Source organism: Eleutherodactylus coqui, chromosome 5, assembly GCF_035609145.1.
Source record: "Eleutherodactylus coqui strain aEleCoq1 chromosome 5, aEleCoq1.hap1, whole genome shotgun sequence".
Lineage (NCBI taxonomy): Eukaryota > Metazoa > Chordata > Amphibia > Anura > Eleutherodactylidae > Eleutherodactylus > Eleutherodactylus coqui.
The window spans coordinates 61111853-61376722 of record NC_089841.1 but is presented as its reverse complement, the minus strand read 5'-3'; the positions used below and the strand labels follow the sequence as shown (position 1 = coordinate 61376722).

Here is a 264870-nt window from a genome sequence, read left to right as displayed (position 1 = left end):
CAGTAAATTTATGGCGGCTGGTCCTGGGCTTAGAGCACTGCCGATAGTAAAATTACGGCGGTGCTCTAAGTCTCCTGCCTCTGCAATCAGTCAGAGGCAGGAACGGGTTATCAGCTGTTAGTGACAGTTGATAACCCGGAGCAGAAGGCAGGAGGGGTTTTTAACTCTTCCTGCCTTCTGCTTCCCCAATATACAGTGCTCAATGAGCACTGTATGGGCAAAGTGAAAGTAAGATGTACTTTCACTACGGGAGCCTCGGGGGTCATGTGACCTCCTGGGATTCTCTGCTACTGCAGAGCTGGAGGGTCAGACTAGACCCTGGCAGCTCTGCAAGTGACTAATGTCACCACAGGGGTTGCTTTCCCCTGTAACTAGGGCTCCTATTGACGCCCCAGCTACAGTGGGAAAGTGTCAAATAAAGAAAAAAAAAAATATGTGAATGTCCCCCAGAGGTCTTATATGATGTCATTGGGGACATGGATAGTAAAAAGCACAAATACATACATAAGTAAAACAAAACAACAGAATAAAACAACAATATATACATAAGAAAGAGAATAACACAAAGCAGACGCCAACAAAAACTGTCGCCGTATGCGCCCTGTAAACCAAAACCATACATACTATATATCAAAACGTCCAAAACAAATTGAGGAACCCATTTTCATACTTTATTTTAGTGTAAATATAAAAATAATTTTTAAAAAAATTATAAATGTTAAAAAAAATGATTTTTTTAGCTTTTTACCCCCAATAAAACTAAAAAATGGGGAATAAAAGTCAGTGAAAAAGATATTAAAAAAATAGTCCTATATATCATGGAAAAAAAACGCAGCAAAAATAATTTTGGTAGCTAAAGGAAAAAAATAGAGCAGTAAAATCGCCACATGGGTAAAATCCCTAAAAAGTGTCTGGTCCTTAAGGTACAAAACAGCTTGGTCCTTAAGGGGTTAAACACTCCCTGCTCAGTGTTCCACATAGGAATTTGAAACACTGAACCAAAAGGGAATGAGAAATGAACAATCCTCAATAATGATCTGCCTATCTAAAGAGACGGAATGAGTTCCCTCTACCAAGTAAGAATTGGCTCATCTAAAGGAGCCATTAGCTATATTTCTAACATGAAATTAAAACATCACAGTCAACAAAGCCCAGCCTGTCCAGGTATGTGATGTGTTTGATCTCAAGCACACCTGATAGAACTAATGAAGCCCTTGATTAATTGAATCAGGTGTGTTTAAGAAAATACCTAATTTGTAAATGTATGCTCTTATGAGGGAATCTATTCAGGGAGTTTTAATAATTCTGAGACTGCAGTAAGTCACTAAAAGTGGCAGGTTGTGATGAATCTGGATGGAGCACTTGTTAGATTAGTTTTTTTGAGCTATTTAAATTGTTTGTTTTTTGTTTTTGCAAACAGCTGAAGCAGCTTTGTAAATCTAGCAAAAAACTACAATAGGGGTTGAATAATTTTGATTGCAACTGTAGATAGATAGATAAATAGATAGATAGTTTGAAGAAAGAAAACTGATCAAGACAGCATATATAATCACACCCTAAAAGCTAAATAATGAAAAAAACAAGGATATGTTAGTAAATATGCTCACGAAATGGGCCCCCGGTACTATTCGTAAGGCCATGCATTATCTAAATACCTATTATTAAAAATATACATATACATCATGACTAGAGATGAGCGAGCATACTCGCTAAGGGCAATTACTCGATCGAGCATTGCCCTTAGCGAGTACCTGCCCGCTCGGAAGAAAAGATTCGGCTGCTGGCGGCGGGCCGGGAATGGCGGGGGAGAGCGGGGAGGAACGGAGGGGAGATCTCTCTCTCCCTTTCTCCCCCCCTCTCCACCCTGCTTACTGCCACAATTCACCTCTCACCCGCGCCGGGAGGTACTCGTTAAGGACAATGCTCGATCGAGTAATTGTCCTTAGCGAGCATGCTCGCTCATCTCTAATCATGACTCCTAAAGTGGCTGTATATGTCTTATACACAGGCCGAGGCAGAGAGACAGCAGCTTCACCTCCCTCCTCCAATATTTCCCTCCTTTCCTCTTTGTCTTTCATTACTGAATATCAACTCTTTAGTAAACTAAAGAAGCATCTGAATATTAACAGACTTGTCTCATCAGAGACAACCCCTTTGAGAATGCAGCCCCTGGGGCAAACAGCTGATCATCTTAAGTCCGGACATCACTAGAAAACTGCTGATTTTTGCCAAGGGAATCTGTAGCAAGCCAGGTATTGCCCCTGGCCATTCTTGTAATACAAGAACTGTGCAAAATTCCTCTCAAACGGTTCCATTTGGGACCCCACTATACAATGTTCACATGTCTTAAATAGGACTTTAAATAGAATTTGTCTTTTGGGGACCATCCCTTCAGAATATTGTATATTCAACCAAATGGCAATATAGAATAAACTTACATGGTGCACAGAGTAACATGATGTAGTGATGTGCTGTACCATCATAGACTATAGTGGAGAAAAGTCTGCTGTATATAAGATGTTCCTCTCCAATTAAGGATTTTAGTCTTACAGAATTACTGTAAATGGGAAGATGGAACAATGCCTCTACAGCGCCACCTATTAGTCAATGTCAGATCTTTTAACGGGCCTTGTAACAATGATTGGAAGTATTAGGCAAAGCCAGAGCCTTCCCCAGAAGGAAAAGATAGCCATAAACAAACAGACTGTTTCAGGGTTTTTGCTTCACATGAGTATGCAGTAGGTTGCAGGCTTGGCTACGTGAGAGGCCTGTAAAGTGGGCTGGGAAGGATAAGTTTCTCCTTAGGGAGAGCAACAATTGAAAAGAATTATAAAGCCATGCATACTCCTATGTTAAATGGGAAGATGAAGCAATGTCTCCACAGTACCACCCTTCTTGACCCACATCATAGGCCTCTCTCCTAGAAAAGCTAGCAACCTACTGCAGACTGAGGGAGAAAAACCTTGAAACAGTCCAACTGTGCATGGTTTATCTACTACTTCTAAAGAAGAGTCTGACTTTGGCTTATATTGCCAGTTATTGTTAAAAGGTCTGACATTGACTTATAGGAATGCTGCCTTCCAATAGGTGGTGCTGTAGAGGCATTGTCCCATTTTCTTATTTGCATAAATTTCCCAGAGGAGCATTCATGGCTTTGGAAGTCTTCTCACTAGAAGTTCTCCCTAAGGATAAACCATCCCTTTCCTGACCAGCACCACTGTAGTAATATGTTAGCAGACCGTATAGTCATCCAGCTGATAAAACCCAAGAAAGGAGATGAAACAACATTTTCTTGCCAATAGGAACAAGACTTTGTCCGTAGCCTATAAGAAGTTTCAGAAATGCCTAAACTATTCCATTAGTCATTAGGATGGATTTGCTAAAGTTGCCAAGTTAGATAAAAGTCCCTTTTGTCAAATTAAATAGAATATTAGGCACATTGATTTAGTAATTGTATTCTATTGATTATGGCCTATGGTCTAAACAATTTAGCCATTGGTAACTCCTCATTATATCTATGGCCAGCCTATCTAGTTCAACCTATTAGAGTGCTGATCCAGAGAAAGGCAGAAAACTATTAAGATAATTACTATATATTATGTTTGGGGGTGTATGGATTTGCCCAGGAACATGTATGAGGGTCTTCTGTCCTTCTAACATGGGAGCATTAAAATTCCAGCTTGCCCTATGTTTTGTCCCAATGGGAGATAAGTTGCCATAAGTGCTCTTGTAAAGGCTTGTCACTCTTTCATTGAGGGAAAAAAACATTAACTCTCAGCAGAGCCTGCACATTTATGGGAGAGTCAGAAGGGATGGCTATCACTAGTTTAGTAGACAGCTGTCTGAAAATCATGGCCACCTTATGGTGGGGATATCTAGGTGGTTATGATTACTTTTACTACTTCTTGTTTATTATCATCAGGAATTCTCCTGTTTTATCATCTCCTGTATACTAGTTTGTGGTTGGACAGTTGCTATGCAACTTTCTCACAACTGATCCATAAGAGTGGGTCAATTGAGCACACTGCTGGAGCTCAGGCTCCTTTGGGGAGGAGTTCCTGATTTGTTAGCCTCTCTTTAAATATTCCTGTCTTGTGAAGTGAGTTGCTAGCTGTAGCATAAGCTATTAGCATTTTAATCTAGTATTCCTTGCATGCTTCTAGTATCTTATTCCCATTCACCCTTGTCGTTTGTTATTACCCTGTGTATATCTGTCTTGTCATGCTTTCTAGTTCAGATCTGGTCAGTTTAGTTTACTTATCTCAAGGTCTTAGTGTCCTCTAGAGATGAGCGAGCACGCTCAGATAAGTCAGTTACTCGAGCGAGCCTCGCTCTTCTCAAGTAACTGCATTCTTGTCCGAGCGTGCTCGGGGGAGTGGCGGGGGATAGCAGGGGGTAGCGGGGGAGAGAGTGAGAGGGATCACACAAGTGCTGCAAATTTGACTCTTCACAGTGTTGTGTGGATGGTCTCCCATAGACCAGGGAATGGCTGAGTATAGAAAATACCTCACTCCGCTCCCTGTCACATCCCTTAAACGCACCATAACTTAGTTTATGGTGCTGTGGGGACGTGACAGGTTCCCTTAATATATGTCCAGATTAAGAAATACCTTCAATCTGGTCATTTCTGCTTCACGTGGAACAGGATTGGGTAAGACATACACTTATTTGTTTGAGTCACCATCCAAAGTATTTTCAAGTCTAGTTCCAAGCCGTTGATACCTTTCCAATGCTATTTTATTTTCCAGCATTCACACCCAAAAAGATGTGAAAAAGCTTTAAAACAAAAACAGAAATAACACTGTCTAGGCATTTCTGATGATTATTTTTATATGCACATCATTACATGTGAAGATCTCTTCAAGGTCTTTCAGCTCTGTTTTACTTGGTAGATTTTGGATGCCACACGTCAACATTGGGCTCAGTCAGTGACCTGAGTGGAGTAGAAAAGACTACATTATTTATATAGCAGAATGCAGGCTATTATATGTACCGTCTGATGCCCGATTTGGGCTTGAAATATGTTACATTACTACCTAATAAAACATTAATTCATTGGGTGTTGTAACATTACATTTGTGTGGCTGGCAATAGCTAATATGGCTGGGGGTTTCAACACTGGATCAGTGTTAGGGGTGTGCAACCACCCCTGCACATCGCTGGCCTGCATGACCTTAGCACTTGGAGCTTACACCCCCATCCCATACCTCTTTTTTGAAGTGATGGATAGGCAGTTGCATAGGATGCATCTACATTCCTTAATATATTGATTGAATGTTGTGAATCTTATTTAGACAATATTTGACTGCAATATTTGAGTACTTCAAGGTTACTCAAGGGGAGAAACATCAATAGAAGGTTGTACTCCAAAAGAGAAAATCTTATTAAGAGTTCATTTACACAACAATGCCATGTGCAAAAACCCAGTTCATCAGAACACGTAGGGTTACATATGGCTCTGTAGTCCTGATTGCACCTCCATAGTTAGTTAGTTAGTTATCTCACTTGGAATACGAGGGTCCGTAGCGCCGATCTAGAATGACTACGACCGAGCGCATTGTTCCATTCAGTGTTGATGTCGGAGGAGGTACCGTTGCCTATCTGTTGCACCCACAAGCGCCACGGACGACAAGGAGGCCTCCACCATCCGGCAGGGGGTCGTCTCTCGATTTTCCTAGCAGTTGTTGCGGGCACCGTGGGCCAGGACAGCTTCTGAGAAGTGTGCAACATGACCAAAAAGGGAAAGTCGTCTCCTTGTTATTATTTGGTGATTGACTCAAGCCCCATGCAAGCCTCTATCTTGCTGTTTCTGATGAAGTCAAACCAATGGACACAGAAAATCTGGCGTTGGCATCGCATGTGAAAGGACTCCAGACGCTCAGTGGTTTGTGACAGCAAGCTCCAGGTCTCTGAGCCGTACAATAATATTGGCATAACGCAGGTCTGATAAAATGGAATCTTAGTCCTGAGTGTTATGTTCTGCCTCCGCCAGAGTTTATCCAGGGACCTCATCGCTGAGTCTGCCAGCGCTATTCTCTGCAGGATGTCTGAAAGCGCCCTCCCATCTGTGTGCTTCGAGGTACACAAACTCACTGACAGCGTTGACTCTCTGGCCGTTTACGCCTAGGTCCAGAGGGATTGCGCCGGCTCCTAGATTCTCCAGCTTGGTTTTTGCCAGAAGATGTGAAGCCCAAAACAGGATGCCTCAAAATCGAACTGTTCCAATGTGTGTCTCAGATAATTAGATGCGTCATCCAAGAGTGCAACGTCGTCGACGTAGTCCAGGTCGGTGAAGTGGTACTCCGGAAGAGTGACCCCATTACATTGGACCATACGCTGAAGAATCCAGTTCATAGCCCTGCAGTAGAGTGCGGGAGCCAAGACGCAACCATGTCGAACACCTGACAAGGTCTCAAAACTAGCAGAGGTTGAACTGTTGATACAGACTTTGGCGGATGTGCCCTGATGCATAGTAGGTTTAAAAGGGATGTGGGGACGCCAATGCCACGCAAGGCCTTCCAGAGGGCTTCAATATCGACCGAGTCGAATGCCGCCTTGAGATCGACATACGCGACGAGGAGCGGTTTATTAAATTCTCTATGTATCTCCTAGAGGCGCCTAAGAGTGAGTATGGCATTTATGGTGGAGTGGCCTGCCGTGAAGCCTGACTGCTGGGGTCTCCGCTTGGAGGTCAGGAGTGGTTGTATCCTTAAGAGTACAACGTGTGTGAAGACCTTGCCGACAACCGAAAGGAGAATTATCAGCCTATAGCTAGTGCATGCTGTTTTTGGGCCCTTCCCTTTGTACAGGTCAAGGATGATGCCCTCCTTCTATTCGACGGGGACTTTCCCACAAGACCAGACATGCAGAAATAGCTAATGTAAAGCAGTGCTTATCAGCTCAATTGCACATTTCAGCAGTTCAGGTGGAATGCCATCTGAGACGGCGGTGCATCCATATCTAATTTTCTGAATAGCAGAACGGATCTCTTCCTGTGACAGAGCATCTGGATGGCACTGTGGAGGATTTATTCCATCTCCCTTAAGAGCATCTGGAGGCACAGAATGGTCATCCACAGCAATGGACGCAATGTCATCGAGGTCATGGCACTGATTAGGTGGTGAATGGTTTAGGGTGGATAAGAAATGTTCACGCCAGCGTTGAAGAGTCTTGTCATGGTTGGTACAAGGGCTGCTATCAGATTTGTGGATTGGCATATGCCGGCTCGTCCCTGAGGATCCTCGGATTCTGGCGACTGCTTTGTATGCTGCTCTTAGATTGTTTGACTTCAGACCTTCCTCAGCTTAATCAGTCAGAGCATTATAGTACCGCTTCCTGTCTTTCTTGGCCTTTGCCCGCAACACGCCATTCAGCCTCTTACATTCTGCTTGGTCGTTTTTAAGGAGGGCCTTCGTCTTCGCTTCAAGGACCTGCATAGTGTTGTCCGTTAGCCAGGGTTGCCTACGTGGATGCCGGTATCCAAGAACGGTCTTTGCGGTTTCACGGATAGCGTCTCTTGTGACATTCCAAGCTGTCTCTGGTTCATCTGTGAAATCGCCCAGAGCATGGAACCGGTTTTTGATTGCGATGTTGTATTGACATTCGAGTGCTGGATTTTCCCCTAGGACGTCAACGTTTAATGAAGGTTGTGATCTGGTCTTATGGGGCAGACGGAGTGTAACTGCTATTTTAGCAACAAGCAAATGGTGGTTTGTGTTTGCTGGAGCTTCAGCCCCCACGGTATGCTCGACACGATTTGACAGAATTGCGATGACGAATGAGTATATGGTCCAGTTCCTTTTTTGTACATCCATCATGGAATATCCAGGTAAACCTATGAATGCTATGTCTCTGGAACCAGGACCCTGCCACTGTGAGGCCCATTGAGGTACAGAATGACAGCATCCGGTGTGAATTGTCGTTGGTTGGGCATTCGCCAAAGGGTTTAAACGACGTCTTCATAGCGAGGAGTCCAGGGACCTGGGTTTGAATTCAGGTCGTTGAGCACTATGAGTACATCATGCGGAGGGATGGACTGCACAGTGGCGGCACGCTGGTCATAAAAGGCATCTTTGTCTGCAGCTGTGTGTTCTTCAGTTGGTGCATATGCCATGAGGCACCATATTCTTATCTACATGCAATGCCTCTTATCTCTGTGACTCAACATGCAATGAAACATAGAACACACAGAGCCTGTACGGAAAAAAAAACTATGTGTGCATTTATGTAAAATCAGAGGCACTAAGCAGATCCATAATTCGATCATCGGGTTAAGCCTCAAGTCCTCATCTTGTATAAAGCCATTAAAGGGAGTGTCATGTCTGTGCAGAGCCCAAGCACACGCTCAGCACAAACGCGGGGTAATAATAACCACAATAGTACAGACCGTGTGACCCCAGAGTACACCACACCGCATGGCGACAGGGAACGTACAAATGGTAGAAAAACCGTAAACACCATAATGCGGGACGGTGGCACCAACTCCAGGGGCGGATGGAAGCCTGGCCCTAACTTAGCTGGGAGGGTGACAGGTCCCTACCTAAAGCAGGGACATCGTCTCAATAAAGACGGCCCAGCGGTCTTCTTTCTAGGGCCTGAATGTCCCTATAAGAACCCCTGGAGAGACGCACCGACACGCAAAGTTAACAAAATAGACAAACAACAAAACAACTGGAAAAGACCCAGCAGCTACTTATCTGCAGTTGCAGAACACCCGGAACAGTAAAGCTCCAACTCCATGTACTCCACTGTGTACAAAAATAAGCAGCACTGATCACCAGGAGGGCAGAGAATAAATAGCTACTTTGCACCTGAGACAGTGGCAGAGTGAATAGAGAACCACACCTCCACCCTACTCTCAGGCATGGCAAACCCAACCTGCAGTCATGTAGCAAGGCAGACAGCAATAGCCCATACTGCAGATGATGCATTAACCCTTGACTTGCTTAACCAGACAACCGGTCTTAGCCTGTGTGAAAGCCACCATGCCACGACATTGTCGCGACCGACAGGGAGCCTGGCAGATGAAATATGCCCACCAAATGCCTCACAGTGGTTGTTGTGGCATTTACAGGCAAGTACTGTAGCTTTCTTTCTGTTCATAGCACTTGGACTGTAAAAAATATATATTGATATGCAAATTACTTTGCAAGTGCCCTGAGGGTGGTCCTAGACTCTGGGTATTGTTAGCAAATACCACTCATCACTTTCCCTTAAGACGGGACGAATATCGGGCAAACGATGCCCGACACTTGTCCCCACAAGTACCTGCTTACGTGCTTTTGCACAGGAGCAGGTATCATTGCTTCACAGTGGGGCGGCTGCAGGAGATTTATCTCCTCGCGCTCCCCCGTCCCTCTCCATTCACTTTACATAGCAGCTGTTTAGTACTGAATGACTATTTACACTGAACAATCATTGCCTATCATTGCAGATTAGCCTTAGGCCAGGGGCGTAACTATAGAGGGTGCAGGGGATACGGTTGCACCCAGGCCCAGGAGCCTTAGGGGGGCTATAAGGCCCCTCTTCTCCATATAGGGAGCCCAGTGCTATTAATAAAGCGTTATAGTTGGGGGCCCCGTTACAGGTTTTGCATTGGGGCCCAGAAGCTTCAAGTTACGCCTCTGCCTTAGGCAATGCTATTGTAAGCTTCATTGAGTTTAACAGTAAGGTGAGTACCATGCATGCGCTGATCCATGAAATAAGCGTATGCGCAATATTTTAATGGGGTTTAGTGTTGTCGTCAATCAAGGCTAAGGTGGAGGCATGGGATAGCTTCTACCAGCAAGACCTGAAGCACCTTCCAGGTCAGACTTCTCTTGAATGCTTGCCAAGTAATTTGCACACTGGATTGTTATGGCAGTTGGTTGAGCCGATGGCATCCCCTACCTCCTCGTTGCAGCCAGCACCATATTATTCTGTCCTCTGTGTCAGACACAGAAACATCTGTCAATTTCCTAGTTTCAATGCACTGTGCATGTGGCTCGCCTGCCTTTTAAAAGGCTATTGTGCACACCTCGGTTGTTCTTCCTCAGCCAATCTGGACAAGCTTATAGCTATTTAAGGCACCCTCCCCCACTAGAGGGTTAGTCTATCTGTTTTGCAAACTTACTTTTTGACTCTAACTGACTCTTGGTTTGACTCATGCCTGTTCTACTGAACTTTTCTGTCTTCTCCATTCCTGACCTCAGTGAGCTTCTGGACTACTCTGTATCTGTTTGCTACCTGTCCCTACTCTTGGCTTGTCATAATATTATGTAAGTAATAACAATATTCTTTATTTATGTAACACCAACATATATTGCTTCACTTTACAAATTTATCCTTCCTGACCTTGGTTCAGTATTACGACCACGTCTCGGCCTACTCCTCCGGTACTACAATACAGTTACCCTGACTAGTTTACATCTGCTGCTACAACACTGACACTACTGGGGATCTCTGCAGCAAAGAACAGATCCCAACTGGTGGGGTTAAAACCAAGGGGACCCTAGGTGCTGCCCTCAAGAGTAGCCTCAAACCAAATTGGCTTGTGGCAGAGTGGGTCCAGGCCTGCTGTTCTAACATGGATTAATCTTCTTTTTCTTTGCAATCAAAGCACTATGAATGGAAAGAAAGGTATGTGCCCACATGTCTGTAAATATCCTGCCAAGCATTATGAGATGCTTTGTCTACTATTACTCAGACAGACCCCCTTTAAATATTACACTCCTTTGAGCAGTTTCCTTGTTATGGGTGTGTTCACATGCTGCTGATTTACTGAGGATTTTGTTGTGGATTTTGGTGCAGATCTGCAGCAGATTTCACCTTTTCAATTGAATCAAAAATGAAATCTGCTGCAGATCTGCAACAAAATCTGACTAAAAGAACAATTACTAAATAGTTTTTCCCTCTTTTTAATACTTCAATGGCATTTCCACTTGAAGCATCCTAATAGTGCCTAATAAAGCATGAAGTTCTTGGGTCCAATGTATTATCCGTAAAAAGGTCCAATGCCTACTATAGTCAGTTTATAATCCTGTGTGTCATTGACTGATTTGACTCTAGGCTAATCCTAACAGCAGTTCCAAGAGGTACCTGGTTTTCACTCTTTAATCCCTTTTTAGAGGAATCTGATCCTTACTGGAGGGAACCTCCTAGATATTACCTTGTAAGTAATCTCAGTATAGTGTGAGCTGACCAGGGTGGGTCAAAAGGCACCAGAGCGTAGTACCAAAAGGATAGACAAGGACTGTGTCAGATAACAGGTTAATGTCAGGATAAGTGGCATTTGTGCTATATGGAAAACAGGCAAGAGGGCAGAGCAGGCAGCATTCACACAAGATGCAGTCAGTCAATGAGCCAAGGTCAGGACAGGCAGAGTATGAGAAAGCTGGATTTTAAGGCAGAGGGTCAGAACCAGGATACAATAAAAACAAAGTAGGGTACTCCAAAGTGCAGATGATTTTCCACCAATAAAATCTAGTGTAATTGCCATGATGCAACATGGTCTAGAGCTTATTGCAGCTGCTGCCTTCCCTGTATGAACCAGTGACTAGACCTCAATAGAAATAGTGAGGAAGGAGAAACTAAGGGTTCACAGCACTGCTACAAGAAGAGACTTAACTAGTTGAAGAATCGTTTTAACAGGGGAGACTGTTTTAAATTCGAATTGACACCTTCATCAGGCCACAGGATAATGTGTCCCAATGAAGCTGTCAATTCGACACTGAAATGTGCTGTCCAAAAAAAAAATCAACTAGATCTCTTTTTTGAGTGGCGCCGTGAACTGTCATTTTTTCGTTCCAAAACCAAAGTGCAGGCAGGATACAGAAACACCTTTACTGGAACACTAGGAACCAATTGTTCAGGTACCTTCCTCTGGAGGAATGTGCCTTAAATAACCTGGGAAGGGCTAGGACAGGTTAGAGATGGGAAAGCTGGGTGTGTGTTCTACAGGATGAGACAGCAGACAGTGCAAAGGGGTGACTTCTGCTGCACAGAAAACAAAGTACAGGCCGCAGTTGGGGGGAGAGGTGAATGAGAGGAGGCACCATCAACCATGGCTGGTGGGCATAACATTCTGGTGTCTTCTGAAGTGACAAGGCAAGCTTTAGACCTCTGCTAGGCCTCAGGTTCTAAGTGCAGCTACTGTCCTTGCACACCCTATAGTTACACCTCTCCATCCTAAGCTCCCATACTACCACATAACTAGGTAGATTTACTCACAGGACTTCTGGAAAGCTTAGGAAAACTTAGATGAAAACCCTCCTGGGATGTAGAGTTTGCCAACTCAACTCAGTTGCGCAGGTGATTTTATTAATTGAAGGGGAAATACTTTGTAGACTGACTAAACAGGTCAGTGAGGATAAAGTATGTGAAATATTGCCCTCATTAGCACTTTCTACAATAATATACAGTATACATGTAGCCTCCCATACTGAAGACTTCACTCACGCAGTGTTTGAGGACTCTTCCCTGTATGTAAACACAAGTTATTTTCACTCATCTCCCTTCTTCGATGAATGCAGCTTTAATAGTCGCGATCAATGAATCTTTGTTCTCTCCACTAAATACACTGTCAGAAGAAGAAATCATTCAAGAGCAGGACAAAATTCCTTGTATTTAGGATCCACTCTACACTAGAAAAATGTTAGTGAGTAATGAAGCGTGTTTACCATCATGATCATTCATCTGCAGGATTAACCCTTTCACTACTATCACAGTAACTGTCATGCCAATGAATATAAGAAGACCCCTCAAGTCTCTTGATGTCATAGTTGCCAATCTGCAAGTCTCTGAAAATATAGGAAATCACCGGGTATATACTAGGAGAGAAGGCAAGACTAGCACAAATTCTACTGCAGCAGCCACTAGGGGGAGCATACTGAATGTGTATTTACACAGCTGTAATTGACTTCACTGTATAAATATGTATGCAGTGAGCTCCCCCTAGGGGTTGCAGTGAGCCATGATTTTTATAAATTAATCCCTTAGTGACCACCCATATGTGTTTGTACATCCTGGGTGTCTGGGCTTTACTCTACAGGGCCGTGAAAACATGTTGGCCCTGTATAATAAAGTTGTGAGGCTGGGGAGTGTGACAGCTCTCTGCTATCAGCTACTTGAGGTAGCTGTCATTGTAACATAGTATGTTAGGCTAAGGAGACAATGTCCATCTAGTTCAGCCAGTTTCTCCACTCCTTTGTTGATCCTGAGGAAGGCAAAAAAAAACAATGAGGCAGAAGCTTGGAGCTGCCACTGGGGGCCAGGGCAGTCCCTGGTCATGTATTTAATGGATAACAGCGATCACGTAAGGGCAGATGAAACTTTTTCCCTGAGGCCTATGTATTTGTTCCCCCATGACATCTTCCTCCACGGACCTTTTACAGCTTCTGCACTGAACCCGGGGAGGACCTAAGAAATTTAAAATCTCCTTGCTCTTGGCTACCAGGTAGATGAAAACCTGGAGCAGTGGCCAGAGGCCGCAGTGAGTGGTCCCCGGTCTTGTGATCCGGTGCCGCATAAAGCTTTAAAAAAAGTTTAAAAAGTTAACGTTTCATCTCCCCTCTGTGATCTGATTGGTGAAGGGAGATGAAACTTCTTACCTGAGGCCTACGCTGATGTCCCCCGACGTGATCTTCAGTCCCGGGCCCCTCCACTGATCTGCGCAGACAACATTAGCATAAAGAGGAAAATTGTTTAGGAGCTCATTGGACCGTTTTTACACAAAGGTATCATCTATGTATGGACAATTACTACACCAGTGTCCCACTATACAAATCTCTCCATGCCACAAATACAGGGGACTGCGGGACAATAAGGAGAAATAGAGCGGGATTCCCACAATCCCTGGTGTCATACGGTCTTGTAAGTGACCCACTGTTCGCAGTCAAGTGGCATGACAAAAAGAACATCATGCTCTCCACTGTGCGCAAAGACACCTCAGTAGTAGTACAGGAGAGAGCGTCTGCCATGGACAAAAGAAAATCTGTCTGCGTCATAGACTATAATAAATTTATGGCGGGTGTAGACCTGTCCGACAGGTGCTTTAGCCATACCTGGTGAAACGAAAGGCCAGAATCTGGTATAAAAAGGTAGTGGTCTACTGTAATGCCTACATAATTTACAAAAAGTCCCAGGGAACGCTCACATTCTGTAGTTCCAGTAGCAGCTTGTTGAGGGCCTTCTGTTTGAGACCGCTGCACCTCAGCAGGCTTAAGAGTCTGAGGAGGTGCGAAAGCTCACAAAGTGCCACTGTAAATACCCATAAAAAATGCCAGGTCTGCAGTAAGCATGGGAGGAGGAGGGATACCTGGTTTTATTGCCCCATTTGCACATGAATTATTTTCAGGGAGTCCATTTTTTTATTTTTCTGCACAAGTCTGCAAGCAGGCCTGGGATTTATTCAGTTGTGCTCTGAAATCCAACGAGCGTTCCCTCCATTATAGCCCTAGCCATGTGTCCTGTAAGCAGATTGGGTCTACAAGAGGGGCATTGCTGAACACAGAAGAACTAGTGCTATAAAATTTGTGGTGCGTCTCACCAATTTTTGCTGCTTAAAACAAAGAAAACTGTCATGAAAGTGACATATTTGTAAAAAGAATGAGATTTTGTTTATTTTTTACCTGCTTTGTACTAATTTTTTCAAAAAAATTGTGGGGTCAGAATGTTCAGTACACACCTAGATAAACGGGCTAAGGGGTCCAGATTTCAAATGCGGTCATTGGTAGTGGTGAAGGGGGGGGTTGTTCTAAGTGAGCAATAGGGCCTAGAATTTATTCAGTTGTGCCCTGAAAGCCAAAGGGTGTTTCCTTCATTGCAGGCCTTGCCATGTGTCCAGTAAGCAGATTGAGGCTACAATGGGTATGTTTCTGAACACAGGACAAACAGGGGGATCCTTTTGGGAGTAAAAGTCTTCATTCATATGTATGCTGTACAAAAAAAAAAGTTTTTAAAAAATGAAACAATTGCCAAAAAACGAAAATCGTAATTTTTTTTATCCTTCTGCTTTGCTTAGATTCATTCAAAAACTATGGAGTCAAAATACACATTACACCCCTAGATGAACTATTTAAGTGGTCTAGTTTTCAAAATGGGGTCATTTGTGGGGGTTCCCTGCTGTTTTGGTCGCTCAAGGGTTCTATAAGTGGGCAATGGGGCCTAAAACGCCTTCAAGCAAAATATCTGTTCTGAAAGCCACCGGCGGCTCCTTTCGGTTTGGGCCCCGTTGTGCATACAGAAATAAGAGTAGGGCCACAATGGGTATGTTTCTGAACACAGGACAAACAGGTGTATCCATTTTGGGGTGCAAATCCTCATTTTCATGTGCACTATAGAAGAAAAACTGTTTTTAAAATTACATATTTGCAAATATATAAAATTAATTTTTTCCCTCTCTGAATTGCGTTAACTGCTGTAGGAAAAACTGTGGGGTCAAAATACTCATGACCCCCCTCAGTGAATACATTAAGGGGTTTATGTTTTAAAATGGGGTAATTTGTAGGGATACCTATCATTCTGGCACCTATAAGCCTTTGCAATCTTGGCTTGGTGTAGGAAAATAAAATGTTTCTCAAACTTTTAATAATGAATGTTAAATTTGAATGTCTCCTAAATTGCTAAAAAAAGAAGGCTCACTTTTTCAAATGTGCTTCCAGAATAAAGTAAACAGATGGAAATATGTACCTGATCAAAATTTTGAATAGTATTTTTGCACATATTTGACAAATTGCAGTAAAAAATGTGAAGAAAAGACATCATTTTTTCAAAATATTCCTAATTTTGGCACATTTAAATCAACGTGAGTCGTGCCTGCAGTTTCAAGCGCTGGCCACTTCACAGAGATCGGAGCAGAGACTTCCGCTGCTGCCACTCCGACCCCTGTGTATTTGCGGTGCTGGAAGCATCCACCTGCTCAGCTGATCAGTCGGGGTCCCAAGCGACGGACCCCAGCCAATCCTGTCCCAAAGATAGGTCATCAATAGTATTCTCCCTGAAAAAAAACCTGTTTAACTGTACAGTACCTGCTCATCAGAATGATTCTTAACACCTACCTCTGACCGGTTTTGTCAAGAAGTCGTCTACGTCCACTGGATTCCCTTTCACTGAACACGTTTTCCTCAGTATGCTCTCCACACTGTTACACAAGAAAACCCCCACAATGTTGTCTATGTTAGCTTTGATGACCAGGCCTCGCTGAAAGTTGTGCAGGCCACTGGGTTTTCCCATTATAATTCTGGGGTATTTCTTCTTAGAATTCTGCATTGTGCCATTCCCCTGTTATTCTTCCTGGAAATTTATGAATAAATTGACAGCTGGCTGTTACCACTCTGCATTTTTAAAAGGGTGTGTCCCTAGATAGCCTGGCACTGTCAGCACTATCTGGACAATGTCAGAATGTGCTGGGAATCATCCAAAACTGGTGACACCCAGTTGTCAATTCAGTCATACATTTCTAGGAGGAATAACAGAGGGGAAGGGCACAATTCAAAATCTAAGAAAAAATGCCCCAGAATTGTAATTTTGTGCGGAATACCAAAATATACTAAAACAGAGATATCGGTTGACAGGTCCACATTAACCCTTAAGTGACGTGGCCTATTTTGGACTTAAGGAAACAATGATTTTGCCGGTATTTTTATCTCGATTTTTCAAAAGCTAGAACTTTTTTTGTCAACATAGCTAGATCTAGAATTGTTTCTGTCCACGTGGCCGTATGAGGGCTTGCTTTTCACATAGCAAGCTGTAGTTTTTATTGGTACCATTTTTTGGGTACATATGATGTATTGTATAACTTTTATTAATTTTTTTTGAGGGACGGTCGAAAAAACACCTCAACTCTGTCATTTTTTTTCTTTTTACAGTGTTGATCATGCGGGATAAGTTGCATTATACATTTTTTTCTTATTTGCACAATAAAACCCCTTTTTTCTGGATTGCTTAGTTCAATGTCTCATAGCTTTTGTAATTTTCCATCGACAGCTCTCTGAGAGTTTGTTTTTTGCATGATGAGCTGTAATTTTAATTGGTCCCATTTTGGGGTACATATGGCTTTTTTTATCACTTTTATGGTGTCTTTTTGGGAGGCTAAATGAACAAAAAAGGCATCTTGGCTCAGTTTTTAAATTTTTTTTTTTTACAGAGTTTGCCATGCAGACAGCTGAGCTAACTCAATACCCAATGGCCATCAGCTGACAGCCGGTGGTAACTCTACAATCAGAGTTAGCTCTGATCATGACAGTTATTTCTTTAGCTGCCATGGTCAAAGATAACCGCGTGTCTAGACAGTCAGCGGGAGGGGGGATCCTTTCCCGCACCCTATTGGCACCCCTTGCAGCACGATCGAAGAGTGCAAATGGGCTAGCATGGCAGCCCAGAGCCTACTGAAGGCTCCCAGAGCTGATACATGTAAATGCCTATCAAGTCCTGCCTACAACAAGGCTTGAAAGAAAATATCAAAAATCTCTATATACTGCAATACTGAAGCATTGCAGTATATTATACTACATTCTTTGGCAAAAAAAATCAAGCATCTAAAAGAAGTTGTTCTGCAAAACTCAGCATGCAATTACATCTCAGGCAGAAATGCAAATGATTTGAGTTGTGGCATGAGTAGATGAATGGTCTTGCCACCTGAGGCCCTAGAAGTGGTTCTACCCTTGGCCTAAAAAAGGCTCTCAGGGGCCACTTATATGTAGTGGACATCTTTTTCCACTTGTGTAGAGCTTGTTGAACACTAGACATGTCTGTGTGATGCAGAGGGGCATATTATTGGAATGCAAGAAGCTGGATGGTTGTATTGATGAATTGTCTGGCACCTGGGCTGTTCTGAAAAGACTTTTAGGCAGTGTTGGGAGCACAGTATGCATGAGGGCATGCACACAAAGCAACCGGGTTCAGTATGCCATCAACAGACCAGTAGTAGAGAAGATCTTCTGATCGTCTGACAAGCCCAAGCAGCTCCAACTGTTTTATTGTCCGCCATCCAGAGACAGGTGGCACCATCATTACAGGCTCCTCTGTCTGTCAGAACCATTACCAGACGCTTGACTGAAGGACATTTGGACTATTAGCGCCCATTGCATGTATTGCCTTTGCCACTCACCGTTGTCTCCGTTTGCAGTGGTGTCATGAACAACGAAACTAGACTGCTACAGAATGGAACTAGGTTGTCTTCAGCAAATAATCCAGGTTTTGTTTGGGCAATAAAAATAAAAAGACGGAATGCCCAAGTTGGCTCCTAAAAAATTTGGGGAAAAAAAGTGCTCAAAAGACATATGCAAAAACTACAGCTCACCTTAGAATGTGACAACGAAAAGCAGTTTTTATTTAACAAAACATTTTATTTACTTTTTAATAATAAAAAAAACATTAAAAAACTATATACATTTCATATCATCGTAATCTTACTGACCCATAGAACAAAATTCATATTAATATTTTCCTGCACGGTGAATGCTGTAAAAAGTAAACCCACTTAAAATGGCACAATTGCATTTCTTTTTTAATTATCACCACTTAAAAATTTCTAAAAGTTTTTCTGTACATTATACGGTACATTTAATGGTCCCATTAAAAAAATGCAACTTGTCCCGCAAAAAACAATGTCAATGGAAAAATTAAAAAGTTGTAGCTCTTGGATAGCAGGGAAGAAAAAATGTAAATAAAAAAATTAAAAAATCTCTAGTCCTAAAGTGTACTGCATCTATAAGGAACATAGATTGGTTTCATATCTGCGTTGGAAACCTCCAGCCAGAGGTTCTGGCACAGATCTGGCTCAAGATACCGGAAGAAAAACGCTATTCGCTTCCGTCCAGAGAATGAGCCGCCTAACCACATGGATTCCCCTTTTCTGCTCCATGAATGAAGAAGGAAAGCAGAACCCCGATCGCACATGTGAAACACCTTCAAGCAAAATATCTGTTCTGAAAGCCACCAGCCGCTCCTTTTGGTTTGGGCCCCGTTATGCATACAGACATAAGAGTAGGGCCACAATGGGTATATTTCTGAACACAGGACAAACAGGTGTATCCATTTTGGGGTGCAAATCCTTATTTTCATGTGCACTATAGAAGAAAACTGTCTTTAAAATTACATATTTGCAAATATCTGAAATTAATTTTTTCCCTCTCTAAATTGCGTTAACTGCTGTAGGAAAATACTCATGTGAATACATTAAGGGGTTTATGTTGTAAAATGGGGTAATTTGTGGGCATATCTATCATTCTGGCACCTATGAGCCTTTGCAATCTTGGCTTGGTGTAGGAAAATCAAAATGTTTCTCAAAATGTTAATAATAAATGTTAAATTAGAATGTCTCCTAATTTGCTAAAAAAAGAAAGCTCACATTTTCAAATGTGCTTCCAGAATAAAGTAAACAGATGGAAATATGTATCTCATCAGAAATTTGAATAGTATTTTTGCACATATTTGACATATTGCAGTTAAAAATGCGAAAAAATATATAATTTTTTCAAAATATTCCTAATTTTGGCACATTTAAATCAACGTGAGCTGTGCCTGCAGTTTTTAAGAGCTGGCCACTTCACAGAGGTCGGAGCAGAGACTTCCGCTGCTGCCACTCTCACCCCTGTGTATTTGCGGTGCTGGAAGCATCCACCTGCTCAGCTGATCGATCGGGGTCAGGAAAGCAGAACCCTGATCGCAGATGTGAAACCCTCCATACCCCTTTACCAAAATGCTAGGAACAAACTAGCATATGAGGGTACACAAGCTGCCCCCATAGCTGTGCTCTAGGAACTGCAGGTAAAAGGTCTCCTTAAGGACGGCTTCAGACAGATGTATTTGTGCGCGCAATATGCAGAGAATAAAACCCAATGGCATCAATGGGTTTACTCGCATATACGCATTTTGGCATTTCACTTGCGCAAAAAAAGATAAAACTTGTTTTTTCTTTCTGTGTATTTGAGAAACAAAGGTGCCCATAGAAGTTAGTGGTGAGTGTGCAAATGTGTGCGCAATAAGCCAGGAAACGCATGAAACACTGCGTAATGCCGCTGGAAAAAGAACACATCTGGAATTCATTGGACGATTTAGCCATTTCAATTGGTGTGTGTTTGTGTCCTGTGCACAAAAACATGCCATGTGGACATAAAAAGCACAGTGAAATACGATGATTTGCACATAAAAAAAAGCCTTGTTCATAGCGCAAAAAGGTTGTGCACTGTGCTCACACTTATGTAGCGCTGGGAATTAACCAGAACCCCTAACAGTAGTGAATAATACTCTGAGAGTGTTATATACCAGTGTTCAAAACTGAGCTAACAATGAGAAAAATGAAAGTGCCTTCAAAACAAAATCACATAAAGTGACATCTAGGTCAATGATAAAAAGAAAAAGCTGCAGCCAGTAGGACATGATGGATGAAGGCGTACGGAGATTCAACGTCACAGGTAACAATAGGCATATCAATATCTAATTATATCCCAGCCATCTTTCTCAAGACATCCTTGTATGCTTTATATGCAGTCTGATGGCAAAACTTCCACTATGTGCCATAAATAATAATCCACCAACTTTCTTCGCAGGTTACTGATAAAATTAAATTCAGACACAATAGATCTACCAGACGGGTCCAATGGATTCTGATGAATGTTCTGAAGAAGATAGATGGCCAAGATAGAAGGATCGGAGATTATTAACTAACCTAGATGCTTCCTTATAAGGATACCAGAAATGTCAAGCAAACTTTGAAAAGTTAGGATGGTTCGACGAGTCAACAAGAAGTTTTCTTCAGTCCAAACTTGTTCAAACCTATCCTAAGCTACACCCGTTCCCCTAAAAATTGGTGTATAACCTCAGTGGTGGAGGTAGTATTGTGGCTCAGGGATTAGCGCTGTCACCTTGCAACCCTGGTGTCCAAGGTTCAAATCTGACTGTTGCAGATCAAACTTTGCTAAAAGTTTTGTTCAGCATGAACCCAAACTGAGCTTTTAGCAAAGTTCTACATAAAATAGGATTCTACTGGTTCAGTTTGTTCAAAACTAGTACTGAACACTGATGTATAACACTCAAGAGTATTATTTACTAGTGTTAGGGGTGTGTGTGTCTGCGTGTAGCAGTGCTGAGTGTGTGTACCTGTGTGTAGTAGTGCTGAGTGTGTGTACCTGCGTTTAGTAGTGCTGAGTGTGTGTTTGTGTGTACCTGCGTGTTGCTGTGCTGAGTGTGTGTGTACCTGTGTGTAGTAGTGCTGAGTGTACGTGTGCCTGAGTGTAGCAGAACTGAGTGCGTGTGCACTTGAGTGTAGCAGAACTTAGTGTGTGTACCTGCATGTAGCAATGATGAGTGTGTGTGCCTGCATGTAGTAATGCTGAGTGTTTGTGTTCCTGTGTGTAGCAATGCTAAGTGTGTGTACCTGTGTGCATCAGTGCAGAGTGTGTGTGTGTGTACCTGCGTGTAGCAGTGCTGTGTGTGTACCTGTGTGTGGAAGTGCTAAGTGTGTGTACCTGCGTGTAGCAGTGCTGAGTGTGTGTATACCTGCGTGTATCAGTGCTTAGTATGTGTGTGTGTGTGTGTGTGTGTGTACTTGCATGTAGCAATGCTGAGTGTACATGTCTGCATGTAGCAATGCTGAGTGTGTGTACCTATATGGCAATGCTAAGTGTGTGTACCTGTGTGCATCAGTGCAGAGTGTGTGTATACCTGTGTGTAGCAGTGTTAAGTGTGTGTGTACCTGCGTGTAGCAGTGCTGTGTGTGTACCTGTGTGTGGAAGTGCTAAGTGTGTGTACCTGCGTGTAGCAATGCTGAGTGTGTGTACCTGCGTGTAGCAGTGCTGAGTGTGTGTATACCTGCGTGTATCAGTGCTTAGTATGTGTGTGTGTGTGTGTGTGTACTTGCATGTAGCAATGCTGAGTGTACATGTCTGCATGTAGCAATGCTGAGTGTGTGTACCTATATGGCAATGCTGAGTGTGTGTACCTGTGTTTAGTAGTGTAGAGTGTGTTTTTGTCTACCTGTGTGTAGCAGTGCTGAGTGTGTGTGTGCCTGCTTGTAGCAAAACTAAGTGTGTGTACCAGCATGCAGTAATGCTGAGTGTTTGTGTACCTGTTTGTAGCAATGCTGAGTGTGTGTACCTACATGTAGTAGTGCTGAGTGTGTGTTCCTGCAAGTAGTAGTGCTGTGTGTGTACCTGTGTGAAGTAGTGCTGAGTGTGTGTACCTGTCTGTAGCCATGCTGAGTGTGTGTGTGTACCTGTGTGTAGTAGTGCTCAGTGTGTTTGTGTTCCTGCGTGTAGCAGTGCTAAGTGTGTACTTGCGTGTAGGAGTGCTGAGTGTGTGTGTACCTGTATGTAGCAATGCTGAGTGTGTGTACCTGTGTGTAACAGTGCTGTGTGCCTACCTGAGTTTAGTAGTGCTGAGTGTGTGTGTACCTGAGTGTAGCAATGCTGAGTGTTTGTGTACCTGTGTTTAGCAATGCTGAGTGTGTGTGAACCTGTGTGTAGCAGTGCTGTGAGTGTACCTGTGTGTGGCAATGCTGAGTGCATATGTGTACCTGCTTGTAGCAATGCTGAGTGTGTGTACCTGCGTGTAGCAGAAGTGAGTGTGTGTACCTGTGTGTAGTAATGCTGAGTGTGCGTGTAACTGCGTGTAGCAGTGCTGGGTGTTTGTGTATCTGTGTGTAGCAATGCTGAGTGTGTGTTTACCTGTGTGTATCAGTAGTGAGTGTGTGTACCTGTGTGTAGCAGTGCTGTTTGTGTACCTGTGTGTAGCAGTGCTGAGTGTGTACCTACGTGTAGTGGTGCTGAGCGTGTGTACACCTGTGTGTATCAGTGCTTAGTATGTGTGTGTGTATTTGCATGTAGCAGTGCTGAGTGTGTGTGTACCTGTGTGTGGCAATGCTGAGTGTGTGTGTATCTGTATGGCAATGCTGAGTGTGTGTACCTGCGTTTAGTAGTGCTGAGTGTGTGTTTGTGTACCTGTGTGTTGCAGTGCTGATTGTGTGTGTACCTGCTTGTAGCAGAACTAAGTGTGTGTACCTGCATGTAGTAATGCTGAGTGTGTACCTGTGTGTATCAGTGCAGCGTGTGTGTATGGACCTGCGCGTAGCAGTGCTGTGTACCTGTGTGTAGCAATGCTGAATGTGTGTACCTGCATGTAGTACTGCTGAGTGTGTGTTCCTGCTTGTAGCAGAACTAAGTGTGTGTACCTGTGTGTAGCAATGCTGAGTGTGTGTACCTGTGTGTATCAGTGCAGCGTGTGTGTATGGACCTGCGTGTAGCAGTGCTGTGTGTGTACCTGTGTGTAGCAATGCTGAGTGTGTGTTCCTGCATGTAGTAGTGCTGAGTGTGTGTACCTACAAGTAGTAGTGCTGTGTGTCTGTACCTGCGTGAAGTAGTGCTGATTGTGTGTGTGTTTTTGTGTGTAGCAATGCTGAGTGTGTGTGTACCTGTGTGTAGTAGTGCTGAGTGTGTGTGTACCTGCGTGTAGCAGTGCTAAGTGTGTGTGTATCTGTGTGTAGCAGTGCTCAGTGTGTGTGTGTACCTGTGTGTAGCAGTGCTCAGTGTGTGTGTACCTGTGTGTAGCAGTGCTGAGTGTGTGTGTACCTGCGTGTAGCAGTGCTAAGTGTGTGTGTACCTGTGTGTAGCAGTGCTCAGTGTGTGTGTGTACCTGTGTGTAGCAGTGCTAAGTGTGTTTACCTGCATGTAGCAGTGCTTAGTGTGTGTATGCGTCTGTACCTCCATGTAGCAGTACTGAGTACCTGCGTTTAGAAGTGCTGAATGTGTGTTTTACCTGCATGTAGCAGTGCTAAGTGTGTAGATGTGTACCTCCATGTAGCAGTACTGAGTATGTGTACCTGCATGTAGCAGTACAAAGTGTCTGTGTATGCCTTTGTGTAGCAGTGCTGAGTGTCTGTGCATTAGGGTTATGACTTTTTAACTTTTTTCAAAATATTAATTTTCCCTATGTTGGATTTCATTAACTTTTGCCTATATGTACACTGTGTGTACCTGCATGTAGTAGTGCTGAGTGTGTGTACCTGCGTGAAGTAGTGCTGAGTGTGTGTGTTTGCATGTAGTAGTGGTGCGTGTGTGTGTACCTGCGTGTACAAGTGCTAAGTGCTTGTGTACCTGTGTGTAGCAGTGCTCAGTGCGTGTGTGTACCTTAGGCCACCTGCACACGGGCGGAAATCCTGCGGCGGGATTTCCCGCGGGATTTCCGCCACTGAAAGTTTGCATAGGAGTGCATTACAATACGCACTCCTAAGCAGACGGCCGCGGTTTGGCCGCGCGAAATCTCGCGCGGCAAACAAACCGCGACATGTCCTATTTTTGTGCGGGGCTCGCACTCACCCGGCCGCCGGCTCCGGTCTGCGCATGCACCGGCTGCGCCGCAGCCGGCACATGAAAGAGCCGGGGCCGCCAGGCGCGGGTGAGTACGCGCTCGTCCCTGCAGGCTCTCGGGTCGGGTCCCGCGGCGAGAATTCTCGCTGCCGGATCCGACCCGCTCGTCTGCAGGCGGCCTTAATACTGTAGCAGTGCCAAGTGTGTACTTTCGTGTAGGAGCGCTGAGTGTGTGTGTACCTGCGTGTAGCAGTGCTAAGTGTGTTTACCTGCATGTAGCAGTGCTGAGTGTGCGTTCATTAGAAAATACATCTAGCCACAAGGAAAGGGCTTGAATACAAGAATTTCTGTCAGCAAGGTTACTAGGTCATGTGCAAAGTTTAAATAATGAGTCACAGAGGATGGATAAGTGCGGGATAGTGATGCTCTGTATTTGGCTTATTATTTAAAATTAGGTTAAAAATTGTTAGCATCGTCAATTCACAATTCTCATATTTAATGGTATGTATTTTATTCTCAGATTTCATGCTTCAGGCTTAAACAACATTCCATTAGGTGCAGAGGTGTTTTTTTACAATTTACCAAAATGAAAATCGCTTTTGAGAGTTATATGCTAAAAGTCATCGTTTGCCACCACAGGCTTTCAAATTTGAAAAAAGTCATAACCCTAGTGTGCATACCTGCATGTAGCAATGCTGATTGTGTGAGTGTGTACCTGTGTGCAGTGGTACTGAGTGTGTGTGTACCTGTGTATAGCAGTGCTGAGTGTGTGTGCATACCTGCGTGTATTAGTGCTGAGTGTGTGCATACCTACGTGTAGCAGTGCTGAGTGTGTGCATACCTACGTGTAGCAGTGCTGAGTGTGTGCATACCTACGTGTAGCAGTGCTGAGTGTGTGCATACCTACGTGTAGCGGTGCTGAGTGTGCGTGAGCGTATACCTACGTGTAGCAGTGCTGAGCGTGTGTAAGTGTGTACCTACGTGTAGCAGTGCGGAGCGTGTGTGTGCGTAACTATGTGTAGCAGTGCTGAGTGTGTGTGCATACCTGCGTGTATTAGTGCTGAGTGTGTGCATACCTACGTGTAGCAGTGCTGAGTGTGTGTGCATACCTGCATGTATTAGTGCTGAGTGTGTGCATACCTACGTGTAGCAGTGCTGAGTGTGTGCATACCTACGTGTAGCAGTGCTGAGTGTGTGCATACCTGCGTGTAGCAGTGCTGAGTGTGTGCATACCTACGTGTAGCGGTGCTGAGTGTGCGTGAGCGTATACCTACGTGTAGCAGTGCTGAGCGTGTGTGTGTACCTACGTGTAGCAGTGCTGAGCGTGTGTGTGCGTAACTATGTGTAGCAGTGCTGAGTCCCTCCCACCCTCTTCTCCTGAAAAGGACACTTGAGAAGTTCAATTTTATTGACAACAGAAGACTGATGGCTCAGAAATAAAGCCATTTGGGACCCTTCATTTCCTGTATTTTGACTTTGACTGGATGCCATCTTGGAAGCGCTGACAGCTTTCCCCATACAGATCCCCTGCTCTCACCGGATGGGGGTCTGCCAGACTGACAGCGCTGTGTGCCACCTGTGGAGGAGTGGATGAGTCTAGCTGTGCTCAGAGAACCGTCAGCAGAGGGAGAAGCACCGGAATCCCGTGCAGGGAAGGACTTTGTTAGCGCTTGGGGAGAACTTTCGGTGTTTCTCTTCTGGTCATGCCGACCTCTCCGGTGGATCAGCTGTGCTCCGGGCATTGAGTGATCCGCGGGTCCGTGTGAATTACTTTGTGAGTAGAACAGCAGCAAGTGGAGCTAATGGCTGTTCGGCTTCATATCAACGTCGCTTAGCAATGCTTCACTCTCCCTAACCGCGCGCCTCTGCACTTAGCCACGCACCCATAGACTTAACATTTGGGAAGTTTAAACTGCTCTAACAAGTGACTCACTGTATCAAACTCTAATTTTAGGATTTTACGGTGGTGGTGAGGTTGTTACAAATCAACTGACACCAAGGTCAGCCACCAGAGGTCTCGCAGAGGGGTCAAAGAGTGATGCAAGGAAAAGCTTGTAGGCTTTTTTTATATTAGACTAGCTTACCGGTCGCGTGTTGCTGCGAAGACAGACACACATGCATACATTCGTTTTTATATATCTAGATAACAACCAATCACAGCGCAGCTTTCATGTTACCTCAGTGGTATAATATATAACAACCAATCGCAGCGCAGCTTGCATGTTACCTCAGCTTTATAATATATAACACCCAATCACAGCGCAGTTTTTATGTTACCTCAGCAGCATAATATATAACAACCAATCACAGCGCAGCTTTCGTGTTACCTCAGCAGTAAGAGAAATAACAACCAATCACAGCGCAACTTTTATTCTGCCTCAGCAATATAAAAAAATAGCAACCAATCACAGCGCAGCTTTCATGTTACCTCTGCGGTATAATATATAGCAACCAATCACAGCACAGCCTTCATGTAACCTCAGTAATATAAGAATTAGCAACCAATCACAGCACAGCTTTCATGTTGCCTCAGCAGTATAAGAAATAGCAACCAATCACAGCACAGCTTTCATTTTACCTCAACATTCTCAATATGCAGCAATTGTCTTGCAAAACGTTTGGCGGATGCATCATTTTGTAGTTGAACACGCTTGCTCGTAATGCCTTTTGCTTTTGTGCTTGAGATGGAAATCAAATGATCTTTGTCTGGGGGGGGCATAACTGTCGACGATGCTCGCACGCGCGGCACCTATCGTAGGATAGTTGTACTATGCCAGTAATCTTCCCAGGAGTGTCAACAACTTTCCAAAGTTTCATGGCGATTAGATGAATGGTGTAGTAATGCATAAAGGACAGACAGACAGACATTGATTTTTATATATAAAGATGACATCAGGAAGTGAGAGAATTAGATTCCGTACGTAAAATTTGGACGCTAATTCTTTTGCGCTTAGAATTGAATAATCGAGTTGGGACCCATTAGCTTTTCCTATTTATGACATAATCAATGCTCGTGCCAAATTTCAACTTCTATGACATTGGAAAGTGAGAGAATTAGATTCTGTGCGTAAAATTTGGACGCTAATTCTTTTGTGCTTAGAATTGAATAATCGAGTTGGGACCAATTAACTTTTCCTATGTATGACATAATCAATGCTCGTGCCAAATTTAACGTTTTTATAACATTGGGAAGTGAGAGAATTAGATTCCGTACGTAAAATTTGGACACTAATTCTTTTGTGCTTAGAATTAAATAATCGAGTTGGGACCCATTAGCTTTTCCTATTTATGACATAATCAATGCTCATGCCAAATTTCAAGTTCTATGACATTGGAAAGTGAGAGAATTAGATTCTGTGCGTAAAATTTGGACGCTAATTCTTTTGCGCTTAGAATTGAATAATCGAGTTGGGGCCAATTAACTTTTCCTATGTATGACATAATCAATGCTCGTGCCAAATTTCAGGTTTCCATGACATTGGGAAGTGAGAGAATTAGATTCTGTACGTAAAATTTGGATGCTAATTCTTTTGCGCTTAGAATTGAATAATCAAGTTGGGACCCATTAACTTTTCCTATTCATGACATAATCAATGCTCGTGCCAAATTTCAAGTTTCTATGATATTGGGAAGTGAGAGAATTAGATTCCGTACGTAAAAGTTGGACGCTAATTCTTTTGTGCTTAAAATTGAATAATCGAGTTGGGACCCATTAACTTTTCCTATTTATGACATAATCAATGGACATGCCAAATTTCATGTTTCTATGATATTGGGAAGTGAGAGAATTAGATTCGGTACGTAAAATTTGGACGCTAATTCTTTTGCGCTTAGAATTGACTAATTAAGTTGGGACCCATTAGCTTTTCCTATTTATGACATAATCAATGCGCGTGCCAAATTTCATGTTTCTATGACATTGGGAAGCGAGAAAATTAGATTCCGTGTGTAAAATTTGGACGCTAATTCTTTGGCACTTAGAATTAAATAATCGAGTTGGGACCCATTAGCTTTTCCTATTTATGACATAATCAATGCTCATGCCAAATTTCAAGTTCTACTACATTGGAAAGTGAGAGAATTAGATTCTGTGCGTAAAATTTGGACGCTAATTCTTTTGCGCTTAGAATTGAATAATCGAGTTGGGACCAATTAACTTTTCCTATGTATGACATAATCAATGCTCGTGCCAAATTTCAGGTTTCCATGACATTGGGAAGTGAGAGAATTAGATTCTGTACGTAAAATTTGGATGCTAATTCTTTTGCGCTTAGAATTGATTAATTGAGTTCGGACCTATTAACTTTTCCTATGTATGACATAATCAATGCTCGTGCCAAATTTCAAGTTTTTATGACATTGGGAAGTGAGAGAATTAGATTCTGTACGTAAAATTTGGACGCTAATTCTTTGGCACTTAGAATTGAATAATCAAGTTGGGACCCTTTAACTTTTCCTATTTATGACATAATCAATGCTCATGCCAAATAACATCGGGAAGTGAGAGACTTAGATTCCGTATGTAAAATTTGGACCCTAATTCTTTTGCACTTAGAATTGAATAATCGAGTTGGCACCCATTAATTTTTCCTATTCATGACATAATCAATGCTCGTGCCAAATTTCAAGTTTCTATGATATTGGGAAGTGAGAGAATTAGATTCCGTACGTAAAAGTTGGACGCTAATTCTTTTGTGCTTAAAATTGAATAATCGAGTTGGGACCCATTAACTTTTCCTATTTATGACATAATCAATGCTCGTGCCAAATTTCATGTTTCTATGATATTGGGAAGTGAGAGAATTAGATTCCGTATGTAAAATTTGGACGCTAATTCTTTTGCGCTTAGAATTGACTAATTAAGTTGGGACCCATTAGCTTTTCCTATTTATGACATAATCAATGCTCGTGCCAAATTTCATGTTTCTATGACATTGGGAAGTGAGAAAATTAGATTCCGTGTGTAAAATTTGGACGCTAATTCTTTGGCACTTAAAATTAAATAATCGAGTTGGGACCCATTAGCTTTTCCTATTTATAACATAATCAATGCTCGTGCCAAATTTCAAGTTTCTATGACATTGGGAAGCGAGAAAATTAGATTCCGTACGTAAAATTTGGACGCTGATTCTTTGGCACTTAGAATTGAATAATTGAGTTGGGACCCATTAAGTTTTCCTATTTATGACATAATCAATGCTCGTGCCAAATTTCATGTTTCTACGACATCGGGAAGTGAGAGAATTAGTGGCAATGATGGAAATCGAAGATCTACGTGGGGGGGGGGCGTAAATGTCGACGACGCTCGCACGCGCGCCATTTATCATAGCATAAATGTACTTTGCCTATAATCTTCCCAGGAGTGTACTCAACAACTTCCCAAAGTTTCATGGCGATCGGATGAATGGTGTAGTAGCGCATAAAGGACAAACAGACACGCACACAGACACACAGACATACAGACACACAGACACGCATACATTCAATTTTATATATATAGAAGATATGTGTGTTCTGTCTCTTAATACTGTAAAAGGGATCTGCTTTATTTTTTGGAACTTTATTTGTGGTTGGTACTCCATATAGAGCTCAAGTTGAGCACTTACATAAGACTAGTACTTATTCGGAAATTATATAGTACCAGTGTTTCTGGTGGTGCAATGCGCCACACAGCTCTGCTACATGCACGTCACACACACACAGCACTGCTACATGTACATCACATACAGCTCTGCTACATGCATTGTTCATACAACAGGGATGAAAAGCAGCACAGCAGAGTCCTGCACACACTAGTCACCCCATGGTCATGTGACCCCAGACTCCTCTCACACAGGTGACTGATCACATGATGGTGACATCATCACAGGTCCTGTAAGCACACGACTGCTGTAGGTGTTTGTTAGTATTCCATTCCCTACAAACCCCCTGGAGCCTCAGTTGCTACGGAATACTAACAAACACCTAGCCGGACAGCAGCCGTGTGCTTCCAGAACCTGTGATGACGTCACCATCATGTGATCAAGGGTGAAGCATGTAACTCACTCAGGATGAAGCACCTTTGATGATGTCACTGTCATGTGATATGGGGCGGAGCATGTAACTCACTCACTTGAGATGAGTGTCACCGTCAATGTGATCAGGGAACATATTAGCCTCTTACTCCCCACTTGTACACGAGCCAACCTAAACAACCAATCACCGTGAACCAGGCAAACAAATAACCAATCACCGTGAATCAGGCAACCCAAATAACCAATCACTGGGAATGAGTAAATCCAAACAACCAATCAGGTTGTGAATAGTGTGCATATGGGGAGTAACAGATATATGCGATCAGGGAGGGAGCATGATGGTTACGTCATCACAGGTCCTCCATTGGGGGCAGTGAGTTACATGCTCTGCTCCTGATCACAGGACAGTGACATCATCACAGGTCCTTCCTCCAGAGTAAGTGTGTTATGCATCCCCTACAGACCCCCTCAGTTGCCATGGAATGGGCCATGTGATGACATCACCATCATGTGATCATGGGCGGAACATGTAACACACTCACTCTTGGACGGACAGGTGGTTGTTAGTATTTTGACTAGAAAGCTTTTAAGTTCCCCCCAGTTGTGACTAAAGGCAGCCAGAATTTTATCATTTAAAGTGAACCTGTCGGGTCCAATGAGCACCATAAGGTTAAAGGCTCATAACATAGTGGTCACTAAGCCAGGGTGTGTGCTTCTTATACTCACCTGCCTCCCATTTCTTTGATGTTTACCCAGGAAGTTGTCACTCAGTGCAAGCATCGGACTCATCACTTCATCCAGTTGTGTCCTCTGTGTGTGAGTGCACAGAATTAAGAGATGAATCCCATATATGCACCAACTTCCTGGGTGGACAACAAGGGAGCAGAGAGGCAGATGAGTATAAAAAGCATAGCCCCGAACTCTGCAACCCCAGACCTATGAGCCCATAAACTTACTTCAAGGTGCTTATAGGACGTGACAGATTCCTTTTAACACTGGCTGTAAGGAAAACTTACAGCTATTGGTTGTTTCTGATTATTTGAGCTGCCAACAAATGACTTTTCAAATGTACTTGTCACTTAAACATCATTGACTCCTCCAATCACAGACTCTGGTGTGTTTTTAAAGGAGTTGTACCAGGACAAACTTTTATCACCTATCCATAGGTTAGGTGATAAACGTCTGGTCAGTGAGGGTTTGACAGCTGGAACCTCCACTGATGGCCAGAATGGCGATCCCGTGTACCGTCTTCTCGTTGCTGTAGTCTCACTACATTCACCCTCAGTAACGTTAGATTGGATGGAGTGCTGGTCGCACACGTGCGGCACCACTCTGTTCTTTTCAATGGTACTGATGGAAATATCTGAGTACAAGTGCTCATCTATCTCTGGCAGTCCAGAGTAGCACTGTCCATGCGCGACCGTGGCTCCATTCCATTTCCTCCTCACTTTGGGCAAGGGAGGGGGTTGCGAGCCCACAATGAGTAGAGAGGGACAAAACATCAGCTGGCATACCGCCTCAAAAGGATTCTGCATACATTCACCTAGCAAGAGAAACCTGTATGAGAAATGCCCCACCCACTAGATGAAGATTCCTGTTTCTTTTGAGTACCCCTTCATATATGACACCACTTATACTGGGGAAGCAAAATATTGGAGTGGTCAAAATCCAACACTATATGATGTTACAAAATATTTTTAAAAATTAAATTATTTTTACCCCACAATCAGCTTGATGTTTGCCAATGTTCTGGTCTACACCAGTGATAATAAGACCATTAACCCTTCGCAATCCAATTTTGGATTCAGGGTTACCTAGGGGGCTTTCTCTTTCTGTCATTATACAATGGCACCATCTGCTGGCTAGAGCCAGTACTGCAGTATGTGACATGCTGGAGAGGTCCCCGATAACAGAGCGGCCAGAAATCTACAGTAAGAATACCCTGCCAGACGTCTTCTGACATCGGAGCTGTACAGCCTTAAATCAGAATGTCTTTAGACGTCAGACAGTGGATTGGAAAGGGTTAATACTAACATGTGACCTACACTATCCTACCAAAAGTAATTGGACACCTGAGCAAGAATCAAAAGTATTTCCATATGTTAATACTTAGTGGGGATTCCTTTGGCCCTAATGACATTGGATACTCTCCATGGCATACTTTCTACTAACGTGTGAAACATGTCAGCTTCTATTTCCCTTCATTCATCCTGCAAACATCTGGTGAATTCTCTCAAAGAAGATGGTCGCTGTTAATATATCCTGACCCGATGTTCTAGTTCATCCGGAAGATATTCAGTAGGGTTCAGGTTAGGACAGCCAGTCCAATCGTGGAACATCCATTTCCTCAAACCAACATAAAACAGTCTTGGATGTGTGTCAAGGTGCGTTGTCTTGTTGGAACACCCAGGTCTGCCTTCTAATCCGAAGATGGAGTAGTGTGATTTGTCACTCCACAGAATGTTCTTCCATTGCCCAACTGTACACTGATGATGCTCCCTCTACCTTTAGGCTAGGGTCACACAGGGCGGATTTTTGTCGGAAATCTCGCGGTTTGGCCGCAGCAAAAACCGCGAGACTTCCGCCGGGAGAACCGCCGCGGTTTAAGCCGCGGCGGCTTTGAAGCAGCCCGGCCGCGCTGCGGCCGGCGCTCCCATAGAGGAGAGCGCGGCCGCAGCGAAGAATGGACATGCTGCTTCTTTTGAAACCGCGGCTGCGGCGGCCGCAGCCGCGGTTTCAACCGGATTTACCGCAGCGGATTAGCCATCCCGTGTGGACAAGATTTCTGAGAAATCTCATCCACATGGCTGGCTAATCCCGGGATTAGCGGCCGCGGGCGGTTTTGCCGCGGGCGGATCTGCTGCGGCAAAACCGCGGCAAATCCGCCCTGTGTGACCCTAGCCTAAAGCTCCCGCTTACAATCTAAAGGTTGCAAGGTCAATCCCTGCCTGATTCAGGTAGCCTGCTCAAGGTTGACTCAGCGTCCCATCCTTCTAAGGTCAGTTAAATGAGTACCTAGGTTGGTGAGGGGTAGTAGATAAATTACCTGAAAGCGCTGTTGAATAAGTTGGCCTATATAAATAACATTTCATTTTTTTTATTTACCAAGGAGATTATCTAATGTCATTAGGACCAAAGGATCCCCCCCCCCCCCCCCCCCACTAACATATGGAAATAAGTACTATGTTTGATTCTCGGGTGTCCAACCACTTCTGCTAGAATAGTGCATCACACGTAAAATTTGATAGCTCGCCTTCATCGTCCAATTTTTTTTTTTACATTTAACCTATTCAAGTGTTTTTGCCCTAAAGGACCAGACACTTTTTAGTGATTTTACCCATTTATTTTTGCTGCACTTTATTTTTTTGTGACATAGAGGCCTATTTTAATTCCATTTTTCACTAGATTTTTTTCCGTTTTTTTGTTTGTTTTATCAGGGATAATGTGTAAAGAAAGTAAGGGAATATAATATTTTTAAAAATGTATAGTTCTTTATTTTTAAAAGTATTATAGTTATGCTAAAGTAAACTACAATGAGTTTGCCATCTTGTTCCGGGTGTTTTGATGTGTAAAGGCCCATTTAGATGGATAGAATGTCGGGCAAACGATGCCCAACACTCGTCCCGGCACATGCTCGCTCTCATGCTGCTGCACGGGAGCTAGTATCGCTAGCTCACAGTGGGGTGGCTGGAAGAGATTTCACTCCTCGCTCTCACCTGCCACTCTCCAATGACTTAACATAGCAGCCGTTCAGTATTGAACAATCATCATTCAGTTCATCGTCCATAGCTTATGCTACATAAGCTATGGACGATGGGTTTAATGCTGATCGTTCAATGTAAATAGCAGCCGTTCAGTATTGAACAGCCGCTATGTTAAGTCAATGGAAGAGGGGGAACGAGGAGTAAAATCTCCTGCAGCCTCCCTGCCCCCTGCTGGCCGCTGTGTGAGCAAGCCAGCGATACTAGCTCCTGTGCAACAGCATGAGAGCAAGTATGTGTGGGGACAAGTGTCAGGCATCGTCCGACATTCGTCCCATCTAAATGGGCTTTTAGGGCTCCTATCCACTTGCGTTTTTTTTAACGCTGCGTTAACGCTGTGTTTTTTTAAACGTCAATGGGACTTTCTAATGTTAAAAATGCATTGCAAGTCTGTGCTTTGCAATTTTTGTGCGATGCGTCTTTTGCATTAGAAAGTCCCATTGACATTCACGTTAAAAAAACGCAAGTTGGTAGGAGCCCTAATTTGTATCCTCTTGGAATACAGGATGGATATGGCAATGGTTTAGGTTGCCATGGGTGATGGATTGTTTTCATTTTTTAACAAGTCTGTGTGTTATTCTGTAATTATTTTCACTTATTTTTGCTACTTTTTTTGACATCTCTGTCCCCCATAATATCATATAAGACCTCGGGGGTCATTCACAATGTCATTTTTTTTTTTTAATTAATTCGCAGTTTTCCACTGTAACAGCGGAGCCACATCCATAGGAGCCCCAGTTATACAGGAAAAAACACCCCCCATGTGTGACATTGGCAGACCAGGGCTGAGGTTTGCTAATACCCTGCAGCTCTGACATGCTGGGGGTCTCCAGCGATTACATGATACTTGGGTCCCACAGAGGAAACACCACTGTCACTTCCACTATTCTCAGCAAGCACTATGTAGCCTGCACAAGAGAAGGGTTATAAGCAGCTGAGCACCCAACCTGCTCCTGCTAGATTGCAGTTTAATCCTGCACTGTATTTTTACTATGGCGTGGGATTAAAGCACACGAACCGTATATTTACAGCGCTTGGTCCTTAATGGGTTAAGGACATGCAGAGGTTAAATAGACAGATGACTAAGGTCAGAATAGTTTTCCTACTTGCAAAAATAGGTTTATGCCTTACAGATTAATTCCTGATCCGACCGATACCCCACGTTCAGTGGATTCGGATTTGGGCATTACACCAGGCAGTGGGGGGCACTTTACTGGAGACCTCCACTCCATATATTATCATGTGAGAAGTCCTCCAGGCCTCCAATCTGCTCTTGCCTAACAGCTCTGTAGCCCTCAGCTATAAAATCTGGCAGCCTCTATCCTGGAACTGCCTCCCCCCCGGCTTGTTCCCTCTCCCTGAATGTGAGAGGAGGCAGTGGGCCCCCTCCCTCCCTGGCCATGTTGTGTCAGGTAGTGGCAGTGTTGAGTGCATTAACCCAGCCCTGCCGCTTCATTAGCATCTGCTGCTCGCTACTGCAGGACTACAGGGTGGTGGGGGGGAGAGAGACAGACACACGGACTAGGCGAGGAGAGAGACACCCGGAGGAGGGGGAGAGACCGACAGACAGACACACACAGGCGGGGGAGAGACAGACAGAGCAGGCGGGAGACACACACACATCCACGGCACAGGGACATACACAGGCGGGAGAGCCTCGCACACAAGGGAGGGGGATGGCCAGATCTCATTAGACAGGCGGAGCGGACATTTTGTGATACATTACAGTATCTGGATGAGCGGAGAGAGAGGCTGGGGAGCCGCGCTGCACCGAGTCCGGCCGGGATCCGAGTCCGCCGCGCGCGATAGAACGTTGGGGAAACATTGTATCAACATCAGGACGCCGCGCGCAACATTGTATCAAGAATAGAACGCGGGGGAAACATTGTATCCGCGGCGCCGGCAGCGCTCTCAACTGCGATCCTCCCCGGGAATCCACCCAGGCAGCAGGAGCCGCTTCTCCTCTCCCTTCCCCCAGCTCCTGGAGCCCCTGGAGGGGCCCCTACTCCCGCCTGGTGGTGTGTTTTTTCCCTCTCCCTGGAGTGGATTTTTTTCCCTTCTGTGCACAGGACTCGTGGAGAGCCGCCATTTTTCCCCCTATGTGACACATGAACATGGCATTGCCGCAGAGCCCGGGATATGAGCCCTCTCCCAGCCAGGAGGACGGGTAAGAGGGGTGCAAAAGGGGGCTTTCTGAGGTTGGCTGTATTTTAGTGTGTGTGGCTGGTTGGGGAGTATGTTTTGCACTGGCTGTAAATGGCAGTGGTGGGTTCTAGAAGCTGTCAATCATGGAGTGACAGCCAGGTCAGCTCTTTTTGGAGGTTCTGTAGCAGCTGAAGGGTATTCCTGCACTGACCTCTGCTGGAAGAGGGAATTAGCCCGATACTAGTCTGCATTGATTCTGATATGATTGTGCATGGGATTGTCCAAGGTCATCTAGGGTTGACATTAGGTTGTCCCCATTTGCCGGGTCTTTAGCTCCCCCCCTGCAGCCATAATACCGACCTTTTTGTCTGGCTGCTGCAAGTTGCAGCTCTGAGGTCTCAGATCAGGAGCAGTCTTGTCAAAAGCTGCTAGAAAAATGGTTACAAGGAAGGCGACAAGCATTCATTTCCCGAAAGCAAAGTGTGTGTGGTGTTCATGGCTTATATGCAAACTGATGAAAGGGCATTAAGTAGCCTCAAAAGCTTGCATATACAATTTATTCTAGTTGGCCAATAAAGATATCCCCTCTTTAATACTTTTTGTCTTTTTTTAATAGATGAGTATTACCATTACTATGCAAGACATTGGAAGCAACTATAGCTTGTAACCTTTTCCTCCCCCCAACTGTAGACATAGCAAACAATGTCTTCTTATATTCACTGACATATAACTGTGCACTGTATCATTATGAACATGCCTGCAGCAGCTATCACTTTCCTATCACCGCTTGGCTATTAGCTCTGCATTATACTGAGTGTCTACTAAGGACAGGCTGCAGAGGGAGAGGACTGAAAACATCTGACTTAACTTTTGGGACTTATTACTTTAAATTGTAATGGCTCCATATCTTTTAGTCCCTTACATGTTGTATTTACTAGTTCATAAACTTTATTTAGTGTATCAGTACTTATACAGTCTGTGTAGATACATGTGTATACAGGGTGTAGTCAAAAAGACTAATCCAGCACTATATCTAAATACTGGTGTCATGTATTTAAATAACAATCTATGTGAATAGGAAGGTATGGCTGTGCTACATAGTGGTATGGTGCATGGGCCCTGGAACATGGTTTTCAATCTTGTGCTGTGGCCCCTGTAAGAGAGTGTAAACGCAATAGCAAAGTTGAAGAGTAGCATGTGAGAAGCAGAAATCCGCATTCCGAGTTTCTCTAAGTCCCATGCTATGACTGAAGTAAGGAAAGCATACTTGAAGTGGCCACCTACTGCAACGATGGAGGCAGATCATGCAGGAGATTCAGGTATCGTTCCGCATCCTGGATTAAACACCGGTCCGATGATTGCTCCATGCATGTATCGCAGCAGAAGGAGGCCACTTCCAGTACAATTTCCTTACTTCAGTCATAGCAGTAGTTCCACGGAACTTGGCGAGATGCGGAAAGCTGACTTCTGCTTCTCGCATGCTAGTCTTAATATTTCTTATTGGGTTTTACACTTAAACTCAATGAAATCCCATGTTCTGGGGCTATGCACCATACCTTCCTATTCAAGTATGCTATTATTTCAATATAAGACACCAGTATTGAGCTATAGTGCTGGATCAGTCTTTCTGACTACACCCTGTATAATAATGCATTTGCAAGAGTCTTTACAGCATCTTTATGACTCTTTGACTCCAGCAATACAAAGTAACCACTTGCCTTGTCTTGAATTTTGATGCCATAATGAGAACCCCCTAGAGGCCTGATTGCACCCCTGTCTACCCTTGTCTTGGATTGGAGTCCTGTCATGAGTTTACTCCTGTGGCACTTGTGGTTTTGTTTAACAAGGGTCGCCTTTAAGTCCATGTATATCTATATGAATTACAGACAGCAGCTGTGACAAGGATTTCCTATTGGTTTCCGCTTGCAGTAAAGTATACTGATAATCTCACTGTTGATGTGAGCTTCTCCCAAGGCAGATAGAGCTTATTATTTGTATCCTGTGGAGAAGCAATGGCTAGCTCAAGCATTGACAGGAAAGAGAGAGCGCTCCAAATCGACCCCCTCCCTTTTCGCCTTTTGCCCTTGTGGTGGTAGTACATTCTTCTGAGGCAAAATACAAGATGCACGTGCATAGGGATCATGCACTCGTGTTTAATCCAGTCTAGGAAAAACAATTTACAGGATACCACTTGCGTCTTGGCTCTCTGGCATTGTACCCCCTGCAGTGTCTGTTTTTGACTGCTATGTGAACTGCCTGCCTTTTGGAGACCCCTAAAATACAAAGTGACGTTTACTCCAAACTGTAACTCCTCCTTGTAACCCCCAGCATCAGCCATATCCTAACCAATCTCATGTTTATGTACTTTTTTTTTGTCTTGCAGCTCGATATATATTATTTCTGGGGTTGTTTGTGATTTCTAAATAGGGAAGTGATCTTAGTTTGGTCTTTGACCTGCTCGCTGACACTTCCCTGCATGAAAGCCCAGACACAAGCCTTATCGTAACTGTTCCAGGGTGCCTCAGGGACCTTGGTTGCTTCTGTGTCCCCAAAGTCGCAGTCACAGGGTTGAACCCCCATAGTGGTGGGCCTATTTTGTGCCCAAAGGACCAAGCAATTTTCAGTGTCACATTGCAGAAGCCATAACTTGACATAGCTGTATGAGGGGTTTTTTTTCCGGAGGAGGGGGGGGGGGGGGGGGGGAGGGAGTTGTGTGGTATCTTTAAAATATACATGGGTTGTATAAGTTTTTAAGGGGATACACCCCCACCTCATAAATGCTGTTATCACTTTTATTTTATTTTTTTACGCCATTTACCATCTCGATCAGCACGATTACTGCAAAACCATGTTTTTAGAGATGTTTTAATTTTTTACTGCTTTTGCGCAATACACACATTTTTAAAGAAAAACAATTGACTCTGCATTGCCGCATTCTAAGATCCATAATATCTTTAGTTTAAAGGGAACAGAGCCATGTGAGGTTTTTTCTTTTTCTTTTTTTCACTTGTAGTTTTTATTGGTACCATTTTGTTGTACATATGACTTTTGGCTGGCATTTTCTTGTCTTTGCTAGAATACAAGCGGGGGAGGGGGAGCAATTCTGGCATTACTTTTTAAAATAAAATTTTGGTGTTCACCATGCAAGATAAATAACAAAATACTTTCATTGTTTAGGTCATTACGAATGCAGTAACGCCTACTGTATTATGTGCTGCTTTTTAAAACATTAGGTAACTTATCTTTTATTAAAAAGAAAAAAAAGAGGGGTCTTTTTGAGGGGAAATACAAGTTTTTTGTTTTTTTTTTGTTTGTTTCCTTTTTAAATAAACTTTTTTGTTTAGTCTCTCAAGAAAACATGAGGATGAGAACATTCGATCACTGGGATTGTACACGACTTTTACTTATTTTACCAGGCTGTAATATGCCTATAAAGGCAGCATAGGAATTCTTGTATTATGTCTCCACCGGAAGTTAGGGGTAGCGACATAATACAGGAGTTTCACATTCAGTAACGCCCCCAGGTTGTGATTGGCTGGGGGCGTGTGTGGGCTGAGGAGAGCCAGCATTGGCGGTATCAGAAGAGGCTGGGGCCGCAGCAGAGGGAGCATCGGTGGCCCGAGAAGAGCCTGCGGCCTAGGCAAAAAGACATGCAGCGCCGGCACCAGACAGGGAGCTGCGCCGGCACCAGGTCACAGAGCACAGCCAGTAGGACCACAGCCACTGGCAGCAGCCGCTGGAGGGAGCACCATCGGCACTACGACAGCTGGCAGTGGCAGGACAGGGAGACAACGGCAGCGCCACTAGGACAGGCAGCCGCGGCAGGACAGGGAGGGAGCTGCAGCGCCAGCACGAGAGCCGCAGTTGGAGAGGTATTAGCAGCAGCTTCTGCATGTAATGTTGCATTTTATTTTGCCAGGCCTGAAGGGTTAGATTGAGGGATTATTTTCCTATTCGGCTTACATAAAATGTAAGCCTAACAGGACAAGTAACCTTCCCGCTAACCCGCCAGGCAGACATTCATGCCGACTCTGCTGCTAGCACCTTTAAGAATTCCGCCAATCGTGAGCTAGGGGTGTGAGAGGGGCGTTCCTCCTATCAAACCCCTAGCTTCCGGTGGCGTCAAGATGCAATAATACCAGCAGCATATTAGGCCCAACATAATAGGCTGATTTACATAGCAGTCATGGAGGCCTTTGTGAGAACCCATTGGCACCTTGTGATTGCTTTAAGGGGTTACAGATGGGTGAGAAAACGAACCCCCCCCCCCCCCCCCCCCCCCCCCCCCCCCCCCCCCCCCCCCCCGTTATCTGCTTACATGCTGCACTTGAAATTGACTGTGGAATGTAAGGGATTAAACTGCTAGAATCTGAGGTTTCTACACTACTGGCTGTTAAAGCAGGAGCCTGGTTGTCAGAAGTCAGCCAAGCCACCGTCTAAACCAGATTTATGTGCCAGTTTGGTGCCCATTAGTGAGGTTAATAAAAAGGTGGATTGGTTGTTGCTAAGGGGGTTATTGTAGCTTGGATAATGATCATCAATAGATCTCTATAGCGTTTGTGTGTACATGTATGTACATACAAGACTCATATAGTGGCTTCTCATATTCTGTCTCATGTGTATCAGTTTAGAGGCGATGCTGTTTGTTTTGATGGAAACACTGTAGTTCGTAAAATGAATCATTGGGAGGAGCGCTCGTAGCCGTGCCAGACTTGTGAAATTATTATAGATTTTGTGTCCAAAATGAATGTGTTTCATTAAGTTTGACAGCTGTAAAAATAACGGATCAGATCGCCAAATGTATTTGTTCTCCATGACCCAAACTGCTGCCTATTCTCTAAGTGTACGATTTTTTTTTTTTGCCTGTGTATGTGTTCTGTTCCTTGTGAGGCTGAAGACAAATCCCAAGTGTCTGTCTTCTCTCAAGGGAAGAAGAGAGATGTTTCATCTCTAAGTACTGGCATGGCTGAGAAGATATATATAACGGTGGTTAAAGAGGAGCTGTATTTCAGTGGCAACACTATAGGTGGTGTCAAGGTTGCAATTGCTCTGAGACACTGATAAAAGGGTCCAATGATCCCTATGCCACACAAGAAAACTGTACTATGCATGACATCAAAGAGTTGAGGCCCTGGTACATTTATTACATTGAAGTCAATGGAAGCTGTCCGGCTCGCATCCATTGCGCAATGAAATTGCGGATACCCGCGTCATCACCTAGCAATGGCACAGGAAAAAGAAACATTTGGAAAAAAAAAATCTGTGCTGCATATGTCTGACGGCGGTTCGCTGCGACCATCTGCAGTACGGAAAAAGATAAGACAGGTATGCAGGGGTAACAGCCGCGGTCAGAGCCGAAATCCGCTGCGGGAACCGACTCTGCCGTGTGTCGGCGGCCATACTGTACATTATCCTACCACAAGTAATTGGCTACCTGAACAACAATCAAAAGAAGTATTTATTTCCATATTTTAATACTTAGTGGGGCTTCCTCTGGCCCTAATGTAGGGGCCTCATGTGATGCAGAATGTTAAGGCAGCAGTATGCAGTCCTAAGCTCTCGCTCACGACCTGAAGGTTGCGAGTTTAATGCCCACATGGTTCAGGTAGCTGGCTCAAGGTTGACTCAGCCTTCTATCTTTACAAGGTTGGTAAAATGAGTATCCTGCTGCTTACCTGAAAGCGCTGCAGAATAAGTTGGTGCTATACAAGTAAATCCCTAATGACATCAGATATTCTCGGCAGAATACGTTCAACTAAGTTCTGATACACTTCAGCTGGTGTTTCCCTCCATTTGTCCTGCAAACATCTGGCAAGTTCTCTCAAAGAAGTAGGATGCTGTTCTTATCCCCTGACTTGAAGTTTCAGTTTGTTCTAAAGATGTTCCATAGGGTTCAGATTGCAACTCTTTGCAGCCAGTCCAATCGTGGACCAACCATTTCTGCAAACCTGTAAAACACTGTTGGATGTGTGACAAGGCGCATTGTCTTGGAAGTATTGCTGACTATTCGCAGAGTATTACCACCTTGTCAACAGCACATTATTGTCTAGAATGTCAAGGTATACCTCCTTGTTCGTGGCTCTTGTCGCTACAACCAACAGACCGAGACCATGGCATGTAAAACATGCCCAGGCCATAACAGAACCTGGGTGGTCAATCACTTATGTAGTCGGTCATCTGGAACAGTCCTAGATAATCAATCGGAGAACATGACACTTGGCTAATTGTAGTCCAGTCCTACACATTTTCCCCTATTAATAAACATGGCTCATCAGAGATCCCAAAGTCAGTGTCACGACATAACAGAACCTCTGCCGTATTTAATTGTTGGTACAACACACTCAAAGTGTCCCCCAGGCCTCCTCCACAGCCAGATACATCCATCTGATGTGAAGATGTAGTTGATTTGTTACTCCATCTAGAAAGTTATCATTCCTCCTTAAGGAGAGCACCTAGAAGGGGAGCGAAGAGACTTATAAGGCTATCCATGCAAATAAGGAAAATGCAAATAAGGAAAATGCAAATAAGGGAGATGGAATAAATCCTCCACAGTGCCACCTATTAAAAGGCAGCATTTCTTCAAGTCAAAGTCAGACTTTTTATACAAGCCTTGTTACAATGACTGGGAATTAAAAGCAAAGCCAGACTTCATGTACAGACAGCTGTTTCAGGGTTATTGCCCTTCATCAGTGTACAGTAGGAGTCTGGCTTAGTGTATTAGACTTTTGAGTCTTAGCAAAGCCAGACTCCTACTGTACACTGATGAAGGGCAATAACCCTGAAACAGCTGTCTGTACATGGAGACTGGCTTTGCTTTTAATTCCCGGTCATTGTAACAAGGCTTGTATAAAAAGTCTGACTTTGACTTGAAGGATTGCTGCCTTTCAATAGGTGGCACTATGGAGGATTTAGTCCATCTCCCTTATTTGCATATTACCCAGAGGAGCGTGCTTGGCCATTTGAGTCTCCTCACTTAGTTTATAGTATACAGTTGCTCTCCCTAAGGAGAAAAGAGCGTTTCTGACCCCCAATAAGGAAGATGGAACAATACCTTTGCTGTGCCACACTATGGAAGGCAGCATTCCTACTAATAACGATGACTGGGATTTTAAAACCAAGACAAAATCCATACACAGCTTCTTTTTTTTTTTTAGGGGGGGGGGGGGGGGGGTGGCCTCATCAGTGTGCAGTAGGTTTCTGGCTTGGCTAGTGAGATGCCTATGACATGGGTTGGAAAGGGTATCATTTCCCCTTGAGGAGAGCACCCAGAAGGTTCATTTGGAGACATCTCAACTGTCCAATGACAACATTCCTTGCAGCACTGTAAACGATTCATCTTCTTTAAGAGAAACTGCCAGTTGCTTGCAGGATGAATTTAGGGAAATACCAGCTGAAGTGTATTAGACTTTAGCAGAAAATATGTCAGTGTATTCAATGTCATTGGGGACAAAGAAGACTCCGCTAAGTATCAAAATATTAAAATAAATACTATTTTTGATTCTTCCTCAGGTAAGCAATTCCCTCCATTACTTATGATAGTGTAAATCCTCTTCAGGACCATAGAGTGTTTGGCAAAATATATTGGCAGATATTATACATTTAGTATATTGCTCCAATGCAGTGGACAGTATTATCTTCATTGGACAGAATTGGTGTCATAAGATTCGCCCTTCTATTTGCTATAGATATGGCATGAGAGCCATTTCCCATTAAGGTCATTGTTTGTTTATTGACTGGCCAAGTTTCAGTTGCTTGAGTATTGATTAAGATCCCACAAGTGGCTTCCTCTGATTTTTATTTATTTTTTTTCTTGTGAACTATTATAACTGGCTAATCCAAATTGTCCTTTTAGGTAGGTACTGTATGACTGACTTCTTAATTCCTCTGTTTTTGTAAGCTACGGATGGAATTACTCCTTTCTCATTGGCCTGCAAATAAGGCCAATCTGTTTCTCAGAGCTTCAGTTATTGAATTGGCAATGAGCAAATTTTTTGTTTTTGTCTTACATGAACTGTGTTAAAAGGGGAAAAAATCCCCTTGTAGCATGTTCTGGTCCAATATCTAATCAATCACCCATTCAAGTCAATAAAATCTACGTGCGATCAGTTTTTCATGGATAACCACTTAGCAGTGCTAGAAAACAATTAGGCCTCCTACGGATGAGGATTTGGAGGACTTTTATGACAATTACAGTTTCCTACAACAGTTTTGGGGATATTGGTGAAGTTTCGGTTTGGTGTGAACCAAACTTTTTGCCGAAATTTGGCGAAGCGGCTGAACTACACTATTCAAAAGTTTGCTCAACACTGCTTGACTGCACCAATTGAAATCTTGTAGAACTGGCCACTGGTTGCATGGCCTATTGGTATCTGATAGCAACTGTGGACAAGAGTAGTATTTTGTCCCTGCTCATGGATATTTTGAAGCATTTCTCTAGATGCAGTTTAACAATTTGTCTATTTTAAATAGCTTTCGTCTGGTACTTGCATCTTTGATACCAATAAAAGAAAGCCTTCCTGTGTCACTTCAATGTTCTTCTGTCTGGTAGATTCCATTGATGGTTTCCTGATTAAGTCTTTGGCTTTGTCCACCCTTGGTCTATCTAATTCATGTATGTTCTTGCCTGGTACCTATATCCCTTAACAAATTGTGGTATGACTTTCCACAAACCTATGAATTATACTGTGGGAAATACAGTGGTAGCGACTACACCCAAGCTCCTTTGGCGCTCAGCCGGTTGGTTTTGCCACATTTTTTTTCTCTTGCTCTCAATAGATGTAATTGAAACCAGAAGTCTTTTGAGTGCATGGGCAGCCAAGAAACTCCATTTTCTTTCCAGCCAAGAAAGGGGGGAAATAAATAATTTTATTCTGCTGATGTTTTTTCAAGTTGCTCGAGTCTGGCTCCTGCCAAGAAGTACACTTATTGTTATTAACACGTTATCAATTTAAGCATGAATTGTTTGAGATAACTGTTTCGATGCCAGCAAACAAAATTGTCGGATGGTTTTTGTCTTGACAGCAGGGGGACTAAAGGGCTTAGATTTATTTTACTCCAAGGAGATGTAGAGAAACATTCAATCTTATGTCCCAAGAATGGGGAGAAAAATGTGTTTGTCTATCAGCTGTTTATGATAACATGGTTGTAGGCTTAATGGCTTTAAAAAGTATTTAGTTGCTCGTGTGTGATTCATTATGTTAGTGATAACTCTTGAGGAGTGAAGAAAGATTACGCAATTCAAATTTGTGTTTTTGTGGATACAAGGTCAGATTTGGTTAATAATGAAAGTAAACTCCTTGTGAACTCTGTCAAAGAGCCTTTGGTCAACAGGTGAACCTATTCACTTGGGTCTGGTTTTGTGTCTAGTTAACTCTTAAAAGGGTTTACCAATGTAGACTTCTTACCCATTCATAGCATAGGTATAATAAGTCTGGTGGGGTCTCCTCACTGAGACCCACACAGATCCTAAGAACTGAGTCACATGTCTCTCTAGCCGCCTCATTATGCACACACTGCACCACCTGTAGTGAGGAGGACATCAAATGGAGTGGTGGTTGCGCATGCACAGTGTCACTCTATTTGCCTTCAATGGGACTAACAGAGATGGTCAAGTGTTTGTACTTGACTATTTTTGTCATCCCAAACGAAAAGAATGGAGTGGCATTGAGCATGGGTGACTGCCACTCCATTTCATTCGATCTTTACGTCATTGCAAGTGGGTGCAGCAAGCATGCAGTGATAAGAAGTTCAAGACAGGGAGCCCCTTCTTGAGATTGATGGTAGTCTGTGGTGAGATTCATGACCTATCCATCGGAGGTTGCCCAGATCCCAAGAGTCAAATAGCCAATCTTTCTACAAAAATAGAACTCTTTGAGCTGCATAAATTGGTGTATTTTAAAAAGTTGGCCCTGAAAATAGCCAAATTTTGCTTTTTATGGTTCTCTACAGGATTTTGACTGTATCAAATGTTTGTCCTCCAGTTTGGTAGTTCTCTAATTATACTAAGTTTTGGATCAAAGTTACTTTCAATCTGAAGCTCCAAAAAGGATCAGATATGGGGAATTAGTTTAAAGTGGCTTTTTATGACATGCCAATAAGTTCAATTTTCTGCCAAATTGCATTCTGGGAATGGCTACATACCGTTCAGTTTGAGCAGTCCCTACCGTTCAGTTTACAACATCCTAAAAATAAAGGAAAAAAATCTTGGACTTGGACTACATGTCCCATCAACCTTAGTCTTTGTAAGGCCGGGCACATATTTGTCATGTGCCCAAGTTGTGGTTTGTGTTTGAGAGGTGCAACTGTAATTGCACACCACATGGACGTCTATGCTGGTCAATGTACAGACTGCCTGCACACTGGCCTGCATTTATATATCCTTATTCTTATCCATGATACAAACAAGAATGGGACATGCAATGAGTTTTTTTTCACGCTGACCATCGGTAGTGTGCATAGGTTATGGTGGGTCTGTTTGCTGTCCTTGAATTAACATGGACTGCACACCGATCCAAATATACTAGTGTGCTGGAGGCCCAAGTCTGGTTCCTAGCAGATTAATCTCCACAACAATCACCAGCCTTTGGAATCCAGTTAAAATCTATAGATGGACAAACGTATGTAGATTATTTTAAAAACTAGTTTGACTCTGATTGAGCAAAAACCTTCTTAAAGATGTTAAAAAAAAAAAACATCCCACTAAGATTTTTCTTTAGTTTTTTTTTTCCTGGGCAGTAGTGAAGAACACTAAAATACCTTGAAGATGCAAATAGAATAGCAGAAATCAAGAATGTACTTTCAATGTAGGATATGCTTGCCCCTTTCCGACAAACGTTCCAAGTATTGGCCACATCCTTGTCTATGGCATTTATCTAGTCATTGAAACAGTAATTGCACTTGCATAAATACTTGGTGTTCTAATTCAAGCACAATTGTTGGTCTCTGATACTAAATACTGCTGGCAATCAATAGATGATTCCCAAGACATGCCCATGTAGCAATTTGGACATGTCAGATATTGCTAGTGTAAGGTAAAAACAATTGAAATCTAGCTAATAAGTCTTTTGCCATCCATCCCTCTACTAACCTCAGTACTTTGATGATTGCCTGTGCCCAGCATCACTTGCAGTATAGCATACTTGCCCATGCCTGTTTTAAATGGTCTAATATCTACAATATTGTAACTTACACTATCCTACCCAAAGTAATTAAACACTTTATCAAGAATCAAAGATAGTTTTATTTTCATATGTTATTAGTAGGGCTCCTTCGGGCCTAATGACATTAAACTCTCCGTGTCATACTTTCTACTAACATCAGGTACAGTTCAGCTGGTATTTCCCTCCATTCATCCTGCAAACATCTGGCAAGTTCTCTCAATAAAGATGTACACTGTTTATATTTTCTGGCCGAATGTTCACTTTGTCCCAAAAATGCTCAGTAGGGCTCAAGTTGGGATACTGTGCAGACCGGTCCAATTATGGAACATCTAAGTACTCAAACTAATATGAAGCGGTGTTAGATTTGTGACAAGGTGCTTTGTCTTGTTGGACGTATGGCTGACCATTCCCAGAGTATTGCCACATTGTTGGCAGCAAATTGTTTAAGATGTCAAAGTACACCTTCATGTTAATGGTTCTTGCCAGTATGATCAATGATCCGAGACCATGTCGCATAAAACATCCCCGGACAATAACAGAACCTGTGCTCTACTTAACTGTCAGTAGAACACAGGCAAAAGGTGTTCCCCAGGCCGCCTCTATACCCTGGGTACCTCATCTGATATGAAGATGGAGTAGTGTGATTTGTTACTCCATGGAATGTTCTTCCATTGCTCAACTGTCCAATGACCACACCCTTTGCACCATTGTAGATGGGCCAATGTATTGCACTTTGTGATGGATGGGTTGTATGCAGCAGGATAATCAGTAATGGAACCTCTGCCATACTTAACTGCTGGCACAACGCACATGGGAAAAAAACTGTTCCCCAGAGATCGTCCACACCGAGGTATGTCCATCTGATTTTAACATAGATTCGACATTCCATAGAACATTCTTTCATTGGTCAACGATGACACTCCTTGCATTGGACTTCCTGATGGACGGTTTGTGTGTACCATCATAACCTGTATATCCAATAGGGTGCCGTTCCCATCACAAAGCATGGTCTACATCTTATGTAGCCTGGTTTAGGACATACTAATAAGACAATTCTTTCTACTGATGGAAATATCCAACTGTTTGGTAGGTCAGTGTATAAAAGGATGCAGGTCCTATGAATGCAAAGACATGGGCACAGTGATAGGCACATGAACGTAGCAACCCCAGCCCCACCTCCAATCTTTCAAGCCAAGCTGGCCACAGCTGCCTTGTATATGTGAAATTTTTGGAGATTTCTACTAATACAGTACATGAATGGTTCTATTATGTAATGCTTTCTAATTACACAGCTGTATTTACTATGTGATGTACATGATGTCTCTAATCTCCAGGCTGTGACCTTCAGATTTTATGTTCCATAGTTGTGTAAAAAAAGAAAATACTTGATATTCCGCTTGATGCTCTTGCCCTTTGAGAAGTGACAGCTGATCGCGCCGTTGTGCTGCTTTATCATGAAATACTCGGTTTTCGTAGAATCACATTGAAGATGTGCGACCTTGGCTGAGAGATGGCACGTGGCTGGGGTACTGAGTATGTTGCAGTTTGAAAGCACACTTGAATTAAACACACCAGTTAGTGATGATGATTGTGGAAATGGTTATTTGACCTCCATTTTCTTCCCCTAATTCTAATAACCATATACATGTAGCCATTGGTTAACAGAAGACTGAACACTTTAGGAACTTATTGGTCTTATATTCACACAAGCAAGTGTGATTTCAGAAGGTGATAAACTTTTCACTGCGACTGTGCTTTAGGGTGGTTCCACATCTTCGCTGGAATCTCTATTCGGAGGTTCCGTCGCAGATCCAGCACAAAATCCAGAAGAAGGCATTTTTTTCTTCTGGTAAAATGTAAGGCAGCTGAGTGGCCAGGGGATTCTCCTTTCCTGCTCCCCCATGGCAGATATGGGGGGGGGGGGGGAAGCTGTAAACTTTGTTCAGATCACCTGTCGGAAACAGTTGAGCGCTTGGTGCAGCAATGTTTCCGTACCACTTATCAAAGTGAAGGGGGGTAATGGAAATGGCATAGCTCAAGTGCGTTGTCCTGCCTTATTTCTGTAGCTCCCATTCACGTCTGTGAATGCTACATCAACAGCGGTGCGCTAAGACCTCAGCTCTTTCCGTAGGCTCCAGCAGAGTGGCCAGTAGCCATGATGGCAGTTTACCGTTTCTGCTACTAAAAGCTGAGATGGCAATACCCCTTTTAAGCTGGGCATACACACAAGATACTTATCTGTTGGCCATTGGCTGATAAATGTCTCGACAGATCGTTTGTATGAATGACCCCACCAGCTACAGCAGATTAAAGTGGTTTTCTGGATGGTGTAATATAAAGAAATACCACTCTCCTCTTACATATCCCCCCACAATTTGTGCATATCCCCCCACAATCTGTGCAGGGGCCCGGTCACTGCCACTTCCAACCTGTTAGTAGCTACATGCCATTCGTAAAGGGACAAAAAAATCGCCCATTGTTTAGCTAGTGTTGCTGGGGGAATGTTAAAGGCGTTGTCCAGTTGTAAGCTATTGATGGCCTCTCATCAGGAGAGGCCATCAAAAGTAGATTGGTAGGAGTCTGCCACCCCAGATCCCCAACAATGAGCTATTTTCTGGACTGGTGTGATCGTGTGAACACTAAGTTGATATCCGCAGGAAGCAGACAGCTCTGTTCTTACTGCAGTGGCCAAGCTTGGTATTACTGGGAAAGTTCCAATTGAAGTGAATGATCTGTAATACCAAGCCTGACCACTGCAGTGGGAATGAAGTAGTCTGCTTTTTGCAGAAATCGTTTCCATGCAGGAGCATATGGAACAAGAGAACAGAACAGCTGATCGGTGTGGATCCTGTACAGCAGATTCTTGCTGACCTTCTATTAATGGTTTACACTAAGAAAAGGTCATCAATAGTGTACAAATGGACAATCCCTAGTTGTGTCAACGGGCCACCATGTGATACATGCCAGCTCAAATTCTCTAGAATGGGAACTGTCTTTGAGTGTGTTCTTTAAAGTGGAGTTGGGTCCTGAGTGTATGACCTATCCTGATGTCCATATGGGTAATAGAGCTTATGGACAGAGGTTCTCTCTTCAAGTCCCATCTGGCAACATAGAATGAATACATAATGTGCTGCAATATGGATACTACTAATATTATGCAATGAGTCCATAAAATAAGTCGCTTACTTCCTCTCTCCTAATAACCTTTGTAACAGTGAGAACACTTTGTAGGTAATGATTTGCAGAATGCTACAAGTTAGCATATAGCATTAGGCACTCGCACATAACTGACCACCCCCCAACAGGACTATCGCAGGTGACACCACTAGTCATGGACACAATGAGCTGACATTTGGCTTTCCTCCTTGTGATGTATCTAAACATTGAGGTGAGGACTGGTGACTCATGCAGCGCTTTCCTCCAGAACCAGATCAATCTGGCTGTGTATAGTGCTGCTGCTGCAGAGCCGGTAACTGCTGTTGTTTGTCCTTGTTTTCTTTTGACCTTTCTTAAATTGCTTTTCTGTTTAATGCAGTGTAGGGTTTATGCATAAAATTTAACTCCTGAATGACTCTCCTGTTCTTTAAAGAGCAATTCTTCTCACTAGCGAGATTAAATGTACATTAAACATTCCTAAGAAACATGGGGGAAGACCTTTTAGAAGATGGTATTATTTCCCACCATGCCCCAGGACACGGCATAGATGTTTTATTCACTTGAACCTAGCCAGACCTTTCTCCTGTACTCCAATATTGCTCGCTATGTATGAGCTGCCAAGTATAATGCGGGAAGGGAACTGATGGCTACTCTCGGTTCATTTCTAGCTCACAAATTGGTTGTCATTTCTCAAGCCCATTCAGCCATTGCCCTGAAAAACTGCAAAGCTTCTATACTGCACTAGCCCTAACTAATTGTCCAGCATCCCTGTCATCAGGAATACTACTACCATGGACCAGAGTATAACTACTATAATACCGCTCCCTCTAGACAAGAATATAACTACTAGAATTCTTTTCCCTATATTAAAGAATATAGCTACTGTAATACTACTCCTATGTACAAGAATATAACTACTATAATACTGCCCCCTATGTACAAGAATATAACTACTATAATACTGCCTCCTATGTACAAGAATATAACTACTGTAATACTACTATGTACAAGAATATAACTACTATAATACTGCTGCCACCTATGTACAAGTATACATCTGCAATAATAATACTGCCCCCTATGTACAACTATACCACTGCAATACTGCTGCCCCCTATGTACAAGCCTACAATTGCTGTAATGCTGCTGCCCCCTATGTACAAGCCTACAATTGCTGTAATGCTGCTGCCCCCTATGTACAAGCCTACAATTGCTGTAATGCTGCCACCCCAATATGTGCGAGCCTACAACTGCTATAATGCTGCTGCCGCCCCACTATGTACAAGCCTACAGCTGCTATAATGCTGCTGCCGCCCCACTATGTGCAAGCCTACAACTGCTATAATGCTGCTGCCGCCCCACTATGTGCAAGCCTACAACTGCTATAATGCTGCTGCCGCCCCACTATGTGCGAGCCTACAACTGCTATAATGCTGCTGCCGCCCCACTATGTGCGAGCCTACAACTGCTATAATGCTGCTGCCGCCCCACTATGTGCGAGCCTACAACTGCTATAATGCTGCTGCCGCCCCACTATGTACGAGCCTACAACTGCTATAATGCTGCTGCCGCCCCACTATGTACGAGCCTACAACTGCTATAATGCTGCTGCCGCCCCACTATGTACGAGCCTACAACTGCTATAATGCTGCTGCTGCCCCACTATGTACGAGCCTACAACTGCTATAATGCTGCTGCCGCCCCACTATGTACGAGCCTACCACTGCTATAATGATGCTGCCGCCCCACTATGTACAAGCCTACCACTGCTATAATGCTGCTGCCGCCCCACTATGTACAAGCCTACAACTGCTGTAATGCTGCTGCCCCCTATGTACAAGCCTACAACTGCTATAATGCTGCTGCCGCCCCACTATGTACGAGCCTACAACTGCTATAATCCTGCTGCTGCCCCACTATATACGAGCCTACAACTGCTATAATGCTGCTGCCGCCCCACTATGTACGAGCCTACAACTGCTATAATGCTGCTGCCGCCCCACTATGTACGAGCCTACAACTGCTATAATGCTGCTGCCGCCCCACTATGTACAAGCCTACAACTGCTGTAATGCTGCTGCCCCCTATGTACAAGCCTACAACTGCTATAATGCTGCTGCCGCCCCACTATGTACGAGCCTACAACTGCTGCTATTCTCTCCTCTGGAGAACTCTGGAAAATCCATTGTAAATAAAAATTTGTTTTTAGCATCACCCTAAAAATTCTGCAAATATTTAAAGTGGTATACACATTAATTATATTGATGGACTTAATTTCTTCAAAGTAAATTAGAGAATCCTCTACAGGATGCAAATACCAAACTTTCCCTGTAATCTGTCATCACACCACCATTCCCTAATGTTTACATTAATTGTCATAACTCATTGCGCCCATGTGCTCAGAATGTACACAAATCTTTCTTAAAAGCATATCCGTACCCTCCGGCGCTGCCTGCTCTGCTGCTTTGTTGACTTGTGGTAAGTGCTCTTCAGGCTTCAGTTTTCTACAGACATTGACCATGATTCTCTTGTTTTATGGCAATGTATACAGGAGTTTCCAGGCAAGGTATTGTCATTAGGAAGTTACTAGAGAGTCACAGGAGAGGGGCTGTGTGATCAAGTTTCCCTGTTCTTAAATACAAACTGTGGGAAGATGAAGTCGATGAGCGTTTTTCTTGTAAGTTATTCTGATGTTGAATTTCCTGTTGGAGTTTCAGTATGACTTGCGTTATGTGGCGATCTCACAATTAATGATGACTGTGAGAGCAGAGCTCTGTGAATTAAAGAAGACCCCTTTCTATGAAATGAGACTGGAGCCATTGTGCCTTTAAAAGAAAAAAAAAAAAAACCATGAGCTGGCATCTAACCTTTTGTGTAGTTTTATCTTGTTGTCTTACCGAGTTCTACGTTTCTCAAGAAATTCCTTCTTTATAAGGGATATCTGGGATTAGAGGAAAAAGGCCTGTTTTCTTTTCCACCCCCCCCCCCCCCCTCTAGAAACCGCCCCACTTTTGTCTGTTGGCTGTCTGGTATTACAGATTATCCCCCTTGAAGTTAAATGAGTTATCTGGAACTTTTGCTGTTGATGACCAATCCTTAGGATCGATCATCAATAGTTGACCACAGAGGTCTGCCACTCGGATCCCTGATGGTTACTTGCAGGAAATGCCAGGCTTGTTGTCCCTTTTGACTGTACTGGAAGCAGATAGCACTATTTTGATTGCATGAACTTGGTTTAGTACTGCAGATACAACTCCTATTGAATTCAATAGGTGCTGTGCCTATATTACCAAATCGGGCCACTGCTATGTTGACTGCACTGTATGCCAAAAATACTCTCCCAACTGACAGCAGGACTGACAATCAGCAGGGATCCTGAGCAGCAGATCCCCCACCGATCAACTATTGATAATCATATCCTGAGAACTGGTCATCAATAGTAAAAGTGGGCAAGACTTAAAGTACTAGTTGCAACCACTAGACAAGAGTAGTGCTGTTTCTTTAAGTCTGCATTATGAAACTATTGACCATACAATGGACCGCAGCTCCCATTAAACTGGTCGTATAGAGTAGATTCTGATAATCCATAGAATGTAATGCTTAAGTAATTTGATGGTTTCGATGGCAGTGGCATATCTTTCAAGCAATCATAAGATTGGTTTGGATGTTGAAATCTACCATGGCTGACCTTTCTCCTGTCTGCTTCCACACTATGACATACATTGAAGGTTTGGGATATTTAAGGCTGCTCTTATACATATGATCATCTAGAGAAATAGAGAAGGCACTATAGACATTAGACTTTCTTCAGTCTACGTTTAAATGTGTTCTAAGGGACGAAAAAAAGAAATGGCTGCTTTATTAAAAAAAATTATGTTCCTCTGCCCATTGGCTATGTATGGTATTACAGCCATTGACCAAGGTCAGCTAAAGAAGTTTCCTTATTATGGCTGTGTTATGCAGCAGACATGGTCCCAGTAGTGTGTTACTGACCTGATTTGATTTTGCACTATTCCTAAGGGCAGCTTCAAGAGGTCCCTGGTCTTCACCCTTTCACCCCTTTCTTATGGGAATCTGGTCTTTGCTGCTGGAAACTTTTGGACTTTTCTTTGGAAATAGTCTCAGCACAATGACAGCTGACACTGGTGAGTCAAAAAGGTACGGGAATATGGTATCTAGAAATCAGGCTAGGACTGAGTCAGACAACATATGGAGTCGAGTTTGGGACAAGCAGAGTTTGTGCAATACGGTAAGCAGACAGGAGGTCAGGGCAAGCAGCATTCAAGCTAGACATAATCAGTCAACGCACCAAGTTGGGACAGGCAGAATCTGAAAAACCTGGATATTTGTGGAGAGGATCACCAGGAAACCAGCAACATGCAGAAACATGTTCACTAGGAACCTATTGCTCAGGCACCTTCCAGTGGGAGAAGGTATCTTAACACTAGAACCGCAATGGCAGTCATTTATGACCACTTCAGCAGTTCAAAGGCAATGCAGGAAAATGATCATGGCAGTTCTAGTGTTAAACTGAAAAGGACTGGCATAGGCTAGGGACAGGAAAACTGGTTGCCCACACTGGTCCTTTAAGAGGTAGGCTGATCATGAGCGTTCCTTACATGGCCCCTAGTGGCAGGAGGAAAAAATCAGTGCCAACCAACAGCAGACTGAAAGGTGGAGGACATTGGCAGCAGTGACAAATCAACAAAGAGGTGACGTTGGTCATGGCTGGCGGCCATCGCAGGCTATGTAGTATTGAAGTTCAGTTACAATTGACTGAAGCTTGCATGCCAGCCTGTATTACAGTAGTCACATGGCATTAGATGTTCTCTGACCTGAGGTACCATGTAACAAGAAACATGTAATAAACAACTTGAATAGGAATGAAGGGACGTTTTTTTTTTTTTCATATTTCTTTAAAAATGTCACATATGTTCATTAGTAACAAACTGGAAACGAGAACCTTGTCAGAACCCGTCTATTCCAGCAGCTCCTCGGGGCTTGAGTTTCCTTGGTGAAGTTGCACTTATGTGTAAAATGCTTTCACTCATGGCTGCGGTCAGATTGAGTGTCGGTCTGTGGAGTAATTCCAAATGACAGCATTTATACTACACCAAGGGAAATCTATCGTCTGCTGTTTTATTACCCCCTGAAGCTTATTAACCACGTTTGCTATAAATCCTGTGATATATGTGTAGATATGTACATTTATCTGCATTAATAAACCCTTTACTGTAATATTGCCAGGCTGGCAGCAGTTTGTCCTTGCCTTTCTGGAGGAATGCCTCATCTCCACTCACGAGCGGTGTAATAAATAAAGATGACAAATTATAAATGGAAAAAATATTAGTCCTTGCTGCATTGTGTGTGTATGAAGGAAGCTATCCTGGAAGGTTCTGTAGATGAATATGAACAAAAGAGGTTCCCTGAAGGAATTCGCCCAGACTCTTGAGGGTCACCCAAGGAAAAAAAACCATTGAGGGTTTTTGGCGAAACTCCAGTAAACAGTTTCTGGGCATCTGGTGGGATTTAAGTGCCTCTTCTTCTTAAGACCCTAAAAATGATCCTGGAAGAGGTTCCCTTTAAATGAATTTGCCTAGGCATGACCCCCCCCAAGGACAGAAACTGCTTGGGCATCTGATGGGATTTAACAATCTTCTTCTCTTTTTAAGAAGGTCTTAAAAACATGAGAAGGCTTTAAAGAAAACCGATTCCTTAAAGGAATTTGCTGGGCTTGATGAATATGAGCTATACTGGTATGTTTTATTTGCATTAGGCTCACCATCCATGCATACAGAACATGTTTATTTAAAGTTCACTGTAGACTGAAAACTCACGAACAATATGGCCAGTTTTACGGAAAATTAACCCCCAAAAATGATAACTTTGTTTCATATTGACTTCTCTAAAGTTGTCCATGGAAGTGATGACAGTGTGGACCTTTTTGTTGAAGGGTCTTGTAATTCTGTCTGAACCTCATTCCATTATAACGGTTTACGCAGAACTCTGAGCACTCAAGAGATCCCATTGTTAAATGGAGCTAGATACTCTGTAGTGTCAGTGCTAGAGAATATTTCTTCTAGAATATGACAAGGATAGTCTGAAAGGTGGGTTAGACAGTGTTCACCTCTGCGTTCAGAAGTTCCATATTCCTGCTCTATGAGAGCAGGAAAGGGGAATCTTCGAGTTGAATCGATCAGTCTTATGACACAACCAAAAGGCACCAAATGAACCTCATCTACTATAATGGGTTATGTTTGGTAAAATGACCAACAGCTGAATGGAAACCATTCATGCAGGACTTTTTTCTTCCAGCATTTTATGCCGAATCTGCGACGAAACCTCTTGATGGAGCTTCCTAACACAGATGTGGTGATGGCCTTATGAGGAAATCGCCAAATGGTGACCAGAAGCCTGTTCATGGTGAGATTCTGGGGACCTCCTGAAGATAACAAGAGAATATAGATATCAAAATGATAGTTTTGAATTTCAATACGGTAGAAGAATATTTGACCCCCAAATGGCCAACCATACTTCTCTAGCAATATTAAAGTGCTGTTTATTAAAGACTTACTAAAGGTTAGATGAGTGTTTCTTTAATTGATGGGGGAGTAAAAGCCTTTCTGTACGCCAGTTTTTCCTGGTGATGAAACTTGCATTATGGCTCATTTTGTTTCAAAAGAGTCTCTCATAGCATTTTGTTCATCTTACTGAAACTCCAGAAGATCCCTTTCTAATATTTGCAAACCAATTAATTTTTGGCTTAATACTAATATCTTGTGAAGAGCCACATTCACAGCTTTATTGTGTATCCTTCAGCCTACAGTAATGAGCAAGGAATATCCCAGTGATGTCTGCTGTGCAAGCCAAATGGAACCTGTTCCACCCGTGTCTACACAGTGAGAGGGAAGTGATTTATGTAGCACCTGTTTCAAAAGGAAGGGACTTAAGGCTACTGCTCAACTAGCAAACCTGAGACATCACTTAACCCCCTGTGTAAAAAGGCAGAATCTAGTTTATAGTTTCTTATAGAAATGTTTATAGGTCAGGGAGGATACTGTTTCCTCTTGTGCTAAGTCAGCATAGGCAGTCTTCTAGATCAGGCAATATATTCCTTGGGGAAAAGTAAGCAAATTAGCTCCTCTTCTTGGAAGAAGGAAAACGCCCTAATGCTACGTAGTGGGAGATGGCTACTGTATAAGTCCCTTAAGGCCTTGCCACATGACTAATAGCTTTCCCTTGGAGAAAATTCTGGTTTGGCTTCTATCTATTTGTAGACCTATTTGGTTTTCTTGTCCCTTATAGAGATGAGCGAGCACCAAAATGCTCGGGTCCTTGTTGTTGGAGTCGAGCTTTTCGTAAAATTCGAGAGCTCTATTCGAGTAATGAACCCCTTGAACAATGGGAGATTTGAGCATTTTCCTCTGCCTCTAATGCAATCTGTCTTTTGTGCCTTGTAGACCTATGGCTGAAGGCTGCCATCTGGGGTGGGGTAGTGTAGAACCCTATTTTGGCTTGAAATTTTGCTAAACGTTCAGTTTGGCATGAACCAGATTTGAGCTTTTAGCAAAGTTTTAACTGACATGGGATTTCCTAATTCAGTTTGCTCAAGACTATTCAATAATGCTGTCTAAGAGTCAGGGTGTTTTAGGGGTGTTGAGTCTGAATTATTTTGAACCAAAAGTTCCCCGGCAGAAATTTGTGCAAGAGTTTGACGAACCAACTGAACCCTTCAAACGTTCACTAATCAGGAGTACCAAGACTTAATTCCTTGGATGCTAATGTCTCAATTCAGTAATAATCCCTTGTTGGTGGCCTCATGTACATGAACGGAATGTCATCTTTTCACTTTGACACTGTTTTCTATCATGTATTTTACACATAGTGATAACATCTTGTAGCAGGTTCCCACCTTTAAACCAACAGATCAAAGAAACTATAGAAAACCAATTTCTAGGAAATGTTTGTCTGTTCAGAAATTTGATACAACATATTAAAAAGGCACACCCTCCGACTTCCTGCCATCTGTCTTAGACCCCTGTATAAACTCCTTGGGCTGTCTCTCTAGCTTCTGTTTAGAAGCAGAACAAGAGTTGTATATTGTATACTCTTTTAATATGTAGCTGGGGTCTCACAGAAATGTGTCACACTGCTGAGAAGAGATGGAGGGAATGCTTTGGCCATGTTCTCCTTGACCTGACTAGGTTGAAAACCACATTCCAAGATTCTTTTACTAGTTGTTTCATTGTTTGACTTTGCATGTTTCTTGGTTATTTGACATTTTTGAAATAAGTAATTTTTTCAGTTTTTTTTTTTTTTTTAAACTTTAATATAATTTATGCATATTTGTTAAACTCTTAACTTTCTTACCTGATATTTCTCGCTATATCAATGTGTGGAGTCAGTGCAGCCAATGTAATATATCCATAATGCGTGTGTTCCCCAAGAAAAACGCTGAAACCTATTTGAGATGTCGATCCAAAACTGTAGTAAAAAATGACCACCTAGGGTGGTGGGGGGAATAGCCAAGAAGATAAAATGCTCATAAAATATAAAAATCTGGTCTAATTAGGGGGTGGTGACTTGTGTAGAGGTTTAACTGTCATTGACAGGCACTTGTGTTTCGTTATTTCCATTGATTTCTTCCAAAAGGATGATAAAGCTAGATTCACACGGACAATCTTCATGCACGAGTTCTGTCCAATAGCGATATGGGCAGAACTTGTGAGTGAAGTAACTCATTGATCTCAATGTGTTTATAGACATGGGCGGTTTTCCTCTTGTTGTGAGATGGAAAAATCATTGCATGTCTTATTTTTGAAGAATTCCTTGCAAAGAATAGCCCATTATTTCCTATGGGATCTTTAAAAATGTGATGTGATTGGAAGCAATTGCATTTACTTCATATGCAAGAAAAACATACTTAAAACTCACAAGTACATAGGTGTGATGCGTTTTTTTTTTTTTTGGTTCTTGTTTTTTTTTGAAGCAAAACACGTTGCCTTTATAATAAGTTGAAGAGTGCAATATTTGTCTGAGAAACTCTGACTGATATTGCACTCCCCCATGTGAATCCATCCTTAGAGTTTCAAGTGAAAGGAAACTTTGTAGTTCCATCCCAGGTTACCACAGCACTGTGATAACACATTAGTTCCAAATGGCATAGTGATCAGCTGATCGGCAGGGGTCTTAGGCGGTGGACCTCACCGTTCAACTGTTGACGACCTCAAGATTTCAGTCCTAGGGCAAATCCTTTTAAAGGGGTTTGTTTTATAAAGATCTGTACAAGTGGCTTCTTTTCTGAAGGGATTGAGCCATCTTTGTCTTATGTGGATGGCCATTCATCTGAATGTCCACCATACAATGCTACCTTTCTCCTGGGAAGATTTGCTATTTTCTTGGGTTATCAGGAGCAGGACCTGTAATGATCTGATGAACGTGTAAGACCACCCCTTTTTTTTATTGTGTGTAGATTGCATTATGGGAGGTTGAATGACTCTGAAAAGGTTGCAGCTACTTATCGCTCAGATACTCCTATTAATTTGCTTCCGTGATTCTTTCAAACTTTCTTACTACTCACAATGGATTTAGTAGGAGTATCCGATTCCTCCTCTGTTACCACTTACCTTGGCAAGGGGTAGATATGAGAAGCTATAAGATGAGGCTTAAACATGGAATATAACCTGAGGGTTGAAAACAGAAGGTGCAAGGAGATCCATGCATATTAGATTGTAGTCAAAATCAGGAATTGAATGTGTGAGTGGCTTCCATTTAGTGGGTAATAAAGAATTTTGAAGATGTATTAAAATGGGATTTGTGAGTAAATGATGTCTGTGAAATTGACATTAGAATCATGTTCATTGAATTGCCTTTTGTTTCTTTTTTTCAGATTTCCAGTTCTCTCTGATCATTGCTGATTTTGGACTCTATATAAGGCGATCACTTATATACTGTTACTTCTATAGACCATTTTGCCAGTCCAACTCCAATATACTTTGGTCAAAAGTTAGTGGATTGTTGGATTTGCCATGGAGCAACGTGAAAACGTCGGTGGAAGCCGACAACGGTGTTGTGAGACAGACTTCCTGCCGTCTGTTTCTTCTGTGAAGACCTCAACATCTGGCTCGAGCGGTGGAGACAACACTTTGAAGCCAGCATCTGGGGCCACTAAGACTGGACCTGGAAATGGAGAATCTATGGAACCAGAAGAAGAGGATGAACTAGTATCTGGCAGAGATGTGGATTCAAACTCCAACGCAGACAGCGAGAAATGGGTGACGGGAGATGGGTTGGAAGAACAAGAGTTTTCCATCAAGGAGGCCAATTTTACCGAAGGAAGTCTAAAACTTAAAATTCAGACCACCAAGAGGGCAAAGAAGCCTCCGAAAAACCTGGAGAACTATATTTGCCCCCCAGAGATTAAAATTACTATAAAGCAATCTGGAGAGCAGAAACTCTCCAAGCCTGGGAAAAATAGCAAACCTGCAAAGGAAGACGAGAGAGCTCATATGAAAAAGAAGGTAAGGAAACCAAAGTTCTCGGTTTTTGTTAAGTTGTATTCAAGGAAAAGCTCAAGAAGTCTAACATTTACAAAACGTATTCTAAGTTGTTTGCAGTAGTGTTTCTCAACTTCACTTTTCAAGTACGCCCAACAGGTCATATTTTCAGGATTTCCTTAGTATTGCACAGGTGAAGTAATTCTTGTTCGTGCCTCAGAAATTGCCAATTGGGTCTCCTCAAATCATGACTTGTTTAGGGTACTTCAGGACTGAAGTTGAGAAACACTTGTTCATAGCAGACCATATACTGCTTTACATTTATAAGTGGGTACGTAAAGTAGACTGAACCTATAGACCCATGGAGAGGGAAGTCCAAAATGATATTGGCATCATTCTTTTCCCTATGGGAGACGTGAAACTTAGCAGGTCTCCTCTTTCCATCTTCAGATAACTTGGTAAACAACTGAGTGGAACCTATTTAAGGAGTTGTTCACATTGGGATTTTTGGGTTTCATTTTCCTGCTGTTATGTAGCTGGAAAAAGGCAGCCAATGCCTGAATGAAACAGTCCTATGATGAAACTGAACTGCGCAGAATGAACACCATTGACCATAAAGGGGTTTGTTCAGCTTCTGGTATTTTACAGTATGAAGTAGTACAGTATTCTGTACTATTTTGTTCTGTTTTTTTTTTTAAATGGAATTAAGCAACAGCGGTTCCAAACAGAACCTCTGATGCTGTTCTGAAGGAGCCCTAAGCCAAGTTGGTCACTTTTCCTTTGAGTGGGAAAAGGAAGTAAACAAATAGGGCATTTCAATGGAGACTACTTGGTTAGCTCTTAGAGTTAATATCCACCACTGTTCCCTATAGATCATGTGATGGTAAGAAGGGTTTCCCTCTCCAATGACGCAACACTAGCTAAGAAGGAATATGACCTGAGGGTTGAAAACAGAAGGTGCAAGGAAAGATCCATGCATATTAGATTGTAGTGCCTGGAAAAAGTCTCTGCTTGGAGTAAATACGACAAAAATGACTAGGTTTGGATCGAGCAAAGATGTCTGATTTTTTTTTTTTTTTTACCCTTTTCTGTGTATTCTCAAATGCAGATCGTATAGTATAGCCCAGATTACATAGACCTTATGTGTAACGTAGAGTATGAGTAGTATCACTATCATATACCCTATAGAGCCATAGATATTCTGGTGGACAAAATGTTTCATCTCCTGGGACTGAAAGTAGTGCAAGACGGAAGTGTTGTCCTCTGTACACAAACCACCAGTGTGACCTAGATTCATATGTTTGTCGGGGAGGAGGTTTGATGTTAACATTGTCTCATGGGTGAAGCATAGTATAAATCACATATGCTATTATCCTAAGAACTGGTTTTCTTTGTCCTCTCAACCAATAGTAGCAGACATCTGGTTTCTATTGATTACATTACAGTTCTTCTTACTCTGGGTGACTTATTTTAGTCTTAATTGACCTTTTTAATCACTTGACTTTTCTCTCTTAAAGGGGTTGTCGAGGGTTAGAAAACATGGCTGCTTTCTTCCAAATGCAGCATCCTCCTGTCCATGGGTTCTTTGATATTGCAATTCACCTCAATGTAACGGAGTTGCAATACGATACACAACCCTATGGACAAGGGTAGCGCTGTATTAAGAAAGCAGCCATGTTTTTCTAAGTCTTGGGCAACCCCCTTTTATGGTCTTTTAGTTGAAACAGTCTATTAGAGAACTGGTGGACAATGGTACAAAGGAAGATGGCTAGCTAATATTACTCCCTTCTGGCCATCTTGCGCTGTGTTTTTTAAATTTTTTTTTAAATTTCCCTCCTTTCCAACTAGTCTTGTCCATAGACTGTATTGCAGCTTTGTTCCATTCCCTTGAATACCAGATATAGCCTCTGCCCAAGAGTGGCACGGTTTTGAATTCTGCATAACTCTTTAAGGTCCGTTTCAGATGGCAGCAAACACTTGTGTTTTAGCAGCTGTATTAGACACAACTCCTGATCATTCAGGGCTCTACTGAGCCAAAATGGACTACTCGAGGGTTCACTGGTGTGTAGTTTTGATTTAGTTAAACTTGGAGTCTTCGTTTTGTGGTCATTTCCAGCCTGAGTCAAAAGAAAAATGTTTGGTACCATGTTGGCCAATAGAACAAGCGGCTTATTCTCAGTAAGAGAAATCAAGTAATCTTGCAGATTGATACCATTTAATGGCTAAACAAAAAGAATTGGTGTTACAGCAAGCTTTCAAAACTGCTTGGGTTACTTTCAGGATAAAGTAGCTTTAAAAGCTTACAGATCAATTATTTTTGTTAAAGGAGATGTCCCGCGCCGAAACGGGTTTTTTTTTTTTTAAACCCCCCCCCCGTTCGGCGCGAGACAACCCCGATGCAGGGGTTAAAAAAACCACCCGCACAGCGCTTACCTGAATCCCGGCGGTCCGGTGACTTCAATACTTACCGCTGAAGATGGCCGCCGGGATCTTCTACCTTCGTGGACCGCAGCTCTTCTGTGCGGTCCACTGCCGATTCCAGCCTCCTGATTGGCTGGAATCGGCACGTGACGGGGCGGAGCTACACGGAGCTACACGGAGCCCCATAGAGAAGAGGAGAAGACCCGGACTGCGCAAGCGCGGCTAATTTGGCCATCGGAGGGCGAAAATTAGTCGGCACCATGGAGACGAGGACGCCAGCAACGGAGCAGGTAAGTATAAAACTTTTTATAACTTCTGTATGGCTCATAATTAATGCACAATGTACATTACAAAGTGCATTATTATGGCCATACAGAAGTGTATAGACCCACTTGCTGCCTCGGGACATCTCCTTTAACTATTAAAAGGTATTCTATATACGCAGTTACTTTGTTTCTCTCACTGAGAACAGTTACCGCCTAAGGGCTCTCACATGAGCGTTCTTTACTGTGTACTACACGCGTGAGTTTCGCGCATATAATACGTGGTAACTAACTCTACATTACTGGCAATGGTGCCTCTCACACACGTGTGAACTGCACACGCAAAAAAGGGGACCTCTACCATTTAGTACTTATCAGACTGTATTACATCTCAGAGCTGCATTCACAATTCTGCTGGTTTAGTCAACAGACTTCCAAAGCTAGCCACCCAATAAGTCATCTGTCGGATGATTTGTACAAATAATCCCATAGTTTTTGGGATCTGAAAATAAAAAAAAAAACATGGCCATGGTATGAAGTAAGTCTGTTCTTGCCTAAAGGTTCCCTCGTACAGTACAGGAGCCCCAGTCACTGCCTCCCTGAACCTAGAAGAAGCTGGTAGCAATCACATGCACAATTAACAGCATGTGACCGATTCTAGCTGCTTCCCGGTTTGGAACGGCGGTGACCGGGGCTCATGTGCTGTACGAGGAAACCTTTAGGTAGGAACAGACTGATATTGGATACTTAACAGAGGCAAGTATAGACTTATTTCTTTCTTTTACACCAGTCCATGGCTTTGCAAAAAATGGCATGATTGGTCGGATCTGGCCTATCATGTCATATATACTTGCAATTTGGGCCACGTCGGTGCCCTATTGGTGGCCGCTTGTACCTGAGACAACTCAGACCCCTGTTTACATGGGTCAATCATTTATGAATGACTTCTGTTAAAAGTGAATGGAGGCAGACCTCCGGAAGCAATTACCGGCTGCTCCGTTGCCATTCACAGAGTGACTATTGCTCCAGTGTAAGAGCATGGGAGCAATAGTCGCTGGGGAGGCTGCAGGCACTAATGCGCTTGACAGTTGTCTTGTGTAAAGATAGCCACAAATTTAAGGTAACTGTTGCCCAAAATGAATTTTTATCCCAAGTGTATGGCTAGTTTAATAGTCCAGCTCCTGTAATCCCTGGTGACTTGCTTTCTGGGAGGGTGTTTCTTTTCTCATACATGTTTGGTGCTGCAATTACCTAGACACTGAATAAGCAAGGGGTGCCAGGAGATATAAGCTCATCAGCCTGCAGAATTATGATTCCAGCACTGGATGCAACTGGGTTACATTCTTCTATGTATGTTAAATGAATATGATTGTCAAAGAAACCCTACTGATGGTAGTAAAAATAATTAGCACCATGAATAATGAGAGTTGAGCAGCATGTGTTTTGCAGAGTGAACACAGTGCTTGTATTAGTTGTTTGCATGTGTTGACATATGCGTTGGGATCTGCTAAGTTCTCCGGCTCACGCTGAAGTTGTAACAATTGGTTTGCAAACTACAGAAATGGATTTTGTTCCCTGCTGATATTTTAAAGCACATTTCTCGGCTAATGTTTACATATGGCTCAGTGGCATGAATTGTGCTATATCGATGCAAATAACGCCAGGTGGTAAACCACAGAAAGTTTGAAAGTCATTTAAATAACAGCATGGTGGTGGACAGAGCCTGGCAGTACCCGGCGCTCTGGATGATGGGATGTTATTGACCTCAACTGGTGTCTTGAATGGAAGGTGTAAGATACATTTGATGGTCTTGTTTTACCAGCTGCCAGTCATGGTAGAAAATAAAATGCATTTTAAGTCTTCATGCAGAACTTAAGAATTTCTTTTGATGCCTGGAAGACCTTTCCATAAAAAATTGATGATGGAGATCCAGTATCTGCCACCATAGTTGTTTTTGTTTTTAACCATTTCTGGTTATTTTTTTAATTAATCATCATTGGCAAATCGGTGAGAAATTTTGCTCTGTACCCAGTCTGAGCTACTAGTGGGATCGGGGGCGTAGCTAAAGACTCATAGGCCCAGGTCAATAGTTTATCCTGGGTCCCCTTAATTTCCGTTAACCCAGAGGCGTAACTTGAAGCTTCTGTGCCCCAATGCAAAATTTGTAACAGGGCCCCAACTATCATCCTTTATTCATAGTACTGGGCTCCCTATATGGAGAAGAGAGGACCTATGGGCCCCCTAAGGCTCAGGGGCCTGGGTGCAACCGCATCCCCTATAGTTACGCCAGTGGGTATGATGCAGCACACAAAGCTAGTATTAAATCTGGCCATATATTTCAAATAACGATCTACTGTTCAATCCGTGGGATTATTGTATGAACAATCCTACCAACAACCATGAAGAGGGTTTTCCAGGAAGGAAAGAAACTGTTTGGCAAATGATAGAGCAGTGTAGGCTGATCATGCCACATGCTTACAATTTCGGCCATGAAATTTTCACACCGACGAATCGGTTCTTTAGCAAACTTTTGTTTACCCTTGTCCATCGCAAACAACCATTTGCATTAACTTTTTCAAACAACGGTTGCCTGAAATGGCCAAAATTTGCTATTTTGGCCTACCACTAGCCTATGTAAATGGCCGCCTTGAAAGGTTTACCCAGTTATAAACTACTGCTGACCAATCCCAAGTGTCTGATCCCATCGATCTACAATTGACGACCTATTAATAGCTTACATATGAACAATGTTTTTAAGGCTTGGTTTCCATATGTCCGGCAATCTTGTGTCCCTTCCTTCCCCCTCTGACATGGTAGTAAAACCCCAGAAGGAAACCTGATGCCAGAATCGATGCCATAGTTTCCAATGAGATGATACTTTACTAGCTATACTCCTGTAGTACTACACCTTTTTCTTATAGCTACTGCTTATATCACAAATGTAATCTCTTCTTCTACACATGGTTTGTTTTCCATGCACAGCGCCACTCTTGTTTATTGACTGTTCATGGTACTGAAACTCTCACTTATTTGAGTGAATACCAGACATCCCATAACAGGAGTGGTGTTATTTTTCGGAAAATACAAAAGCAGTCAATTTTTTTTTTTTTTTTTTTATCTCCTACAACCCATTTAAGAGATTTCCATTGTGAGCATGGCTTATTCAGCATCACCCTTCTGTTTTATCCATGGACCATGGAGGATAATGGGATTCACATGTTAGCGCAGCGGATTAATATCTGAATCTCAATGGATTTCCTGAACTTTATCTGCCAGTTCACATGTGTTCTAAGGCAATAAGTCATAGCCATTTTGAAATCCCTCATTAATGTGTTCCTGTCTTATATCCCATCCTGCCACTCCACAGATGTTTTCATCATTTTTCTTGCTCTACGCTTGGCAAGCCCTAAAATAAATGGATATTCCACATAATGCGTGAGGGTTCCAAAAATTTTGGGATTCTCATCTTCTTTCTGCCTAATGTCTCTTTTTGCCAAGAAGCGGGTATCAAGAAAATTTCCACCTGTTTGCCATAACTACAAATCCCCCACATAACCTCACAGCCCCATTGGGTTTAAAGGACATTGAATGTTTTGAGAGTAGAAGAGAATAGAGCCAGAATGATATTTTTGCCTTCTACGTTCTTCTCTGTTTAAAGGAAGTCTGTGAGGCATGTGCTGTCCAAACCAGGTAGGTACTAAGAGAAGAAGCTTGATATGTTCCCCATAAAATGCCGGGACTAAGGAGATGGCAATAGTTTAATGTTGCATGAGCTGTATGTAAATTAGCTGCAATCTGTTTAATGGACAATCCTTGCAGCTTGGGTCTGCTCAGTAATCCACAGCACTTAGACACTACCCAATGACTGCGGCCCACAGCTCTTGAGTTTGTAGACGTTAAGGGAAGAGCCTGTGGATTATTGGGCAGACATGGTCTGAATCACGAGCTGCAAGACTGCCAATTGCATGGACTGCAGATCATTTACATTGCATAAAAATTTCACCATCTACTTCATGCCTGATTTTTTTTTTTTTTTTTTTTTTCTTTTCATGGGAACATAGGGTATGATTAATCTTCTCTTTGTAGCACCTACTTGGTTTTGGTAGTACTTTATGGGACATATTGGCACACAGACTTCCTTTTAAAAGGGACACTCAAGGAAAACACAATTTTCCATCCCTTCCTCTCACTCAATTGCCTGTCCCATTCTTAAGGACTCCTATGTATATTGCACTCCCTTCCATGCAGTGCAGCCTACTGTCTTATTCTTAGCATCAAGATGGTGAATAAGTATGTCACTTTCTCACTTTCTCTATACTCTAGCATTCCTGTCAGGGCTGGGACGAGACAGGGTCCAGCTCACCAGGATCAGGTTAGGCATGCAGATGGTGTGGTCTTTGGGGAGGAACAAGGGCCTACCTGCAGCCTTGTCATCGGGGTCCTCCAAGGAGAACTTTAGCTCAACTTCCTCTGCCCTGTTCTGGTCCCTCGGCATTGGGGATGTACTTGCTGTCCTGCCATCTGCTAATAATCTGGCCCTTTGCCTTTGTTAGGGTGCTTCTACACAAGACAACCTGTTTAGTGCAGATACCTGATAGGCTATCCTAGCAATGATCATTATTGTGCTGTTATACAGGTACAACCATAGCTTCCATTCACAGTGAACAGTCGTTCTTGATGAATGACTGCCTGTTTACACAGGCCAATGGGCGTTTAGTATTATGCACGCAAAACTGAATAACGGAGCAAATTTTATCATTCCGTAGTGTATTCATTTAAACGCTACAATCATTCAGATTCTCGCTGATCGCGGGAAACTGAACGATTTCTTGGCAAATCTAAAAGGGCCCTTAGAGATTTCCAACGGTCACTAAGCTACTGAGCCTCGTATCTTTTTTGATGGTCTTTATCAATAAATGAATAGTTTTGATTCTTCTGTGTTTTTTTTTTTTTTTTTTTTGATTGTTGGATTTTCACTTTCTATCTAAATTTGATCCAGTCTTCACTTTTATATGTGAGTGTTGATTCCTCCCCCCCCCCCCCCCATCCCCCTTCCCAAGTTGCGAAATTGAAACATCGACCAAGGATGTTTGTTTTCTGTCTACCAGCTATGGCGTCCCTGATCTGGAACATTACATTTTAACAAGGTGTTTATATAGAACATAAGAGAAGGTATGTGGAGTCATCACGGAGTTTTACATAATGTATTGCAGGAAGGTTGCACAGAAAATAGGCCACCCTGGGAATGCTGGACTACTACTACTACTATTTGCATGCTAAGGCCTGGGTCTGGGGGAATAAATTTCCTCCTTGTGGAAAACGCCAAGTTTGTGTAGAGTCTTTAGATGGGCCATGCAGTGCTTTCTGGGAAAATAGTATGCAAACAAGGGATAGGAAAGTTCCTCCACAGCACCACCTATTGGAAGGTAGCTACTCTTAAAGTCAGTGTCTAATTATTCAGTAGGCCTTGCAATATGTTTAAGGATATAAGCCAAACCAAAGTAGTCTCAGAGGGTTGTCTTTTTTTCCTCCAAGAGTAGACTTTGGTTTTGCTTATATCCTTATTTCTATTGCAAGGTCTGTTTGAATAGTTAAACATTGACTTATAGGGAAACAACCTTCTCGTAGGTGTTGTAGAGGTATTTGTCCAATCCCTATTTGCATGCTAAAGCCTACTAGGGTTGAGGCAGGCTGTCCTAATGGATCTTATAAATAACGTATAGTTTTATCATGGTTTCTATTACATTGCCTATGGAAACAAAAATAGCTCCCAGTAATTGTCAATGAAGATTTGTCCTACTTTGCTCAGCTCCTAGCCCTTTCTTACTATGCTTTTGGAAAAACTAACACTTTGGCTTGCCACTAAGAGCATCTCGGCCAGCTTTTAGAGTCTTACATTGCAAATGCTGCTGTGCAAAAAGGCCTTTCAAGACCTTACCTTGCAAAAGGTCTACAAGGTCCTCCAAGGCCTGCTAATGTTGCCTAATAGGGTGGCTCCCTTCCATTAGGTGGTGTCACGGTAGAGGATTTTTCCATAAATCCTTGGCATGGCTTTTTCTTAGGGAGTATTGCACAGCTTAGAAGACTCCTTACACTCTTGGGGTGCTCTCCACAAGGTAGAACATTAAAACCCCAGGAAAACCTTGCTTATAGTAGACTAGGAATTATGGGTGTCTGTCCCTATGGAAGCTTTAATGTCTGCCATATTGGTTGGCACATTGACAGCCGAGGATAGCTCTTGAACTCCAATTTGCTGGAGTCTTTTTGATTTCATAGGAAAATGTTCTTTACCATCCAGGACGTTCACCTGCTTGACATTGCGGTCTCTGGTTCTTTATTTGGAGACCTGTTTAGCCTTCAAATGTTCTGTCATTTGTTATATTAGGAGCCCAGTGCATTGATGACGTCCATTCTAATAATAGCAACCTGCGAAGGTTTCAGCACATTTTCCATGCATGATTCATAACCTGAGCACATTCCATGCTCACAGACAAGATAATATGATGTTGGATCCACCCTGCTGGTTCGTATCTTCCTTCCCCAGTGTGTGCAGAGAGGCTCTTGGAGAGCGCAGGACACCATCTGCTCTACTGGATGCTGCAAAGAATCAAGAGAAAATACCAATAGCTCTTTGTTGAGGACGAAAAATAAAATAAGGCCCCGTTGTATTTGTAAAGTGTGAGAGTGTCTGGTATTGTGTTTCCCTTCTCCCCCTGAGGGGAGGTTGTTTCTTTCTTTCTTCTTTAGCCTTTGATTCAATTCCCTGCCACTCTGAGAACAAGTCAGAGGTTGCAGCTGCTGGTGTCGGCTATACACGGGGAGTTCCATGGTTTGTGAGTTGCATGTGTTAATTTAGGGAATTCAGGGATGCTGACCGCTTTCCCATGTGTCCGTTATAAAAAGAACTGTCCTTTCGGGTTATTTTCAGACTCTCCAGAACAGACCACAGGCTTTGCATGCATTTGCGTTTTGATACAGAATGAGTCAAAATGCAGCAACCACCCAAAATTTAGGCTTGGTCAAGGCATCTTTTAAAATGATTGCACAGTAGGGGGTAAGCTAGGACATCCACTTTTGACTTTCTCTACTTAGGATTCTTCATGATTAGAAATATTCTTCCATGTAACAACTGTATCCATATCTGTAGGCTTACTTCAAAAGGGAATTAGTCTGTAGCTTTTTGCATCCCTAAATTTCCATCACTTTTACTGTTGGAGCTTAGTTAACTGTAAGGTGTTCTTATATGAAGAAATGTAATCCCTTATGTGTGTAGCAAGCTTGAGTCTGGTACCCTATATATGTATATTAAGTTTAGTTTAGTACCATATTCATCTAGTAAGGTTGTTCCTGCAATCTTGCCTAGCTACATCAAAGTAAGCTTGGTTCTGGTACTTGATCCATGTAGTAAGATTGGTTCTGGTACTCTATGTACTAAGCTTGTACAAGTACGAGGAAGGCTATCCCTCCCGACTAACATGCATGTGGCTTTCAGTTACCGAAAGCGGACTTCCAGAGCCTTAAACTGCCGGAGGACTAAAAGTGCCTAGGTAACTATGAACTGTAAATATGGCCCTGTCCACATGTATTTGCAAATTACCTTGTAACAGTTATGGAGATGGAGCTTCTTGGTAGATGTGTTACAGTGGTCAGGTACACCAAATATGACTTTTTTTTGAGGTCTCGGACTATGGATGCCTGTGTTAAAAGACCCTACCCAATGCCCAGACTGGCCAATAGTACCTACATGGAAAGTACTGGCCAATCAAAGCAGAATGTATTGTCTTTGACTACCTGATACAGTGTACATTAGTTTGCATCCTTAGTCTGAGTAGCGATGCAGCCATCTTTGTCTGATTGGTGGGTCGTTTTAACATATTTCTATTATGACCAACAGTAGCCCGTTGGACCTCCTTTGGCGTCCAGAATCACAGCAATTTGTTGTATAGTTTCAACTAGGTATTGGAACTATTCTGCAGGAATGTTGGCCTATTCGGACAGGAAGCTTCTTGCAGTTACAGATGGAGATACTGACCTGCTTTGAACTGACTGGCAGTTTTTATGAAGCCCTGGCTAGTCTAGCACCAGCTTGACTATAGTTAACTCTTTATAACCGGTCAAGGTCCCAGCTCACAGGGACTCTCCTGGCGTTGCGCACGTCTTGTCATATTACTTTCTGTGCTCCTCTGTGCATGCAAATGGACCTAGTAAAATGACTTCTCTATCTACCGGTTTACTCTCCTGGATTTTGTGCCTTCAGGCAGTTTTCAAATTTTGTATGCAGCCATATATACATTTTTGTAAATCACACTCCAGAACTAGTGTTATGTAGATGAAGTTCTGCATTCCGCCTTGTTGAAAAGCTACATGGTACAAGCTTCGGAAATTAGCATACAACTGTTCAGTCCAGGGCCATTTGTTGCTTTCGGCAAAGAACAATCTTTGAAAGACCCTTTAAATCAGATTTTTTTTTTTTTTCTTTTTCCCAGCCTTTCAGTTTGACTACATCTTCTTCTATAGAAGCACGGACTCGCGCTCAGATTAGTGTATTTACATTTGAGGCATCTGCTTGGTTTACATTTTATCTGGGCAGCTGATCTGGGGGATGTACAATGGTGGATATTGAATTAACTGTCATTGCATAAAAAATTAGTCAATGAAAACTACACTCAATAGGGCTTTTGTAACCGTATACGACGAGGCTAGAAATTTTATCCCATACAAGCACATGGCTTTCCAACTGTGACTGATCACATTTGTGTCTGTGTAACAAGCTACTGACGGGCCTGAACTTCAAATGCCAACTGCTTGAGAATTCAAGGTCAACGTGACCTTGGTGGTGGTGGTGAAGCCTTCCTGGATTTGCTAAAGAGAGATGTCTTCATACTATCAGAGTGAAGAATAAACATATTAATCTAGATTTTTTTTTTTTTCTCAAGAGAAAGGTGGTGTTAATTTTAACAGGCTGAGATAATAATTAGTTGTAGGAATCCTTGCTAGTCCTGGCAATGCGTTGACGCCCAAGAACATCAAGAGATGTTTTGACTTGCTTTGACAGTTTTGTTAAAATATTAGCTAAGAGCTTTATTAAGTACAAATCTATAAGAAGTCTAAAAAATATAATCGTCTTATACAATGAGCTATATTACCCATATTCATCAATCTTGATGTAGGATGATGGAAAGGCAAGCTAGTATAAATGCAGGGAGAGTCTAAGAAGAACTCGAGGAACAATGTATAAGCCGCTGAGTTTGGTTGGTCCACCTATTACATTTTTTAGGCTAGGTGGTTAGTTTTTGATACTGTTTGTGAGGTCCTCTATGCAAATGTAATTTAGGAGTTTGTATTATATCTGCATCCTTATTACTATCGAGGCAAGTACCTATATGAAGTCCTGAATTGTAAAATTCTGCAATATTTATTGATTCTTGTTATCAAGCCGTCTATTACATGCTTCCGAACAGGAGCTACAGGATTTCTCTTTGAAACCTTGGAATCCAGAGCAAACTGTTGGACTTTTGACATCGCTTGACCTGAAGCATTATTTCTTGTGAAGCAATGTGACATTTTAATCTATGAATTAAAGATTAGCTGATGGGGTTGGAACTTGTGCTGCAGGCTAAAGCATCATCTGACTCTGATAGCTGATAAGGAACTGCACTAAGTATGCCTGGCCAGCCATTGCTTGCTGGGACATGTTGGGATTTGTACTTCGACAATAGCTTGAGCACTGTAGGTTGACTCCCTTAGTTTTCTTTAGTCATGGTTAACCGGAACAAAAAATGTGGACCCTATAGTCTCTATGAGGTCCATTCAGGCCCCACTACAAAATATTTAAAGGACCATTTGCCTATACGAGAAGAGCAACTATCGTGCTCTTCTCGTATAGGCAAATGGTCCTTTTTGGGGTTCTCCAAATCCAGGACCAGAGCAAAACCTCTCCAACCTTTATAGTTATGCCCCGACTATGCAAGCTGTTATGTCCTAGCATTGTCACCTCATTCAGTGTACGCTTTGTTTCGTCATGAATGCCGTAAAAAGTGGTGCAACATAAATTAGCGGAAATATGACAGAGTATGCATGCCATTTTTTTTTTTTTTTTTTGTTCTTCTCTGCCATGATGGACCTAAAGAATGGAAACTTCATGCAGAAAAGGGGTTATCCTGTCTTTAAAAATCCGCCTCATGATTCTGCAGAAAATCTTGTACATAGCGCGCATTGGGGAAAAAAAACGCTTTTTCCTGCACATGAGCAGAAAGCAATTGCAATTTTCTGCTCACGGAGTCACAAACTTGCTCCATTTTTGCGCAGATTCCACGTGGACGTCTTTTTAATGGCCTTCTCGAGGGCATTAACTTCGTTAGGGGACCTACGTTGATATTCCTGTGCCCTTGTGGCCTTTAAGAGATGGAAGTAGATGGGGCTGAAATAAAAAAAATCTTTGCTTACCTGTCTAGTTTGAAAATTTCGATTTGGTCAGTCAAAATTAGTTCAGATTGAACCAGAAGTTCACCAAAACCCTGAAAACTGGTGTATAAAACTGTCTTGGAACCATAAAAGCCTAAGAGTGTTATATAGTGATAGACACTAGTATAGAATGAGCCAAACCAGTGAAACCCTGTTTCAGGTAGAACTTTGCTGAAAGCTTGGTTTGGGCTTATGTTGAACCAAACTTTTAGCAATCTTCTACCTGAAACGAGGTTCTACTGGTTCAGTTTGCTCAACATTACTCATATTTAACAGGTTAGGTGTGGCAGTCTTTTTTTTCTTTTAAATATGGTGCATTCTTCTTGGATAAAACCAGTGGTCTAGAACATATGGGTTCTCCAGCTGTTTCACAACTACATCTCCAGCATGCCTGTGGCTGGTAGCCTCACAACAGCTGAAGAACCACAGATTTGCAGACCACTAGTCAAAAAGTTTTTTATCTTAATTTCGCCTACTTTAGACACTGTGTACGTGTTTTTACAGAGCTTTGTGGTTTTCTTTGCAAAGATAAAGCTAATTGGAAATGCAAAGAAAACTTTTAAGTACATTGTGGTCAACTCACTTCCTCTTACAACACCTCTTCAGAGAAACTATGATTGCCAGTTCTAATCAAGCTATGGCTGGGTGCATATGGACCCTATAGTCATACAGTGTTTTTGAAACCTTTCAAATGTGAAAGTTCTACTGTAAGATTTTTATTTCCTTGATGTAATTTGACTGGTTAATCTGTTGCCTGGCCAGCGTGGGAAAGTGTTATCTGTCCCTGGTGACATGTATATGTGTTGCGGGATGTCACATCTGGTCATGTTAGATCTCACCGTTTTAGACTGGGTGTTGAAAAAGATCTTGGGTTGCTAAAAAAAATTGGTGACAAGAAGTAGCAAGTAGACCAGTGAAGTGTGGTGTTCTACTTGACAATGTAACACATGTTTATAGCTCAGCAGAACATTAGTCTTTCTTTTGGGGGGGGGGGGGGGGGGGAGGAATTGGTTGAGAGAATGAAATGCATCATTGCTTATGTTGTTGGTTTTGCAAGTTGAAGACTAATTTAGCTAAAACACCATTTTTCTGGTGCTTACTAGATTAGGCCTATTACTATTTTTGCTTTTTCTTCAAATATTAAGGGTTGTCTACTTTAGACAGTACCTATTTTTTACATTGCAAAGACTTATTGCTTTCAGTAATGCTCCATTGTTGCTGCAGGAAAACTAATCTGCTGAATGGTTATGCAGGCAATCGAATCTGATCAGAGAGTACAGGATTGATCATAGAACCTACCTAGTAGAAGTAAACTAGGCATATGTGCCCACATGTCACGGGTGACAGCATGATTCAGGATGCAATGAGGCAGTTACACAAACCTTTTTCCTTAGTCTTTTTAATCTTTCCTTGGTCTGCACACCTATTGTCAGATTGAGGCTAGCCTCACTTACAATATGTTGCATGAGATTACTCACTTTGACTGACCTAAGCTAGTTCAGGGTCAGGAGTGCTCCTCCACCATGATTTCTTTAGATCCTTATCTCTGGCCTGCAGGTCTGTAGACACAATGCTGACTCTCTCCTGCCTCTAGACATCAGGCAGTCTCTGGTGCTGTCCTTTCTCAGCAGTTCTGACAACTTCCCCTCACAGGCAGCAGCTCCTCAGCTCTCTTGACTCGGCTTCAGCAACTCCTCAGCTCTGTTGACTGGGCTTCAGCAGCTCCAACATTTTCCACTTAACACTGCCTCTCCACTGTGACTCAGCACAAAAAGGTCCCTTTCACAATAAAGGCTGCAGTTTCTAGAAAGTTCCTTCTAAGAATGCTCCGTCCCAGTGTACTGAAACGTGGTACCAATTTTGGGACAGTTTTTGGCACAAGTCACTGTCAATCTCATGGCAACATTTTAACCCTTTAGGGTAGTCCCTTACACATGTGTAAACACATCTGCAATTCTATTCAAACCAGCTAGGATGGAAACCTTGATATGGATGATGACTTGGATCCACACTAGATCTCTGACTAGGTTAAACTGCAAAAACGCTGAACAGAAATGGATGCCACGGTGTAATACATGGGCAGGTTGACCGTATACTGAGGTGTCCACACGAAGTATAAGCATGTGCAGGCATGCTGGACTAGAATTCCCTAATGCTGTACAAGTTCATTTTTGCTAATTGTGTGATGTGTTTCCCTTTAAGTAAATGACTAAGCAAATTTGTTATGACAGGGAAGCAATGTACCAGGAAAGGGTGCACTTGTGTCTGAAGAAGAAGAGTAGTACTGGTTATTTGAGTGTAATGTGTCATGTGTGACATGATGCAGATGAGGATGGACACACATTTTGACCATGGAAGGAGTTTGAGTGTTTGGCATGTTAATCAGTGAAGCTATGAAGAGTTGGACAAGAGTTGCCCCGAGTCGAAAATTGTTAGGTTGTTTCTAGTGAGAAAAGACAGGGCCCAAGTCTGCTGGAGGGGTCTTCCTGGGAAGTGAAAAGAACAGAGAGCCTGTGGTGAGGCTGACAGCCAGGCCAGAGGAAAGATGGACCTTAAGCCAGTTTTGTTTGCTTCCACCAATTGAAAGACCCTTGTGTATCGCCATATAGTGCTCGTAATTTCCAATAAAGAAATTATTGCAGCAAGACTGTTTTAGTGCTGAGCTACTCGGTTACCTTCAAAAGACAATCGCTATGATAAATATAACTTTGTGAAAGTCACAGTGCCCTTGCTCAGCCCAGCATGCCAGAGTCCCATTGGGAGGAATCATGACGAGTCCCCTGGCCCATCCCATGAACTTGTCTCTAGCTTACAATGAAACACTGAAAGAGCAGCTGCAGGCTATGGGCCAGTAACTTTAAGCATAAGTTTTAATTTTCTCATTTTATTCTTTGTGTTTTGGGGGAATGTTGTGCAGACTTGTCCTCTAAGAGTGACCATACACATTTAGATATAGATTAGCTGAATCAACTGATCATGTAATGTGTATGGCAGTCTCCTGACCCTCCTCTAATGGTAGATTTCTGGGAGATGCGGATCGGCCAGTTGGATTTCAGCTGGTCTATCCTTTTGTTGGCCAGTAATAAGGCAGCAGCTTTTTTTCCCCCCTTTTCTACACTTAGAACACGTTCATTCACACTATTTTGACGAAAGTATTGGAACACACATAGATGATGAAATTTGACTTTAATTACATTTCTTAATACAGTGTTGGGCCGCCTTTGGCCTCAACACCCCCATACCATAATAGAACTTCCTCCAAACATCCCTGTTGGAATGATGCGGTCACATAGAAACCATTCTCCAGGCAACCGCCACACCAAAGTATGACCATCCAATTGGAAAATGGTATTTTGTGGTTCATCTGTCCACAACACTTGCTTTCACTCATTTTGAGTCCAAAAACGACTCTCAAAGTACCTTCGCAGGAGTCTCCCAGCATTCACTGTTGTGATGTTGGGCTTGTGTACAGCTGTTTGTCCATGAATGTCCTCCTTGAATGTCGGTGCACTGCGTACACATCAGATGTTTTCCATTTCTCAATAACATTGCCAACAGTGGACTTTGAAAGGTCCAAAAGTGCTGTGATGTCCCATACTGATTGGTTGGTCAGGTTGAATTCCCACCATCATACCCCATTGGAAGTTTGTCAACTCTACGCTGTTTAGACTGCTGTGACATCCCGTAAACCTGCTGTACCTAATGCTCACATATCCAATTTCCATATCCCCTTCGCCTGACAACACAGGGGCTGTGAGTTTCATAATACTTTTATTAACATAGTGTATGTGGGTCTCAAGCAATATGGCTCTTGGTCGAATGAGTTAAGCCGACGGCTATCAAAGGTGTCATCCTAAAATGGTTGTCCCGAGTAAAGGGAAACCCTATCAAGGGTCCCCCATGTCATAAAAACCTCAAGTCTCCTTTCAATGTCTTTTTACTAGCTGCAGTCAATGTCTACAAACAAGCTGCAGCAGTCATCGGCTGCTACAGTAAGTTTTCGGACTTCAGAGTAGCCTGCAAACAGACAGTAGAGACTGAAGGTTTGCGAAGGACTATTGGGCAGAGCGGATTTGTTTTAACACATGGGGTACCTGGTATTCGGGGGGGGGGGTTCCTTAACTCGGACAACCTCTTGAAGGCTGCATTGTGAGAGTACAGTGAAATCTGATGTAACAGAGCTGAGTTCCCTGTGATCAGAACACGTGATATGCAACAAGACAATCAGTGACTCATTGTTCCTGCGCTGTTGTAACACCAGGTTCTGCAGTATTTATTACTTGGCTGTTTATCATATTTGAAATAGAAACAAGGGGGAGGAAGATTTGCACATGCCATCAAGGGATCTCAGGTCTCCTGCAAACTATCTACCTGACATAACAAACCTGCACCTAAAGCTCCGATAAGTTATATAATCTGCTGCTGGCTATAAAGGTGTTGTAAACGTAACAAAAAAAATTGCAATTGAAAGTGTTAAACATAAAAGCCAACCAAGTGTCCCAGGATGTATAGATTTTTCTCTTCCTCCTCTCGGGCTGGGAGGTGGCCCCATGGTAATGTTTGCGAAAAACCAATGTGACCGAAAATGTATATGGCTGCATGTAAGTGTAATAATTGTTCATCACATGTTAATTTGTTCATTCAATGATGGTTCAAATCTCAGCCTGCTTGTATCTTATAGTGGTTGTACCAAGATTACAAGTTAGCCCCTACCCACAGGATAGGGGCTAACTTGCTGATCGGTGGTGGTCTCATTGTTGACAAACCCCACTGATCTCAAGAATGGTACTCCGGTGACTCCCCATTTGTGTCACTGCATGGGTGATGTCAAAATGAATGGAGCGCTGGCTGAGCTCGCGCCGTCTGTGTTCCATTCATTTCATTGAAGAGACAAAAATATCCGAGCACGAGCCACACGGTCTCTGCAGACCGTTGAAAATGAATGGAGCATTGGCGCCCTTTCAGTTTCCCCCACACTGCAGAGGGTGAAGACGGGGTACACGTGGACCCCCATTCTCGAGATCGGGAGAGGCTCTGGGGTGGCAAACTGTTGCTAGGTCGATGTGCTCATATAACGAGCTGATTTCTGCAGGAACCAGATGGCCGCCACTACAGTGGCCAGGTTTGGTATTACAGGCCAAGTTCCCATTCACTTCAATGCGAGCTGGACCTGCGATACCAAGCTTGATCACTGCAGTGGGAATGGAGCAACCTGCTTCCTGCAGAAATCAGTTCAATGCGCAAGCACACACGCTCAGCAAATATCTGATTGGGGAGGGTCCATGGTAATGGAACTCTATTGATCTACTATTTGTTGATGATCTATCCTGCGATGGTTTATAACTCGACAACCCTTTTAAATAATAGTGCCAGTTACTAGTTGCTGCAAAAATAATCTATACTTTCATATTGTACTTTATACATACATATCCGAGGACATTACTGAGAGATGCAAAAATATTTGATTACAGCAACTTTTAAGGCTAGGGCAACCCAGCAGATGACCAAAGAATGTTTGCACTGCTAGATAAAAAGAAAACGTTTGGCAAACTCTAGTAAGTAGTATCCCCTTCCTACCATCATTGTTTAATGACAGCTATGTAGTCCTTAGCTATAGAGTAAAATGTAGAACAATTGAATTGTGCCAATACATTAATGTTCCAACTTCCTAATGATATGCTGAGTTGGCAGAACCAGCCTCTTCCCAGGGAGTTAAAACTACTAGCATAACAAGTAAAGCCATTAAAAGAAAATATAAAACATGGGCAGGATAATGCTTAGTGTTTCGACACCACCTACTTGGTGGTTGTGCCGGCAGGTGACCTACATTGCCCTTATTCCCATCAAGGTGCTAGATTAGAAGCTGAGTTGTAACTCTTTCCACTGTAAACATGTTTGTGAGTATCCAGACTATGACCTGTATGAAGACCATGAAAACCGGTTTGGTTACTTTATTAATTGGCTTGGCATTCTGGCCGTGAGTGGAATGCAATAACACTGATGAAATATGAAATTGTACTGGCAGTTATCATACAGACAAACATATCGCTCTCAAGTATGTGATCATGGTGCCTTTTTTAAAGGCACCACTAAACCACAATATCGATAACTAAGGGCCCCAATGACTGTGTATTGCAGCTGTTCAACTTTCCCCCAAGAGATGTCAGGAAGAAAGAAAGATAAGGGACGTTGAATTTTCAGTGTCTGATCTTTTTGGTCCCAGGGAGATAAACCACCACCAGACTGCAGTTTGCCTTCCTAAAAACACAAATGTTCAGCTGAGCTGATGGTTATTGAAAGTGTATGAATGTCTTATTGCAAATATTGATAGACTTCACATAAGACAAATTGGGGACCTTTTGAGTCTCTAGAAAACTGCCACCAACTCCTTACTTCTTGGGTTGTCTACTACTGGGTTTTAGGAAACGTCTTGTCTGGCCACTAAAAAATGGCCAGATTTAGCTCCAAATCACAGCATTGTTTCGTCCAACCCTTCCTACAAGTGATCACTGGAAGAAAAGAGGCCAGTAAACTCTTGGTCATAGTCTCTTGGGTTGGAGTGATGACCAGAACGAACATGGGGTTTCAGTTTGGTTTTAAGTATTTGGATTCCCCTTGTGGCTTCTGATCTGATATAATAAGGCTGTGTCATGTCCTGTCAACTTGCGTCGGTGTACATCTACGATGTTCCACAGAAGCATTAGTCATTACTTCCAAGCCGGCACTATTTTCTTCATAGAGTCTTTTGGGAGTCCCTGGGTTTCGGCCACATATATTTTGTGTTCTTGACACTTTCTGCGAGCTAAAGATGTACTTGCTGCTTGACTGACTTGGGGTAGACCAGCTGAAGCAATGCTTGTCTCAAGGGTACTGGCTCAGTTTAGGACTTCCATGTGCAACCGGCCAAATGTTGAATACGGTTTCAGTAGTGTTTTGGAAATAAAGCTGTCAATTATCGTCTCTCATCTCTGCTTTCTACCGTGACTTGAAGCAGCTCAACTTTAATTGACAGCTAGCTCAAACATTAGATTTATGGTCAGATGAACTTGATGATATATCTGCTCAAGCAAATTGCTTCAAGACCTTTACTATTAACAATCCCCTTTTGAGCATGTTTCTTCAGCTATTAACATCTTCCGGTGTGTGTTACACTCAATGATTGTCCATGTTACATTTTGGGACCTCTGTAATTGTACATTTTATGGCTGTGAACTGAGCGGACAAGTTCAATGTGTTTTTGTATCCTTTACCTTTTGTTTTATTGAAGGTGCAGTTACATTCCCCTTTTACCCTTGTTGCATAGTTTGTTACACTAAACTCATAGGAGAGGTAAGGAAAGATAAGTGATTTTCAAATACATTTATGGGAAGTTCTTTGAAGTTGGAGGGTTGTCCACTGGTTGACTACTGCCCTGGAGTTTTTCATGATTGGAGATTTTCTGGAAGCTTCCCCACCTGTGTTTTTGATTGGTAGTCGTAACTAACCTACATACCATATTTCTGATATGCTAGGAATAGTCATTTATTTTTGTAATTTCCCTAAAGAATGTATTCTTCTCTAGCTTTCCTCCATGTATCTGGAAGCACAATTGGTGACCGCTGATCATTTCTTCTTGTTGACCTTTTCTGTAGAAATTGCTGCACCTATCCTGCCATACTTTTTTATTTCTCGCACAAAGAGACATTCATGGTGTGTGTTTATCCAGAGCTGGGTGTCAATGAGATTGCTTCACTACTAAAAAAATAAAATAAAAAAATTTCCATTAGCTAACAGGCTTCCTTTTTTATATAGGTATTAGAAAATCTTTTATAAAATGCTACAAACTAATTCTATTTGATTTTCCGTCCCAGTGATGGCGGCTGTACAGAGCCTCTTTCTTTCTGTGTCTACACTTCTATGTAAACAAGGAAACGGAGGGGCTGTGGGGAATTTCATGAATCCTTCAATGGAAAGTACAAGAGTTTTATGCAATGACAGCATGCAACTCTTTTCCTTAATGTCCTTTTAGGAAAAATTTTTTTAGAGTGTATCTATCTTTCTTTTGGTGTATGCAAAGACCACCATTGACTTATGCATTGGAGCCAATAGAACTATCTTTAGTTTAAATAAGCAAGGGGTCCATGCTGGTTCTGACCAGTGAAGATCTGATCTGCTTAAAATCTGGTATACAATGCTCATTCCCATTGTCCAGTTGTGTCGGTCCTGACTGCCATAACTGCTTCGAAAGGTTAAAGAGTAGATGGACATGGAATTCTCTTGATTTCCATAAATGTAGCTGTTGGCAGCAAGTTGTTGAGTTGGAAATCCATCACCCATTCCTAACAATTCTTGATGTCTGTGGCCTGTTTGTATCTCTGAAGGCTTCAAGGTGGTCAAACACCTTCAACGGCTTTTAGGCTTGAAGCATTCATCCCTTTCTCAATAGGAAGATGAGAGCAAGGCTGCCCATACACATTGGATAGCTGTCTGCCGAATACTTATTTGGCTGACATTTGTCTCCTACAACACCACCAACTTGACCAAACATGTGATCTAAATGTAGAGAATAGGAAAAATCTGTTGCCAGACACCAAGAAAAAAAGAATGAAGTTGAAACCCACCTGCCCAATCCTTATTTTCCCAACATCTGCTAAGTTCGGAGTTCCCCTGTACACATTAGAGGATTGGCCCATTCCACCGTAATCTAATGTGCATGGCCTCTCTAAAGGTCTGTTTACACACAGCGATTATCGCTTTAACAACCGCACGACTGAACGAACTGCCTACATTTTTAAATATAATTACACGTACAGATAATTGCTTTTACCCTGCATTTCCTTCACGAGTTGTTTACTCAGCTGGGCGTATGTTTGTAAGATGATTATCTGGGTGGCAGGATTCAATAGTCTCCTCTGGTAGAGTACATAATGAGTAAATGGTGTACTCATTATGTATGCAAGGCAAACAAAACCCATCGTGCAGCCACTCAAAAACTGTTCAAAACTCTATAAACGGAACGAATTTTGAGCGATCAAAAGACTGTTTTTATGCTGGCTAGAAGGCAGCGCTAAACGACAATTGAACAAACGGTGCACGACTGTACATGTTTACAAGTGACTATATTATCGTTCACTTTTGGCCATTTGAATGAATTTTGAGCGATAATCGTTGCGTGTAAAAGGGCCATTGGCCTTTGCCAGACACCTCAATAGCTTATCTCCTTTGAGAACAGAAATATTGGGCATGTTAAATTTAATCACAGCTGAATATCTAATATATATTGATTGGTTGACTGTTGATGCCAAAATGATTTGGTTTGGCTGGTCTAAAAGTCCATTTACACAGGACGAATGTCGGGCAAACTATGCCAAACACCAGCCCTGTGTGTCCGTGCTCCCATGCTCCTGCACGGGAGCTAGCAGAGCTGTCTCTCTCACGGAGCGGCTAGCAGGGGGCGGGGCAGTGCAGGAGATTTATGCAGTATAAAAGATCAGTGATGAGCTCATCGTGCAGTTTAAACAGCGGCCATTCAGTAGTGAACGGCCGCTGTGTTATCTCAGTGGAGAGGTACGGGGAGCGAGGGGAGAGAAATCTCTTGCCCTGCCCGGCCCCTTCTGGCTGCTCAGTGGGTGAGCCAGCACCAGTAGCTCCCGTGCAGGAGCACAGGAACGAGGAAACACAGGGCTGGAGTCGGGCATTGTTTGCCCAACATTCGTCCTGTGTAAATGCACCTTTAGGCTGCCTGGACATAGGTGGATTTGCAATGCGGATTCCAGAGTGGGTATCTGCCTTTGGATTCCGCAGGAAATACCACCCCTTAGCATGCAATGGAATGGTGATTTTTTTTTTTTTTTCTGGACACGAGCATAAATCAATTGCAGTTTTCCGCTCACGGAGTAAAAATTGCAGCATGCTCTATTTTTAGGTAGATTCCGTGCAGACTCCTTCAATTGAAGTCAATGGAAGCTGTCCAACCCACGGCCCTTTTGCAATCATCATTGCGGAAAGTTCGTGGGAGCCGCATCATTGCCTAGAGACAGCGCAGCAAAGTCTGCACTGCGCATGTGTGCCGGCCAGACAATCCACAGTACAGATTAAGAAGATTCCGGGCAGGTATGCGGGGTCACCGGCTGGGCCCAGGGTAGGATTCCACTGCAGGATCCTGCATGTAGAATCCGACCCGTTCGTGTGCAGGTGGCCCTTGTGTATGGCCACCTTTACTCTGTCATCTGCTCTGGCTTTTTTCTTACTTTAGGTCATGTTGAGATGTCTATATATGTGAGCTGCACTTGAGAAAATCAGGCACAACTTACATCAGACAGTACATGAGCACCTGTCCATATGCCGTTCAAAATTCACGGACCCCACACACTGCATCTGTTTCTTTACAGCCCAGTATCCAAAAAGTTGAAAAAGATCATTGTCTTCATGGAATTTGTATGGCTGCATCCTGCTCGGACAGTTGTCCTTTGTAGAAAGGGAAGAAACAAGAATACCACTAAGACTTCTAAATATGTGAGTGTACTTGTCGTTTAAGGCATCCTCTCGATAACTGTTGAAAGAATGCACTTTGGACTTCTCAGTATCACTTAAGTTTAATAGATGCGGAATGCCCATGAATACTAAAAATTCTGATTTGACCACAACAAGCTACAAAGCTGTTAAAATAAACCAGTCCTCAAGCGGGTTGGGGCAGTTTATGACCATTATCATAATGGATTGTGAAATAATTACGGCTGAGAGCAGCTAAGGACGTGAGAATAAGTTTGATTTATGTGATTGCACATTTGCAATACGCGTTCTTATAGGCTTGAGCTATATATAATAGATCTGTATGATGATTACTAGACTGCATGCTTCCTTTAACCTATTGACTTGTGCATCGTCCCGTAGAGAGACCCAGGGCACAGGTCATACATTGAGGAGCCGGGAGGGTAAGATGCTTGCTTGTCACGGCGGCACTTACCACACAATTGTCTCTTTTCTGTTCCATGGGTATTGGATGTGCCACTAAAGGGTTTATTCTTGGAATAGGTCATCAATAGTAGATTGGTAGGTGGTTTATTGCTAGGGACTTCCATGATTAGGTGTTCTCTGAGTGGGGCAGTCATGCACTGAGCTGATATCTGCAGGAGGCATACTGCTCCGTTCCCACTGTAGTGGCTCAGCTTGGTATTGCAGGGCAAGTTCCCATTGACACTAATAAGAACATGGTCTTCAGTACCAAGGTGGACCACTGCTATAGAAACTGAGCTGTCAATAGGAACTTGCCCTGCAATACCAAGCCTGGCCACTGCAACAAGACTGGCACTGTCTGCTTCTTGCAGAAATTGGCTCAGTACATGCACGTAGTGGCCTGACAAACGGCTAATTGGAAGAGGTCCCAAGTTGTGGACCCCAGCCGATCTACCATTGATTACCTATCCAGATGATGGAGCATCTATATTTTACAACTGGACAACTCCTTTAAAATGTATTAGACTACCTATGCATACTAATACAGAGTGTGCATCAGGTAGCCGGAGAAGCAGTTTGGCCATCTTTGATGGTCCAGGCCCAGAGGGTCTCTTTGATTTATAGGAATTCCCCTTTAAACTGCAGAAAACTGCAATAGTAGTGCAATTTTTTTCCCCACTTCATATGCTGACATAAAGTCATAGTAAGGCCTCATGCATACGGGGCAAATTGAATTGCGGATCCTGCACTTGTCACCGGTGCGGGCGATCAATTGGCCCATAGATATGTGTGGCGATTCCTCTGCTTCATGCACACATGAAGATTTTATTTGCCGACACAATGCGCCGAAAATAAAATTTCAGCATGCTCTATTTTAGAGCGGGCTATGCACGGACGGCTTCCATTGAAGTCAATGGAAGCCATCCGTCCCGCAGCCCTTTCGCAATGAGCTATTTAAGCTATATGGATGTATACAACATTGACGTATTTCATTAGATCAGTCATGTCAAATGCGCTGCACGCCCTATCGGGTAGATTATTACAGACATTTTCTTCTCATAGAAATCGATGGAGCGTTGAGAAACATTTTACAAAACCTCTACAGATTTATGGTTGTTCAGTATGGAAACCAGATCTTGCATTACTATAGTCAGCCTAGAAAGAACTTGCCTAACCATCCCAAAAATATGGGCAAATGTGCAAGTGCCCTCCACTTCAAATTGCAGGACTACTGCGTAACTCATCAAAGTTGAGATGCCACCATTTTTAATGTTTTTTTATTTTACAGCTAAACTTAAGTTTCCTCCAGATATCCATTATATCTTAGAAGAAAACCTACAAGTCTGCTTCAGCTTATATGCCCATAGAAGACAACTGATCATTATTTGGTGCATGCACTTGGGTTAAGTAAACAAGACAGGAGTTTAGGTTAATTGTCCCCGACCACCAAGTCATCCAGAAGTCTGGCCGGAGAGCAGATGGGACAAGCAACGTCATCACCTTCCGTCTCATTGTCTGGCCTTCCTCCTCCTCCTTCTCTCTTTCTCTTTGGCTGAGCAGAATAGACCAGATGGTAGTGAGGGGAGCAGACAACAAGTGAGGCATGGCATATGGGCAGCCTGTTTAATTTTGATCCCTGCTGAGAAGTGGATTGGAGAAGGTAAGTTACAAAGGCCAAGAAAAAAAAAAAGCTTAAAACCTGACAGGGAAATTGGATTCAATTTTCTATTGTAGACCAGGCAGAAATTTTTCCCTATACTGGTTCCTTTTAGTGTCTCTCCATACCCCACTTGGTTTTAAGTGATGCTAATACACCTCATTAGATGGAAAGGCTATGGGGGGAGGGCTGTATACAAGTGCCCTTTTACATACAGAACAAACGCACACAGCTAAATTAGCCCCCTTGTTCCCCTTGTCATTTATTGCAGGAAGTCTTGTCAGCTGCTTAGAGGGCCAAAATGGATCTGTGTGCCAGGAAGGGATGACCCTCTTGCTACGTTGACAAGGGATGACTTTGGTAGTCTATTTCCATGCTAATGACTTGTAGGCTTGTACGGATGTCAAGATGGCCCAAAACCTGTGCAAGTGAGGCTGAAGAAACCGTTGTGTCCTCTAGAAACTAGTCAATGTCAGATCATGGGACATGCCAGATGGTATATGTAATAGACAAAGCAATAATAGATTGACTGGTTAGTGCTATATGGACGATGTAGATGCCCTGTGTCATAGGTCGAGGTATGGCGATGGAAGATTCAGCATACAATGCTGCAGATGGAGTAACCAACATTTACAATATTTGAGAAATAAAGCAAACAATTGGATAGTAAGTAAGCACCTGAATTATTACCCTTTGATTATCTGGACAGGCTCTAATGTTAACTAGAACATAATACGTTCTGAACAATATCAATACCACTTTGCTAATATTGGTATAGTTTCATAGAAGTACAGACTATAGAATCTAATACACAGCTTCCCTTCATGCTATAACACTCCTTCACCTCTGGTTGGTCGTGAATAAGGAACTAGCTGAACATCCAGTCTCCTTAGGATAATCTGCGTATGCAGTAGCAGGCCTGCTAAGTACCTAGCCTTATTGGTGTGCACACCTAAAGTCCTTAGAGAGGCTAGCCTCACAGTTCGATGAGTGAGATTTGCAATTTCTTCTGAGCTAACCTTGCTGGTGCTGAAAGGCCCTCTCCAGTTTAGGGCCATTGCGATCCTCCTCTCTGCTGGGCCAAGACACTACAGCCAGCTTCTCAGTCTTGTGTCCTGTGCCCAGCTATACAGCGAAAACCGTTTTATATACATGTGAAGAACATAAAGCTCCATGTAGATGCCCTGGTAGGAATCAAGCTCATGGTCCTAGTATCAAAAGTAGTTGTACTTGCCACAAACAATCATATTATCCAGAATTCCTCCTTTTATACCCTTTTTGTCTTCGTACTTTAGTAGTGAAAATGCAAAAGAATGATTAATTTTGCTTCCAGATGTTACTGAAGTATATTACGGTAAACCTGAAGTAAAACAAAATATTTGCAAGGTTACTGAAGATTACATGGAGATTTACACTGGGACTTTATGCAAATAGGGTTTACGATGGTGTGTTCTAGGGTGTGCCAAGGAACTAGGGAGCTATATAGCAAAATCTTAAATGATACCCTTCCTTGGATTTGGCATCCTAGTGAGAGATCATGGCCACAAACATACTGGCATTGCATGGCCACAAACATACTGGCATTGCATGGCCACAAACATACTGGCATTGCATGGCCACAAACATACTGGCATTGCATGGCCACAAACATACTGGCATTGCATGGCCGGCCACAGCCTCAGAAGCACATTGGGCACCAGTTCTTGGTTGCACCTATGACCTCTTCAGCCATATATCTACACTGCTGTCCTTGCATATATGTGAAAACCCATATAGTTTTGAATAGAGATATGTAAACTCTTCCAAATTTTTTGGCGCAGTGGGTTCACTGAATTTCATCAGTTTGATCTGAATCGGAAAATTCTTTAAAAAAAAAAAAAAAACTAGTATTGGTAACTGTGTGGTAGTGGTCCTTCAATGGATGTAGCTCAGTGGCTAGCACTTTTGCCTTGCAGGGCTTGGAATCCTAGGTTCTAATATTACCAAGGACATCTGATGCTGTCATTGGTCAGATTTGAACCTAGTAACCCAATTCTGTAAGGCAACAGAGCTAACCACTGAACCACCATGCTTTTTTACCTTTTCTGAAGGAGTAGAACAAGAAGATACAAACTCCATGCAACTTTTTTGTCCTATGGACAGATTTGAACCTAGCACTCCAGTGCTACAAGGAAACGGTTCTAACCACCGAGCACCATGCTGCTTCTGCCTTTTTTCTCCAGAGGAGAACAAAAAACCAACACCACTGCTACATCAGGGCTCTTAGATACTGAAGAGTTAAATGATGCATCAGACCTTTGAGTTCTTGGGCTGATAGGTCTCCTAGGTTCATCCCACATCAACCTCAATAGCTGGCAAGTTGAACTATGGCATGACTTGTGACATTGATTGAAGTAAAAAAGTCATGTTGTGGGATTTTATCACTCCATTTAATCTATAGTCCTCGTTGGACCCATCATCCCCTTTTTGATATGAAAGCTGTTTCTGCAGTTGGCTGGATGTGTTGTGTAAAGCACGACCGTGGATGATTGGAAGCTGGCGACAGCAAGAAGCGGGCAGGCAAGACCACACTATTAATAAACTGGGAATACTATTTTTTTTTTCTTCTCCCTATTGAGTGCCAAGCCCAGGGTTTGATCTGCCATGAATGCTGTTCCCTCTTTTTCTGGGGCTTAGATTCTGAGAAGATTTGGAGCATTGTCTGAGGTCGCAGGATGTCGGATTGATTTCGAGGCTTTTGTATTGACTCCAATCTCCTGAATGAAGCTGTCATTTGTGTCTGTGGCTGGCGAGCGGGCTGTCCGGCTGCAAGCTGTGCCTTCCTTTGTTGTTTAGGCCTCATTGAGCAGAGGGAAGAGGCTCATTTCAGGGTGATTTACCACCACCCAAACACCAGCTGTCTGTTGTGTTTCTGACGCTGCTGCTACCTTGAAATCATCCTCATCCCTGTCTCCTTTTCATCTTCCCCCAGGCCTGAAATTCAGTGCAGAAACACAAAGAGAAGCCAAGATATTTAGTATATTATGCTTATATATGACATTTAGAACACTTGTGTTTGTATGCAATTTTTGTTTTTTCCAAAAATTATTGCACTGTGATATATTCTTCTCCATATACTGTCTACTGGTCTCCGTATATACATCGTTCCAACCAGATCTAATGTATAGTCCAATCTTGCCTTTCACTTGTGACAATGCAATGCCAATAACGGGTCATTGTGAGAATTTGTTACTATGGATATTGACTTTCTTGGTAGTTTTGAAACATGTAGGCAAGGTTGATACAAGAACCTGTGTTAGAACTGCAAAAATGATTTTACCCCAATGAGACTCCTGTTTTAATGTATATTCCTTAGTTGAATATTAGTCCTACTTGTTAATGGTATCTTCTGCCATATTGGTCCGATTATGTCAGAAGTTCAGATAGGACTTCTGGACCTTCTTCAGTGTGGCAAGCAAGTATCTCTTGGTGTTTAGTTGCAGTTTAGAGATGGCTTTGCATAAAACCATTGGGCATTATTGAAAATTATGTAGGTCAACCCCTGAGTTCTGCAGAACATGTCCGAAGACTTAAGTAATGCCTGCTTTGCTGTATATTCTCATGTTAGGCAAGAGTTAAGACCACTCATTTTAAGATTCCTTGTTGGAGTAGATTCAGCTGCTAGAGGGATGGGGGGAAAAAATACCATTCGCAGTGTTTAAAGGATGCCAGCATCCACTGAACTTATTGAACACCCAATAAATTGAATGGGTGCAATGTCATGGTTCATTTATGAGATTTTGTGGTCCCAACCAGAAAACTCCCCTCCAAAACTCAAGCAGCATTGATTGGGGTTCTTGATTCAAATTCAGCCAAGGACAACATCCATAAGAGTTTGTGTGGGTTTCCTCCTTGACTCTAAAATAGAGGCACCACTGAAATGTAGTATATTCTTGATCTTGAAGTTGGCACCCGTGAGCATACATCAGTATATATTCCATACTGTTTTTGAAAGTGAAGGTTTTATCTGTTGACCGCTCATCCTGTAGTTAGCCCATATCAAGAGTATCCATGTTCTATCCCATTATGTACTAGCTTTCCAAAGGTTTGATTGCAATTTAATTATTTTGAAACCAAGTCGTCTGCAAGTCATCTCCTCCTTCCTGGCATTATTGGCCCATCCATCATCGTTGGTGACTGCAGGCCTGTCTTGTTAGAACACACACAAGGCCGTGAGGAAGAGAGGTCTCGTTTTCCTCTGTGTACACTGCTGTGGGATATGGTGATGGATGTGATTGTTAACATGCAGCCATGTGGAAGTCTCTAACCGCAATTCTGAGATTCAGGATTCTCGTAGCATCTTCAGTTTTGTTTGAAAATTCCTCAGTGATGTCACTTGTTCCTTGGGAATGGATAGGCAGCCTGATGTCAGACTATTTGTATAGACCTGCATATATCTGTGCTGTACCAATTTACTACTATTTAATGACTAAACTTTTTTGTCACTCAGTGCATTTACGGAACAAACAATACCTGACAGTGAGCCAGATTAATGAAGGATAGTTAAATTAAGTTCCCTGCATCTCCCCTCCACACTTGAGAAAATAAAATATACTAATTCAAAGACTACTAAAGCGAAAATAAAATGCACCCTCAGCCTTTAATTATAGCGTACATCTGAATATAATCAGATCGTGAAACTCCTGGGGCAGATAAGTTAAAGGCCCATTTACACGCAACGATTATAACTTCAAATTCGTTCAAACGACCACAAATGAGCGATAATCGTTACATGTAAACACTGCTGTTGTGCACTTTTCGTCTGATTTTAAGTTGAACTTAAAATCCATCATTCAGCTGCAGAGAGATAGTCTCTCAATAGACCGCATGCTGTGTTCTCTGCGGGAGATTATTTAAAATATATTATTTTACATGCTGGGCTCTGCAAACAGCTCCTGGAGGCCCTTTTACATGCAAATGAAGATGATAGTGTTAGTGGACATTAGTGTTAATGGACACAGCACTGCCGGAATGGGGGCGGAGCGGGCCAGTTCCATGTAAACAGCAGTCGTTCACTTTTGAACAACTCTTGTCCAGTCACTGCATGCATTAAAGTGGATGATTAAACTGGATGATTAAAGTTAAAATTCCCGTGCTCCCATAGCTCAGCCCGCTATTTGTACTGCATGTAAGCACTAGCTTGTAGAACTAGACATTCCTTATCATTAGTCCATCAGACTTGCATGCACTGCCCAGCATAGTGACTAGTTATGTGTACCTTGACTCAAACTGGAATCAAGAGCATACACCATGTCCAAGGGGGCCACAAGAGGATTTGTTTAAACAATCCGAATAAACGGTTGCGTAATAAACATTACCCATTCTACATTGACTGGCTCTTTTACATTGGCTGATAGCAGCCCTTGAAACAAGCACTGATCAATAAGATTAGTGTTTGCTTGAATGGCATTTACACAGGTTGATGCTAGCTGCATTGAAGACTAATGATCGTTAATACGATTGTTTATCCCTTATTTAGTATCGTCATTATCAGCTGTGCAATCACCAGTTCACACGGAAAGATTCACTGCTGACGATATATACATATTTTTTTCCTGCAGCATAAACAAGCCTATCAGTTGCCGAGTTTGCGTAAATATGTCTGGCCGTGTAAACATGCCCTATTAATGATCATTCGTTTGCAATACAGATGGCAATTGGCTTGTGTAAAGTTCATTTAAATGATGTGCCTCGTATGGCGCAGTGTGTTAAGGCAACAAAATGCAGTCCTAAGCTCTAACTCACAACCTGAAGGTTGTGGGTTCAATTCCCGCATGGTTCAGGCAGCTAGCTCAAGGTTGACTCAGCCTTCCATCCTACCGAGGTCAGTAAAATGAGTACCCAACCTGCAGAACAAGTTGGCGCTATACAAATGGCAAGTAAATATCTTTGATTAGTGCCCATTTAAACTGAGAAGTATTCTAGTAGTTGTATTCTTGTACATAGGGGGCAGTATCTGGTACACCTCCTCATGGAGGATTGTATGATTGCTAAATTAGATTGATTACTATTTTGAATGGGACTGATCAAAGTGCATTCTTAGTAAGTACTGCGGAGTATGTTAGTGCTGTGCAAAGAGGTGCTTGCTTTCAGTTTGTCCAGGTTCCTTGCCCCGTCCTTCTCGGAATGCTTTGCTTTGGGTGGCTTACTCTAGTACCAGTTCTTCATGTAGGCCGTGGATCTCCTCTCCTCAATGGACACCTCTGGCTTTATGGAGTAATGGCAATCTCTCTCTCCATTTGGAATCGGGCCGTGAAAGCTTTCTCTGTGCATGGTTTCCTACTGAGCTGCAGCCAAGGGATTCTGAGATATTGTCTTCGGCCTGCGGAAAGATGTTGTCTCTCATTCAGGCTCAAGACATTGATGAATGGATGCAATTCTCTTTAATTGCCCTCTTGTTAGGTTAGTGGCTTTCCATCCTGCTAAGCTCATTAACCTTTTTAATGATGCAACGTCCTTTTCCCCATATAAAATATCATGTACTGTTTATGTAAGCGGCTAGCGCTGCCTCATTCCCTCAATTGTGGTCTTTGCATGTCATCCATTTGAAAACGCTGTCATGAGAATGAAGATGAACTACATCGGGGATAAATGAAAGAACTTGTCAAATTCCTAAAAAAATTATGATTTTGATCACACTAAAGCTACATTCACATTGGCGACTTGGACAGCACAGAACTGGCGCCGTGGACTTTATTATGGTCTGTCCGGCTTTCAAGACAAAATAGCGTAGAATACTGTGCTATTTCAGCCGGGGTTTCATGCTGGATCTGAATAGAGGCTCCAAATTGAGCCTCTGACACAGTGAGGTTAGCCAAGGGGAATAAGTTCCTCCAATCAAGTACTTACTGTACAGGAAAGCTATAATATATTCTTGTACATAGGGGGCAGTATTATAGTAGTGTTATTCTTGTACATAGGGGGCAGTATTATAGGAGTTATATTCTTGTACATAGGGGGCAGTATTATAGTAGTTATATTCTTGTACATAGGGGCAGTATTATAGTAGTTATATTCTTGTACATAGGGGCAGTATTATAGTAGTTATATTCTTGTACATAGGAGGCAGTATTATGGTAGTTATATTCTTGTACATAGGAGCCGTACTATAGTAGTTATATTCTTGTACATAGGAGGCAGTATTATAGTAGTTATATTCTTGTACATAGGGGGCAGTATTATAGTAGTTATATTCTTGTACATAGGGGGGCAGTAGTATAGCAGTTATATTCTTGTACATAGGGGGGCAGTAGTATAGTAGTTATATTCTTGTACATAGGGGGGCAGTAGTATAGTAGCTATATTCTTGTACATAGGGGGGCAGTAGTATAGTAGCTATATTCTTGTACATAGGGGGGCAGTAGTATAGTAGCTATATTCTTGTACATAGGGGGGCAGTAGTATAGTAGCTATGTTCTTGTACATAGGGGGCAGTAGTAGAGTAGCTATATTCTTGTACATAGGGGGGCAGTAGTAGAGTAGCTATATTCTTGTACATAGGGGGGCAGTAGTATAGTAGCTATATTCTTGTACATAGGGGGGCAGTAGTATAGTAGCTATATTCTTGTACATAGGGGGGCAGTATTATTGTAGCTATATACTTGTACATAGGGGGGCAGTATTATAGTTGCTATATTCTTGTACATAGGGGGGCAGTATTATAGTTGCTATATTCTTGTACATAGGGGGGCAGTATTATAGTAGCTATATTCCTGTACATAGGGGGGCAGTATTATTGTAGCTATATACTTGTACATAGGGGGCAGTATTATAGTAGCTATATTCTTGTACATAGGGGGGCAGTATTATGGTAGTTATATTCTTGTCCATAGTGGGGTGCTCTAGTGAAAAATGCAGATGTAAAGAAAATCACTTGTTTTCCTGAACGAAAACTACTTATAAAAGTTATTGTTACTCTTTTTAGAATGTTTGATTACAGAAAATGGTAACAAAGCAGTTGTCCGTTCCCTTTCCCCGGTACACTTGTATTGCTCTGCAAGAGTGGGCGAGTATAGTGTAAACTGGAAATGAAATATGTTCTCATCAATCAATAATTCGGAATACATTTATCTATTATGTTAAAGTGCATGTTCTCTACACTTATTTATCTCAGGCTAATTTGTAGGTTTTTCTAGGCTTTAATTTACAATATCCCTATTAAATAACCCACGTTTCAAATTTACTCGTGACTCCAAACTGGTATTGGCCCAGAAAAGGCAAACAGCTGTGCAGGCATTAACACTGGAACTTTGTCGATGGGTCATAAAACTCGTCAAAGTTTAGAGGATTAAGGGGCTTACCAAACTGATTGTAAATCCTCCATACTGTTTAACAGCCTCCTACCTCTTCCAGCACTGATAAAACTCCAATAATCCTCAATAAAGGATTCCGAGACTTGTGAAGACATTTTACCTTTCCAAATTTCTTTGTCCCTGACCTTTCCCCTTTACTTGGCGGTCTAAGCTGGCAACAACAAGTGAGAGGGGTGTGAGCAGTGGTAATGTACGGGGCTTGGCATACCCCTATCCCTACTGCCAGCTGCCTGTTTACCCTGCTATGTTTGTTATGCAGGGATTGTGCTTGCTGAGGTTTTTGATTTCACATGGCTGTAATCCAGGACTTTGCCACCTGTTAACGTGTGATAATGTCCTACAGAACTGAACATTTCGTTTTGGTGAAGTTATGAGGCTTCAGGGTCCATTTTAAAATGAAATTGCCTTAATACATAGATAATATATTTATATGTATATACACAAAGTTAACTTTCTGGACCATAATGACCCTTTAGCACTACATTCACATGGCATGGATGAGCCTATGAAGGATGACACACCTGGATGTTCATATATATACCGTACATTGTGTTACTAAATATGTGTATGCAGAGTGCTAAAATATCGGCATCCCCCGACCCAAATGCTGTTTCTGGAATCGGGAGTTCCATGTTTTATAAAGCTCAGTTAGGGACGTGTGATTAAAGAGGAACAATTGTCGGTTAGCGTGGCTGGCTGCATTGCCATGATGACACCAACAATTTTGGTCTTTCGCCCACTGGCGTAATTATAGGCAATGTGGTTTCACCCGGTCCCAGGTGCCTTAGGGGGCCCATAAGGCCTCTCTTCTCCATATAGGGAGCCCAGCACTATGAATAGTTACAGGTTTTGCATTGGGGCCCAGGAGCTTCAAGTTGCGCCTTTGCGTTAAAGGGTTAAGTGAAGTCTGGGGGCTCCAAAATAAACTTTTGCAGCCGGGCCCATGAGCCTTTAGCTACCTCCTTGCTTTTGACTATACTTCACTCATTCTACCTGTATAGGCTTTTCTTAGATTCAGTTTCTTCTGCTGGGAATGTCAAGTGGGCGGTACTCACCACTCGCTGTCAATTGAGACTGACATTACCCATTGGCAGTGAGCGGTGGCGACTTCCAACTTGACGTATTCATGGTGCTGGGAGCCGATGTTAAGAGAAATCCATGTCTGGTAATGGGGGTGGATGAAAAGTTATGCATCCAGCCTCATTGACCTGAAGCGCTAACCAGTCGTCTTTAAGTGGGTTGACCTGCGTCCTCGAAATTCCCTGAATCATTTTGGATAGTGGATAAGTTACTGTAGACTTTTGAAAGCCAATGGGAGACCATTCTGGGAGCTAGTTGGGCGATAAGAACTTCCTTACATGCAAACGGCTCATTTTACAAAAATTACACGGCATCAGCAAATTTCATTGGCTTGACAATGCTTATTTGACACAATGTCTCAACAGAGAACAGTGCTTTATCCTTGATAGTCATGCATTGTTCCGTGTTCTTTCCCTACGTAACATATGCCTGATCCTCCTAATTCTGTCCTTCGGATCAGATGTAGTTTCCTGGGTGTATTTTTAGTTGGTGACTACAAGCATTTATCATGGCTCTGACAGAACCCGGTCATTATCTAAGGCAGCAGATTTTAAAGAGCTCGTGGTTTGTGGCCAAACAGATTGTTTGTCTGGGAATGTGATCTTCAGCCATATAAATTATCCTCCGGACTTGTAGATAAACATGTTCCTCCCTGTCCAGTTGTTGCTTATGGCTGGGACACTCCTCAGGCCTACAACTGCAGCACCTACAGAGTTTTACTTTTGACAACCCAACTATATCCCACTAGACCAGTGTTGTCTGAGCACAGTTAACCTCAGGATTATATTTGAGGTGGTAGGTTCATCGTTGCATCTGCTGGAGCAAGAGCGCTCTGCACTCCCAGTAGGTCATGCTCATTTTCTTATAGCGTGGGTTATTCTGGGAGTAATCCCAAGAGTGTAGAGATGAATACTTCTAGAATGTTCCCATATGTGGTTAAACTTTTTTTTTTCTAAGTGTAATATTCTATGCACTTAGTCCAAGAAATGAGTGTTCTTGAACTCGGCCACAATAGGCAGCCTTCTCCAGGAGCGTTGTGATCATGAGGACCTTGATAGCATCTGATTTACTGGTAACCTTGAATTAAGGAACAATGTAGATTTTTACAATGATGATGCTATGGAACTTAAATGTTGCCTGAAGTTTTCTTTTCTTATCACCAGTACTCCAAATCTTCCTGGGAGCTGTGTTTGGGATTACTAGGTCTTACTACAGCCTCTTCTCACTTAGGTATTCCTGGAATGTGGTGGTGGGGGGCAGAATTTGGGTTTCATTAATGGTAATGTCTCTGGTTGAACTTTTTTGGGGGTTGAAATGAATCTTTCTTTCATCATGGGTGAAGTGAAGCCACACACAGGTCTGTTTATACAAAGCACTGACATGGGCATCTTTAGAAAAATAAAGACCTGCTTTTATGGAGCTTAAAAAGGGTTTTTCCCTCCCAGGAGTTGGAGGGTCAAATTAGTGTCTTTGTGTAGTGGAGGACTGGATGATCCCTCTGCTGGCTTTAAATATGGCATTCCAGTGCAAAGACTTTTTCCAGGAGGGCCTGTAGATTGCAACCAAGGATGCAGCTTTGCTTAGAGCTGTTTGTCCAGTTTTAATTTAAGTATTTTTGTTAGATTCTGCTTATCTGTTGGCCCACAGTTTCACTCATTTTAACACTATTTTGAATGCCTGCACCTCTGCACAACTGATGGTAATGGTTAGTTGAAGAAAGTGGCAAAATTACTGTAAAAACGTTGGCTATTTTTGTTTTATCCTTAATGGCATCGTCATGGATGGAAAACACAGGGTCAACACTTTACACGTATCTCAAGCTCTTCTTTCCAGCAACGAAATCCATAGCGGTTTGGTTCATTTAAGGTTTTCAAGGCTCCACAGGTTAGCATTTTTTCAAGGACCCAACTGTTCAAGATGTTTATACCTCCTGGGTAAATCAAGTGCCTTTTTAAGACCGTATGCCACATTGTGTTAAACATTTGGTCTACTAATGTCAGGCATGATCTATAGGCCATATGTTTTCTTACTTGGACCAGTGCAAATAAGTGATGGAATAATGCCTCCGCAGTGCCACCTTTTGGAAGGTAGCTACCCTATGAGTCAATAACTGACCTTTTTAACAGACCTTGCAATATGGCTAGGGGTGTAAGCCAAACCAGAATATCCATGTACAGACAACTATTTAAGGGTTCTTACAGTTAATGAATGAAGCAGGGTTCTAGTTAGCTCAGTGAGAGGCAATTAGTGTGTGTATGTTGGGGTGTAGGACGGTATTTAAGGAATGGGGGGTGTTCTCCTTGTGTAGAGCACTAGAGTTGACTCTGTCGCCTAGCCAACCAGAACCCTACTGTGCACTGATGAGGGGCATGTTTTTCTAAACCTGAAGAACCCATGTAATGTCTGTTGTTAATTTAATACTACAGGCATTGTGATAATCAAGTTGGAAGTTTAGGACTCTTGCTTTGCTATGTTGTTAATGGCCCAACAATTTATATCCATATTTATTGTACAATTTTTCTTAATAAACTTGACCAAAGTCAAACTCTTAACCCATATTATTTTTTTTCTTGGTGATACCACTAGTTTGTCATTTTGATGGACCTCCCAGACGTTTTCAGCTCATGGTAAAGCAGCAAAGTTGTGTCTCTAGCCAGAGATTGAGGATAACCTGATAAACACCAGGCTTGTTTGCTCTTCTGGAAACCTAATCCAGACTGCAGAGAAATTATTTAGAGAATAGTGTGGAGTTCATGTTGGCAGGTATCAGATTAATCATGGATGCTGTGATGGAAACCTCATCCTGTGCTCGAGTGCCACTCTACATGGAAGTGTTGATGCTTCTAGTTACACAATCAAATTATAGTGGTCACTAGCAAGATTGGGAAGATGAGAGCAGACATGTGATTGGTCATGATGGCTTTGGGCTTCATTTTTATAGAAGTTGTTTTTGGCTTCAGATGAACATCCAATTAATTACCAAACCGTCAAAGCTTGGCATTTTAAAGTAATTGTTCCCTGTGGTTCTTTGTCATGTGGGTTATCCTTCTAATATTCAATTATTTTGATCATTAGAACCAGAAAACATTTTAGGTTGCTGCAAATTTTCAGGTTGTTTGTGCTTGGTTGCTATTCAGAATGTCTTTGTTTCTGGGACAAGAAGAAAAAAAAATTCCTAATACCCAATCGTATGACAGTGGTTCAAAACTCCTAATTATTAGGTTAGTCTGTAGTATAATGGAGCTTTTTGGGATTTACAGGTCTGGCAACCATCTGTTGCTATATCCTACCACCTGTGATATAAGCTGTCACACTCCAGAAGTCCATTAAGGGAGTTGTACCGGGATCATAGGTTATGCCTTATCAACAGGATAAGGAGTAACTTGCTGAACAGTAAGGGTCTCACCACTGATGACCGGACTGATTCCGAGTCAGGTGTCTCATGTCCCCCCTTTCCTCCTTCTCAATACAGGTTTACCGCATTCCCTGCAGTGAGGGAAAGACTGAATGGGAGCGCGCCGGTCACTGTGGGTAGGGGACAACTTGTAATCCCGGTTCACACCCCCCCCCCCTTCCCCTTTAAAGGGGTTAACCAAATTAGAAAAAAAAAACAGGGCTTTGGAGTGTGTAAGCTAAATTTTTGACTCCACTGTTTTTCGACACTCCAACTCCTTAAATGATTCATGCATAATAATTAGTAATAGCAAATTTATTGCTGCAGAAATTGTAGCATCAAGCTTAATGTAATAGCCATCAGTAAACTTCCTCCAACTCTGCAGTCTTGAGAAAAACATGGCTGCCTTCTTTCAAAAATGCAGCACTCCATGGTGCAGTTTAGTGTGGAAATCGGTGACCGGCACAGTTGGAATAAGGTTATCGTAGATGGTCATAGAGCAACACCAACACATGAAAGAGCCCACCAAACTCTCAATGATCTGATTCTGTTGGAGGCCTAGTATGACCCCGTAGGTTCATGGTCACATTGACCACCCATCTCATTGGCTTTGCCCATAAGTGGCCAGCTTTAGAAATGAAATTATAAACCAGTATGTTGTTTACCAGCAACTGAATGCACAGCTCTCCTGCTATGTGGGGACTCCCCAGCTGAAAATAGCTGCCAAGTACCGGAACCTGCCCAAGAAGTGAAATCTAAGCAAGCACGTAGCGACTTGGTCTGTTTTATTCTAGTGAACTGGTGTTGAAGGTTATAAAAATTCTGTTATTACTCATCAACCTTTCAACATGATCTACAGCAAAAAAATGAATTTAAGTGACTTGTGAAGGCCCAACATTGGCAAAATCGTGATATTCGGCACATGGGGCATGTAGTTCAAGCTGTAATTATAAGCCTTCGGTCTAAAACTTCTAAAGATACGGCTCATTGACATCTTGGTAATAAATAAAAGCCTGTAGGCTACTTTCACACATGCGCTTTTTATCGCGATTACCGTGGTGTATTGAACGCTCTGGTAACTGCACTAGAACACCCCCATTGGGTACAATGTGTCCTCGCAGACCTGCGCTACAATGCAGTGTTTTCTATCACCTCAGTTTTTCTAGCACTCTGTTCTATTTTGCAGTATTCTCATGCTTTTTAACATGCTCCTCACAATGATGGGGTGTGTTAAAGGACACTGTCAGATGCAGTAATTTGCGTCCGAAAGCGGCGGTAAAATTGCGGAATTTTGCCAATGCTGTGTGAGAGTGGCCATATAATTAATACCTGTGGAGGTGTCATTGTGTGTACTATTTATTTTTTGAAGGTTTTACAGAAATGTGTGTGTGTGTGTGGGGGGGGGGGGGGTTGTCTTTGTGTTATATCTGGTATTGCACACATTGCACATAAACTGCAATACTTGGAATGACCCATGGGCAATAGGCTTGCTGTTTCTAGATCCTTTAAAATCCTTGGCAATGCTCTGTAGATGGATGAAAGGCATACCCAATCCAGTCTGGATCCAGTCGTGCCAACAGCTTCACTTCTGGCCTGGGTTTGACACCGGCTACGTGGTATCAAGTTTTCCTCCCCACACGCATCAGTGATGTCCTTGCAGGGAGCTGGCCCATTTCAATAATTAAGGCAGCCCTCTTCCCCATCTCTACGTTGGCCAAGATTTAAAAAAAAAGAGGCTGGCATAGTTAATGGAATGAGCCATACAGCCAGCTCCTTACAATAACCCAACAGGTGAGAGGGTCGTACTATGCCCAGTAGTGTAGGTGGCTACGACTGTATGTGGTCTGAATTGGGTATCTTCCTCCATGGATAACCCCTTTAATAATTCTAAAATGAGCCTGCACAGTGTGGATAGGTGGTCTATTGTACAACAGAAAAGGTCTTGAGTTTGCATGGCCTACACTCAGGTTGTGTTGGCTAAAAAGAAGTGAAAACCTTACTAAGCGAAGTAAACCCGCATACCAACTGTAATTGGACTGTTTAATATGGGAATTTTTTAAGGATTTGCGAATGTATGAAATATTGTGTTGACTGCTGTGGAGTAAGGGTACTTGTACATGGAACGATTTATCATCCGCATGAGTCAACGAAGACAGTTTGCCAGTTTGTACAGGCAGATACATTGTTCATTCGTTGGCTTGCAAATGCTTCAGACATTCACTGTCCTCTGAATGAACGTGAACGACTAGATGACCCTGTTTACATACAATGATGTGTAAACGAGGGAATGATTGTTACGCCTACCTAAAATGGAACGACGAACGCGTTCTAGTTCATCAAACAACCATTGACCGTGTTTACACCGAATGATCCAGCGATTTTTGAATGATCATTCCATGTAAAAGCACCTTAGTCTTAAATATGCTCTTTCTTCTCTGTATAAGAGATCATTTTTGCATGCGCCACAACAAAGGCGCAATAAGATGGGTAAAAGTATGCAAAGTTTTATTTGCAAGTGTAAAATGTTCTCGTCCTTTTGGAGAAGTCATCCGGCACCATTGCTGTAACTTTTGTTTTACTGGTCCTGACAATATTGCTAATGAAATCCAGAGTCTGTGGTTTATTGGGCCTCGCTGGCACCATAACAATACAATATTATCTTTCTCTTGTGTCTTCTGCTTGTAAAATGTTGTCATGATTTAGCGATGCAGCGTCTTGTTTATGGTGTTTTTATGCAGGCATTGATATTTATATTCATTTTGTGATTCTCGCATGCGTTGTTTAGGTCTCTCTTGAATCGTCTTAGATTTTTTTTATCTTCTCTTCTGGCGGTTTACTTAAAGGAACAGGTAGTCGGTGATGTATAGCATGGCTTATAGACTGTATTACTATCCCTTTTCAATTGGCTTCCTTAGGTTTCAACTTATTACCATGCAGCGTTATGCTACTTAAATGTTGTCCAGGATTAGGGAAACATGGCTACTTTCTTCCAAAAACAGCACCACCCTCTATTTATAGGTTGTCTCGGGTATTGCAACTTAGCTCCGTTAAAATTAATTGGGCTAATCTGCAATACCACACACAACCTTTGGACGGTAGCGGCACAGTTTACGAATCCAGGTTAAAGGATTATTAAAGGAAGCCTGTCACTTGAAATTAGCACTAGTAGATCAGCGATCAGATGTGTAGTGGTATTATACCTTTATTTCCTCTGCTAGGGCTTTTATTATAGAGCGATCTTCATTCTTCTGCTCCGCGGACTGTATGCAAATGAGCACTAGACAGTCTGATTGGCGATCCACTTGGCTCAGACCAATCCTGCGTTTGTGCTCTTGGTCTTCAACCCCTTCTTTTGTCTAATAATTGACAACTCTCTTCTACCAGGCAAAGGCGGGGTTAAAGATAAAGAGCAGAAGCACAGAATCAGTCTGAGCTGACTGCCCATTGGACGTTCTAGGGCTCATTTGCATACTGCGCACTGGAAAGAACAACAAAGATTTATCTATGATGGAGGTTCTGGTACAAGAAAATTGTATGATACCACCACATGTCTGAACACCGATCCACTAATGCTAATAGGAAATGGTGCTTACTTCAAGAGACGGACTTCCTTTTAAATGACCTCTATATTTGACCAAAGGACTTCACGTAACTCAATGGGAAGAGGGGGTGTAAGCCTCTGCCGGGAACTTCTGACAGCACTTTATCTCCAGGGAGAACAAAAGGAATGGACATTGAAATTTACTGTGCCTGATCCTTTTTTCCCCCTTTCATCTGTTGGGGGAGAATTGAAAGGACGCCATACATATATAACAGTCGGGCAGTCCCAATGATTCAGATTTGGATGCCTTTTCCCTAATATGTATAGGGGGCCTTAAACCTTTATAGGTAGTAGTCTTAAGAAGTCACCTTTGGAAATGTTAATTGGATCTGGTCTTTATTTCACTGCTATATTTATCTTTCATTAGACCTCAACATTTCAATGGAATTTACGAGTGGGAATGATCGAGTCCTACTGACCATCATTCGATTTGAAAATCTCACCAGATTTGGTCATATGTATTATCTCTTACCTTTTTAGAAGGCCACGTGATGTGGTGGGATACTGATATAATGGCCATGAAGCAGTTTGATAGTTGACCCTTGAATGTGTTTTATTCTTTTGTTGCAATGCTGAAGGTCTTATCTTCATCAGCTAGATACTGTAAAATTTGCATACCAATAATTGAAACTTCATTTTTTTGATCTTGTTGGTTTGGTCATCCATTCGGTTATTGCATGATCTGCTTCTCCATTCTTTTTTTTTTTTTATACAAAAGCTTCATCTAATTTGAGGTTTGATTTTGGCCTACATCAAGGACAATAGGGAAAACCCGAACGTGAGATCTTTCACTGGGACTCAAGATATATTTAATTTCCCATAACCAAAGGATCACATGAATTTGCTTTATAAATTCTCCTATCATCTCTAAAAGCTCAGTGTTGACCTGATGGCGATGCATGTGACCAAACAAAGTGGACCGCCATATTCATTTTTGTGGTTTTTGTCTGCATATATATGGTAAGGACTTGGAATGCCCTCCCTAAATGTCTGCTTGTATCCTTTATAAGGACATGGGTGATTGACAAACTTCGATGACTAAACCTGTCACCAAGTTCAAATCGATTTGCATAGCTCTGTTTAAATAGCTGGTTGGACTGGTATGTTAACACCCAAGGTTTCTAGTAGCAGCCCTTTGTAAACTGGCACAGGGTTTTCTTGACTCTTAAACATAGGTCCGTGTCCCTTCTTGATTAATGAAGAAAGCAAGAGGATAATTTTAATCACTTTAAAAAAATAATAATTTTAAACCTCTGCGCGAGGCTCTTGACGCACCACAGGTCCGAAATCATCTGCTGTAGCCTTTTAATCTGTCAGTTGATCTTGTAAGCTAATGATAACATATGGCAGAAAGATGAACATAACTTTTTTACCTTTTAATTATTTCTTGAGATGCTCCAAAGATAAAATATTATAGTTACCTTGCTTCCCACGCGGTATGCAAAGGACGGCTAAAACTTTCCAATGGGCAGTTCACATCAAGCAGCAATCCGGGCTTTCTACACCTTCTTTTGTGTAAATATGCCTCTTTTGATTGAGTTTTCATTGACGTCACCATAACTGCATCATGGAGGACATTATACAGCAGTACTAAGCAGGGTAGATGTGATTTCAGGAGCTGTAGATCACTTCCTTATTAACTGCAGCCATGTGGGCAGCAAATTGGAAACAAAAGGAGACCCCCTAGTGGCCGGGACTCTTTATCACATTTTTGTGCTGAGAAATCCCTCTAAAGTGACTTGGAATTGTGATAGTTATCACATTGACTGTTGTATTAGTCTCAAAGAGCAATGACCGTTTAATGGTTTTAGTGGGATTACTGACAGGAAATCCAGAAACCTATTTTTCTTCCTCAGAAAACCTCTGGAAACATATTAGATGTCAGTTGTTTTACTCATGGAAACTGTCAACAAGCTTGTTATCGGATACACCCATAACACGCTGATCCCCTTTAATGCAAACAGTTTGTTTTTTCTACATCAGATTACTGTTAAGGCTATACTAGACAGAGGTTTTAGTACTGAAGTTTGCCGAATTGTAAATGGAGCTCTGGACTAGAAGGTAGTTTTTCAAACGTGGCGGAAAATTTAATTACTTGCCAATCCACAACAAAATCTGCAAGTCTTAAGCCCCATTTACACGCAACGATTATCGCTCAAAATTCGCTAAAACGATGTCTTTTGGAACATAATTGTTGCGTGTAAATTCTACTATCGTTAGCTTTTTGGCCGAACGATGATTTTGTTGAGCTTATGATGATTTTATGATTATGTTCACTGGGCAGCTTTTAGCAGGGACCACACGCTGTGATTCTCCATGGGAGCGCTGATAACATTGTTTTCAGCTGCAGTCCTATGGGACAACAAAAGAGCTGTATGCAGATAACAGACCACCTGCTGTTATCTGCATCAGCTCAGGGAGCCTCATTTACATGCAAATGAAGCTAATAAGCTGCAAATTGGCATTAGTGGCCATTAGCAGGTTATACAAAATGATCACTCAAACTGTCATCCTCCCTATCTTTTGAACAAATTTCATCTTTGTCTGTAAATGGGGCTTTAAATGCGCATTTAGCAACAGTTTTTGCCCTAAGCAAATCTGCAGCAGTTCCGTGATAAATCTGCAGGTAAAAAATATGGATTTTAGTGTGGATCTATCTGCGGCAGAATCTTTTGGCATGTGTAAAACCTCTAAGGCAGCTGTAAAAACACCGCATTGAGCAGTTTTCTTGAGTGGCTTTTTCATTAGGGCTCAGTTCAGGGTTTCCATCTCTGTTCAAATTAAAATAAAAAGGATGCTTTTTTTCCCCCCCCTATTGATTTCAATTGGGTTTCTTTAAAAAAGAAAAAAAAAACGGATGGGAAATAATGCAGTCTTTTTTTTTTTTTCCCCCCCTGTTTTATTTCTCTTCTCCAATAACGGAGCAGAGAGACTGAAACCCTGAACCGAGCCTCACTCAAATGGTAGTCTGACCACTTTTGCGCCATAGGCATACATTGGCTTGAATGTTTGCCATGTTATACATATGCTGCGTGCCACTACAAAAAGTTTTGGATGTTTGCAGCTTCCTCTTTATTATATTGACTTCCACTTAACAACTTTATAGAAGAGACCCATTGCAGTATCCATGGTGCTTCCTATGTAAATGATCTGGGCCGTGAGTTGTTAAGCTGATGCTATATAGAAAGATGTACATCTTGTTCCTGGCAGCGAATTCCTGCTCAAAAATAAACCTGCTGCAAGATGTATCTACATGCTGCTAAGACCGTGCTATATGCACCCTGTGCACAAAACCTTGACTATAGGGGCCACTAAAGTGCTTGTCCCCATGAGGAACCTTAAATTTAGAATTTTTCCATATCTGTCATTTTTTTAACGTAATATCAGATTTCTGAAGAACTCCTAACCATCAAGCATCTTATGACGCAGTAGGACAGATGTGGGATTCCAGCAAGAAAGTCATTCATCAGTTCTGTGTGTTTACCTTATCCCTTGAACTTTGCAGAGAACACCCGGCATGGTACAAAATGGCAATGAATCATCCTTCAAGTGGCAGCTTAGGATAAAATGTTGATGTTTTGGTAAGAAAATCTATCTGGGTAGCTTAACTATAGCGCACCTGATTCTTAAAATTCTAGCAAAGCTAGAAGTGGTAGATGATGAGATGTTAAGCAGGTGTGATACTGATGATCAATACCCATTAAATGGTGGTGGCAGCATGATCTATAAAATGTAATTCTGTCAAACAATGTCCACCTTCTTTCCAGTTTTGGACATGTGGTATAAGCCCAGTATCACGGGAAGTCAGTCTATCAGAGTATGTTTGGACTATGGAAGGAAATCTTATGGCCTTCATGCGCATTAGGAAATGTTGGCCGGACCTGTTCATTTCGGCGGTACCATCTGACTACCGTATGTGTATGGAGAGGCCTTCGGATTTTCCCAGGACCAGCAGATTGTTGCACATGTATGTGGGCCTCCAGACTTGCCCGCATCAGACAAGGTAAAGGGTGATTAGGCACATTAAATTTAACTGGCCAAACCTTATGTTCTCCCTAGAGATAAGCCGCCACCAAAAGTATCTCACAGTAGTTTACTTCCCTCTGCCCATTAAAATTACATGAACACTCAACTGGACCAGTTATTTATATGTGCATGGGGGAGTTGAGATCTATTGAACTTGCTTCCTGAACCTTCTCACCCATATACACATGCATTGGTATTCTGAATGGCGAGAGTGGAGTAAGTTGACACCATTCTCCAGCGGTGACCCATATTCTTCCTTTAGAACAAAAGGTTTGTGCATGTTGAAGTCCAAAAGCCAGATCCTTCTTACGTCTAACATCATCCATCAGTAGACAGTCAAGACCTCCCCAAATACATTAAATGGTTGGTCAGTCCTGCTGAAATTGAGAGGTCAGCCAGCATTATCGTATATGGTTGCCTTAAAATGAAAATATATATCTAGTCCATGCAGAGATTACCACCATGGCATATTGGAAACCTCTGCCTTGCATCATGGTTGTGCATAGTAAAGGGGGGCAGCGCTCAGTGCTGGTTTTAGAAGTACAGAACCTACTAGAGGTTAATTAAAAAATGCATTTTTTTTCTTCCTCTTTTTATTAGGCTGCCATATTTGATGAACCCATCATGGTCTTTACCTTCTGCCAATAGGTGATGACTAAACTCGTGGCTCCCTGCTTTAATAAATGAGGGTCTTCCGTGGGGAATACACCTAGATAGGGTATATTTGCGTTAAGCAGAGAATGTCCTTAAAGCACATGGCATTTTAAGAAAGGGGTAGATGGAGCAGGCATATGCTTAGGGTACCATTTCAAAGGGGGACAATTTCTGGATCAAACAAAAACCTAGATTACAAGCACAGACATAATAGGGGTGTTCATCCGCACTGAATATCCAGGTTACGTGGTGCCTTTGAGCCCATCAGAGGGGAAGATCTGCCGCTTCATATATGAATGTTGGTGCTAGTTATATCCACTCCACCCATCAGCCTGGGATTCCTGGATAAAACGCTTGTTATTTTGTGTCTGTCGCTCCATACAGAAGGAAGCTCTGTATTGACTTTCACTTGATTACTAAAGCAATTGAGTTTGTCAGTGAAACGCGATAGGCTCCATCAGCTGCCATCCTGAGATATTCCTATCAGTGGCCGTCAATGGCTTCGGGTTTCTGATCCTTCCTCAGATTAGCTCTGTGCCAGGACATCAAATGAAAATCCACTTTGGCATAGTTAGGGGCATTAATAGCAGCGGACAGGTGTCCTCTTACAGGCTTCAAAGCAAAGGCCTTTGTCATTCCTCCAGCCGGGATGTATAAAGGAGCATAGGGTATTGCCGGGTTCTATTATCTGTTATCGTAATGTGTTCTCTTAGAGGTCTGCGGAATCATTGTGACCATATACATTGTTCTTGTTGGTGGAGCTTACAATCTACTCTAACCTACAGTTGCATAACTCTCTGAAGGCTTCTGATATGTTGCCGATACAACGCTACCCTCGCTGTCCGGCATTGTGGGCATAGAGGGTACAACACAAGGAGTAGAGGAGATGTAGAACAATCGGCAATCCTTCACACTTGTAGAATGGGTTGTAAGGCTTTGGTAGATACTTGTATCCCTAGTGTTACTAACAGTCCTATTTGTCAGTGGCGATGGGGCGATAAGAGATATTCGGACTTGTCGATGACACTTCTACAACTGAGAATCAGTTCTGCTCATCTGAATGGGCCGGTTTTGGTGGCAAGCACATTGATTTCTCCTAACTCCACTCTGATGAATGAGACAGTCGCACAAATCTGCTGCATATGAATTTACCCTGATTGATCCTGGCTTTACGGATTATCCCCACAATCCTGCGTACGTTACACATTAGGCTGCTTTTACCGATCAGGTCAGTAATGAGATAAACTTTGGGGAATTTTGACAGAAATGGTTCTAATGGCAATGTGTCATATGGAAATGACTTATTGTAAAAGTCAGGTTTTGAAGTTGAGCATTATTTATTTTGCACTTTTGATGTCACAATCCCGAAGATCACAATAGGTGATGGTCACAGCTCACCTCTTCCCCCCTCCATGCATAGACCACAGAGCATGCCTACAACACAGTCCTATAGAAATCAGTGGGTCTCTTCTAATCTGTTATGTCTATGGCACATGAGGTTGCTGTAAAGCAAAACTATAAATGCTGTTAATTGCAGTTCAGGCAACACAGCCAACCCCATAGCCAGAAAAGAAAAAACTACAATCCGAACATAGGGAAACTTTTTTTCTAATATGTTTTTATTTGAATTGGTAAAAAAAATTATATATCCCCTTTTAAGGCGGACTAGTCATATCCGCAAAGAGCAACCCCCGTTGAATCTGTCCATCCCAATATGTTGACTCTCCCATTATTGGTTGGAAATCCTTCTGTATACGAATCAGCTGAAGAACCTCACAACTTCTTGAAGACCCTGCTAGTACGGTGGTAGTCTATCCTGTTGGAAAAACTACAACCCCTCAATACAAAACACCAGAACACAGTACATTGTTGGGTCTTGGGGCGCTTTAACACGGAACAATTAGGGTAGTTTCACACTGACGTTTGCAATATTGGGGGGGGGGGGGGGGTTCTGCAATTTTTGAGTGGCAGCACTTCTTTTTCTCGCAAGAACATCACTGCCGCTTACGATTTTTCTCGTGTGACTTTGCTGCAATTTTTTTAATTTTTTTTAAAGCGCAAAGGTAAATAGAATTTTCAAATGTTATAGCGTTGTACGAAAATCACAAGTTTGTGCTTTGCAATGCAATAAAAGGAGGCGCCATAGCGAAACATGGAAGATAAAAAACCGCACATCGCAGAAAGGTATGACATGCCGCGATTTTTTTTTTCTTGCAACATCGCATCAGTGAAAACATTGAAATGTGAAGGAAACCATTAAAATAATTGGTCTCACAATTGTGTTTTTACTCACTCTTGCATCACGCGATTCCATCGCCCGTGTGAAACCTGCCTTGTCAGCCGAAAAAAACGTTGGATCGTGCGAATTTGACCAATAATTGTTCAGCGTTAAAACAGCCAATGATTGAATGACCAACAAGAATTGGTTCGCCTTTCATTTTACGCAGGCATAAAAATAATTGCTTCTTCGCACGTCATTGCGAATGGGAAGAACCAAACGATATGTGAACGCAATAGCGAACTATTCTTTCTGCCGGTATAAACGGGTTGCATGAGTAAACTGTTTCTGGCTTGTGTAAACTGTCGCTCTGTTTCGAAGAAAAGGGCCGGCAGAATTCTGAGTCCATTGTTACCTGTGCAGATTTGACTCCCTATTTTTTTTAACCATTTCCGTCCCTAACGTAATTTGGTTTCACAAACTCCCCACGTATTGCTAATTTCTTTTACTGCCTGGAACCAGTTTAGATCAGGTCAGATTTTAGTGCTTGGACACCAATCTGCATTGAACTCGCTGTTCCACAGTCACAAAGAAAGGAAAATAATTACCTTTGTAATATAATTGCTGTGTAAGTCAACAAACCCGCATCGCTCCAGGCAACACGTACACTTTCTACCGCGTTCAAGCCGGCGTCATCTGTGATATATTTCCTGGTCCCCATGTTGAGGTTTGTAATCACGTACCTGGTTATATATGAATGGGCTCCATCTGGCTTGCGGAGAATGCTATATTTCTGATTTGCTTTAGTAATGAAGATCTTTGGCACTCCCAATCTGACCACTAGGGGAGCCCTTCTGTTGGTATGATTACATTTTACATCGAAACTATAGATTTATATGCCAAACCTGTGTTATATTGTAGTTTGCTACTTATTTTGTGAATCTTCAACTGTTTTGTGGTAATGGTGACTGTTGGGTTATTATAAACCTTTGCATTGATCTACTCCAATGATGTAATTGGGTTTCTTTTTAAAGTGACCCATCAGTTTTGTGATAAAATTCTGTCCCGGCATCAGAGGCATCATAGGGTGTATTAGCAGTGCTTGTCTACTGGCCCTTTAATTCACTGGTTTCGGTCCACTTTTTGGCCATACAATAATCCTCTTAGTAGCTAATGCGCACCTTGCACTGCACACTGATTGGCCAACAGTGATCATATGAGCAATGCTAGACAATCTGAGCAGGCAAAGTGCATTAGTAGTCTTAACCCACACAGAGCATCAGTGTTCAGTAGTTTTAATATTGCATCGGCCCTCTTGGATGGCCAAAAACCGGTACAGACACCAGTGAATTGGAGGAACAGCAAAGAACTGCAGGTAAAATGCCCCTCCATGTGCACATACTCCCTCCTTTTGTCCCAAAATTGGAGGGTTGCTTTAAGGATTAAGATTTCTACAGTCACAACTTTTTAGAAGGATACATTGGCAATAAGCTGGTCACAAAGTGCAACTTATTGCTGGAGGTCACGGGCGAAGGACAATCTGTGGGGATATCTTGCAGTGCCCCCGCAGGGGAGAGAGAGTATTACACAAAGCCAATTCAATTCAATGAGTTGTCGTGGAATGCAGAACACCACAGGTCTTCCAGGGTATGAGAAGTTTTTTTATAAACGCTCCACTCCAAGATAGGAGGATCCTGAAGACAGACCCTCCCTCTAACAACTCAGAAATCAGTAATGGGGTATATGTTTATTTTTTTCCATCTCCAAAACCTGCAAATCCTTTTATGGCTTTCAGCCAAGTATCTTAGATTTTTTTTTGCCTTTTACCTGAAGGGCCGAAACAATAAACTAATGGTTCAATATTTTTCCAATTGCCATCTGTAGTTACCGCTAACTTGGTTTAATACATTCCTCCTTTGACCAGACTCTCGTGTCACTCTAATTGATTCGGTGACATAAGTGACTAGATCACTGATACATTGAAACAATTGGATTGTTGTATTTCCTTTCGTGCTATCAAACTTTCCCTAGAAAACACTCGTTTGTTTTTTGACTTTTTTCCTACCCTTTTGGATATTTACTATTCATTAGGTGAGACACAGATATTGCCAAATAGTGTTCTAATAGTTATGTGGGAACGGGTATGTCTCTCCTATTGACACAGATGGGCCTGGATTAGGCCTTAGGCTCTTTGCAAACACTTTGCCTTGCTCGATCTGCTTTCAAGTTAAATTTATTATTCTGCTGACGCCCAGGCATAGCTTGGCAAAATGGTAGTCTAAGGCATGTGCCCCCAGGTGCTGAAGAAGGTGTTGACAAGTTAAAGGTGATGGAAAGGAAACGGGCAGAGCAACCTCGAAGTGTAGAGACTCTGAGCATTAAGAACTAAGAAAGTGAACAGAGAATAGGCCCTGATGGCCTACCGTGCCAGTTAACCAAAGATCATATTAGTGCTGCAAATTGGAGTGGAAGAGGCCTGGAAGACCTTAAAGCTTTCATCCAACTTATTTGGTGTATGGTGACTCTGATGCCATACAGATTGATAGTATAGATATTTAATTAAAAAATGCTTTCATTCGAGACTCACAAACCTCCTTCATCAGACAGCTGCTGAAAAACTCCTCAGAGCCCAGATAGTGCAAATGAGTAGACCATTGGTGGCCAGCAGTTGTTCTTTGACAGTTGGAAATGATAAAAAGGCTAGATAGACATCTATGAATGTCAGAGTAAGGTTCCCCACCTCAGAGTCCTCTATGACCTAGATCTGAGAGCTGCTCAGTAAGTGCGGCTCTCGTTCTGGCAGGCCTTCTGCTATCCTTGTATTACAAGACAGTCACTCTTGTGAATGGCCATCCTGTAATACTACATGAAAGTATTTTTTACTCCCAGAAACCAGGCAAGGAGCTTCTTGATCATGAATTTAGATACCTCACCAATGCAGATTCATTGGACTTGCTCAGTTGCACCAAACTTATTCGGCCCAGGGATGGGCCTACGCTGTTTTTGTTTACTGTTTAATAACCATTATTACAAGTCAATTTGGCTCCAGAGCCATATTCCAGCTTCCTGCAAAGGCTTTGTGCAATGACCACCAACAGGACCTATTTCCACATCCTGCCCTCTCCCAAATCGGCATGGCCAGAAATCGTGCATAAATCTTTCTTAGCCTCCCTACCCAGGAGTTCCAAAGCACTATGGTGGTACTAAAGGAGTTGAGCCTGGCGTTGCTGATTGTGGAGCCCAGCCCCCTTAGTACCTGTCAACGCTGATTCCAATACTGTTCCATATTACCGGAAAGACCCTGTGTCAGAAACCCACGCCCTCTCACAAAGGCATATGTCAGGGGAAAGAGTGGTCAGGCATTTTGGGTTTCAATTTGGGGCTATAAATGGCTAGGGCAGCTTCCTGTTGCCAAAAAGTGGTGCATTGTGGGAGAATGAGAGGTGACCATTATACAGAGCTCAATGGTTAGATCCTATTTTTGATAGCAGGGTGGGATTAAAACGCTGTCCGTTTCCATTGGGAAGCAGATAAATTTTGAGAATAGCAATTTTTTATTTTTTTTTAAATTCTCTATATGCATTTATTTCTGTTATTACATAGTAAAAGTTTATATTCAATGCAGATTACTCTGATTAAGCATTAGTCATGCCAAAAGTGGTGTTCCTTTTTTTCAGCTGTGCATTTTTTTTACTCAATTTTCCTTCATAACCTGAAGGACACGAGTTCTACCTTCAGAAAATACGTCATGTCTGGCATTTAGAACCGAGGTTGCTCATTTTAGCTGGTCGCTACTTATTGCCAGGTGTTTATTCCCTCATTATTGACATGTATGTTCACTCTTTCCATATGCTCCAATATTGCAGTGCCAATTAGTGACGCTGAAGCAAAACCCTATTTATATTCTATTGTAGCTCACGGTTTTCCGTAACCATAGCAAATCATTATGCAATAGCCGTTTTTGTTATTGAAATGAGAATTAATGGTCAGTAAAGTTACTAACGAGAAGACCTAGGTTAAGGGACATGATGCTTAAAGCGTTGACGTTCTAGGTTTAAACCCAACTGGAACATCATGTGCGTCTAGTTTTGTATGATGTTTTTTGTATTTTAGCTCAATAATCGATGCTTATCTGTTGCAGATTGTATGATGTAAAAGGACCCTTACCTGTCAGTATATAGATGATACGCCTAGACTAGCTGGGGAAAAAAGTCTTTGCACAAGTCCTCTTCCTGTTTTTTAGAGTTTTTGGACTAATAGGGATTTGTGCAGAAATTTGCAACTTTTTGCTGCGTGTGCTGCTGGCTGACGAGCCTTTAAAATGGGCATGAAACCTAATGTAAGGCATACCAGAAATGAACGCCAGAGCGTTTCTGGCATACATTTGTGTAGGCGCACCGAGGAGCGTGGAGAGCAGTGTGCCTCTTCATGTATTAGGCTCATTGAATGCCTGTGGAAATATTTTTAAGGTCAACCTTTGAAATGCTGGTCTTAATATATTTCTACCTCTGAATGTCAGCATCTGATCCTTTTGTCTCCCCGGGAGATAAGCTGCTTTCAGACTTGTCTTAGGGCCCTTGTACACGCAACGACCTGTGTGGCAGGTTGTCCCAGAATTGTTCCTGTGCTTTTAGAGGAACCATTATTGCTCAGTGAATGGAGACTGAGCGGGATTGGGGATCATTCCGGCCCACCTGCCTCCATTCGCAATAAACAGTCGTTCATAAGTGAACGACTGCCTATTTACACGGGCAGATCGGTTTTCTGCATGGGGAAAAAAGGAAGGGGGAGCAAACAAATTCTCATTCCTCATTCAGTTGGGGCATGCCTTTACACTGAATGATAATCGTTCGGAAGTCCAAACAATTTTGTGTAAAGGGCCCTTAATGCTGCTTTCTCAACTTTTGCCATGGAAAATGTGTGAATGTTCTGCCAAACCAAGTTTTCAAGTGTTTGGGGGAAGTCGAGAGAATTGGCTGTCGGCTGGATGAGCTTTCGGCCAACTGCTATTGAAGGTGTGTGAGCGCCTTAATAATTGGACAATGCATTTTTGTTAAAAGGGCGTCCCGAGTCGAAGCCCCTTGAATATGGAGAAACGAAGAAGAAAGTCCATCATCCTGTGTTACTCAGTGCTACGTTGCATTGGGTTGGGGCGATCCTCCTCCAGCAGCCGCCTCCTGTTTCTGCCGATGAGATATTTGCCGTCTGAGCAGTATTTGCTGGTTAAATTTGTTCTGAGGGTTGGTGTTATCACAAAGCTGCAATTGTCTCTCACAATGGTCTTTGCCAAATCAGCAGTCTAATCGGCGAGAAATAAAGCCGGCTACAAATTAACTTCTGCAGCTACTGGACTGTGAAATCCTGTGCTCAGTTGTATCTCCTGTGTGGGCGGTGGTATTTTTTGCTTTTTTGTGTCTTTTTTTTAAATGTTTTTTTTACTTCATTTTCTTCGCTTTCTTCCTTCTAGAACATTAAGACGTTTTATTTAAAAAAAGAAAAAATGTAATAAAAAAAGCCTCACTCATATAGTAACATTTTGTATTTTAATTTGAATCAAATGAGATTTTAGTTAATATTATTAATTAGAATTACTAATAGAAGCAATAGATCCTAATGACTAGTCTGTGAATAATGTGCTGAGCCTCTTGGGATGGCTGCCTACCAACACGTCTTGCCTCCAACGATGGAGGGATCTTCACGCTCGCCAGCACTTCCTCCTTCCTATTTGCAAGAAGAGATGCACTTGCTGGTCCATAGTTTTAGAGTAGATCGCATTGTGTTGTCTATCTGGTTGGTGAGGGTCTCCTTTTAAAGGGGGCTATCCCTCCAATATCATATATCCTGTATCCATAGGATAAGTGATAAATATATGATGACTGTGATTCCAACCACTGGGATCAAGAGAACAGTGCACATGCCCATCACTCCATTCTATGGAGATAGCGCTGCACTAGAGAACTTCCCTTCAGTTTCGTAGAAGTGGTCAGGAATGCAAACAGCTGCTCCATTCACCCCGGGTACTTGAGGTTCCCCATTCTCATGATCCTGGAGGCTCTGGCACTTGGAGTCCCAGCCAGGGATGTATGCAGTATAGAGGCAGACCATGCAACAGATATTGGGCCCTTGAACAGAGGGGCTCCCAGCTCTAATTGCACTTTTCTTTTTTTCTTCTACTAAGTAGTGAAAACATATGCAGGACCTTCCTCCAAGGAGGTGGAGAATTGGGCCAACAGGGTCATTTTAAAGAGCATTGAAGAGGAAACAAAGACCAGGCCCACCTTGGTGGGAAAATTAGACACCATAATCAGGGGCAAATTGAAGTTTTTCCTATGGGGCCCCATCAGCTCTATTATATCTATTACATTATTGTGGTAGGATCACACCTTTTAAAATGACCCTCCAGTTTCGGAACAAACTTCTGTTCCAGTGCAGGAGGGGTAGAGGAGGTATTATATCTTACTGTACATGATCTTCGTTGTGGTCTCTCCATTCTACTGCTTCTATGTGCTGTTTTCAGCGGGTGCCATCAGAAAGCTCTGATTTTTATGCTGCTGTATAGGCATGCAGTACAATATATCACCCATTGAGTCCATTGTCCAACCAGTCTACGTCACGGTTTGTTTTTGGCATTTCCTTCTGTACAGTCTGCCGCTTTTTCCTATACAGTAGAGGAAAAGTTCTGCTGGCTCATACTTCCTCTCTAGATATACATCTGGAGTTTTTCTTGGTGTAAATGTCAAACGTAAAGCTCAAACGCAGTCTGGATACAGCCCAAAACGACCTCATTAAAATAGCTTCATCTGCATCGGCTGCCTCCATAGTCCCACACTTAACCTTGTTTGTCACTTTGAGATTTATTTTTTTTTGGGGGGGGGGGGGGAGGGGGGGGGGGGAGGGGGGGGGGACATTTTGAGCTATAATGTGCAGCCAGGGAGGAAGTACTCATTAATATCCGAGAGCCTGGGGCATTGCCAAAGGTAGCACCTTTTTATTTATTTATTTAGTCACGGTAAATGACATGCGATCAGCAGGTGCTCGAAATCGACTTCTATTTTCAGAAAAGTAAATGGAACAGGATGAAACTGCCGGGCCATAGAGGCTTCCTGGAACACTGTCACTCAGACGCCCACCGCCATGTTAGCGCTAAATAATAGCAACAGCACATCTGTGTCTATAATAGTCTCCGCTTGTTATGGGGGAAGAGTTTATGAGAAAATACTGATAATTACGTGGAAATACATTGTTCTTTAGTAAATAGAACACTTAAAGGGGCTGTTCGGCATTTGAAATAACGCACCCTTTTATATATCTTTTTTCACTCTCTAAAAACGGCATGGCTCTTGTCCGTGGATTACGTCTGGTATGGTAAATCATTTATCATGCAAGGTTAATTGGGCTGTCCTGCAATATCATACACAACCTATAGTCAGGAGTGGCGCTGTTTCTGGTTCTAAAAAAAACAAAAACAAAAAATTCTCTGGAACAGCCCCTTTAAGACCACTTTTTTTTTTTTTTGCTCCATATGGATTGGATACATTTTAACAAGCAGAGTTCAGTTCATGCAATACAGACATGGCCATTCAGTTAACTCATACCTATATTCTTATCTGTAGGGGGAAGTACTTTAGTAGACAACGGTGTTCTATCAATATCCTTGTTCATAGGTTCTGTGATGTTGTACATCAGCCTCATTTAAAAGAACCTTTTCATAGGAGTCGATTATATCGGTTGATTCGCTGGAGGCAGTGAATTTGGGCAATAGGGACCAATTACAGGTACAAGGGACCGTTGACAGGGCACGGAGTGAGAAATCGCTGTGTAAAGCATAGGAGTGATAGCCGTGCCCAAATTTTTAGGGGTTAGCCAATAAAGGGATCACATTTAGAATAAAAAACATTAAAATAAAAAGTTTGCTTAACATAACTTTTCCGTCTCCCTTATGAATGATTTACTGCACAATAAGATAGATTGGGAACAAATTCTTTAATCTCCTTTAAAGTGTATTTCCATTCACAAAGAGATGGCGATGTGAATAATGACAATGGTAGTGTTGGGTGAACTTTGAAAGTTTTTGATTCGGCCAATTCCACAAACTTCAACTTAAATTTCTGTTCTGTCCGAATTATTTCAAACTGAACCAGAACGTCACCAATATTCCTAAAACTTGGATAGAACACTTGTCTAAGAGGCATAAAAGTTCTTCTTGTTGTTCTCTTTCATATCCTCCTCCACAAATGTATGCACTGTATACATAAAGGTGACTATTGTGAAGAGAACACAGAACATAAACACAGGAGAAAATATAAACTCCATGCCCTAGTCAGATTTGAACCTAGGACCCCGATGCTGCAAGACAGCCGTGTTTACCACTGAGCCACTGTTTTGCTTGTTCTTCCTCACAAAGAGGAGGAGTAGAAAGGAGGAAGAAGCATGGTGGCTAAGTAGTTAGCACTGATGCCTTACAGCACTGTGGTCCTAGATTCAAATCTGACCAAGGCCGCCTGCAGACGGCCGGGTCGGATCCTGCTATGAGAATTCTCGCAGCGGGATCCGACCTGCACCCCTGCAGGGACCAGTGCGGCTCTCGCCTGCTCCCGCGGCCATGGCTCTTGGATGTGCCGGCTGCCGGTCAGCTGGCACGTGCACAGAGTGGAGCCGGCGGCTCAGGAGTGACATTTCTGTGCGGATCTCTGCGAGACCCGCACAGAAATAGAACATGCTGCGATTTGTTTTCCGCGTGTGTTTTAGCAGACGAATCACGGCTGTGTGCATAGGATTGCGTTCTTCAATTCAATCCTATGCAGGCGGGCAAGGGCGGAAACTCTGCGCCAAATCCCCCTGTAGAATTTCTGCCCGTGTGCAGGGGGCCTAAGGACAACATCTGCATGGAGTTTGTATGTTTTCCTTGTTTCTGTGCCAACCACGGAGCAAACTTGCTTCTTCAAGGTCCAAGTGCTACCCGGCAGTTGGCCCAAAATTGCACCCTTAGTGGCTATAGCAAGCACACAGACATTTTTTGCGCTTTTCTAGGCAAGGGGTGTGGCTTGATGAAAAGGGGTAGTGGCTTAAATGCAACAACCGTCACCAAGTAAACCAAAAGGGGGTATGGTTAGACAAGTGTCAGGCAAGCTGCACCAAATTTTTCATACTATAAACCCCTATGGCAAATTTGGCGCACTTAGGAATGTTTACACTTTAACAAGATAAGAAAATTTCCCCTGATATCTGTACAATGCCGTTAAACTAGAAGAGCAACAGAAATGCATAGACCATAACATATAGCTAGGATAGGCCATCGATGCCCAGGTGGTGGGGGTCCAATCGCTGTAACAAAATTACGTACTTGGAGTGCACAATGCCATGATGACTCCACTCAGGCCCCATGTTTTGCCTTTTATTGTCAAAGGCAGACCAAGTGGATTATGAGAAAGGCTGAGCTGAGCTGACCCAAGCCAAGTTGGGATGGTACTTTCCTAGGGTTGTTGCCCCTTTCGTTCTATTGATTGGCAGAAGACCCCTTTAAGGAAAACTAATAACTTAAATAAGGTACAGACTTCTACAGTCCCTTTAAATCCTCCTACTGGCTTCTTGCAATTATCCAACAACACAAAATGGCTTTTCTAGACTTAAGTGACACATTAAAGAAGAGCGAGGCGATAATGATCCAGAGTAGTGCACACGCCCCGCAGTGGTGCTTGTGTGATTGACAGTGCATATGTGTTAGCTGCCATGCGTATCTGGAGTGAGTCGCCTTCCTTCCTCCTCGTTTCTTCTCGTCTCGTAACAAGTTCACAGCAGTCGTTGCCTTCTAGCCATCCGAAGAATGTGCAAATTTATTTCTCAAATTTTTTAAAGTTTTTTTTGTCTTCATCTTGGCTTAATTAACATAGAGGCTCTTAACGCGTCTCGTAACTGGGATTCGTTTTATTTATATGCTGATTACATTAGCCCTTTTTTTAAATGGTGTGTGAAAATCCTGGAGTTAACAAGCTTGGGAATGGATGGCGCGATTTTAAGAATTTTTTTTCTTTCCCCCCCCCCCCCCCCATCTTGTATCTTTTGGATGAACATTACAAAGACGTCTTTGCAGCCCAGGACCTTGAGAGGTCCACTACTTGTCCGGGGTGAGATCTCGCTTTCTCACCTTTGTACTCTTGTCTCCTTTTTCCGGAGAAGTTTCCATGGATACTTACAGGAAGCGAGATGACAGCTGGAGGAGAGAATAGTCGTTCTTCGCTCTGTAGAAGGTAGAGGCCTTTGTTGCTGTGTTTTTAGTATCACAGGCGGTTTTGTCTCTTTGCAGCAGGGTTTGGCGCTATGTAACTGTTTATATATGTGAAGCATTTTGATGTGACCCCAGACTAACATCGGACGCTTGGAGCTTGAGACCATATTTAGACAAGATTACTGGAATTGTTTACTATCTAGGGATTTATGGATTTTCCCACCGCTCAAAGGGTAATTTTAAAGCGGCCCTCCGGGTCTGGAGATACAAGGATGGCTGAGCCGGTCACTTCTCTGACTACCTGATTGATGTACACTGTGTAGAGCACGCATTGGTAGCCTACGACCCTACATGCTGATGTGACTGGCCACCACTGCTCATGTGGTAGCACTGGTCAATCAAAGCATGTGTAGGGTCTGGTATTCTACTAATGGACAGTGTGCATCGGGTAGTCAGAAAGGCTGGTGTGGCCATCTTTGGTTCTCCAGGCCTGGAGAGTCACTTAAAGGTTTTGAGATGTGCGAGGGAGTTCCCAAAAGAAACGGGAACCTTCTTCTAGTGGGTGGGGCATTACAAGCACAGGCTTCTCTTGCTACATCAATGTTTGAGAAATCCTTCAGAGGCGGTTATGCCAGTAAACCTTGTTGGGGAAGATTAGGTTCGGCTACAGTGACTTTTTTTTTTGTAAGTCGATGTTTGACCACCTAACAGGCCTTGTAACATAACTAAGGGCCCTTTTACATAAAACAATATAATTCTGATTCTTGCTGGATCACAGGAATCAAACAATTGCTCTCTGCCTTCAGTCACTGAGCGACCCTGGTTACAGTGTGAAAACACAGGAACGATCACTGGCAGGCGCTTAAGTGATTGACAGTGGGCCCTTGTGAAAGGACCCTTAGGATGCAAGTGAAACCAGTGTCATAAGGAGAAGACAAATAGTTTATTTAAAGGGGTTTTGTGGGATTAGAAGAGGCTTTTTTTGTTGCTGGAAACCAAACCAATTCCAATTGAGCCCATGGTCAAGGCTGGCATGTTAGTATTCCTATATTTAAGGCTATTCTTAAAGGGGTTGACTGGTTATAAGCTATTGATATCCTATCCTCAGGATCAGTCAAGAATAGTAGATTGGTGAGGGGTTGTTGTCCAGGCCACTGCTGATCAGCTGTTTGCCAGGCTGGTAGGCTTGTGTACTGAGCTGAATTCTGCAAAAAGCCGACAGCTCCGTTCTTACTGTGGTTTCCAGGCTTTGTATTACGGGCAAAGTTCCCATTGAAATGTATCAGAATTTTGCCTGCAATACCAAGTTTGGCCACTTCTGAATGGAGCGGTCTACCTACTACAGCAATCTGCTCATTGCACAAAGCTCGTCAGGCTAGCTAGTGGAGGTCCCAGGCATCAGACCCCTACCAATAGTTTACAACAAGACAATCCATTTAAAGAATGACAGTAAAAATGGATGTTAATACTGACACTTCTTGCCTGCTCCTTTACAAAAAGAGTAAGGCATTGTGTGTGTTTCTTTGGGGGTTTTTTTTGTGTGTGTTTTTATGGCTAAGCTTGCGCCACATTACAGCTGCCAAGTGATGGGTATTAATTGAACTAAACTCTGTTTTCCGGTACCAGGGCTTATAAGTTGATTTGAGTCGGTGACCATGGATGTGAGACGCAGAGTTAGGGTGGTTTTCACTGACCCCTGTCGGCATGATTTACTGACCGCAGATACTCTTGCATTCCACTCATTCCTTAGGCCTATGTATGGCTTAAGAATACATTGTAGTGAAGAATTAACAATACTTTACCCAAAAACCTAAACGCAAAGAACTGCAGTTAACCCTAATTACTTCCACCCCCTACACCGCTTGCGTATCATTCCCCTATAGATGGTCTAGGAAGTTGAGACGTGAAGAACTGTTTGCGTAGTGCAGAACAGAGACTAATAAGTGGGTCTGAAAGTTCTCCTGCTCAATCATTGTCTTGTCTGAGTATTCTCATTTGTTGGCTGATTTCGTCTTTTATGCCTGGAAATAAAAAGAAAAACAAAAAATGTTCATCGGCACATCCACCAGGCTTTGCTGCCAAAGAATGCACTTTGGGGGATGAAGAATCATAGTATTGTAGGCAACAATCGTTCATTCCCATACCACCAGTTTTCTGCATGTGTGAACAGTAGAACCAACCAAGCAACCTACATCAATCACTGCTGCTTCAGAATGGCTGGGCTTTGGACTGTGAAAAAGAGCTACCGATCCCAAAAACGGGTGTCCTTACAGGGGTATTCCAGGTACAGATGTAACATTTTAAAATACAATGTACATGATCACAGTACCTCACTTTTGTAAGAGGTTCGCTGCACCCATTCTAGCCATTTTCTTCATTTTGTGTCTCATGTGACCCTCTGTCTGAAAAAGATCTCCACATCTTCCAAAATCTTGTCCACACTTTCTACTTCCTCCCCTGTCCATAGTCTTCACGATCCTGTGAGCATGATGGTAGGACGGGCAGAAGCAATGCGATGTATTGCTCATGTACAGTTTAGCGTGCTGGACAGTCCTGTCTGTCTGCTTGAGCTGGCTTTCTCTGGCCCATTCATGGAGGAATTTTCAGTAAACCCATCTCCAGGATTGATGGGCCACAGAGGTTGGACCCCCACCAATAGTTAGCCTGTGACTTGAGGATAACGTTATAACCTGGCACAACTACTTTAAAGCTTGTCTGGTGGTTGACTGACTGTAACGGTAGTTGACCTGCTAACTGGTGGTCATAGATGTTCTGATTCTATCCTGACCGAACAGGCATCCAGGTATTTGCTGCCATTACTGAGAAAAGCTCTTGCATTGGATTGTCTTTTAGAACCTATTAAATTTGAACATCTTTTCAAATCTTTCGGGGCTTATAACTAGTTCTGAGTGAACTAAACCAATAGAACCCTGTTTCGGGTTGAACATTGCTAAAAGTTTGGTTCGGCACGAACCCCTACTGAGCTTTTTGCAAGGTTCTGCAAACCTCCGTCCAAAAGTTCTGTCGCAGATCCGGCTAAAAATATCAAAAGAAAAACCGTTGCATGCAGCACCTTTTCTTCTGTCCAAAAGCTTGGCAACTGTACAGGAAGCCAAGAATGAACCGATTGGCTGTGGGGATTCGCCTTTTCTGCTCCCCCGAAACCGAGCAGGAAAGCGTAATCTCCAGCGCAGATGTGAAAATACTCTTAGCTGGTGTTATGCACCAGTCTTAGGGGTTTGTTGAACTTCCAGTTCAAGTTGAACTAATTCGGACTGAACTTTTTTGGAAAAGTTCAGCTGCAACAAAATTTTCAAAATTACTGGGTAAATCGATAGGTCTGTGGCTTTGGTTGTAGTCAACCCAGATTTTTTTTTTTTTTCCTCCTAGACATTTTATTGGGAGTCATAAATTCTCCCAACTTCCTATTGACCCTTAGATAAGAGCACATGTAGCTGTAATCCTGTGCCTTTTAGGAAAGATAAGGGGGAGGGGGCTCTGCTCCAGATAATGTGATTTTTCTAGGGCTTTGAGCCACGGGCCAGAGGTGATGTGCACTTTGTGCCCTCATACAACAGTGGTAAATCAGTGTGTGGCAGCTATAGTGTCTAGTGGGTGAGTCGGGAGCAGGAGAGGCCTGGCCTGGAATGTGCCTTTAGTTACCATGCCTGTCCTTGTTTTTAAGTGTGGGCTTTTGGCTTTGTGTGTGGCAGGGTGCTGCTCTGGTGTCGGCCTCAAGCTTTGTTCTGTCCAGTGACTTATTTCTGTTTATCAGCCAGGACAATAAATGGCGCCCTTTGCCTCTTGGAAGGGATGGGGGGAAGTGAGGCTTTTCCTATTCTCTGCACTGTAAATTTCAGGCTGTCTCTTGAAGGAGGAGGCTGGATACTTAGTCACACTTGAGCGCTTCTTAGAGAGCCCTGGCCTTTCCTAAATAATGTACTGCTAATTGACAGGAGTAATATATGAGTTATTCTGAAGTCTGGTGGTGGGGGTTGGGGGGGCACAGTGAAACAAAGGCCTTCTGTAGGCTTATGGTGGGTACAGGGATGCGGTTATGACAAGTTCAGTCCAGTCTTGAGCTCTAAATTTAACATGACCCATAAGCTTTGTTAGGGTAGAGGAGTTATTTTGTATCCTGAGCCAATAAAGATTTGCATTCCTTGTGCCTCAAAGCTACACTGAGGTATGAGGCACAACAAACCTCTTTTATTCAGTTCTGGTAGTAAATGCATCACGTTTAAAGACTGTAAATTTCCATGCTATCATTGGGCTCAGAATCCTCGTAAAGCCATTGTACATCTGGGCGCAAACAAACATGACTGCCATAATGGCGCACCCAGGGGCTGCTATTGCCCATGTTTTCTTTGAAGACCAGTTTTTTTCTGAACTTGCTCATAGCCTATGCATTTTAACTCCTTTACCCCCAGAGAACTGAAGGGGGAGGCATGTTGTGCCTCAGACCTTAGTACAGCCTCGAGGTAGGTTGTGTTTTATGGGAGCATTAATACAAGACATGGTGAAGGCCACCCAACAATATAAACCAGAGTTTATAATTAATCATTAGTGGGTGAGTAATTATAGTCAGTCATCTGATGCTAAGTGACTTTGCTTAGTCTTTGGAGTTTTCCTTATACATTTTAATGGCTGGTACATATTGTCTATGTCATGGTGGAACCATAAGGACCACTCTAGGAGCAAATTAACACTTTTCACAGCTGGCAGAACTTCCATACACGTAAAAACCAACCCAAAAAGTTAAGTGCCAGCTGCAAATTTTTTTAGACTAATTTGGCCACCTGGCTCCTGGGCTTTGTCCAGCTGAGGTTTATAGATGACCTGCATTGCCATCCAAGGTGGTACTAGTCAGCCAGCTGTCTTCCTCCTGGATGGGAGCTTATTTGCATGCCCTTTTCCCAGGGAGCATTGCCTGATCCAGAAGAGTGCCTGTGTTAACTTGACCGTTTCTACCAGGAAAAACTGTTTTTCCCCCAGACCAACATTAGTACTACTTCAGTTATGGTCAGTAGTGGGTGGTCAGTGGGATACATTTTATACACAAGTAAATTTAATGTATTTTCCTGAAATGCGTCACGCTTTATTAGACGATAAATAACTTTTAATGCACAGTTATCATGGGCCAGGGAGCAGTTTCCAGGCTCCCATTTAAAAACCTCAGGAACATCACATCTGTATTTCACAAGGCTTGGCAGGTCTGTGGATCACAGATGCTGCTTTACAACATCGTGGAGTCCTGGGCCTAGACCTACAATGAATGATGGCTTCTTCAACTCATCAGCCCGAAAGCTGTAAAACATAAAGCAATAAAGGGCCTTTCTGGGAAATGAAGGCTCTGGGCAATTTAATTCCTGACCCTACTTAAGTTTTTCTTGCTGTGACTGCTGAATACATCAAGTAACCTTTGGATTCTTCTCCAGTCATTAATGTCTTGGTTACTACCGCTGGTCACTTTTGAGTGATTTTGAGCAATATATTAACTTGAGGCAGTTTATTTGTGGCCTGTCTTCCTCTTCACCTTGCCTAGGAATGGTCCCAGATATGAAAATGTATAGAAGTGTACACTGTCTTGCACGTTGGTACCAATGAAAAGCCTACTGAGAGTTTAATTCTCTTGTAAAATCCCAAATCGGCTAAGCCACTGACCTAAGACTTGGACTTTCTTTTGTGGTGTACTGCTGCTGTGATACAACCCCTCTGTCCTTTTGGTTTGCTTTGTCTTGTTGTATGATGGCGTTTTGCTGCTGGGTATTGGCACCCCTCTATCACATCCTGCTTGCATGGTGATAGATCACAATAGGTGATATAGTTTGTATGTAAAGCAACATGAGACTTAATGAGTTATGACATTTATTACATTCATTGTGTCTCTTAAAGACATTACTGATCCTCCTATTGGATGTTTGCTGGATTTTGCCCATAAATTTCGAATTCCATGCAAAGCTTGCTATGGCCAAATCCAAAGAAAATATGAAACTCTGTTAATGAACACTTTTGAGCTGTTCGTTGGGGCCTCAGATTGTACATATTATCTCTACTCTACATGTGTCCTGGCTGGTGATTCAGAATGTTCACCTCTGAGGTTGTCCAGTGGTCTTCTCTATTTTCTCTTTCTGCGGCCAACATTTTGGGAGTGACCCCGCTGTTCTCCTAATAATATGAATGTATTGTCTCAGGTTCTTGGCACTATCCCAAGACCATTCATCTCCAGATTAGTTATTGCTTAACATTAACTTGTACGGTTTTTTTTTCTTCTTCAAATTCCTCTCGGATTCATCAGAATATCCATTCTTGGTTAAATAAACAGAAGCGTGATTCCTTTTAAGCGAAGTTGATAACTCATTTGTCATCTCCTAACAACATTCTTGAGTATTTATGTAAAAGTTTCCATTCCTGGTGTTCCTCATCATCACATTTACAGGAAAATATTGTATCATCAGCTTTGTCATGGATGTGGTGTCCTGGTGTCATCTGGTGATTTTTTTCGTACCTTTTTTTGTACTGTATGTTTATGAATAAATATGACCCTTGAGTGGTACATAGTGCTAAGGCAGCTGAAATGCAGTCCTAAGCTCTTGCGCACGACCTGAAGGTTGTGAGTTCAATCCCCGCTTGGTTCAGGTAGCCGGCTCAAGGTCGACCCAGCCTTCCATCCTTCCGAGGTTGGTAAAATAAGTACCCAGCTTGGTGGGGGGTAATAATTTACCTGAAAGCACTGTGGAATAAGTTGGTGGCTATACAAAGAACAAGTTTTATTTAAATACTTATGGATTGTTCCATTATGTAAACTTTTGTTGAATTAGGACCTGACAAGTGTTAGAAGATCGACTGTTATGGGGATTTAGATGGTCATACAAAAGTCTGCTAAACGTCAAGGTTTTTAGATTCTTTAAGAAGGAAATTCACTCAACATAATGCAAATAGAACATATGATGCCCAACAGCATATCTTAAGCGAATGTAGAATCAGAACCCTGAATCTTATTTTCTAAATTCATACTTAACGGGGCATCATGTTGTTCTTTTAGGATCCTCCACCCTCAAATGACTTTTCTCATGCTGAATGGGATTTTCATGTAATGCAAACCAAATATCTTGCCTTTTAAGAAGAAAGTCTTTTAGCTGCTGTTTGTCTTTTTGTAATTGCCTTAAGAAATGTGATTTCTCAGAGCCCAGTCATGGTTGCCTGTCTGCTACCTTTTTGTATATTTGCATGGAGCTTGTGATCCCAGGCTGATACATATCCACAGGGTAGACATCCTCACTTTGCTTTGTACCATCCCCTCCCTGCTGAGACCAGGCTTGAATGTAAGCATCGGCGGAAGCTAATTTGTTCTATCTTCTGCAGGCTATTTCCAGGAGCATGTGACCTGGTGGTAGAGCTTTTCCATCCATTCACTGATTGCTGTACTCGCTCTCTTTCTCTATTTCCCACTCGTTTGCATAATCCTGGACTTGCCACACAGTTAATCACTTAATCATCTCCAGTGCCATCATCGCCCCCCTCGCTGCAAACATTCTGCAGGTGTCAGGAACAAGGGCCTCCTGATTATAAATGTCTTCCCTCTGCCCTCGCATTCAACATTTCTCTCTCATTCACATCTTAACCAAGTACTTTAGTGCTCCCTCTTTATTGGTTTATTAAAAATGCTAATCTTCTTGCCAGCCGGCGTTGATAAGAACGATACACTCAGGATAGAATGGATGGGCATTTTTGTGGGGTCTCCAGAGTGATAATCCACATTTTAATGCTTTCTGGTTAGACGGAGAGACTTCTTTTCATCAAGGTGACCCACACAAAGAGTCGGGGACGTGATGCTAGACTTAATATGTGACAAGACGACTAGAATGGGGTCTTTGTTCTGGGTACTCATCAGAGATGCTTCTTCCAACTGCCAGTTCTACGGTCGACACATAAGGACGGGCGAGACTTCTCACATACACTTTCCCTGGACTTTTTTTTTTTTTTTTCCCACAGTGACCGAAGCGAAAAAACTCTACCTCCCAAGGGGAAAGCAACACCCTGTCTACAACCTGAAATCTCCACCACCTAATTGAACTGACAAGTGGACAATAGGAAATATTTTTTTTTTCTTCTTCCTTCTTTCATTCACTCAATGCAATATAAATAAATTAAGATTTCTTCTTCTAGACCTCGGTCCCCCCGGTTTAGTCTCATTGTCATCGATTGCTACCTACAGAAAGGCATGAAGTGTCCTTTTTAGGTTTTGGAGTGGAGGATTACTTACTGCAAGATCACTCAGTTCTCAGACATAACAAAGAATATTGATTTAAACAAGAGCAAAAAGGGAAAGGCTTCATTTTCCCAGGGCTGGCCTCATAATGAACCTGTAAGCCTCAATGGTAAAGATAATGTTTGCCTTCCTTACTACGAGGGACTGTTTTGTTTGATGCAGTTGTCTAAATTGGCGGTTAATTTAATGTATCGATTTATGAGCAAGCTGGTAGTCCGAGATAATGAGGGAAGGTTTCCATTGTGTCATGATTGAAAGTGGTTCAAGTTCTGATTTTACTATAGTATGAAAGGATTATTTCAGCCGAAAAAGAGAATTCAGTTTAAGAATTGACTAGAAGAGTCAACGGTATTCCCAAAGTTTTGTGGTCAAGAAGAGATGACTGTTTTTGAAAGGTCCACATTGCCCCTAGTTGACAAAGTAGAGTTGCACAGTGCAGTTTTTAAAAAATCTTGTCTTAACATAAAAATTAAACCGCCTTGGATATTTAACAGTAGTTACTTTATTTCTAGTCTTTTTGAATGTAGGTAAATTTAGTAATACCGAGATGTTTATCCATGTATGTGATGGTCAATGGGCGTCAGTGTCTTTTGTATGTATGGCTCAGTCATGTGTACCAGTGCGCAGACAAATTGCTAATTATCTACCCTCTCCCTGTTCTCATTGGTTTCCTCCCGCCTTATTTTGATCCTGTTGTTAATTTGCTCTCCAATTGTCTTGGTCTCATCTGCAATGCCATGGGCATCTTCCAAACCCCCTTTGGGAGCCTTACTCAGCTTAGATGGCCATATGGGGTAGCCCTTGTATAAAGTATTTATCGAATTAAAAATTCCACTTCTCATGATCTCATACGCCCTTATGTTGCCTCGGAGGAAATTGTCCATGTTAACCATTTCTATACTAGTCTGTTGTTTGAATACCCCCACCAACATATTTAGGAATTATGCCAGAGCCTTGCCAATCATTAGACTGTATCCTTTCTTTCTTGAAACAGAGGAAGGGGAAGCAAAACATTTCCCTTCATGTGACAAGTGGAAAACAAGATTGGCGGGGAAGACATGACGTATGATGAAGTGTAACCATTCATTTTGTTTGTTTGCTTTGGACCTGTTGGGTTTTGCCTCGATAAAAGGCTTTTTCTTTAATTTTCTTTCCTCAGTATTTTTTTTTTTTTGAATCTTCTCTGAAAAGAACCATAGGGGGTCATACAACTCCAGTGTCTGGGATAGTCTTGTTTCCCACAGGGTCCTCATGCCCACTGATGGTAAGCTGTCTGACAGAGCCATGGACATTATCTGTCGTTCAGCTCTAAAAATTTAAAGGGGAAGAGGGGTATGAGTTAGTGTTGTCTTATCTTGGTATTTAACAAAAAAACATTCTTAAAGCTGGAAGAACTCAATTTTAACATATGAAGAGTTAAGGGGAAAAAAAATCACTTTTTTTTTTCTTTTTTTTTTATTTAATGAAGTCATTTGGATCCTAGTATTTCATGTGTAATATATTTAGCCTGCTCTCTGTTGCTACTGATGTTCAGATTACCTAAATAAATCCCCAGACAGATCTATTTCTGAGCGTGCATTAATTATACACTGTGTATGCTCCACAGCTGTACAGTGGGGAGGTAGATGGCAGAAGTCGCTGTGACATAGAACGACTCTGGTGCTTTAGACCCTAGGCAAGAATTCTTTTTTTTTTCTTCCTATTTAGTTGCCTTTGCTTTAAAGTCAAGTCGAGTGAGCACTAGGTTGGGTCCTTGTAGAATGCTCAGATCTCAGAAAATGGCATTTAAATAGTTGAACCAACCTTCTAAAAGCAATAGAGCATGGCATGCTGCATGTAGTACTGGACCAATATTGGTAGCGGCTGTGATGTTACCTGAGCTTCAACACCTTCAGTGTGCACTCAATGCTTATAAGGGTTATACCACCAAAAACATGTTATCAACTATCTGCAGGATATGTGATAATTGTATGATTACTGGGAATCTGACTGCTAGGAGACCCAGGGATCATGAGAATGGTGTGTTCCTGGTCCCCCTGGCGTATGGAGTGGCATTGCATATGCATGAACACCACTCCATTCACGGTCTACGGAGATAGATAAGTGATGCTCTCAGCTGTCTCCCTCAGTCCCATAGAAGCACCGCGTCTCTGTTCATTAAAGTTCTAGGGATGCGCCATTCTCATGATCCTTGGCGGCCCCAGCGGCCCGATCCCCAGCGCTCATACATTTAGCACCTGTCCTATGGATGAGTGGTAAATATTTTTTAGTGGGATAACCCCCATTGGGAGAAAAGCCAAATTAGCTCATTTGTAGTAGAGCGGTTCATGCCTGCCTTTCTGCTTTTTCTATCAACTGTGTAATACCTCATTTTCCCTGTGGGTGTGCTGCAGGGGAATTTAAGACTTGCTGGTGTGTTCTCAAATAGATTAGTCAATCACTGGGAATTTCAGCAGATGGAAAGGCTGTGATTGGTTTATCACATAGTTTTTTGTTTTTTTTAAATGAGCAAAATCTGGCAGTATTGGGGGGAGGGGAGGATACACTCTGTTTCATGTGCTGTGTCTGGTATTGTGGCTCAGCCTGATCCACTTCAATACCGCAATACCAGACACAACTTGTTCAAACTTTTTAAGCTTATTTAAGGTTGCTAAATATTATGTCTTGCATGGTATAAGGTTAATATTTTACCCTGGCACATAATAATTTAATAGTATTGGTGGATTATTCCATCTATCCGAAAGAATGATGGCAACGCTCAGGAAAAGGTCATACTGTAGCCTTGTTGGCAAGACCCTATCTTGTGATGTTGGTTTTGGATTTGCTTACCTAAGCTTGAAGGTTCAAATAAAAGACATCTGCTTGATTCATATGCTCTGTTTAGACTAGTTAGAGAAATGTAAGATATTATTGAAGCCAGGCCTGCTATCCGGTTACTCCGTCTACCACATATTATATTTTGTGATTAATCTAAGTAGACATTGCCTGGATGCCGTTCAACATCGGTTCTTCTAATGTTACCCGCAACTGTGAGCAGCCAACGATCTCAAGGAGGATTGAGATACATTACATATCTGTCAGTAGACCCTCTTGCTATAATTGATTAGAACTTTAAGTCTTTGGTATTGAGATCTCTGAGGGTTGGGAAGTGCCTGCTTCTCCTGGAATAAGGACCTGGATGCATTTATATGCTGGTGCATCCATTTTGGCTGTTCGGTTTACAACCATTGAGCGGTGATTTTATGCTACTGTCCTAGGATCATATGCTTACAGAAACCGTTATAGGTATTTGTGCCCAGTAGCATCAGATCTCATGAAATATAAAGATCAATGCTGCTTAATCCATTATTCTACTTGGACCTTGCATGGTATGCTGTAGTCTCACAACTGAGGAGCCGCATGGTGCAACAAGTCTCAGAATGTCTTGATTGACTTTGCAAATTGAAGACTGGAAAATTCCTCTGTAGGGCTACCTATTCGAAGGCAGTTTTTCTTTTTAACAATTTCCCACTTAAATTTGCATATTGTGTTTCCCAGGGAGCATTGCATCATCTAAAAGTCTCCATACACCTACTTTGTGATCTCCGCAAGGACAAAAGGTACCTCTCCAGACCAACATCAAAGGCCTTCCACCCAGCCAGCCAGAACAAACTCTCAGCAATGATGAGAGACAAGAACCCCAAAACAGCTGCCTATAGTAGGTTGTCTTTTCCTTACAGAGAAGACTCTGGTTTGGCTTATATCCTAATTCAGGTTGCAAGGCCTTTAAAAAGGTCAGACATTATGTCTCAAAGGGAAGGTTCCTTCCAGTGGTTGACTCTATGGAGGCATCTTTCCTTCCCTATTTGTATACTTTATTTCCCAGGAAGCATTGCATGGTCTAGAACTCTCCCTATGCTTTCTTGGTGATCTCCACAAGAAGAAACCACCATAGCCTTCTAGATTGACTGACTTTGGCTTGCTGAGCTTTATAGTCTTACAACACTAGAAAGCTAAACATATACTTTCTAGCAACTCTGTTTCTGTGATGAACTCGTGATTTCTGTCCAATTTAGATTGCAGGAAACTTAGAATGGAACAGTAAGTTCTAGTAGAAAGTTGAGTGTTCATGACCAGCTATGTTGCCGTGATTCATGCTTCCGTATTAACTCACCTCTGCTACATCTCTACAGCTTGAACTTGCAAAAATATTAGATTTTTTCTTTGCATGTTTTCTAATATGAAAATGCGACCAGTGGCTTTTCTTATTTATGAAGGTAATCCTACAGTATTACCTTAAATTGATGACTTATCACTCGTTCAGCTCTGCTACATCTCGGTGTGTATCTGTACTCTATCATTTACTCCTTTAAAGCAGCATTCTCTCCTGTATTCCTGCATTGATTTAGAGCAGTCAATACCACCTGTCACCCTGTCTCTTCTAATCACGTCACTCCTCATATAAAGCTTGTAGGTTCGCCGGTTACCATAGAGCTACAAATAAGTCATCCCAGAAGATGATGGAAATAGGGACCACATGATGTCCTCTAATGACGGAGATTTGATTTATATTGTACGCCACTTTTATCATACACATTTCATACGAGGTTGGATGACCCATGGAGCTCTACCGCAGGTTTACCCATGAAATTCCAATTTTATGCTGGTTTGATTGCACTCCCGAAGCGATCATTGCTGAAAATGTCTCCGGATTCATAGGCTGTTGCAGTCTACGCATCCATTAGTGTCCCCTGATGCATTTGGTTACCTTGCTTATGATAATAAATGCATTGGGAAAATGATACACCACAAATGATCATATAATTTTCCCCAAAGCCTCGTTGCTGAGTGAGTCGAGTCATTTGTAGTTATGACCATGTCAAGGTTTAATGTGACCTGATTAAATATCTATAGTTCAACATGGAGAAATCCAGTAACCATCTTTGAGGACATTCATTCTACAAGCTATGTAGGCAATATCTAGTGCCTGTTACTTCATTATATTCTATGCTAGACCTGGAAACAACCATGAAATTAATTGTAATAAATCCAGGGTCAGCATGGGCTTATGAGCTTTTAGTTTACACCTTACCCCTTCTTGATGGAATCCATACCAATCTCATTTTCCAACGAATCATCAATGGGTGGTTGTTTGACATGGGGGATCATGTTGAAACCCTGTTGAGGATACAGTATTGGGGTACTTTTAAACAAGCGATCTTGACCAATAGTTGTTCCATGTAAACACTGGACCCAACAGGGTATTGAACGAGAGAATGTTCTTTTAGTCGCTAGTTGCTTCATTTCAGCTTCCTGAAACAAAGCGACTAATAAGTTACTTCCCACTCAGTGTAAACAGGCAGTCATTTATCTTTGTACAACTGCCTGTTCAAAGTGACTGGAGGTTGGCGGCTGGAAGATATCTACAGCATGCTGCACCTCCAGTCAGTAAATGACTATCTCTCCTGTGTGAAGGCACAGGAGCAATATTCTTTGAAACAGCTGTTGAGTGCTTAAGGGACTTTATAAAGATATAGATAAATATATGATATGACAGGATGACTGTTCAAAAGTTAAGTGTTTGACAGCTGTCCCAGCAACTATTGGTCCTGTGCTTTCACAAGGGAGCGATAGTTGTTAAGTGAATGAGGGCAGAGCGCATCAGCGCTCTTTCGGCTTCCATTTACTGTGAACAGGCAGTCATTCAAAGATGAACCGCTGCCTGTTTATGCTGAGCGAGAAGTCATTCACTAGTTGCTTTGTTTCAGTGAGCTGTGATGAAGCGCTTGACAAATTAGTGATTTATCGCTCAGTACTCTGTCGGGGGCCCATGTTTACACGTGATAACTATTGGTAATACGGCTTATTTGAGCAATTTTTTGACTGATTGTCGTCCCATTTTAAAATGCTGAGCATTTCAGTGTAGGCGGGGCCTTAGTGTTATTGACAGCACTCCAATTACCATCCGTTACGTAAAATAAGGTTCTCTACTATGAAGTAGAATGAAAATGTAAGCCAATCCCCCCTTCCCGCCTTAGTTCTTAGGGTCCTGCTGATAGCTCAATCCACCCCATTGTGTATACATTTTCATTTTAGATACAATATTAAGCTGTCATCATGCTTGCCTAAATGGTCGTTAGGAAGATTTTGCTTGTGGCACATTTTTCTGTATTTGTGGACACTAGCCGCACCCCTTTTACAACTTCCCTTCTCTCCCTAATGCTCTTCAATCGTGAGCAGCATGCATGTTGGAAATGTAGATTAAGCACTTCCTACCAGAAGAGTGCATGAGAAACCTGACAACTCGTCCGGGGGATCTCTCCTTTTTCTGGGCGTCTTTCAGGTGTTCCAGAAAAGTTGGCAAATATGGCTTTAATTGCTCCATTTTTAATTTACTTTACATATTTTATGTTTTACAACTGGGATTTGAGGAATAAGAAACGTACAAATATTCTTTCTCCTGGAAGATTCTATGGAAATGGAACAACGCCTCTACAGCGCCACCTTTTTGCCTTCCTCTGGATCAACAACACAGGAGGATAACAGGCTGAACTAGATGCACATTGTCTTCATTTGGCCTTACATACTATGTTACCTATTAGAAGGTAGCATTCCTGCAGTGTTCACATTTTCCAAAAGTGCATTCATGGCCTTATAAGTATCTTCATACCTACTTGGTGCTCACCCTAACGAGAAACTTTAGCCTTCCTGGCCTACATCACAGTACTCTTCCCCCAGCCAACAACCGAAGTGCAATGATTAGGGGGAAAAGCCCAGAAACAGTCACTCTACATTGTTATCAATTCCTTCTGTAGAAGACTATGGCTTTGGCTTATATACAAAGCTTGTTATAAGGTCTGACATTGACTTGCACAAATACTGCCTTCCAATAGGTGGCGCTGTTCAGGCATTGTTCTATTTTCCTATTTACATATAGTTTTCCCAGAGGGGCATACATGGCCTTACAAGTTTCCTCATCCCTACTAGGTGCTCTCCACAAGGAGAAACTCTACGCCTTTCGAAAGACCACTAAGTAAAATCTGCAATTTCTACTTCTGAGACCTAAATGGGATTTTTCCTCCTTCCATTGATGGGATAGTTGATGATAATTTTAAGAAAGTGTTGCAGTGCTAAGTGTTCAAGATATCTTATGATGTCAAGCAATCCGACATGATATTGTAGTGAGGTTGTCACATTTGGATGTTTTCCCTCTTGAGGGCTGAGCTAGTGGCCTGAGGTGCTCTGTGGGATTGTTGGAGGAGGAAGGACTCGTGAACAGATGACGGGCGGATTGAGTTTCACCAAGAATCCGATCAAAGGTCGCAGTGCGAGTTGGACAGCTGTGTACATGCATTTCGACATACTCACTGCTCACTGTGTTACCAACAATGTAACCGAGATGCATGTAGTCAATTAGTTTGGTCAAGGGTTGTGTTACAAATTACACTGATACTGCAAATCGCTCATCCGCAGGGAATGGACCGTTTCACCAAACTACAATTGTCAAGGTCAGTCAGATGGATGTTGGACATAGGGGGGAAACACATTGGTGGAACCCCCTCCCACACCCCCACCCCTAAAATCAAATAAGATGTAGTAGAATTTAGCCGGTTTGGTAGAGAGAAACCCAGAGAGGTGTTGGATTATCAAATGTTCTGCCTAATCATATGTTTATAAAGAAGTATTGTGAAAAATATAAGGCTACACGCTATTGGTTACCTGTGCCTAGTCTTTAAATGGGTTGTCCACTTGTAAACTATTGAAGGCTCATTTTTAGGATAGGTTATCGATAGTAAATTTGAGTTAGGAGGGGTCTGCCACCCTGGACCCCCCACTCATCAGCTGTTCCCCAGGCCAGTGTGCTTGTGCACCAGGCAGATTTCTGCGGGAAGCAAATGACTTCATACCCACTGCAGTGGCCAGGCTTGCAACTGCATGCAAATCTACCATTGAAATGAATGGAACTTTGCCTGTAATACCAAGCCTGGCCACTGCAGTAGGAACTAAGCTGTCTGCTTCTGCAGAAATCCGATAAGGGCACAAGAAGCCTGGCCCAGTCAACAGCTGGTCGGCGGGGATCCTAGAAGGTAGACTCCAACTGATCTACAATCGGTGGCCTATCTGCAGGTTGGGCCAGTGATATAGTTTCAGGCAGTACTGCTCATGTATGTCGGCTGCATAGTCCTTTTAGGGTTGTGTCTTAATGTGCTGATCCATTTTTTTTTTTTTTGTGATATATCAGAGTTTCTGGGTTATCTTCAGTAACTTGCTCAAGTGGGCTTTGGAGCTTCATTTGATTCTTTAAAATGAAGAATAGCCATTTAATTAGGGTTATGGCCACACAAAGCGGTTACTGCATATTGCAGAAATACCATCGACCCACAACAGCCAGTGGTCTCACAATTAGTGCTCTGTTCTTAACCCAATCATAAAGTACTGATTTTGGGGGAAGGCTCCTTGCGCACGCTCAACGGCATGCATATCTGTTAGAAGTGTAGCATAGGCTAGTCATGTTCTACATGTGAGCCTACAAAGGGCTGCTTTCTGGTAATAATGACAAGAACGTTATTGGGGCAAATGGCCATGGTGCTTTTCAAAACCAGATTATTGAAAGGAGACCTGAGTGAGGCATGTACCCTTGGGCCTTCTCATCCACCTAGGCTATATTGGCTCATAAGTGTACCATAAATCCAACAGTGAAGTCTTTCTAAACTCAACTGAAGTCTTTGAACGTTATGGAGACACCAGAATAGGTGGTTATTACACTTAGAATGAGGTTGCCACACACGTGGTCATCTTTATTTCAGGTCTAATTTTAAGTCCCTGGCTCTAGTGTCTCCGCAAGTCCCAACGACTTAAAATGAGAGGACTTTGCACATGCATGGCCACCTTTCCTATATGTGACAGAAGTCAGATTGGGTGTGGGACCTTAAGGTGGAAGAAGGGAGGACTCCACTAACCTAACTTAATTAAATGAGTTGACGAGGTATAAAAGAACATGGCTGCTTTCTTAAAAATAAATAGCACCATACCTGTGCACTAGTGGTGTATGGCCACCCAGCTCTATAGAAGTACATAATGATCAGCTGCAATAACACACACAATTTGATGACAGGGGTGGAGATGTGTTTTTTTTATCCTATATAACCCCTTTAATCTCCTTTGAGCAAATCCGACTTAAGATAAGATCCAGGCCATATTTTTCTGCAAACGACTGTTTTGGGGTTCTTGCCACTTGTAGGTCCCGGGTACTTGTTGTCGTTTGTGAGAGTCTGGGAGGTACTGTTTCTGCTTGTGGAGACTGCCAAGTTAGCATAGGGAGTTTCATAGTCCAGGCAATGTCCCCTGGGAAAAGGGTATGCAAATAAGCTCATTCAGGAGAAAAAAAACTGGCTCTCCAGTGCCATCTATTGAATAGCAAGCATATAAGTCAATGCCTGACCTTTTTAACAGGCGTTGCGACATAACTAAGAATATAAGCCAAACCAGAATCCTTCCCCAAATTTTTGGGAATTCTAGAAGGTCTTATCGGGGCGAATGTTGCACGGTTTTACAATATATTGAGTATTACTTATGTTACCATGTAGATTATTAGCTCCCCCAATGTGTTAACAGATTGTTAGTTTGCAGCCCTCCGTCAGATGTGCGGCCTGACTGGAAGATGGGAAAGTTAATCGGTTTATGTTTGGTTTAGCCAGGACAACAGCTGCATGAAGCTTTTGTTTCATGTTTGGCAAAGCAGCCTCACACATGTACCCTACATGCTGAGGATGGCGGATAATAGTAACTGGCAACCAGCCGACAGCCTGATAATTTGTAACACGACAGCACAAGCAACACTTTGTTTCTCTCCTTCTAATTTATGATGTGCACCGCCGAGGTTGTCACCTAATGATCTCACCTCTCCGTTTGTGAGGTTTAACGAAGAAACTCTCACGTTAGAGACAATTAACAGACACTAGTGGAAGGTCTTTGTTTTAGAGGGCTCGCTCCAGCTGGGGAGCTACTCCTTATAAATGATGACATTACAGAATGGATCCGTTGCGTTCTTCTACATGGAAATCTACATCGTAGCTCCACCATGAACAACATTTCGCAGTTTGGTTGATGCTTTGCTTTACTCATCGGAGTTGCTACTCTAGTCTGTTTCAAAGTTGCTTTCAGAGTTCTGCTTTGCTATATCCCCAGAGCAATGGATTATGAAAGCTCATTACATAAAGGCCGGCTTTACACGACTGGATTCCTATTGTGGAATCCGTGATCGGTGTCCACATGGAGGATCCTCAGCAAATCGCACGAATTGAAAGGTATGTACTCTTTTCGCTCACTCTTGCGGATATGAATTCCGTATTCCACTAGTGGAGGCAAAATTGCAGCATGCTGCAGACTCCGCATGGAGTGTCTCCATTAAATTCAATGGAGGCCGTTCGACCCACAGTCCATACACAATTAATATTGCGTATGGGCCACGGGTAACTGCGTCTTCGCTAAGCGCCGGCACAGGAGATACAAATATTGTAGAAAAATATCTGTACTGCGCGTGACCGCCGGTTACCCGCCGCAGTCACACGCAATGCAGAAACCACAGTGCTGCTGGATCACCGGCCACCTCCACAGCCGGAATCTGACCTGGCCGTGTAACGACTGCCAAGGAAACGCTGTAAGTTCGCGTGTCTGACAGGTCAATAAGCCAAAGAACAAGTTGAGTGTTTTAAAGCAGCTTTGAATGTGACTAGAGGATAACACTAAAAGGGGTTTTCCTACAAGTTAAAATAGATTGACAACCACTCTGTCCTGCCTAGTTGCTACTGACCAGGGAGTGTGACTTCTGCAGCCAATCACTGGCTAAAGAAGGTCATTGCTGAGGCCAGTGATTGGCTGCAACAGTCACATATCCTGGTCAACAGTAACCAGGAAGACAGAGTGGCTGTGAAGCAATTCTAAAGGGCTTGTCCTGTTGTAAATGATTGATTGGTCTAGACTCAGGCTAAGCCAGCCATCAATAGTAAATTTGTGGGTGTCTTCCACCTAGAATGCCCACTGATCCGCTGTTCAGTGATCTCATGCACTGAGCTGGCTTCTGCAGGAAGTGGACGGCTCCATTCCCACCGCAGTGGTTAGGCTTGGTATTGCAGGAAAAGTTCTCATTCACTTCAATACCTACAGTACCAAGCCTAGCCATTGCAAAATAGGACATGCTGTATTTTTTTTAATCACTCATGTCAATTTAACCCATTGAAATCAATGACAATTGGATGAAACTCTCACAGAAAAGTGGTTCTGTAAATGCAACCTTAAAACATCCTACCTTTGGCCAGATCAGATTTTAGTTTTACAACTTTGGGTCTTTTTGTTGACCCTGGACAAATCTTATTTTTACAATTTCTCAGCCGATCTCCTCTCTGAAGAGGAATTTTGATCAGTGCTCATCCTGATCTTACTGGTTTATGAATATAATGGAAAACCTATCAAGAAGACAAAGTGCAAGAAATATCTTCTCTACAGCAGTGGGTTAAGGAGATGTAACCATGCAGAACAGTGATGGCTGTAAGGGGTGAAGTAGAAACCATTACTGGGGCCCTGGCCCCTAAGGGGGCTCAAAGACACCTATGCCATATAAAAAGATATAACTTGGACACGGTAGGCTTTGGGAGTGATACAAATGTTAAATGAGGCCCCAGTAGATTCCAGATCTGAATCTGGTAACAATTATTGGTTGTCAGGAGGCACATCTGTCGGAGAAATGAAGATAACTTGCCCCTCTGGTAGGCCTTGTGTTACTAATTGTATTTGCAGCAAGGAGTGACTTGTATTGTACGTATCCGCCATAGTAATAATTCAGCGTGGCGTGCTCACAGTTGACCCTGTGGAGGAGTCGCCGTCCTCCTGATGTTTTGTTTTTCGTTTAGGAAATAAAATGACACGATTTGGTTACTGTACAAGTTGACCCCAAGTGCAGGTTACGAAAACCACAAAGAGCAATTTCTGTAAACTCCCACTCACATAATTGTCCCAGCCAGGGCTCATGTTCCGATAAAACGCACAGATGGCCTGAAGCTGCCGCTCTTGAAAGTGAAAGTCTCGGGAAATGCTGCTTACTATTTACAGATTCAGAGGAAGTCTCTACGCAAAGTTAGGCAGTTACAACCTGATCCACATTATCTGTAAAGTGTATTATAGCTCTCGGTGGACACCCAGCTTTTCCAGATTCCTTGATAGCCTTGTCTGCCAGGGTGCTGCTACGTTTTTATAAAACTGGATGCTGACAGATTTAGCAATTTAGGTTGAATGTAGTTACAACTGTTCTAATACTGCCCTGTATATGCAAGGATGTAGCTATTCTAGTACTGATCTTTATGTATACGAATAAGCCTACTATAATACTGACCCTCCATGTACAAGAATAGAACTACTATTAAAACTGCCCTCTATGTATAAGAATACAGCTACTACTAGAATACTGCCCCCTATGTACAAGAATATAACTACTATAATACTGCCCCCTATGTACAAGAATATAACTACTATAATACTGCCCCCTATGTACAAGAATATAACTACTATAATACTGCCCCCTATGTACAAGAATATAACTACTATAATACTGCCCCCTATGTACAAGAATATAACTACTATAATACTGCTCCTATGTACAAGAATGGAACTACTATAATATTGGCCTTCTTTGTACAAGAATAGAACTACTATAATACTGTCCCCTCTGTACAAGAATAGAACTATAATAATACTGCCTCCTATGTACAAGAATAGAACTGCTATAATACTGCCCCCTATGTTTAAAAATAGAACTACTATACTACTGAAAGCTGCTTGTGGATTTGGGCAGGAAAACTGGGCGGTAAAATGCCATGCCATGATTTATAATTTTATCTATTATTACTTATGAAAAGTCTGAACTGTTTTAATGATTTACCAGCATGTTGCTGCAAGTTGATCTCCCCCTCCCCCCATCTGTAGAGATGGTCTATTACAATGTAAGTGGCCATCTGTCCTGCGGATTAGATTAGTGAAGATACATTCCTAATCTGGTACAAGTGGCAGTTCATTAGGGGCTTGTCACTGTTCATGTATAAGGCAAAGCCATTCATTATTTTAGGCAACATAGTAGTCAAGTGTCCACAGTGAAGATTTTTTGCAGTTTGCAGTTGTGATAGTATGAAATTATAGTATTTGAAGATGAAAGATCAAATGTACATAAAATGTTTTCTTTTAACATTAAGAATGCCCCTATGTATAAGAACAGAACGACTGTAATACTAACTCCTATGTACAAGAATATAACTACTATAATACTGCCCCCAATCTATAAGAATATAACTACTATAATACTGCCTCGTGTACAAGAATATAACTACTATAATACTGCCCCCTATGTACAAGAATATAACTACTATAATACTGCCCCCTATGTACAAGAATATAACTACTATAATACTGCCCCCTATGTACAAGAATATAACTACTATAATACTGCCTTCTATGTACAAGAATATAACTATTATAATACTGCCCCTATGTACAAGAATATAACTACTATAATACTGCCCCCTATGTACAAGAATATAACTACTATAATACAGCTCCTATGTACAAGAATATAACTATTATAATACTGCCCCTATGTACAAGAATATAACTACTATAATACTGCTCCTATGTACAACAATATAACTACTATAATACTGCTCCCTATGTACAAGAATATAAGTACTATAATACTGCCCCCTATGTACAACAATAGAACTACTATAATACTGCCCCCTACGTATAAGAATAGAACTACTATAATACTGCCCCCTATGGACAAGAATAGAACTACTATAATACTGCCCCCTATGGCCAAGAATGTATCTTCTGTGATGATGGATATTTTTTGCATAGCACTGCACATAGATATACATTACCGCATGGTTGTACACCGTTAATGACACCCCAGTGACCTTACTATTTCAGCTGCTACATATGTATACAGCTCTGGATTTCTACATCTGTAGATTCGTTATTGTGTGTTTGTAATCTGCACTCGTGTATCTTCTTAAGTCAATTCCTTCAGTTTTTTTTGTGGTTACCCCCTCCTTCTACACCATCTCGTTGAGGAGGGGGAGGGGGGGCTATATTGTCACCCTTGCACATATTGCGCTCCTTTTTTCTTCTGATGTTCCCGCTGTCTGCCGCTCTTATTGATTTGCATAGTTTGCTTGTTTAGTCGTTGGCAGAAGTTTCTTGCAGAGTACGTTGTTGTGGTCGGTGGTAGTTACTGGCGTCTCCCCTCCGCTCCCCCTTTTGACTGAAGTTAGAGCCAGTGTCTATTATGTACAGTTAGAAGTGACAGCTGAATGCCTCCCCTCTCCCGGCCGGTTGGATGGCGTCTGTGGTTTTGTGCCTAACGGCTACCTGTGCAAACAATACAATGCCTGCTCACCTGGAAACAGACATTCCCATAGATGCGGTGTAACCGCCTGGTGCGCCACCTATGTGCAAGACAGGGAAATGCAATTGGTGAGCTCTGCCTGTTATATAATATTATGTTCTGTTGATGTAGCAGAGCTGATGCTGCTCAGCGACGATCTTCACTCTCCAAAGTGATAATTATTTCAATGAATCAAAGATTTTGTGAGAACTGAAAAATGCATTTTTTTTTTTTTAATTTGTTAAACAGCCTTTTTGTAGGCAACATTTCTATTGCGCACATGGAGACTAAATACAGCCTTCTGGATCGTGATTTCACACGCAGAATATCTTAAATCTGTGATTTATATGAAAAACGCCCGTGTAAATTATGAAGTTACTGGAAAACGCCCGTGTAAATTATGAAGTTACTAGAAACAATGGGTTACTACATCGCACAATGTGTGCTCCCTGCAAATGCACAGAATACATCCAATTTTCTCACCCGTGTAAATCAGCCCTAAGCGTGTAATCGCACAGGTAGGTGTGAGAGCTGTCTGAGAAACTATTGCAATTGCAGTCCTGCGACTTCTGCTGTAAGTGCGATGTGCAAGAGGAACGCATTGCGTCGCATCTCTGAACATGCGATTTCACAGGTAGTTTTCTGCTATGCGAAAATCGCATGCCTTAGTGCTCTTGCCCACAGGCGGGTCAGAGCCCACTGCGGAATCTGACCCTGCTTGCGGCCGAGGACTCTGCTTACCCATCTGGGTCTTCTTTTTTCCTTCACTGCGGATGTGTGCGGAAGCGCCGGCCGGTGCGCCGTCTGACAAGCGCAGTAGTTTTTTTTTTTCCCAACCTCCTGCTTTCCCGCGGAATCCACAACCCGTCCGCACGGCTCCCATTGACTTTCGGATTCCGCAGGAAAAATTTGCTCGTGGACATTGGGGCTTACTGCTAACAAATTAAAAATTACGTCACATTCGGTTAAAGATCACATGGGGGTGCAATTTTTTTTTTTTCCTCTCTATTTTGGACTATAGGTCTGTTAATAAAAAAAACAAAAAACACTCATGTGAATGAAATCATTTAATTGGTCATTTACGTGTGTCATATCTGACCAGATTTCTATTGGTCAGATATCGTGCGTGAAAATGGACCGTGTGAATGCACCCTAAGGCTAACTTCACACGAGCAAGCACAATATCAGGGCGTGGAGGATCGTGGAGTCTCTCCCATTGCTTTCAATGAGCGTCCTCGCATCGCGTGCCCCTAGCACGTGGTGCGCTGCTGCCGCCGGCCCCATTGCATAATAAGGGCGATGCAGTGTAGGAGAACGCACAAAGGAAGAACATTCCGCGATTTGATTCCCATATTGTGATGCTTCAACAAATCGCTCATGTGCATGACCCAAAAGAAGGGGGTTCCCATTCGTGTGTCTCGCAACGCACAAATCTTGCATGATTTTCTCGCCTGTGTGGAGGCAGCCTAGGAGTAGTCAAGCCGCTTTTGTCTCATATGTATAAAATTCTGTTTGTGATCTCTGTGCCAAAAGCTCGCCTTCAAGTGGATTTTCAGAGTTTCACTCTTCTCTAAAGTGTGAACCAATAAAATATAGGTTTTCATCCAGTGTCGGTCGTTTGCATATATATCCACACCCTACATAGCTTTTCACACTATGCTGTAATTTGGCGCGTGTTCTACTGATTCTTTACACACTATTCCATAGCATCATGAAGATGGCACCGGCGTTACATTTCACATATATGATCGGTCCGCAGTTTAGAGACGTGTAAAGCTTCGAAAAATCGCTCGAGGGCGAATTTCTGGTGAAAAGCTTGAATTACAAAACTGTATTTAATGCATATAAGGCAAAAGGCCATCATGATTATGCTGTGGAATAGTGTGTAAAGGATTGTTAGGACATGTGCCAAATTATACGCTGTGGAGGGTGTGTATATTTATGCAAACCACTGATATGGCTACAATTACATTCTATTAAACTGTACATGCTGCAGTGTATTGGAGACCATATCGAGAAGGTAACGTTTATGTAGACGTCCTGTATCTACCTACGGAGTTCATATGAACAAGTTCCTCTAATTTTATGGATTTTTCCAGCAGAAACCAAAATCTGGAATCTTATTAGTGTCAGTTTGGAAGGGTGGACCCCCCTCAATCCATTACTTCCCCCTCCCTCTCCTTCTCCCGACTGTCTATGGAGCAAAGACAAAAATCTGTTCTTGTGCCAAGAAAACGCTGCTGCAACTTGATTATGGAATCCTGTGCTGCACAAATATTGTGAACCAGGACTGTATGGCAGAGCCAGGGAACGTGCAAGAACTGATGGTGGTGATGGACGCCGGGGCTTGTTTTATTGTTCTGTTGAATTTAATTAAAAACATCCTGCAACAGTGTTGTGTCCCAGTTTTACCGCTTTTTAATGTATATGTAGCAGAGCTAGGTCTACAAAGGTGCTTGCTCCCCCTAGCTGCCCTGTTTGCTCCCCCTAGCTGCCCTGTTTGCTCCCCCTAGCTGCCCTGCTGCTCCCCCTAGCTGCCCTGCTTGCTCCCCCTAGCTGCCCTGCTTGCTCCCCCTAGCTGCCCTGCTTGCTCCCCCTAGCTGCCCTGCTTGCTCCCCCTAGCTGCCCTGCTTGCTCCCCCTAGCTGCCCTGCTTGCCTACTGAGCCTTAAATAACTGTTTGGATTTTTAGGAAGTAACATGTGGATGGGCTGAGCTCCCCTCCACATACTACACTAAAATCAACCACTTAGAGGCTGTGTTGCCAATTTGCGAGTCGAGTTTTCATTTGATGGTGACCAGAATGACCAATGGTTTCTCTTGAATTCCTCGTCTTATGTTTTAGATCCCTTGACTTCTCAATGGGAACTTCATAAATTTTCAGCATCTACATCCATCTCTTCATTGGCTGTTCTCTTCCCATTAGAATTATCTTCTCCAATGAGCAGGGCCTTCTCACAAGTCCAATCGGGTTAGATCGGCTTCAAACTGAAGCTTTGACCTGATATTGCCATGGATCCTCCTATTTATGGTCCTTCTACAATGCATCACTACAGATAAACCTATAACTGTATCTGAGTGAATTCCATCTAGTGATAAACCCAGGTCTACTCTACATGTATTAATATTGTTGAGAAGGATTCCTTGAAGATCCCTTTGCAGGATGTGAGTGGCATGTTAAGCCGTCTTCAGTTGGCGTTGACCTTTTGCTGCTGAAGAATATGAAGTCTCATTTTGTTGCTATCTGTCTGTTATGGAGTTAATTTGTCAGGGCAGAGCCTTTATAGCCATGGTCCAGTGGGTTGTGTTAATCTGCTGTCCTCTTAGGAATATGTGGCTGGCTTGTGGATGAATCTCATTAAGATATTGTGTATCTTCTGCCTTGGGCCATGGATTATAAAGATCTCTTGAATGTGTAAAGAGAAACTGTGCATGAATACCCAATGAGGACTGACTAGATCTATGAACGAGAATAAAACTACTATAATACTGCCCCGAATGTACAAGAATAAAACTACTAGAATACTGCTGCTATGTACAGTAAAATAATTTAACCCTTGTGTTACCTCCTATGTACAAGAATAGAACTACAAGAATAGAACTATAAATACTGCCCCCTATGTATAAGAATAGAACTACTCTAATACTGCCCCTCTATGTACAAGAATAGAACTACTATAGTACTGCCCCCTATGTACAAGAATATAACTACTATAATACTGCCCCCTATGGTCAAGAATAGAACTACTATAATATTCCCCCCTATGTACAAGAATAGAACTACTAGAATACTGCCCCCTATGTACAAGAATAGAACTACTATAATGCTACCTCCTACGTACAAGACTAGAACTGCTATTATACTGCCTCCTATGTACAAGACTAGTACTACAATAATACTGCCCCCAACATATAAGATGATTGCTGTACTGATGAATTGTAATATAGATGTTATGTAGAGTACCACTGTATTAAAGCGGGTTACACTACATGACTATGGGAGGATATGAGCGTGGCGCTGGCTCCAGATGTCTGCAGAATGAAGTGCAGGAAGCCTTGTGATCCATAATCTGCTTTCTCATCCTATAAACTATATCTATTTTTTATGACTTTCACTTGCGCTGTGGCCATACAACACATCAATATCTCCTGGCCGCTCATTATGTGTTGGACGTTTGTGTATTGCTGTTTTATCGATCCGCGCTGCCGTAATGATGCCAGCAGGCAAGAAAGGCCAAGCTTGCAAGAAAGCCGCTGCTGTTTGTAGAACATTTAGTTTGGAAGTCGCTACGGGTCAAACTTGCCTATAATAACTGTAATTCTCTCATGCACAAATTGGTAGAAAGCGTCTTCTGGGAGACTGGTAGGAAATAAACATTGTGCGGTATAAAAGACTACACGATACAACGGCTCCAGGGTCGAAGTATGGTAATACCCTGCAAAATGTGCACTGTAGGTTACCTCTGTGGGAAGCAACTCAATTATATAACAGATCAAGAGAAAAAAAATTACAATTTACAATTCCTGTAATCCAGCATTTCTGGCGTTCAGCAATGGTCAAATACCGTCCTAGTACAGAGTCGGTGGGAAAATTGCCCAATAAGGGCTACCGGTGTAGGAAAGGTATTGGCCATCCAGATAGGGTGGGGGCAGCAGTCTGAAGGCCAGGAATACAATTCAACTTGTTCCCGGGAGAGCTTCTGTTTCCAAGTACCTCCAACATAGGAAACCTGAAATGAGGTGGTGAGGCCGTGACTATGTGTTGCTGATTTGAATGCTCGAAAGTGGCAAAATGTCTATTGAACAGTCCAAACATTTCTTGGTAGACACGTGGCACCATAAGCAAAGCCCGAGAGGTGTGCATCTGGTGACCACTGGAAGTGAATGTGAGTGGTCTCCTGTTCTTCAGCATATCCAAAAGGATCAGACACCAGATGGATCTCTGCAAGTCAACTATCAGGTATAGCCCAGAGTTTGCAGGACACTAATTGGATATCTGGAATGGTGTCACGAATGTCTCTTCCACATTCTCTCGGTAGTGGTTTCACCTTCACTACACACACTTTTTGTTATGAGGCAAAGCGTACATATTCTCCTATGTATATCCAGACATCATCGCAAAACAAAATCGGCACTGTGTAGCGCAATTATTCCACAACCTCCTTACATGGTAGAACGGCAGTAGAGTCTTACGGCTTCCATCAGCAATTTTTTCCTTTTAGTCGTACTCTGTCTCTGAGAAAACTGGGTGAATGCTAATATGACTAAAATGGCTGCTTACCTGAGGTGGGCGGGTTCTTTATGGTTCAGGCCTTAAAAGAAAAAAAGGCAAACTCCCGAGCTGGAGATATATATCTGGCCATAATTGGCCAAACTTGCCCCTTCTGGACTCTGTCAAACAAGCAATTGCAATGTATTATCTCCACCCAGCTTTTCCCCCCAAAAAGATGTAACTAAATAATGAAACAGAAGGACTTCTATTCTCTAAGAAATGTTGTTTTTGTACTGGGGACTCTTGACCCATATACGCTTCGGATCTCCAGTAAATTGTATTACGTCACTTGAATGTGCAGATGAAAGGAGCATGGTCCTTGTATGGAAAGTTTGAGGTGGTAGACATGGAGCCGTCCACACCCCCCAGCCCCATTGGTTGCTCCAACCGCATTTTTTGGCGTCGAGGTCGTTTTTCTTTGCTGTAACACGGCTACGCTGGTGTGATAAACGAGCAAATTCTTTGTGGGATTAAAGGATTAAGATCTGAAAGGTGATTCAAACTCTTCTCCAAAGTGAAAAACACAGATCAGAAGAGAAATCCTTCATTTCAGTCTTTGCTCAACTTGTTTTCCCCTTTAATTAAAGAAAGTGATTGAGAAATACTCTGGGGGATTAGATGCTCGTTATCATGAGGAGGGGGTATAATATAACGAGTTTGGGCCTTGTAAAATAAGCACTTAAAATGCTTTCCTGTTACCTGCCTCAGCCGAGGATGAGCCTCTCTGTTTTTGGTTGCTTTCCATTCTATGTATTATATACGTATAATAAGTGCCTTTGGGATATTTCAAAGTTTTTGGGTTTTTCTTTGGTTGGGGGGACTTGTGCGAATTTAAGAAGGTGTTCACATTTTTTGAAACTTCACTGAAACTTGCATTTTCGTGATCCGAAATGATATGCACGAACTTCAGTTTTTTTGAGCTAGAACACCAAGTCTCGTGAATGCCATAAATTGATTAAAAGGGCTATCTAGGGAGGAAAAAAATTACCACATTCTTTTCTGGCCCAACTTTGACATCTGGTCACACTTGTATGTAGTTCCGCCTCCACCTCCTCTTAAGTCTTTCCAGGTAGCTGGCTGACTACTCATTTCAATAACTAGGCCCACCCTATTCTCTGTTATGGCTGATGCATAGACAGAAGACAACTCAATAACCTAAGCTGAACAGACAGTCTCTTGTGATGACATCACTGATGGCAAGAGGGGAATCCATACCATGTGACCTAATGCCAGTGCTGCTGGTCGCAGATAGGTATAATCCTTTCAGCTGATCTAATCTCAGTAATTCTATCTCAATATTTGTGAAACTGCAAAATGATGGACTCGCCCATAAGATGTTTATTTCCAAAGTGCTCCGTTCTGCAGACGTTGATTCCTCTGCTCATCTAGTTGTTTACGGCTTGTCGCCAGGGAAACCAATACCTTCTATGGAAAGGAATAGAGCATAGATATACTTGGGGGTCAGGTTAGGAGCTTGTACTCTTGAGATCCCAGCCACCAGATGAAAGAAGGGCACACAAGTGTCGGCCTCCTCTATTTCCTTCCATAGAAGAGGTGGTCCGTTTCCCTGGCAACAAGCAGTAAACAACCAGAAGGTAGAGGAATCAATATCCGTAGAATGGAGCAATTTGAAAATAAACGTCTTATGGGTCAGAGCATCACTTTGAAGTTTCGTACACCTTGAAATGGAATTCCCAAGATAAAAATGTGTCTTCTAAGCTTTCTCTACCTGGATAATGCCTTTAGGGTGTATTCAGACAGGGCGGTTGAGGTGTGATTAAAACACTCGGGAAGCTTCATGAGGTTTTGCCACGATTTGATGTGGTTTTCAATGTGTTTGCCATTTTTACTGCAACAGAATTGAAAACCATGGTGAAACTTGGTAAAACAGTGTTTGGCCTTTCAGGTGCGACTTTGATTCAGTTTAACTGCACCACTACTGCCCCATCTGATTTCATGTCTTGATGATCTGCTCCAGTTTTGAGGTGGGGAACAGATGAGGGATGAGGCTTAAGTCTTTTCGCTTTACTGCAGATGGGGGGAGGCTCCTGCTGCAGCTAGACACTGGACTGTAAGGAGTAAGGTGGGCATGGATGATCTCCTGCGGAGCAGAATCACGCGGAGCAGAATCGTTAAATATTTTTTCTTTGCGATATGAAGTAGAATAGAATAAAAATAAATTTAGGTTAAGGGAGAAATTGATTCAGTATCCTTTTTTACCAGTTTACTATATTTCGTGATCTTTTAAAGTAAATGGGGTTAAACTGCAATAGAACAGATTCATGCAAGTGCTGGTTACTCTTAGGATTACTGCTACCTCTAATGCATCATAAATGAATAGCAAGGGCAGGAAAGTCATAACCAAAATGCTAACAATCAGTCCTGTTGCCCAAAAGTTCAAATAAGCAATGTAACACTCCTAATGGTATACCTCTGTGATGTCCCTTTTAAGGAATGCAGTCCATAAACCAGGTTCGAGCACCCAGAACTTGAACAATATCCTTTGTTTGTAATATTAGTCCTAACTTCTATAACAGGCCGGCTTACTAACAAACTGAGTCCTCCTTCTGGTGTGCACACCTAACATGAAGAGGCTAGCCTCACTTACAGTTGTGTTGAAGTCTTCTCACTGAATCGATCTATTTTGGTCATTTAGTCCCAAGTTCTGTAGTATAGTCTCTGGTGCCAGCGCATCTGCCTTCTGTACTTTTACCTATGGCTTTATACAGTCCAAGCTCACTCTTGATCACTTGTACTTTCTCTGGCCTTCACATATCTCCTGTGCCCAGATCCCCGCGCTCACCCAGACAGTCCAGCAGCAGCCTCTCTTGCCGACTCTGGCACTCTGCAGCACTCATACAGTATTTCTCACCACTGCTCACACATTTGACACTCCACCAAAAGTTTTTTAATACCAAGAGTCTCAGCCTATCAAAAACGGTCCCTGAGAAATGTTCAACTCTATAGCTCTGAAAATTGGCACAATTTCTGGTACTCACTGTATTATGACACAACTTTTGACGTACCTTGTAGCTTACCACCATGTCAACAGTTCAACCCTTCCAGGGTAACCCCCTACAAAAGCAAACTTTTTAAGTTACTTTCTCTTTTTTTGTGTAGTGCATGGAAAGGCTTCAGTGGTCATGATGGCGTTTCGAGTAACAGCAATGACTCACAACAAGCCTTTGTCTCTGAGTGGACATGGCTGCAAGCTACAAGGACCAGTCCAACATCTTACTTGCAGAATAATAATGATTACTCTTTGTCAATCAGTGCACGTTAAAACCTTCCGATCACAGGCTGGATAGTACAAAAAGATAGACACACAGTCTGTGTGCAGAATGCAAAAACAGGCTGACGTTAGGGGGAAAAAATAGCAATGCCTTATAAAGTAACTGGATACTGTGCGTCCTGCTCCGGTCTCCTCTGCTTGGCAGTGTTCTGCATTAATCATTCAGTGTTTAGCTAAGGACATGACTTGCATACAGGCCTTCCCCCTGCTCCTGCACTACAAAGTAGATTACTTTGCTGAAATGAGACAGGGCTATTGATTTACACTTCCCTTATCGACTATTCCCCAGTAGCAATGAAAATAGCTGTGATATCCAAACACAAACACTGGATCCCAGTGAGTTTCCAGGCCCGGCTGAATGATGAGCGCTGCACTAAAGGCCCTGGACGTGGTTCACACTTTAACTATTTGCAGCGCATGCTGGTCTTGCTGTGTAAATTTGCACTTGTTCTACAGTAAATATTGAGCCTTCATATAATATGGCTTTTGATAATTGAAATGTTCAACTGCAACCTTAATATGTGCAAAGACTGCTGTGAATGTGAAAATTGCTGTGGACGTGAAGAATAATGCCCCTTGCTTATGTTTTAAAGGGTTCTCCAGTGAACCTATTGTCAAATGGATTTCAATGATCACTCGATGATTCTTCATGGCCCTTGGTGGCACTGCAGGGTATCTAACGCTTGCCATCTAGTTTTCAGAGTAGAGCGAAGACTCTGCTCACATTGCGCTTAAGGCGTATTGCGGCTATGATCTGGCAAGGAATGCACCAAATGTACACGCCTAACGTGTTACTATATGTTACAGCGACCCTTCAAATTTGAGAAATATTCTGTCCCACAACCATAGGGCGAGTGAGGTTTATTACTTTGAGTTGTTCCTCTCTGCTGTGCCACCAATCCATCGATTCTGGGTCCTGTTTCTGGCTTCTCACAATAAATGACTATCTTTAGTCTTCCTAATACACTGGTGCTGCTAGACTCCTGATGCAGTAATCCTGGTTTTTGATTGGCCAGGGCTGCTTGGGTGATCAGTGCTGACCAACGGTGCAGTGTGCATTAGGTAGTTCAAAAATTTTTGCAGCTTTCTTGGATGGCCCGAAAACTGGGCCTAAGGTCTCATTCAATTCTGATTTTCAATTGTGGAATCTGCGGCGAGCATCTGCCCCTGGATTCCGCAGCAAATACCGCCTATAGCATGCTATGAAAAAGGGATTCTTGATGCACACAAGCGGAAACCAATTGTGGTTTCTGCTTGCAGATGAAGAATCGCAGCATGCTTCATTTTTGCACGGATTTTGCATGGATGACTTTCATTGTAGTCAATGGAAGTCATCCAATTCATGGCCCTTCCGCAATTCGCATTGTGAAAAAGTCGCAGATTCTGCGCCATCACTAGGCGATGATGTGGGAAACGTTGGGGCTCAAAGAAATTAAAATCTGGACTGCACATGTCCAACAGCGAGCCGCGCAGACCATCTGCAGTACAGAGAAGCCAGCTAATGCCAGGTACGTAGGGTCGCTGGTCGTGGTCCGGGCCGGATTCTGCAGTTGGAATCTGGACATACCGTGAGCATGTACTTTAAAACTGGTAGGTTAGAAGGGCAGGAGAAAACTGCACATAAAAGACCCCACTCCTGTATTTTGTCCAGAAACCAGAGGGTTACTTTAAACATATAAACTACCATACTGGGGAAAAAAGTATAATATACAAAATACCTTAAACTGTATGTACTTGGGGAGGGGCACAACAGGTAAGTTCAGCAGGTTGTGCTGTACTACACAATAAAAAAAATGGGATATCGATGTGTATTTGTCAATATCTAAAGAACAAACTTGTGGCATCAGTTAGGTCTGTAGGTTCTATCTAATATATGTGCAGGGAGTACTATGGACCCCTTGTGCACTGCTTCCTGGGAAAAGGTATGCAAATGATTTCTTTAGAAGGAAGGAAACAGTCTCAATGATGCCAAGCTAATTTGCATACTTTTCCCAGGGAGCATTCACTGCCTATTATTGTGGCTATACACATTGGATCTTGATCAGTTGAACCTGCCAGTTTTGGTTGTATCATCAGATTGTCTAATGTATGTGTGGTGGTCTCCCAACTCTCCCTCGATGGCAGTTGCGAGATGACAATTGGCAGTTGGATTTCAACAGCCAACCCTTTGTTCTCAGGAGATAAGCCTGGTAAAGGCTTTCTCCCCTCTCTACAGTCAGAACCCATGTATGTCTCGGTGAGCGTGCTTGTTGGCGAACAAGTGCTTGGCCGACCACTCTCTAAAATATATGGGCAGACTAAGAATTCATATATCAGTCAGATCTCTGCAAGGAGAACCAGTACCGGTAGTTTTGAAGAACTTCCAGTTTGATTTGAATTAATTTGGACTGGCCTGAACTTTTTGCAAAAGGTTACCCGACCAGCTGAACTAATCTTTTCAATAGTTCATGTGACACAAGTAGCCACCGATAGGTAAAGCTACAGTAAAGGTTGTATTACATTAATGAAACGGGAAGCTTTACTTTTTTTTTAATAGTTTGAGCAGAAATGAGGGTAACCTAGTGTGCTGTTGTCTTCCATACATTTTTTTTATGATGTAGGAACAGCCCTCTATCTCAGCAGAACATTGCTCCTTTCTGATACGCTAATCGTCAAAAAAAAAAAAAGCACCTAGGAGGTAGCGGAATCAAATGAAACTTTCTGTGATTGTAATGTTGATATAAGTAAGTGATTACAATATCAGAGGGAAAGGAGAATTTATTGCAAGAAACTGAACCCTTGAAGGGAGGCTCTAGACCCTTTTGAGTCACCTCTAGCTTGGATGCAAGATTTGATAAGGGTGGGCATGGAGCCATACATGTCCTGTATGGTATCCTGTGGCATGTGTGTCCACATTTGCTATAACTAAGAATCTAGATCGTGCAAACTCATAGGCTTTTTTTTAAGTTGGCATTTCAGATGGTCCCATACATGTTCTGGCAACTGGGCAGGCCAAGGAAGTGTGGCAACGTTGTGAAGGCATTCCTGTGACACCCTTGCTGTGCGTGGCCAAGTATTCTCTTGCTAGAAAATGTCACTGTTGTAAATCAATATTTGCAGATGATACAAAATTATACAATTAATACAGCGGAGGACAAGGTACAGCTAAAAAAGGACCTAGATAAGCTGGGGGCTTGGGTAGAAAAAGGGCAAATGAAGTTCAATGTGGATAAATGTCAGGTTATGCATAGAGATGAGCGAGCATACTCGGTAAGGCGATTTACTCGAGACAGAATCACCTTTTTCGAGTAACTGCTGGCTCGTTCGTGAAGATTCAGCGGGCTGCGAGGGTGAGCGGGGGGTTGCGGAGGGGATCGGGAGAGAGCGAGATGACCAGTGGGTTGTTCATCTCAAATATTGATCCAGGGATTACCCTGGCTGTCATTATGTAGTCAGGAAGGAATTTGTCCTCCATTTGAGCAGAATGGCTGCTTGGGGTTTTTTGCCTTCCTCTGGACCAACAAGGGTGAGGATTGAAACAGGCGGAACTAGATGGACATGGTCTTCAGCCTAACATACTATGTTATTATGTTACTTTGAAGCCCTGCCATGACAGGAACACATGTGGCTGGAGGATATCCTGAACAGATCACTAAGCTGTCACTGGCAATCGTATTACTACTAGGGGTGGCCGACTGTTGTACAGGCTGACACTCCCTCCCTCCAGATCTAGACCTTCACACCAGCAGGGGGACAGTGTGCCACTCCACCATAGAGACAGGATTGAAGCTCTCGCCTCTAGGTCTCCAGACACGAACACTGCCATTGTTGATGCCCAAACTAAATCTGGATTTATTGCTGAAGATACCAGTTTCCACTCTGCAGTGGTGTCATGAACGACGAAACTGGACTGCTACAAACAGAAGTGACAGTGAGTGGGTGTTAAAGGCAGTACACATAATGGATGCCGTAAGACCAAATGGCCTTCAGCTGAGCAGCTAGAAATGACTCCAACAGACATGGGGGCCTGTAACAATAGTGCCACCTTTCTCTGGATGGTGAACAACAAAACAATTGGAGCTGCACATTTTTGTCGAACGCTTAGACAATTTTCTCTACTGGTGGTCTGTCGAGGACGTCCTGAGCCCGGTCACCATGTGTGTATGCCCTTGCGCATCCACTGGTCCCAACACCTCTTAACAGTCTGGTCAGTATGGCCCAGGTGGCAAGCAATTTGTCAATACAACCATCCAGCTCCTAGCATTGCAATAATGCAACCCAATCTGTTCAAAATGTCTTCATTTCTGTCATAGAGCCTTGTCTAGTGGTCAACAAGCTCTATACAGGTGGAAAAAAAGATCCACTAGGCACAAAGTAGTCTGTGATGGCCTTTTCACAGGCCAACAGTGGAACCACTTTTAGAGCCTCAGGTGACAAGACTGTTCATCTAATCACACCACAACTCATTTGCACATCTGCCTGAGATGCAACAGCATGCTGAGTTTTGCAGGTGCTTGGTTTGTTTGTTTTTTTTTTGTTTTTTTACACAATACCATAAAAGACAATTTTGATGAAGTGAATCATGTTGTACTACATTTCGGCTTTAAGAAACTTTTTGTGAAATATAGGTGTAGCATGGAGTTCTGAGAAGGTTCTACTTTATTAGACTTTGATATTGTCAAAGCTCGCATAGTCTATAATTGATAGTTTCATTCAGTTGTCAAAACAAAGTCGTAATGTTCTCAAAGGCAGATAAATAGCATAAACATGTTCTGGCAAAGTCGCCCTAACAAAGGTGCATTCAAAGGACTTGTGTAAGAGGGGATTTTCCAAAACCACACTTGTAAAGGGCACATGGGCTAAACATAGCTGAGCACTCGAGTTTATTAGGAAACAATATTCATATTGTGCTCGGTTATCTCTCAGCGAGGTGACTGCTAGAAAACAGGAAATGAGAGCCTTGGATGAACGGGAACTTGTACTGAAATAGAAATGGCAGAAACTCCACAGATTTCAGCTTATTTGGTGGCTCAGGTAGCAGAGTCTTTGAGATGCTTTACAAAGAATTCTTCTGCTATAAACTACAGTATTAAGAAGTTGTCCGACTTAATTTTTTTATATAGTTGTAGGCTCCCTGCCCAAAACTATACTCCCTCCGGTGCCATGGTATCCAACCAATTGGGACAGGAAGAGTTTTGGCTCGTGACGCCTGTGATGAACAGTAGGCTTCTATGAGATGCACTACATCCACCCCTGAGTATGTAATCTTTAAAATGGCCATTCCTAGTCTGGTTATATGGGCCAATCCCATATTGTATGGCATCACATTCTGTTTTTTTTTTTCAATTCCTCCCATAGTCTATCATTACAAGTATCATCTCTTCTAGGTCGTCAGATTTTCTACAGCCGTCTAGTTTTCCTGAGGACTCTTCTGCGTTGGTTCTTTCTCTTTTTTTTTTTTGTTTTTGGTTGCTGAATACTGGATGTTGTCACATTGATTTCACCTTGAAGCCTGTCGTCAGGATGTAGATAAGTGCGACTATAGGCTATATTGCTTTATCTCCTATCGACTGTTAGGAACTGTGAGCTGTGCAGATAATGACCTAATGCTTTGATGTGATATCAACCCTTACAAACTACAAAACAGACATTTCAGCTGTGAATCCGTGCGGCCTTTTAGCCATGTGCTTGGCCAAGATAAAGGTTTACGTAGAGTGAAGGATCCTCCTCACCCCGTGTGATGAAATCCTCATTCACTTGCAGTTATCTCTTTCTTTCCATTCACCCATTTGTTTTTGAGCTTCACTGGTTCCAGAAATGAAATATGGAAATGTTTTGGGGTTTTTTTTTGTTTTTTTCTTTTGAGTATAAAATGTTCCTTGCAAGGTTTCAAAATGGCCGGCACATCTTATAGGTGTTTATTATTATTGTAGTAATTCTATGCACAACTCCATTTACGTTCTTCATTGCAGATTCCAAAATTCCCATCTACTGAGGTGGATCTGCATTTTTGAAAAAACACTTTTTGGCCTCCATTGAATGTTTTTCTTCTTTTATATCTTTTCTTCGTTTTGTATCGGTGTTATTAATTTTTTTTTTTTCTATAGTAAAACAAACTTTGCTGATTGAGTTTCTGCTTGCCTTTTTAAATTATCTCTACTCGAATAGTGCGCTGTAATTAACCCACAGAAGCCATCAATGATGCACCATTTTTCAACTTTTAGGATGATTAGAATATGAAAATGAAGGGCACAATGGTGCAGATGTTTTAAAATCACAGCAGACAGCAATTAGTGACATGAGAGCCAGCTGCTTATCTCTCCAGATAAAGCCTCTTAATAGGGAATTACACTGGCGGAGCCATTAACACAGATGGATCTGCAAATGATTTAAAGAGGGGGTGTCGCAGAATTAGCTTTGATTCGTCAAGAAACACAGGAGATTCTATAAAATGTGTGTGTATATGACATAGTAATGAAATATATTTAGATAAGAAATTTTCTAATGGTGTATAGTGTTGTGTTTTGTTGTTTTTTCTTAGCCGTTTAGTCGTTAACGACCCTCAGTGACCCTAAAGGCTCCCTCCCTCCATGTTTTTCGGTTTTGCACTGCTTCTTTCAGTTGTGTGATATCCATACCAGTATCAGGCATCGTGTCCTTTGGCGGCTGGGTTTTCTTTTGCCACTGATCAGGCCAAGCATTGTAGATTTTTCTAGCGACTGCTCGCATTACATGGCCAAAATACGTGAGCCTGCGTCTGGCCATCTTCCCATCCAATGATATATCGGGTCTTATACGATTCTCTGTTTGTTACTCTTGCCGTCCAGGGCATACGCAGCCACTTTCACCAGCACCACAGCTTAAACACAAAGATCCTCCTTATATCTGCTTTTTTCGCAATCCAGCATTCACATCCATACATGGTTATAGGGAAAACTGTATTTTTTTTTTTTTTTCTTACTCAACACAATTACTGTATTGAAACTGCCCAGGTTTTTCTAAGCTTTTTTTTTTGTTCTTTATAGTGTAACTAAGGGTCCATCTATTGACATTGGCTTGCCCAACGGGTACTTGGGGCAAAGCCATTTGGAAGGTGGAAGGAAAGAACTGCTACTTTAAGTATTTTTTTTTTCATCAAGCTCTAGGCTATGGCTAAATGAAGATATTAATTGTGCAGCTTAGTCTCAGAACCCCCCAAAATTTGTGCAACTTGGCAAATACTAAAAAGCTACAGTTTGGCTGTAGAGAACCAGATGGGTCGCAGGCAAGCCAAACATGACTTGCATTGTGGTCTTTAATTGTAAAGTTGCATGTAATTGGCAACCAAAAATCTGACGGGCTTGGTTTCTTTGAGACTGTTGTGCCACTGGAAATTATTCAGTGCAATGCGGACATTGTGAACTTCATGTTGGTTGACCAAAGTTACTATGTTGCCAAATAGGCAAGGTATAAATTGCAAGTCTTCCACTAGGGTCAGTTTAACACTGTCCATACCGTTTGCATTTTCGCTCAGACTACCACTTGTTAGGAAGTTCTTGAACATGCATGAGTTTTGCTTTTTTTTTTTTCTTTGCCGGAGTGTAAAAATGTGCTTCAAAGTAGTATTTCATCATGGCAATTGTTTTCTATGCATACTTTAGTTTATTGGAAGCTGTTGTCTCTGGGATTCTCAGAATTAAACTCTGGTTTCTGGTTTAACCTTAATTAGGTTCAGTTTTACCATATATGATTAGAGAAGAGCGTTAAAACTTTTACGAGGTCATATAGTTACGGGACGCACTGCACCCAAGTCTGGATTGAGGATGATTTTCTAGCAAGATTATAAATCTGTAGCTGCTTTGCCCTCCCCGGCTCCATAACTTGAGTAAATTAACTTATCTGCCAAATGACTTTTACATTTTATGAGTGCAAAATATAAGAACGTATTAAAATCTGTGTTAGAAGCGTTCTAGAGATTAATTGCTGCAGTATAGAATAGGTTAAATCTGTGTGATTAATACTCCTCTTCCTTAATTAGACAGCAATAATTACTTTTCAACGGTGCCTATAAATCTGTAAGTAGACTTAGAAGCGCAAAGAACTTGGTCGTGTCTCGGGTGGCATGTAATATGAGCAAGCAGCCTGCGACCTTCTGGGATTTTTATCTGTCGTAATCTGTTACCAAGTGCTAAATATGACAGTGTTTCCTCCGGAAAATGGAAGTTGATTCTGAAATTAAAGTCTTAGCCTTAAGAAATCACAGGCTTGGAGGCAAAGCTTCAAGTAGACATCGGAGTCTTTGGAACATCTTTAACTGTTTCTTCTATAATGTTTTCTTCTGTTCATATTTTCTATGAAACCTTCTCTCATATATAGGGGACTTATTTTAAGGTCTTGAAATCTTAGGATTTTCTTGAACATCTGTTTCTGGGAAAGAAGTCTGACATGACAACCAATATGGCCGCCTTTACATCACCTACAAGGTTGTTTCCCAGACCTGAAAGTTGATAACTGTAACGGCAGACATATTAGTTTTCACCCAGTTTTGGCTGAATAGAATCTTTTAATAATTTAAAGTAAGAGGACTGATACTTTTTAGCAAAGGACACCATTCAAATAGTAATCAATAATGTACTACTGTCGCTAATGAATGTAAATGTCAATTTATTTCTGTTGTACAGCATGACTAAAAAGTGTATTTTATTTTTTATTTTTTAGGTGCATGAGAGGTTTCAGAAACATTCGGGCCTTCATTACAACTCCAGCGTTCCTCCAGACATCACCACTAACACCTTAAAACCAAAGCACCAGCAGAAAAGCAACCAGAATCATCTTGACTGGTCACCAAAATCGGACTCTGGCCCTTCAGCACAGAGTGGATTTCTGAATGCAGAAACTAGCAAAAAAGACTCCTCTAATGTCCCCAAGAGTCCAAAACCAGAAATGGGTTCTCCATTTCTCAAATCTCAATCCAAGAAATCCAGCATTGGGAGTGCTTGGAGTCAAAACTCCGCTTCCAAGGAAAGCATTTCTAGCAGTTCAGCTTCATCACCAAACCGTGGTGGCAGCAGCTGCAGCAATGTTCTATCAGCTTCTAACAATAATGAAAGTACTGAACTTTCAAAGTTAGAGGACCAAAAATGTGGCTCATCTGAGCCACCAGAACAACCATTTAGTAATGCAAAAAAGAAATCTGGCAAAAAAGAGTCAAGTCAAACCATGCAGGAGACAGAGCGAGCAAAAAGTAGTCCAAAAGTGATTGAACCCAAAAGTCACGATACTGTAGAAAATAAGAAGGATGAGAATTTGTCAGCTATCCAACAACCACAAGAAATGGCTTCTGAAACCAATACTGAGAGTGATTCGAGCCACATGCGCATGATGCTTCCACTGAAATCTACACCAGTGGATACACCAGTTAATAAACATAAGAAGAAAACCTCTTTGAAACCAGCTGTGGACAAAAAGGCACCTGACTCGGACCAGCCTTCAGGACGGATGTTAGTTAATGAAATCAGCAATCTGAGCACGTCACAAACTCAACCTAATAAAAAGGACAACAAAGTAATCAAGCAAAGTAGAGTTACTGCTCACGAACTGCCATCAAAGTTACTAGAGGCTAATGCAAGTATAGGAAAAACATTTGTAAATAGCTTGACCCGTCTTCAAAAATCTACAACTCCACCTGTATCAAAAGCCATTTCTGATAGCGCTCGATCTAAAGTGTCAGATTTACAACATCCTAAATTTGCAGCCAAGAAACGATGGGCATGTGGTAAACCTAAGGTGAACACTCCTCATGAAAGTTCTGCTTCCCTCTCTGAAAAAATTGTAGTAGATCCTCCTTCTGCTTACCCAATAACCCCCTCGAGCCCTCTTTACACAAATACAGATAGCCTTACAGTGATTACACCGGTGAAGAAGAAAAGGGGTAGACCAAAGAAACAACCGTTGCTTACTGTGGAGACAATCCATGAAGGAACATCGACTAGTCCAGTAAGTCCCATTAACCGAGAATTCCCTGGTATGAAGAAGAGAAAAGGGAGACACAGTCTTGCTGAACTGGTCCAGATGACACCATCTATGGAGAAATCTATTAGTGAATTAGAATTTCACAAAAAAGTTGGAAAGCTTGGAATGTTGGATAAGAAGACAATAAGAACCATCAATAAAATGAAAACCCTAAAAAGAAAGAATATCTTAAACCAAATTTTGTCTTGTTCAAGCAGCATGGCATTGAAGTCTAAATCTCAGCCACAGACAAATGCAATAGCAACTGTAACCACAACTCTTGATGCTAGATTAGGCAAGCAGATTAATGTCAGCAAGAGAGGAACCATTTATATAGGCAAGAAAAGGGGAAGAAAGCCAAGAGCAGAGCAAGTTCCCCAACAAATTGAACGTAGAACAGCCATTAAACAGACCAGGCCTGTTTCTAGCCAGCCCGAAAACCCAGCAGTGCCTTCCAATTTGCAGTCATTTGTGGCATCTTCACCAGCAGCTATACACAGTTTTACAACTCAGCTTATAGGTTCTAATGGAAACCTTAGTCCTGCCAGCACTGATACAATATTTTCAGATCTAAAAACTATGCCAAATCTTCAGCCAATCAGTGCTCTTCCAACAAAAACACTGAAAGGAATACATGGAAGTTCCTGGAAGTTGTCTCCACCAAGATTAATGGCTCACTCGCCTTCCCATCTGTGTGAGATTAGTTCCCTAAAAGAAGTCACACTGTCGCCGGTAAGTGAGTCTCACAGTGAAGAAACCATTCCTAGCGACAGTGGAATTGGTACAGACAACAACAGCACTTCTGACCAAGCTGAGAAGAGCTCAGAGTCTCGTAGAAGGTACTCCTTTGATTTCTGTACTCTGGATAATCCAGAGGTTACTCCATCTGAAACCAGCACAAAGAGCAAGCATGGTCACCGGCAGAAACATCTCATTGTCGATAACTTCCTCACCCATGAAAGTGTTAAAAAGCCAAAGCACAAGAGAAAGAGAAAAGGGTTACCGAACAGGGACAATCTTCAATTTCTTGCAGATCTTGAAGAACTTATAAACAAGTTTCAAGTCTTTAGAATTTCCCACAGAAGTTATACATTTTACCATGAAAACCCTTATCCCAGTATCTTCAGGATTAATTTTGATCACTATTACCCAGTGCCATATATCCAGTATGACCCATTGCTCTACCTTCGCCGGACCTCTGACTTGAAATCAAAGAAAAAGCGTGGTAGACCTGCCAAAACCAATGACACCATGACAAAGGTGCCTTTTTTGCAAGGGTTTGGATACCCTATTCCCAGTGGAAGTTACTATGCACCATATGGAATGCCTTACACATCAATGCCTATGATGAACCTTGGTTATTATGGTCAGTATCCAGCTCCTTTGTATCTGTCGCACACACTTGGAGCAACTTCTCCATTTATGAGGCCCTCTGTTCCACCACCACAGTTTCATACATCCTCTCATATGAAGATGTCTACTGTTGCCAAGCATAAAACAAAACATGGCGTTCACCTGCCAACACCAGTAGGTATGGGCTTGAGTGACATGGCTACTTCCAAAACTGGAGCCGTTGGACTTTCAAACAGCCGACTTCACAAAAGGAAACACAAGCATAAGCACAAGCATAAGGATGATCGTATCCTAGGAGGACACAGTGATTTCAGTGGTCTCTTTTCAGGCAAGTCCACAAGCTTTTCAAGCCATGTGGTAAATGAGAAGCTCAGCTCCTCTAACAAGGACCTTTTCACAGTGAGTGAAAAAAGCAAACATAAAGAGAGGCCGAAGCACCAGCATTGTGAAACTGGACAAAGAGGTCCAAAGAGTTCTTTCGAGGTGGACACACTTTCTTCTTTGTCACTTTCAGATGGTCAGCACTTGACTCAGTCTAAAGACAAAAGTGACTTAACCAATGAGTCTGATAGCTGTTTAAAACGATATTCTGGAAATGACTGCAATGGCAGATCAGACTCTTCGGATCTGTTTGTGGAGATGAGCTCATCCAATGACAAGAGAGATGGGGACTCAAGTGGCAATAAAAGGAGGACATTTGAAGGTTTTGGGTCCTATAGAGAGAAAGACATTCAGTCATTTCGAATGAACAAGAAGGACAGAAGTGCTTTTGATCATTCGGGGTCAGGTAAGAACCTCCCTTTTTACTGCTGTTTTATCAGAATGGTACTCCCTTTAATAGCTTATTCCAATCATCCAATGTTGATATTTTTATCCATAATTAAAGCGGTTTGTCCAGGAAGGCAAAAATCCATACTCAGGCTTGCGATATCAGAACCTCTACGTTAAGCCGGTTCAAACAGGTCGGACACCCTCGTTGTTTCATGCCATTGCAGGGTGCTGTCTTTTCTGTTTCTCCTAATAACTAAGCCAGTCCCCTTCTCTTTGGATTGGCTGTGACAAACAAGGGTGCTGGCTTAGTTATTTAGGTGAGCCAAACAGTCAGCTGCCTGTGATGATGAAATATGCACCAAGAGGGTCAATACAACATGACCCGGTGAAGGAATCTCCACCTTCTAGGCTGATTCCGAGACTGCAGGTCCGGGTAAGGATTTTGTCTCCCTGGGCAACCAGTTTTAAGGAACACTTCAGGTAAAATATATACAATGTGGTGTTTCCAGTGCAAGTGCTAAGGAGGCAGTGCATGACACAGGTATTCAAGTACACCAAAGAGGTTCTCACATTATCATGTGGCGCTACTTCAGTTCTTTAAGGGTTTACACCTAAAAAAATGACGTTAAAGAGTTTTTTTAAATGGGGGGGGGGGGAGACAGCCTTTTTGCTTTCTAGAAATAGTGTCACACTTCTCTGAGATGTTTCTTGTATTGCAGCTCAGCTTCATTAACAGCAATATGGATGAGTTGCAATACCAGATACGGTCCACAAACAAATGTAGTTCAGTTTCTAGAAAAAAAGGGGAAACCCTTTTTTTCTAATCTTGGGCAAACCAATATTAAAGTTTGTTTTTAAATTTCTCCATTTTAAATATTGATAAAAGGGGCTCCGGCAACCAGTGCCTGTGACTTAGGAATTGGAAAAAATTGGCCAAGTGCTATGTTGTCAAAAAAAAGACAAAACTAAGCCATAATCACCAGTTGGAGCTTCCTTGGGTACAGCACAGCATCTCCTGTTCCTGCCACTCTGATCAAGCAAACTGATGCAGCACTCTTGTGCAATGCACTGTACATTTAACTGCTCAGCCAATCACTGGCCTGATCGGTCACCTGACATTCATGTAGCAATGGCTGTTGACGCAAGAGATTGGAAGAGCAGTCACTTGTGCAATCATTAGCCTTAGCTGTCATGTTTGCATTAATGGTATGCGATCACTAAGGCAGTGACTGTCTGAGCAGTCATCTATACAATGAAGACACATAACCACTGCTTCTGGACTGGAGCTGTAGGGACCAGAGTGGCTGCACTGGAATCGCGGGACATTTGACTAGTGAGTATCTTGTGGTATCCCTAGCTTATGGCCAATTTTGGAAAACTTAGTTAATTAACTCAACTTTATATAGCCTCTACTCACAAGTACGCAGAAACCATTTTTAAATTGATAACCGCTAATCCTAGATGGACCCCATTCTCTATAATAGAGTCCACCATGGCACTAGTTGTTTTTGTTGAGAAGAACAGTGCTACCAGATACCCTCAAAAATACTGGAAAGGATGAAAAAAACAATACATCTATCAATCTATTTATGGGGGAGAGATGGGAAACCAGTACTATCTGTGCCTACATCATGTGCAGGTGGCATTTGTCATTTACGCCTATATTAAAAAGAATGTGTTGGCCCACTAGCAGAATGATCACATTACACCAAAACCTTAGCACAGTTGATGAACACCTTATCATCATATGGCCTGGTGCCATGCAATTACCAAAACATTTTAAAGGTGCGGTCCTGGGAGGTGCAATAAGTCAATTCAGCTTGAGCTTAAGCCAAATACGTTGAAACCTCCATTTCTTTCCCGGTTTTGATACTGGGTCCCATGGTATGGCACGTTCTGTTGCCTATCATATTGTTAGTTATTGAAATGCGCGAGTCAGCCAGTTCTAAGCCCCTTCTGTCTCCATTGGCTGTGACACAGAATGGCTGTCTTAGTTGTCATGATTGGAAACAGTAGGTTCTATACCACTTTTTTTTTTTTTTTTTTTTTTAGTCTAAACTAGGCCAGAAGTGGAGGTATTTCCCCTTCTTGGACAGCCCCTTTAAGTACATTTTCTTAAAATAGAGATGGACAATGGCTACTGTATAGGGTTCAGCTGTAATGTTAGAGGAAATAATACCCTAGAAGTTACACAGTAGAGAAGTTCCTTGGTAAGGGATAGTTAAAATAATGTATACATTTTCTGTTAGGGCATAATTATATTTCAGTATAATTAAAGCGAGGGGCATGTTTAATTTAAGTCGTTTAATGTTTTCGGGAAAAAAGTCAGCTCAATTAAAATGTTCATTGGTTTTCTGATTGCAACTTGTGTGATAGCTCTTTGTAAAGATATTACTCTGCTTCTATTGGAAAAATGTTCTCTTAATTAAAAACTACAGTGAAAATGAAACTGTAATTAAATGGACTTTGGTGTTCAACAATGAGCTGGGGACTTGAATAATTTTCCGCGGCCCATGTTCTTGGATTGAAGCTGCGGATGGTGGAAGGAATACACAATTTATATCCATATATTAAGTAGAAAATGTGGAAAATTGGAAATGATTCTCTGCCCCAAACTGAATATCTAGTTCAGAAAGTCAAACTAAGGTTATGCAGAAAATATAACATTTTAAGTACAAGCCTGTTTAGGATGTCCCACCAATTAAATAAGCGGTTTTATAATGTGGGTTCACATACTGGATGTGTTTTTAGAATTTGCGGTTTATGGAATTCCCTATGTACTCATTGTAGGAACTACACTTTATAAGTAGGGGTGTTCTGATAAGTTTATAGAGCAATACAAATATTGTGTATGCTATTTACGCTATACATACTGTGCTAGCATCTGTTCAACCACTGCCAATTTGCTTTTCATCCCGCAATTTTACTTATGCTTTTATGCTTTCACAGTTAAGTACTGTAGATGGTACTTTGTATAGCAGAAAGTCATGTTGGGCATATGTTTTATGTTAACATCTGTTTTCGGAGACTCCGTTTTGGAGGTTCCGTTGCAGATACGGCATGAAATGTTGGACAGGGTCTGTTTGAAGAACTTTGTAATATTCAATGGGGTCTGTTTGGAGACGTTCGACTCTGTCACAATTCGAGTCCGTTCCCCAGCGGATTCCCTTTTCCTGCTTCCACGACTAAGCAGGAAAATTGAATTCCCAAATTCCGATGTGAACATTAGCCTTAGATTTCTAATTGGGCAAAGCCATGGAAAGGATGACTCTAGGATTCCAACTTATTTGGGTAGGCACAGTCTCGTGGGGACGTTCACTTCATACTTCGAGCATCATAGTCCAGTCTCCTGTGAAAATGGTCTGAGTTTGAGTCAGTAGACTTTAAGTTGGGCCAGTGCACTTTAATGGCTCTCACATAAACACATAGCAGGTACATAAATGTAGTATGCAATTTAAAGATGTTAACTGGGACTTAAATATTGATGACTTATCCTTAACGTCAGATCATCAATTTCAAATCAGTGGGGTCTGACTCCAGACATCACCACCAATCAGCTGTTTGGTCATGTGGACTTTTTGTAGCACCATCCTATTTAAGTGAACAGTATTGAAGTGCAATACCAGGCACTGTGTCTATGCAATGTACAGTGCTGTGCCTGGTACACGGTAAAGAGGCCACAGCACTCACCCATGTTCGATGGCTCTTTACAAATGATTGGACGTCCAAGCCCTGGCACCCTCAACACTTATTTTGGATAGATCATCAATATATAAGTCCTGGGTCAGTCTTTTTAAATTTGTTCAGGTACAAGCATTGGAACCTCCACTGATCATGGATAGGTCCTGTTTTCCCTACCGCCTCTTCTTTATTTGGGCAGAAGGAGGTGGAGATGGGGGGGGGGGGCATGCACACTTATGACATACTTTACATAGGTTTGTCCCACATCTAATTATGCTCACCCTTTTCAGGTCCCCCCATAAACAGAACATTCATAGCATATGAGTGCTGCCTTTGTTACATGCATCTTACTCCATTTGATCCAGGATGTTTCTAGCAAACTGGGCACATTGCACCCTCATTAATATGATTAGTGGTATTTTCTGTGCCTAACCAAACACCAATCTAATACAGAGAGGTGATTAATGTTAAAGTTGGGTAAACCTAAATCATTCTAGCTTTGTTACAATTGTTAATTGTTCCTAGCACCGTCAAGGCTGTGATCCAGGTCATCAACATAGTATGTGATGCCAGTTCTCCTTTTGTGGTCATTAGAGATCTGCCTAATTTCCGATTTAGTCTGAGCTGATGACTTGCGTGTCTATGGATTGCAGTAATGGTTGAATAATTGCTATAGTTACAAAAGTGGGACTGGTGGCCAATTGTGAAACTCAATTCCGGCAAATTTGCTGGTCATGTGATACATTCTAATGAAGTAGAAAGAATGAGATGCTGCTAGAAGCTCAGTTTTCTGACCCTCAACAATGTAGTTGCTCAATTTATATCTGTTTCCTGTTTTTCACATAGTCGACAACCTCGGAAACCTCAGTGTTCTCATTCCATAACCACAAACATACATTAAGTCTTAGATGAAGCCGCCTTGTATGTCTGTCTTTCTAGTCCTAGAAATTCTACCCTTGGCAAAATTGTTCTCTGCCCGCATTGTTTCCTGTCCATAATTGTTATTCCTGACTGTGTTCTATGTAAAGGGAATGGCTTTGTTATAAACCTTCAGTAGAAGACGAATGCCCAATTGGGGCCCTTTCCAAAATGGTTAAAGCTATTTAGGATGAGATTTAATTTCTCTCCTTTCAAGTTCTTCAAAAAAGATGGCCATTTTTTAGGTTGGTAGGTCACATTAGTTTTGGTGGACATGATCTTCTACCCAGTTCTTTTTACAAGGACAATTCTCGGCCCGATGTAAATGAACACTGATGGGGCTTTTTTTTTTTGCTTTTATTTTTACAAGCTAAGAATTGTAACTATAAGGACAAACAATCATTTGTTCAAACATTCATTCCCATAGGCTTGCTGGACATCTTCCTGAAGATGTTGTACATCTTCAATTTATTCATTGGACAATTGGGCTATGTGGAGGGGAACATTTGTGTCTAATTTGGACTGTGTAATAGGACCTGTACCAAATCACTTCAAGCATCTATAAACTCAAGTTTTCCAGCTTTTCATTCCATAAACCTGTAGATTTAGGGAATGGGAGCAGATAGAGGCCAACAATGGTCCATTGAACAATCGCCTACCTACTTATCTGTACAGATTAAGAGAAAAAAAACTTGCCTATTCCTCCGCAGGCAGTCTACTTATTGCATCTTCTCCCCACTGATCTTCTCCTGGCTCCTGCAGTCCCTGAGTCACATCACCTCTAGCCGTCCGGATTCTTTTTTTTTTCCGGTGACGTTGCATACATTGCTGGCATTCTCCTTCCTGCAGGGCAATGTACACTATGTCACTAGTGACAGAACGTTCACTGCCTAGCAGGGAGCACCAAATGCTATGCCGGGCTAATGCCAAAACTGTGTATGCATGTGGTCTTACTGCGAGTGTTCCTATACGAACACTGCAGGACAGCGCGCATGCGCAGTCACAGCATTAGCCCGGCAAACCAATTGGCGTTCACTAGTGACGCAGCCTACACTGACCTGCAGGAAGAAGCAAAAACCGCTACATAACGGGAAGAGGAGTATTCGTCCGGCTTCCAGTAAGGTGACCCGGGGAACTGCAGGAGCCAGGGGAAGAGCGGTGAGTAGACTGCCCGGGGAGGAATAGCTAAGTATAGATTTCTTTTCTCTTTCTTTTTTTGGGGGGGGGGGGGGGGACAAATCCACTTTAAGGGTCCCTTTACAGTATTCATATTTTACATGAACCGAGAATCTGCTTTTGGGAATGAATGATCACTAGTATGACATTTCATCCCCACGAGCTGGCTGTACATCTCTCTGTTCACATGGGGAAATATACATTCAAACAGCGAGCATTTTTTATGCTCACTGAAAATTTATGATCAGCCTTTAAATACATGTTCATTCATTGGCTGATTGTTGGTCGTCTTAAGTGGAAATTGTTGAATGAACGAATCTTCAGAGAAACGTTTGTGCCCGACAATTGGCCCATTTAAAATTTACCTTTATTCAACAGAGGTTAAGAACTCGAATAGATTGTGACTTGACAGGGTTCTTGTTTTGGTAAATATGATGGAACACTGCTATTTGAAAGTCAATTGTTTGGAGTGACCCGCACTTTTCTTTTTGGATATTTTTCAATTCCCTAGGGAGATTGATTGTAGCTCCAAAAATATCTAGTCAATAGATTGATAGCCACCTCGACTATGCATTTGTTTTTGAAACTTGATGACGAGTGCTAGAAAAAGATCTAATAATTCAAACAGCAATGTATTGACCCCATATGTCCTGTACAGAAGGTTTTTAGTTTCTAGTTGACTTCTGATATTTTGGAGAAGTCGATCCCTCTGGCTGCCTTCTAGATTTGTTCATTTGGATGGAATATTTTTGCGTACACTGGCCAATATTGTCCATCTGTCAACTGTATTTTGAGACTTGTGGAAATGCTCTAGTCCCTTTCAAGCTGGCCAATATCTACTATTTGTGTTGTTTCTGGGCCACAAGAGTAATGAATTCAATACTGCTGAAAAACCAGACTCTCTATTATCTTAGGGCTATGTCAGACATACAGAAATACTTGGATAATAATCCAGCGATGACATTACCGGCAACATGCATGCATAGGTTATTCTGCCCTTTACGGTAAAACTGTAACACGTAGTATGGCCACCTTCCTGCTGGTGAAACGATCTAGAGCAGATTTGCTATTCAACAGTACGTAAAAGGTGGATCATATCCTGAACGGGAGCTGTACTGGTTGCTATAATGGTACCCTGTCCTGATATTTATCATGCATGCAATCCCATTCCTTAGTATATAATAATTTTTTTTTTTCAGTTCTCGTTACGGTATTCTTCATCTGGATCTAATGATACATTTATTTTCCAGCTTATTGGCTCATAAATATTATCCTGCTTGAACTCTTTGCCTTCCAGCATGATCATTATTTCCCGTCAATGTTTTCCGCATTGACCACATGAAAGATTATAGAGACAAGGAAATTTACACGGTCCTGCAGGACAACATGTATGGCTTTGCCAATTTGTTTCCCCTTATCATATTTCCAATAGTCTTAGTTGTAGTCAAAACTATGTCTTCCATATTTGGTTTCATAATACATGTTAGCAGTGTGTACACGCAGCATCAATGGATTTGAGTTTTTCGGGCTGCACGGTTATAACTTGTGTTAAAGGGATATGTATATATTTTTTTTTTTTCCTCTTGCTAATTAAAGTCAGTGAACCCTTTTCCACTTATCTTATCTGTTTTTATTTTCTGGTTATACATTTTTTTATTCTATTGTCTAAGGTGCTTTTAACAGCATTTATAGACGCTTTACTGCAGAAATAACGGGTCATTCATGTAATTGAAAGGAGAGGACTCGTAGAACAGTCTCCCGTAGTCTGACCTGTGGGTCATTGTCCCGGAAGGGGACTAGATAAACGTTGACCTTAACCTATTACAGATTATGAATGGTGGATCCTGTGTTCTCTATCTGTAAGTATTCGCCTTTCATTGTAATCCTGACTATGATAGTAATGAGATAACTGCTGAAAAGTTTTTTCCCCAGAACAAGAAATGTCAGACTGTTAAGCTTAGTTGTCAGTGTGAGGAATGCAGGATTAATTTTTTTAACTATAGATCCTGACCTTGTAAATTAAAAGAGAAAACACAAAAATATCTTTGGTAAGAAAATGTCCCATTGTACAAATCAAGTTTTTTCGTTTAACGCTCCTTTTTTAACTTTTTTTCTGACCTTAAATATCAAAGATCTCCTATTCATAATAGGTGGGCTGCCAAAAATATATTACATATCTTCAACAGCCCCTTCTAAAGCCATACGTTCCTGATGAAGGGCCTCTGTGCTCTGAAAGGTTGTAAATTTAATATTTTTGACAAACTAATAAAATTATAGACTTTAAGAAAAAATATAAGCGCTCACCACCTCGTTCCATCCAACCATGCTTCAGTAGCCGGCTTGATCTTCTTATTCAGAGACCGAGCAGTCGTGCAATCCGTCACGATTATTCTATTCTTTGAATTCTATAAATGGCCAGGTGCTGCCTGTGATTGGCTGATTGCTGTGACCAATTACAAGCAGCACTCAGCTGTCATTCAATGAATGGCTGAGAGCTGCCTGTGATTGGCTGAGAGCTGCCTGTGATTGGCTGAGAGCTCAGCCAATCAGATACAGCCCTTTCAGCAGGCAGGGATTTTAAATCCCCTACCTGCTGAAAGAGCTTAAAAGCAGTGCAGGGAGAAGACAGGCTAGACGCGCCTGAGTTCCGGCAGCTGAGGAGAGTATAATTTTTTTTAATTTTTAACACCTTTTAGGGATGATTTTTCAGGGAAGAGCTTATATTTAAAGCCCTTCCCCGAAAATCCCTGCAGGGCTTGCCAGCAGCCCATTGCTTTCAATGGGACTGCAGAAGTGCCGGTCCCATTGAAAGCAATGGGAGAACGTTGCGATCCTCTGCCACAGCTGTGGAAGGGGATTCCTCACTCCCCGCAGGGATGAAGAAATACTCTGCCACAGCTGTGACAGCTGTGGCGGGGGCTTCCTTACTCCCCGCAGAGATGAAAAAAACCCTTGCCACAGCTATCACAACTGGGACAGCTGTGGTAGGGGATTCTTTACTTCCCGCAGTGAGTCTTCTTGGCACTGATCACTGTGACAGTGTTGTCACAGTGTTCAGTGACAAGGGGTCTCCCCACTGGGGAATAATGATGGGCACCACGGACCTATGGTGCACGCATGTCCTATGTTTTTCAGGTATGTGCGTTTTGCACGCCTGTAAAACACGGACATGTGAACACACCATAGGGAATTAATGTTTCTAATATGAGTGCGGTGTTGTGCGCACAACTGTACACATAAACACACTCGTGTGAATCCACTCTAAGAAATTGATTTCTAGATTTGCAGACCATTCTGTACATGTGGTATTTGAGATACTGGTTATAAAGTGAAGGCCAGTCATACACATTATAGTTGGCGGCCAATGGCTCTCTCTCTCTCTCCCGGAACCCACATAGACAGAAGCGTAACTTGAAGCTCCCGGGCCCCAATGCAAAACTTGTAACAGGGCCCCCAACTATAATGCCTTATTCATAGTACTGGGCTCCCTATATGGAGAAGAGTGGCCTTCTAAATCCCATAAGGCTTCTGGGCCCAGATGCAACTGCATACATATGCACACTCGGGTGAGTGTGTATGTCTTCTAAATGCAGATAAGAAAGTAAGGAACCTTTTTAGGCCACGCTCTCACTTACGTTGCCAAAATGTCGCGTTTGAAACCGCGTCGTTTTACCGTGATTTTGCACTGCATTATCCAACACATTATCACAGAGAGGGTTCAGCTTTTGCCTCTAAAACATAACTTTTATTCAAAGAAAAAACTAAAAAGGATTTTTTAGAACAAATCCTAAGGAGACACAGACGAACAAACAAACTATTTAGAACAGATCCCCAGTCGTAAATCGGGGAATGTAGAGCTGAATAGGGACCAGTCCTGAGACAAGGTTCATAAAACAGTATCAGATAAGAAAATCCTATTCCCCAACGCCCAACAGTATTGTGTCAAAAACTGGGGACAAAACGGGTCAGCTCAATAGGAGTGATGTTCCTAGCTTGCATAGAGTTCCGAACTCTGTTTTTTTGGGGGTTTTTTAATGCACCCTATCATCAATGGGTGATCAGGCCCATTTAAAAAGCACTAAAACGCCAGCCAATTGAGCAAACAGTGCTCGAAAATCTAACTCTATGTTCGAGTGCTAGTCTGCAAAGCCCCATTGAAATCAATGGAGACAACATACTGTAATTAGCACGATGTTTGAAATGCCATGCTGATTGCAGTAAAAAGTGGGCTGTGTGAGAGTGGCCTCACACCAAGTAGTTGGCCACAGATGATGAATGCCGATTGGCGCTCACTTACCAAGCCTTTACACAGAATGACTTTATGGGGGACAAATGGTCCATTTATATGATCATTTTCCATAGAGCTTCATCCTTGTTGGCAGCACATCCCCCCCCCCCCCCCCCCCCATTCACCCAGGAGATTTACTGCACATACAGATAAATAGATGAACACAAATGCTATCAGTCAAAAGTCTTAGAACGCCTTAATTTTTTTCCATTTTTTGATATTTAAATAGTTTAATGTGTCAAATATAAGCGTAGAATAAATTTAAAGTGAAGATGAATAAAAATAATGGATTAACTCTGAAGAGCCAAAAATCTAGATGTAATTTGGTGAAACAAACTACCCCCCTCTAGCTGATAAAACAGCTTTACACAATCAGGGTATTCTTTCTACAATTACTTTTTTAGATGATGATCTGCAACAATATTAGGAAGCATTTCTGAAGTTCCCACAAATGTCCTGCACTTGTAGGTTGCTTTGCTTTCACACTTCTGTCCAGTTTGAGCTTGTTTGGTATGAGGTCTGGAGACACTGCAGGCCATTCCATCCCTTAAAGCATACCAACTTTTTCTTGTCTTGTTAAGCAGTTTTGACATAATCTAGAAGTATATTTTGGATCACTGTCTTGCTGTAATTTGAACCCCTGACCAACTAGGTGGACACCATAGGGTATTGTGTGGCATATTAAAATGATTTGGTAGCACTTTTTGTCCGGTTTGCCAGTCAGACAGGATAAAAAAATGTACTGCAAGTTTTCAACTCTGGGTCCAGTAAAAGAGCTCCAGACCATCACACTTCTTCCTCCATGTGTGACACTTGGTGTCACACACTCTAGATCCATCATTTTGCCTACTTGACGGCATACAAAAACCTTGCGTGATGTACTAAAGATGTCAAATTTTGATCCATAAGTACATAAGATCTCCTTCCACTCTCCAGTAGTGCACTGGAGGTGCTGCTTGGCCCAGGCGCAAGTCTTTTTTTTTTTTGGTGGAGTGTTAGTGGCTTTCTTACCGATACTCTACTGGTCAAACCTGCAGATAGAAGTCTTCTCTTAATAGTTGAAATGGAAACTTGTTTGTTACTGCCTTAGGGTTCATTCACATGAGCGTAGGCGTTTTTATGTTTGCCTGCCGACACTGTAAAACCGCAAGAATGGATTTTTTTCTGCAATCCTGGCCAGAGTTTTCTCGCCCATTCACACGACCGTGAGTATGTTTTTAGCGGAAAAATAGGCTGCGCCTCGGAAAACCCTTGCTCTGCAAAAGTCCTTGGGATGCCTTCCAAAGCCTATATAGAACAAATATTTTGGACAGTGCCTCGATGTTCAGAAAAAAATGCCAAAAGTATTCTGAAAGACATACTTACCCGATGCCCAGTGGGGTTCTGTGGATAGTTCCTCACCGGCACCTTGAAGTCCCGGTTCGCCCCAATAATAAATGGTGCTCCTCCAGATCCGTCTGTATCCCGAGGTCATACCCACTAAGATAGTGATCCAGAAAGGGAAAAAACATCTCTGCGTCTTGTAGTATAATATTTTATTATGGTATATACTGCTTTTTGTATGCTATTAATATACCTATTGCGCCAGTGAAACCAAAGAGGTACAGTATGTTATGGCGCTGCAATTTATTTGGCATGAACGCAGCATGGTGTAACCTATGTTGACAATCCAATGTGTCGGGGGGAAGTGGTAATTACGATCAAAGAGCGCTCCTGCATAGATTTATAATCTGGCTGGAAACTGGTCCCCACTCGCAGGCCCTGGATAACGAGGGAGATGGAGGTTTTTCTTTTTCTTCTTCGGGAATGGTTTTAGCTTTTCTCCTCTGAGAAGCAATATATAAATAGAACAAATATCAGCTACAAATTACCGCCGATCGGATCAACACATTTTTATTTTTAATTTGTATATTTTGACAGCAGCCAGGTGTGAAAAAATGGCAGTCGTCCCAGAAACCTCTCGAGGTAGAGGTGGTATTTGTTAAATCATTACGCAGCTTAATGCTTTAGATGTCTTGCCAGAGGAGCAAAGCACTTTTAAACTGCACTCTTATAGGGTATGAAGCATCGTGGGAAAATTGGGTCCCTCGCTTATGAATAAACTAAAACTGGGTGACGCCTGAGCGCCAATGATTAGCTGATCGGTTTGCCTACTTATTTTGGTGAGATCAACCTTTTATGGTAATCTATGCTGACCTACAACACCTCAACATATAGGGTCACCGTTCAATAAAAACATTGTTACCTTGCACTAATTCTATTGTACTGCCATAGGCTGTATTATCATAGAATTCTAGAATGGTAGAGTTGGAAGGGACCTCCAGGGTCATCGGGTCCAACCCCCTGCTTAGTGCAGGATTTACTAAATCATCCCAGACAGATATTTGTCCAGCCTTTGTTTGAACACTTCCATTGAAGGAGAACTCACCACCTCCCGTGGTAACCTGTTCCACTCATTCATCACCCTCACTGTCAGAAAGTTTTTTTCTAATATCTAATTTGTGTCTTCTCCCTTTCAGTTTCATCCCATTGCTTCTAGTCTTTCCTTGTACAAATGAGAATAAGGCTGACCCCTCTGCACTGTGACGGCCCTTCAGATATTTGTAGACCGCTATTAAGTCTTCTCTCAGCCTTTGCTTCTGCAAGTTAAACATTCCCAGATCCTTTAACTGTTCCTCATAGGACATGATTTGCAGACCGCTCACCAGCTTGGTAGCTTATACTCCAGAGCTGTACTCAAAATTGTGTTGGTTTGTTATTGGATTCAACCAAGAAGCTTATCAGATATTCATCTAAGGCTACATTCACATGAGCGTGAATCTCGTGCGTTGCGAGACGCGCAAAACACACGCGTGTATGAATTCCGTTCTTCTGAATGGAGACATACACATAAGCAGTGTTTTTGTTTTTTTTCCCCTATTTTCTTTCACTTCCCTGAGAACACATCGCCCCTTGTTTTCAATGGGACACTCATTCAAACACATTGCATGCCGTGCGATATGCACGTGCGTGCGATGTAATATATCCCATTGAAATCAATGGGAAACACTTACTGATCCTCAAACATGCGTGACCCTAACACTCCAGAGGATCGCAATTCCACGGATGTGATGCAAGCTGGTTTTTGCACAAAAACGCCTCGCATCCACTTGTAGAACGCACGCTGACAAGCGTGGTATCAGGCCGGCTTTCTCAGCCTAATAACTCGCCAAAGTGAATGTAGCCTAATAGCTCAGTGACGCTTGTCTAAAGCAGAGGTACAAGTGGTTTATCCTATATATGATTGTACAGTGCCTCGTGTAAAGATAACCCTTCCAAGAATTCAAATCACCAGGATAAGCTCTGTATGAACACCAAGCCTACAGAGAATGCTGGGAGATTTCTGCTCTAAAGCCTTTAAAATTAGGACTGCGGGATCAGTACAGAATAAGTAATGTATGTACACAGTGACTCCACCAGCAGAATAGTGAGTGCAGCTCTGGAGTATAATACAGGATGTAACTCAGGATCAGTACAGGATAAGTAATGCATGTACACAGTGACTTCACCAGCAGAATAGGGAGTGCAGCTCTGGAGTATAATACAGGATGTAACTCAGGATCAGTACAGGATAAGTAATGTATGTACACAGTGACTCCACCAGCAGAATAGTGAGTATAGCTCTGGAGTATAATACAGATTTTAACTCAGGAGCAGTACAGGATAAGTAATGTATGTACACAGTGACTCCACCAGCAGAATAGTGAGTGCAGCTCTGGAGTATAATACAGAATTTAACTCAGGAGCAGTACAGGATAAGTAATGTATGTACACAGTGACTCCACCAGCAGCATAGTGATTGCAGCTCTGGAGTATAATACAGGATGTAACCAAGGATCAGTACAGGATAAGTAATGTATGTACACAGTGACTCCACCAACAGAATAGTGAGTGCAGCTCTGGAGTATAATACAGGATGTAACTCTGGGTCACTGCAGGCTAAGTAATGGATGTACACAGTGACTCCACCAGCAGAATAGTGAGTGCAGCTCTGGAGTATAATACAGGATGTAACTCTGGGTCACTGCAGGCTAAGTAATGGATGTACACAGTGACTCCACCAGCAGAATTCTGAAAGCAGCTGTAGAGTATAATACAGATTGTAACTCAAAATTAGTATACGGTAACTAATGTTTGTACACACTGTCTCCACCAGCAGAATAGTGAGTGCAGCTCTGGAGTATCATATAGGATGTAACTCCGGATCAGTACAGGATAAGTAATGTATATAAACAGTGATTCAACTTGCTATGTAGATTAATTCTACCGTATATGTAAACTCTACAATAGCCTGCAAAGACATGACAAATCAAACATTTCTTTGATGGTTAACAACCGTAAGTACAGTAGCTTAAAAGGGGTTTTCCAGGAAGCGACGGCGGTCTGTGCCAGGTTACATCAGGGTTTGAGCAGAAGCCACTGCTTCAACCGGCGCTCGTAATTGTAGGGACAGCTCTCCCCTAAGCAAAACCCTTTTAAGTAATTGGTACCCTATTGTTTATAGGGAGGGAAGAAAGATGTGGGCTGGTTAGGGTTGACCTAGACCAGGCCTTCACAATTTGGCAGTAGATAGGGGCTAAAATTAAAATCGGCAATCTCTCTGGGCAGCAGATAGGTTCTAATGACTCACTTTGTACGTAAGCCGCTAAAACCTAACAAGTTACATTTACAATATACTTGGCAACCTGAGAAAATGCCCAAGCAGAATCACATATAACTTTTTTTTTTTTACCCTGCAGCATATACACACTGCTCCATATACTATAGTCTGAAAGATTCTGCCACACCGCTGCTTGACCTTCCCTAACGTGAATGAGTCATGTGACATGGCTGGAAGTCCTTTACCCTGCAGTCATGTCATGCTAGCTGCTATAGCTGCTGGCCAGTAAAGGTTACGTTTAGGGTTTACTGCCAGCAACTAGTGTGACATAACTGTGCCTCGGACTGTAATATAACTATGACGCCAAAAGCCTAGCAACTAGCCTCTTGACATCATAATCGTGTCCCTCAACTGGCCACCAGAAGTCCTCTGCCAGGACAAAGGTGGCCCAGGGGCCAAAAATTATGCAACCCTGATATAGACCTTTTTGTTTTAGGTGTTATAAACCTCTTAAAGGAAATGCAGTACCTATATTTTTATTAATTTAAAACCAGAAACCTATATTTTTTTTTCTTCTAATTAGTTTTTCTGTTTTATAGATTTGTTTTAGTCTATTTTATATCTACTATGGGGGCAGTAATCTCTCTTGGGCTGCATTCAGACGAACGCATATCTGCTCTGTTTTCACGCCGAGCCGATATACGTTGTCCTCGTGTGCAGGGGGGAGGATGGAACTGAGCTCCCGCCCCCTCTCTGCCTCCTCTCCGCCCCTCTGCACTATTTGCAATAAAAGGAGGCAGGGCGGGGCTAAGTTCCGAGAATTAGCCCTGCCCACCTCTCCCCATTGCAAAAAGTGCAGAGGGGCGGAGAGGAGGCAGAGAGGGGGTGGGAGCTCAGTTCCTGCAACTGGCTCTTCCAGCCTCCCCCCTGCACACGAGGACAACGTATATCGGCTCGGCGTGAAAACCGAGCCGATATACGTTCGTGGGAATGCACCCTTGAGCTGTTCTTAACAGCAATCAGCGATATGCCTTATGGCAGCCACATGGACCATAGTAACTTGCATTTTGACAAATTGATTTATGTAAGAAAATGTTTTGGACATGTTATGTGACCTTTTGCAGAAGTCACTGTGCAAGGAGAGGGAGGAGGTGAGCTGTGACCATAACCTCTTGTGAATCCTGTTTTATCTATATATAGGTGTTACCTTTCATTGTAATCCTGCCTGTGATGATGATGAGAGTACTGCTGAAAAGTGGTCTCTACAGAACAGGAAATGTCATCCTATCATTAGGCTTGATAGTCAGTGTGAAAACTGCAGGATTTCAGTATTTTCTTTAAATATGGACAGTTAATTAAATTTAAAACACACCCCAAATTCTTAAATGTGTTTAACCTTAAGAGGGGTTTTGTCATTAGAAAATTAAAAACAATTCTTACTTATTCCTCCTGAGGCAGTCTTCTTACCGCATCTTCTACTCGTCTATCTTCTCCAGTCCCCCGGGGTCACCTCACCACAAGCCAGCCGGGCTTCCTGTTTTGAGCATCCATTAGCTGGAGTTCAGTTCCTGCAGGACGGTGAACGCTAGGCGAAACGTAGCATTCACTGCCTAGCAGGGAATGCCGAATCCTCGGCAGCCTGCTTTAGCATGCATGTGCTATATCTTGCCGCTAGTGTTTCATATAGTATATGAAATGCTAGTGGCGGACATTGCGCAGGCTGCCGAGGATTCAGCATTCCCTGCTAGGCAGTGAACACTACGTCACTAGTGACTGGGTACACTGACCTGCAGGAAGCAGAATGCTGGCAATGTACGCTTTGTCACAGGAAGAGGAGGATCTGGCCAGCTGGAGGTGACGTGACCCGGGGGACTGGAGGAGTCGGAGATCGGCAGGGTGAAGATCTAGTAAGAAGACTGCCAGGGTAAAACTGGTAAGTATGGATTTAATTGTTTTGGTTTTTTTTTAATGACAGAACCCCTTTAAAACTTGAAGTAGGTCATTTTCTGATGACATTCCATTTAAGGGTTTCTCTTCTAGCAGAAACCAGTCTTGCCTTCTCTATAGCCTTCCTATGATTCATCTATATAGAGTGTTGGGGTAATTACAAAAGTGTTTACTCCAGTTTGTTCGGTTGTCATGTGTTCTTCCAGCATTCACTTCAGGGATAATTTTTCAGACTTTATTATATTTCTTATTTTCCTATGTGCGTGGAAATCCAAAGGATTAAGAGACATTGTGTCATGAGGAATGTGGAATAACTTCCAGCTTGCTACCCAATTAAGTTTTGTACATTATGTTCTTATTTTTTTCCTGAGAAGGTTTGAATTTCCCTTTTTTAACTTTTTCCCTCTTATCACATTTATCTAAGTTTATCTTGGCGTCTTTGTTCCCTTTAGACATTTTCGGGAATAGAGAACAACAGAGAAATCCAGACACATAAGTCAACTATGGGTTCACGTTCTTCTGCAAGTCTATAGTTAATTAGTATAGGGGTCTTAACGCACTATGCCATCCAAAAATAGTTTCAGTATATGAGTTACTAAAAATAGTTATAAAAAGACTTTGTTGTGGGAATTACATATTTTTCCTTTGCTCAATAGACTTCCTGTCTCTTTGCTGAGAATGTACTAAAATTCCAATTATTTCCCTACATAAACTTGCTTGTCTGTGGTTTATAAACGTTCTATGGATTAATTGCACGAACTTCATTAAAATTGCAAAAAATTTAATTTAGAACTCTTAGCATTGTGGTTAATTAAAGAGATCTGAGCACTCCCAAACAAAAGATGCTTGTTTTTTGTTTTGAGTCTGAGAGGGTGCAACACTTTAACATATTCTTCAACTAAGTAGATATGAATTGAGAACCCCTTTCCATGATTAAGGTGAGGAAACTTTCTCTGCATGATATGGATCATCTTGAAATGTATTAGTCTGGTAAACTTCTATATAACTTTTCTACTTATCCCAGTCACTAATCCCTTTGTTGGAAGCTGTAATGGTGGTTGTATGACTGAATCACTTTCTTGAATTCCACTTTTTATATTCTTGCTAAATACCCCACAACCACTTTTTGTTACAAGTCTTCAAACCATACAGTAGAACCTCTTTTAAAAAAGCAAACATTTGTAACGGTCAAGCCAACTCTTGTGGTGTTTATAGCACTGGTGTCTTATTCCGGTGTGGCGCAGGAGCCCTTAGCCAGGACTTTGGTCCACTACCAACTCTTTACCCCCTATAGTTAAAACCCTTGTTGGAGTTTTTTTTTTTTTTCTTATCGTAGTTGGACACACGTTCTGATTTTACTGTTTGATGCGATGACTGGGAACAAGATATAGGTTGTGTAAAGTTAAAACCACTTGTTGGAAAGTCCCATTAAGAGGAGAAAACTTCTACTCTTGAGGGCCATTAAATTGAAGATGAACCGAATTTGAAGACAAGTTAAAGCAAAGTCTAAATTTTATATAATCTACATCACTTTATGTAGTGTTGAAAATGAAGTTGCGTTTTTGGTACAAGTATACTCACGGAGGTTATTACACGATAATAAAAGAATGAATAGCTTTAGTTGTATTTTTATATCCATCGTCCTTTGTGTTACATTTTGTACAGAACACAGAAAATGACATAAGTTTGTGTGTGCTGAGGTTACTTTTGGCTTTTTTCCTTTCCCCTTCCAAGAATATTTCCAGGTAATTCAATCACAAACACAAAAGCTTTTCTATTTTATGTTCAATTATTTATGGTTTCTGAAACCCATGACTGCGACGTCTGAGACAGGAAAGTAAACACATCGCTGAACGCAGGACAGAACGTGCCAGCTCCACTCTGTACTTGATGTGGAGCCTTTTCTGATTAAGTGATATCATTATGTAGTACGGGAAAAAATAGCCGTTCCCTCTTCATTTATCATAGTTGCCGTTCACCATTTTGTTAAATTTAAAGGGAGATGGATAACAAAAAAGGATCTTACATGTAGTATGGCATAATTTGAAATATTTGACAATCCACCATCTTCAGAAGATGCCAACTTTTAAAGAAACTTGACTGAATAATTAATCAAGTAATCAATTTAGAGGTTGAACTCATCACCTCTTTTGAAGTGCGTTCCCTCTTTGCATTCGTGAATGGATACTCCAGTGTAAATGGGATATTAAATCTGCCCTCGGAGAGTCTGTTAGTGGGTAACAGGAGTTTTCCTTCCGGCTGTTGGCACAAAAGCAAACTGTGCAGTTACTTTCATTTAATGCCAGGGAAGGTTACTCTTTTCAGCACCAGGTATGTCTTGCCAAGTATCATGGCAACACAGGTGAAAGAGAGGTCAGTCCTTTCCAGCGGGTGTCTCTTAATGTTGTGTTGAGTTGTCCTTTTAGACGTGGAGGCCACTTAGCCGTAATGTTGTCTGGTGCGGATGGCTTTAGTTTTTATGTTTTTGTTTGACTCTCGAAGAGTTTGTGTTTTGCAGTCTTGTGAATTTTTCAATGTTTATTTTGGTAAAGCTCCTAGGACTCAAATCAAATTGCTTTCTGGGTTTCTACTAAAAAATTCTTTGTGGTAGAAAGGTATTTTGCTCCTGGTAATTTTCCATCCCCAGATGAATTTCAGTTTTGTGGAATGGAGCCATTTCCTAGCATGCCAAGCAAGTCTTTGAATAGAATCATAGAATGGTAGAGTTGGAAGGGACCTCCAGGGTCTTCTGGTCCAACCCCCTGCTCAGTGCAGGATTCTTTTCTGGCAAACCCATGTCGAATCTTGGAGGGTTTGTTGAAGGTCACCTCCCTGTTAATGGTTTGTTGAAGATTTAGATGACCTGTAACGTGAAGGTCCAATTTTTTTTTTTTTTTTTTATGATCAGCCCAAAAGTTTTTTCCTGTGACCTAGGTTTTCCCACCATAAACTCTTCTGGCATTATTAGCTACTTCATGCCTTGAAAGTCTGTTTGGGTATATAATTGCTGATACCTTCACTGTCCTTGAGAAAGAGATGCCTAGTCCTTTTTATGGTGCAGAAGTAGCCATTATTGCATAGTTACTTTGTGATAGTCGACCTCTTTCAGAATGCAGGTTCAACAGAAATCATCTGGGTTCTGTTACTGGCACCCCTGGAAAACTGCTAATCTTGCCATTGGAAGCCACTGCCAGCCAGTTGGTTCCCCTGCATATGGACAAAAGTTACATCATATTGGTAGGGGTTGTCTTCATGAGGCAGCCCCTTTTAAGCATAACTCGAGTGGCCACATGTTTCACAACCATGGATGTAACTACCAAGGTAGCAAACATATATGGGGCCTAGCTGCTGAGAGCCCTACTCAATTGTTAAGTCTCAGAGACAAATGAGGAGTCCGTAGATATCATACAAATTCAGTTCAATATCGCAACTTGCAAAACCCTTGACAGACTGGAATTTACATCCTGACAGTGGCTGCATAGAGACAAATATAGCATATACATCTCCCAGCAGAGTATCACAAAATCATGTTTTGGTTTTTTTTTCCAAACCTGGTCATCTTGTGTAAGTCATCCTGAGGTAAGTCTATTTTATTAAAGGCGTTTTACAGTGAAATACTATTGGTGACCTACCCTCAAGATAAGTGATCAATAGTTGATCAGCTTAGCTCCGTCACTCGGGACTCCTACCGATCAGCTGAGCCTCCATGTAGTGGCCAGTGCTTGTAACTTCAGGCACAGCTCTCATTGAAATCAATGGGAGCCGTGCCTGACGTTACAAGAGCCGGTCACTATAAGAAAGTTGGCATGGAGGCTTCTGCTCTGATCCCTGTGTATTTGGAGTTGAAGTCTCCGCACCAACCTCCCATGTAGTGGCTGGCACTTGTAACTGCAGGCACGGCTCCCATTGATTTCAATGAGTACCTATAGCTAAAGAAATTGTCACAAGTTATTCTTTCTGCTATGTAGTAAACTGCCTTGCCATGCTACACAGACTTGTTGTCTGTGCCACATTTTATTCAAAAGAAGAAATCATGTTGGCTCAGAGTACAAGTTGGTGGGGATTTGCACAAACTCCCAATACCCGTAGAAAATGTGGCTCACTCAGTTCTCTAATGTATCTCCATTAGGTGGCCCCATTTCCTGAAGCTGCTACAGACCCTGAAGGAAGGAGTCAATGCTTTTTGTCACTTTTGCTGCTTTGTGTATAACAGACTGCATGTTAGATTAAAATTGTCTTATTTTTGTATCCCTGCATAAAATGTGTAAGATGTCCAAAAAAATAGATGATGGCTGTATCATTGCTTTGAGCCGGACACCAGCACATTTATCATGACAGCGCGTTTCGCTTATCTACTAGCTGCATTTCAAAGTCACTCGTGGACAGCTTTAACCCCCCTTTTATAAATATTGGATGTGTATGAGGCGTCTTTCAGTTTATGCCAAATGGATGTGCCCTTGTGTGACGCTGGGTTAAAGAGCTGCACACAATGTTTTCTCTATGACACAAAATGCTGTTATTCCATCCCCTGGCGTGTAGTTTCCCAGAGGCCAAATAAATCTACAGCAGCCGCAGCTCTGAAGTTTAATTTTTTACGCAACCTTGAACTGGAGTCAAAACTCTCAATCACAACTATTGTCCCAAAATGGCAGCTGTGTTTAATTCACGGCTTAAATCAAACTGTATTAGAGCAAATTTTCTTGTAGAAACGTAACTTTTACTATGGCCATAAAGAGAGACCATTCTTCACTTCCATGCTTTTGAAAGTTGACCAGTTCACTAGAAACCAGTTCATTAGACCATGCATGAGGTTGCAGGGTTAAATATTACATTTCAGGGCAACCAATGATACATTTCTTACGCCTAACGAAAAAAGTGCTTATGGTCACCATAGATTTGGCTCTGATGGTCTTGAATTGAGAGTATCATTGTAAGTTTAAAATTCCCCCCTTGCCCCCCTCAATTTATCCTCTGAAATGTCTACATTTTAGGTCAAAAGATGAAGGATCCTATAAGAATAACTTGCTTCCTTATTAATATACTTCCATAGGACATCTTAAACAACTTTTGAAGGAACTTGGATGTCCTCCCAATCCTGTCACTTCTACATTTCTTACGCTTCTATATAACTGCTATATTTCGGGGCATTTTAGGTATTCCAGATTGAATGATGTGGACCATCCAAGTGCCAGACGGAAGGGATATATTTTCTGTTAAGTCTACTGTGATAAGCATTTATCATGAAGTTTTATTGACTCTATGAGCCTGAGCTATCCAGGCTGCTCTGCACCTCCTAAACCCGCAAGCATTAATTTATTTTAATTATGGCTATACACACAGGGCAGGGTACTGACCTAAAACTTAATCTGAAGGACTTCAGATGCCATCACTCTTGAAAAGGCTCAGCAACAGTTTGAGTATGGGGACAGGGCCATTGTCCTGAATCATTTGTTGTAATGGAAACCTCATGGTGCCTAACCTGTTGTTTGTTCCACTTCTGGTGATAAAAATGCCGGGTTGACCACTAAAGGTATTCTAGTTACCAGTGTATACAGAAGAGGCATATGTTTATCCACAAAGAAATGATCTGCAAACCTTAGATTCCAAGAGTTAAGGTGCCCATACACAGTCTAAAGTTGATAAAAATGGAAGATTTCAACCAAACCGTTGATTCATTGGGTGAAATTTACCCATGAATGATTGTTTCAGCCAGCCAATGAAAGACAGAAACATTTCAAACATGGCAGACTTCTTTCCAATGTTGAGATGAAAGCTCTACGGTTCAAGGAAAGCTGTTTCATGCACGAATGATGTTTCATAGAACAAATCATAGAAAGATTGTTCGTCCTTCACCTTGTCATTGAACATGTATGGCTCATCTGAACCCAATATGGACTAAAATGTGTATTGCTGCATCTTCAAAATCAATGTTCGAGATGATTGATCATTCAATGGCTGTTCAGTTAGCAACCTACTTTTATCTGATATGCATGGCCAAAATTACCATTTATGAGTATCTGAGAAGGTCTGAAGATCATAGGGTGGTGGAAGCCTCTGGGATTGCCCCTTTTTTACCTTATTATTGGTGGTTTCCTTTTTTTTCCAGTAAACTTTTCCTAACCCATTACAAATTAAATGCTATGGAAATAGAATTCAATAAACAATCCTAAAAGGGATTGTCTGGTTAACGGACAACTTTCTTACTATATCTCCAAATGTCTTAATATCAAAAATCCTCTACCTCGTGGGTCCAGTGCCATTACCCCGCCGTCCTCTCGGTGAGTGTTGTGAAGATAGATGTCAGAGGAGATCACCTGACTACTGCAGCTAATCAGACCATTCTGATGTCCTGGAATCATGACACCCAGGATATGGGCACTGATGCCAGGAGAGAGCAATAGTTCTAAAGCCTATGACTGCAGCAGTCAGAGGACTTACTGTGATGACCTTTTCACAACAATCCCTGAGAGGATGGTGGGGCAACGGCACTGGATACCCATGGCAGAGGATAGGTAAGTACTACTTTTTGTTTTATTTTAAGGCACTTTTTGTTTTTAGATATATATCAAGAAAGTTGTCTGGTAACTGGAAAATCCTTTAATGGGTATCCTGATAGAACTTTACCCCCACTACAACAAGCATTCCCATATTTACTACAAGTGATAGATTTTTTTTTTTTGGTAATTTTTGTAAATATTTAGGATCACTTTTGTGGGTAATGGTAGACTGATACCTAGGGCAACTGGGCACTGGGGTGGAGGATACTGATACAATGAATATGGTGATGAATGACAAAAAGATCACTGGACCACCTTGTAAGACTCCAGTGCATCTGCCTGGTCCAAGCAATGATGAAGACCGGAGTAATGGCTATTCCTATGACATTTTTATAGTTTCTTAGTCGCATGTTCTTTTCAAATTTACTCAAATTATAGAAATTCTATATCTTGATCCGTTAACCATTTGGCGCTGTGGAATCTTTCTCGTTGACCTCTTGCATGTATTTATCCTTTATCTTGTTGCATTTGTACGTATTAGTCAGAGATTGTTTATTGCTTCTTCCCCCATCTCTCGGAGGAATATGATTCACACGTTTTCAGATTTATTTGAGCAAAAAGCAATAAATATACCGCTTCAATTTTCACTGCTGGAACGCAGCCAGGATTTTTAATGAATCCGGCCTGCGCTATTGAAGTGGTCTAGGATCTCCAAGGCTCTAGGCTCTGTTAGATTATACACATACTCTCACTCTCCTCCTCCCTCTTCTCTCCGCTCCTCGTTCCCCACGGACTGCATGAGTCACACACCAATGCAGGTTTATTTTTCAAACTTGGCTCTGGTTAGAATTAGGATGAGTCTTTTATAATTCAAGCTATGGAAGGTTTCCTCTGCATTTCATCTAAGCTGCCAGGAGCCGCCATGTTTTGTCGCTAAGCCGCCTTTTTTTGCCGGGCACTAAAGTAGTTCAATGTCTTTCATTAGATCTTTTCACCCAGAAGACTTGTAATAATTTGACCCACACAGCAATTTTTTCTTAAATGCATTAGCTAGACTGCACAAATCCCCCAGCTGTAGAATTTGCAGATTTTAATCACCCTGCGAATGGAGCATCGTTTATTAGTTGGCGATGTGCAGCCTAGCTTGCACATTTTGAACCATGTGAGTAGTATTTTTAGCTGCTGCTAATAAGGGAATGTATTTCAAGGGAGACATTGTTCTAACCCTTTCCTCAGAGGGAGAAATCCAGTGGTCAGTGAAAAATTGCCGTTAAATTTCACCTGAAGAAATTCTTCCGACATGTTGCCATATTTCTAAAATGAGTCGTGAAAAGACCAAAATCTTGATAAAGCTTTCTTGAGACTTCCCTTAATGGAACACAAATATAAGACTATTGGATCTTCAGTATTGCAGCATATGGGGGACCAGAAATCGGATGACATTTTTGGCAGCACTGTTAATATTAATGCTACTCAAGTGACAAAAATAAGCTTACTATAATAATTACCCATATGTGCAAGACTAACTACTAGAATACTGCTGCTATGTACAAATATATAACCACTATAAAACTGGCTCCTACGTACAAGTATATAACTACTATAATATTAACCCCTATGTACAAGAATATACTACTATAATACTACTCCCTATGTATAAGCATAAAACTACTATAATACTAACCCCTATGTACAAGACTATACTATATTGCTACCCACCTATGTACAAGAGTATAGCTACTAGAACACTGCCCCCTATGTACAAGAGTAGAACTACTATAATACTGCCCCCTATGTAAAAGAGTATAGCTACTATGATACTGCTCCTATGTACAAGAATAGAATTACTATAATACTGCCCGCCCCCTATGTACAAGAATATAACTATTATAATTCTTCTCCTATGTACAAGAATGTAACTTCTATAATACTGCCCCCTATGTACAAGAATATAACTACTATAATACTGCCCCCTATGTACAAGAATATAACTATTATAATACTGCTCCTATGTACTATATTAGAACTACTATAATACTGTCTCCTATGTACAAGAATAAAACTACTATAATACTGTCCCTATGTACTGGAATATAACTACTATAATACTGTCTCATATGTACCAGAATATAACTACTATAATACTGCTCCCTATGTACAAAAATATAACTACTATAATACTGCCCCCTATGTACAAGAATATAACTACTATAATACTGCCCCTATGTACAAGAATATAACTACTATAATACTGCCCCCTATGTTCAAGAATATAACTACTATAATACTGCTCCCCTATGTACAAGAATATAACTACTATAATACTGCCCCCTATGTACAAGAATATAACTACTATAATACTGCCCCCTATGTACAAGAATATAACTACTATAATACTGCCCCCTATGTACAAGAATATAACTACTATAATACTGCTCCCTATGTACAAGAATATAACTACTATAATACTGCTCCCTATGTACAAGAATATAACTACTAGAATACTGCTCCCTATGTACAAGAATATAAATACTATAATACTGCCCTCTATGTACAAGAATAGAACTACTATAATACTACCTCCTATGTACAAGAATAGAACTACTATAATACTGCTCCTATGTACAAGAATATAACTACTATAATACTACCCCCTATGTACAAGAATATAACTGCTATAATACTGCTCCTATGTACAAGAATATAACTACTATAATACTGCCTCCTATGTACAAGAATATAACTACTATAATACTGCCCCTATGTACAAGAATATAACTACTATAATACTGCCCCCTATGTACAAGAATATAACTACTATAATACTGCTCCCCTATGTACAAGAATATAACTACTATAATACTGCCCCCTATGTACAAGAATATAACTACTATAATACTGCTCCCTATGTACCAGAATATAACTACTTGAATACTGCTCCCTATGTACAAGAATATAACTACTTGAATACTGCTCCCCTATGTACAAGAATATAACTACTATAATACTGCTCCCCTATGTACAAGAATATAACTACTATAATACTGCCCCCTATGTACAAGAATATAACTACTATAATACTGCCCCCTATGTACAAGAATATAACTACTATAATACTGCCCCCTATGTACAAGAATATAACTACTAGAATACTGCTCCCTATGTACAAGAATATAACTACTAGAATACTGCTCCCTATGTACAAGAATATAACTACTAGAATACTGCTCCCTATCTACAAGAATATAAATACTATAATACTGCCCTCTATGTACAAGAATAGAACTACTATAATACTACCTCCTATGTACAAGAATAGAACTACTATAATACTGCTCCTATGTACAAGAATAGAACTACTATAATACTGCTCCTATGTACAAGAATAGAACTACTATAATACTGCTCCTATGTACAAGAATATAACTACTATAATACTACCCCCTATGTACAAGAATATAACTACTATAATACTGCCCCCTATGTACAAGAATATAACTACTATAATACTGCCCCCTATGTACAAGAATATAACTACTATAATACTGCCTCCTATGTACAAGAATATAACTACTATAATACTGCCTCCTATGTACAAGAATATAACTACTGTAATACTGCCCCCTATGTACAAGAATATAACTACTGTAATACTGCCCCCTATGTACAAGAATATAACTACTATAATACTGCCTCCTATGTACAAGAATATAACTACTATAATACTACCCCCTGTGTACAAGAATATAACTACTATAATACTACCCCCTGTGTACAAGAATATAACTACTATAATACTACCCCCTGTGTACAAGAATATAACTACTATAATACTGCTCCCTATGTACAAGAATATAACTACTATAATACTGCTCCCTATGTACAAGAATATAACTACTATAATACTGCCCCCTATGTACAAGAATATAACTACTATAATACTACCCCCTATGTACAAAAATATAACTACTACAATACTGCCCCCTATGTACAAGAATATATTATTGTACACAGGAATTAGTATTCGAACATCCTGTCTCCTATGAAATCTGTAATCCACTAATTTTAAGCTGAACGATATGACAGTTTGTCAGAACATCAACAACCTTAAGCTTTTTTTCCCTCCTGATTAGAGCATCATTGTATTATATTTCAGTACAGATGCATTATGTAACCTCGTGGATGAATAGATGTATGCTCACTGTATGTTATGTAATATTTCAGCTGTTCCAAGAGAATTTAGAGCTGTTATTTAGATACTACCCAGGTAATTACAAGAATTATATAGTTATATAACACCAGTTTGGCAACTTTAAATATTTTCTTACCTATTAAATTATCATTTTATAACAAGGGCTCAGTAATTGTATAGAGCTATAGCTAAAATAACAGAGCACATGTAGTGCACTAAATTGCTAGTATACTGACTGTTAAAATTCAATCTCCCAAGTGCACAGAATACTTAGTTGCATAATATCTGAGTAATATCTTCTACTCGGAGCTCCCTCTATCCCCATGAGAATAGCCCCTCAATTCAGCTTTAAGTTATTCAAGGGTAAATGAATGCTGCACAATAGTTGAAACCATGTGAATCGGTTGGGGTAACTTTAATCTGCGAAGAGGTTTCAAGTTGGAGACCACTCCATTAAAGACATTTTACTCTTAACACTAGAAGACCACAACTCTTGGGCAAAATGGATATAGTTAATCATTTTGACCTAATTATCATATAAGAATAGTGGGACCTGCATTCTGAAATGTTAAAACTTTGGGGATTTAAGGGATTGTCTGGGGAGGTAAGTACTTGGTCCTGTGGTGTCAGAGCCTTAACTCCCAGCCCAGTTCCAAAATTGGGTTATATGATATGGACCTCTCGTTTCCTGTGCCTTAATGACAGGAGACTGAGTGACTGGTTTATTTTCAGTGGGATGGTTGGAGATAGTGGAGTGCTCATACTTGACTAATTCCTTCAGTCCCATTAAAATGAGAGCTGTGCTGCACATGCGCAACTGCCACTCCATTCAATCTCCTTGCAATTGCAGGTGGGTGCAGTGGGCCCACAGTGATGAGAAATGGGGATGCGGAACCCAGACACCCACTGATTAGGCATTTATCTGTTTTATTACCTATGGATAGTGAAGTCAATTTTGGTACAATCTCTTTAGCCAACTTCTCTGTCATAGCAGATTCAGAAACCGAGAAGGTGGCTTAGTTATTTACCCTCACCCCCTTGCGATCATATCACAGGCAACAAGAGTTCTACACCATGGGATCTGCTATCTGAATTGGGCTGGAAGTGGGGGTTTTGACACCCCTTGACAGGGTAACCATTTACTCTCTGGACAACCGCTTTTTAAAGGGTTGTCCACTGTTAGAAAGACATGGCTACGTTCTTCTACAGCACCACACTTGGCTATGGTTTGGATCCAGTATTGCAAGGCAGTTCCATTGAAGTTGATGCTGAGCTGCAGTACTACCTACAACCTGTGGACCGGTTTGATGCTGTTTTTGAAAGAAAGCAGCCCTGTATTTCTAATCCTGGGCAACCTGTTTATTTTTCAGCAAACTCGAGGGAAGATTCCGTCTAAGTAAATAAGTGGTATTATGGGTATTTTTGGGGCCATATCCCACTGTATTAATGAGCGATCGTCTTCTGTTGTGCCGTGTTCGTTTTTATTAGTATTAGGAGAAGTGAGTCCTTGGTAGGAGCGCTGCCTCTGGACACGCTGAAATTGATCAGTCTGCTGGAATGAGCTTTGTGGGTTTATTAACTGGGAGTTCATCACTATCTCGGTGCTCATCTAATTCCTGAGAGGGTTTCAAAGCTCTCATCAGCGTGTTCGTTCTTCTAAGTGAGTGGCTTGACATAAAGAAGATGGGGGCGGGTGGGAGTTATGTAATAACTACTCTTAGAAGGTTTAGTGTGAACAAGGTAAAATGTTGAGCTCTTGAGATTAAAAGCTGCGTACTACTTAAAACGTACAATGAAAATACAGCTGTGATGAAAACTGTTTGTGCGGAGAACTGAATCCATTACAGAAATGCTTCATTACCGCTTTCTTTCATGATACGATACTAGACTTTAATGATTTGCAGTAAAATTTTGATGATTGGTAATCACTAGGACCAATTACTTGTGGATTTTTTTTTTAAACTTTAGAATTTTTTTTATAATCCTTTTTTGGGTTGACAACCTGTCTTCCAAGTATGTTTAAGAACAACACAAAAACACGACTATCTATTATTGACTTCTGCTTCTGTTCTACGTTTCTACATTTGGACCATAGAAATTGTATAACCTTTAATTGATGAACATGTAGATGTTAAACCATGTGCCATTACAATAAAGTGGCCCTCCGGTTTCAGGACAAAATTCTATTTGGACTGGAGGGTGGGTGGAGGGGGTTCATTACATGTAGCTAATTGTGTCTGCTATCCCTCCCTTACGATGGTTTCAAGTGTCGTTTTTGGAAAGCCAAGCCTATACTATTCACTCGTCCGATGGGTTGCCAGGGCTGGTCCTGTGGGTTGCCAGGGCTGGTCCTGTGGGTTGCCAGGGCTGGTCCTGTGGGTTGCCAGGGCTGGTCCTGTGGGTTGCCAGGGCTGGTCCTGTGGGTTGCCAGGGCTGGTCCTGTGGGTTGCCAGGGCTGGTCCTGTGGGTTGCCAGGGCTGGTCCGGTGGGTTGCCAGGGCTGGTCCGGTGGGTTGCCAGGGCTGGTCCGGTGGGTTGCCAGGGCTGGTCCGGTGGGTTGCCAGGGCTGGTCCTGTGGGTTGCCAGGGCTGGTCCTGTGGGTTGCCAGGGCTGGTCCGGTGGGTTGCCAGGGCTGGTCCGGTGGGTTGCCAGGGCTGGTCCGGTGGGTTGCCAGGGCTGGTCCGGTGGGTTGCCAGGGCGGGTCCGGTGGGTTGCCAGGGCGGGTCCTGTGGGTTGCCAGGGCGGGTCCTGTGGGTTGCCGGCGCGGGTCCTATGATTAGCACTGGCCAATCGCAAATGAAGTATGGTGTATTGGTAGTCTCAATACTAACCATTCCTTGTGGATTATTAGGTAATCTAAAAATGGGGGACCAAAAACGTCACTGGAAGGCAGCTGAACAGAGGTGCTGCTGACACAATTGCAAATATACCCTCTCTGGTTTCGGGACATAACTCTCCAGTTTCAGGACAAAGTTATTTTAAAATATATATATATTTTTTTTATTGGCTTGAATGATTTGTAAGTTTCCTTTTAAAGAGAACCTGTCCCCTTCAATATGTGGTCTGATCTGCAGGGAGCTTGTTCTAGAGCATGAGTAGCTAAGCAGATTGATGTATAGTTTTGTGAGAAAAGGCTCAGTATAAGTTGCATTTCATTTATATAAATCCCTGCTCTTTTTATGCTTAGGAGTCCAATAGGCGGTCCTATCAGAGATAAGCAACTCTGTATGACTGTGTACATAGAAAGTTGTCAATCAGCCACTGATTAGGGCCACCCATTGTAATCCTAAACACTGAAAAAGCTGGGATTTATATGAATAATATACAAGTTATAATGAATATTTGATAACAAAACTATCTCTTCGGTGCCTCCTGCTTTAGAATATGCTGCCCAGTGCCCACAGATTGGGCACCATTTTCAAGGTGACTGGTTCCCTTTAAAGAGAACCCATCTGCTCTTCCGGTATGCCTCTTTTTGTAAATGCTTGTATTTCCCATGAAATAATTTTGAAACCTCTTTTCTTAAAGCTCTGGAGCAACGTGTTCCCTTATTATAGTCATCCTTGAAATATATTAATAAACTGTGAGCTGGGTGTTACCATTAAAAAGACGCATCCTTCACACTGATCTTTTGCATTGAATTCTGGAAGTGTCAGACAGAAAAGGCACACCCTCTTGACCATTGGGAATGGGTAACACACAGTTCTCAAGTTTAGTCATATATTTTCAGAAGCCATGACAGTGGAATGACCAATGCAAAGTTTTAAGAAAACGAATATATACTCACTAGAACACCCTTAAAGCCATTAAACTTGCTCAATAGTCTGGGTCCAGCAGTGTTCTACTGTCTGTCTAGTTCCAACACGGATGGTGTGATATGGATTCTTCTCATCCCCACCTTCTTGTCTTTAGTGATGTCATCGCATTGGCAGCTTGATTGGCTCCTCTCAATAACTTAAATTATCAGTATTTTCATTAGCGACCACAGAGCAGGAGACTGGCTAGGTTATGGAAATGAGAATGCAAGCCCCCTCTGATGACATCACTGATGATGAAAGGAGAGAGGGAACATCCATACCATGTGACCCTGTATTGGAACCAGGCCAAAAGTGGAGGTACCAGCACTGCCAAACCCAAACTCGATTTGGGTGAGTTATTCTCTCATCTGAGTTTTGGAGTTCTGCTCAAATACCTTTCCTGGCAAAGTTATCCCAATGAGAGTGAGGGTGGGGCTGTGTTTGCTTTGGATCAACCCTTTCCCAATAAGCTAAGGTCAATAGTGATGCTGAAAGATATGATCAGGCTGTGGGAGGCAAGATATTGCGTTGAGGACTTTACTAAACCAACTTTTATCAGTCTAAAGGTACCTTTATATGGGACAACTGTTGGACGCATACGTGCCTGACGGCCATCCCACGTACTACCGCCCGACTAAAGGACCTTTTACACACAAAGATAATCCTTCAAAGATTGAAAGATTTAGCTATCTATTTGCATAAAGTGTTAATGACCATTAACTTGATATCTTCATTTGCATGTCAAAGGACCTCCACGAATTGTTTGCAGAGCCCAGTGTGTGTGTTTAAACACACTCCCAGCTGTGCAAACAGCTGACAATGCATTCCATTGTTCTCCTCCCTGCTGCTGGCAGATTGCATTGTTCTCCTCGCAGCTAGTGAGAACATCCTTTAGTCTGTTGCAAGATGAGCAAAATATATTCAAATGGAATGTATTTGCTCAGTCTTTCAGCGGCTGAAAGATGGATTTTTAAGTGAACTGAAATCCATTGTTCAAAACAAGAAGTGCACAATGCTCACATTTACATGTAATAATTACCGCTCATTTTCGGCCATTTGAACAAATTTGTGAGCGATAATCGCTGCGTGTAAAAGGGCCTTAACACTCCTATGCTTTACACAGGAGTGATAGTCCAAGTAAGTGAAGGTGGAGCTGCTAGGTATCATTTGGGCCATCCTCCTCCATTCACTATAAACAGGAGTTACTCAGTTTGAGCGGCTCCGGTTTACATGGCCCAAGAGTCACTTGGCTTTTACTTCTATTAAAAGTCAAGCGACTCGGACAGGCGAGTGACTTCTCGCTCTGTGCCCTTTCAGCAGCCACGTGTACAGAGGATGATCATTGCCCAAATTCACAGTTTCCAGCAATAATTTGGGCGGTAATTGCTCTGTGTAAATGTACCTTTTAAAACTTTTTATTTTGGGTTATGTTTATTTTTGAAAATACAATGGTTCTCAGAACGGTTTCCTAGGAGGACAAGGTCGTTTGTGCATTACTTTATATGAAACCCTATAATACGCTCACGTTGAGTTGTGATTAAATGTCTCTCTTGGCGTCTGATGCATTGAAAGGTTCCCTACACACTGTACTTTTTAAACATGTTGTGTCAAAGGAATGTATGACAGCCTAAAATAAAACCTCATAGTGTCTGCACTTTATGGTGACAGGCATTATTACCAGAATCCATCATCTGGTTTCTACAAGATTAATGGTGATGAAATGAATAATCGAGACTTTCAGCAATGGCCATTTATATTGCCTCTCTGTTCCAACAGTTTTGTTGAGTCAATCTTTTCCTAAAAACAGCTTCCTCTATTATCCATATACTTATCTTTCGATGTCGTTTTGAAGGGTGAACATGAAAAGTAAAGGCAATCTTAGAGTGAAATGGGCAATCATGATTAGGGGTTGTGCCAATATATACAATCCCTCCCAGAATGTGGGCCCAGGGCAAACCACTAATTGCCCTAGGTCACTCATTCTGCACTTGTGCAAAATCGGTAATTTTGCTGGGGAAAAGCCATGGCCAGAGGCACATTTTTTCCTGCAGAGGAGATTTAGTATTACAAGACAACCATTCATATCCTTGGCCATCCTGTACTACCATAATGGCAGAAGGTCCACCAGAGCGGGAGCCATGCTTACGAAGCAGCTTTCCTCTCTGGGTCCTCAATGGAAGAACCCACTCTGATGTTCATATGCCCTAATAAAAGAGATGAACAGGGGTTGCCATTTTGCCACAACCCTTTTCAGACCGTTACAACCTAGTAATCTGGCAATCCTGAGGACATGATGGCTACTCTGCCACCTTTAGTCTTATAAATCCAAAAGGTCTACTAAGTGCTTAGCTCTGCTATGTTATATTGGGGTTCAGGATTCCAGTCCGACTGAGGAAGTCATCCATGTGGAATTTTTAGAACGGATAATGAGGATAAAAGTTGAAAATTAGTGTAATGCTGTAATGTGTAAACGAATGTATTTAAGCGCCTTTTATGATGCCTATACTTCTATATTTAAGCCAGTTATATTACAGGTAATTCAATTATATTTTAAAGCCTATGTGGGCAGTTTTACATAATTGGTTAAGGGGTTGCTTTAGGAAAAAATGGCTGTTGTCCATATGTCCTATTAGGGCATGTGCACACCACAGAGTTGGGTTCCACCATCCAGTACTTCTCCTCCTATGAGCCATAACAAAGAGCTGCCATGGATGCCACATGTTTGCCGTGTACCATCTGGCCATACACAGCTTTCCCTGGGAGTTTGTCATGGCAGCTACATTCTGAAAGGGAAAGGAATTGTCTAATGACATTTGATACCAGAATTCATTTTTTAGATTTAGGATAGAGACTATTACAGTGATCCTCATTTGTATCAGGACCTCCTCATTGACCTACTATTGGTGCTATTCTTAACCACTTTAAAACACTTAAAGCCCCCATGCACATTAGGGGTAAGTCAGCTGGTCCCATTGACTTCAGCAGGAATGGTTGACTGTTGGATATGTATGGGGGCTTTCCAACATTTGCCCAAATTATGACAAGTGGAAAGGAGGGGGAAGTATTTTGGGCATGTTGAATTTCAATGCCCAATCCTCTTGTTTCCCCTTGAAGATAAACTGTGGCCAGAGCTGTCTGAAAGTAGCTTTATGTCCATTGAAGAAACATGAATGCTTGGCCAAACTCAGCATTTAAGTGCTGCTAGCTGGGGCAAATAATCATTGGCTGAACAAGCATTAGGTCGACAGCTTTTAAAGGTGTATTGACAACTTTTTAAGGCCTGTTTCACAACAGCGTAATGGTAATAATGATCAGAAATTTGGATACTTTCAGGCAGTAAGCTGACCTAGTGTACATGAGGCAGCCATTTTGAACTCTCCATGGACTTAACTAGGCATTTTCCATCTGCAAAATAGATGAAAGTAGTGCATGCTATGTCTTTAAAATATGTGCATATTTGTATGCCTGTGAATAGCCTACTAGATTAAAGAGGTTATCTCAAAACCTTAAGTTATATACAGAAACTGTTAGCAGTGGCAGTGAAGTGTGTTGTGGTGTGCTATGCCATGCAGGGTGCGATTTGGGTTCCGTCTTACATGAGTGCAAGATCCAGGGAGCTTGAAATAAGTTGACCCTGCAGTCTGCCCCTGGTGCCATGCATCACAGGTTGGTGACTGTTGGACTCGCAAATCCAGTTACCATGTCATAGGGGATCATCAAAATTCATGTGTACTTTTGTATACTGGACCTTGTGCATAAAAGGGGTGTGTGTATATATGTGTGTGTGCATGTATGTATGTATGTATGTATGTATATATATAATATTATAATCCCACGTTCTCACTGCTTGTAGATAACCCTGCTAATGATGTAAAGTGATCTTTCTTTGTCTCTGATATAATCTCACCCTCCAGGGACTGCAAAGAGCTCTTTGACCTCTAACATCTCATCCAGTCAATAGTACGGCTGTTAGAAGCCACAACCTGTCGGGGATTCTCCTTTCTGAGTAGTTTAACCTTCATCCCATATATCCATGGTAACAAGTAACTAGCCCTTAATATCTGTTTTGAATAGCTAATCTATCAAAGCTGAAGGGACTCATGGGAGAGAAGAATTTTATGTCTTGCTATGTAAACATTGAGCTTCGAATTATGGATGTGGAGTAGTTGCGTTTTGGATGTCTCCTAAAAGCTACGTTAGCATGGAATCATTATAATTTATACCATGGAGACATTATAGTGGGTTTTATGCTGATTTAATATGTGAAGTGGTGTTCCAATGGCTTTTTATGTGAAGGGTTACCATGTATTCCCATCTGTAAACAGTTGGATAATCACATCTATACGTCATTTGAGGCCGGGAGCCTCATTTCACTGGCTAGTTGAAATTATTAGCAGAGTGTGTCCGTTCTCAGCTAAAATAGTAGGAAGAACGATTAACGGACCCCAATCACCAATTTATGATAGATGCAGAATATAACGCACAAACTGAATAATTTTATGGAGCATTTTTACTGAGTTCTTTTTGAGTATGAAGCCACCTGTAGGTTATCTTGGGGCAAACTTGAACCACCTGGAAACTTAAGGCTCATTTACATGCAAAGACAATCTTTCAAACGATTATGCAAAATGATCGCTAGAACAGTCAATCTTTCAAAGTACTAATGAGCACTAATGCCCATTAGCACTTAATCGGCTTCATTTGCATGTAAATGAGCCTCCAGCAGCTGTTTGAAAATCCCAGCATGTGGTCTAGACTTTGCACTCAGCGGCATTGCCTTCTCACAGGCTGCCGTGGGCTGTCAGCTTAATATAATGTAATCAACTGCTCCCATGGAGAACATAGCATGCGGTCCCTGCTATCTCTCTGGCTGAATGATGAATTTTATGCTCACCTAAAAATCATTGTTCAGCCGAAGAGTGAAAGATGGAAGCATTTACATGCAACGGTTATCGCTCAAAAGCGATCCTTTGAACGAATTTTGAGTGATAATCGTTGCGTGTAAATGGGGCTTTAGATAGAGTGTTTGGACTGTTGAGAGTGTGGAATATATAGGTCAACCACTTTGAGACAACCAAAATTTCTTTAGAAAATGTTGATCTAGAACAGTGTTTCGCAACTATCTAGTCCTCAGGACCCCCCAACAGGATATCCTATAGTAAGAACACGTGGCAATGTCTGAGGCACTGACAATAATTACATCACCTGTGCAGTACTGAGGAAATCCTGAAAATATGACCTGTTGGGTGGTCCTGAGGACTGGAGTAGAGAAATACTGGTTTCGAATCTCAAACAAATTTGTTCTAGATTTGGGTTGGTCTCACTTTTGATAATTGCTACTAGAATAGTGTTCTGTTGCTGCCAATAGCTGTGTTGGGAGGATTACTGTTTCTCTTTGTGGATAGCACCAAGTAGGCCTAACAAAGATTCATAGGCCGTTCAGTGCCCTCTGGTGAATTTTGCATGCAAATGAGATGGCACATTGCCTCTACAGCACCAGCTATTGGAAGGTAGCTCTCCCAAAAGTTAATGTCAAACCTTCTAAGAGACCTTGCAACATGATTAAGAATAGAAGACAACCCAAAGTCTTCTCCATCAGGCAAAGATGCCCATGTATGGGCAGCTGTTTCAGGATTCTTGTCCCTCATCAGTATACAGTTGGTTTCTGGTTGCCTGGGTGAGAGGTCTATGATGTGGGTTAAGAGGAGTACTATTTCTCCTTGTGGAGAGTACCAAATGGGCCTCAGAGACATAGGACATGCAATGCTCCTCTGGGAGATTTGGAATGCAAATGAGTTACTACACAAATCAAAGATCATTTATTATTTGCACAATTATTTTAAAGCTTATTATAATTTGTGGGCAGGGTCTTCTAAACCTCTCAAAAAGCATTGTCTTTCTCCCTCTATCGTTGGATTGTTTTTTTTAACAAATGGATAGATGTCTCCATTGCCTCTTAGATTTTTTTGCATGACTGGTTATTCAAATATTGTTGTCTAGAGAAAAAAGTTCTTGTTCATATTATAACGATAGTGATTTTTTTTTTCATTCTTTAATCTTTTTTAGGTTTAACAAGTGCTCATCAGAAAGCTGATCAGCTGTCTCAGCATAATAAAAATGAAACTACTTCTTCCAACAATATGACCAAAAGGAAGCCAGCAGCAGAATCTGCATCCGTGCCTCCAAATCCCCTTTTAACTTTCTTCTCATTATCCAAGGAGTCAGGTTAGTATGAGTCACAGAAGTGATTTTATTTTTCTTCTTCTTTGAGGGGGAGGGGAATTTGTGTCAAAGTATGCTTACATGCTAGTATTTAAAGCGTACCCATCCTTTCAGCTAACTTTGCAGAACAAGCTGCCTTGTGTGTACATGAGAAATTACACTTTTTGGCAATTATGACTGCATTTTCAACCAGTTTTACCTCCTGCAGGCTTCATCTAATTTTCAGTCTTCCCTGAGCAGGTGGTGGAGACTAACACTATGTCTCTATACATTCCACACACAGGAGAGCAGGATATCTTTCCCTCTCTCTGCAGCAAGCCCTGATAGGTAACAGCATTATGGAATGTAAGACCTTACACAGCAGTACTCAGCAGTGTAGATGTGATTTCAGTAGTTGTAAGACAGTAAATCACTTGCTATAAGCTGCAGTAGCATCATGTCTGTGTGTTTGCCTTCTCTCTTGCAGGCTACATAGCACTCAATGGCACTGTATGCCAATCCAGTGAAACAGACCCAATCAATATAGAGTCTGTATTTACAAGAAACAAGGGTCTGTTTATCACATTACTTAATTCCCTTAAAATCCACGGTTGTATGCCACCAGGACCTGGTGATTTGTCTATTTTAATCTTTTTAAGACTGCTCTTAAGTCAGAGGAAAAAGATCTTTAAAAAAAAGTTCTATATGTCACGGAAAAATAAATTAAATAAAAATAATTTTGATAGCTGAAGAAAAAAATAGGGCAGTAAAACCACCACTTGGATAAAATCTTTAAAAGGTGTCTGGTCTTTGAGAGGCTAAAGCAAATTAGAAGGAAAGGAGACCACTAGTAGCCAACAATCAAGTGATTTTTCAGCACAGAAATGTCATATTAGGTAAAGTAACATTTTTAGTTATATTGGTGCATAAGGACAAATTTGGTAAAAGTGCAGGGCCTATTTAGGCAGTCAATAAGGTACCCCCATTAGTTTGTTTTAAAGGACCTTTTACTTTTTATGACTTTTTACAACTATGTGGCACTACCAAGTGTTGTACCATGCATGTCTGAGTGTCATAGATCTATTCTAAATTAACAGCGCACCACGTGGTCATGCAGGGTGTTGCAAGTAGAATATCAGCATTAATAGCCTTAAGAATTTGATATGAATTATATAAAGTGGCTCCCTGAGGGATTCATATGATTAAATAGATTTTGTGTTTGTCTTTAGAATCCATGTTGAGAGATTTAGCCACAAGCTTCACCTACACCATAGTTGCCATAACCTTGTATTCCTTCTAATGGATGTATTCATATTTTCACTGTCGAGATTATACATGTACAACCTGGACCCCACTGTTGTACGGAACCAAACTTTCAGCACCATAGGAATGTATTGTGCTTCAAGCTCAGTTCTCTAGAGTCCTGATGGATTTTTGTGTTATATCCAAACCATGGACAGTTAAGGTGATTGTATGGGAGCTGGAAAAATATGGCTATTTTCTTCCAGAAATGACTTCACAATTCTGAGTTGTGTGCTGTTGCAGCTCAGCCACAGTAAAGAGAATAGGATTGCATTGCAATACCATATACAACCTGTGGCGAGGTATGGAGCTGATAGAATACAGCTATGCTTTTCCAAGCCTGTAACAGTGTGGTCACTTTATGATCATTTAACTAAATTAATCAACCAGGACACCATAATGATAAATGGAGGGGCAAGTTAAGAATAATTATTTTTTTTTTTAGATATGGCATTGGTTGTCTTTTTATTTATATCAATATGTCTTCTGAATAGTCAAAATCTGTGAAATTCATGCGGTGAATTGGAGAAAAAAATAATCCTGTAAAGACTGCAAATTAAAATTTTGGGTTTATCTGCAGTCCAGATGTCGGGATAATTTGGTGAAATATACAAGAAACTGTTAATGGGTAAATTGGACTGCACTGTGAGTTTCCTGTAATTAATGAAGATCTCTTTGAAAATGTCTTCACTGAAATGAAATCTGCAGTCTGAGCCCAGATGTTGTTCAGAATATTTTTTCCTTCAGAATGCCCTAAGGCGAAACAAACTGATAAACTGCATAATGAGTTTTTACTAAGTAAGACCAAACTTTGCTTTCAACTTTGAATATGTAAGTGGACGCAGTGGTTGTAACGCACGGACGCCGGTAGTTTGGGTTTAGCATATGGAAAGTATATTTTCTAATGCGCTAAACCAGTCATTCAATGACTTTATTTACTTTACAACAGCTGGGACTCAATCTTTTTTGCATTTGTTTGTATGGCATGGAGTCCCTAAACTTTCAGAGCTCTCAGCTGTATATTGCACTGCAAGGAGCCCAAAACCTATTAAGGATCCTTAGACATGAATAGGAAATTTCAATATTCCATTTTATTAAAGTAAATGGAATTTTTTTATGGTACACTTCAAGCAAAAAGTTAATTTCTGCTTTAAATATTTTTGCCGTATGGAATACAGTAGAATATTTTACTGTATGTATATGAACTGCTCATTACCTATTTCTCATGCTTAACTGCATACCCAGTGGCCAGGGATGGTATTACAAATAAAACGTAGGATTTAAAGACAACATGCATCAGTGTCTCGCTCACCTTGCTTGTAAAAATTAATTTCCTCCTAGTATACATGGCAACAGGAAGCAATTGAGGAATATCCATAAGAGAAAAAGGTCTGCACTCCAGTTTGGGGTCAATAAGTGTTTTATTAAGGACAGCAAGTACTTTAAAAATGTGTAGTCCTCAGTGAAATATGTCTAAGGGTCTTTAAAGTACTTTGCTTTTAATCCATTGCTGTCAGCGATAAAGCTCTTACTGTTCATTGAAGCCCAGTCTGGAATATTGGTATTTTTCTCTTAGTGGATTTAAAGGTTCTTTCCGTATGAAATCTGTTCCTGCCCATATGCCCGGCATATGATGTTCCACAGGGATGGATCCCTTGCTTGGCACCCACACAGAACTAATCTGACATGTGATTGTCCACTATGTAATACTGCATTTCCTTCAAAGCTGCTGCTTTCCCTTCACTAAATCTGTTATGTGCTAATGGTGCAGGTTATAGGACTGAGCAGCCGATGGCCAAGTTGGCCATATTCTAGAAGTGGTTTTCTCTGTTGCGAAGTAGAAGTATTAAAGGTGTTTTCCAGTTTACAAAACTAACTTTCAAGTACCCTATTAGGGAGTCTGAACTTTTATACAGGAAGGTCTGCCCACTCTGGACACTGTTCTACACTGTGTATTGATTCTCCATAGTGGTTTCCCTCTGGAGTACCTATATATCCCATTGATTACAATAGCAACTGCGTAATTTTTATATTTTGCCTCTGGTAGCACTGCAGGCGAAATCAACATTTGGCTGCCAGAATCCCCCACAGCTGATGGCTGGGAGTTCTTGGCAGATGGATATACTGTAATCAACTTTACGGAGAACCATCCTAATAAAAAGGGATTGTCTAAAGTGGACAGTTGCTTTAACTCAAGTTATATAATTGAAATTCTGACTTTGTGGCAGTTATGTGCAAAGCGTTACCATAAAAATTTCATTGTGGCTCAATTTGTTCTCTCTGCTGCTGTTTATAGAAGTAATTATAAAATATTTCACTGCTGATATCCACTAGCTTTAAGGCTACTGGTGAACTTCCAGTTCAGTTCCAACTAATGTGGACCAAACAGAACGTTTGACAAGTTCGCTCATCGCCACTCCTGACACATGCCACAGACTTTCCCGCTTTTCTGCCATTTATGTGGATACGTTGCTAAAGGGTCGAATATAACAAGGGGGGTGGAAACAGGCTAAACTAGATGGACATTGTCTTCTTTCAGCCTAACATACATAGTTTAAGGCCGGGCTCACATGGACGGATTCCAATTGCGTAATTGATGGTAGAATGCTGGCATTGTAAAACATGTAAAATGGGTTTATCGCTCACACTCACGGATATGAGTTGCGTATTCTGGGATCGGAGGAAAAATCACAGCATGCTCCATTTTGCTGGAGACTCCACATGGACAACCTCCAATGAAGTCAATAGAGGCCGTCCGACCCGCAGGCCATACACAATTAACATTGCGTATTGGCCGCAGGCACCCACATCATTGCTAAGTGATGGTGTGGGAAATGCAAATATTGGGGGTGAGGGGGGGGGGGGGGACTACAACACCTGACCAACAACTAGGTGCCACAATCATACGCAGTACAGGAAAATCAGGAGGCTTGCTGGCCGGACTCCTAGCCGAATCTGCTGTCTGCCTCCTACATATGGAATCCGGTCCGCCTATGTAAGCCCAGCATAAGATCACTAGTCAAGGTTATTGTAGTTTCATTTTGAAAAATAATTATACAAACTAGGTAAAGTTGATACTTTTTGATAGTTTCAGTAAAGAAAACTGAAGGGTTGGTGCTAGAGATGAGCGAGCATACTCGCTAAGGACAATTGCTCGATCGAGCATTGTCCTTAGCGAGTATCTCCCCGCTCGGCAGAGAAGGTTCGGGTGCCGGCGCGGGTGACAGGTGAGTTGCGGCAGTGAGCAGGCGGGAGCCCTCCATTCCTCCCTGCTCTCCTTTGCCGCTCCCTGCCTGCCGCCGGAAGCTGAACCTTTTCTCTCGAGCGGGCAGGTACTTGCTAAGGGCAATGCTCGCTCGAGTAATTGCCCTTAGCGAGCATGCTCACTCATCACTAGTTGGTGCGTAACACCAAAGAAATAATCCCTATAACACGCTCTGCCCCTTAGGCCTTGCAATAAGCCTAATACACTATCCGTTTTGCCCTAGAGTGTCCCTTAAAATGCAATCGTTAATTTTAGTTTTGTTGATCCTACTCATAATGTAATATCTATCTCTTTGTTTTTTGTCTTTACAGCCAATGCCTCACTCCGAAATCGTTGCAAGAGAAGTGAGATTGAAGTGATTCAGGGCGAAGTGAGGAAAATGTGCAACTACAACAAAATTTTATCCACCAAAAAGAATATGGATCATGTGAACAAAATCCTAAAGGCCAAGAGATTACAGAGACAATCCAAGACAGGCAATAACTTTGTGAAGAAGAGAAGAGGTCGCCCAAGAAAGCAACCAGTCTTGTTTGATGAGGACTCTAGAGACCAAATGCCTGTTCTGGAGAAATGTGTGGACCTCCCCAACAAGCGAGGTCAAAAGTTACATTCACAGGAACCAGTGGGGAACAAACAAGACACAGTCATGGACACCATTGAAGCAGTCATACACATGGCAAGAGAAACTCAAAATTCTCGAGTGCCAAGAAACGGAAAGAGGAAATTGATAGATGAGGAGGTGGTGAAGACAAAAAGGCACAGAAAGAAGCGAGGGGAATCGGAAAATAACCCCTGAGATCACTACAGACTTATGTTTAAATTGATAATCAGGCTTGACAATTGATGTAAAGGGTAGAACCCCCCTCAAATGGCTGCAGCAAATTTTTTGGTTTTGCCCCTTACCCCCATCCCCACCCAACTTAACAAACTTTACAAATCATTGCTTTGTACTACAGGTAATGTGCAAATCTCATGGCACTAGACTTTGTAAGTGTGAAGAGGAGAGACTGTCTTGGCTATTCAGATTATATACCTTTTTATTTTCAGGGTAGTGATATACTTATCCCCATTCTGGAATCAAACAGAAGGTTCGGAAAAATTTCTCTTTCAATACAAGAGATCTCTAATAGAAGATGTGGCCAGTATACATGGAAAGGTGCGGATGGGAGTAGGGGGAAATGCCAACAGAATGGTAAAAAATTTTGGGGGGTAAAATGGTAAAGTCCCACATATTCTCAACACCATAGTGTAATTTAGCAAATGAATGTCTAATTTTTATCTTTACCATGGTTATCTACACTATATCTGTAGGTACAGTTCCCTGCCATGGCTCCACCCTTTTATTACTTAAGGGTGAGTTCACTACGGCATATTTTAATGAGCCTGTAATGACTTGAGACTGGCTAAGCACCACAGGAAATGTTGTTTATTTTCCTTTTTCTCTCAAACCTGGATGTAGTTTAATACACCTGAAAGGCTGCTCTGTTATATACAATCTTTTTGAAGATACCTGGTCATTCAATAACTTTACTTTCCTACATACTTTTTGGAGACTGCAGAACCCCCACTTATTAGTTACCCCTTTATTGCACCTTAACAAAGCATGGAAGTGTCCTACCCAACAGGTGCAGTGTATTGCCAACTTAACGTGAAAAAAAAGTAGTACATTTTTTTTATTTTAAGCAATTACCGCAAAAGGCTGTATAACTTGGCAGCTATTAGAATAATAGACCTATTGATAGTTGTTACAGTGGAGCAAGTGTTCTTATCTCAAAACTATAGGATATCATAACTGCAATTGTTCACTCTTTAAGCCACATTGGGAAGGAGAAACCCCAACTGTGGTTGCCTTAATAAAGTTTTTTTTTCTGTTGTACATAATGTAATTATACCATTTTTCAGTCTGCATGATTGCAAACTATCTGTGACTTAAAGTCTGTCTATTGGTCCGTTGGCTATTAATTTAAAGTTCAAATCTGAAACGTAGCAAGTGATTTTTAAGGCCCAAGAAGACAAAAACACCAAAACAAGAACAATCATCCAGATTATGACTCTTAACCCAAATATGATGGAATTCAATCTGGAATAGATGGAAGCAGACACCTACGGTTGAACACTGTACAGTTAGTAATAAACCTATGGCTCTGCAACTTTTGTGGAGTCCCAGCATGCCTGGTCAACCACAAACTACTTTATTCTAAACCGTTTTTCCAAAGTAGACTCTTAGAACCACTAGTTTGTTCTATAAACAAAGTTTTATGATTCTTGCATCCGTTAAAAATAAAACCATTGCACTTAATTTAATTTTTTTTTCTTTTTGTCGTGGTTTCATTCAGACCTATTTATAGATTACCCATAATTCAACTATTGAAATCAGTCTAGTGCTTATAAATATAGAATTCTAGAATTTAGAAATTTCAAAAGAATTTACAGAATTCGATTATTTTTTTTTTTTTTTATTTTTTTTTTTTTTTGCGCTAAGCCGAAAATACTGCCAGATTTATAGTTTTGAAGATGTGGTGAAACAATAGATGAACTGAAAACACTTGTCTATAATAGAAATATAATCCATCTATAATTGTTGAGTCATAATATCAATCAGGAGTGAGATCGTTACTTGACATCTGAAGACTTCTTCATTGAAGTATCAAGGAATGATCCACTTCACTTACATCTTGGATTCCTTACAGACGGTGATATACTTTCTTGGGCCATCTTGAAAGCCATAAACAACAATAATGTACAGGAGCCCTCAGGGCCACAGAGATTATCTAGTATTTAATAAATCATGGCATGACCAGTTCCATAGTGAATATTTTTGAGAAAATAGATGTTTCCACTTGTGATGCAGGTGGCTTCTCGATCTCAGGTGCAAGATTGACTATTTAGATATTCAAAAATTTGATTCCACCAACTTTAAATCATCCATGTAACTTTTAATTTTCTTCAGGGCCAATTTTGGTTACTACATATGCACTACAGAGGCCCCATAATTGCTCATATAGCTTTTCTTTTAGGATGTAACTTTTTTTAGATGTTTTTTTTTTTACCGACCTGTGTTAGCATGTAGACTTTTTCACACATTTTTGCTTCAGAGTTTTTAATATATGCCGGTAACCCATTGCAGAGTCTAAGGAATGTTTTTTTTGCTAACTGTATATAATAAGCATGCTAATGAGTTAAATAGGTTCAAACAGTGTTATTGCATTTAGGGTTTTGCTTAATAGAAATGGAAAATTTAGGATTGCGATCAATTAACTGGCTGGATAACCATGATATCAAGAAGAGGATGTTCTCAACTGTACAGCTCATATATTTAGCATCTACATCTCACGTTGTGACAAAATGGGCTCTTGAGTTTTGCTACATACGTATTCAGTGCAGATCTTTTTCATTGTAATGTTGCATGTCCCTGAACGAAAAATTCTAAATTTTAATTTTGGTGTAATCAAATATTTAGTTTTTGTTTTTTTTTCTAATTTTTGCCATCGGTAGCTTAACTCAGTCTCAGCAGTCTATTGATCCCAAGTTTTACCCATTTAAATAAAATGCAATTCCCAGTTCAATTCAAAAGCACATCTCCGCCCCTCCTTAGTTTAAGAATTCCCATATATGTCTATATTTACACTACATGGAAAAAGGAAGATGTTATATCGATACGTGAATGAGCTGCCAATTTATCAACGTCGGGGGTGTTAAGTTTCAGTCCCACGTTGCTCTTTTTGTTTTTCTAAGCTATTTCTTAAGTAATGCACATGAAATGTTATATATGTATATATTTAAGGAAAAAAAAAAAAGAACGGGGCACAAAATTGTTTTACAAGTCGTGCTGGCTAATTTTTAGTTTGTATTCATAAGTGGTTTTTAAAAGCCTTTTTTAAAGTGTACTTGCATGTTCTACTTTGATTGTATGTAAACATATTTTAGAGCAAAAAAAAATTGTATTTGTATTTTATTGAATATAGAGGCAAGAAGAAACTTGTACATTGTTTGAAATGTTCTTTTTGTAACAGTTTTTATTCATGAAGCATTTTTGTACATTTAAAAGCAAAAAAGGAAAAAAAAAACAACAAAACAAAATGAATATGAAATTGCTGTTATATGATGCATAGGTACATCAGGCATGCTTTCTTGTCATGCTACGTCATGATCCTAGATGTTGGTTTTTAAACTTTTTTTTTTTCTAAAAGAAAGCTCAGTTTTTTCGCTACCAAATCAGGTTAGCAGTATAGAGCACTTAACTAAAACGAAAAACAAAAAAAAATAATCCTATTCATATGTTATTCATTGTGTGAAATTAAATGAATTCAATTCAGACTAATTTACATTGTGGATTCTTTGATTTTTATTTGACAGGATTGATTTTTGTTTAATGGTTTTTGCAATCTGGTATTTCATGTTCAAGTTTTGTTCATATTTCAAGTTTTTGTTTTTTTTTGGTAATTTTTGATGCAATTTATTGAGTCAAAGAGAACTAGATGTCTCTTCATTATACTTCCCATTCTGTTTATATCCACTTTTATCTTTGGCTCAAGAAGCAAAAAGTACCACAAAAATTTCCGCCTAAAAAAAAAAAAGTGAAACTAACAAAAAAGGATAGAAATCTCTTTCACTGTCAATGGCCCTTTCAACATTTTTTTTTCTTCCTGCGTGTCTTGCAAGTTAGGATTTATGAGTTGTCAGGAAGTTGACTTAAGCTGCCCATACACTTCAAATGTAATGTATATAGAAGAGATGGGACCTCAGGTAAAACTTAAATGGGCCCCCATTATGGAGTCCAGTTTTGCCACGCAGGACATTATGGGCCATTGTTTTCTGTTACATGCTTTTTAAACTACCCCTTTGTTTGTTAACAATGCAGTTCCTCTTTAGAGGAAGGTTCTGTATATGGTATTTCTACTAAGTAGGTAAAGTCCCCTGGTGCAGGCATCGAGTCATGACTTACTCCTAGGGTGACATCACATTGTGATGTTTTCTTGGCAGACTGTTTTTGCAAGGTGATTTGCCATTGCCTTCCCCAGTCATCTTTTCCCTCCCAGCAAACTGGGTACTCATTTTACTGACTTTGGAAGAATGGAAGGCTGAGTCGACCTTGAACTGGCTACATGAACCACGTGGAAATGAAACCCACAACCTTCAGGTCATGAGCAAGAGCTTAGGACTGCATTTCTGCTGCCTTACCACTCTGTACCACATGGGGCCTTAAGTAGAAAAAAGGATTGTGCAACCACAGCTAGGCTCCCTCTGTTGAAAGCCATTGCATGTTCTGCCTTTATAGTATGTACACCTTTTGCATTTAAGAAAGTTTATGATGGTTATTCCTACTGACTACACCATAAATATGCATGCCTAGCATTTGTTCATTTATTTCAATGGTAAGCAATATCTGAAAGTGTCTAATCACCCAGAAATGAACAAAAGATCCGATATGATGATTGACCCTTCTTTTTCCTGACATATGACATCATGGAATAGTCTGGGACCAATGGATTGGAACAACTTTAATCTAATGTGTGTGTTCAGCTTTAGACTTCCAAAGTATGTTGAAAAGAATTTTTCATCGGCAATAATAAACTTGAGAGGAAAAAAATTCTTCTAATGTATAAAACATGCCCTCAGAAACAGATTTTTAACTTCAGTAGTCAAGGCTTGTTTAATATTAAGGATTTTGCTTTTTGACTGCACACAATTACCCTGATTCCCTAGGAATAAAAATCCTTAAAAGATCGAAAGAACATGAATCCATATATCTTCAATGTTTACATTTCAGAGATATTAGGATAACTAGGTCCAATCCAGTGATTTCAACCCCCCCCCCCCCCCCCCCAAGTTACATCTAAAATAAATTACTTGGCAGCTCACTGTTAGCCATTTGGCCATAATATTTTGTTTCCTTAATGCTAGATTCCAGATGCCACAGTCCAGACTAAAAATGTATAGGGACTACCAATAATTGAGAAGCCTTTTAGCCTTCTCTTTATCCTACCTGGAATTAAATAAAAATTCCAACACAACATTGCCAATCAGATTAAAATACAAAAACTTCAAAACCTGACTTCTCCTAGTAAGTCTATAATATCTTGCCAATCTTTAGATGAAGGTCCTTTAGTTCAGTGGCATTGAATTCCAGTCCAAGTTATCAAATGGTCATATTTTCAGGATGTCTTTTCGACAAGTGAGCTGCAGAGGTATCAACTTTTTACCTCGGCTTGAATTTTATTAAGGACTCCATAAATCTTATGCTAAAAAAATCTACATTCTAGTGCCATCTAGTAAAAAAAAAATAAGTGTAGGAGTAAGTTTATACCATCCTATAAAAAAACGGTTATACCTTTTTTATATAACTTTTTTTTAACACGAGAGCCTATAGGCATCCGATTGATATCCATTGGAGGCATCCATCACAAGTATACATTTTTATTTTTACATGACTGCCTTAGTCATCTTCTACCACTCATCTCAGATGCCAACAGAAAGGTAGTACAAGTGTTCTCTAATGCTTATACTCAAATCAAGATCCATTGGGGCTACTTTAGAACTGGAGCAACACTGTTGCTCTTATTTTATAGTTGTGTCCAGAATAAGGATTCCAGCAGCTACAATGTCTAGAAGTCTAGATAAAAAGAAAGGTGTTTTTATCCCCTCTTCTGACGTGTCTGCCACAGGATCTACCATTCAGTTCAGTGGTTACAAGCGTAGGATAGCAATGTCTTTGTTCAATTGTTAATAAGATATACCTCAAACTTAATTTTTCATTCTTTACTTGGATGTAAAGATGGAAGTTCTGCATAGAAGTTAAAAAGACAGACCCCTGGAAAAGGGTCTACTACAACTTCAAAAACTTGGTGCATAGGTAAAGGCTTTTTGTTCATTAGACCAGACTACCTCCACTTGACTTCCAGAGTTCCAAGAGGATTTTCACATGAAGATGGGCATGGGACTTTTCTAACTATGAAGTCTGTATTGCTCAAGTCCAAACGTAAGGAATGGATCGAAAAAGGTTTTCATAGGCTTCATCGAGAGAAGCGATGTTGTTTTGGAAAATAGCTCTATATATGTATGCAATCTTCTCACATACTTCTAAATTGACTTCTGGTTGGTGTGCTTTGGACAGTTTGTTTTCATTGAAAAGGTTCCCAGATAAGGTGATCTCACAGTGTGTCTTCTGGGGGGACCCCCAACAATTAGGTTTCCCAGCAGATATCCATCAATAAAGGTTCACATGGGCATATGTTTGCTATGTAATGAACATGTATTTAAGTATGTAACATGCAGTAGGCAGCAAATATCCATGTAACATGCGTATTTACTGCATATTTTAAACACCCATAGCTTATAATGGGCATATTACAAACCAAATAGAATAATACAGCTTTTTTGCCTACCTGCAATATGCAAGTCTAAATGGCCCCATGTAAATCAGTTACATTTTAGGATTCTGCATTACGTTCATAAAACAAATGCTGATGTGAGTGAGCCCTAAGTCTTCAGTTCCTGTGTAACAGTAATTCTGGTGAAGTCAATGGGCCATGTGTGTAAAGTTACTTTTATATGAGGCAATTATCACCCAAAGCATTGCTGGAAACAGCAAAATCGGGCACTAGTCGTCCTATGTGCACACAACCACCGGGGCACTGAGCCAGAAATCGCTCACCTGTCGGAGTTGCTTGGTTTTTTCTTAGTTCCCCTAAAAACGAACCCACTATTGGACCATGTAAACAGGCAGTTCATTTTTGAATGACTGCCTGTTTGTAGTGAATGGAAGGGGGTCTGCCCCAGCCTCTATTTTCTGATTGACTATAGCTCCTGTGGGAAAATACATGAGTGATAGTCTATAGGATGCCTGTTGGGCGCTTATGTGCCTGCCAGTCATCCTATATAAATGTATTATAAGGCAAAGATATGTTGAAGCCTGATTCCAGATGAGGTCTGACTAAGGAAGAGTAGAGGGGGATAATTACCTCACGTGATCTACAACCAAAGAGTCTAGATCATCTGAGGTATTTATCACCCTCTACTCTTCCTTAGTCAGGCCTCATCTGGAATACTGTGCCCAGTTCTTGGCACCCCATTTTAAAAATAGACATAGACAAACTGGAGCAAGTTCAGAGAAGCGTTACCAGGATGGTGAGCGGTCTGCAAATCACGTCCTATGAAGAACGGTTAAAGGATCTGGGAATGTTTAGCTTGCAAAAAGAAGGCTGGGAGGAGACCTAATAGCTATCTACAAATATCTGAAGGGCCGTCAGTGCAGAGGGATCAGCCCAATTCTCATCTGCACAAGGAAAGACTAGAAACAATGGGATGAAACTGAAAGGGAGGAGACACAGATTAGATATTAGAAGAAAATTTGACAGTGAGGATGATCAATGAGTGGAACAGGATGCCATGGGAGGTGGTGAGTTCTCCTTCAATGGATGTGTTCAAACAAAGGCTGGACAGACATCTGTCTAAGATGATTTAGTGAATCTTGCATTGAGCAGGAGGTTGGACCCGATGAACCTGGAGGTCCCTTCCAACTTTACCTTTCTATGATTCTTTGAATTCTCTAGAGAGAGGTTTTGTAGTCAATTTCTGTTTTAGCTAATATATGGGGTCCATAAAAGTCACTCTTGATCAGCTTTATAAAGTCCCAATCAGGTACTTAGAAACTGAATTTCAACACTAGACAGTCCCTTTATACCCCATAAATTTTTAGTCCTAGTTCGGTCCATGGTATTTTGTTTCCAACTCTCCTTTTTGTTTTTACCCTAATGGCAAATTTGGCATCTGCCTCATGGAAGCCCATTGGTAATTACACTACACTGGATATAGAGGGAAGAAAGGTTTCTAGATTAATACTACCAACTCTATGTCCAAGCATGGTCCAAGCAGAACCTAATATTAATGGGAGCAGCCTCAGTCCATGCAAAGATTGATTGAACATGTTGGATTTATAATACTTTGTATCCCAGAATGGAAGCTGCTACTATATTTGTAGTAGCTGGCTCCCTTACTTCACAGAAATAGGCTGTGGCAAACTTGTATTCCCACATCATCCATTCATGACAGCTCACCTGGAGGTTGCCCTCTGATCTCTGTAGGGGCAGGAATACTGAGCCCAAAAGCACCCCTCCCTGCTCCAGTGTCGTTCCTGTCCCTATAGTGGACACAGACAATCAAGTTCCTTTTGCGTCAATATGATGGACCAGGCTTGATAGGGGGCTCCCTTAGCCTCTCCCGCTCCCGAAGGAAGCAATCGGAGTTGCTTTGATCCAGATAATGGATTGCTCGGCATGCTTATAATGATGCCATTACTGTGAATGAATGCACGGGACAGGTGTAAGCATATACTCTGCGCCTGTACTGCAATACAAAGAGTCAAGCCAGATGGAAGAGCTGAGATTTTTGATTTAGGCACACCTGCTGGGAAGCGGTGGTGTTTACCCCCGCTATAGCACAATATTTAAATTCCCTACTATCAGGGAATTTGTGGGTGGACTTCCCTTGGCCTGCAACTGGTCATCAATAAGGGTTTAACTTGCTTTGAGTGCCATGGACAGCTGTGAAGGAGATGTTTGCCCAGGAAAAACTGAGTGGCCCTCCTGGGCAAACATCTAAAAAGCAGCATTGTTGTAGCAATACAAGAGTTTCTTATTTACAGGGTGACAAATTCGGAGACCTAGGCCTAAGAAATGTGCTTTATGTGCAAAAAAAATTGGAAAAGAATGATAAAAAGCTATGTATGTAATATACAGCCAAAATGGTTAATTAGGCGACCTTCCTAAATTACACCAGGTGCATGGTTAAAGAGAAAATGCAAGCCTCTATAATTAAACTTTCCCCTGTTCCTCAACTGGGTCCTTCTAGGCCTGCTAAAAGACCCCGTGTTTTGGAATTACTTAGTTCAAATTCTGAAGACCCTATTCAGGATCTGTCAGATGGGTAACTAGCAGAGAAAGATGAGCCTTTGATACTTTGGAAAGTATAAGAAATACTACTACTCTACAAGTAATGTAGGATTGTCTTCCTAATTTAATGATCTCCATTAGTTGTTTTAGTGTGAGTGGGTTGAAGTGGAGAAGAGGTTGTCTATCTCAAGAGAATTTAAAGATGGACTTCTTTTAGTACCGGAGGATGTCAAGCTATGGGAAGAGATCCCCAAGTTTTGATGTGCAGGTAGCAAAAGTTGTAAAGATTATTCCAGTGACCAGGGATGAAAGTGGATACTATTCTACATTTTTAGTTAGCCTAATGGTTCCTTTACAACTATTAACTTGAAATCTCTTAATAAATGTATCATTTACCATAGATAAAAAAAGGAAAACATTGGATCTCCAATCCTACTGATTAATAAGGCTTATGTTATGTGTACAATTGACCTTAAAGGATGCATATTATCACATCCCTTTAGACCCAATATATCAGAAATACCTCAGGTTTGCCATTAGAAGGGGATTGGAGATATTCTATTTTCAATTTTTTTTTATCCTTACCCTTTGGCATTTGCACTGCTCCTAGTGTATTTGCCAAGGTTGGTAGTTGAACTGGTGACTCACCTCAGAGAAATGAGAATAAACATTATCCCATCCCTTGATTTCCTGGTTGTATTGAATACACCAGAGACCATTTGCAGTCATCTTATGAATGAATCTTCTCTCCAGATTGGGCTGGATTATTAATCCCTAATATTCTTGGGAGTTCTCCTTGATTCAGAGTCTGGTTTTGTCTTTCCGTCCTCAGACTAAAGTTCCATCCTTAGACTAAAGACGCTGCATGCCCTATCTTTTGGTTTCACCCATTGTCTTTAAAAAAAATAAAATAAATCTTATATGAATAGCACCAATTTATTCTGCAGTGCTTTCAAGCAGTTTATTTATTACTTCCCAGCAGCTGAGTACTCATTTTACAAGATGCCAAAAGTATGGAAGGCTGAGTCATCATTGAGCCGACTACCTGAGACATGCAGGGATTAAACCTGCAACCTTCAGGTCATGAGCAAGAGCTTAGGACTGGATTTCTGCTGACAGCACGCTGCACCACACAAGGCAAAGACATTGCATGGCACTCATGTGTGATGCTCATGCAATGTGATGTTTCCCATTGAAATCAATGGGAAATGCTTCCGAAACTCTTGCGCTTGTGAAATACGTGCCTGAGGATTGCAATTACACAGAAGCGCTGAGGTGTTTTTTTTTAATTAAAAATGCCATACATCCATGTTTAAAAAGCATGTTGGCAACTGCAATATATCATGCTCGCCCGTGTGAATGTAGCCTAAGGAGGAAAGCATTACCAGTCTGTTAATTTTCAGAGGGAGAGAGAATGTTTCAGTAGGAGAAGCAATGAAAATTCTTGGACAGAGGATATCCTGTATAGAGTTTGTTCCCTGGGTGCAGTTCCTTTCCAGACACTTGCAAAATTTTATTCTATCATTAGAAGTTAAAAATCCATGTTCTAGAGATGGGAAACTTAGGTTATATCTAGAGATGAGCGAGCACCAAAATGCTCGGGTGCTCGTTACTCGAGACGAACTTTTCGCGATGCTCGAGGGTTCGTTTCGAGTAATGAACCCCATTGAAGTCAATGGGCGACCCGAGCATTTTTGTATATCGCCGATGCTCGCTAAGGTTTTCATTTGTGAAAATCTGGGCAATTCAAGAAAGTGATGGGAACGACACAGCAACGGATAGGGCAGGCGAGGGGCTACATGTTGGGCTGCATCTCAAGTTCCCAGGTCCCACTATTAAGCCACAATAGCGGCAAGAGTGCCCCCCCCCCCCAACAACTTTTACTTCTGAAAAACCCTCATTAGCAAGGCATACCTTAGCTAAGCACCACACTACCTCCAACAAAGCACAATCACTGCCTGCATGACACTCCGCTGCCATTTCTCCTGGGTTACATGCTGCCCAACCCTACCCCCCTGCACGACCCAGTGTCCACAGCACACACCAAAGTGTCCCTGTGCAGCCTTCAGCTGCCCTCATGCCACACGCTGGCCTCATAGCCACACCACCCTCATGTCTATTTATAAGTGCGTCTTCCATGAGGAGGAACTGCAGGCACTCACTGCAGAGGGTTGGCTCGGCCAGGCAGCAACTCTCTTTAAAAGGGGCGGGGCGATAGCCCATAATGCTGTACAGAAGCAATGAGAAATCCAATCCTGTGCCACCTCCATCAGGAGCTGCACACGTGGGCATAGCAATGGGGAACCCATGTGCCACACACCATTCTGTCAAGGTGTCTGCATGCCCCAGTCAGACCGGGGTTTTTTAGAAATAGTCACAGGCAGGTACAACTCCGCAATGGGAATTCCATGTGCACCCACAGCATGGGTGGCTCCCTGGAACCCACCGGCTGTACATAAATGTATCCCATTGCAGTGCCCATCACAGCTGAGGTAACGTCCCATTAAATGCAGGTGGTCTTCGGCCCACACTGCATGCCCCAGTCTGACCGGGGTTTTTAATACATAGACACTGGCAGGTACAAATCCCTAATGTGAAGTCCCTGTGGACACACCGCATGGGTGGCTCCCTGGAAGCCACCGGCGGTACATAAATAAATCCCATTGCATTGCCCATCACAGCTGAGGTAACATCAGGTTTAATGCAGGTGGGCTTCGGCCCACACTGCATGCCCCAGTCAGACTGGGGTTCTTTAGAAGTGGACACATGGAGTTACAACTCCGTGTGGACCGACAGCATGGGTGGCTCCCTGGAACCCACCGGCGGTACATAAATATATCCCATTGCAGTGCCCAGCACAGCTGAGGTAGCATCAGCTTTAATGCAGGTGGGCTAAAAATTACTAGGATTACACTGTAGGCGAGGGCCCAAAAAATTGGTGTACCAACAGTACAAATGTACTTCAGAAAAATTGCCCATGCCCAACCAAGAGGGCGGGTGAATCCCATTAATCGCTTTGGTTAATGTGGCTTAATTTGTAACTAGGCCTGTAGGCAGCCCAGTTCAAATAAAAATTGGTTCAGGTGCAAGTTTCAACGCTTTATTGAATTGAGCATTGAAACGTATAAACATTGTTTTCAAAGGTTATATGACTGAGCCTTGTGGGCATAAGAAAAATTGCCAAAAACTTAGAGGCAGCGTTAGTCCAACTGGCTAGTGTCGAGAAATTTACGACGTGGACCCCTCAAACTAATAATTTTAAAAAATACCTTTTATTAGAATTATTTAAAAAGAGGAAGAACAAACACACATTAACTAGATAAGTAAGAAAAAAATCTAGACTCAGTTGATGCCACTCAAATCAACAGATAAAGACCAAGTCCGCTGGCTTAAGAAGGTCAATCCAGCTATTGCGTATTATTGGTCTTCAAAAGTGACTAATTTGTCTGAAATGTATTACGGTTTGTTACGCAGGTGTCGTTTTGGTGATAAAACCATGACATGTGCGAGACCAAATATATTACGTACCCCAACGCGTTTCCCCCACACCGTGGGTTCTTCAGGGGTTCGATATATCAATTTCAAGGGGTAGACTGGGTGGTGGCTTAGTTAGGATAGATAGTTGGTTATTTAGCCTCACAGTATTCAGAATGGCCTTAGCAATAAAAGGACATATGATACATGCAAACAGAAAAAAAGATCTGTTTTAGGCTGACCGATACGACCAAGTTGGTAGCCTATGGTCGTAATCAGAGAAATATATATTCCAATGAGGCTATTTCGAAAATCTCACACCAACACTAGCCGGAACTAGCGTGGAGTTTAGTGTGGAATTTAGAACAATTCTATTCTCCTAGATGGAGTCTAGCCGGAATGATATATTCCGATTACAGAATTGCGCCGTTCAATAAGCTCCCTAAACTGCTATTTCAAGCACTCCAGAATTGAAGAGCATGGTTGTGAAGATGAACCTATGCTGCCTATAAGGATGCCTAGTAATAAGGTATTCAAGTTAGAGCCTATGATAACTGAAAGAAAATAAATGAAAAAACCGGCGGCATGTCAGTCCTGGTGGTGGGTTGACAGCAAGCAAAAATTGCCCGTTCGGCGTGATTACGTGAGGTTTCAGGAGGAGGAGCAGGAGGAGGAGGATGAATATAATACACAGATTGAGGAAGCTAAAAGGTCCCCGTTTTTGATGGTGATAGAGAACGATGCTTCCATCCGCGGGTGCAGCCTATGTATCGCTGCTGTCCGCTGGTGAAGAAGAGAAGTCTGGAGAAATCCAGGCTTTGTTCATCTTGATGAGTGTAAGCCTGTCGGCACTGTCGGTTGACAGGCGGGTACGCTTATCCGTGATGATTCCTTCAGCCGCACTAAACACCCTCTCTGACAAGACGCTAGCCGCAGGACAAGCAAGCACCTCCAGGGCATACAGTGCGAGTTCAGGCCACGTGTCCAGCTTTGACACCCAGTAGTTGTAGGGGGCAGAGGCGTCACCGAGGACAGTCGTGCGATCGGCTACGTACTCCCTCACCATCCTTTTACAGTGCTCCCGCCAACTCAGCCTTGACTGGGGAGCGGTGACACTGTGTTGCTGGAGAGCCATAAAGCTGTCAAGGGCCTTGGACAGTGTTCCCCTGCCTGTGCTGTACATGCTGCCTGATATCCATGCCTCCCCTGCTACCTGGCCCTCGGAACTGCGCCTTCTGCCACTAGCGCTGTCGGATGGGAATATTACCATCAGTTTGTCCGCCAGGGTCCTGTGGTATAGCATCACTCTCGAACCCCTTTCCTCTTCGGGTATGAGAGTGGAAAGGTTCTCCTTATACCGTGGGTCGAGCAGTGTGTACATCCAGTAATCCGTAGTGGCCAGAATGCGTGTAACGCGAGGGTCACGAGAAATGCATCCTAACATGAAGTCAGCCATGTGTGCCAGGGTACCTGTACGGAACACATGGCTGTCCTCACTCGGAAGATCACTTTCAGGATCCTCCTCCTCCCCCTCCTCCTCCTCAGGCCATACATGCTGAAAGGATGACAGGCAAGCAGCATGGGTACCCTCAGCAGTGGGCCAAGCTGTCTCTTCCCCCTCCTCCTCATGCTCCTCCTCCTCCTCCTCAACGCGCTGAGATATAGACATGAGGGTGCTCTGACTATCCAGCGACATACTGTCTTCCCACGCCTCCGTTTCCGAGTGCAAAGCGTCTGCCTTTATGCTTTGCAGGGAACTTCTCAAGAGGCATAGCAGAGGAATGGTGACGCTAATGATTGCAGCATCCCCGCTCACCATCTGGGTAGACTCCTCAAAGTTTCCAAGGACCTGGCAGATGTCTGCCAACCAGGCCCACTCTTCTGTAAAGAATTGAGGAGGCTGACTCCCACTACGCCGCCCATGTTGGAGTTGGTATTCCACTATAGCTCTACGCTGCTCATAGAGCCTGGCCAATATGTGGAGCGTAGAGTTCCACCATGTGGGCATGTCGCACAGCAGTTGGTGCACTGGCAGATTAAACCGATGTTGCAGGGTCCGCAGGGTGGCAGCGTCCGTCTTGGAGATGCGGAAATGTGCGCTGACCCGGCGCACCTTTCCGAGCAGGTATGACAAGTGTGGGTAGCTTTTCAGAAAGCGCTGAACCACCAAATTAAAGACATGGGCCAGGCATGGCACGTGCGTGAGGCTGCAGAGCCGCCACCAGGTTACGGCCGTTGTCACACACGACCATGCCCGGTTGGAGGCTCAGCGGCGCAAGCCAGCGGTCAGTCTGCTCTGTCAGACCCTGCAGCAGTTCGTGGGCCGTGTGCCTCTTCTCTCCTAAGCTGAGTAGTTTCAGCACGGCCTGCTGATGCTTGCCCACCGCTGTGCTGCCACGCCGTGCGACACCAACTGCTGGCGACGTGCTGCTGACACATCTTGATTGCGAGACAGAGGTTGCGTTGGAGGAGGAGGAGGGTGGTTTAGTGGAGGAAGCATACACCGCCGCAGATACCAGCACCGAGCTGGGGCCCGCAATTCTGGGGGTGGGTAGGACGTGAGCGGTCCCAGGCTCTGACTCTGTCCCAGCCTCCACTAAATTCACCCAATGTGCCGTCAGGGAGATATAGTGGCCCTGCCCGCCTGTGCTTGTCCACGTGTCCATTGTTAAGTGGACCTTGCCAGTAACCGCGTTGGTGAGGGCGCGTACAATGTTGCGGGAGACGTGGTCGTGCAGGGCTGGGACGGCACATCGGGAAAAGTAGTGGCAACTGGGAACCGAGTAGCGCGGGGCCGCCGCCGCCATGATGTTTTTGAAAGCCTCCGTTTCCACAAGCCTATACGGTAGCATCTCCAGGCTGATCAATTTGGCTATGTGCACGTTTAACGCTTGAGCGTGCGGGTGCGTGGCTGCGTACTTGCGCTCAAACAGTGGCGCTAGCGACGTCTGGACGCTGCGCTGAGAGACATTGCTGGATGGGGCCGAGGACAGCGGAGGTGAGGGTGTGGGTGCAGGCCGGGAGACGGTAGTGCCTGTGTCCTCAGAGGGGGGTTGGATCTCAGTGGCAGGTTGGGGCACAGGGGGAGAGGTAGTGGTGCAAACAGGAGGCGGTGAATGGCCTTCGTCCCACCTTGTGGGGTGCTTGGCCATCATATGCCTGCGCATGCTGGTGGTGGTGGCTCCCCAGCTGATCTTGGCGCGACAAAGGTTGCACACCACTGTTTGTCAGGCGTCTCTGTGAAAAACTGCCACACCGTAGAGCACCTTGACCTCTGCAGGGTGGCATGGCACGAGGGGGCGCTTTGGAAAACAGTTGGTGGATTATTCGGTCTGGCCCTGCCTCTACCCCTGGCCACCGCACTGGCTCGGCCTGTGCCCACACCCTGACTTGGGCCTCCGCGTCCTCGCCCGCGTCCACGTCCTATAGGCCTACCCCTACCCCTCAGCATGGTGTATTACCAGTAGTGCAGAGACAGAACGCTGTAATTAAATGTGCCGCTTATTGGCCTGTGGTTGGAGGCTCACTTCGCTTACCGAACGCACAGCAGAGCCAGGAAATAATTTTGCGCAAGCCTGCTGTAACACTTAGCTGGCTGCGTATGAATTAGGAGGACAACTACACCCAGCACAGACCCAGTACACTGAGGACAGTCACAGGCAGCCCAAATAGATTTTTTTTCCCAAATGTTTTTGGAAAGGCCCACTGCCTATATTCAATAAATATATGTCTTCTGTCCCTGCCTCACCGCTACTGGCCCTGGAGTATGTAAAATAACTGTAGAAAGTTGCATTGTGGACAGGAATACAGCGGTGATGTAACAGCCAACACAGAGCCAGGAAATAATTTTGCGCAAGCCTGCTGTAACACTTAGCTGGCTGCGTATGAATTAGGAGGACAACTACACCCAGCACAGACCCAGTACACTGAGGACAGTCACAGGCAGCCCAAATAGATTTTTTTTCCCAAATGTTTTTGGATAGGCCCACTGCCTATATTCAATAAATATGTCTTCTGTCCCTGCCTCACCACCACTACTGGCCCTCTGCACTGTGACAGCCCTTCAGATATTTGTAGACAGCTATTAAGTCTCCTCTCAGCCTTCTTTTTTGCAAGCTAAACATTCTCAGATCCTTTAACTGTTCTTCATAGAACATGATTTGCAGACCACTTACCATCTTGGTAACTCTTCTCTGAACTTGCTCCAGTTTGTCTATGTCTTTTTTAAAGTGGGGTGCCCAGAACTGGACACAGTATTCCAGATGAGGTCTGACTGAGAAAGAGTAGAGGGGGACAATTACCCCCTGTGATCTAGACTCTGTGCTTCTCTTAATACATCCCAGAATTGTGATTGCCTTTTTGGCTGCTGCATCACAACGTTGACTCATGTTCAGTCTATGATCTATTAGTATACCTAAGTCTTCTTCACATGTGCTTCTGCTTAAACCAATTCCTCCCATTCTGTATGTGCTTTTTTCATTTTTCTTGCCCAGATGTAGGACTTTGCATTTGGCCACTCATTGATCCCCCTCGCTGTCAGAAAGTGTCTTCTAATATCAAATGTGTCTCCTCCCTTTCAGTTTCATCCCATTGCTTCTAGTCTTTCCTTGTGTAAATGAGAATAGGGCTGATCCCTGCACTGTGACAGCCCTTCAGATATTTGTAGACAGCTATTAAGTCTCCTCTCAGCCTTTTTTTTCCATGCTAAACATTCCCAGATCCTTTAACCGTTCTTCATAGGACATGATTTGCAGACCGCTCACCATCTTGGTAACTCTCTGAACTTGCTCCAGTTTTTCTATGTCTTTTTTAAAGTAAGGGGGCCAGAACTGGACACAGTATTCCAGATGAGGTCTGACTAAGGAAGATAGAGGGGGATAATTACCTCACGTGATCTAGACTCTATGCTTCTCTTAATAAATCATTTTCACATGTGCTGCTGCTAGGCTCAATTCCTCCCATTCTCTATGAGTTTTTTTTTTTTTCATTTTTCTTGCCCAGATGTAGGACTTTGCATTTCTCCTTGTTAAATACCATTCTGTTAGTCGCTGCCCACTGTACAAGCTTTTCCAGATCTTTTTAAATACTCTGTCTCTCTTCCTTAGTATGAGCGATCCCTCCTAGCTTTGTGTCATCAGCAAATTTGATCAGTTTCCTATCAGTTCCCTCCTCCAGATCATTTATAAAAATGTAAAACAACACTAGGCCTAGGGCAGAGGCTTGTGGTACCCCACTTGATACATTCTTCCACTTGGATGTGCAGCCATTTATGACCACTCTTTGAGTACGATCACTCAGCCAGTTGTGAATCCACCTAACAGTTGCCTTGTCAATCCCATATTTGGTCATTTTTTCAATAAGTATGGTATGAGATACTTTGTCAAATGCTTTACTAAAGTCAAGAAAAACTATATCCACCGCATTTCCCTGATCAACCCAGTCGGTGATACTATCATAGAAGGAAATTTGATTAGTCTGACATGACTTGCTTGTTACAAACCCATGCTGGCTCCATTTTCATCCAAGTACTTGCATACATGCTGTTTAATAATTTGTTCAAAGATCTTTCCCGTCAGGCTCACAGGCCTGTAGTTTTTTTTTTTTTTTACACTTTTTCACTGTAGCTGGGGCATCCACAGGAGCCTCAGTTACAGGAAAAAGCATCCCCTGTAGTAGCAATAGTCACTAGCAGCGCTGATCAGGGGCTACTACAACCCTGCAGCTCTGCTGTAGCAAGGAATCCCGATGGTCATGTTACTGCTGGCTCGCGCAGTGGAAGTTATACGCTGTGTACTTGGGAAAGGAGAAGGCAGAAAGGGTTGAAACCCACTTCTCCCCCCTCCTCCAGGTTATTATCTGTGACTAACAGCTGACAACCCGACCTGCTTCTGATTGATTACAGAAGCAGGAGCTTTAATCCCCCCCAGCCCTGCTGTACTATTACAATTGGCTGGGTTTAAAGCCCAGGACCAAGCACCGTAAATTTACAGTGCTTGGTCCTTAATGGTATAAAACAACAAAAAAAAAACATTTTATGGATCGGTTTCCTGGGCAATTTTGATTATGACGTAAGGTGTATTAGGAGACTTATTTGCGCTGGAATTGTTACAATTTGAGTGGCATAAAACTGTAAATGCATACAAATGTTTTGGGAAATTATTAGAATCTACGTTTTCTAAACCAACTTGTATTAAATGTATATTGTCCCATATTTGTGTGATTAGATTATTTGTGTTTACAGCTGCCACATTCTCAATAATGCCATATTATTAAATTTATACTTCCACAAAGCAAGGTTTAATGGTCTCTATCAAGCCTATTATGGACAGGTTTAGAGCCATATCCTCCATAGCAGAAGTTGTTCATACTGATTACATTGAGCAGATGGCACATTAATCACGTTTCTGCCTTCTAGCACATTCACTTAGTTCTAGTAATGTGATGAACATTTCTAAAATTGCAGCAATGAATGGATAAATAAATAAGCTATTATCAATGTGTTAAGGTATATGAAGGTAGTTCGTGCAGTTACCCTCCTCCTTTCTCTGTCTGTAATGGAGACCAATCAAGGTAAGCCCCTCCCCTTTGCATTGGACAGTCTTAGATGCAGAAGACTAGGACTTCATGCAACCTTGTTTTTTCATGCAACTTTGATGTCCTAAGAAAAAATATATATATTGCACTGATAGGTAGTTTGCCTGTATTCTGCTTGTGCAGAAAGTAGCAAGATAACAGAATATTCCCACCAAAACAGCTTAGTGTATAAATACTGTATCAGAACCAAGCGTAGTATATAAATACAGCACAACCCAACTTCAGTACATAGATAAAAAAATCAAAAATCAAATCATGGTATTTGTATAGCGCCAACTTATTCCGCAGCGCTTTCAGGTAATTATTACTTATTACCCCCCACCAAGCTGGGTTCTCATTTTACCGACCTCGGAAGGATGGAAGGCTGAGTCAACCTTGAGCCGGCTACCTGATTCGCAGATACAATACTAGAACCAAGCTCACAACAAACACAGCCCCAAATTCAAGCTACGAATATACATACATCACCAGAATCAAACTCATAACATTAACCCTTTCCAAACCAATTTGTATCCTAGTTTCCCTAGAGGGCTTACTCTTTTCTGCCATTATACAACAGCACTATATGCTGGCTAAAGCCAGTACTGCATGAAGTGACACGTTGGATAGGCTCACACAGCAGAGAGGCTAGCAATATACACTAAGAGAACCCCGACAGACGTCTTCCAACATCGGAGCTATACAGCCTTAAATCATAATGTTTTTAGACATCAGACAGTGGATTGGAAAGGGTTAATGCAGTAGTAGAACTAAGTAATTGTGCTATGGGGAGAGATGAGCGAGTATACTCGCTAAAGGCAATTGCTCGAGCGAGCATTGCCTTCAGCGAGTACCTGCCCGCTCGAGACGGAAGGTTCGGGTGTCGGCGCAGGCGGAGCGGTGAGTAGCGGCAGTCAGCAGGAGGGAGCGGGGGGGGGGGGGGGAGAGAGGGAGAGAGAGATCTCCCCTCCGTTCCTCCCCGCTCTCCCCCGCAGCTCCCTGCCCACCGCCGGCACCCGAACCTTGAGTCTCGAGCAGGCAGGTACTCAGGTACTCGCTAAAGGCAATGCTCGCTCGAGCAATTGCCTTTAGCGAGTATACTCGCTCATGTCTAGTTACGGGGATGCTGAAGAGAGAGGTGATCCCAATGACTTATTCCACTTGACAGTGTGCGACTAACTCACAATGCAGACTTCCAGGTATTGGTCTAGAACTGCTCCACTTTACAAAGAATGTTTGCTGGATGGAACTTGATCCCGGCCAAATTTATACACAAACTATGGTACACAATCTAAGAGTCCAGAGCAGTGGATCACCGCACACCGGATCTTGGCGTCTGTTGACTTAGCATTTTCAAGCTCACAGGAAGGCGTGTATGATTCTCGTATTCCGATTATTTTTGGACTCTCAGACTCTGCCCTAAACAATCTGTGTGGTGCTAAACGCAAGAGTCCGCCCCCAGGATCAATCACATACATTACAACATAATAGGCGGTCAATGGTTTCCACAGTACCTTCAAATAAACACTTTTAGGACATGACATGGCAAAACCGTACAAGAATATTATAACATTTCAAAAGATGACAGTCTTAATGGGAAATTTGTCATAGAGACGGGGGGAGGGGGGGGGGCAACTCCACGGATTACCTGTTCCCTCAACTTTGAGCCCCATAACATAGTTTATGCAGCTTAAAGGTAATGACAGGTTCCCTTTAAATGTGACTAGAGGTGTTGAGTCTCTTTGCATGCTGCCAAGCTACTGGAGTAAAGCTCCCTCTTAAAAAGTAGAGCGAAAGGTGTAACAAATGTACTTTTTGGAGCAAATCTATAGTCCACTTTTCTAAACTGATCTGCGGGAAAAAAAATACAACTTAAGCCAGAATTCTGGTGCAGCATTAATCATAGACATGCTCTGTAGTTATGGTCAGTAGGACCTTAGTAGAGATGAGCGAGCATACTCGCTAAGGGCAATTGCTCGATCGAGCATTGCCCTTAGCGAGTACCTGCCCGCTCGGGAGCAAAGATTCGGCTGCCGGCGGCGGGCGGGGAGCAGCGGAGGAGAGCGGGGAGGAATGGAGGGGAGATCTCTCTCTTCCTCTCTCCCCCCACTCCCCCTTGCTCATGGCCGCAACTCACCTGCCACCCGCTTCGGCAGCCGAATCTTTGCCCCCGAGCAGGGAGATACTCGCTAAGGACAATGCTCGATCGAGCAATTGTCCTTAGCGAGCATGCAGGCTCATCTCTAGACCTCAGTGACCCACAACTGTTGAGTACACACTCTTGGTATGGGGATGCAGCACATGCTGCCTTAGCATCTACTTCCTCAGGTTCTACTAAGGTGTCTACTGCCCAACTCCCATTTATTTCTTCAGACCTTTAATATCCATTTGTACATTTTCCCTTTACTTCAGGGATGATTGTGTTGTAAGACACAAAGGTAAAAGGAATGTGATTAATTGTGTAACCGATCTGTAGGCAGTGCGCACCTGCCGCCGATGGAGCTGAACACACTGAATTATTTATAACAGATTTAAAACCTTACAGTAAAATCTCCAGTAAATTATGTATTTCTGTAAAATGTGAACTCCAAATATTCTCATCATAAATGTTGATTACAAGCTGCTTTTTTGTTTCATCTGTTTGACTAGCTGGTAATATTTGTCAAGTGTATAATACTTCAATAAAGAAACTTCTATTCTCTGATCATAAATTAGACAGGCACAAGAGAAAGCAAAAGAGTAATTCAAATCAGAAATGCAGTAGTTTTTATTATTACACATAGGAGCAGTATTATAGTAGTTATATTCTTGTACATAGGAGGCAGTATTATAGTAGTTATATTCTTGTACATAGGGGGCAGTCTTATAGTAGTTATATTCTTGTACATAGGGGCAGTATTATAGTAGTTATATTCTTGTACATAGGGGGCAGTATTATAGTAGTTATATTCTTGTACATAGGGGGCAGTATTATAGTAGTTATATTCTTGTACATAGGGGGCAGTATTATAGTAGTTGTATTCTTGTACATAGGAGGCAGTATTATAGTAGTTATATTCTTGTACATAGGGGGCAGTATTATAGTAGTTATATTCTTGTACATAGGGGCAGTATTATAGTAGTTATATTCTTGTACATAGGGGGCAGTATTATAGTAGTTATATTCTTGTACATAGGGTGCAGTATTATGGTAGTTATATTCTTGTACATAGGAGGCAGTATTATAGTAGTTATATTCTTGTACATAGGGGGGCAGTATTATAGTAGTAATATTCTTGTACATAGGAGCAGTATTATAGTAGTTATATTATTGTACATAGAGGCAGTATTATAGTAGTTATATTCTTGTACATAGGGGGCAGTATAATAGTAGTTATATTCTTGTACATAGGGGGCAGTATTACAGTAGTTATATTCTTGTACATAGAAGGCAGTATTATAGTAGTTATATTCTTGTACATAGGAGCAGTATTATAGTAGTTATATCCTTGTACATGGGAGACAGTATTATAGTAGTTATATTCTTGTAGATAGGGGGCAGTATTATAGCAGTTATATTCTTGTACATAGGGGGCAGTATTATAGTAGTTCTATTCTTGTACATAGGGGCCAATATTATAGTAGTTATATTCTTGTACATAGGGGGCAGTATTATAGTAGTTATATTCTTGTACATAGGAGCCGTATTATAGTAGTTATATTCTTGTACATAGGGAGCAGTATTATAGTAGTTATATTCTTGTACATAGGGGGCAGTATTATAGTAGTTATATTCTTGTACATAGAAGCAGTATTATAGTACTTATATTCTTGTACATAGGTGCAGTATTATAGTAGTTATATTCTTGTACATAGGGGGCAGTACTATAGTAGTTATATTCTTGTACATAGGAGGCAGTATTATAGTAGTTATATTCTTGTACATAGGGGGCAGTATTCAGTATTATAGTGATATTCTTGTACATAGGAGGCAGTATTATAGTAGTTATATTCTTGTACATATGGGCAGCATTATAGTAGTTATATTCTTGTACATAGGGGTAGTATTATAGTAGTTATATTCTTGTACATAGGAGGCAGTATTATAGTAGTTATATTCTTGTACATAGGAGGCAGTATTATAGTAATTATATTCTTGTACATTGGGGTCAGTATTATAGTAGTTATATTCTTGTACATAGGGAGCAGTATTATAGTAGTTATATTCTTGTACATAGGGGGCAGTATTATAGTAGTTATAGTCTTGTACATAGGAGGCAGTATTATAGTAGTTATATTCTTGTACATAGGGGCAGTATTATAATAGTTATATTCTTTTACATAGGGGAGCAGTATTATAGCAGTTATATTCTTGTACATAGGGGACAGTATTATAGTAGTTATATTCTTGTACGTAGGAGGCTGTGTTACAATAATGTTTTTTGTGGGCATAAAATATACCTAAGAGTTGGTGAAGATATTCAGGTTAGTTTATTATAAGTTTAGGTGCATAGAGCAGTTCTCTTTTTTATGCTCAGCATGCATGATGGTACAGATATTTTGTAAAAAAAATACAGAGTCTTAGCTTAATGACCTCATTCACAGACATAGTGGCATGTGTATGCATCCTAGCCTGGGTGCATACGTTCCAGGGAGCAGCTTGGGCCCAGTTCCAAAGATAGCTGATCCCCCCTTTATTGAGGTGATGTCCCTGCTCAATTAGGTCTGTGTCACTAACCCAAGTAGAAGATAGAGAGGTGCCTATCTGTGGTAATTCCCCTGGTGTTCCCTATCCCTCTGGGTCACGTTTATGTGGGCCTGGTGCTCACTTGCCCTCATGAACATATCTGGTGGCAATATCAGTTGTAACTGGCATTGGTAAGTCTGAATAGAACATTCATTGTGAGACACCACTGCAAATGTATTCATGCACATAAAGAAAATAAAACTGCGCTATTGTGAGAGTTGTAGTTATTGTACTTTCCAAGTGTTAATGGCACTTTAAAATTGTAATTCCTAGGTGTTAATGAGTAAACCATTCACCATTAGGTCTCATTGACTGGATTTGTTAATCGCTTTGCCACATAAAATATGGTGAAAATGAGAAAAGGAATAATTAATAAGAAACTATGCGAATTGTATGCTGATAAATGTATTTAGCCTTTTTAGAGCACCATTTTCCTTACACAGAGCCCCAAGTCCACTATAGTGGGAATTGTTGTCTTTATAGCATACCATTTTGTTATTTAATCCATTGTTTGAACAGTATGTATTATGCTCCCCCTTGTGGTGGCTGCTGGTAGTAAGAAATGTATTATTTAACACTCTGCAGGGGATTAACAGCTCGTATTAGAGAATTGGAGCTCCGAACATTTTTAAAAACATTGGCTGAGATTAATCTGCAAAAATGTTTGACCTAAAAATGACATGGTGCAAAGTTAGGGATTCCCTTTAAAGTTTAGCCAATGGTACAAAATTAACCATAATTCCTCAGTACTCTATTATAGTTGTACAGGGTGGGCCACAGAAAAGTAGCCCGCCTCTGACAATAATGCAACAGGAAGAACGAATAGGTAGATTTTTTTCCCCTATAGTTTTACTGATTTCCCCACATTACAACAGATGCTGGAAGTAGTCCTCGTTCACTTCTATGCACCTAACTGTACATTGCAGCATGTTGGCTGATACTTCAACAGTGATGTTGTGGATAGTGTTCATGATGTTTTCCTTAAATTCATTCTGGGTATACAGATAAATTTCCCCACTGATCAAAATTGCACTTGGACAAGTTGTGCATAGTTTGCACTTCCATAAACCGTTCATGAACCTGTACTGGGGGTCGCGGGAGGTGTGCATGTTGCCCTATCTTTAGTTTGAAAATGCAATATATTCTTTCCTCTTGTGTGTGTTGGCCATACGACTGTTCAAAAATGTCCAGATACACCGTGATATTCAGTTAATTTGAAGAAAATTGGGCCCATTGTGTTTCTGACACTGCGCACCAAATGCCAATTTTTTGGTCGTGCAGCAGTGTTTTGTGAGGCCTCGGTCACGCGCTTGCGATCTGCAGATATATAGACGCAATGCATAGCATGAATGGGTGAGTGAGTGCTGCCTCTGATTGGTCCTTGCGCTCAGCCAATCAGAGGCAGCACTCACTCACCCTTTCATGAATTCATGAATGGGTGAGTGAGAACTGCCTCTGATTGGCTGAGGGCTGTGACCAATCAGAGGCAGCCCATTCAGCAGGCAGGGATTTTACATAAGGAACTATGTGGGCTGAAGCCCAGCCCCTCTCCCTAGTAGTAAGCGTGGGAGAATGTGGCGCCCTAAAAGTTGGATATAAAAGTCTATTAAGCATGGAGAGACACAGGCAGTTCAGCAGAAAATGGTCCAGCAGCACCTGCAGCATTGCGGTTATGGCCATAGAGGGGTTATAGTAGGGCCATAAGAGACCATGCTGGGGGAACAGGTATGAAGCAGCAAATACCACCCAAAAGCCCTGTGACCATCAGGGTGAAGAACCTGTGCCAATGGCTGACCAACCACGGTGGCGATGATGAAGACCAGCACTTGATGCTTCAAAAGCTGGAAGGATGGAGATAGCGCTACTACCAGATGTGAGCAAACTACTATCCCCATCACCATATGAGATAAAATCCCATGGCCAGGATGGGACATAAATGGACTCACAGGACTGTGCTAATGTTAAAGGTTAAGATGGCGCCAGTAAGTTCGAGGAAGGCTTTGCAGGGGTTAATCATACATGCAATTTTTACGCACTGTAAAAAAAATTGCATGTTCCTATAGTTAAATTAGAAAAAAAAACGCATTGCGCTTGCATGCAAATTGCATAGGATGCAAGGGAGGTTTTTTTTTTTAAAGATGCCATAGAAAATAATGGGCGATGAATGAAAACGCAATGCTTTGCTTTTTTTCCAGTTTCCTATTGACTACATAAAAAAAAATAAAATTAAAAAAGATCAATTTTGGTTTTGTTTTTTGAACTGGAACAACAGTTTGCACTTTAGTTACCGTGTGAAAAGCAGAATGGAGATGGAAAACCGAGAAATGGATTGAAACTGAAGGTCTTTCACATCGATGTGATGGGCAGAAAAACTGAAACGTCTACTGCTCCCATGATGGAATGGCTAAACGGAAAGCAAAAAAGTTAGTGTGAACGGGCCTTTATCAAACTGCTGTACATGGGATGGCGTTCATGCCTACTGATTCATCGTTGTAGATCTGTTCTGCACATGCATTGGCACAATAAAAACTAATTGCAAAAGTTTACAAACTTCTCTGAGGTTCTGTCTAGACATCTCTCCAGTCAGTATGATCTATGTCTACATTTGCAATATTACCTGCCACTAATTTGGGTGGGCAGGAGATATGGAAGTCTTCAGTTCGTCTACCTTCTGACATCTGTAGCAACAAATACTCCCTCTGCTGGTTAGTGCTGGTATTGTAGCCTTTTGTGTGTTTGTTATCCAGATGGTTTGTTTTATAGCGTAAATGTTCTTTATATTATTGGAGTTACCTCTGTATTTAGATGCCATTTAGTTAGGATATTGTTCTATTTGTAGTTGTGCATTTGTTAAGACTTTAAAACTTTTCTTCCACAGAGCTACATAAGCCACAATTCCTCCTTCTGTTGTTCTTAAAGTGCAGAACTCTTTTCCTATAATTGTCAATATTAAAGGGGCTGTAACAGAATCGCAGGTTATTCCTGATCTACAAGTAGGGTTCCCACCTTTGTCACAAAAAATAATGGCCAAGGTAGTATAGCTTATCAGTTATGCTAGTGGGTGTAACTAGTAAATGTACCCCCAGTAGTAATAATGCCCCCAATAGTGTCTCCAATAATAATAATAATGCCCTCAGTTGTGCCCTCAAAATTAATGGGGCCACAGCAGTAATAATGCCCCAGCAGTGGCCTTAATAGTAACCAATATTGCCTCCAGTAGTGACTCCAATAATATTGCTCCCAGTTGTGACCCTAATAGTAATGGTGCCCCAGTAGTAACAATACCCCCAGTTGTGGGCCTAAGAGTAATAGTGCACCCAGTAGTAATAATGCACCCAGTAGGGCACCCAATAGGAATAGTGCCACCAGTTGTAGCCCCAGTCATAATAATGCCCCCAGTAGTAGTAATGCTCCCAGTTGTGGCCTCAGTGATAGTGCCCCTAGTAGTTCCCGCAATAATAGTGCGGTTCTGGCCCCAATAGTAATAGTGCCCTTAGTAGTGGCCCCAATAGAAATAGTGCCCCCAATATTAATTGTGCACCCCTCAGTGGCCTCAATAGTAATAGTGCCTCCAGTTGTGATCCTAATTGCAATAGTGTCTCCAGTAGCAAAAATGCCACCAGTTGTGACCCTAATATTAATGTTATTATAAATACTATTATTATTAATAGTGACCCCATTAGCCCTCCATGCCTTGAACTTGTGGTTGGGCAGTAATCCCACAACATCTAGTATATCACTTACTTTCTCTCTCTTTAGCTCCAGTCCAGCTGCCATAATCAGGGCAGTGACCTGTCCTTCCGATGTCTGTGATGCATACAGGACCTGCAGAACGCAGACACCAGGAGGAGAGGTCAGGAGGCACTGCTCTGATTATTGCAGAACCAAAAAACGGCAACAGCCCTCATAATATATTTACTATCAGGGGTATACATACCTATATTTTATCTTTTTTTTTAGCTCTGATTATGGTGTCTGGATTGGAGCTAAAAGGACAGAGAGGGTGAATGACATACTAGATGGGGGGTTTGCTGCCTGGCCAGAGATGCTCCTAGCTGACAACCAACCAGGTGGCAACCCTATCTACGGGATGGGGGATAACTTGCTGATCAGTGATGGTCTCACCGCTGAGACCCCCTGTTGATCCCAAAAACGGAGGACCCTAGTCCCCCATCCTCCTCTCTGCAGGCTTACTGTACTCCCCCACAGTGAAAAAAAGACTGAATGGAACTCGGGACGGGCAAGCGTGCTGGAGCTCCATTAATTTTAAATTTGACCGCTGTAGATAGCCAACAAGTGATCGGGGGTTTCCGTCAGATCCATGCTCGGCCAGTGCTCCATTCATTCCAGTGTCACTGTAGGGTGAGAAGCGACCCCTGCAGTGACAGGTAGCATGGGGCCCTCGTTCTTGAGATCTGTGGGAGTCTCAACAGTGAGACTTGCCACCAGTTAGCAAGTTGTTCCTTATCCTATAGATAGGATATAACTTGCAACCTCTTTAATGGATTTTCAGTTTATATGTTTCTTGCTATGTGTAAGTGTTAACATTTTATTCCTGAAACAGGAGGGTCAGGATGAACAGCACTCTAGCTAACTCCCAAATAGAGAAATTCCAAAATAGCCCTCCAGTTTCCCTAAAAGCAGCGCAGGGCACTATTTGTCAGTATTATTTGGACATGGGGTCATTATTTAGTTATTATATGGCTGTATTTTATGTGTGACCCATTTTCTATACCTTGTCACTTACTAATGGGTTATTCAAGGTGTACTGAAAGGGACGGATCCAGTGCTATATCCCAATACTGGTGCCCTATAGTGCAATAATAATAGCGTACAAGGATAGCAAAGCATGGATGGGCTACACAGTGGTACGGCACACAAATCCTAGGGGATCCCAGAGCATGGATTTCAGTTTGGTGATGTGGTCCCTGCAGAGGTATAACTTGAAGCTCCGGGGCCCCAATGCAAAACCTGTAACAGGGCCGCAACTATAGTGCTTTATTCATACTATTAGGCTTACTACCAGCAGCTATACAGGAAACAGGGTATATGGAGAAGAGAGGCCTTATGGGCCCCCTAGGGGGCCTGGGCCTGGGTGCAGCCGCATCCCCTGCATCCCCTATAGTTACTCCACTGGGTCCCTGTAAGAGATCGAGGGGAAAACCCAATTACAAAGTTGAAGAGTAGCATGTGAGAAGTCGAAACCCGCTGCTGTTGTAAAACAATGCTATAGACTCTCCGCCAGAGAAAAACATCACAAGGTGTAAGGTCCGGGGAATGTGGAGACAAGGAAGAAGTTCAGTATTGTCACCACATACACGGCCAATCCATCAGTCTGGTAGTCGCCTACTGATCTCACTTCTTAATTCATTGTGAAAATGGCGGTTTGCCCCTTTCTCTTGTGAGATGAAATTGGGGATTCCCTGTTCTCGCTGCAGCAGAAGCCATATCTGTAGCGTCCAGGTACGTCCCGGGATTGCTTCCTCATAGAATTAGAAGGGGTCGCACACTTCCCTACAGGTTATAGCGCAAAACCCATTCACACTGGGGGAGTTGCGCACACGCTCCACGTAGACAGGTGGGTTTTCCCCCAGATTCTGACATTATGTTTGGTGACTGTGCCAGGAAGATGGAAGGTGGCTCCATCACTGAACACTAAAGACTCCATGAAACCATCGCTTTCCATTACAGTTTGCGAACGCTCATAGAAAGCATGTCGCCGCGCTCTGTTGTCCGCTTTCAGGTCCGGTAACATCTGCGATCTGTAGGAATACCATCACAAACACTTGCGCAGAATCTTCCACAAAGTCGGCTGTGGAACGTCCAATTCTCTGCTTGCTCTGACTTTGGATTTCTGAGGTCTTCGTGTGAAGCTTGCACGGATGCGCTCTGCTGTTTCCACGCTTACTGCTGGACGGATGGATGATTTTCGCTTACAGCTGCAAACTTTTTCCTTAAAATCGGAGCATCACTTAGGAATTGTGCGCCCGGCGGGTGAATCTATACTATACATTGTTCAAAAAATGAGGTTGCGCACTAAGGCCTCATGTCCACGGGGAAAATCAGGCCCGCTACGGATTCTCCATGGAGAATCTGCAGCGGGTCCCTCCTGCCCCGCGGACATGAGCGCTGAAAATGAGAATAAATAAGAATAAACTTACCTCTCGCCCGCTCCGGATCTTCTTTTCGCCGCGGCGTCATCTTCTCTGCGTCGCGGCCGGATCTTCTTTCTTCGGCCCGGCGGATGTGCAGGGCACGTCGGTGACGTGCCCCGCGCATGCACTGGCCCGAAGAAAAAAGATCCGGCCGCGACGGAGAGAAGATGGCGCCGCGGTGAAAGAAAGAACCGGAGCGGGTGAGTAAAATCCGATTTTTGTCTCCCGTGGATCCGGACGGCTTCCATAGGCTTCAACAGAAGCCTGTGGGAGCCGTCCCCACGGGAGACCCGCACTAAAATGGAGCATGGTCCAGATTTTTTCATGCTCCATTTTTAAAAAAATCCCTTTTATTGACCATCCGCGGGTATTTATCTACCCACGGGTGGTCAATGCATCCCTATGGGATGCGGATCCGCGGGCAGGAGAAGAGTTAAAATCCGCTGCGGATTTTAATTCTTCTTTTGCCCGTGGACATGAGGCCTAATAACAGACTGGTAGACATGAAAATGAAGAGCACAAAACGCCCTCCTGTCTTTGTTGACAGCCATTGTGTCTCTTATTCGCCTAGCGACGATTACGGCAAAATACATTTTTTGGACCTCATTTAGCAACGCTTTTTAAAAAGTATGACTGTCCTTGTTACCCATAGCAACCAATCACAGTGCAGCTTTCATTTGACCTCAGCAACTTGAGAAATAAAAGCTGGGCTGTGATTGGTTGCTTTGGGCAATGAAACTTTTTGAGTTTCTGTTCTCATTGATATCAAATTTGTGCCATTAAATGGGAGTATAAGGGTTTCAGATGGGAACAATCATTTTTATTAACCCTGTATAACTAATTGGCTTTTAGTTTATCGTGTCGTCACTATATTTTTATGTTTTTTTTTTAAATGTTGTGCTTTCCATACCGCTGTAGTATAACTGGAGTCTAGGATGGACTATGAGTGCCTTCACTTGACTACAGTATGCCTTGGTTGTGTATTAGAAGGGGTGAGAGCTGCGTGCCGAGAGAAAATTGCATGATGTGAACTGGCGTTCAGCCCTGACATGAGCAATTCACAAAGTCATCATTTATGTACTCTGTGGGCAATTTACATTCAGTAGCAATGAGCAGATTCAGCAGTGACAAATGATCGGGCTGTACTTTCTAACAGCGCTTAGGTTTGCCCGAACCTTCGTTTAATGAAACTTTGTGTTCTCCAGTAATGGGTAAAAATACATAGAAGCTTTATAATTGCACATTAATGTGTCACCTTGCTGTCAGCGCTTCCAAGGGAAACTGCCGTCTAAACAATATCCATAGCTGATTCGACTCGGCTGAATTGGCCCTCCGCTGTTAAGAGACCTGCCTGTTCTAGGTTGGAAAGAGCGCGTTAATGATACATTAAAGTTCACAAGAGTTTAGACAGGATAGAAAGATTTCCAGGTAAAAGCTCTAATTGACTCGTGCCCCCGGGCAGTAAAATGCCCACAGCTGTTGCTTTACGGAAAAAGCTTCACATGTGACAAGCGGCTTAGTTGTGTGGGCTACGAATGGTTTCATCCCAATAGGGTCTGCCTATAGAAAGATGATGATAAAGGATTAAATCCACGGGTTATTGACCTGCCACAGTCTCATAAATGCCCTGAATGGTTACATTGGAATAAATGCAGGCTAGTGATAAGTGAAAGGTTACTGTTATGGTGGCCAAGTGCTTGTATCTGGCGGATGAACAAAGAATGGCGCAGATTTATTATTGCATCAACGTTTTGGCACAAATCATTGTATCAGTGTTCTGAAGCACTTTGTGCTGCTTTATGATTGGTCACATAAGTATGTTTTGACCAATCGGAGCAGTGTGTAATGTTTTAAATTGGGCACTAACTCTTCACATAACTGATGTTCATATAACAGCCTATGTGAGTATCAAAATTTTGTGATATATAGTATGTGCATTAACAATTTTTTAGTTTTATCACAGAAAATCAAGTTTGAAGTGGCTGCCAATAGAGGTCTTCCTTCCAGCAGTTTTAAAATCCACTACCTGTCATTAGACATTTAGCTTCTCTAGTAACAAAAACATGGGGACAGTGCTAATTACTACATATAATAGAGGAGCTGGTGTTCAGAATCTGCCTTGCAGGTGATTTAAGCAAGGCAGCATGGGAAATCCCAGCCAGTGTAGTACTGGCAGAAGGATTGCTTAAGACGCCTCACAACTGTAAGTGGTTTGCCAACAACAGGGTAGCAGAAAAATAGGAAAATCTATGTGGAAAAATGAATTGATTGAGCTCAAACTGGGATAAAACAGCAGCAAAGCAACGGTTAATGAAGACCTGAAATTGTTATTGGAGACTCAGGTATGCTTTAAGCCTAGTCCATACTTGGAAAAATCTTTCTGGAAACAATGCAAAGAAACTACAAATATGTTTCTTTTTTCTTTGGATGTTTCTAAATGGTTTGGAAAATGTTTTAAGCTTTTTACAAACAACTTCCAAACTCTTTGGAAACATTTTACAAACACATTTTCATATTTTTGGAGTAAGAAAACAATAGGGCAAATTTACTTTTGGAAATTCGACAGTTTTCCTGGAGCAAATTGCATTTAAAAAACTATCTTACATGGCTTGTGACACATTTATCGTGTTTTTAGACACATTTGGATACTGTTTAAGACTTATTCAGCAAAGAGGCGTGGCTTTCTGAAAAGAAGGCAATGTGAAATTGTGCACTAAAGATGGCTCCAAATTTTGGCAGAATTGTTATTGTATAATAAACCAATTAATATGAGGTATAAAGTGGTATTAGTGTATCTTGACTCCACTAGGAAGTCGTGGTGGAGTCAAGATTGACAGGGTGGTGACGCCCCCAGCACCTGATTGGCTGCAGAGCTGGATGGGCTGCAGGTCCTTGCAGCCCAGTAAACTCATGCAGCAGCTAACATCCATGGAGCCCTTCACCTCCGTTCCTCCCCGGCGCAGTTTTATGATTTCTGTCAAGGATGGAGGGTTTAGGGTGAAGGGTATGTGTCACAGTTAGCCTTACAGTTTGTAATGTTACACTTACCCCTCACCCTAACCGTCCCTCCATGACACAAATAGCTGCACGGCTATTTTCCCATGCGTGACCGCTGACAAGATTCCCCCCCACCCCTACCGCACCATGTGCTCCCCCTGCCGCTCCCCCTGCATCTGAAGCAGGCGGGAGTGCATTGAGTGCCGTCCCCAATGCTGTCACTCACCTGGCACTGTGGTATCGCGCTGCCACTCCCAGCCCCATTGCCAGAAAAGTCGGGAGCACTGTAAGTCGCATCGGGGGTCTTGTCGCCGGGTGCCACTCCAGCACCACCGGCAAAGTTGCCTCCTCCTTGCGCTCCCACTAAGGAGCAAGCAAGCGGGAGCACTGGCACTGCTGTCCCCGCAGAAGTCCCACACTGTAGGCTCCCGTGTTGGCTCCCCCTGCGGCCAAAGCAGGCCGGAGCACTGTCACTGATGTCCCCGGGTGTCAGTCCTCCAGCAGCATGTCTCCCGCTTCAGCTTCCCCCCCACGCTGTAAGTGGCATCCCCAGCTCCTAGGTCCTTCCAGGATCTTTACTTCTTTACCCTATCGGGAGCTGGGGGTGTGACGGGGGCGTTCGTCCTGTCAAAGATATACCAGATTAATTATTCATCAGAGTCAGGGCTATTCACATGGCTGTATGGTGTATTTTGGTTCATGAATACGCATATGCATATTTCTGCCCATCTATGTTTTTGTTTGCTCATAAAAAAAACTGCATAAAATCGCAATGATTTCTTGCATTAATATGCTGTGGTTTCCTGCATATTTTCGCATGTCCATTCACTTGTATGGGCTGTTTTGGTGCGTAAAAAGCATCAAGCTGGGTCATGCGGAGTCTTTTTCTCAGGCAACTGAAAGTTTCATGAGAAAAACGCAGATGTAAATGAGCCCATCGAAATCAATGGGTTTTATTCACTATGTATTACGCACATTGAAAATACACACGTAATATGCTGCATATATATATATATATATATCCGTGTGAATGAGCCCTCACTGTGATAAATCTAGCATATTTAAAGACTGTCTAGTCTCAGGGTTGGTTTACATGGGACAACCATTGTTCAAATAGTTGCTATAAACAGTCAATACAGCGTGATATTAGTGTGCAAACAACTGTTGTTTGTGTGCTTTTTCCCAGAGCCATTGCTAATCATGTTTGCTGACACGAAGGCTTCTGTCACACAAGCGTTTTATTGTGGCTATTTTGCCGAGATAAAACGGCGGCCGAAAATTGCGACCATTAAAAAAGCATTGGAGTCCAATGCATCCGTTCAGATGAGCAATTTTCCGATGTGTAAAATCAGCCAGTCGGAAAAGATAGCGCATCCTATCTTTTGCGGGAATTTGCCGGGCGTTCCCATAGACTTCTATGGGAGCCTATTAGAGCCGTCAGAAATGGGAAGGGGGAGGGAGTTTAGCAGCGGTTCTCGTTGCTAAAGTCCCTACCCCTCCCCTTTGCCAGGAGCTCCTATAGGCTGGGGAGGGAGGGGGAGGAACTTTTGCAAGGCTAGCTCTGCTAAGCTCCAGCCCCGTCCCTTTGCCAGCAGCCAGCAAGTGGCAGAGAGGGGGAAGGAGTTTAACAGAGTAAACTCTCTCCTCCCGGCTGACGGTATATACGCTGCAGCCCAGCTGTCTGAATGGGTGAGAAAATGGGAAATGCAGCCGTGACTTGGTTGTGGCTGCCTCTCATTCATAAGATTTTCGCCCGTGATGCGGGCGGCCGAAAATAGCAGCTCCCATGTGAAAGAAGCCTAAAGTACCCATCATCCTTGAAACATAACAATTGCCTGTTTACACCGGCTGATAGTTAATCAACCAGTGACTACTTTTAGGTGAGCTGAAACAAAGTGACTAGTGAACGAACTATCGCTCATCACCCTGTTGGTGGCTGTGTTTATACAGGACATCTTTCTCATACAATCGCTCAGTTAAACGATTATTTGGATCATAGCTGTCCTGTGTAAAACCACCCTATTAAAGTTTGCACTATCGAACTATTGCTTTCCCATAAGCTCTAGGGCTCAGGTCAGGGTTTCCGTCTCTTTTCTAAAATAGAAAAAAAATGGATCCATTTCTTTCCCCTTGGATTTCATTGGGGTTTTGAAAAAATGGAAAGCAAACGGAAAGGCTTCATTTTTCTTCTATTCCGTCAGACTGCAGACTGGGCTATTTCCACTTCCAAAAGATTGGAAATCTGACGGAATGGAAGCAGACTGAAGCCTTTCCACTTGCTTTCCATTTTTTTGAAACCCAATCAAAATCAATGGGGTAAAAGGCTGATACGTTTTTTTTTTTGTTTTTAGTTTGTTTTCAGTTTCTCTCTTCCACAAATGGAACATAGAGACGACAACCCTGAACTGACCCTAAGGTGTGCAGGTGGGAAAGCAGCTTAAGGAAAGTCTCGCACTACCGGATTTGAATTGCTCAGACAACCTGCGGTAAATCGCAGCGATTGAAAGGCATGTAGTTTTGACTTTTCCTTCACACCCGCGGCTGCAAATTGCGTATTCTGTGAGTGGAATAAAAATCACAGCATGCTCTGTTTCACCACGGATTCCATGTGAATGGTCTCAATTGATGTCAAGCAATGGTGCGGGAAATACAAACAAACCAAAAAAAGCAAGCTGAAAGACAACTATGAGCCTTATCAGGACCGCACGCTGAGTTCTTAACAGGATACCGCTGATACTATTGTATACCAGCTGAGCGCTCCGTGAACACAGCAGGAGTGTACAGAAGACAAGGCTCCAGCTGTGTTCTGCATACCCCACACCGATCACGCAGCTGTATACCAGCTGAGCGCTCTGTAAACACAGCTGCAGTATACAGAAGGCAGCACTCCAGTTTTGTTCTGCATACCCTGCTCGGAGCGCTCAGTGGGATACCAGCTGAGCGCTCCGTAAACACAGCAGGAAAATGCAGAAGACAGCGCTCCAGCTGTGTTCTGCATACCGCACTAGTATACAGCTGAGCGCTACGAGAACACAGCAGCTGTATACAGAAGACAGCGCTCCCGTTGTCTTCTGTATACAGCAGGAGCCTTCATTTACACACTAATAAGCTCTTAAGTAGCTAATTAGCTACTTAAGAGCTTATGCAATGTGAACGCTCAAAGCTGTCACTCAACTGCCAGTTGAGCGAATTTTGAGCAATCATTTTGCCATCTAAATGCACAAAACGATTATCGCTCAAAAGATTACCTTTGAGCGAATTGTGAGCAATTATCATTGTGTCTAAACAGGCTTTTAATCTGCCCCAATGTTTCTTGTTTCCTACTTCAAACAAATAACAAGAAGCAAAGTCTGCATGTCTGGACAGATTTGTAGACAGCTTGTGACATATACATACAGGCTTGATCAGTTGCGTTGTGTCAACATCTAATTCACATATCTTTAGCTATCCACTTTCAGTATGTGGATGTGGGGGAGTATGCTTGAACTGATTGAGCTTTGGGACATTATAGACTTAGCGTGCAAAACTAGAAATAAAAAGCACAATGCTTTGAATGAAATCTGCCATATTTTCTATCAGCCACGATGAGGTGGATGATAAATTAAAGGCACTTTGTTACCAACTTTGCATTTGTAACCACTTTTCATTGTGTAATCCAATGAAAAGTGGATTTTCTCCAAAGAAAGGGGGTGTTTTTGATAAGAACAGGGCAGGTCTGGACTCCAAACTTGCTACAAACACGCTTGGCAAACACGGTTTCTCTCAGACAAGTTTCCAGTGTTTGTAAACTGGTCATAAACAATTCTCAAACTGTTTCCAGAAACATGCTTCCAAGTACGGACTAGGCTTTATACACACCGCTTTTTACAGTGCTAAACGCTGTCAGAGGCTCCCATTGTTTTCAATGGAGCCTCTCACACAGCCGCAGACAATGCTCTGTGAGCTTAAAGGGGTTGTCCCGCGATAGCAAGTGGGGTTATACACTTCTGTATGGCCATATTAATGCACTTTGTAATATACATCTTGCATTAATTATGAGCCATACAGAAGTTATTCACTTACCTGTTCCGTTGCTAGCATCCCCGTCGCCATGGTGCCGTCTAATTTCAGCGTCTAATCGCCCGATTAGAAGCGCTTGCGCAGTCCGGTCTTCTCCCTGGTGAATGGGGCCGCTCGTGCCGGAGATCTGGTCCTCGTAGCTCCGCCCCGTCACGCGTGCCGATTCCAGCCAATCAGGAGGCTGGAATCGGCAATGGACCGCACAGAGCCCACGGTGCACCATGGGAGAAGACCCGCGGTGCATCGTGGGTGAAGATCCCGGCGGCCATCTTGGTAAGGTAAGTAAGAAGTCGCCGCAGCGCAGGGATTCGGGTAAGTACTAAACCTTTTTTTTTTTAACCCATCCCTTGGGTTTGTCTCGCGCCGAACAGGGGGCCTATTGAATAAAAAAAAAAACGTTTCGGCGCGGGACAACCCCTTTAAGGCCGGCAGCACACAGGCATATTTGCATTGTGGAATACGGAGGGGCTTCCGCCTCTGGATTCAGCAGCAAATACTGCCTATAACGTGCTATTAAAAAGGCTTTTTCCTGCACACGAGTGAAAATCACTAGGCGATGACGTGGGAAAAGAAGGGATTTAAAAAAAATCTGTGCTGTGCATGTCCAACATCTCGCCGTGCGGACCATCCGCAGTACAAAAAAGGACAAGAAATGACAAGTATGCGCAGAAGCCGGCTGGGCACAGGGTCAGATTCTGCTGCGGGCTCTGGCAAGTGGAACCCAACCCGGCCGTGTGCAGCCAGCCTAACACACCAGCATTGACGGAAATCTCTCAACTAGTTTGCCACAATGTATCAGTCTGGAGAACAGGATAGAAGAATGAAAAAAAAAATGATTACAAAAATGTACATATAGTTAGCTGAAGAATCTTGTCTAGAAAATGATTCCCTATAGCGTTGTGTTCTTGACTTCAGTTTTGTCATTGTGGATGCGTTTTGCGCATTTAATAGCCGACTTGTCCTTACAGTAATACAGCTTATGAATGTTAAAAGGCTTGTTTTTTTTCCCCGCTGCACACGGCTGTGTTGGTCTATTTGTCTGCTGGCCAGTAGCCAACCTGCTAAGTCCATGTGACAGCAAGCCAATTAAAATAAGTGGATAATGTTGCCTCTGTTGTAAGGCTCACAACCGCTGATCTTGAATATTATCCCGTGTATATTTTTACAACATGAGCTCTCACTGCGGTGAATATGATATTTCAATCTATGGAGTTTTTAATACTCATTATCTCTACAAAGCTTAAAACCTAAAAGTTAGCCTGATCAGGAAAACCAATGCTGTAGATGTATTGATGTCAGGCAGGCGGATGTGAACCCATCTTACCACACACCGGTTTGGCTTTGGGCTATCTCGGTTTTCACCCTTAACCTCTTCAAGTGGGATACTGTCTTTACTGTGGGGTCCCTAAAATATTACTCATAAAGACAGTCCCTGTAACATTTTACCAGTGCTGGATAGGAGCTGCGGGTGTAGTAGCCATACGGGATCGGAGAGTAGTCAGGAGGAAGCTAGAGGTCATTATCGGGTAGTCACGTTTGCAGTACAGATGGATGAGACAGGAAGCGTAGTCAGATGGAAGCCAGGAGTCGTTATCGGGTATCCACATTTGCAATAGAGGAGGAGGGTTAGGAGGTGGTGCTTGATCAGAGCAAGAGCACAATAATCTAGCTCTGATGGAGTGGCAAGGCCAGGAAGTTCAATCGAGACAGAGGCAGGGTCAGGGCCAGGAGGCAGCAATGGGGTTAACAGGAACATAGAAACAAGGCTAGTGTTTGCAGAGAAATTTGACCAAAGGCTTGGATGGCTCAACAGGCAGAGTTGCCAGTCTGGGAACAGGAGGTCCTGGGTTTGAGTCCTGATAGCCCCAATTGTCTGGTTGCTGACACTGCATGGCGCAGAGGTGCGGTAGCTGATGGACAGGCAATGGTCAGTGCTGGCAGCAGAGATGCAGAAACAAAGTTCAGGCAGATAATTGGAGCAGAGGCATAACTTGAAGCTTCTGACCCTAATTCAAAACCTGTAACATGGCCCCCAACTTTATTGCTTGTACTGGACATCCTCTGCATCCTCTATAGTTATGGTTGGAGCAAGCAATAGTGTAGTCCAAATGTAAGAATGGAGCCCAGGTTCAAGTCTGTGCAGTAATGAGCTCTGTTATGGTTCCTATAGTTATGGAATCTGCATGGTATAAAGTTGACCCCTATTGGCCATGCTATATACTGAAGTTTGTATATTTTTCTATGGAGTGTATTATATGACATCCTATTGGCTGCAGACGTCAGGTACAAGATCTGGAGGACTTGAGATCATAAAGAGATGCAAGCTGGAGAGCAATTCCAGTGGTAATGAGTTTAAGAGAGAATGGGAAGTAGGCTTGAGGAGCTGCGGTGGACGTTTCCTGGAGAATCTGTGCCTTTTAGAGAGGGAATAGTTATACAAGTTGTTGCTCCATAATGAGAGAACAAAGCTGCAGGGGCTACAGCTAAAGAGACTGCTATGTGAATCGGGATACCAAAGTGGTGTTACCTGCGTTACGGTACTGAAAGTGCTGGAAATATGTAAGTGAGGTTAGCCCTCAGGAAAAGGCCTATATGGCTAGTGACTTTAAACACAGGCCTGCCAGTTACTTGAGCTGACAACAGAAGAACATGTTTTCATCCACCAGTTGTGGACAAGTTATTGGACAACACTTGTAAGAGACTGCCATTGCTGGGTTGAAATATTTGGTGGTGCTATCATGTGTTCTACAGTTGACATGTGTTGCAGATTTCTGTGGTTTATAATAATAATCTTTATTTGTATAGCACCAACTTATTCTGCAGCGCTTATATGGTAACAATCCATTTATGACAGATTGTTATCATACCCACTCATGTTAGAGTTAGGGATATTCTTAGTTACTGTCAGTTATTTTTTCTAATGTTTCTGAATAACCGCATATAGCTTATCTATTGACAGAAGCTTCTATTGTCAACTTAATCTCCATTTTTATATCTTAAAATAAAAAAAAATGTATTTTTGTAAGCCTGGTGTCCACATCGCACGCTGATTCCTGTGTCGGCTGCCGTGAAACAATAATCAGAGCTGAGGTCATGAAGCACATAAGTCAAAATAGTCCAGAGTCAGATGGGAGTCAAAACCGGAATACACACGGACAGGAGCTTTGTCATAATGGCTATAGGTGACTGATTGCTTAGGTACCTCCTGTAGGGAGATGATGCCTAATGTAGCTGGTTGTTGGTGGAGGACCTGATGGGCACATGTTCCTTTACGAGGAGGGATGGGAGCATGCACATGCCCTAAGAGCTGAGACTGGAAAGGAAGTGGGAGGCATGCAGCATGGAGTGAACTGAGCATTGCTTGCAGGCTGTGGGGGTTGGCAGCACATGACTATAGTCCAGTAACGACCAAGCTGTGGCGGCAGCATGTCATGATGGTTTGCCTCAGGTTGCTTTCACATCTGCGACGGGGGTTCCAGGAAAGGGGAAACCCCTGGCTGAATGGATCTGTCTTAGGATGGAACAGAACAGCGCCGAACGAACCCCACTGACTATATTGGTGTCTGTATGGTTTCCTTTCAGCTGCCAGGCATTTTACCAAAAGAAAAAGCACTGCATGTATCGCTATTTCTTCTCGTATTTTGGGCTGAATCGATAAGAGAACCTCCGAATCAAGGTTTCAACGCGTATGCGGACTTGCCTTAAATGCTTCACCGTCAGGTTTAGATTTTAATATTTTTTTTCTTCTTCATTCCTGCTTTCCTTTAAACCTTTGACTGCCAAGGACACGTGATATGTCATACCTTACAAAACTTACCGATGTAAGTATATAGGGGCTAGAGCTTAGATCTTCATATCACCTTAAAATCTAGGTGCAATATTCAGAGTACCTGCCCACATGTAATCTCCTAAATGCAATCTGTCACCTCCACACATCTGTGTTCTAATATCTTGATACCCCACACATGTAATCTCCTATATACAACCTGTCTTCTGCATACGTCTTTGACCTGATATCCCGATAACTCCCACATGTAATCTACTGTACACAGCCTGTCCCCTCCATACATCTCTGACCTAATATCCCAATACCTCCCACATGTAATCTACTGTACACAGCCTGTCCCCTCCATACATCTCTGTATTAATATCCTGATAACTCCCCACATGTAATCTCCTATATACAATCTATCCCCTCCATACATCTCTGTACTAATTTCCTGATAACTCCCCACATGTAATCTCCTATATACAACCTGTCCCCTCCATACATCTCTCATCTAATATCCTGATACTTCTTCAATGTAATATCCTATATACAACCTGTCCCCTCCACACAGCTGACTTATTATACTGATACATCCCACATGTAATCTCCTATATACAACCTCTCCCCTCCATACATCTCTGTACTAATATCCTGATACCTTCCCACATGTAATCTCCTATATACAACCTATCACCTCCATACACCTCTGTCCTAATATCCTAATACTTCCCCAATTAAATCTCCTATATACAATCTATCCCCTCCATACATCTCTGATTTAATATCCTGATACCTCCCACATGTAATCTCCTATATACAACCTGTTCCCTCCATACATCTCTCACCTAATATCCTGATACTTCCTCAATGTAATCTCCTATATACAACCTATCCCCCCATACATCCCTGTCCTAATATCCTGTTACCTCTCTACATGTAATCTCCTATATACAACCTGTCCCCTCTATACATCTCTGTCCTGATATCCTGATACCCTCCTACCGTGTTTCCCCAGAAATAAGACACTGTCTTATATTAATTTGTGCCCCAAAAGAGGCACAGTGTCTTATTTTCAGGGGGGGCTTATACTTACCTGGTCCGCAGCATCTCGATGCCTCCAGATGGTCTTCGGCGGCGCTGCAGCAAACTGTGTCCTCCCCGTCTGACAGCTGAGCTTCTTCCTGGTGATGTGGCTTGGAATACCCTGCCTCCAGCAAAGCGAGTACTGTGATTGCTTAATTGAGCCCCAGCCAGCCAATCACAGCCGGCGCTCCATGAGCCAATAACAGCCACTCAGTGAATGACATCAGAATGTTATATTTGTTGCCTTTTTTTGCCTTATTTATGGGTTATCCTGCACTCTTTTGTTATGTAGGAGACATGTATATTACCTTGCCTTAGCGCTGTCCTGACACTTTATTCCTTTTTTTCTTACAGGATTGGGCTTGGGGGTTTACCAGAGGTGGTTTCACTGCTTGGACCACGGAAGTCTCCTGGGCATTCTGCAGGAACTTGAAGGGTCACTGGAACCAAGATGGATGTAATCTCCTCTAATTGGCTAGGTTCCTAGTGTAGGCGCTGGTAGTGGGCCAGCTCACAGGGCTGTAGCATAGTGAACAGCAGTTTTCTCAACACATGACCATCGGGCTTGTCATACTTGTAAACGTTGATTAAAAGTAAACTCACGAAGCAAATAGAGTATTCCTCGATTGACGGAAAGTCCAAATAGTTAGGCTCAACTCGCATCCTTCAGTCCCAATTCAGGTACAAAATGTTTTTAAAGTACTCCTCAGGCCATTAATAAAAAGTCTCTGCTCAAGTACTAAACACCTTTTGTAGAATTTTAACTTGTTTACTTGTGTGGTTACATGGAGGATGGTACAGGCTATACTTGTGAGTCTGCGGGCAGCAATGGTTGTGAAAGAAACTTCTCCCTTCTCTGTTGTTTGCATAGTTGCGCCTTGAGATCCAACACAGGCTCACCTGGTTACAAAAATGAAACACTGCTCGGTGGTCAACAGGACTGATATAGCTACCTGCTGCCCTGTCCTTCTTCACCATTCTGTTCTTCTTTGGTCTTTCTCTTTCTCACTCTTGGAAGTTCTGTTTCATTCTCTGTTTTTTAGCAAGCTGCACATTATCCTAGTTCTCGTGGGATGGATAGTCAATAACATAGAGTCAAGATATGAGGTGGACACTGAATGTACAAAAAAAGATTTCTTTATTACAACCTATAACAGGAAGAAAATAAATTTGTGAACAATCGTCCATGGGTCTTGTTCACAACAGACGCATAGATAAGGGTTGAACATGCAAGTTGCAACAAAGTTCTGGCTTGTCTCAAATTTAGTAATGGTTCTCTCAGTACATGCCCAAGCCAATGGATATATTAATGTGTGGCTGTATCAAGTGGGTGTCTCTATCACTGTTCCTGTATAGCAGGCCACTGCTCACTGTGGTACACAAAATAATCATTTGCACACTCTTGGTTTTTCTGAGGTCCTTCCTCACTTACGACTTTGGGCATCTCCGGTATTGTGTTAGCAGTAACTAGTCTCCCCGTGTCCAGAGGTAGCTACAAATCCATCAAGCTGTGGAATGATGCATTGCTCTACTGTGTCTCTCTCCATTGTGGTTCTAGCAGCAATGACTTTATAGTAGTCTCTGTAATTCTGCAGCACATCTTCCTGCATCGTTGTACCTCTAGGAGTTTCCTCTGAACACAGCATTTGCCCAGACAGTGGATGGCCGCATTCCAAGTCTCTCAGTTGCCTATAAACTAGGCAGCTATCTCCAGTTCACACATGTTCCCTCCACAGCACACTTCACCACTGATCTCAGGATAATTCCCTTTCTTGGTCAGCGACACCTGACCTGCTCTGCCAATTAGCAAATGAATCATTGAAAACAACAAATCTTCTGCCATTTCCCATACTGAGCACTATATGGCACCAAAGCATCACATAAATCAGGTATTTGTGAAATTACTTAATTCAGCTTCATTACTGCATGAATAAATTTCCTATGGGATTAATAAAAAGAGGACAACCACAGAATGCTCATAACAGTCTGCTGCCTCTCTACAAAGTCATGCATGGGAGCGTCTTCTTTGAATTACTCTCCATGTCTCATAGCTTCTCACTACAACTCCATATCCTGCCCCCTTGGACCCAGGATTTTTTTCTATCCTTCTCTGGCTCTTCTCACATGCACATGTCACTCCACATACGTTGCTGCATGCCAAGACATAACGGGGCACATTCAATATTTCTTCAAAGAAACATACCAGTAATATATAACAATCATCAAGCAGCCCTTACAACTGCCCATCTATTGGGCCCACCTATGGTCATTCTTCAATGTTTTTGGTTATGACAGAAGCTTAAATGTTCCTAAAATTAAGGAATGGAGATGTGTCTGAATTCTCTGGGGTCAACAAGGTCTTTGGGGTGACACAACCTGAATATCAAATATGTTTTTGTTGTGTTTGGTGAACTTTGAATCCCTCATTGTCAGTCGAATTAGAAGGTGGATAGAATCAGACTAATATCACGTTCATACTCCTTGGCATCTCGGATGATGGTGTTGTGACGCAGATTCAGCTCATATTACAAAGCCCTGCACTCTCTATCTTGCGCACCAGAAATTGTCCTTTTATATAACAGCCTCAGCCAATCAACAAGTGCCTCTTGAGCATGCTCAGTCCTGCTGCACCAAATTTTGGCACACACAGTTTTGGCACATTCACAGTCTTCTGCCAAAGTGTCATTTTAACCCTCTAGAAAGTCCTTTACACTTATGTTTAAAATTAACCATAGTAAGAAATAGAACGTCTTGTAGATATCTATGGATGGACTCGGTGACTGAGCTATGGAAGCGATAGAAAGTTGAACTTTCTAAATCTATTTTTAGGATTCTTTTCTACTTTCAACAAAAGAAAACACACGCTGTGCTCCAGAGCTGGAAATATTTTAATAAAGCGCCAAGAAGCCTTTCACAACTTACTGATCCTTTATTTCCTGATGAAAAAGAAAAACCCCAGGAAACAAGACATAAACAAAAAAACAAAGCACGACTTATTACATGCGTAATGTTTCCCTCATTATGTTCTCGTATGTCTTCAGGAACCGGTGGGACTGCAGTAGATTTCATCTTTCTCATTTTCCGTGACAAACTCTATTATGAACCAATTTAAAGGGCAACTCCAGTCACAGCAGATATTGACATCAATGGTTACAGTAATTATTGCTCATTTATATGGTATGGATGAGAATACATACTCTGAATGTATCCTTATAATACATATTACATAGGTATAATTTGTAGAGAAAATTTGGTGTATCTGTATACAGGTGTATAGAATCATGGTATTATACTGCCATTTTCCCAAATAAGTAGTTTTGTAGTATTGCGTGTTATGAGTGGAGGTGAAGCGATGCAAAATTTAGGATACCCTGCAGTAGATGGAGCAACCAAAATGTACAATATTTATTGATAAACACAGAGATAGAAATAATAATAGTTTTGTAATAATGGTTACATAATTGCACCGTTTTACTTAGAATCATCTGCCATTAATTACTGCTAACTAGATCATAAGGATAATAATACTTTATGCACCATAGGAAATAATTCCAGAAGAACAATATCAATAACACTCAGCTATTATCAGCATCGTTTCACACAATGTCCACCTATGAAATGTATGGCACAGCAACACAGCTTCCCCTTATTGGTCAACAATCGAAAATACAGTCTCTTAGAAAAGCTGGTTCCCATATTCACATATAATGTCCTTTTAAATAACACAGTCCATAACCAAGGTTCAAGCATCAGAAACTTGGATGATGTTAGTGTCCACAATATGAGCCATATTTATTATAGCAGGCCTGCTAAGCCTTGCCTAGCTGTGCACACGTATTGTCAGATTGAGGCTAGCCTTACTTACAATTTGTCATATAGAAGTACTCACTTTGACTGACCCTGGCTAGTCCAGGGACAGGAGCACTCTTCTAACCAGATTTCTGTAAATCCTTGTCACTGTCCAGGTGTCCAGCTGGTCTGGAGACACAACCCTCACTCTCTCTCTCGGCTCCAGAAACCAGGCAATCTCCAGTCACTGTCCTTTCTCAGCAGCTCCGGCACCTTCTCCTCACAGGTAGTAGCTTCACAGCTGTGACAGGCGCAGCTTCAGCAGCACCTCCAGCTCACACTGCTCAGCACTGTCTCTTCTCTGTAGCTCAGCACAAAAAGGTCCCTTTTATGAGCAAAGTTCCAGTGTTTGTGCCAACATTTAGAGCAAATTTTGGTGCACAGAGCAATTTTGGTGCAATTTTTTGGCACGCCACAGTCCATCTCCATGTCATAAATAAAAATAAATCTTGGTATTTGTATAGCGCCAACTTATTCTGCAGCGCTTTCAGGTATTTATTACTTATTACCCCCCACTAAGCTGGGTTCTCATTTTACTGACCTCGGAAGGATGAGTCAACCTTGAGCCGGCTACCTGAATCAAGCGGGGATTGAACCTGCAACCTTCAGTTTGTAGGCGAGAGCTTACACTCTGCACCACATGAGGCTCATATGTCATTATTTTAACCCTTAAGGGTAGCACCTTACAAGTAAAAAGGGCATTTGGTTTCTGTAAAATGTAAAGGCCACTTTATTAGAGAACCCATCTAGTAACATGTTGGACCTCATTTGACCTTTTGAACTGTAGCAGTTCATTATAGTATAGATTCCTCTAGGTCTAGAAATCATTTTGCAGGAATATTGGCCCATGCAGATGTAAGGGACTTACCTGAAAGGGTTAATATTGCCATGGAGACGAACTGGAGAGGGCTGTCTAGCACCATTGAGGAAATTGAGAGAGCAGGGAAGTGTATTGCTCCTAACTAGAGATGAGCGAGCATACTCGTCCGAGCTTGATGCTCGTTCGAGTATTAGGGTGCTCGAGATGCTCGTTACTAGAGGCGAGCACCACGAATTCAATGGGCTAACATCGTTCTTCTCTGCCACAGCTGTTACAGCTGTGGCAGAGGAGAACAATCTTTATGCTGACAGTGGGGGGGGGGGCACTCTTGCCGCTATTGTGGCTTAATAGTGGGACCTGGGAACTTGAGATGCAGCCCAACATGTAGCTCCTCGCCTGCCCTATCCGTTGCTGTGTCGTTCCCATCACTTTCGTGAATTTCCCAGATTTTCACAAATGAAAACCTTAGCGAGCATCGGCGATATACAAAAATGCTCGTGTCGCCCATTGACTTCAATGGGGTTCGTTACTCGAAACGAACCCTCGAGCATCGCGGGAAGTTCGACTCGAGTAACGAGCACTCGAGCATTTTGGTGCTCGCTCATCTCTACTCCTAACCCTAGATAATGCTGTGGGATTACTGGGCTGGGTAGAAGCTGTGACCCTCACACAACAAGCTGTAAGTGAGGCCAGCAACTTAATAGACTGTGAAACTGTAAGTGTGCACATTGACTGGGACAGACACTACCCAAGGTAAATAGACTGTTGATAATTACTCATCTCTTGAACCCCAATTCGCAGATTAAGCTATTTTTGCAATGGGGAAAGTAACACGGATTCTATTCCCGACTCACCTTGGGTGAGTGTGTGAGCCTTAGATAGAAGAGACCTTGTGTGTTTATTTCTAGTCCTGTACTTCTGTGGGGCAGTATTATCAGTAGTAACGTGTTAATGACATTGCTAGGGAGTTATTACTATGTTATAGTTATTAGCATATTGTATCTGGAGAGTCGAAAAGAAAAGTTCAAGTACTTATTATTATTCGATTGTTTACTTTTATTTCTGCATTCTTAAATATTGTACACTTTGGTTACTCCACCTGTTGCATCGCATCCTGAATCCTTCACCTATGATACAGACATGAAGCCGCAAATGATATGGAGGTGCTGACATGTTCTGAACAGTTGGTAGGAAGGGGTCATCGATTTTGCTGCCGCCATATTCTGACCTCCCAACTAACATGGTGCAACAGAAATCTGGATTCATCGGCCCAGGTGATGTTTTTCCACTGCTCAGTGATCCAATTTTTGTGCTCTATTGCCCACTGGAGTTGAGTCTTTCTGTTTCACTTAGACACAATGGCTTTGGAACTGGTCACTTGCTCTTATGTATAGCTCATCCATGCTAAGGAATGAGTTGTGCGTTCGGACATGTTAGTCGGAGCACCAGTGTTGTATTAGGCTGGGTTCACACAAGACGGAATTGCCACGGAAATTCCGTGCTGAAATTCTGTGCAGGAAATCCCCCCTTGGCTCCTAATCCCGGCATGTCAGCCATGTGGATGAGATTATGAAAGAATCTCATCCACATGGGGCGGCCAGTCCGTCGCGGCAAAGCCAGGCGGAATCGGCGATTCGGCATGGAATTGACAGCCACAGCATGTCAATTTTTTTTTCCCCATTGCAACATCACTCCTCTCTATGGGGAGAGAAAGCCGCAATGGAATGCCGTGGATTTTGAAGCTGCGGCTCTCCCGTGGAAATCTTGCTGCTTTTTGGTGCGGCCAAGCCGCAAGATTTACGTGGGATTTCCGTCCCGCGGGAACCCAGCCTTAGACTGCAATTTGCTTGACTGTGCAGCGCCTCTAAATTATTCCTGCCATCCTTCTCTGACCACTATCGGTGATGAGTTGTTTTCATTCACGGGAAACCCTTTTCTGGATGTTCTTCCTTGATCATGCCATTCTTGGTATACGCTCCACATGGTTGGCAGTGAAATCCCAGTTAGTCTAGAACTAATGACCAGGCCTTGTTGGAAGTCTCTCAGATTGCTAGATTTTCCCATCTAATGTGGATTCACAATAAAACTGATCCACGGATGATTTTATGCGGCACTCCGGGGTCACAGGTCTTACTTGCATACAGGGAAGCTAAAATCGTGTAAATGCCAGTGTCTCTAATAAAGTGTCCATGCAGTATACGAGCCTCAAGGGCCCATTTTATTATAAGGGTTTCTATTTTATTCATGATAATTAGTTTTTTTTTTACAGTCTTCATTTTAATGAAGTCACATCAACTGTTTAACGGCAAATACGAGGCTAGATTTATGAAGATATTATTTCAGAACTGTAACTTTGTATAATGTAACATCTTTTATCCCAATTATTCCTCTGACACTTGAAATTTTTGTGCTTAATATTTTCGTATTCTTCAGCTGGAGAAGAGAATTCTAATAATTATAAGCTGCTCCATGCGGCTGCTTGTTCTTCAGCTTTTCTTGACAGTCTATTAGTTTAAATCTATCTACCTGACAGTCATATATTTTTTTAATCCACGATGAGTATTTTCTCCTTCACATATTGTAATTATACCAGTTTTTATTCTCGCTCTTTCTCTGTTTTTACAGAAAGATTCTCAACACATTTTCTTTGTGGAAGTTAATAGATGATAGCAGCTCAGTTCAAGTTCAGATCAGGGGCGCGGATATTGCCTGTACAGCAGAGTCTGTTGTACAAGGGTCCAGATGGGAAGGGGGGTCTCATCCCTGCCAAAAAGCAGCAGTTGACCATCAAGCAAGTAGGTAAGGGGGAAAAGAGTTGGCTTATAGTTCTTCCTTGTAAGTAGGGGCGTAACTATAGGGGATGCTAGTGCACCCGGGCCCAGGAGCCTTAGGGGTCCCATAAGGCCTCTCTTCTCCATATAGGGAGCCCAGTACTATGAATAAAGCATTATAGTTGGGGTCCCCGTTCCAGGTTTTGCATCGGAGCCCAGGAGCTTCAAGTTACGCCTCTGCTTGTAAGTGTTATATCAAAGCCAGACTCAGGTAACAGCTCATCTAGATCGGACATTACAACTGTCCCAAAGGATGACCATACACTCTATATGAAAACTCAGAGAACAAAACTATTAACCCCCCCCCACCACCACCGTTTAGGATGAGTCTGTTCATTCTGCAGGAGAAGGCCATTACAGTTTTGGACTAACAGAGCTCTTTCTACTTTAAACAGCTGCAGCTCCAATTCTATCAGGTTATCAATTCACTAAGGCCTCGGTCAGACAAGCATGTGTTTTTTTTGCGCACATAATGCACACTTCTAAAACCAATAGGTTACTATAGAAGCGTTCATATGCACTGAACTTTAAGCGCAAAACGTTGCGCACCTAAAAAAGATAGGACCTAGGTGCGCGTTTTGCAGGAGTTTCCATTGACTCCTATGGGAGCAGGAGGTAATGAAAACTCCTGCGCTGCCAATAGCTTCCCTGCTGCTTACAGCAGGGCATTTAAAAGGTGCTTCTGGCCAGAAGCAACTTTTAAATGTTTTACTGTTAACACTTTAGTCCCCGCATGGATGAGAGAACTCCCTGAGGGTTCTGTCACAATGTTCAGTGATGAGGGGGTCTGCAACGGGGTTGAAAGAATCCCCTGTCACAGCTGTGGTAGTGGACCGCGATGTGATCCCATCAGAGGCGTAACTTGAAGCTCCTGGGCCCCAATTCAAAACCTGGAACAGGGCCCCCAACTATAATGCTTTATTCATAGTACTGGGCTCCCTATATGGAGAAGAGAGGCCTTATGGGCCCCCCAAGGCTCCTGGGCCCGGGTGCAACCGCATCCCCTGCATCCTCTATAGTTACGTTCTTGTATCCCATTGCTTTCAATGGAGCCGGCGCTGCTGCCGCTCCATTGAAAGCAATGGGATGAAGGTAACCCCTGCAGTGATGATTTTTCCTGGTGGGGCTTGAAATATAAGCCCTACCCCAAAAATCATCCCAAGCTGTAGAAAAAAAAGTTAACTCTGCTAAAAGGGCTGTCCGCCTCTTCTCTCCATCCCGGGCATTCTTCTTCTGTATTCTGGTGGCCGGCGATTGAAAAATTCCGGCCTCCTGGAAGTGCTGCCTCTGATTGGCTGAGCACTGTGACCAATCAGAGGCAGCGCTCAGCTGTCATTCAATGAATGGCTACGCGCTGCCTCTAATTAGTCACAGCGCTCAGCAATCAGGGCCAGCACTTTCAGGAGGCGGGGATTTTTCAATCCCCGGCCAGAAGAAAATGCTTTAGTACAGTGCAGGGGAGTCGAGGAGAAGACACGCCAGATTCACAACAGGGCTGCTAGGTGATGTATAATCTTTTTTTTTCCAAGCAGCTAGGGCTTATTTTCAGGGAAGGGCTTCTATTTCAAGCAGCGCCAGCACCATTGAAAGCAATTAGATAGCATCGCAGTCCTCTGTGACAGCTGTGGCAGGGGATTCTTTCGTCTCTGCTGCAGTCCCCTCATCACTGAACACTGAGACAGTGCTGTCACAGTGTTCAGTGATGAGGGGACCTTCGCGGAGAAACCGCACCAGTGAACGGGCACAGTTTCATGAGCAAACTTTGCCTGGTCACGCGTTTTCTGGATAAGCAATGAGCGCATGTTTTTCGCGCACATAGGCGCGCAAAAAGACAGGCTCGTCTGAATGAAGCCTTAGGCCTCCCTCACACAGGGCGTTTGCAGAAATGCAGCATTTTTCAACGCTGCGTTTACTGCAGATTCCGCCCAGTTTCAGCAGCGCTGGCATACTTTATGACAGCGTTTAGGCTGCGTTTTCAGCTCCGCTGAAAACGCAGCCAAGGATGCTGAAAAGAAAAAAAAAAAGCAATACTTACCTAGCCGCTGCAGTCTGGGTCGCGGCCGCTGGTCTCTGCCGCTGATCCAGGCTTCCTCTACACTCCCAAGTCTATTTCCGTAGGCCAGGTTTGAGAACCCCGCCTCCAGCAATAGAGTGCTGTGATTGGTTGTAGGCGCTTGCTCGATGCCCAATCACAGCCCTTCATTAACTGTCTCAGCCATCACAGCTTGCCGGCGCTGATTGGCTGAGACAGTCAATGAAGGGCTGTGATTGGGCATCGAGCACGCCAACAACCAATCACAGCACTCTATTGCTGGAGGCGGGGTTCTCAAACCTGGCCTACGGCAATAGACTTGGGAGTGTTGGAGAAGCCCAGATGAGCGGCAGAGACCAGCGGCCCCGACCCGGACTGCAGCGGCTAGGTGAGTATTACTTTCTTTTTTTCCTCTAGCTAGCTGCGACTGATTTTCGGGGTAGGGCTTCTATTGCAAGCCCTCACCCCGAAAATCGGCGAGCGGGTAACGTTGCCAAAAAAGGTGGCACCAAGTGTTGCCGCGTTTTCAGCAGTGCTGAAACCGCTGCCAATTCATTTTAATGGGCGACGCAGGGCTGAAAATGCCCCAAAATAGAACATGCATCGCTGTCACAGCGCAGCGTTGGAAGGCGCTGTGTTTTCAGCCCTGTGTGAGCAGCCCCATTGAAATGAATGGGAGTGTTGTACAGCGTTTAGCGCTGGTCTGAAAAGGCAGCGTTAAAAGCTGTACAAAACGCCCTGTGTGAGGGAGGCCTTAAGGTGTAATTATAGCATGCTTGTAGAACTTAAAGAAGTGGAGTTACAGCTGTTTGAAGTAGAGTTGGGAATATTGAATTTACAGCAGTCATTTTTAGTCAGTGTGTGCAGAGGAGCAATGGAGGGGAATGGGATCCATCCGCCACAAGATCGGTGATTCTTCTGTATATTTCCTGTCCCAGAAAAGGGGTAACATTAATTGTTATTCATGCTGTCACTCCCCCATCAATCAGAAAGCATATTTGCTCTCTGATTATCACATGTTTTTTTTCCCAGTAAAGGAGTGAAATGATGAGGACTCTATAACATTTAACCCTGCAGATGCTGCAGTCATTGCTGACCATGGCGTTTACACATCTTTACTGAAAAAAAAAATCTAAAAACTTTTTCACCTTACACAAGAGAACTGAAAAAATGTTACCTAAAAATAAAAATGTTGTGGTCCTAGAATGTGGCGCCACACAAAAAGCATTTCTGTTGAAAAAAAGGGTTTATATTGTTTAAAAGTGCTGAAGCATAATAAAACCTCTGTTATAATCGTAATGACTTCATGCAAAACCGCTTCGCATCGCTTTTGTGAAATTTCAGAGAGCCATGCCTGCAGTTACAAGCGCCGGCCACTACACAGAGTTTGGCGCGGAGACTTCTGCTGCTTCTGCTCCAACCTCTGTGTATTTGAGGTGCTGCCAGCATCTGCCCACTCAGCTGATCGGTTGGGGTCCCGAGCGATGGACCCCAGCCGATCAACTACTGATGACCTGTCCTGAGGATATCGCAGGTCATCAATAGTATTCTCCCTGGAAAACCCCTCTAAATAAACAGCCGCAATTACCATTAGCTGTGGATTTTGGTATGGAGCCACAGCAGATTTAACCCCTAAAATTGTGTGGATCAGTGCCAAAATCCCCATCAAAATCTGCATCTAATGATATGGATTTTGGTGCATATTTACTGTGGATTTTTCTGCTCAGAACATCTGCAGCAAATCCGTCACACGTGAATTTGCCTCGCTCTCAAGAACTGATATGTATTCTATAAGACAAACTTTATAATGCAGAAGGCTTAGATATAGCGGTTCAGCTTTATTATATTAATAAATAATAGTTACCATATAATGCACTCAAATACTGGCTCGACATAGTGATAGTGATTACAGTTCAGTTACCTCCAGGGACCACAGGTGATGTTGTTTCTGTTTGTAATCATCCGTATTTGGTTTTCTTTTCTCTCGGCTCAGCCCACCATTGAGATTTTTCCCAGCCATGATTTGCCTTTACACACTCTCCCCATCTTGATGCTGTAAACACTAATCAACTTTTCAGTATACCCTTCCCTACTAATAATTGGCCTGCTAGGGCCCTACTTAGTAATAGCTTCTCTGTGGCACTATTTAGTAGTATGACTCTCTGTGGCCCCAATTAGTAATACAATCCCCTCTGGGCCTCATTTAGTAATAGTGACCCTCTCTGTGGTCCCACTTGCAGAACTTGCCAAATGTTTGCAGGATGAATGGAGGGAAATACTAGCTGAAGTCTATCAGATGTTAGTAGAAAGTATGCCATGAGAAACATCCAAAGTCATTAGGGCCAAAAGATCCCTCAATAAGTTTTAACATATGTAAATAAAACTTTTGATTCTTGCTCAGATTTTTGGGTAGTGTACTGCAGTGGCTATCTCTGACCTTTACATAGAAATGAATAGACTGGTAATGCTCATGGGTGACTAGTAGAGATGAGCGAGCGTACTCGGATAAGCACTACTCGCTCGAGTAATTTGCTTTATCCGAGTATCGCTGTGCTCGTCCCTGAAGATTCGGGTGCCGCTGCGGCTGACAGGTGAGTCGCAGCGGGGAGCAGGGGAGAGCGGGCGGGAGAGAAGGAGAGAAAGATCTTACCTCCGTTCCTCCCCGCTCTCCCCTGCAGCTCCCCGCTCCGTGCCGGCACCCGAATCTTCAGGGACGAGCACAGCGATACTCGGATAAAGCAAATTACTCGAGCGAGTAGTGCTTATCCGAGTACGCTGGCTCATCTCTAGTGACTACTGCTCTAGGCGTACTTAGGATCCCCATTCTCATGATCAGTGAGGATCCCAGCACTCACAACGCCACCATTTTATCCCCTATCCTGATACTTCTTGTCCCATGTTAGCGCAGGTTAGACACCACTGCTTTTGAGATATGAGTCTTCCAACTTGTAAGTTAATTTCCGTTATGGTTGCAGAGATCTATGTGCTGTAGATTCTTGTAAGCTTGTAGCCTCCAGTGCGGGTTTACAGAATATTTCTCCTAAGAATATCTAATCCTGGGCTAAATGTGTCAATCTGCTTCCTTGCAGCTCCTGCTTTCAGCACAGTTCTCTCATTTAACATCAAAACTCCAGCGCCGTGCACTAGATCAATATGATTCATGTCTCATTTCACATTCTTAATCTTCTATGGTCTCTCCAGCGATAAAAGTCACTTTGAAATATGAGGCCGAGCTGACATGTTTGTACTTTGTTGTTTTGTTTGTCAGTGTTCACATTTTTGTCTAAGTTCCTTTGTTCTATTTCATGCTAAAATCAATATGCATTTGATATTTAGACATAAAGAGATATTAAATACAAAATGCACAAAATGCTGTCTGACATGAGAACGTGTAGCTTTAAAATAAGATGTCTCCCCAATTCTACACCCTCCCCTCTTGCAACTTGCAGTATCGCAGACAGAGAGCAAACGAGATATGCTGCAATTTGTAGCAATACTGGTAGGGTGATGGGAAGTAGTAGTGGGGCATTGGACTGTACTGGTGGAGTTTGGGATGGAAGTGGAGATGTTTTATGTAGAAGCAGTGAAGTAGTGATGGAGTGTTCTGTACTACCATGTTTCCCCAAAAATAAGACACTGTCTTATATACATTTTTGCCTCAAAAGATGCACGGTGTCTTATTTTCGGGGGATGCCTAATAATACTCACCTACCCAATGAGAGCAATCACAGCCATTCATTAAAGGACATCATTAAATGGCTGTGATTGGTTAATCCAGCGCTGGGTTTCATTGGCTGATGCGGCGCTGGATTAACCAATCAGAGCATTAGCTTGCTAGAGGTGGGGTATTCAAGCCCCGCTTCTAGGAAGAACTGGTCTGTCGGCTTATAGGAAGAAGCGAAAATCTGGGGAGGTCTTATTATCGGAGTTGGTCTTATTATCGGTCAAACACGGTAGTGGCATGGCCAACATTACCAAGTAGTTGCACAGGGCACTAGTTACAAGCTTATAGGGGAGGCACCAGACAGATTTAAGCTGGAGGCAATCATTCTTCTTATGTCTGCCTGGCCACATAATCTTCTTCCTCCATACGGCAGTGTCTTGTGGAGCTGCATGAATCCTCCTCCTCCTGGCTCTGACTTTTCCCTTCTGATGTTCAAAGAAGCTGCTGTCAGCCCATCGGCATTTCCGCAACACAATCACTTAGTTCTGCTACTGTAGTTATGTTATGATCTTTGTTCTGGTATTGTATCTATGTAGTTTATTTGTGCTGTATTTATGTACTGAGCTTAGCCCTGGTGCTATATTCATGTGATGAGCTTGGTTCTGGAGCTGTATTGATTTACTAAACTTCATTCTGGTTCCAGATGACTGTGTATAAAACAAGCATGCTAGAGAAGTAGAGTCTCTCAGAAACAAAGATGCAGAAACCAAAAAGTGGCAACAGCACTCAAAATACATTTACTATCAGAGGTATACATACCTATAATCAATACTCTAACCACATTAAATAAAGCAAGGTTCATGGTATATAATCTGATCAAATCATATTGGCCCATCTACCAACGTCCAGGTGACCAAACTGTCAGATGGTTCCTAACGCTAATACTAGGTGGTTTAATCTTAACCTGGGAGAGATGGGTACCTACTAGAGATGAGTGAGCGTACTCGTCCGAGCTTGATACTCGTTCGAGTATTAGGGTGTTCGAGATGCTCGTTACTCGAGACGAGCACCACACGGTGCTCAACTCCATTACATTTCCTTCCCTGAGAAATTTGCGCGCTTTTCTGGCCAATAGTAACACAGGGAAGGCATTACAACTTCCTCCTGCGACATTCCAGCCCTATCCCACCCCCCTGCAGTGAGTGGCTGGGGAGATCAGGTGCCACCCGAGCATGTAAACTGGGGCCGCCCGCGGCTCGCTACAGATGCACGCTGAGAGAGATCAGGGAAAGTGCTGTTGCTGCTGTAGCTGCTATAGGGAGAGTGTTAGGTGTTATTTTAGTCTTCAAGAACCCCAACGGTCCTTCTTAGGGCCACATCTGACCGTGTGCAGTACTGTTGAGGCTGCTTTTAGCAGTTTTGCACAAATTTTTTTTTTTTTGGTATATCGGGCGTGCAGACCATAGCGTCCTCAGTCTGCAGTCATTTTACTGAGTATAGGGGCAGCACTGGTGAGGCAGGGACAGTGGTACAGGGAAAGAGGTATACTGTCTATATAGGTAGTGGGCCTTTCCAAAAAATTGTAAAAAATAATATTTGGCCTGCCTGTGACCGTGTTCAGTTTACTGCGTGTCTGCTGGGGGTAGTAGTAGTCGCTAACTATTACCCAGCTAGGTGTTACTGCAGCCTTGTGCATAATTTTTTCTGGCTGCACTGTGCCTTCAATAACCACAGTAATCCTCCAACAGGGAAATCCATATACAGGCTATATCACAGGCAGTGGGCTGTTTCCCAGAAATTGTAAAAAAAATCCTATATTTGGCCTGCCTGTGACCGTCTTCAGTTTACTGCGTGTGTGCTGGGGGTAGTAGTCGCTGATTAATACCCAGCCTTGCGCATAATTTTATGTGGCTGCACTGTGCTTTCAATAACCACAGTCATCCTCCAACAGGGAAATCCATATACAGGCTATATCATAGGCAGTGGGCTGTTTCCCAAAAATTGTAAAAAAATCCTATATTTGGCCTGCCTGTGACCATCTTCAGTTTACTGCGTGTGTGCTGGGGGTAGTAGTCGCTGATTAATACCCAGCCTTGCGCATAATTGTTTCCTGGCTCTGCTGCGTCCGTTACATGATCGCCGTCATCCTGCCAGAGGGAAAGAGTGTACATATATACGCTGCATGCTTGACAAAGATCACTATGTGATCGAAACGTTGCACAGAGGAATAAAGACAACATTGGCATAACTACTGCATCATTATTGCTGCTACAGCTTATCTTCTATTTGGATGACACTTCTGTGGAGTCTATTGATCCAGACTCCTGCTGTAGCTGGCAGCTCCTTATCTGTGGGTCCTACCTTATTGGTTCTGTGGAGGAGTGCTGTTCCCATACTACTTTGTATACGCTGCATACGGTGTCTGTCTGTTTTTTCACCTCACCATTTTAAAAAATTGAAGCAAATACTTAAGGCCTACCACTGGCCTTTGGCCACTTGACTGGTTCTGCCCTGTGAATTCCAGCAGCTCAGTCATACGCACCTAGGTCTGACTACAGGCTTGCGCATAATTGTTTCCTGGCTCTGCTGTGCGTTCCGTAAGCGAAGTCAGCCTCCAACCACAGGCCAATAAGCGGCACATTTAACTACAGCGTTCAGTTTCTGCTCTACTCTTAATACACCATGCTGAGGGGTAGGGGTAGGCCTAGAGGACGTGGACGCGGGCGAGGACGCGGAGGCCCAAGTCAGGGTGTGGGCACAGGCCGAGCTCCTGGTCCAGGTGTATCGCAGCCGACTGCTGCGAGATTAGGAGAGAGGCAAGTTTCTGGGGTCCCCAGATTCATCTCACAATTAATGGGTCCACGCGGTAGACCTTTATTAGAAACTGAGCAGTGTGAGCAGGTCCTGTCGTGGATGGCAGAAAGTGCGTCCAGCAATCTATCGATGTCCCAGTCTTCTACGCCATCCACAGCTGCAACTCTGAATCCTCTGGCTGCTGCTCCTCCTTCCTCCCAGCCTCCTCACTCCATGAAAATGACACATTCTGAGGAGCAGGCAGACTCCCAGGAACTGTTCTCGGGCCCCTGCCCAGAATGGGCAGCAATGGTTCCTCTCCCACCGGAGGAGTTTGTCGTGACCGATGCCCAAACTTTGAAAAGTTCCCGGGGTCCGGGGGATGAGGCTGGGGACTTCCGGCAACTGTCAAGAGCTTTCAGTGGGTGAGGAGGATGATGACGATGAGACACAGTTGTCTATCAGTGAGGTAGTAGTAATTTCAGTAAGTCCGAGGGAGGAGCGCACAGAGGATTCGGAGGAAGAGCAGCTGGATGATGAGGTGACTGACCCCACCTGGTTTGCTAAGCCTACTGAGGACAGGTCTTCAGAGGGGGAGGCAAGTGCAGCAGCAG

At 42.3% G+C, this 264870-nt stretch overlaps 1 protein-coding gene across 3 annotated transcripts; it reads left to right on the top strand.

The window, feature by feature from the left end:
- The first annotated feature begins 35492 nt into the window (after positions 1 to 35492).
- Positions 35493 to 209862, top strand: SETBP1 (SET binding protein 1). 3 transcript variants are annotated; one of them, XM_066602621.1, is made up of 6 exons: positions 35493 to 36223; positions 60406 to 61036; positions 160223 to 163196; positions 163383 to 163655; positions 200840 to 200998; positions 205853 to 209862. In XM_066602621.1, the coding sequence occupies exons 2-6, from the start codon at positions 60545 to 60547 to the stop codon at positions 206335 to 206337; spliced, it is 4383 nt and encodes a 1460-aa protein (XP_066458718.1). In that variant the 5' UTR covers positions 35493 to 36223; positions 60406 to 60544; the 3' UTR covers positions 206338 to 209862. The 3 variants fall into 3 exon arrangements, with proteins under 3 accessions (XP_066458718.1, XP_066458717.1, XP_066458716.1); XM_066602620.1 differs by adding an exon at positions 56832 to 56939 and having other exon boundaries at positions 160223 to 163655; XM_066602619.1 differs by having other exon boundaries at positions 160223 to 163655.
- The last annotated feature ends 55008 nt before the right edge of the window (positions 209863 to 264870 follow it).

What these genes read in the sequence shown, in the direction of transcription:
- SETBP1 (XM_066602619.1), top strand. Translation starts at nt 60,545, where the DNA reads ATGGAGCAACGTGAAAACGTCGGTGGAAGCCGACAACGGTGTTGTGAG. An exon ending in GAGCTCATATGAAAAAGAAG is followed by an intron (nt 61,037 to 160,222) that starts GTAAGGAAACCA and finishes TTTATTTTTTAG; the next exon opens with GTGCATGAGAGGTTTCAGAA. An exon ending in TTTTGATCATTCGGGGTCAG is followed by an intron (nt 163,656 to 200,839) that starts GTAAGAACCTCC and finishes AATCTTTTTTAG; the next exon opens with GTTTAACAAGTGCTCATCAG.